Source organism: Triturus cristatus, chromosome 1_2, assembly GCF_964204655.1.
Source record: "Triturus cristatus chromosome 1_2, aTriCri1.1, whole genome shotgun sequence".
In the NCBI taxonomy this organism is placed as follows: domain Eukaryota; kingdom Metazoa; phylum Chordata; class Amphibia; order Caudata; family Salamandridae; genus Triturus; species Triturus cristatus.
In genome coordinates, this window is record NC_140580.1 from 542,918,399 (window position 1) to 543,206,756 (window position 288,358).

At 44.9% G+C, this 288,358-nt stretch overlaps 2 protein-coding genes across 2 annotated transcripts in view; one reads left to right on the forward strand and one right to left on the reverse strand.

Annotated features, from left to right (window-relative positions):
• Positions 1–8,434: 8,434 nt before the first annotated feature.
• On the reverse strand, positions 8,435–229,132 carry UBTD1 (ubiquitin domain containing 1). Its single transcript, XM_085606379.1, has 3 exons — positions 228,427–229,132; positions 36,525–36,752; positions 8,435–14,569 (listed from the first exon to the last, which is right to left on the reverse strand). Exons 1-3 carry the CDS (start codon positions 228,509–228,511, stop codon positions 14,184–14,186), a joined length of 699 nt encoding a protein of 232 aa, XP_085462505.1. The 5' UTR covers positions 228,512–229,132; the 3' UTR covers positions 8,435–14,183.
• Positions 229,133–260,786: 31,654 nt separating this feature from the next.
• Positions 260,787–288,358, forward strand: part of MMS19 (MMS19 cytosolic iron-sulfur assembly component) — a 498,998-nt gene continuing 471,426 nt past the window's right edge. Inside the window, exon 1 of the mRNA XM_085606380.1 lies at positions 260,787–260,936. Coding sequence (XP_085462506.1) covers positions 260,849–260,936 — 88 coding nt within the window. The 5' untranslated portion in view covers positions 260,787–260,848. The remainder of the gene's footprint in view (positions 260,937–288,358) is intronic.

Consider the following 288,358-nt stretch of genomic DNA (forward strand, 5'->3'; position numbering starts at 1 on the left):
CCTCTCCTGCTGGGCGTCTGGCCACCTCTACCCGGCCTCTCCGCCCCCCCCGGGCGCCAGGGTCCGGACATCAAAGGGCTCCAGACCTATATCTGGGGCGACCCCGCCACAGATCGGCATGTGTATCCAGGAGTCGAGAGCTCTGCTGATTGAATCGCGGCCGACCCTACGGAGAAGAACTCTTGCTTGAACTATCACGAGCCCTGCAGACTGCGTCGCGGCTCCTTCTTGTGAACACCTTGAAGCCCCCCGGAACATCGGAGCCCTGCTGACGCTGTCGCGGCCCAACCTCGCTGAAACCTCCCTCGGAGCCCTGCTGACGACGTCGCGGCTCGAGCTGAGCAGAAACCATCTTGAGAGCCCTGCTGACCTGATCGCGGCTCCCCACGAACTGAACGCCAGAGCCCTGCTGACGCCGTCGCGGCTCGACCCCTCCGAGATCCGGAGGTCCTCCAGCTTGAGGATAAGAACTGGGCCCCAGGTACCCTCGTACCGAGCTCCTGCCAAAGACTGTCCCACTACCCCTACCCTTCCAAAGAGACACTGAGACTTTTGGTGGATCCCTCGATCCCTTTCGTGTAAATATTGATCTCGTAAACCTTTAAATGCTGATAAAGAATTGCTCGTCTTGAGACAACCTCCTGGAGTCCTGTGTGGTGGTGTTACTGTGCTAGTACGTGATAGGAGAAGGATCTCTCAGGAGGCTTCTCGACTGCGCTCAGCTACTTCGTGCAAGTGAGGGCCCCCCCCCTTGGTGGTCTCACCGACTCCTCGGGGTCCGCCTTCCAACAGTGAACAACATCATACTCCTAGTAGGGTGCCGGGAAACCTCTCAGGGAGGCTGCTCCTTCACCCATCTGGCAGCCAAGACCTGGAATGACCTCCCCCTGCACATCAGAGCCTCACCATCACTCTAGCAATTAAGGAAGGAGCTCAAGACATGGACGTTCAACCGATAGGAGAACAGGCTGTTTATATTAGACAGGGCCTCGAGACCCTCACGGTTGAAGCAGCCGCGCTCTACAAATCCTGATTGATTGATGCTTTTGCGTCTTTTCCCAGTCCAACCCCTGCTGGACTAATTATGTCAGTGCACTGTCCTTATTTGTAGGAAGAAGCCACCACTAGTGGCTACCAAGTCTTGCAGTCCACATCTGGAGTGAGATTACCCCTCACTCTCTGACACCTCTAACAGAGGAGAAGCGTTGTTCGAAACTGGAGAATCTCCTTTTCCGACAATGTCTTTCGCTAAAACATTTATGCTTGGGGATCTCAGCTTGTTTCCAATCCCAAAGCAGGAATCCACCACTAAGCACCATGCTTTATGTTCGGGTTATGGGGATGCAGCACCCGTATTTGGACCTTTTACATTATATATCAAAATGAGTCCTTTTCTCTTCCTTGGGCGCCGATAGGCCCTGGCCCTCCCTATCAGTCCCCAGGTAAGTAAAAATAGTGCCTTCCATTTTGTTTTTTACTTGCTGTGTGTCTGGGGCATTGCACCCCCAGGGCATTCTTAACCAGAGCTACTGAAATTATATGAAAGGGGAGGAAAACATTATGCAGTAGGGTTGACTAAATTATGAGGCAAGAAAAGTAGTGCAGTATGTTTCGTGCTGGTATTAATTTTGTCATTTTTACATATGTTAACACTTTTTGTGCAAACGTTTCACCTACTCAGTACTAGTTTAACACCCAAATATATCAGTAACTAACTGAAAGGTGGCCAATCAATCTTTGTGAAGGGCTTTCCCTAGCATGGTAACACAATGTCACTGCATTTTAAGTAACTTCTTAGACATTTGAGCTAGAAACGATTTTTTCGTTAAAATCTGCAAATTATGCAGCAGAGGATAAATTATGGGACAAACACGTAATTATGAGGAAAACACCACTGCGCCAGAATAGCATAATTGCAGAGCTGTACTCTCAACATATACTGCCTATCAGTATGGATGACATGCAACTTCAACACCTCGTCATTGTAACATTTCCTATACAGTGATTGCCACATGATTCTGTTTCTCTGTTTAATTTATGCGGAATGTAAAGCACTGACATGCTACATAGTCATGAGGAGCGCTACAAAAGAAATTAAATAAATGTGAGAGAGGGGCTATGAGAGATGCGGGCACTGATGGAGGTGGCAATGAGGGAATCCGTTGAGAAGGTCATCATGGGGAGGTTTCAACAAATAAGCATCACACCGGGGACCACCCAAAGCAAGGCCTGCCCTCAAGCACATTTGTTGATAGGGGAGAAACTCAGTGCACAGCCTTGCATTACAACAAACTGCGAGCTATGACAGAAGGGAAAGAGGGCAAGTTCATAGGTTCACTACAATACATTTCCCCCATTCCCAGTTTGAGGTCAGTTGGCACAGGAGCATAATCCCATTTGTATACCGGATTATAACACGTACATGGGTGGAGCTGATAAAACTGACCATCTAATACGATACCACTTGTAGAAACTGCAGATAGTACAAGATGTTGGCTATGCACCTGTTCTATCTAGCAATGTACAATCCATCTTGCTATCATCAGAATACCACTGGGAGTCAGAGGTCATCCTTGACTTTGAGTTGGGCATTATCTTTAGTATCGCTGCTGAAGAAGCAGTCATCTTGAATTCACCCATAGTGGAGGATGTTGCAAGGTAGAAGGATCGACACTTTGCTGCCCGCATTCCTGCAACAGAGAAGAAGAGTCAACCATATCGAAATGTAGTTTGCACTCAGCAAGGGATGTGGCGGGAGACTCATTACTACTGTCACCAATGCCCATCTACGCCAGGTCTGTGCTTTCAAACTTGCTTCACTTTGTCCCACACAAAGTTGAAGTTCTAGAATATTAACTGGTCCAGTTGAAGATTTAGCATAGGACTAGAAATGGCCATGTATGTATACGTACGTTTTATTGCCCATTTATTTATTTGAAAGTTTTATATAGCGCAAACTTGACCCGGGTGAGTATCAGAGCGCTTTACAATTTGGATAGGTATTACAAAAGGATACATAATACAAGATAGTCGTGCAACATAATTAAGGTATGTGGGATACAGACCATCGAGAAGAAAATTCGATAATCTTAGCTACATAAATGGGCATGGCAGGCGAGTGCTGGGATTCAAAGGTGTCCAGCAATCTTTTTGTCAATCAGGTGGTAATCAATGAGCAGTGGGCCAGAGCGGATTTAAGGCAAGAGCTTAGCCATTAGGATTTTTTTACTTCCTTTTTGAAGGTAGTTGTGGAGGAAATTCGTCGGACTTCCGGAGGAAGAGAATTCCAGATCTTTGGGGCAGCGCCTGAGAAGGCTCTGCGAATCGTTCTCATTTTGTGAAAGACCTGTGGTTTTAAAAGCCATGAACTTGCACTTCTTGACTGTCTGCAACCTCCAGACAGTTCTAGTTTTTGAGCCATCTTGAAATGTACGGCTTTGTGAGTCATGCAGGCTATCTTTAGCTGTATTCTAGTCTTGTATGGCAGCCAGTTTAGGGATTTGAGGGCTGGGGAGATGTGCTTGTTTCTTTTTAATCCAGTGAGCAGTCTAGCTGCTGCATTAATGGACGCTTTTAGTGGGGCCAAACTATATTTTGAAAGTCCACAGAGCGTGGAACTACCATAGTCTACCCTAGGCAGCACCAGAGCTTGCACCACCATCTTGAAATCCTCTTTTGGAAGGAAAGGTTTTAGATTCCTTAGGGTGTTCATTTGATGTTTATCCCTTGCTTAAATTGCTAATATGATTCTGCATGCTTAGGTGCTTATCCAGTGTGATTGAGGGATTTTGCAGAGTCGATAATGCGGGGAGTGCAGTTGAAAGCCGTAAGATGTTTCAGCCACTGGTCGATCTTTGGGATGTGATTAGGCGAAGCAATGAGAAGGAATTCCGTTTTGGAGGTGTTGAGCATGAGGTGGTTGTCAGTTAGCCAGTTTTGAGTACCCAAAAGGGTAGAGTTGAGTGAGATTAAGTCTTCAGGGGAGGCGATTTTCAGATAGAGTTGGGTGTCATCCGCATACAATGGAAGAGGATGTTCGCGGCATTTAGAGCACTTGCCAAGGGTTCTAGGAATAAACTGAAGAGTATCGGTGATAGTGCCGACCCCTGTGGAACCCCCATCTAGACTGAGGGGGGCTGGGATAGGGATTGCTTTATCTTGACTTTTTGTGATCTATTATGGAGGAAGGACATAAACCATCGCAATACAGGCCCTGAAAAGCCTATCCTATGTTAAAGGCTGGATTAGAGATTTTCGTGGTTAACAGTGTCGTAGGCTGACGAAAGGTCAAGGAGAATCAGGAGGCATGCTTTGTTGTGGTCAACATTATCAAGATGTCATCCAAAATGTGAGTAAGAGCAGATTTCGTACTGTGGCCTCTTCGAAATCCGATTGATGTTGGTCCAGAAGTTGGAAATACTCCATGTGTTCACAAAGTTGCATCTGCATGCATTATTCCAGCAGTATAGCTAGCGTGGGGGTGGTAGAGATGGGCCAGAAGTTATTGAGATCAGCTCTGTCTGCATTAGGTTTATAGAATGGGGGAGATCTGCGCTACATTTAAACAAACTGGGATGGTGCCTTGTGATAGTGAGGCGTTAATAATCTGTGTCCAAGCGGGGAGGATGGTATCCTTGATGTCTTTGTAGATGGCTGGTGGTAGCTGGTCGGTGAAATGATTTGATGGGTTTATCACCAGCAGTGTTGTAAATATCTCTTTCGCTAAGAGGCGTCGTTCTTAGTGCCAGTATTGGAGGGGGGGGAGATGGATCATCCCTTCCTGATAATAGGAGAATAGCCCTCTCTGCTTCCAGGTTGATACTGATGCTCCTCGTTTTCTCAGTGAAGGAGACCGCCAACTCGTCAAAAGATGGAAGGCCGTCATCACGGTCAGAGCTGCTGGGTGTCTTGCTAGATTGTTGTTAACTGTTTTGATTGCATAGTCTACATTTTTAATTGTTCCATCATAGTTTTCTCCAAAAAACTACCATAATCCATAGCTGGTTTACTTCACTAATTATATTTTTATTGTGTGTTGAAAGTGTACACATTGGTCACACTTTTGGCCTGCTTACTAATCCAAAATTTGTTATCACCATTTAAACATTCTACTTTTTGTGACCCTCAAAACCTGCCATTTACTACAATGCATTTCAACGGGATTCTAACACGTATATTGGTCCCAAGATGGCTGCCATCACTTCCTGGTTGAAGTGCAGACAGCTAATCACATCTCACCATGAGATCTGTGCTTAGGCTCCGCCCGGATACACATTTATTTTTCTTTTAATATCTCAAAAATGACTGAACAGATTTACATGAAATAACAAAAGAAATTGCTTTCTAAACAGAGACCTACCTTTCTGCCAAATTTGGTTAATTCCCTTCAGCAGTTCGGGCTGTAGTCGTGCTCAAAATCCCTAAGGAAAACGCACTTTATTTTAATTCCTCTTTTTCTCAGCCCCCGCTTGACGGATCACCCTTAAACTTTATATGCACATAAAACACAGCAGCACACTTATCGGGGAATATTTTGTGAAGATTGGTCAAATGGCGCCAAAGTTATAGGCACATGTAAATGGTGGGATGGGGAGTTACAAGGTGTGGTCTTGTCTACTAAGTTGCCAACGCTCACAAACATGTGCACTTGTCAGCATTCACACAATTCCAATCCGACCCCTTCTCACCAATGAAATGGTCGGAAAGTTATTCCAGCAAAGGGGTAGAGTAACTTCCCTTTCCCAAAGGGAAGGGAATGGATCTTTGGTGAAGCTGTAGGAGGGCTTTCTCCTGGAGGGAAAATGATTTCCCCATGGAGAGAAAAAAGAAATGTGCTGAACTTAGCACACCGTCAAATCTGCTCTGGCACAGATTTCCATGCCCACTCTGGGAATTTTTCTTAATTGAAAAAATATGTATACAATTGTGGTGTTACTACATTTTCATCTCATATTTTTCACTATGCCATAAGGAATCTATGAGTGGTAGTTATAAACTGGATTTCTAGAACACAACATTTTTGGGTTTGACTTTAGGCCCTTCAAATCATCACATTGGAATACATTTTGTTGCAGAGATGTATTGTAATGGTTGTTTCTGGAATAGTCTGTAATGATTACATTTAGATTTATCGGAATCTTGAATGATCAATAAAGATGAAATAAAACCTTTTCCCCAGCAAGCTATTCAAGGTCTAATTGCAAAACAATGCTTTCTCTATGTTTTCATTAATTAATGGTTGTATCACATGATTTTCAAATCTTGTATAACCCTAATTTCGGATTTGTTTTGGATTGCCCTAATTTTATCTTGCATTTCTATTTTTTTGGTATGGTAAGCACCTATACATTAAATTCAGAATATTTTGTTTTTATAACTTTCTACATTTTCCTTAACCGTTTAAGTGTTACTTGTATTTAATTTATGTTTTTAATATGTATGTGTAAATCCTAGATTTGTTTCTAACTTTAACTTCACTTTATGCATACATGAAAAAAGTTTTTAAATTGTTCTTCAGTCTTATTTTTAAATGTGGGGAACTCCCAATCGCCCGTATATTGTTTATTATATTCTATATATACATTGCCCTAACCATAATACCCTACTTATATACTTCTGCATATGATGTTCTTATACATGTATTTTTAATACAATGTGCATGGCATTCATTTTTTTTTAATGCTGTGTTTATTGGTGTTATTTTTATTAGGGCTAAACCCGCTCTTTTTGTAAATGTATTTATGCATATGTCTAACCATAAAACCCTTCCTATATAATTACCTCTCCAATGTTTCGGCATCCAAAAAATGGTAATCTGGAATTGAAGTAAATTCAAAGTCTAAGATCCATAATTAAGGAAGGATGACAATGTAGATACAAAATTGGGGTGGTATACTGTATTAATATATATCACCTTTTGTTCCGTTTTAGCCTGAAAGAAAAAAAATTATAGCTTTTTTTGGGAGTTGCACATCTTTCAAGTGACAAATAAATTGCAGAATGATTAAAAAAACGAACTAAAAATATAAGTAAATATAACTTGAGTGTATGAATGACCACACCCAATCTCAACAACAATCTTAAATCATTCATGTGTACACACTAGCATTCACATTGCACACCAAGTTAGTTGGACTCCACATGTCAACTTCTAGTTATTCATATTATGAAGGAAAAAATTCAGCATCGCTGTTGGTTCCCTTTGCTGTGTAGTTTATTCCAATGTAAGGATACTCCCAGAAGCACCAGGTAGCTTTCACCTGACTCCGCGAGTTCGAACCGTGAATATCCCTTAGGGAATAGAAAACAATAACCAAGAGGCGGAGGTAATGGGCACTACCTGGTTCAGTCCAACACTCCTAACTAGATGACTGACCAAACGTTACCACAAGATCAATGGTAAATTTGAAGGAGCTACAAACTTTTCTGTCTTGTTTTAACATGTGTGTCACAATAACAAAAGAAGGAGTTCCCATGCGCCTGACCAGTGGCGGCCGGTGAATTTTGAAAGTAGAGGGGCGTTCCATTTATCCTAACAGACGGAAAAATTGGCAGTCATGGAAGGCAGAACACGAGGCCTCTAAGGCAGCTTGACAAACAAGGCAAGGCGCACCTGTACTCACAGTTTTCAGCTTGGTCACAGTGTTTCTCCCAGAGGTGTCTCTCGGGCCCGACTGCAGCTGGTTGAAGGAAGGAGGGACATACAATCCCAGGTCAGACCGAAGGAAGGAGTACTGGAAACCCCACCTCTTATTCTCATAGGCGGCAAGTAACAAGGGTCAGCCAGTCAGAGGAGGAGGAGGCAGGATCCTAGAAGGATGTTATGAGCTATGTCATAGATCCAGGCGAGTCGAGTATTTGACCAAAGCCCTGGCAAAACTTCTGCTTTAAGTAGCGCCTGCTGGCCCTCACCGCGGTTTCAGACGCACACTGCGCATGCGGGATTTGGACGGCACTGAAGCCATCCACCTCACATGCGCAGCGTGTGTTTGTACACAGCTGTGCTGCTACCAGACTGGATAGTAGAAGTGCTGCAGCCTCAGACCAGTCCAATCTCCTTCGTCTGAGTCTTGAGGTGCTCCGCCCCCTGCGTCCTCCTGCATGAACCGCCACTGCGCCTGACCTCTAAAGCAGTGATCTTGCAGAAATCTGCTTTCCTCGCACCTGCTCTAGTGATTTCTGATGCCCCTTGTTCTAACCTTCGCATTTCTTATTGGGACCTACTGAGCCAGGCTCTCGAGGCTCCTTCTATTTAGCAATAGTTCTAGAGGTTAATCAACTGGAAAACAAAACTGATGGAAATACAACCCGCATGTGTTTTGTTAACAGAAAAGTAAAGGCGAGACATACTAGAGTTTCACTTAATCAACTGGAAAATCATCTTACAGATTAATATTATAAAAAGACCTTCTAAAATAAGGACGACATTAACAAGAAAGGGCCAGGTATTTTTTATTGATAAATATAGATATATACATGGGCAGATATTCATAAATCCTGAATACATCCATTAAAAAATGATTTTATAATATAGTTGGTTTTTCCTCTTCTCAGATGCAAACAGCATTATTTAATTGTACTTGCATAGCACCGCCTGTCCTTGTTAATGAGACCCTCCAGTTGATACAAATGTAGTAATCATTGTGGCTACCTTAACCATTTCAATTTTAAAATGTCCCTAAAAAATCCAGAAATCCCTGAAGATTTGTATAATAGATTAGTTGGGTTCTATTATTGCTTGAGCAAGAGGATAAATCAATTGAAATGTTTACAATCTACAAATGTTATGTGTTGCAGTTCAATTTAAAGACAAGCTATAGTTTATAAAGAACTGGGATCAGTAGTGCTTCGTTCGCAAACCTTCTTGCAGATAATATTTCGAAAGAGTAGAAGGGCCACTCATTTAGTTTTCTTCCATGAATCCAAAATTACAAAGTGAAGTTGCTTCTTCGTGAAATGTCTGATAGGGTCCAAGAGAGTCTTTACTATCAAGTTCCATAAGTTACTATTTATCATTTAGAATTGTTGCCCATCCTGGCATCACTGTACAGAGATTCAGCAATAGGGAAAAATGCCAGCTTGCACCAAAACTGGCTTACTTCACTTTACCAAATGCCTTCCGCTGGCACACTACTGACAAAGATGGATGGATTTCACAACCAGGTAAGAATGCAAATGTTATGGTTTTTTGTTTGATGCCAATTAACAAAAAAAAATCATAGTTTAATCACTGTGCTTCAAAGGAAGTCAAAATATTGCAGAAAGTGTTTTCACTTGTTACGGTGGTAAATTCGTGCACCACAGGACGTAAGAAAAAAAGGCTATCACCACATTCTGGATGAAAGTCTGCATTATAAATACTGTACTTCATCTGCATTAAACTGGGACTAAAAAAAAAAAAAAAAAAATATCACAAAATGTATGTTTAGTATTCCTCGAATAATTACGGATAAGCAGATTTATTTCAAAAGGATAGAAGAAGGGTGTAGGGTCAAGGCAGTGCAGAGACAACGATTACTGGTGTAAGGACAGGGGATATTGTGCTTCCAACAAATTGTGCACAAAAAAGAAACCAAGAAGGCCCAGAGTGAATAGAGATATACAGCAACTTTGGACCTTCCACAATATTAGTGACCACTGTTTTATCTTCAGTATACCTAATCCTATACTTCACCTATTATCAGTTTACACCCAAGTTTGTGCCAGGAGGTGGGGCCACATAATGCTTCTTACAGTTTCTGAAAACCCCAACAATGCACCAACTGTTACTGCATAGCGAAAGGCATGAATTTACATCACTGGAACTTTTACTGAGTGCAATCTCCTGATATCCCTTCATTAGGTCTTTCAACTTGATGGATTAGGCCAAATGTGGCAGGTGACGGAGGAAGGTTTCAAGGTAACAGGAGAAAGTCGGAGACTGAAGTATTGGAGTCAATGTAAAGGTAAAGGCACTCTTCCGCCGAGGTCTGGTTCTCTCCAATACCAAGCTGGCTGGACATTTGAAAAGTACCATCCCTAAGGAGTAATCTGGTAGCTGCACTCTGCAGGTCTCTAAAAAGCACACACGTACAAAATACAGACACCTACTTTGTCCTGAATGAAAGGTCATGTAGCCTTCTGGGTGGTGACAGCCATGCTGCAAATCTAGGTTTGAGATGGGGAAGACTGTTCATCTTGCAATGCTCACCTTAGATTCAGAACCCAGCACCTTCATCCTGCATATATGAGGAAAGGGCAGGGAGAGGCTAAAAGATGTCTTATGGCCAAGATCGACTCCTATACAAGACTTAGTTCCAAACTTTACAGGACCTCCAGCTCCAATTAGACAGAAACTGTGAAGGAAAGAGAGGAAGAGTGAGCACTTAATTACGATGAAAGCCTGATCAGGCTATAGACACCGAAGTGAAGTTAAGTTTTCTTGCACCTGATGGGAAATGGTGGAAGGTCTGGAAGAGGACCAAGTTTGTAGCTTGTAGCAAAAATGATAGTGACCAGAAAGTCTGTATCAGAATTAAGAACGCAGATGGTATGGAAATCCATATGCTCAAACTTAACAATAAACGTGACTGCAACATAGACCCACTGGGCGACTAGTATGTTACTGGTGAGACTGTATGGCATGCAACATAATAAGGCTTCAATGCTTTCTTTGGACACAGAGAATTACTCTGCTGGCATGTTTCTACAGAAACAGGAGGCCAAAGGGTAGGTTTTACATACCACTATTTCTATGAAGTATTACTAAGAGGGCTTTTTCAAGTTGATAGAAAAACGGACTATGTTGTCTGTCTAGAGCCTAGTAACTAAATAAAAGTATTTTGCTTTTGTACTGACAGGTTCTTAAAGATTTCCTGGCTGCAATCAGAATTTCAAAATTTAAGGAAGAGTTCCTCTGGAACGCAACACTAAGTTAAGACATCAAAGGAAGCCGTGGAAAAATCATGTGGTGGGGTACACAGGGTCTACAGCATCCAAGGGTAACCACCTCACCATCTGTTGCAGGTCTGTTGGGTTTGTCCGAGGACATGAAGTGGATGTAAATAGTAGTTGGAGGGTAAGTAATGCCCACTGTACTTTTTTCCTCCTAGAATCATAGGACTTCAAACCTTTGTCCAAAACAAGGATAGGTAAGAGACCCCGTCACAACCACCATCAAATGAGGACAGCCCTGCACACACATTCTTCTATGTGACCTTTGGTGTGCTCCATAGGCTTGGCATCAAATAGGATTTTACCGTTCTGAAAAGTATCATTTCATGTAGCGGAGGGGATCTTCTAGTTAATTGTCGTAACCCCCCATCAACATATGAAGCTTGCCTGTCCATTCTTCGCATTTGAAAGGGGCGGTTCTGCTGTGGTGGTGTGAACTTGGCTTAGCAGATTCACCAATTCACATGGCGCATCCACCTCAAGCCTAGGGTGGGAGGGGAGGTACACAAGGGAACAAATAAAGTTCTGTTTAGTCCAAGTGGATTTTAGGTTTGGATTTGAAGTCATCCATGGACAAGCCCAAGGCGTACTAAGGAGATGACAAGTTACAAACACATGCTCCAGAAAGGAGCTAAAACCTGTCTCAAAGGCTGCTGAGAAGTCAATGCCTGCAGCTACCATGCTGGAGATGTGTCAAAGGAGTCTAAGCGCACCACTAAGAGGAAGAGGGCCCTTGGAGAACAGAAACAGCAGTCCGAATTAACCAGACCAGCAATATGTCTGGATGATCAAAGCAGTCTGAATAGAGGATAAGAGAAAAGTAATAGGAAAGTAAAAACATAAAATGCAAAACAGGCTCCAGTCAGTGACAGATGGCGTAAAAAGGAGCTAAAATGGGTGGATAGATGTGCATGCTTAGGTTTTCAACCACGAGGCAGCATGCTACCAATCTGGAAACATATGTGGCTTTCAACAGCTTTACAAAGTAGCTTCCAGCCACATCACTGGGTGGAATGTGCCCCATTAAAAGGGAGTAGGACAGAACCTGGACTTAAAAGTGCAAACATCTTCCATCATATTCTGTATGATTAAAGACCGTACTTTTAGATGACAGCTTATTAAGTACTCTAAGCAAAATTTTAAAACGACTATTTATTGCCATACACTGCCTCCCCCACTTTCATACTACGTAAAGAAAGAGGAAAACAACCCTGTGGTTGCTTAAAATAAATATTCATTTTAAAGCAAAACTACAAACCAGGGTGATCCTGCATCCCTGCGCAGGAAGGCTTCGCCATAAAAATCAAGGTACGCGAAAAAAAAGTGGGCATGCACGTTTTTACTTAGAAACGGAATGTTTTAATTGAAGTACATTTTCTATTGTGAAAGGCTTAAAATAAAATGTTCTCCATAAATAATAAGTGACAGGCAACTGCAGTTTTTGAAGTATTTATACTGCACCCACACCTTTTCAACAAGCATGGATCAATAGAGACAACTACAAGCGTGGAGCTTACTCACAGTAGGAAACCTGGAGGCCACCGAACACTATGGGGCTTAAATAGAGGAGGGGCTCTGTGTCCGAAAGCTCATATGCACTCATCACTTATCCAGTTAGAACTCTCTTATTACCTCCTTCAAAGTCCTAATTTGTACACATGGTTTAAATGCTACGGCAAAGCAAGCTCTAAACATTCAGACAATCCCCTCTTGTTCCACTTTATAATAGTGGTTGAGCATCAGCTTCTCGTCGCCACACAAGCCATTTCCCCAACCGAGACCTATCTGGCTTGTGTTTAAGTCCACTAACCCATTTTCTTGCTTCTAATCGGCTCACGTTGCTTGTTTTGGGGTGCACTATGGGATGATAGCAATTACTAAAATCTTTTTGCCGTGTACTATGGGCTCCTGGTTAAACTCTTCTTTCTCAAAGTGTTTACACGTAAAATCACAAAGTCTTGGGGAATTTTAGTTCCGTCACCACTGGTCACTCCTCAAGGTCACGGGGCAGGGACCTTGACAAGGTCAGCCCGGCCTTGGCATCTGTGAGAACCTGCTCTGGTTCGTTTCATTATCCACCTCGAGCTCCTTGAGAGCAGGTTTGATTTATTTGCTTAGTTATTTACTCAGTTTTACTCTGCACACTCTGGCTTCATCTAGAAGACTTTTAATTATACTGTTGCTTCTTTTGGCAACTTATTACAAGACTAATTTTAAGTCTATATTCTTGGAGAGCTTGATGAACACTTTGAGCCTTGTTTGCTGGAGACCTCTCTAAGAGCCTCAAAGTTCAAGAGCAGTGTGCCAATGTCCTTCTGGCCCTCCCTCAAGCTGCATTTTTGATTGCTCAGTTCACAAGGCTTTAAGATCCAAAATATCAAAGCTTATGATACCAAAATCGAGCATCAATGATGAACTCGATTTTATTAGCTTTATTTTTAATATTAAGCAATACCCTATCAATTAGGCACCTAAAGGAAATACATTGACTGGTTGTGCATCCATATTATCGATCCAGTTTACAATTTATGCAAAAAAGTCTCAATCAAAGATCAGAAAAGCATACTTGAGTTTCATTGCCCCTCACCACAAAGAAATCTAAATTTGGAAATGAGTCCACACAGATGAATCCAAGAAGGACGCTTGGCCGATAGCTACAGCTATCCCTTGCCACTAAAGCCCTATGCAGTCATTGCAGCGCAATCGGGATTCAGTATTGCACAGGTGCAAAAGGCAACTAAGGAGCGGTACAGTTAACAGAGGGAAAAGAGACACAAACAACAAGCAAACAAAAAAAAACACATTTGGTTCAAAATAAAATTCCTGGAATTGGTCTCAGACAAATCTCCTCTAGTTTGTCATTGTTTCTAGTTGTCTGCTGCAGAATGAACAGGACGTGCCCTCTATCCAAGTTCATTTGATGCCCTGCCCGCTGCCAACCCACTCACCCATTGTGCAATTTCTAACAATGCATGAGGTCTCAATGAAGGCAATACCAGGACCACCCGGCAGGTTCAGTGGTTCGAAATTATGTCCAGGCATGTTTTTATGCAGTCACAAGCAGAAACTAGTGCAGCATGTTTCCCCTTGTTGTGCCATTTCCTCTCATTTCCTGCCTTTTCCAACTGTCCTGGCTCAAGAAAAGGATATTTGGTTTACCCACGGAGGCAGAGACTGGAGCAATTTTGATGCAAACCAGCTGCTCAAAGGTACAGTATTGGTGCCAGCTAACTCCACAGGATTAACCTTTTTCACTTTTCACTTTCCAAAGGTTGATTGACAATCACTTGCACTACAAAATCCTTTTGTATCTTGGTTTCCTGCAGTTTCATTCTGTCTGTGAGCAGCTTCCCTGAGAAGAACCACCGTTGCCAGGTAGGATCAATTTTTTCCTCAGCAAATAGCTGTTTCTTCAGCTGCCCGATGGAGTCCGTCATGCTGGCGTTCAGTTTCACGTCCTTCCCGGTGGAAAGACGCACTTTCAGCTGGAACTCCCGCCTAGTGTTGGGGGCCTGCTCTGGAGTGTCCGCTCCTTCCTCGTCACTCCTTTCCATGATCAGGTTCACAGGTGGGGCCAGGCAGTAAACCGGAAGCTGGTATCTATTACCAAGCTCATCATAGCACTCCGTCAGTGATCCTGCAAGAAAAGAGGAAAAAAGTATGTTCAATAAAAATTTACATTACAGCACACGACCAAAGACTCCCTGACCACATAACTGCGTGGAAGCCAGTATGAGCTAATGAACTTATCAGAATTTTAAATCTTCCTATTCAAGACACCATAAATGCTTTAATATCCAAGATATTCACTCTAGAAACATATGCCTAAAGGTCTAGTTTCAAGAAGAAAAAAAAAAGACAGATTGCCACATAAGTTAGATCACCTATTGGGTGTGCGGAGGAGGTAAGACGGGAGGCAACTGAGTGGAGAAACATGAATAAAGCATGTAACAAAAAGGACTCTGTTGTTAACTAAACAACCTTCGCAGTTCCAGAATTTTGTTGCACAATAGGGCAAGAGAATGTAACTATTATTAAGTAGTAACAGCAAGAACTCTAGAAAGTAAGCATGGCTATTTAAAGACCAAACGATCAATGTGAAACCCAAATAGTGATCTCCTGATCTTAACTTAAAAAGTTTGAGCCTCCTCTGGAAGATTTAAATCATATTACGCCCACGCATTTTACTCTCATGTGTACTTGAATCATGTTACTCCATGTGTATTTAAATCATGTTACGCCATCGTATTTTACTCTCATGTGTCTCGCTGAGTGACACATGGAGACAGGAATTTTTCTTTCTAAAATGTCTATCAATCGCGCTCAATCGGTTTGTTCAGTTCAAAACAGAACTGGCCTTTTTGTCCCATTTTACATTTGCATCAAGCAGGTGTACTCCCAGGATACACTTTATGAAAGCAAGTTGAAGAAGGATGTATCTTCCCACTTTTATAAGCTATGCAGCCAACAATACTGCATGGAGTGGTAAAAGTTAAAGATATTCAATTAAAACAACCGACACTATGTTTACATCAAAATTTATGGACTTTGATTTCATTCAAAAAAAAAAAAAAACTGCCCTGTCTCCTTTTACTTGTGATCAAGGATGCGCACATATAACGTTTTTTGTCCAATATGTGCTACACAAGCACGCAACAACACAAAGTCTTTAAAGAGTCACATACTCAGTCTTACATTCTATTTGTATGCGAAATGCAGGATGGCATCGCTCGCAGACTTTTTTTTATGTTTAGTAGCCTCATTATCTTTGAAGTTGCCTCTCAAAGCAAGCACCGGTGATTTCAGACTTTTTTTCTAAACCGTTTTTATTGTTTTGTTCTTAAATGGCAAACGTGTAGAAAACCGTCCCTGCACATAAGCCTTCAGGAGAAAGAAAAGCTCGCGGACATGCTTCTTAATCAGGGGTGGGCGGAACACACATAGTTTCAACTCCACGGAGTTACATAAAAACTCAGTGAGAATACACGGGCAGAAAATATGCAGTTCACGCTGCAATTTAGCGCCGGTAACGAGAGCAGCGCTGAAAAATCAACGCGAACTGCACCATGCGGGTCGTCCACCTCGGTCAGTATCCCCAGAAGAACACATTTCAGGTCCACTGGGGCATCTATGTATAGGATAGCCTTGAGTTCTCGGACAACCTTGGCCCAATAAGTCTGTACAGTGGGGCAGCCCCAAAGTGTGTGCAGGAAGTCGGCTCTAGCCCCCAAACATCGTAGACATTCTGGGGAGGCTACCCTTGCCATCCTATGCAGCCTGGCTCGGTCATAGTAGACCTGGTGGAGTTTCTTAAATTGTTTTAGCCGGAGCCGTGACTTTATTACAACTTCCTGTGGATGCATCAAGGTCGGAACCCAAACAGTATCGTCAATCTCCCCAATGTCTGCCACCCACCGGTCTCGCAGTTTACTAAGCGTGTCAGGGATATCATTATTAATGGTTTTGTAGGGGTATGAGTGGGCCTTGCACCCAAGCGCCCCATAAGTAGCCTACCCCCAAGCTGGCGTATTCAGAAATGTCAGCAGTGGCCAACCAGGCATGTCGAAGTTGAGCAAATTTTAAGTATTGATTTTGATGGAGGTGATACACGGGTTTCAAAGATGGGAAGGGCATTAAGTCCCCATCTTCCAGTATATCACCTATTTTGGAGATGCCAATCAAATCTCAGACCTCAAACCCTCGTAGTTTCCCTAATTCTCTCATCATGCCCCCTTCCCACAGCGGTATTTCCTTAGTTACCGTAGACGCCCAGCCCATTACTTTGGATGCCCTCCTCCATACTCCCAGCATCAACTGTGTCGCCGGCAGTAACGTGCCAATAATGGCCACATCATATATAGAGGGTAACTTGGCAGTAGCCGGGACCTCTCTAGCATACATGTTAGGCAATCTTGTGGGTCAAACATCCAATCATTGATTGGTATCAAGTGCGCTGCCTAATAGTAAGTCTGCACATCCGGAAGGGATAGGACCCCATTGTAAGAGTTCCGCTGTAGTGTCTGTAGCCACCACCCTAGGGTGTCCCTTATTCCAGAGCAGCATCCTCACCGCTCTATTCATTTTATTAAACATCTACTCTGGGATTGTATAATACGTGTTTTGGAGGCTATAAAGCAGCTTGGGGAGTGTAATAATCTTAAGAATGGCCGCTCCTCACAGAATGGTCAAGGGCAGACCACGGCAACGCTCTGCAGCACCCTGAAAGGTCGTCAACACTTCCAAGGTTTATTTATTTTAAACAAAATTTTATTATTTTCATATAACAAAAAAAAAAAAAAAAGCTGCCGGTACATATTGATCAGAAACAGACAATGATCTATGCACTGTAGTAGTACAAAGCAAACCAGTAAATGGTGTCATTCTGACATGTGCAGTCCGAGTGCATAACATTAAAACATACCAAATACCCTTCCAAGGTTGGCAGCTAGACACAGGTCTCCGTCAAGAGTAACCTGAATACCCAAATACTTAAAACTCAATGTTTCAAACCAGAGTCTAACCAGCAGGGAGACTAAGTCAGAGGGGCCATGAGGGTGAATTAGCACAGATTTCCCCCAGTTTATTTCGTAACCCGAGTAGGTACCAAATGACTCTGTGGTCTGGAATATGAATGGGATGAGGATCTGACACATAATAGAGTAGATCGTCTGCGCAGAATGAGATTTTCTCTTCCAACGGACTGGTCTCCGACATCTAGAATCCCCGAATATCAGGGTGAGCACGGATCATGCACGCAAGCGGTTTCAACATGAGAGTGAACAGGAGAGGGAACAAGGGGCATCCCTGCCGCGTTCCCCGCCCAATCAGGAATTTCATCGAGAGAACCCCATTCACTCGTACCATGGCTGTCTGGGTTGGTATTGTAATGCTCCCAACTGTCTGTACCTAAGGCCAAATCCAAACGTTAACAGTGTTTGCGTTACACAGAGCCAATGAATAGCATCATATGCACTCCCAATATCTAATGAAAGACATGGGGCATCACTCCGCCTCAAACCTCCGCCGACCAATTATGCAGTCTTGCTCGGTTAAGCTGGGTGAATCTGCCTGGCATGAAGACCGATTGGTCTCCATGTATCAGTGAAACAATTTTTAACAGTCTAGTCGCCAGGATTCTGTACAGCACCATCCCTTCTATGTTCAAGAGCGAAATCGGATGATAGAAGTCTCAACTAGTTCTAGGCTTGCCCTCTTTGTGTATCGCAGCTATAGTTACACACTGTATGTCTGGTGGCTGCGCCCCCCTATCCTGCACCTCACGGAAGAGGTTCGGGAGATGGGATCCTAGTGTGCCAGCATATCGATTAAATAATTTGACTGGGAGACCGTTAGGCCCAGAGGTTTTTCGAGGTTTAAGCCTCGCAATGACAGCCTGTGCCTCGAAGAGGTCAATCTCCCCCTCAAGAACCATAGAATCCTACGCAGGGAGCATGGGGGTTGTCACCATCGCAATAAAAGGCCCTCATTTGGTCAGCTTCCGGCAGCGGAGGAGCTCCGAATAACTCCACGTAATAGCGGGCAAACTCCCCCACTATTTGGGTGTCAGTTGTATAAGACTCACCAGTTGAGGCCATGATGGTTCCCACCCAACACGCTTCTGCCCACCCCCTACTTAATACAAAAATGCCATGTAATTGCATTTACAGAAGGTACAAATCTACACACCAAATCGAATAGGTAACAGACATCTAAAACTGCAACTGGTTGTTCTCAGTTTGTTAAATGCCTGCTAGTACTTGCTCACTCACTTAAAGATATGCCTGTATGTATTTTTCATGTGCCCCACGTTTTCTCGTTTTTGTTGAGGCACCCCTACCTTCACACACATTTCCGGGCTAACATTCACCAGTCTATTCCTGAATACCTGTTCACCAATAAAGGCAACACATGGTTTCACACAGTCTCACCACCTAACCAGGAGTCCAAGATCGTGGAGCATCTACCTGGCTCGAAGTATTTTCAATTGGATGATTGGCCCGTGTAACACTATTGGAGGTTGGGCCTCATTACATTGTATAAAGAAAGATGTCTCCATCATATCGAATATTAAAAACAAGTATTAAATCAAGAGAATTTCTTCAAGTAAATATATAAATTGCTCATCTGTAGTGCAAAGTATACAAAACACTGTCACATTATTAACTTGTTCTATGCATATATTTGCTTATTAACAGTAAACAAATTAAGAAAAAAGTCACCACTAAAGAGTGCTATGTGCTGTTAGTTGAGATGGGTGAAGACACATTCTTAAAATGCATACAGCCTCATCATTTATAGAGTAGGTTAATAGGTCCATAATCTTTTAAATTCATGTAGGAATCGAATGCATTTTTAAATAGTTCATGGATTCCTGAAAATGTTTGTTCCAATCTGAAAGGAGGGGTGGGCAGTTAGCTATGTTACTGATGCTCCAATGGAGAATCAAATGGTGCCTGGCCCCCAGTGCAGAGATGCTGATGCGTTTCAACACACAAGGTGCAAGGTCTCCTCAGGAAGGAGACCTTCACGGTCTTCTGCTAGAATGGATCTCGAGTGATCAAGCATGCTCAGAGTGTTCTGCACACATGGATACACACAGTGTGCTTTGCTGGTTCTGGGCTGCGGGTAAAATTCCTCATACCATCAATTTTGCCTTTCCCGTTTGCCACCATCTAAGGCTGTGTTAAGGCACCCCTACATCCAAGTCCAGACTCTCTCCAACCAAGGGCATTTTCAAATCATAGGACAAAAAAATCCACAGATCTGTATAAACCCTTCATCTCTTCTCCAATCTAGTCCTAGTGTAGTAGATTCTGTGCATTAGTTTATTTGCATCAACCTAAAGCTTGCTCGGATGGGCACCTCTTGTGGGTATTGCAAGGCCTCCTACCATTACAAGTTTTCCAGCTCGCCCACATCTGCCTCCCACCCATAATTCAGTTTATTTTAAAAAGCCCAGAAAATTGATCAGAGTTGTGTATATTTAGGGACTCTGCATTTAGAGGCAAGTATTCTGCTAGCAACCTATTATTCTCTGAAGGTGCCCCGTCAGATACCTGGTCGTGTTTTTAAGACTTAAATATTTGCATGCCGCTAAAGAAGTCAAAAAACAGATATATTATTATTTTTATTTGTAGTTTTATATAGCGCGAACTTGACCCGAAGGTATCGGAGCGCTTTACATGAGCACCAGTTACGTAACACAAGAAAACTTTTTTCTTTTTTTTTAGGCAAGGGGAGATTAAGTGATTTGCCCAGAATCACAGGATGTTGAGCGTCATTGCAGAGACTTGAACCCGGTTCCTCAGATTTGAGATCCACCGCTGGACATTTTAAAATGTCAGTGCATAACTAAACATTTAACAACCTTTGACTAGTACCAATGCTAGATATTATTTGGCACTAGCCTTAGGAAGCTGCGACAGTGAATTTACGAATACGGTCACGTTTGTAATTACATTTCTCAAACCTCCTTCCCTTCCAACACCTGGAGGGCCACATTGAAACGTTTAAGAAACTGCTAAAGTGGGGCACTTGCTCACTCAACTGTCCTGCTGTAGCATTCGAAAGTGATTCAACTGCCACGTGTCAACGGTTTGCCCTTATAGTGGACATCCACCAAACGGGGTTAACTGTTTTCTTTGCGTCACTTGGAGAACACTGCTATAGCTTCAAAAACGAAGCAAAGCTTGCACCTCCTCAGCACACCCACCCTCTGTCTATTAGAATACGACTACAAGCCCTTGAACCCCCACATTTTATCTGGCGAAAGTCGAATATGTGCACAGGGCCGGCTCTAGGGCAGTGCGAGCGGTGCCACCGCACCGGGTGCTGACTTGGGGAGGGGGCGCCATGTTTATTGTTTTAAAAGCTCCAGATGCCACGTTCCTGGTCCAGCAATTTTCAAGCATCATTAAAAATGTCACGATAGATAACTCCAGTGATTAATGTTGTTTCTGGTGAGTGACCCCAGCTTTGTCTGGGGAAAGGTTTAATTCATCATAGCCAAGAAGGTTAATATGCCCGCTGCAAAGAACTTGTCCCATTCTGCATACACTATAAATAGGTCAAGGGGTTATGGCTTTTGTCAGCAAGATCCTTTTGTTGCTTGCAGTTTAAACGTTAAAATCCTAATATAGAGCAGTGAGCTATTAACTGCCATCAAAGAGCTCATGCAAACTGCAAGAAATATATTACAGCTACATGTTTTTTGCCCAGTCTTTCCTTATCCTAGTTTTGCAAAAATGTTTCATTTGGGTAGAAATCAACTCTTATTATTAAACAAAACCCCTAACAATGATGTTACATTTAAAATTCTTAATTTGTGCTTTTCCAGACCAAGGACTTTTAAATGATACTGCCTACCAGTATGAATGACAAGTTACTCCTACACATTGTAGTCCTCTGTCTTGGGTAACATTTCGTATACACTGATTTACACACGCATGATTGTCTGTGTGCAAGGTATGTGTGATGTAAAGTGTTCTGAGACCCTAAACTGGTACGAGGGGTGGTAGAAAACTAAATGAATCTAAGAGACGATGGTTATGGTGACTTGGGGGGCATTGTCAAATAGTGGTAGTGAGGGAATCCGTGGTGAGGTGGTCATGGGGGGGCGCCGACAAACATTGTCGCACAAGGCGCCACCAGTACTAAAGCCGGCCCTGTACGTGCAACTATGGAAACCCGGAGCGCACACCTCATGTAGTTCAGCAGCTCAACAAGGAAAAGATGGATCATGGAGTACTAAGCATTAAAAGACCACATTACCCAGGGGGCGCCCAACCCGAAACACAAATGCAAGACACCCATTAGATGAAACGTGCTGGCAGGAGTAATATACAGCATTGATGACGATTAACACACATTGAGCTGTTTTGACTCGACTCTTGCACCATGCTTACAACTTCCAACAAACCTTGTGTAAAAAGCAATGAAAAGTGTTAATGGTGTATCTGTTCAGTCTTTAACACTAAATTACCATGCAGCAAAACCGTACATTTAACAATGTTTTGGAAAAAGTATCCACCCCTGCATTACTGCATACACCTCAGCTTCGGATAAGCCTTCTTTGGAGTTGTCAATGCCGGACAAACCCCGGCCTTTGTAAATTGGTGCCATAATGCTAAAGATGCCCATGGGCTGCAGTGTGTTTAATACATCGCTTACAATGATGGAGCCTCAGAAGTAATCAAACAGGCTAGTGGGAATGGTTTCTTGAATGCCTCCTTGAACCCCTCGGTCAACTTGGGTTTCTTACCAATCGATTTGCTGCTCTGCCTTCCGGTTTGTGACACGGCTTACAAAAAAAACTCATAAAACTCACAAATTTAGACTCTTGCCTTCCCTCACTCTTGACTTCCCTACCAAGACCAAACCAGAGAAGTCATTTGCTACCAAAAGATTGAGGAAGGCAGAAATTGGTCTTCAAATGTGACTTTCCCACACCATCGACAGCTAGTCTGAACAATTTATCCCACTTTCACTGCATGGTATTCGTTTGCCTTGAGGAATATCTTCAGCTGGCAAAGTTTCTCACACAGCTTGCAGAGAACACAGAGTCCCTGAACAATCAACATGTATTTTAAGGTGCGACATGTAATGACAAATGCGCCCTTTATGGTAAACTCATTGAATTCAATGTAATAACAGTGAATTTGGGCAGGCTATGAGAGAAAAAACACATTCAGTAGTTTTCTTGATATTTGTTCTATATATCATTTATTTTCACAGTTTTCTTGATTGAAGAGTGCATGTGGTATTCACGCTTATGTACGATTACAAGGCAACACCCACATCTATTGCCCATATCTTTACCAACACCTTTCACAAGATTGACTCACTTCGTTGGTGCAGCAATATTTGAGTTGTCAACACATTTCACATAATTGTATAAGAGTAACGACGACAGCAGCAAAAGAAATTCTACCGTGTCAGGCTAAAATTGATTCTCATTACATCTGTGAAAGTTGCGTGGAGTTTGGCAGCACTACAAACTAGGTTACACACATTTGAAGCTAGGCTGCACATAGTAGTCATTTGTTTTGAATATTGTATTCTTTCGGTACTCCAAAGGGCTTTGGGTCATCCTCATTAGATTCTTTGGCTCAAGAAACTTCAGCCATTAGTTGAATTCTTTGGTTCTTATTACGAGTTCAGTGGTTCGTGGAGTTGGGAGTGTTGCCTGAGCAAAGACTGCGGCTAGACCTCTGGCACCACCAGCACACCGCCGAGACCTCGGTCGAGTGAAGGCAGCCTCCATAGGGTGGTACAGAGGAGCAGCAATTCCATCCGTATTATGAGCTGGCTTTCCGGTGAGCCAGCTACAGAGGTCAGACCGCCGCCAAAAGGTCAACAGAAACTAAGGATTTGGGGTGCATACTCACACCCCTTTCTTCCCAGCAGATGTCTATGCGAATCCCTTTCTCCAGGTCCCCCTACACAGAAGCATCTCCACCCATATGAATACGACCCCGTCTGCAGCGAAATTCAGGTAAGTGCTATATGTACCATATATCCATTACCAGGACTGCCCACATATGGGATGGGGTAGGTGGTATTTTTCCATGCATATCTTGCATATGTGTGCATTTGACACATAAGCAGTCGAAATGTAGACACGTGCATCAATCGGTATGGAAATGCATTGCCCACCGCCACAGCCACCTCGCGGACACCACGGTCAACTCGTAATACCGCAGTAGGAAGACTGCCAGCACTGTGGTCTTCTCGCGGTCGCGGCCCCTCAAGTGTCAGACCGCCGAACTCATTAGGCGGCTCTTTTTTCTATCACATTTTCAGTCCACCAACAAGAGTATTTTTGTCTCATCTTTCTATTGGCTGTTTAGATGTATCCTTGTGCGTCCACTATAATACATGTGAAACCATTTTAAATCTAAAAAGTACACTGTCATTACACACTTAATGCTTTATCTCATCCTTGCACTGTATAAACAAACCACTCCTTTTTAGGGTCGAGCCTAAGAGAGCACGCGCTAGAATCTCACTTGGGAGACACTCTTGTATCCAAAACAGGCTTGGAGCCTGTCCGTTCCTTACCATTTGTCTGCTTTTGCCTCACTATTCTGTGTAACAGTCTTAATTCGATTGTGCAGCTGAAACATCACTTGCTCTGCTTGTTGTGGAGCAGGGACCAAGCACAGATTGATTCAATTTAACCTGTACCCATCCGCTGCTCCAGACGCAATTCGGGTACTATTTTTTTTTCTGCCAGATGAAACTTCAATTCTAATGCTTTTTTCTTTCTTTTAGGCAAGGAGAGGCTAATTGATTTGCAGAGAATCACAGGAAGTTGAGCCAGCGCCGAGAATGGCACATGGTCCCCACTTTGATTTCGGCAGCCGGCGGTGGGATAGGGTCCAGTAGTGGAAATCATTCCCGCGGTGCAAGCAGCAGCAAGCTGCGCTACCATTGCAACCAGCAACAACATTTTTGTCACAAATAACTGCCGCCCGCTGGCGCCAGGGGCGGCAGCCCCCGGTCACCTGCACCTATTAAGTATTGGCCGGCCTGAAAAATTCAAATCTTGACTGACAGCCATGATTGAGCACTGACTCCTCCAGACATCACGCGACGTCAGTGAATGCTCAGTAATGCCGCGCCATGGTTGGGTATCATTTTAACATTGTTGCAGAGCAGCAGCTAGAGCTGCGAACAGCTCGGCCAGCTCATAAGCCTTCCCGGAGCAGCGCACACTGCGCAGCCACAGCTTTTACCATCAGTATTGTAATTGTGCATTATAGCAGCACTCCAGCTTGACAGCTGAGGAGGCGCTATAATGCGGGACTTGGCATATTAGTGCGGTGATGCAGATCACCACAGTGAAATCCATTAGTCTAACGCCTGATGTGTGGTACTTGATAGGGCTGCTTCCAAAGTCGGCTACTCTGGTCAGTACGCCACATCCTCTCCCCTCTGCATTTGGCGACTTTCCCACCTGTATGTGGCATTATAACATCAATCGTATAAGAAACACATCAAGAGTCACGCTGGAAGCTTCCCGCAGTCAGTAAGAGCACATCACAAAAAGGATGTATCACTCTGCATCAAGCATAAGATAGTTCTATGCAGTGCTTAATTTGAGCAGGTGCTTTCCGGTGCTCAGCACCGGCACCTAATCATCAGCACCGGTGCTTATAGCACCATTTAAGGACACTCTTTTGGAAGGCAGGTGATTTTCCACAGAATCACAGGATGTTGAGCCACGCAGAGACTCGAACCCGGTTCCCTAGCTCCAAAATCAGCAGCTGTAGCCATTAGGCCAAGTCCTCTCCAGAAAAAATGAGTGCCTGGGCTGTCCTCAGGAGGCAGTTTTTCCCAGCACATTTCTCCTGCTAGAGCTGCCTCCTGAGGAGAGCCCCGGCACTTTTTACATTGGTTCTATGGAGTCCTGTTCGGTATTCCCACCGAATTTCACGTCCAGCTAGCCGAAGGTAAGGCACAGATTTTTGTGTCGTTTGTAGTCCCCTATCATTTTTCACAACAACTCCTGTTTATAATGACAACCCCGCCTCCAGTGCGACATATGCCACGTTCCCCACTCCAGTCTGTCTCTGTCCGTCTGAGTCGTATTTAGCGAATGCTTTCCGTGGCAGCGTGTGCTTTATCAGCCATGAGGACATTATACTATTATGACCACTAGATGTCACTAGTGGCCCAAAATTAGTTCCAAGTTTATGATCGCAACACGTAGTGATGATTTTATATTCTATGAGTCCTCTTCACAAAACAAAGTAGAAGTACGTCCATTTGAAAGCACTTTTACACTTTTTGGGGGTAAATCACAAACATTCCCAGTAGACTTTACCACTCGCAGGTTTCCAGGCATCTTACTAGGAATGTCGTGGACATATTCCCTGCACTCCCATTTGTCCATTGCTTAGTCGTTTATAGGGTACAATGGTGCATAGTGGAAATGCATCCTGATGTGCAAATACACTTTTTTAGGTTTTCCTCCAAGGGGAAAACGCTATTCGCATTGGAGAATCCTCTTACCATATATCCCCTCGAAACGGAGGTGTACGTTCCCAGGGCTTTAATCTGGCCGGGTCCCTACAAGTCACACCCAGCAGAAATTTAAAATTGACAATGAAAATGTTACCTATCAGGCCCCATGTTCTTCCACTGCCGCGCACTTGCAGAGGCACCCTTCTTTTTAGGTCGAGCTTTCGAGACCTCTTGTATATACTTTAGTAAATACTTATCATATACTTATATGTGTATGTACTTTGTGGGCTCTGGAGATCAGCCCTAGGACTTGTCTGGTTTCGTTTAGGGACTTTTTTTTCTGTTCAACTGCCTCTATTTAACAGTCTTGATAGAAAACGACCAGCAGAGGTCAGTAAAATACCAGAATCACTTTAGCATTCGCTAGATTCCAGTCCATAGAAATTGTCTTCCACGAGCACCCGTGGACAATAATATTTTTTTCAAATCTTGTATTTTCAGTGATATGACCACCGAAGGCCCTGATTTTATATTAAAAACAGAGCTTTGGACTATACCATTTCCCGCTGAATGGTAATATTTCTCTTCGTGTGTTCCCATACCTGGCGTGTCACGCAGTTTGGTGCTTATTTTCCCTCCATGTTAAAAAACAGTAGATGTTTCAGCACCCAGGCTAATGTGCTGCATAGCTAAATACATATAAGGTCCCAAAGGCGAGACGGATTGCATCGCAAATGCTTGTATTATTAGGCTAGCACTCCATAAGAGTGCATGTTTCTGCAGCTTGCCCCGCCCCTCCCAGCTACTCCAGCAACGTCATCGCTTACCCTGTCCTTCCCAGCCCCCTCCTGCATAGTTGTTGCTTGCTCCCACCCCTCCTGGATCCCTGTTGCGTTTCCGCGTCCCTCCCCCGTTCCTGTTGCTTTCCACCAACCAACCATCCATGCATCCATCCATCCCTCCCCTAACGCATCTCTATTGCTTTCCCCGTCCTTTAGTGCATCCTGGTTATCCCCCCCGTCAGAAAAAAGGGGCTATGATGCGAACAGCTTTGGCCAATATGATGCGGTCAAAAATGGCTGCGTGATAGCACTTTTAATTTCTTTACTGCAAGCCCTGGTGCAGAGAAGTTAGACTGCGCTGCTTTGCAACACGACTAAACAAGCATTGGCATAGCCAATAGGTCTTGCATTTGGGACCTTATAAGTGTTTAGCCATGCAACAGTTGTATAACTAAATACTTATAAGGTCCCAAAAGCAAGACCTATTGGCTATGCAAAGCGGCCGTGAAAGTGATCGCGATCAAACATCAAAGCGGCCATGCGGCTGCGAAAGTGAAAGTAATCGCGGTAAAGCGCGGCGCCCGCGCACATGCAATGCGGCTCTAGACTGGCCTGGTAGCACTTTTTGGAGCCCTCTCAATAAGTCTCGCCAGACCAGCGCATGCGCTGGGTCAGGCGAGACCTAAAAATCATTGACAAGGCCAATAGATCACGTATAGGCAAGGCCTAACGGCTTTGCCAATGCTGGTTAGGTCTGCTTTAGCTGCCTGCTGTCGAAAGACCTGTGTATTTTAGCAATACTTGGGAGTGAGCTTTGCCTAAGCCAATTTTTCATCATATTTTTCCTTGCCTGTTAATCTCGCTTGCTTGATTCTAATTGAATGGCTTTCCATCCTCTTTCTGTGCCTGTCCCTGCTCTGAAGCATAGCTTTGTTACCATCATTTTGATTAGATGACATATACCCTTCCACACCGACATTTAGAAACAACTTTTTCCTTTTTATTTTAACACTCAATGGGACAGAATGTTTTCTCTAGTTTGCTCACCTGCTTCCCTATTCATATCACCCCCCACACACGCACTTTGTATTTCTCTCCCCAGCTCGTCCGATGCTTCCGCCACCTCGCCCCTTCCCATATGAGCACCCCTCTCCCAACTGTTGCATTGTCTGCCACATGGTGGAATTGACGTGGTCCAACTCTTTCCCCACTTCTCCACTACCCATCCTTCCCGTTTTCTTTTTTAAATATTTATCAGAGGACCCAGCAGCAATACATTACCAGGCAGTTCATTATTTTTTAGTACTGCAATGCATTTCCTCCTATATACTTCATACTCCTTCTCTCTCCTTTAACCCACCACAAAGTTGCAGTGTCACTGCCATTCATTACTATCCAAGTCCAATACATCCTTTCAATGAAAGCCAAACCTATAATTTGCCTTACAGGTCCTTCATTTTGCAGCACATTTGTTAATTTCTTCCTCCCTTCTCTACAAAAATTGTTCATTAATTTGTTGCAATATGAACTTTTGCCACATAATGTGCATCCAGTGCTAACAAAGGTGCCTTGCAGTCATCAGTAACCACCAATGCTCCCTCCTGCAGGCAGCCACTTACACGTGTGCCTGTAGGATCTATGGCTTTCACCAATTACCCTTTCTTTTTAGAATATGGGAAAAGCTTTGACTTCTACTTTGAATATATCATTTTGGAAACAATCTTTCAACTCACTCATTGACTAACAGTGGATCCACTGGAATGGACGAGAAAGGTGCAAGTGTCAACCCTGAGACACACACCCAATCAGGATAAGAATATCTGACATTGTTCAAACTTCTTTGTGGTGGAAATTGTTTGACGCGCAAACAGCACCAACGCTTTGAGGCTGGAAGCAAGATGAAAATTCCTACCACCACCTCCCAGGTTTCAGAATAGGTTTCTTTTTCACACATCTTCAACCATGGCACTCTAAAGTCGTCATTCTGAATATCAAACTGTGCACATGACCTCCATTCTTCACCGTCCATATGATCCACAAACTCTGGTAATATGCTCACGTAAACCAATGGCTCTCTCTCCAGATGAGTTTGCGACCTATCCTCAATCTCTTCATGCAGAGTACAACAGTTTCCTCTTCCCGGAAGCGCATTTTTTTCCCTACAGAAGATACTACTCCCTCCCATATGCTGCAGAACCACTTGACCATTTGCAGAAGCGATACAGATGTTGCTGAAAAACTGCTGTGTGAACCTACATACAGGAATGCCTTTCACGAAAACTAAGGCAATAGGATTCAGCACAGATTGAAAGGTACACAGAACGCGATTTCTCCATTTCCAAATACCTCCAAAGATCATTAACAGTCAGCCTGCTTCATTCTACTTACACATGAGGCACCCAAAAATACCAATAAGATTGCATCCTTCAACTAAATGGATGTTAAGTTGATTTCCATGACCGGCAATTGCTAGGTACTGCCAACATGTTACTAGTGGTTATCCTTCCTCACCACCGATTGCTCACCCCCTACTCACTCCTTGGATTTACAGGCTTGTTTTGTTCCACTTTACCAGGGTCTGTTTTCTATGGCCAAGTCCTCATCACCAAATTGATGCCCATACACTCTAATAAACTTTATAGCACAAATGCCTTTTCTGCATGGTCTTTCCATATTTTTTACCTTGTGCACTTTACCACTGCTAAACATTAGTAATGTGCCTACATCTCTCCTCTAAAGCATTGCGCTGTACAGTTGAACTCCATATTTGGTGTACTTAATTTCCCTACAAGTCCACTGTAAATGTTGTCCAAAGTGCATCTACAGCATAAAATGTCATGTTGGATGCAGTTTGCATTTACAGGACCCATATATATGACAAAAATATATTTCTGTCAGGTGCAACACTGTGCCCCGGCTAGGCTGCCGTTTAAATGTACTGCAGCGATGCATTGCAGGAAAAATGCCTTTACAGTGTAGGAAAAGTCTATTTTTACATATTTTACAAGCCACTCATAAATGGCGCCTTGTAAGCTCACAGGTCAGGGTAATATATAAAAGTAGGGAATACTATATAGTAAGGTTAATGTGCCTCACAGTGAAATACGCCTCAATAGCTATTTCACTAAGTAGGCCAGGCTAAACTTTCCAATAACAGGCCTTGGTGGGATTAAAAACGTTATTGCCCACCTCTGCTTAGGAAAGTTTTTTAAATCCGACTAAAGGGTGAAATAAGACTTTTGATAAGTTTAGCAGAAAAGTTACTTTGCAAAAATGTACTTAAGGCTGCCTGAGCCAGACCTGGCTTAAAACCAGTTCTGCCACTTATCACACCTCCTGAGCTGGAATGTATATCCTTGGCTGGGAGAGTTAAAGTCTCTGGCACAAAGGACAAGCTTGCCTCTGGGCCCAGGGAAGTCCAATGGGTGTTAACTGATGACCATCAAGCATAGATTGGCAACATCTAAGTGGTCAGAAACAGCTGGCAGAAAAAAGAGCAGCTTTAGCACTATCTCTTTTGACATGGGGATCCCAAGGAGGGCTTCTCCTATTCAGCCCCAGGACCCTTCTAGCCAGGTGGGGGTCCTGTCACAGTAGGAAAGAGAGAAACAATTCTTATCCTGTCAAATAGAGGAGTGGCAAAAAGCTGAAGGCAGGCCCACCTGGTGGCAGCTGGGCCTTGCCATCTTGAAACGGACTATTGGATAATTACCCCGGGAGTTTCTGTTTACAGCTTAAAGTAAGGCAAAGGGGAAGTAATGCACAAGGAGGTGTGGGACTGAAAGATGATTGCTAGGATTGAGCAGTAGAATTTATTTAATCACTGGCTAGTGCAAAATATAGATTGGGCACCTCTCCGACCACCTCCTCAGAACACTTCTGGACCTAAGACAACTTCATTTTAAGATGAAGGCCCTGTTGGGTGAAGAATCCAGACTACAGACTGCTGGAAGAGGAGTCACACAAGGATTCAAGGACTCCTAAATCATGCTGACATGCAGGGACTGGAACTGCCCTCCGTGGGTCAACTTGCTGGCGTCCTATTTAGCTGCACCAGGGACACAAGAAGCAGGAGAGAATTTGACTCAAAGAGGGCGCAGATGACTAAAGAGGCCTAGACTCTGAAGAAGACCTGGCTGGAGGGAGCTCTGGAGCCCTGAAGACTGCCCTGAGAAGCTAATAACGGACCATAGGTTCCTAGCAGTTGGAGGATAAATCTGAAGGTTAAACCTTTAATCTGCACAACCCGCTTGGTGCATCCGATCTCTGCTCCATCTCCAGAAATTGTACCCAGGTCACAGTCCACCTCGAACTATTGCTTTATCTTCGTGCCTGAATATTTCTAGGCAGTTTTTGCTTTTAGCACATTTTTTCCTCAATATTTGTACATTGATTTGGCAATCTTATTGTGCTGTGTTCTTTACTTTGAAATTGTTGGCACTACTTGAACTTGCCTTGCACTTCTCTGGGTTTTGTCTGATGTTTGTGCCACATTCCGGGGCTTGAGTAGAGATTCTCTTAGGAGTGTGTTTTGACCTAACCCGAGTGGATTTTTTAAAATGAGAGGTAAATCGCCTCACAAATTACTAATCCCATTTCTGACAATCACATACTTGTTAGAAAGTTTAGTAGCTTCAACTCTGGTACATCGTTTGTAAGCTCATTAAATGGCCACTCAAAATGGTTTCCTTCAATACATAGAGAAATTAAATGCACAAAGGCATATTGCGATGAGGAATATAATACACACAAACATTAAAATACCAGTTTTCTGTGGCGACCTTCCAAATCAAGGAGCTAGACCAATGCATTCAAGCATCAATTCGCCATTCCATCCGCACTCGATGACAGAATTACCCTTTTCTCAGTCCTAGTACAGTGACAGATACAGCTGTCAAACATTAGGTTCTTCAGTGCTACACTGTAGCCTGCGATGACTGGAGCATTCAGTAATCAATACAAACCCCAAAACAAGTCAACAGAAGGATGAGGCTTATTGTAGGCATTGGCTTCATGGCATCTGTGCCACAGTATTATGAACATACAAAAGAGAAAAAAATTGATGGGATGTGAACAGTAAATGTTGTACAAGGTAGGAAACCGGGCATATACAAAAATTTAATAGGTGCATGCAGACTGCAAACAGGGGGAAATAAGAAGACCTTTTCAGCAGGCAAAATAATGGAGTGTAACAGAGACTGGGGTACAATAATGCTTGGTCAGCACTCCTAGACAATAAGGGCTACGTTTGCTTCATTTTGCTGCTTCCAGACCTTTACTGTTTCACGGTTTTCAAGCCGGACATGCTCGTTGGCGTGCTCTGCGGAAGCCATGTCAATGTGATCAATGTTAATTTGATGCTTGAACATTCTTCCTTTCTACGGGAAACAGATTTCCGCCTGTAAAAGCACGCAATTGAAAAGTAGAACTCTAAGCAAGCAAAAAACGACTGCTCCCCTGGAAATCTTGGTTTCAGAATCAATAAAGAGACTAATGTAGTTGCCTGCAGATTGAAAAAAAAAAAAGAAAGCAAGTAATAGTCTCCAAGACTAATAAGGACACTAAACTGATATTTGAAAAACTTGGCTACCACCATTATAAATCGCCCAGTTTAGGTGCTAGCTATGGTGTGGTGTGCTAGGCATTGTGCGAGTCCTGCCTTGAGAGTCTTTAGCACAAAGTAGGCGCAGGCTGCGCAGTCCTCGTTGCTGTAGTCCTTCGGGAGACTCCGGGTGCCGACCTCATGTGGATCTTTCTGCGCAATCTTGTGGTGGCAGTTGGGGCAGAATTTAAAGTAGTATTTTCCAAGAACATTAGCTGCCTTCCCACTCTGCATTGTGTACCCACATGATGCACACCAGCACCACCCCCCGTCGTTGCTATGAAGGCTCCCCTTCTCTGCTCTTCACTGTTTCTCATGGTCTCTGGCGAACTTTGGTGTTATTCTGTGAGAATTCTCTGGTTCGTCCAAGATTACTCGGAGCTCCTCTAGCGTGCTTCCAGACCCAACAGCAGGAAATATATCTAAAGATAGCAACCACGCGTTGGGACTTCTGGGTGCACGACTGATGTCATGTTACCACAACTTGTAAAGCGCAACACCTGCCCCAGCAAAGGGGTGTCCCGGCGCTGACAGCAGAGCAACTGACATGCTCGGATGCAGCAGAGAGTAGGTCTACGGTGCAGGAAAAAGGTGAGTTTTAATGGCCTTCCTGAATTCCAGGTAGTTGTTAAGGCCGCAGATTTGAGCAGGCAGTGAGTTCCAGAGGAGAGCCGCTCTACTGCGAAAAGAGCGGTCTCCAGCACGGACTCTCCGTGTCCAGGGAACCACCACCAGGTCCTCTGATGTCACATGAGGGGCAGACTTTAGACTTACCGCCAAGTGGTGGTCAATGACGCCCACAAAAAGAGAAAAGAAAAGAAGCGAGACAGGATTTCAGACCCAACCACCAGAGGCAGAATAATGCACAGCATGGGAATCCAGAAAAGGATTCATGCTGCAAAAATATATAAATGTAGCACTGTGAATGTTTATCAAGATTGAACCTGGAGAATACTATGTACAGAATTTTCTTCAGGTTGAAATATAAAGTGTTTAAAGAAACATGGGCCAGGGCTATTCCCCTCAACAACAAAAACAAATGAAAAGAAACAAATAAACGGTCCATTAATGGTGAACATGGCATCTATCTTCACATGATTTTACTTCTTCCTCAACAAATTCACTTCTCTTTTGATTAGCCCTTTACTCTCGAGTAAGATGGACTCTCATTCTGTTTTCTCTCTCTCCGAGAGATCAGGGAAGATCACCCTTGACTTGGGTTATTACCCGCTGCCCCAATAGCTACACAAGTATTGGCCCTCATGGAGGAATAAAAGTGCCAAAATGGGAGACAGATGTGGCTCTGAAGCAAGGAAGAAACCCTAATAGGAACATTAAACCCTTTTTTCGGGGAACTTTTTTAAGAAACCGATACCACCGTGAGACTGTTAGAGAAAAGAAAAAAATGAAGCAAATGTGAAAATATTATAAGCATTTTTTGCTTCAGTCCCAATACCTATACATGCTTGGCAACTAGGCCAATCGGACTGGACCAACAGATCAAGGAGTATGTTTATTTTAAATCCTCAAACTCCCTAAGTTTGTTTTCATAAACAATGAACTTGTAGTCGTTTTTAGGTCTTGCCTAGCGCTGCATTCGCCTTGGCGAGACTATTGTTGTCGGTTTTGCTAGCGAACGGAGACAAATCATGTGCGTGCATGGACAGGCGATGTGCACGCGCATGGCGTCTCCTCTCTAGCGATAATCGCTTTCAAACGCTCCCACCGCACTCTCACTTTCGCGCGCTTCAGAGCTGTGCCCGGCGCCGGACAGCAGATGTGCAAACGCACGGCCTCTCGTTTTGATAATGGGGCAGGCTGCGAGGGTGAACATGCTACGGAATGTGAGTATGTTGCTGTTGTTAGACAAGCAAGTGCTGAGCATGTCTGTGAATTGCTGAGGATGTAATTTTGAGTGGGTGGGCACTGACCTGCTTTTTGGGTGCTATTGAGTTCTGTTTTTTTGTCCTGTGAAACTCACCTCGAAAGTACCTTCCTTCGAGTGTCCGTCTTGGAAGCTGGGTTCTGAAGTCCGCATTGCAGGAAAGAAAAGCGACTCTTAAATGAAACCGAAACTTTCATAAATACTTATGGTTTCGATATGACTGCTCGCCCAACAAAGTTCAATGTTTTTAAAGCTCTAAAGACAGAAGCAATCTCATAGCAAAGTTGGACTACTATAACACGTACCACAAGCCAGTTGTTATTTTAGTTTCGTTTTTTAACTAGATTAATCTGGGACTTTCCATTGAAATGCTTTGAAGGATTAGTACCAGTAATTAACGGCGGAGATAAATTAAAGCGACACATCTTCACAGCTCCAACAGTGAGACTCACTCCCTTATCATTATAGCAAGCACACCTCGACTGAACAAGTGTCGTGTTTAATGCGCCACTGCACCGTAGTGCTGCGTGGTAGTTTTTGAAAGTTTCCCTGCGTAGCTTTGGAGGACATGATCGCGCTGACGTTCGTTTCAAGTAACAAGCATTTGCAATGCAATCGGTCTCACATTTACGCAAGTTTAAGCTATTGGCATTGTAAATGACAATGCCTTTTATTTAAGTTTTAAAAACGAAAACAAAAATAAAAAGCATTGTTATTTGTAATGTGAACAGCTAAAGCTTGCGTAAATGCGAGACCTATTGCATTGCAAATGCTTGTTTGAGTTGTAATACTGGTTCTGCTAGAGGTAAAATTAGTCTGCAGAACATCCACCCGAAGGATAACTTTTGTGCTGAAGTAGAGATCATAGGCGGGCAACACAGGGAACAATGTCCTGACCCTTTATTTTTTATGATTACCTCCATTAACCTGTGCCACTAAGTACTTCCTTGTTATAACCAAGATAAAGAGTTTACGTGCCTCATGTACCATTCCAAGATACCTTTTCAATAGTCAAGAAAGAAATCATTGGTTTAATTTGTGGACTTTGAGGAACAGTTTTATATGGTTAACAATTTCCTGTTGGCAGTCATGAACATAATGGGCATGGGATAGACAACAGACAGTTATAAAGTATACTACATACTATATGCGGCTCTGACGGTGAGAGTAAAAACTGGGAGGGATAGAGCGGAAGCCTGTAGGCTGGAGAGGGGTACGAGGCAGGCTTGTCCCCTCTTAGCACTACTGTTTACCTTGGTTTATGGAGCCACAGGCTGCAAGGCTTCAACATGAGGGGGGGGGCACACCTGGGAATTAACATAGCAAGCAAACATTTTATAACTTTACGCACATGCGATCTCGATTTTCCTCAGAGGTGCCTCTCAAGGCCTGCCGTATAGAGGTTCTCAAAGATTTTGTTATGCGGTCAGGGCTTTTCCGATTGGATCAACTGAAGGGACACCTAGGAGGTACAGGTGGGCATGAAGGTGGGAACCATGCTCGTTTAAATATCTAGGTATACAGGTCGTTTACGATGAGCGAGAATAGTCCAGGCCAAAGTTGGTTGGCTCCCTTGGCGGAATAGATAGTTTAACCCAAAAACTGAGAATGTTTCTCAACTATCAACTGCCATAATGGGGAGAATGGTACTAACAAAGATGACAGTAATATTACATTGTTACTTTATTACTATTCTAACTTACGACACACTATACTCACGAAATATTTTAGAGGACTAGAATTCCTCCTGCTTATGCTGACGGGGAATGGGAGCGGACACAGAATAGTCCTCAAAACATCTGAGCTGCCAACAGCTAAAGGGTCTCACTCCCCGGCGGGCAAGCAACAGGCTTAAGGAACTAAGATGCTCGCAGGCATTCTGCAACTAGGATTTAATAGGGATCTCTGCTTCAGGCAATAGGTGGAGTAAAAATTGCTTAAGCAGACTAGTTCAGTCTTGAGCGATACAAATATTTGTGGGTTCCCCATTTTTCCGAGAGTATGCATCTCGAACGGGTACCACTTTGCAGGTGGTGCGCCCTTAGAACATAGATCGTTATCATAACAGCAACTTAAAAAGGTGGTTTCAAAGTCAAGTGAATAGAAGAGTCACACAAACATTTTTGTTACGTCAGACGTGCCCGACTGGCCTACAAAACACTCGATTTTTTTAAGTGGGGAGGCAGATGTGCTGCTCATCCGACTTTCAAAAGAAATACAATATATGGAATAAAAAAAAAACATATGGGAAACAATAGGCATTGTAGCAGCCTAATTATTTGGGTAATCCCTGAAATGTATCAGACTGTCTCACTCCCCGCCCCGTCCAGATGGATAGCTCTTAATCTCCACCTACCGTGAGGTAATGTGATGCTGGCGCCATCTACAATGGCCTGTGCCAGCTCGAGGTCACTGGCTTCCATTGCATACGCTGCAGCTTTTAGGGCATCCCAGATCTCCTTGCGGCCTTCGAACGCCGGAGCAGTATCCCAGAACTCATCGCGCTTGCTGCGCAGCTGCCCGTCCGTCATAGGGTAGTCGCTCTTCCACTTGGGTCGATCTTTCTTCAAAGGTTCATTGCGTCCTGCAAAGGGATGAAAAGGTCTTGAGTGACAGAACCTTTCACAGCTTCTCTATGTGACACCCCCAAAATGTACTCTTGAGCTACGATTCATACACAATAGACGTCGGCCATTTACATAGCTGTTCCCCCATCAGCAGTCCTTAATTTGTATAAAAGATTAGTGTCAGGACTCTTGTCATGAGCCCACTGCAGCTAGCACCACACATTGACTCCGTTATGCTTCCAAAGATAGTACCAACAAAACTACTAACCATCACACTCCTCAGTGGTTAATTTGTTTTAAAAAAAAAACATGAGTGCCGGGGCTTTCATCAGGAGGCAGCTTGCATCAGCCCATTTCTCCTGTTAGCACCGCCTAAAACAGAACCAACTACTAACCATGACAATGGGGAGAGGTTGTGGCGTAATGGCCAGAGCTGCCGACTTCATAGCTGGGGAACCAGTTTCGAATCTCTGCTTCGGCTCAACATCCTGTGATTGTGGGCAAATCACTTAATCTCCCAGTGCCTACCATAAATTAATGTGTCCTTAACTAGTGCTCATGAAAAGCACCGGCGTTGATGATTAAGTCCCCCATGCTGAGCACCGGAAACCACCGGCTCAAATTAAGCACTGACACTCCTCCTCCAAGTGTGACAATTTGGACTATTTCTGGCCCCCAGAGCGTAGGAACGGCTTGGGCATCAGTTAATAGTCATTTTAATGTATATTGAATTCATAATTAACTGTTGTTGTGGTCATCTCTAAATTAGCCAAAGAGCACTCCCTTGCGGTTGACTGTAACAAGCGCTGGTGTTGACAATTAAGTGCCGGTGCCGAGCACCAGAAACCAATGGCTCAAATTAAGCACTGCCTATCAGCACCAAAAATAATACACATTATCTTTTGTTTACTAGTGAAAAGTAAATTCCCAGGTGCTACTGTGACCCAGCAAGCTGAATTACAGCTTTAAAGTAACAAGTTTACAGGACGAAAGAAAAAGGCTTACTAACATGGCTATGTTAGGACATGCTTTTGCAGGGAGCTCTTTTGCAATTCTGCTGGGCGAGCATGTGCTGTTACCCACAACCTGTAAAAGTGCTTCACCAATGGTGTGAACATTTAATTTGCGCAAGCAGCACTATCAGCCAAAACACTGTTGCCCATCACTGATCAGCACCCTAATCCTATGGCAAGACACTATACGACTCCCACTCAGAGGGAACTCTCACTATGTCACATATTTACACAGCACTCACTCAGGCCCGGCCTAATTCCTGTAGGGGTTACTCTAGGCTTCACTGTTTCTTCTATTAATAAATAAACGTGTTTCTCCAACGTGCTCAGAAATATTTGTTCTTTAGTTTCTTTTGTGGTGCAATTGGGTCACACTTTTAAATATGTACTTGCATTAAGTCACACAATGACTATTTTGGACTCCTGTAGTTAATTGAGTCAAAATATGATGAACACTAGACGGCATTTTATTTTTCTTGGGATATTTGCAAGAGTTCTGATTGTTTCTCTTTTGAAAAAACGAACCCCAGTAATGTGTTTCTCCTGATCAAGAGCATGTACGCCCAAAATGAATAGAGAGAAAACTAATTATTGGAAAATAATAAATGTCCTAAAAATAAACTTCTGTTCAGACTTAAAACATTATTAAATGCCAGATATGTATTTTTCTTAAATGAGAGTCCGTCTAATCAGGACTCGCCTACCAGATGCAACCTGCCTGTAGGCGAAAAGTCTAAATGTCAGCTTACAGTGGGCTTAGAGCCTACCCATTGTTTACCATTGGTTGGCTTTATTGTCACTTGCATTTGCTTGCTTCTTATTTGGTACCATGTGTGAGCTTTACTTACTCTTCTGGTGTTTGCCCCACCCCTGGAGCATGGATGCATTACTTGTGTCCTGCTACTCATTTTTTCAGTTGCTACTTTTTTCATTTGGTTTAAGCACTCCAAGAAAGTGCACGAGTTTTGCAGCTATCTCCCTTGTATTCTCTCTACTTCACCATGCTTGTGTTGCTCTCTTGCCTGCGTGCTTCGCCCCTGTGATGTGCCTGCTCATGCATACTTCTTCCTTCCCTGTGTTGCTTTCTCTGCTTTGTGCTTCTCCTCCCAGCCCTACAATGTCTCTTTCGCTTATTCATTTGGTTTTCTTCCCCCGCTCCATGCTACTCTCTCCCAGTTTGCTGCCCTCCCTCCACCCTGTGTGTTACTTCCCCCACACCCAATGTTGCTAGCCCCAGCCCTATTACTGCTCTCCCCAACCCTCACTGACTCCAACCGCCCCTGGCCTCCATGTTGCTTCCACCCCAGTGTTGTTTTCCTTCACCCGTGCTTCATTTTTTACGTCTTGGCTGGCGTTGGAGCGCGCATGCGCTCCTCGCTTCGAGACTATAGTGATCAAGTCAGTTTTGGAAAAGGGCTTCAAGCCCCGCCCCTTATTCCCATTGGCTTGTGTCACCGTTTATGTTAAACGGTGTGCCGCCATTGGAAATAAGGTGCCCAGGGTGCCTCCTTTTCGCTTTTTAGTCCGTCCCCTCCGGACACGGTCACCTGCTTTACGTGTCTTATCTGCAGAGGCGCACAGGGTCACGGTTCACTTTCTGTCTACCTCTGTTTGTTTTTCTTTCTCCTCGTCTATTCTTCCTTCTTCTCCATTTCATTAATTCTTCCTCTCTGTCTGGCTGCTTTTCTCCACGCCTCTTATTTTACCCCTTCCCTTTTGCCTCTTATTACGTCTGTATCGTTTCCCTCTCTTCCTCCCTTCCTGCGCTCTCTTCTTGCACGCCCCTCCACATGGCTGCAGCTGCGCGCTGCACTCACTGCTCGGTAACGTGGCTCAGCTGCTGCTGGTTTCCCCACTTCACACTTCCTGTAGCCCAGGGGGAGTAGCTTGGGTGGCTCATATCCAGTGCACTTAATTCCCTCTGACTCACTGGCTGAGCACACAACAAGCCAAACGTCTGAAGGCAGACGGGGAGGGCTCTCACCCACCACCCTCCCGCCGCTGAAAGAATGTCATGTTTCTCTCGCACAGGCACGGAGCCTGCCTGCCTAGAGTGCCGTGCACGACCACATGGAGGGGAGCGCACTCTTGAAAACCACACACTAAAATAAATCAAAATATCGGGGAAACCATAACAGTCCAAAAGCGCGATTATACGAAGTGTAATTTCTGGATGAAGTGGGAGCAGGGCACGCGGACGCATTATATTATGTTGGGTGAATTTCCACGCACGTCCGACTTTGAAACAGGGTGAACCGGGTTCAAGTCTCGCTGGAGGCTTATACATCCTGTGATTCTGGTCAAATCACTCTGTGCCTAAAAATTAATGTGTTTGTTTCTAACGCAAGTGGTGCTTGTTTAAAGCGCTCTAATATCTTCGGGTTGTCTTTGCGCTAATTAAATTTGCACAAAAAAAGCCCAAAGACCACGTACTATTGCCTATTTTCAACTGTTTAACTGTATGCCAAAGCATTCCCCACCCACAGAGGACAGCAACGCCACTGCCAGGGAGACAAGCATCCAGCTCTCACCGAGTTATACCCTGACATTTAGAGCAACCGTGTATTTTAATATTACACAGTTGCGGGCAGCATGTCTTTTACAAACAAAACCATGAAAACATTCCAACTGCTAGGCCGTGAATGCCAGGACTTGTAGTTTCCTGCCTCCTCGGGTTTTAGAGTTTTTACGATTAAATAATTAAAATTACTTCCAGGCATTTTTAAGCAAAAACGTTTTAGTTCTAGAAATTCAACTGAAACACGTCCCCAGTTCTACATATGGGCCTGATTAGGAGTTTTTGTAGTTTAGGTCGGACTGGAATGCAAAATAAGCCGGGGCACCCTAAAACAAGCATTGAAAATGCAATAGGCCTCAACTTTGATCAAGTTAAAGCTATTTGCTTTTCTAATGATATTGTATAGCAAAGCAAATGGCTTTACCTTAATAAAAGGCGAGACCTATAGCATTTTTAAAGCTTGTTTAATATACCGATCCAACTCGGATAGGTAAACCAACATAAATCTTTTTTTTTTTTTTTAAACTCTTACTTGCTTGGTGCACACACCTACAAAATGGTACTAGGAATATAGCGGAAGGAATATCTCAAGTTTTAGAAGGAGTAACCTATCTGATAAACTCTATATCAGGCCTTCTGTATTCTTATACTAGCTGTGACTTTCGCTTTAAACATGTTTCCACTTCCTATAACAAGCTGAAGCTCATGCATGTCTGGGTGGCTGTTCTGCCCTCTAGTTTGTTGTGAGATTTGAAACACAGATATGAAATTTACAGACGTCGATTCTCTAACATGCCAGAGGTAGGGGAATTGAACCCACGCATCCGTTGACCATAATTACATTACAGGAAGTGCCATATCACCTTTGACCTTGAATCTTCAGCGGACGTGAGATTAAGCTCAGTTATTGACATTGAAAGATTTCATAATAATAATATGATTGAAGGAACACGGTCAAATGTTTGCTTTAGATACCACCAATATTAGGATACTGACATGATCTTTAAAAGTGGTGGGGGCATAATACTTGCACAGAACTGCAGAAGGCTGACGTCTTCGAAGGAGGACACAAGGCTTCCCAAATAATTTTTTGAGAGAACGCGGTCAAACTGTTCATTTTAAAGCCCATTTTCACATAAATGTGCTCAATATCCACAGGATCTGAAGAGAAACTCAATACATATTTAAGCCCATTATGTGTGTGCCAAGCCAATGAAACATGATGCACCCCAGGAGTCGCTCTGGGTTCCCCCTTATAAAAGAAAAAACAAAAGACCTTTGTTGTGCTAAGACCAGATCATTGTCATGGGCACTCCATATGCAAAAAATTACATCTAGTATGCCAGTGCCAGTATTTTGCTATAGGTGCTTCTATAAGTTAAGAATTAACTTCAGTATGCCATGGACAATGGCACACTCAGAAGCGTAACACCACATTCTCACTCAGGCTCACTCACACTACTCACACTCACTCATTTTCATACACTTTTAATCACTCACTCCACTCAATCTCGTGCACTCTCACATTCACTAATTCTCACTCATTTGCACTCTTGCTTATTCATATTCTGACTCATAATATCACTCACACTAATTCTTACTCATTCTCACTCACAAACTCACAGTCATTTGTTCAGTCTCACTCGCACTCCCCATACTTATTGTTACTCATTCATTCTCAGACACCCACCTCCCTCACTTGCAGTCACTCTTTCATTCTGATTCACGAAGACTCACAGTCCCACTCATTTTCACTAACCACTTGAAAATTACTTTCACACCCCTGCACACTCACACATGCTCGCACGTCCACAGTTTCACTCACAAGCATGCACATTATATACATTTAAAATGAAGCAGCTTTTATTTTACCTACTCAGCTGTCAGTGACGGTCTCATTCCAGTACCTGAGGCTCCATTTTTAGGTCTTGCCTTGCTATCGCGTAAGCGATCGCAAAGCGAGACTATTGTAAGGGGGTTTTAAAAGTGCTCCCAAAAAGCGGATTGCATGGCTAGCATGCGCACAATCACGCGCATCGTGCCGCCATGCAATCCGCTTTTTGGGAGCACTTCAAAGGGTCCGCTCCCCCGCCCCCAAGCGCGCGCACGCCATGCTCCGCCGGGCTTGTTTCCCGATGGCGCCAAATGTTTTCCTCAATTTAACTAATCACCACCCGCACTTCAAAGGCGCTTCCTCGATTGAATATGCTTATGCAAATGAGTGAGCTGCATTCGTAAGTGCAGCATTTATTTTTATGCAATCATGCCTTTCTCAAACAAGTCTCTTCAGCAATGTTAATAAAATCAGCTTTCTCGAAGGCAATCACCCCCTTCGTGTTGTTTTAAACTAAGCTTATACATGAATGTGGTTATTCACTTGGTCAAGTGTAAAAAAAAAAATTTCTACTCGTACAACTCTGTGCAGTCCCACCAAAGCAAATACGATGAACAGCTTGTTTAGATGGTCTTTAAAAAGTGTATTGATTTTATGCCACATCTTTCTGATCAAACGACTTGTGGATGGAACAGCATGTGAAATGAGATGGATACAGCAGCTTCGGGCAGATTCATTTAAAAGCGCAGCCCGTTGGCACCGCCGGCGTGAGTCACCATTGCGTGGATGCATTTCAATAATTCATCAGCGCGGGAAAGACCTCAAAGAGGACATCCATAGGTCAAGGGCACCCCGAGGACGGAGATGAGAAGCCTCCCCCGACATACCGCGCAGGATGCTACGTAGGGCTGGGAGGAAAGAGCGCGGGAATACAGGCCCGTGTTTGTGGCTTTTAATGCCTGCTAGAAAGGCACGGTGGGCATGTGCAATTTTTCTTCTGTTTTCTGAAATGAGATATTGTTTAATACTTAGCTAGGGTTTAATGCGAGCCTCATTTTGACATGTATTATCCATTTTCTTTTAGTATTGATGGATGTCTGTATTGATGCCTGATGCTTGTGGATGCCTGATGTCTGATGCTTGTGGATGTCTGATGCTTGTGGATGTCTGATGTCTGATGCTTGTGGATGCCTGATGTCGGATGTCTGATGCTTGTGGATGCCTGATGTCGGATGTCTGATGCTTGTGGATGCCTGATGTCGGATGTCTGATGCTTGTGGATGCCTGATGTCGGATGTCTGATGCTTGTGGATGCCTGATGTCGGATATCTGATGCCTGTGGATGTATGTTGCCTGATGTCTGATGCATGATGTCTGATGCATGATGTCTGATGCATGATGCTTGTGGATGTCTGATGCCCGATGTTTGATGTCTGATGCCTGTGAATGTCTGATGCCCGATGTTTGATGTCTGATGCCTGTGAATATCTGATGCCCGATGTTTGATGTCTGATGCCTGTGAATGTCTGATGCCCGATGTCTGATGCATGATGCTTGTGGATGTCTGATGCCCGATGTCTGATGCATGATGCCTGTGGATGTCTGATGCCCGATGTTTGATGTCTGATGCCTGTGGATGTCTGATGCCCGATGTTTGATGTCTGATGCCTGTGGATGTCTGATGCCCGATGTTTGATGTCTGATGCCTGTGAATGTCTGATGCCCGATGTTTGATGTCTGATGCCTGTGAATGTCTGATGCCCGGTGTTTGATGTCTGATGCCTGTGAATGTCTGATGCCCGATGTTTGATGTCTGATGCCTGTGAATGTCTGATGCCCGATGTCTGATGTCTGATGCCTGTGAATGTGTGTTGCCTGATGTCTGATGCATGATGTCTGATGCTTGTGGATGTTTGATGCCTGATGCTTGTGCATTTCTCATGCCTGATGCCTGATGCTTGTGCATTTCTCATGCCTGATGCCTGATGCTTGTGCATTTCTCATGCCTGATGCCTGATGCTTGTGCATTTCTCATGCCTGATGTCTGATGCTTGTGCATTTCTCATGCCTGATGTCTGATGCTTGTGGATGCCTGATGTCGGATATCTGATGCCTGTGGATGTCTGATGCACGATGTCTGATGTCTGATGTCTGATGCCCGATGTCTGATGCCTGATGCCCGATGTCTGATGCCTGATGCCCGATGTCTGATGCCTGATGCCCGATGTCTGATGCCTGATGCCCGATGTCTGATGCCCGATGCATGATGCCCGATGCATGAGGCCTGATGCATGAGGCCTGATGCATGATGCCTGATGCATGATGCCTGATGCCCGATGCCCGATGCCCGATGCCCGATGCCCGATGCCCGATGCCCGATGCCCGATGCCTGATGCCCGATGTCTGATGCCCGATGTCTGATGCCCGATGTCTGATGCCCGATGTCTGATGCCCGATGTCTGATGCCCGATGTCTGATGCCTGAGGTCAGATGCCCGATGTCTGATGCCTGAGGTCAGATGCCTGAGGTCAGATGCCTGAGGTCAGATGCCTGAGGTCAGATGCCTGAGGTCAGATGCCTGAGGTCAGATGCCTGAGGTCAGATGCCTGAGGTCAGATGCCTGAGGTCAGATGCCTGAGGTCAGATGCCTGAGGTCAGATGCCTGAGGTCAGATGCCTGATGTCAGATGCCTGATGTCAGATGCTTGTGGATGTCTGATGCCTGATGTCTGATGCTTGTGGATGTCTGATGCCTGATGCCTGGTGTTTGTGGATGTCTGAAGTCTGATGCCCGATGTCTGATGCCCGATGTCTGATGCCCGATGTCTGATGCCCGATGTCTGATGCCCGATGTCTGATACTTGTGGATGTCTGATGCCTGATGTCTGATGTGATACCTGATGTCTGATGTGATACCTGATGTCTGATTCCTGATGTCTGATGCTTGTGGATGTCTGATTCCTGATGTCTGATGCTTGTGGATGTCTGATTCCTGATGTCTGATGCTTGTGGATGTCTGATGCCTGATGCTTGTGGATGTCTGATGCTTGTGGATGTCTGATGCCTGATGTCTGATGCTTGTGGATGTCTGATGCCTGATGTCTCATGACTGATGTCTGATGCCTGTGGATGTCTGATGCTTGTGAATAAATGAAAGGCATTGTCATTTACAATACCATTTACAATACCAATAGCTCCAAAACTCGCAGTTGCGAGACCTATTGCATTTGCAATGCAATAGGTCTCGCATTTATACGAGTTTGAGCTATTGGCATTGTAAATGACAATGCTTTTTATTTAAGTTTGGTTTTTTTTAAACATAAATAAAAGGCACTGTCATTTACAATGCTAATAGCTCAAACTCTCGCAAATGCGAGACCTATTGCATTGCAAATGCTTGTTATTACAGTAACAGTTAATAATGGAACAATATTAACTTGTTAGTGTAATAATCAATGGGTGGAAAAACCAGGCGATAAGAGCCCATAGCCTCTGTGTGCCTGGCACTGATTTTGCCACCTCTGAGGCCAGGGATTGGAAACCCAGCCAGTACCAGGAGTTGCAAGGGGGAAGCCTGAGGTTGCAGCTGGGATGCGTAGGGTCGCAGCTGCGACCCCTAAATGATGTCTGTTTTGGAATTATTTTGCCCGCACCTCATCCCATTATTCATATTAGGTCTTGCTAAACAATAAGGTTGTCCACAAGACCTATTGTTACAATTTCTTCGAAATGCATGTCCAGTGCGTTTTAGCTCTATTCCACGGGTTTATTTCTCTCTCACCTCAAGCTATTAGATACTGGAGGTATCATTTCACTGCCCAAGGACTACTTGTATTGCAAAGACAAGTTTAAATATCTAAAGGAGTACAATGAATCATTACATTCTTAATCTCATACCTACACTGTATACTGAAAGCAATCCATTTTTGTTTTTTCACAGAGAAAGGCTTTTTTTAATGTTTAGTCAGGAACTGTGTTTAAGTCATGCCCGCATGTACACATTTAGGTTTACACGGACAGTTGTACAAGCCAGCTGCTTGTAACAAACAAGCATTAACAAAAACAATGGGTATGGATTTAGTGTAGTAGTACATTAAGACACAGGCATGCAACATGCAAAACTGCATTCTGCATCGATTAGTACATCGACGCCAAACCCATTAGCTTTATCAATGCCTTCTTTTATTTAAAAATGCAATTTACTTCCAAAATGTAAAACAAGTTAGGATTTAGTCTTCCGTAAAAAAAAAAAAAAGCAAATGACTTTCAGACTTTCAGGCAAGAAAGGTTAGGTCTCCATGTAAAAAAAAAAAAAGAAAAAAGCAATAAGGTTCTCACAATCTGTACAGTTTTTGAAACGGTATATGCAGGAGTGGAGCCAACATGTATTCTGTAAACCAAGAAAGCGGGCAAATATTTGCAAACAAAATATACACATTTGGACTCGCCTCAAAAACTAAAGTAGTTCCGTGTAAAATCATGGAAAGATAAATAAGTAAAGCGACAATGCTACAACTCACCAGAAAAAGTACTTGTCAAAAATCGATGTGATTCAGGTTTGTAAATACACTGCCTCTAGCTTCTTAAAAATAATAACATTATTTTGGAAATCAGAGATCAATATGAATAATTTGCTACAAACACAGCACAATTTCAAAATATATTGGCTTTCTTTCCATACATTGTGCGCATTTTTGTCCAGACTGGCTGGTGGCGCTCTGAGCGATTAGCCAAGAGCATATCTTCTAATGTGCATTCTAAGCCATAGAGCAGATTCTAAGAGCCTTCAGTCAGAGTGTGCCGGGCAGGGAAATACTGTGTTTTTTGTACATTCCAATTTCAGGTGCAATTAAGTTTGTGCGTTTTTCCTTTGTTTGTGTTTTTGCTGAATGTGAAAGATAAACAGCATTCGGTTTTGCTTGTTTTACTGTTTTCCGCACCCGCATAATACTCAGCAAAACATTTTTGTAGTACATGAAATGTATTTATCAACTCACCGAAACTTGGTGGTTCACAAAGTTGGTATATGTTTTACACTTTTATTTGTTGAAATGCACCCAAAACTCGCAATAACCCCAAGCATGCCCGGGTCTCGGATGTGAATAAAGCTTTGGACTTAGAGGAATGCCTCTTCCTGTTTGAGATCCTTAAGCAAATGGTGTTAGGGCCCAAATTCCTGAGATGGGTCATACTGCTTTACCCAAATCCCAAGTCATAAATGAAAGTAAATAGGGCTCTCTCACGGGAATTTTCAAGATGATGGGGCATGAGACAGGGTTGCTGCTTATCACCAATGCTCTTTGTCCTTGCCATTGAGGGATCAGCGGAATGGATAAGGCTGGATGCCCATATAAGGGAATGGTGAAAGGACAACACTTGGGAGGAACGGATATTGTTATATGCCGGCGACATCATCCTATACCTAGCTAACCCGGAGACCTCCCCAACAAGAGTGGGTGAGATATTTTCGACCTGCAGAAACTACTCTGTACTGAGTGTAAACTGGGAGAAATACCGGATTCTCCCAATGGGTGGTTGGAAACCACCAAAAATCCCTGCCCATACCACTGAAGGGTGCAGGCCAGAATTTTAAATACCTTGGACTGTGGATGTCCAAAGATGAAAAGATGCACTATGAAGCTAATCTGGCCCCACTCGTTAGCAGATTAGAGCTTGATATAAAACCCTGGCGATTACTTCCGCTCTCGCTGATAGGGCAAGAGGAGATTTTCAAAATGACTGCATTACCCAGGTTAACAAACATACTACAGAATAGCCCAAACGCAATACTGGCCACTTTTTTCCAGACACTTAACAGGTTAATAAGGTCCTTGTTTTGGGTAGAGAGCCCATCACGAATAGTGGCCTCAACGCTCCACTGCTCGTAATATGATAGGGAATAGCTCCAATAAATGTTCAAACACTATGAGGCAGCACAAGTCCAAATGTTGAAAAATACTATGAGGCAGCACAAGTCAGCGGGATAAATGAGGGGGCATATGCTCCATTGAATGACCCTGCATTTTGCCTAGACCGAGCGTCCATGGGCGGGAAGGGTTACCTCTATATCTTCTATGGTCGTAAACAGGCAACAAACGCACCGCCTGCTTCAACACATTAGTCTTCATCTGGTGTATGCTGCCGAATGAAACGGGGTGGGGAAAAAGCTGACACTTAAGACCCCTCTATGGATAGGCCCCAAACTGTACCAGGTAAGTACTTTACCCGGATTCAGTGGGAATTGATTTGCCTCTCTATGCGAACGGCATGGCCCTCTCTGATCACGTAAGAAAGGAATAGGACCTGGCACCCACACAAATGCTTAAATAATTACAGTTACGCCATGCGTTACAGGCCTTGATCCCCTGGGAGAGGAGACCAAGGAGGAATCTCCGCTGGAACGGTGACTGTTAGATGGTCGCATGACACAAAGGCAATTTCCCTAACATATGGTACGTTAATGATAAACACGCAGGGCGACCTGCACAAATTACATGCAGGTTGGCAGATAGATATTGGGGGGTTAGATGACAAGGACTGGGGAGACAGACTGGAGGGACGCCCTGCAATCTCCACGAGGAGTTGCGGTCCAAGCGCATATTTGCCTGATCCAACTTAAAATACTACATAGAATGTACTATATCATAACACTTCTACACAAAATTGGTAGGGCCAGGGATGATCAATGCTTGTGCACCTATGGTCAAAAGAGCTTCTTCATACACACACTATGCGACTGCCGGGCTCTTCAATCATGCTGGAATGGCATACGGAGTAGACTAGAAGCAGCAGAGGGATCACAGATAGATGGGCAGGCGCCCCTGATGTAACTGGGAATATGGCGGGACTCCGATGCAACTTCATACCAGCAGCTCCTTATCAACCTGGGTCTCTTAGCAAAAAGATAAATTGTGTGGAAATGAGAGAAGTACTGAGCGCCTACAAATACAGGATTGGATGAGGGAAATGAGTATATGTGTCAAGCTAAAGAAAAAAAAATGGTTTAATAGGGTAGAGGGTGTCTCTAGAAGTTTGGGAAAATATGGGACAGGTGGTCCACGGTAGGGCAGGGAGATGGTCATTATAAAGGTGCAACATAGCACGACAAAGGCAGAAAGCACTATTGCACTAAGCAGAGGTGGAGACGTGAAAGAATCCTGGTCCAAGTCTGCCCGGAATCAACCTCTAATCTCAGTGAGATGTAAACTACCGAGATAGAAGGGCTGTCACTGCCTTCACCTGAGTCGCGGCAAGTGCGGTGGGGGACTTGAGGTGGAGCGGGAACTGTGCAAGGACTGGAAGTAATGTTCCATCTTTTTCCTCTTGCTGTTATTGTGGTATATGTAAAATCAATATAAATCGCAGTAAAAAAAATATGCGAAAAACAAAAGTCGCCCCGGTCATTATGTAAGTGCGAACATGCATGATTCCACATGAGCGTACCTAGACATGAAGTGACCAATTGCGGCAGTGTCAATTCGTCAACCCCCTCCCCCCACCCCCACGATGCTAAATAATATCAGCAAAAAAGCAATGTGCTTATCCATGAAGTGGCTACTGAGGCTCAGATAATCAACAGGATCCATGCCACAGGCAGCCGCGAAGTGAGTTCACACATCATTTTTATCCTCACAAACCTCTGCTACCTGCGGGACATGCATTAAAACGCAAAACCTTTGAGTTATTGCATATGTTGCAGACAACACAGCACAGGAACACAGACCTGCCAACTCACATGGCACCACCGTGTGTAACACGACACCAGCTCATTTCACACGGTCACATGGTGAGGAGCCAATATCACACGGTGGCAGACAATGCGAGGTGGAAACACCTGCAGAGTGTTTTAAACTCCCACGGTCTGGAGGATGAGCACAGCTGACGTCCATCGGGGTACCGCAATCTCCCGGTGACATCAGTGGCAGCCTTTAAAGCCCCACTTGTAAGGTGGTTTTATTTTTTGGGGGTAAGGGGGAAGGATTTACAGTGGGTCATGGGCAGTGACCTGCACAAAATACCCGTCCCCTCTCAAGGCCACGCCCTTTCTGAAGCACTTTATTGGTTGCGAGGCACTTGGCTCAGGTCCCGCCCTTCCCCAGGCTCCACCACTCCTGGCCCTTTCCTCTCACAATGCGAGATAATGTTAAAACTTGGAAGGTCTGGGAACACAGAGGCAAGCACATCTCCGTTTTGGGGACCTGAGGTCTGCAGCTCATGCACCGACTTGCACATTGTCCGAGATCTACACACACACAATTTCCGTAAAAACATGTGTACAAACCCCTTTTCTGCATCTCCGTGTGGACAATGAAGATGTTTATGGTATGACTCCTGGTGTTTCTTACCAGTTCGCCTATTGCCTTCCGTTCCCTCAACGTCCACTTGTTTAGACTGAATTTGCTCTTTAAAAATAAAACGCAGCACTTCAGCAGACAAAGCTTTAGAATTATAAAGCGAAAGGTTCATCCTAGCATGCGACAGCTTCAAGGCCCACTGTCAGCTCTTAGAACTGTGACCTTTCAAACGCACGAGCTCGGTGACAGCCGCTGACAAACACGTTACACTGAACGACAGAGCTGTCCATCCAGGGTGACGTTACGCACGTGCACTCACATCACCTTGACAGGGTCACACACTCCACGTGTTCATCACCGTGATGTCTCTCACACTGCCGAGCACAACAGGAGACTGATAAACAAATGCACTTGTAAAATGTGGCAGGCGGCGGTGGGCAAACGAAAACCAGCTGCAGAGTTCTAAGTGGACACAGAAATCTTTTTTTCATCTGCAACCTGCTCGGTAAGTAAAATAAGAGTCCTATTTAAAAAATGTAATTAAAATTGGCCCGCAACATTTAGAAAAGGTCGATTAAAATTATATGAGTCAACAAAAGCGACTTATCTGTGGCTGAATAATAAACAGGCAGCAAAGTCGCCATCGTATTTCAATCTTCCATGGCACTACGAGGAACTTTACTCGTGAATGTTTATATAAGATTCGTAGATCGGAGCATAGTTGAGCTCCTGTGACTATGTTACCATTTATAAAGCGCACAAGGTAAACTGCGCTCTCTTTAGGTATTTGAATAATAGTTAGCTCTTCATTTTCTCTTGCTGCTCACAAAATTTACATGAGGTACAGCACCTCCCCTCAAGCACCCTACCTTTCCTGTCCCAAATTGAAACGGTTCTTCCTTGTTTGGGACCGGTGGTGACGCAGTTTCCTCCTCCCTAGGATATAGCTGGCCTTGAAAGCCCCCTCGGAGTTTACTCTTGAAATACTGACCGCGGTTTGTCGTAAGTTTATTTTTACGGCCTTCTTTCTGATGGTGAATACTTAAGTCACTCTACCGGGTAAGCTGGACGTTTTACAGTCTAAGGCTACTAATTCAGGGACTTTCCTGACAGCATTTGGAAAGGTCAGGGTTAGGGTTAGGTTCCACGGATGCCATCTACATTTAGGGTGACCAACTGGCATGGGTGCAAATTCAGGACAGCGAGTGTAAAAATTCAGGACAAAGGCTCAAAATTCAGGACAAAAATTCAGTATACAAGGTCAAAATTCAGGACAACACTTCGGGAAAAAACGTGTGTTTTACAGACACATCAGTGCCATTGTGAGATGTAAAGCAGCACGCATAGGATGCAGCTAATTGGGACCTGCAATGCTGGACTAGAGTGCAGTCGTCCGAGCGGCCATGTTTGTGTGTCAGATCGCGTCAGGTATTCCATTTGTGTTCAGCTGGCGATGACTGGTACAGGGGCTGGTACAGTACTGAGTAATGGATGAGACCCGTAACAGACCGGTCTTGTGTGAGGGCAAGAGCATTAAGCAGGAAAATTGAGATAATAACCAGCTTGCATGAGCTATAATCGGCTGAACACTGCTGAGCGTTATGGCATTATTGTCGGTCAGAGAGGTTAGATAGCGGTGGACATTACTATATAACGCCCTGGCTAGCCATATATCAGCCCTCCTTATTTTACCTGTATATTGGAAATAGTATACTGCCTGGGCTCTTTCCTTTCTGTGGGCTGTAAACTGCAGATTCTCATTGATGCACAGAATTGTGCTACAGACTAGAAACTGTAAACACTGTTAAGGCATAATTGTAGGGCGGAAGGAGGCACTGCCTTTTACAAACAGAACATTTTCTATTGAATGGAAGCAAAATGGCAACATGCAGGTTTACTGATAAAACTGTATAGCACACAAATACTAATGTAACCATCAGAAAAAACAGCAAGATTTGCAAACCCAGGTCTCCGTTCATTAATCTACACATATGATGTTGTAAACGTCAAATATATTTAAAAAACACAGCTCATGACCAGCCACAAAGTTCAACAGCACTAGCGGTTCACAAACTTGAAAACCTGTTTTACTCACCAAGAACTTCATTAACTGAGCGTTATCAGTTGTGGTTTGTAAACCACTACACCCGGTTTGACAACGGGTTAAATATTAACTAAGAAAAAAACTAAAAAAAAAAAAATAACAAATCACTGACAAAAAAGCCTTAGGTTATGCTAGAATTTGCCTCCTAAAAAGGAGATGAGATGGGTTAAAAAAAGGCGCAATGTACCACATAGAAGTCCACACTTTGCAGGCGGGTATTTACACTATAGAAAGTGTCACGAGATTCGGTTAATATTGTTGCGTAACCAGAACCTGCATTTCACAGTTTCAGGAACAGATATTTTGTTGCTGCTTCCAAGAGATTGACAAGTCTCAGAAAGTCCCCCAGCACCAAGTCGAAGCCTGCTGATTGGCTAGCCCCAGAACACCCTTATTATGAGTGTGCAACACCACTGTTGCACACCAAATGCCTTAGAAAGCTACCTGCATCAAAGGTTAAAGCTTCCCGCAGATATTGAAAGGGAGCCAGACATATGATCTGTAACCTTAATGATGTTATGAAATACCCAGGGAAACTAGGTGTTCTGCCAGTGCTTAAATTGAGCCAGTGGTTTCAGGTTGGGCCCATCAGCACTCATTTTTTGGAAACATCACTTATTTTTCCTCATCAGACTTTGACCCAGAGCAAAAGAGGGAAAAACACAAAAGGGGAGGGGAAAAAAGACAGAAAAACATTGACAAAATAAGAAAGCAGGGTTGAAAAAGAACCTGATAGATTGAGATAAAGGGGAAGTGTCTGGTGGTGGATGAAAGGCGCATGAGGTTGAATCAAGACTAGGCATCCTCTGTATTCAGCACGCCAACATTCAATAGCGCCAGCCGCGGGCTTCTGAGCAAAACTTTGAGCCCTGGCACCAGTGCTTAATTTGTGCCAGTGTTTGATGTTACAAGGCTCTGTCACATTTTTCTAAACACATACACATATTTATCCACCCCATGGTGGCGCTATCTGCCCGTTTTCTTTTTAGCATTACTCCTCAATGGCGATTTAATATACTTCTTAAAAACTAGCACGTAGGTACTGCTGTCACTGACATCTGCAGTGGACTGCCAAGACAGACACTGGGTCTTGGCCGTTACTTTATTTCAAAGTAAGCACTGCCTGGCACTTATTCTTTTACAGATTCAGCCAGAGGTCGCGGTGGGCTGGATCTGAAGGGCACGATGTGCCCATACTTTTTTTAATTATTATTATTTTTTTTATTTGCCAATAGCTAATTACACTACCTATTTCAGGTTAAAAGGCAACTGTCTCGGGACGGTTAATTCCGACATTTGAGATGCCTCGCATGAAGTGGAGAGAGAGTCTCCTGTGCTGTGAAGCCAAGGGAGGGGCAGGCAGCTAAACAAGAAACAAGCCTCCATGCCAGGGTGTCTGCTGCCTGAAAGAAATGTAAATGAGCACATTTGGTTAATCTGCAAATATGAAAGCTGCTTGGGAGCAGGTGTGAGCTTTAATTGATGGTCACTTGAAGAGATATTCATTTTTAGAGGTATTGTGAGGTGACCTGATGAGCTGTGGAGTGCTTTTGAGGGACAGTTAGAAACAATGATGCACTAGGTACAGTCTACATGTATCAGATCTATATTTTGAAAGCACTTTTTTTAAACCTTAAACCTAAAGCTTCCTGTGCATTTTGTGGCAGTCTATCTTATACTGTGTGTAATGTCTGACATATTCACAGTGCTTTCTGTCAAAAGCAACACTAAAAATTCAAAAGTCACTAGTCTAGTCCTCACTGCACTGACCAGAATTTAATTCTGTAGCACCCCAGTGATCGCATTAATCAATAGAGGTTTCACAATATTAAAAAGAGCATCTTTCATTGATTAGTTTAACTTGCATTTATTTTTCATTTAAGGTGTGTTATTTTATATGCGTTACTTAAAGGTGAAATACCAACAAAATAAAGAATATTTTGATCTTTTTAGCCGCGCATCTGGACTCAGAATCACAGTTTCCATACTTTTTTTAAATGCACTTCTACCACTGGCTTACACACTTTAAGCGAGGGTTTTCAAGGAGGCGGCCGAGTAAACCATCTTTGTGCTTTGATCCCAGACCTACATGAAGAGCCGAACTGCCCGTGAAGATAAAGTGAGACCCGTATGGGGTTTCGGGCTTATAGATTAATGCGCCTGATGCAAGTTCGACCCCCTGACACAGACAATGTTGGAAAGCCCAGCTACAGTAATAGATAAACACGAAAAGCACGCAGCGAAATTGTAAATGAAAACCTCATTCATAAGGCACTTTGCTACATAGTTTAATACGAACTGCGGTTTCAAAAGAAACACGTTGGACGAGTGTGGAACAGGTGGGGTTTAAAGCCCAGCTTGAGCCAAACAGCAGTAGACTAGCTAACACCATCCACCAGGGAGCGCCATCCTCCTACTGTGGATACGGAAGAGCGGATTCATACTTAAGCATTTCTCCCCTTCAGGGAGTAAACATTAAGAATGGCTCAGCCTCAGACACACCGACTCTATACAGCAGCAGAATTAGTAACACGCCCTGTCGAGAAAATGCAGAATGAGTTAACCAGGGCACATGTTCAGCACAGCAGCTCTGTGCCTAGGTGCCGGGGATAGCGCTGCTGTTGATTATAGAGGCCTGGTCAGTTGTGAGTACTGGCTCAAGGAATGCTTCACTTCTCAGGAAGGCTGCGCCCTGCGCAGGTATTTAACGTGGTAAAGCTGTCCACGTGATCGAATGGTGTGCTCGCGCGCACGCAGGCAGCAGAGCCGCGTGCCATCCCTATTAAAAGTAAAAGGCTCCGGCAAATACTTTAGGTTATATACAAACCAGGTGCGAGGGCAAGGCGCGCGCACACACACACACCGCACGTGGCATACACGAGGATGATTTAAGTGCAGGTTTCAAGCACGCACGAAGCACAGTGGCGCAACCGGCCCACATTCTTCCTTTCAGCAATGGAAACAAACACATTTAAATAGGGAAGTACTAAGGCTTGAGGCACTTAAGACTGCTTGGAGCGTACACGTCCTGTAGTGCTTGGCGCTGGTAGGAGGAAGCTAGGCACTCAACGAACTCCAAAAGATAACAAATTAGAATTCATTACCAACCAGACAGTCTAGCTCCTCATTACGCGCACGGATGCAGGAAGGCTAGAGCCTTGCCTCTTCTATGCAGAAACACAGACAGTGGTAGCTGGATGGTCTGAAGTAAAAGCAAACTTATCTCAGTAAACTACATTTACTATCTCACTTGGTGGTAACAAGAGGACGACTTTATGTTAGAAACATGCAGAGTGCTCCTAGGAAATTAAACAATTCGACATTGAACCGCAAACGTGCATAAATGTTTTGGTCTTGCCTATGGGCAGATTGTATTTATTATTGATAAAACCAATGCTAGCAGTGGGCGTAGGGCCTTACCATTGGCCAGTCTCTTGTTAATCTAATTTGATTCGATGGCTTTTCTTCTGGTGTTTGTCCCCTCATGGAGTGGAGTTGGTCAGACCTGTAAAAGAGAGAGACTGCTCTAGGCCCTCTCGTACCCTCGAGCCAAAAACGATGCGCACTTTCACGGGAAGCGATGTGGTCTCACAGCTACAGTTGCCTATCATGGGGAACCAGGTTTGAATCCCAGTCTCAGCTTAGCATCTAGTAAATTCCTGAAAATCTCACTGTGCCGAACAAAAAAAAACACCAAACATGTTTTGCAGTCCGTTTCTTGTAAAGAGCTCCTATGTCCTTGCACAAGGTTTGCACTATGCAAAACTGCCCAAAATAAAACGATGGATTCTACCAGTCATCTACGCTTTAATCTCATCTTCCAAGAATTACAGACAAAGCATCAACCTTTAATGTCAGAGATATCCATATAGTGGTCGAACTGCACGGTGTGAATCTGCAAAATCTGGGATCAATCACAGCTTCCCTGCTTGACTAAAATGTGTGATCCTAGGCAAATACTTTTATTTCATGAACATCCTTTTTGCTAATCTTCACATATGAGAAGACCTTTCAAATACTTGTGTTCAGGATGCCAGGAGTTCAAAAACCTCTTGTGTGTTTATTTCAATAACCTATAATGTTGCTCCATGTATAAGAAGACTCTAGTCCACATACAGCTTACTCTCGACAAGTGACTTGCCCATTGGTTCACTAACCGCATTAAATACCAAACAAGAGAACTCGTTTGTTTTCCCTGAACTGATTATTACTCAAACAAAAGGAAGAATCTCACTACCAACCTTGCAAATGTTACTGGAGGGTCTCTTGCACAAAAGGGATAGAGGGGAACCCTGTTTTTTTTGTTTTTTTAAAGAACCGACACTCTCCAACATAGTTGATGACATGCTACATCACTGGGTGTGCACCTAGGTGCTGAATGCCTCCAGGGTGTGCTTAAATGCCCGAGTTACAGTGGAACTGTTGTTTTGCAAAAATAAAAATGCAACTAATTTTAAAATTGACTCCAGGTCACCCACCCTTTAAGGTATTTTAATAATGGGGGCCTTGGGCAAGTTTTTAAAGCAGTGGTGGATATCTTTGAGACATATGTAGTCTCAAGTATCCATATTTATGGTGGACATGTTTCAGCTATCTTTACACTGGGCCCATGTGGGTTACTATGGCTTTCGTCAGAAACGAAAAATTCTGCATGCTAAGACATGCAGTGTAAGCTTGAATTCAAACCTACACCACTCTACTCCACAACACTCTATGATTCTCTACTCCACTCAAAGACACTGGAGGAGTGTGGCTCAATGGTTAGAGCGGCAGACCCTGAAGCAGAGTTCTGGCCAGGGACCAGGGTTCGATTCCCGCCTCGGCGGGGCTCGGGCTCAATTTCCTCGGACCTGTCTATTCTCGCCTCGGTGCCTATTCTAATCACGGGCCCCACGCTGCAACTCTGGGCAATAGCTTGCTTAGCCTCCACACCGGCCCCAACAGCGCTAAGGATGCCTGGCTTCACCCTGGGGGTGCCCAGGAGTGGACACTTCACAGGGAAAGCCAGGAGGGGTTCCACAGCGGTAGGAGTATCAGCGCCAGGAAACCGCAAAGGTGACACCGCAAGGTGGTCGTCTGGTGACAGTGCGCTCTATAAGTACCTTGACATTTACATTTACACTCTATTGCACTTCACTCTAGGCCACTCTATGACACTCCATTCTACTCTACTCTTTGATACTTCACGACACTGTCATTTCACATTAGGCCACTCTATTCTGCGACACTCCAAGGAACTTGGTGCCACTCTATGACACTTTATTCCACTCCATGGCACTTAACGCCACTCTACGACCCTCCATGACACTTTACTCAATACACCAATCTATGCCAACCTACTTGATGCTCCTCCACTCCACTCGCCACTAACTTTTAGCCACGCTCAACAGCAGCCACGCTGGTGTACAACAAGACTAAAACACAATGGCAAAGTCAATACTCTTCCATAGGCAATACATATTGGCTGTGCCAATGCATGTTTTAAAGTATGTTTTTGTGCACATTTTGTGTTTTTTAGTTTCTTCCACAAGATTAGCTCTGCCATCTTGGAATGTAAGTTAAAAACAAAATGTCGGCTATGCCATGATGCATCCATACACAAGACTGCACATTTTTTCTGATGGTGAACAGAGTATGTTTAAAAAAAAAAAAAAAGCACTGCTAAAGCCAACGGGTCTCACCTTTGGGACCTATTGATTTTGACAATGCATTTTGCTTTCCGTAAAACATCTTGGTGCTGAAATAGCATAGCTAAAAATTATCGCCAATATGTCCCCAAGGCAAGACCTATAGAAAAGTGGCTCTTAAAGATGAATTTGCAGCGAGAGCGACAGCATGTTTCCCAGTCGTCTGCAGGGACACCACAGTCATGCGTTCTGTATGTATTTACATGTACCTGCTGGTCTAATGCAAATGCTGCAACAGCAACCCAACAGGATGCCACCACAGACAAGCACACCAGTGGTCTACCCCGGATTTGAAAATGGAGGTGCCGTTTTAAGCTTTTGGGGGAACAGTAGTTAACGTTTTAAAGGGCTACTATGAAACGCATTGTCTGCACACAAAAAAAGTATGTGAGAGGTCACGAGATTTTTTTAAGAACTAAAAACAAAAAAATATTTATAGAAGATAAAAGGGAAAACTTTTAATCTAAAAAAAAAATATAGCAAACAGGATTGCCCCACTGCTGGGAAATAAAAAAAAACACCAAGGAAACTCTTACATATCACCGAATAAGCAATAGCAAAACAATAACACGAAGACCAGAGTGGAAGAAAGTAACCTGCCATGTTACGAAAAATTCAACAAAAGGCCACATGCACACCCAGACCTGGAAGCATAGCAGTCACGTCGAATGCAAGCTTAAAATACCACTAAACAAATGTTACTGCACCACGTACACGTACGCTTGCGTGCAGCGGTGTCTCTCTGCTATTCCAGGAAGTGCACAGAGTTTAACTGAAGAAAGGTACTATAATGTATATGAGCATGTCAAAACGTTTCGGTCAGTGGGGTTAAATGTCACAAACGTGATCCCCCATATACTCCCAGAGGTCTCTAAAGTGGACCTATTCAGACACACACACACCCCTTTCGATCACGAAGTGGGCAAAAGTGTGGCGCTTCCCCTACAATGTGCACCAACTTCTGCAAGGTGCACCATTCTCCGCTTGTTACCTTTGCCGCCAGTTCTTCAAATGCACAATTATGCTGCTTGCACAAGTGACTGCAGTGGGCTCTATGCTATCAAGCATCCATTTTATCTTGCACACACGCTTTCTCGCATGCATGCTTGCTTCACTGCATGTGTGCAACATTCTCCGCTTATGTGCATTCCTCTTGAATTCTGTGTACAGCTCCTTGGCTGTGTGCACTGGCATTGGGTCTATGCACATAGTTCTCCTCGCACACAGCCCCATTTTGTCTCCATGCACTCTTTATGCCAGCCTTGGACATTGGAACCCTCATGCATCTGTGATGCACAAATGCCACCCGCTGGGGGGGGAACAGCCTTTACAATGAGGTTTTTACCGCATTGTACCTTTACCACGCATGCTTTTAGAACGCATATGGTTTTACAATGTATGCCTTTACCACATGTCTAGGGTCTCCCCCACAAAATATATATAATCTACTGGCGGATGCTGGCTTTGGAGTGCTTTCTCACCCTCCGGGCACTTTTGAAGTATGTGTATATATGTGTGTATATGTGTGTATATGTGTATATGTGTGTATATGTGTGTATATGTGTGTATATATATCTATTGGCGGTCGCCAGTAGATAGTTATAGTTAGGACCGTGTTTCCATAGGAAATCCGCAACATTCTATTTTGAATAACTTTGGCGCCGATTGACGAATCCTCGCAAAATTCTCAAAATAGGTGGGGCGCTCCGCTCCGCTCCTTCCCTGAAAGTCTCGGGGGGATTCGTCAAGCGGGGGCTGAGAAAAAGGGGGGTCCCAAAACGCGTTTTCCCCATGCATTTTTCCATAGGAGCTTTAGTCCGAGCTACAGCCCCAACGGCTGAACAGAATTACTTGAAATTTGGCAGAGAGGTAGCCCTCAGGTCAGGGATGTGCCTTTTGAAGGTCTCGTGTAAATCTGTTCAGTATTTCCTGAGAAAATAGCATTTAAATCAATATATATATCTATAGGCGCGCTCCGAGCGCGTACCGTAAGCTTACTGTACGCGCACGCCGCCTTGCGCGAGCGCGATTCTGATTGGTTGTTAGATCTTAGTAAACATTCGAATCGGTCGAAACCAGGAAGTGTCGGCCGCCATTTTGTCTCTCGCAGTCTGAGGGGGTGAAAAACAAAGGTGGATAACGTGTAAAGGGGGCAGAGTATTTCCTTGCGTTGTACAAACCCCTCTGGTCAGCACTGCCCATCTGTAGATCTGAGGAGTACAATCCTGGTAATGGACAGAGCTGATTCGCTCAAAAGGAGCAGTCAGGATCTAGGACACAAGTACCAATGACGGGGGAGGAACAACGAGGAGCTGCAATAAAAAGACGGGGTGCGTGTATGTGCAGGCAACGATGATGGGGAAAGGTGAGGTTGAGGCAGGTGTGCAAGCAATCCTGTGGTGGACAAGGGGCAACGATGTCCGGGAAAGTAAAAATAGAAGGAAGGGGGTGGGAGTATGGGGGATGGGAGCAACAACAAAAAAGTGGGTGGTGGGAGGATTAGGTAGCAACATAGGCAAATAAGTAAAAATAAAAGTACCTCAATCACAGCGCGATCAGCGGAGACACTAATTAAAAAGATCAATTTGTGCATGATCCATGCACCAGAGAAGAACAGGAAGTGACGCTTGGCCTAGATCTGTCCAATGAGGAGGCAGCAAACAGTGACACAAGCTAACGAATTGTTAAGCAATGGACGGGTTTCCAACTCCTTTTTGTAAAACAATAGTGTCTCACAAGCGACAGCGCATTCGCTAGCACATGCTGCTCACACATGCTCGACCCTAACTAGCAAAGCCAATTAGTGTATTTGAAAGCCAAAAGGCGTGACCTACCTGCTTTGCCAATTAAACAGACAGCACAAGAATATATTATAACATTTCAAAACACAAAGTGAGAATCGAGGTGGATAAAACAATTGGAGGCCAGATACTTTCTAATATCAGGGATTTTGATATGTTTTTGAACTCCAGGAAACTAATATTTTCACACAATTTAGCTATGCAGAACGGTTTTCCATTTTTGCTATATTCGTGCCATCCTCTCGCTCTCCCCTTCAGCTTTAGAATAATTTAGGGCAGCTCCGACGAGCGCCCGCCGGGGTCTCGGTGCAGACGTCCTCAGAGTACCCGCAGCCTCCTAAAGGGAACTCCCTCTAATCCTGGCCTTTTAAACCAGCGCTCCCCCGCCGTCAGGGAACAAAGGGGGCCGCCAGGCACTTAAAGGTCACTTTCATAAAACAAAGTATTTATAGCTCGTCGAATTAACCTCGGTGTAATCTGCAGAGATGTAGCGTTGCTCGGATTAGAGTCGCAAAGCGCCGCAGACGCTGAACCTGCTACAAACAGTGGTAGCACCGGCACGGCCCTTATCTCAGGGGCAGGAGACCGGACCTGCCGCGGAAGGTATGAGTCACCATGTTTCACAGGGCGGGCCAGGGCAGCCGGAGGCTGGGGAGCGGTCTTGGTGTTCGAGCTGTTCATAATGGGACCCGATAGCTTTTTTTTTTCTTCAACTAATAGAGCAGGCACGATTTCGAAGTGTCGCCTCCCAGAATTCATGGGTCAAGTTTTTCCCATGGCACCAACGCAAATATCACTGTTAACACCTATTAAAAGTTCAATCAACTAGTTAAAAATCAAAGTCTACGGTGTTTAAAAGTGTGTTCTTATGGTGTCCGCTCCGATGACGGGAAATAACAGAGCAGAGCTAAGTAACAGCAGAGCAGCACACGAATTTGATTAAAGGAAACGGAGATAGCGCTTGACGGGGAAGAGGGCGACGCAAGAGCTATGTGAGAATGGCGGCCGGGAGAAGCCACTGAGAGAGGCTTCTTGTTCTGCACATGCGTGGACAGTAGGACGCCAGCATGCGAGAGTGAAGGGTCTGAGAGTGACGTCACGCCAGGGTGGAGGCAAAAGGCACTGCACGCAGCACCGACTGCTCCATCGATGTCTTTCAGTTTACTCAGGCTGAGTGGCTGCAGTCTACATCTCAGCAACAGGACAAGTACTGCAAGGCAGCCAGGCTTGCCGTTGACACACTGGAGTGATGGCTAAAAATAAAAACAAGCACTGGCAAAAGCAATAGCCGATGAGGTGGTAATTTTTTTCTTTAGTGCAAATCCTGAGGCGCAACTAAAGCCAAATTTCGGGGGGGGGGCTAAGAAAAAAGTTCCGGGGGGGGGGGGCTGAATCTTTTAAGCCATAGGCAGAGTGGAGCTGCAGGGGCTCTTAGAAGGGGTGAAACAACAGCGAGGCCTCATTAACATGCAAATGGTCTTTTAAAGACCTGTGAAGTGCTCGGGTGCGGCTGTGTGTACGCCGGGAAGCTGTCTCATCCCGGGCTGCCACACACGAGGGGGGGGGGGGGTAGGGTGGGGGGTAGGGTGGGGGGCTGAAGCCCTGTGAATCCAATGGGTGTTGCGCGCCAGTGCAAACCTATGCCACAAAAAGAAAAAAACAACCTGCGGTGCAAATCAAAAGGTCTTATTCTCCAAAACCATTTTTATAAAAAAATATATATATATATATATATATATATATATATATATATATATATATATATATATATATATATATATATATATATATATCTTAGCATATAGTTTCATTATAACAGTACGGGTACTTCCTAACAGGCAGATGCATTTTGAAAAGGTACAGAAACCCATTTAAGTTTTATTGCTCATCAAAAGAAAATACGAAACTTGTTACAAAAATATACTATTCTCTTTGCATTACTGTACACTAAAGACAGCCTAAAACACATTGACTAAACTGATAAAACACGAATAAAGAATAGAAAGAAAAAGGAATTAAAGTAAATTATTAGCCCAGCAGCCGTGGCACTGAATTATTTTAGGCAGATGTGCACATGTGATGAAGCAAAATGCAGGCACTCACGGTGCACATTAGAGCTAGTAACTAAAGTGTGCAGGCCTACTGCCCAATACTGTGATGAGCAGAATCGAAATCTGAATTACAGTTAAACAGATAAAGAGGGCTGCTCCAAACCAAATATTTATAAAAAAAAAAAAAATTCACCCAAAAAAAAACAGGTTTCAGGGACGTTATAGTTAGTTGGACATTTCACTCCTACAAAACCAGTGAAATTTGGCCGTTATAGTTAGTTCACCTAACTATAACTCGCACCCCCGCAATGTACTGCTGATGACATCACATATTACATCACTCATGACATGGTCAGTGACATCACTGATGACATCTCAAATGACATCACTGATAACATCATCCAGTGACTGTGTTTCTGTAAAGTTTAAATATAATTACTATATATAGGCCAAGGTGTATTGAAGAATGAGTGGGTGTATGAGTGTCTGAATAGATGATTTAGTAGGTGCGTGACTGACTGAGTGATTAAACGTATCTTACTGAATGCATGGGTTAGTGACTAAACTGTGTGAATGTCTGTATCAGTCTGTCTGTGTGTAAGCGGCTGCAAGGGCTGGTGAATAGCTACGTGAGTAGCTATATGGGTTATTGATTGGTTGTCTGAGTATCTGTATGGGTGCCTGAGTGTTTGTGTGGGTGGGGGGCGTGTGACTGTGCATAGATGTGTGAGAGAGAGAGAGAGAGAGAGAGAGAGAGAGAGAGAGAGAGAGAGAGAGAGAGAGAGAGAGAGAGAGAGAGAGAGAGAGAGAGAGAGAGAGAGAGAGAGAGAGAGAGAGAGAGAGAGAGAGAGAGAGAGAGAGAGAGAGAGAGAGAGAGAGAGAGAGAGAGAGAGAGAGAGAGAGAGAGAGAGAGAATGGATGTCTCAGTGGTACATGTGCGAGTAACTACATATGTGAAAGGCAGTATATGTGAGTGTTGGAGTATATAAATGACTAAGTGAGAGTGATTTATGAGAGTGGCTGTATGGATGAGTGTGTGCTTGTATCAGTGATTGTATAAGAGCGTAAGTATGTGTTAGTATCTGGATGAGTAAGTGAGGTGGATGTGTTTATAACTGTATAGGTGAGTAAATGGGAGTGGGATTAATTATTTGCATGACTGACTAGGTGTGTGAGTAACTATGGATGAGTGGCAGTGTGTATGTGTCTATATAGGTGTATGAGTGCATATGATAGTCCTGTACTGATGAGTGACCGTAAGTATGAGTGACTGTAGGGGTGAGTGAGTGGATGGGTGTGTAGACTTAAGAATCAGTGAGTGGGTATGAAGTTATTGGTGTTGGAGTGTCTATGGTTTTGAGAATGGCAGTCTGTAATTTAGAGTGGGTGTATCAACGGTTATATTAGGGTGTGAGAAGATGCATCAAATTATCACGTGGATGATGTCATTTGAGATGTCATTTGAGATGTCAGTGATGTCATCAGTGATGTCACTGGCCATGTCATGAGTGATGTAATATGTGACGTCATCAGCAGTGAATAGCGGGGGCGCGAGTTATAGTTAGCTGAACTAACTAGAACGGCTGAATTTCACTGGTTTTGTATGAGTGAAATGTCCAACTAACTATAACGTCCCTGAAACCGGTGTTTTTTTCTGTGAATTTCAAAGGTTTTTTAAATGCTAATTACCAACTATGCCTACAGAGGTAGGACGTGCAGAAATAGGAAGAAAGGCGTAGAAAGAAGCAACAGAAATGCAGACAGAGAGCACAGAAGTGCAGAAAGACGAAGAAAGGTGCAGAGATGTGCACAAAGAACTGACAGAGGAGCAGAAAGAGGTTTTTTTGCAAAGTTTTCCTGTGCCCCCAACTTTTTGCTGGCGGGTACTGGTGGTAACTGACTGTCCAACCAGGCCTAAAGCCAGTGCTAAGCTAAAAGACATTTAGAATACAGTGAAAACACCTACATACACTAGGGAACACGATGCGTTGGGGTACCCCTGTGATTGGCATGACCTCCTCTGTAAGGCCCTAGTACATAATAGGGCAGGGGAATCAAAACTACCTCAGAGGTGCAGAAAGACGCTTCAAGTAGTAGTCACATTTGCAGAATGGTGGCGAAAGATTGCTGGGCCTCCGACCAGTGCTCAGGAATTCCGCTGCATAGGACTGTGACAAGGTACCAAGAGGGTTTCTTGGCCCCCTAAGTCCCTCCGGAGTAAATTGGACTTAATCCCCCATCCCGTAGTAAGCCAGGAGGTGCGTTTGCAGAGTGTTGAATAAAGGGAGGCATGTCCTCCTTAGACGTCTTAGCAATCCCACTGTGTGGGACTTACTGCAGGTAACAAGAGGGGTAGTTGGCCCCCAACGACAACCTTGGGGGCCAACTACCCCTCCTATTACCTCCAGTAAGTCCCACACAGCAGGATTGCTAAATTCTCATACCAGGCCACGCCCCCTTTGCCCACCACTCTGCAAACTCGCTCCCTGGCCCGCTCTTGGATGGGGATTGAAGTCCCCTTCGCTGCTGTGGGTCCTTTAGGGGCCAACTAGCCTACGTCTTACCTCCAGTAAGCCCCTACAGTAGGATTGCTGAGAGGTGGACAAAGGCCACGCCCCCTTTCCCCACCACTCTGCAAACGCGCCTCCTGGCACGTCCTAAGTTGGGGTATTAAGTCCCCTTCATTCCTGAGGGTCCATGGAGGGCAACTAGCCCACCAGGTACCTCCAGTATGCGCCACAGAGCTGCGTTGCAGAGAGGTGGGCCGAGGCCACGCCCCCTTTCTACACCACTCTTCAAACGCAGCTCCTGGCACACTGCTGCTCGGGGGATTAAGTCCACTTGTGTCCTGAGGTCCTCAGGACACAAGAGGACCTCATCGCCCCACCACCAGTGCGCCAAGAGGCGCGTTTGCAGAATGGTGTAAAAATGGTTGTGGCCTCTGACCACCTCTCTGCAACGCAGTCCCTTGCTAGGAGTAGGGATGCAAAATAATTTGAGGCCCAAGGCATGCAGCCACTGCCATGTGGCATCTGAAATTGAATTTTATTTTCGAGTAGGACTATGGCTGATCTGGTGTGTTTTGGAAAGTCTGACCTATTACTACAAAACCACATTTTAATTTACAGATACCTTATAATTCTATAAAGATTGATAAAAGGCAAGATGTTGTATGTCGGGCATTTGTGGAGAGCAGTGAAGGCTTCAGATGCCCTCCACTACATTATGGGACACGTATTGGTTTAATGCCAATTCTGCCATTCGTGTGGCCTTGCAGTTCTTACGGAGTATTACCACTCTTCAATCCGGTGGAAAAAGTTGGGGAAGATTATTATCATTCAAATGGACTTGTGCTGAAGAGCCAAAGTGTCTTCATTTAGTTGCTTGTGTAAGTTATTTGCGCGGGGTAACAGGACTCCTTCAGGATCTGTGTGATCAGGTTCAAATTGATTCTGATTTCTGTAGCCTTCCATCATGAAGAGGTTGATGTATTCAGATTGTTGAGTAATACATTCAATCCAAAAATCTGTATCAATCTCACCATACTTTATTGTATCATGGTAAATTTTTCCAACTGAAACGCTGGGGTACATTCTGAAAAGCATGTATCATGGATAAGAGAGTGGTGTGCATATCCACATGAATATCAATCATGACATATTGAGTGAGTACATTAAAGACTGAATAACTATTTGGCAATTAAAAACAAATTAAACTAAAATAGAGTTTATAACTGCAAGACATGACCCGAACAGGAGCACGAGAAAGAAGCAGTAGGCAAACTTGCAATAAGGTGGTCTTCGTTCCAAAATGCCAATCTCTTGCTTTGTGGTAGACCACAAACTGACTCAGAATCTCACATAAATGGCATGGCACAGGCTGCCCACCACCAGTAAACACTCCTGAAATCTACTGGGGCATTCACTGCCATTGTGAATTAAAAGCAGCTTCACCGAAACCTACATATTGCGAATTCATTTTCAGGTCTTGCCCCCAAAATCTGATACAATTAACCATTTCAGGCTAAAGAAAGATCCCAGATAAACATCTACTCAAGAATCAGTTGAACACTTCCTGGAATCCAAATATCTACTCGTTGGCTAATACAAAGATTTTGAGTCCTGCTGACGGTCTGGGTAGGCAATTTCTCTCCTCACCTTACTGCCCCCATCTTAAGGGCTGTCTTAGCTTTAGGAATACTATCTGCTCAGCCTCCATCTCCATCTTCTACTAGAGACCCTTATTATAATGCTGACTTTATGACTTTTACTCCCCTCGCTGGAACCTCCGAATAACATGAGGTACTAAGTGATGAACTCCAATCACTACACTTAATTATCTTTCGTCTGTTCTAACCTCGTGAGGTATCGCTGCCACCGCTAAATAGTATATTGAGAAACTGAAATGTCAATTGCAATTTACCACTGGATAATGACCCATGGCAGGGAAGGCCATCAGAGTCCCATTTTCTTGGTGGAGGTTCCTCTCTGCAGCCAGCGCAGATGAAGGAGCATGAGCTCCACACACCTAAGCGGTCAGGTTCCACCAAGTAGGCGTCAATGCCCAGCACAAACAGAACCACAGAGAGTATTTGGCAAGGACAGTCCAATTCCAACACAGACAGGACACGAACACATGAGGTCCCGGTGAGCATTCACGGATTCCTGCTTCGGTGGCAGCCACGGGCGCTCCTCCAGGTTTACACCACATACATACATCGCTACACGGATGTGTACCCGACACACAAGCAGCTGCCAAGGCCCATTGTAAGGGCCCAGAATACTAGCCTCGGGCCTGCTCGTATTTAGTTTCTGCCCGTTTAAAGCAACCCCAAACACAGCGAGGGAACAGATGACAGTCTTTGAGTCTGTGAAAAACGAGACAGACCTGAACACCATCTGCTATGCATGGAGAGATCTGTGAAGGGAAAACTGATTCCGACTAAAGTAACAAAATATTACCTTATTTTTGGAAAGAGTCTGCTCAATATTTTATACGCCATAAGACAAACAAACAGTTTTTAATCTTTCCTCTCTAAATGAATGTTACAGAGATAAGAGGGGACTCTGGCTTTGTAAAAGTTAAGCTCACAAGTACTTTTCTCCCAAGCGCAGAGGGCTCTACCCCCCCCCACCCCCCCCGGAGAATTACTCTCCTATTTGCAGGTACTATGGCAAAGGTGGCAGGGACCTGGCAGTGACCCCCTGAGACAAGAGTGCGTCCCTGAGCATCATTCGCGAGCAGTAATACCAATACGTGTCCCATAACATAGTGGAGGGCATCTGAAGCCTTCACTGATCTCCAGAAATGCCCGATATACAACACCTTGCTTTTTATCAATCTTTATAGAATTATAAAGGTATTTGTAAATTAAAATGTGGTTTTGTAGTAATAGGTCAGACTTCCCAAAACACACCAGATCAGCCATAGTCCTATTCGAAAATAAAATTCAATTTCAGATGCCACACGGCAGTGGCTGCATGCTTTGGGTCTCAAAAACAGCTTTTCAATTTCATAACTAAGATATTGGTTTAGTGTATTCTATATTTCGAAAACCTTGTCACACTTTGGTGGTGGAAAAAGCGAATTATTTTGCATCCCTACTCCTAGTAAGGGCCACATAAAGACCGATGTACGTGTTTACAGGACTTACAATGCAACTCAATGACGTGATGCTGCAGGCTGGTATCTTGCCACATTTCTACAGAATCAAAAAAAAACACAAGCACTGTCAAAGCCAATAGGTCTCAGCAATGCAAGAGCTATTATGTTGTCAATGTTAATGTCTTTTAGCAATTTGCAAGTGTAAAGGGAGGGTCATCATCTGCAGCAGCAGACAGAACTGGGAGCATGAATCACAGCCATTGAGGTGGGAGGCAAAGCGACAGGGGCAGGGACTAATGGCATCTCGTATTACTAGCAGACATGGAAAGCCAACCACACAAAAAAACGCACCTATGCACAGATAGAGGCATTCACACACCCACATGCAGCTACTTTGATACAAACATCCAAGCAAACAAACATGCAGATATATGCACAAAGATGGGGACACAAACACACATTTAAAAAACATGCATAGAAATTAGTTACGGCACAGTGCTTTTTTCAGGCACGTGGGACGATCAAGCAACGATGATGGGGAGGAGTGCGTGGGCAGCAACAATGTAAACGAGACAGCAGAGACCTAAAAAAGTATTGCCAAATATAAAGCGCTATGGTGCTACCAGTTATCACTGCCCCATAACACTTCTTTTGGGCAGGCGGGACCATTAAGCAACAATGATGGGGAGGAGTGCATGAGCATGCAACAATGGTAAAAAAGCATGAGTGGAAGGATTGAAATAAATTTCTATTATTTAGTTTTATTTTGGAAGTGTAACTGCTACAGGCAGTGAAGCCGGACACATGAGAAAGGAGGGGGGGGCAAACTCATACGTGCATCGCAGGTTCTTTTTTTTTTTAAAGCAAATCTGTTCTCGGAGCAAATGTAAACACTAGTGCTCGTGAAAATTACGGTTAACCGAAGAAAAAAGTAGTCCCGAAAACATATCATAAAATGTCTGCTGTGTATGGAGATTAGTAATTGGTCCATGCTCTTGGGGAGGGCTCAATACAGGAAAAGGCATGACGCATGCATGCCATGGACAAATGGGGATTAAAAAAAATTAAAGAGCGACGATGGAGCAAAGATGGTGCCAGCAAATGGGAAGCCTAAGCCTACGGGCAGGCTGAAGCCCAAAAAGCACATACAACAGGGCTCATTCAAGACAGTGTATGAGCGCTGTCTAGAGCCGAGACCTAACAAGATGCTTTGCAGACTGGTACGGCGCTACTCATAAAAATAAAAAAAATTGAACATCGGTCCAACGTGGGTGTAGGGAGGGTTGGAGGAATGTCAGATTTTAACAATAACTACCGACACTAAAAATACGTTCTATTTAAATGCATTGTAACTAAGCATAGCTTATGAGAATATAATGAAATCTGACATGGACACAAACACTCCTGGATCTACATTGGACACCCCTGATTTAGGAGTTCTAGACTTTCAGAAGATAGGGCCTTGGTTTTTCTCCATTTATGCACTAATTTCACCCAGGAGTTCAGGGATGGTTAGTTGCAATACACACATGAACACCTAGTCAAATCTGACGATTAAACATCAAAATACTTGCTTTTTAACGCAAACGAAAATATTTTAAAGCAAAAAATAATGGCTGCTGCCTTTTTATAGATATGTGCCACCCACAGAGTGAATGGGAGTAAACAGAGACGCTCCTCAAACTGAACCATCTCAAAGAATGACAAGGAGGGTGCATGCAACTTGTTCAATTACCAGGAAAGCTGTGGGCGCCACTTCGTGGCTTACAAGTCCAGCTTGACAGAACAGCAGTCTTCAAAACCCATTGTTGCCAATTCGCAAAAATATACATTGAGTGGGCTTTTGGTCAGGCCACCTGTCTGCTTGACATATTGTTGTCAATTATGTAAATATACATCGAATGGGCTATGCTTTCAACCCAAGAAGTATTACTATCTCACCTAAATCCATTGCTGTTTAATGCAGCCAGACCAATTGGCTTGCCAATTCTTAACGCTAGGGCTGCAATCTATTTTTCAGGAAACACCAACTTTAGCTGAACTAAGGATTTACGGATTAAGAGGGTTATAAACTGCTGAATTAAACACAATTTTAAACTCAACATGAGCCACCCATAAATCAGATACCACTAATGCAATGCAGGCGCCACTTCAACTTTCACGCTGGCAAAAATGAATGATGAACACTGCCTTCAAAAGTTTATACTTCGACGAATGACACTCACTGCCCTTTAGGTATTTTTATTAGGTCGAGCCCCCAAGAAAACGTAAGCGGTCTAATTACAAAATACCTATTGTGATCTTACCAAGAACTTAAAGGGGTTTACACGCCCACCACATACCATAGGTTGGCTTTATTGTCACTCATATGCATGCTTCTCATTTGATGGCTTTCCTGGCCTATCTTGTGCTTTATGCTGCCCCGAAGACACCCTGGAGAATAGCCTCTTTACAGATCCTCATGACCGGCTGAATTGTTTCCTTCCTCTGCTAATATTTAGGGAACTACTTTTAAGCATTCCACCAAAGTACATTTTTCTCGGTCTCCACCTATTGTGTTTTTGCCACCCCCTCAACAAATACCCACCTCTGAGTTCTGTATTTCGCTCTATCGTGGCGGCTTCCTCTTTCTCCGTGCACTGCTCCCCCAGTATTCCCTGCGCTCCGAGTTGCAGTCTCCCTGCGGTGCTTCTCCCCAACTCACACCTCTGCCTATTTCCCGTTTCCTTTACCCCGAACGTGCTCCACTCACACACTCCTCCACTGCCCTACCACCTCAGTCATTCTTTTTAAAAAATGGGTATTAAATATATTTTTTATGGAGGAACAAGCAGCAAATTGCTGCCTGACCTCCCCAAAAGCACTATCTTGAGCTTCAATTAAAAAAAAATATATTTTTATTTAACCCCTTCAGCGCGGCGCGGATTACCGCGCCGTGCTGAAGGTTCCGTGTGCGGGCGGGGCCATGACGGAGCGGTTCCGTCATGCGCACAGCGCAACCGACGCGCATGACGGAACCGCTCCGTCACTCGCATCGAAGGGGTTAAGTAGCGCCCGCCATCTTAGATTGGTCAATAAAAATACCGCCAAAAGAAAAAATATTGCCTACGTCATTTTGTAGGCCTGTGCATGCTTGATGAATGTGCCCACCTGCAGAATAATGCAGCGCCAACAGCGGCCCTATCATCATGCTTTTTTTTTGCGACACCTAAAGATCGCGGGTAAAAATCATTGCTTTTTATACAGGTCAGAATCATTAAAAGGTATTGGCTTAATCACTTTTATTGTATTTCTGCACGCTGCTCGCATTTAATTTCAAAGATAACAACCTCTCCATAAAAAGTGACATCACTAACCTAACCATACCTAATCACTTCCAGGTACTCTACCAACACTGCCAACGATTTGCATACCCCTCCCACTAAAGATCACACCTAATTCCTATTAATTTAATCTACCACCCAGAAACTGGAGTAAGTGCATGGAATGGTTTTATTAACGGCAAAAGACTTCCTCTGAGTAAGCACTACGAAAAAACACTAACCCATTGGGAACCGGAGCAGCGTATTGCCACTTCAACCACTCATCACAGGCAGCAACAATTATATAAATGCAATTACAATACAATTCAATATAGAACTCTCTTGACTAATACTATAACACTCAGCAGTTAGGCGGTCAACCGTAGTTTATACACACTGCATAATAATTTCCTTACACTGCTGGTCACGGTCACACTCACAAAGCGGCCAGGTTACTTGAAACCATGAACTGAACACCTCTCTCACTCTCACTTCATCCATCACGCTGCTTAGCGCTGTGTTTCATGGCATGATAATCACACCTTGGTGGTCATCACGCACAACATGTAAACTTTTTCCATATAGTATCAAAATGAAGACAAAACACTTCCAGCTACACATCCTAGACGGTGTAGCATGCTACCCCTGTAGGCAAGCGCTTTAGCATCCCAATTAGGGATAGTAAGCAGTATATTATTGTTGCAATAGAATACAATTGGCAATTTGGTCCCAAAGGCCAGACCGACTAGCTTTGCTAATGCTTGTTGAAAACATTCTAGCACTAACCTACAGTCTGTATGTATTCAATATTAATACTGTAACATTTATTGGGGTGCAATAAAGTTTGTTTAAAAAAAAAAACTAGTCTGTGTGGTACCGAGGCTAAAATACTCCTTTCAGACTAACCAGATATTTTTCAAAACCCCATATAAAACGCACTATAAGCTATAAATTGGATGAACATAACCGAATGTCAAAATTAAGTATGTAAAATGGGATTGACACGAAGCACCTAATGGACTAAATGTTCATGGAAAATTCATAACCCGGATGAATTTATCCCGATTTGCATAAGAATATTAGATAGCCCCAGGGATGTTCTTTCCCTCCGCCACCCAGGATTACCTCGAGTATCTCCTAAACAGGTGGAGTTAAACAGAAGCTGAGATCTGTTTGTCCCGCAGAGAAAGAGCTATTCAAACACTCATGGTGTGCTCCATCCCATCTTAAACATTTTACAAAAATTAAAGTTGAGAGATTTTCAGACGACATAGAGAAACCATTAGGTTAGTGTTGTAAATAAATAAACGGTATCTAAAAAGGTCTCACACAGAGGATGTAACCTTACGGCTGGAGCGGTCGACCTCAAATCTGGGGAACCTGGCTCCGGTCTCGGCAACGACGCTTAATCTCCCGTGCCTAACAAAAATGAATGTGTCCATCTGTAACAAAACTGGTGCTCATGTAAAGCGCTCTGATACCTGATATCTAAGGGTCTAAACAGCTATATAAAACGAAAAAAAAGAAAAGTAACCCCCCCCCCCCCCTATTGCTCGGATCCCACAATCCACCTCTATCTCTCCAGGGACATGATGGCATTGAATTACATTCTTGCAGAGGAAATATTGTAGTGCAGAACCGAAACCACGAACATTTGTGGCAAATATACTTAGTTTAAAAAACAGTACACCGTGCTCTTTAAAGGATCCCTAGGGCAGAAAAGCGAGTGTTATAAAGTAAGTTGTTTCAGGTAAGTCACGAGTGTGACACGTGGATAATTGTATTGTGTATAGATGCTATTGAGAACTGGCACTGACTTGCCCCTCGTGCTATCCAATATAGGGGTGCCTACTGGAAGAGGTCAGGGGCTGAATTGAGACTTGTAGGGAGTTTAAACCCAGAGAGCAGCATTTCATTGCCAGTAGGGTTTTGTGCATGGTAGAAAACAATTCAATAAAGTCCTACCTAAACATAAATAAAACAACAAAAAAAAGAGTACAGTTCACTTCTGCAGAAAAGATAACTCGCTTGGAAGAAGACAATACACATCCAGACAGTTGACTTCTGAGAACCTGCACATCTTATGGCTTGGATCAAACATTGTAGAGATGCAATTCACAGGCCAACACGCACTTAAAAGCTCATCATGAATGCCTTCTCCCTGTAGGTACTGAACTACTCAACTCCTTAACACGATCAGAAGTTCTGTAAACCTTTATAACTTGATTTTTGTTCCCTCGCCTGAATTGAGTTCTATTTCTGATTTATGTCATTCTACAAAACACCATTACGATTGGCTATTTCAGAGAGCGAGTCACTGCAATTTCACAAGTTGTAGTGGCCCTACCTAACATGGCCGTTTTTCGTGGATGGGGCAAGAAAGAGGAAACGGAGGGGAGGGAAGAAAGAGGGACTAAAGAATAGAGAGAAGAGAGGGCAGGAAACAGATGAGAAAGAGGTCACAGATGAGGAAAGGAAGAAAGGGATAGAGTGAATGTGAGGATAGAGTGAATGTGAGGATAGAGGAAAGCGAGGATAGAGGAAAGCGAGGATAGAGGAAAGCGAGGATAGAGGAAAGCGAGGATAGAGGAAAGCGAGGATAGAGGAAAGCGAGGATAGAGGAAAGCGAGGATAGAGGAAAGCGAGGATAGAGGAAAGCGAGGATAGAGGAAAGCGAGGATAGAGGAAAGCGAGGATAGAGGAAAGCAAGGATAGAGGAAAGCAAGGATAGAGGAAAGCGAGGATAGAGGAAAGCGAGGATAGAGGAAAGCGAGGATAAAAAGTGGGAGCAGAGTGTGAATAGAGGTTGCAGAAAGGAGCGAGGAGGAGAGGGTGAATGAGAGGGGAGGGAGGGGAACTATCGAGAGTGTGTTGGTATGTGCGGGGGAATGTGTGTATATGGCAGGGAAATATCTGTTGTAGCCACATTGGTCACTACTTGCATCACAGAGGAAGTGGAAGACACAAACCGGGCTTTTTGTGTATGCGTTATAATTTTTGATTTTCATTAATATAGGAATCATTGCTACCAGTAGCCTGAACCCGAACTGATGCTACCCCGCCCTCGCTTGTGCGCAGATGTACGTGTGTGGACAAGAAGGCTGCTGGTTGGTGTAGACTACACACAGAATCGTAGCTGGTGTTTGGGCGACTACCGAAGAGGCCTTCCAGCTGCAATGAACAGAGAATGTAGCTGCATACTGCAGACGGCCATCTAACGCCAATTCTTCACAGGGACTCCGGGTGTTGCAGTCCTGGGTAGCACTGGGGAGCAGTGTTGAGGCAGCAGCACACGAAGGCTTGCTTGCGATGCTGCCTGTATTTGACATGCCTGCAGGACAGAGAAAATAGCGGTGCGGAGAGAAGTATATGCAACTAAATTGAGGTCTGGCTTGTCAGGGTTTGAGGAGCTGTAATGTGGCTCAATGTGCATTATTCAAGCCTGGTATATTAGCGCCTTTATGCGCTGTTCATGATAGCAAGACACTTGCACGGGGACAGCAAGCGCCACGCGCACATACGCTTGGGTTGTACAACTTGTACAACAGGGAAACATGATTACGATATTCAGCAGGTTAGGTTCATGAAAGATTATTTATCTATTTACTTAACGGTTTTATACAGCACGGACCATACATCCAAGGTGTCAAAGTGCTTTATGAAGTCGAGCTTGTTTCATTGCTAATGGTAAGAGCAGTCAACAAGCATGTAATTAAGTAGCATCATAGGGGGCTAAGAAGGGCATATATAGGCTATCAATTACCAAGCTTCTCAGGAAGTTTTTCAAGTGGGGATGTCAGGATATACATTACCAATAAAAGGTGAGGGGTCAGGGGGGTGGGTGGTTCCTGCTGCAGAGGGAGAAAGGATGTAAAAAGAGGGGTTGGGTGAGTTCATGACGGGGAGTGACTGTAGAATAGTAGGGTTCTCAGCTTACTCTACTCTCTAATACGCTGGATTCATTCATAATTTGGGTGGAAGGGAGTTCCGGATCTTCAACGCACATCCTGTGAAGGACTGAGCAACTGTGTGCGGTTTGTCGAGGGGAGGGATTTCCAAGAGTAGGGAATCTGTGCTACTTAGAGATGGCTGGATCCCGGACAGTGTGAGTTTTTTGGATATGTATTTGGGGATGGCTGAGGTGGATTGCTTTGTGGATAATACCACTAATGTTGATGCTATTTCTTGTTTCAATAGGTAGCAACTAAAGAGTATTTAGTACTGGTGTGATATACTCTCAGAATTTGGTGCCTGAGACCAGCCTGGCTGTAGCATGAAGGGTGGCAATCAAAAGACAGCAGCATCTTGGGTATCTCCATTGTCATTTTCGGAGAGAACCAGGGTTCGGACCGCAGTTTTGAAGTCAGATTCCAAGATATATGTGCTGATAGCTTGCAGGCGTCTTAGCTGATAATCAGCATTTCTTGCTTGTGGATTTATATGTGTTTACACGTGGAGTATCTTGTCCAGGGTAATGTCAAGGTATTTAGGCTACTGTGCAATGGCGTTGGGGGAGAAAATTGAGAGTGGGGAGATAAGGAGACTTTAGTTTTGAGTTGGTTAATCTAGAACTGAATCAGTGGATACAGAGGTTAGGGAAATGATGTCTTACGGGAAACATACATCGAGTTAAAGCTGGATCATCCTCGTAGAGACGATAGACGATACTGTTATGTCTGAGGATAGAGTAGAGAGGTTCAGTAAAAAGGCTGAAAAGTGTTGGTGAGAGAAGGAGTACCTTCTTCAGCAGCGGAGGGCTCAGGTAGGGTGCTGTAGAAAGAGGAGAACTAGCTTAGGACTTTTTTTTTCCCTATTCACAGGTAATCCTTTAAGTTGTTGTTTACACACCATGCTTCCTGACAAGCATGTAGGTACCTCTCGGAGTTTTCTGCTATTGTATCCAGATATATCACACAACAAACATATGCCTGGAACACTCCACACTTATTGGCTTATTGGCTTTTTAAGTGATTGTTAGCAGTTTAATATAAATGAGTAACAAGAATTTTGTTGTAAATAATTAGACTTTGTAATTACAAAGATTTGACCATGACTGTGTGCACTAGAGCGAGGTCAAGGATTGGATGAGCATGTTATCTTAACGCTTATGGCCTACTGACTATGCTGCCCTCCGCCTCAGCTCCAGAATGCTCAATTGTGCCAATGTATGAACATTCTTCCACAATCAGAGATCACCCGAGCACCTAATATTTATCATACAAATAATGAAATGAAAAACCTAACACCCAGCCTTTTAGAGCAGAGACGTCTTGGCTTTGCCAATATTAAGTAAAGCCAATTACAATTACATTATAAAATTGTGCTAAAGCAAAGAGAGTTAACAAATGTCAACAAATTCAAAGTTTTTGTAAAATATGCAATGCATATACAGTATAATTGCTCAAATCATAGGCAGAGTCATTAACTCCCAAAGGTGAACCCTATGCTTGTTAAAGGACTGCTGTTTACTAAATTTCTTGGTACTGAAGCCTGTCGCTTCCCTACTCTGGAGTCCCAGAGCGAGACGAGGCAATGGCGTGGCAGCATCGCTAGCAGCCTTGGCCAGGAGGTGAGCGAGTCGGATTAAACTGCAACACAGCCAGCGCGTCATACACGCCAGTACTGGTTTTAAAGTAGATTATGTCGTTAAAAGACACCAGCAATGAATTTCCAGTGGATTGCTTAAAGGCCAGATCCATTTGGAGACTTTCTCGACCGTAAATGTAGGACTGCTGGTGGCTGTGGCAGTACTGGTGTGAAATGGCGCACAGCAGTTACTGCACTCACCTTTTTCTATTCTTATGCACTTTAGGTAGCAGTGTGCGGTAAGCAGTACTGATTTTTTTTCCAATAGTAAGAACAAATTACGTGTTAGCCGCACTTTGTTAACACATTTCGACCTTGCTGATTGAATGAAGGTAATTAAAGACGGCAATCACTGCGTGGAGTAATTTTGCCAATTGAGCTACGCTAAAACTGCAAACATCAGACCTCGAAATCAGCAACACGGTCTGTTAACACCATGCTGATGGACAAGGCGACTCAATAATGAGCCCTGCAGTGGGTGGCGCACAGCTCCAATCAATCTGCTCCCTCCCAGAAGGATGCGCAGAGCGAAGAACTCAAATCAACACGATCCCCACCACTCATTATAAACAGGGCCACTGGCATTATGCATTATGTGAGCATAGTTTTGCCGCAATTGCCACACAATAGTCTCTGCATAACCTCCAGATTAAAAAAAAAAAGTTTTCAGGTCAAACGGATGAAGAGCCTAAAAACCTGGCGACATGCGTTTCTGCACAATGGAAGGCCTTATGCAAAGGTTGATCGGTCATCTCCAAGTTGCTTATTACTGTATTTGGATGTTGAACTAGAAGTAATGAGGTAAAACCTCTGCATAGGCAGTGTTAACATGGGTCAAAATAGTGAAGTAATACCATCACAAAATGTGCTGCATAATTTACCTGTTCTTTCCATATAATTTAGTCTACCCAGACGCATAATCGGGAACCACCGTGTCACATAATTCCAGTGGGCCCGAGTATAGACCTTCTGTTAACATGGAGATTATCAGGTTCTCCACGCAAAACAGCCAGACACAACTAAAAGTTCCTCATACGACAAGTGCAGGCCGAGCAGCATTGATTCTCCCAGCTCTAGAGAAGAGAAGGACAATAATCATGTTCTACTGTAGCATCTTTAATAGCAAACAACTCGAGCAAAATATATTTGTTGCAAATTTATTGATTACACAGGTTTGGGTCAATTTACAGGCGATCCGGATGCGAGATAGAGTAAACAGCTGACACCATCCTGATAACCCATGAAGCTGTTCCACTGGTAACCAGCATTTACCAATGGTTGAAAGTACTTTCAATGGAAAGGGTTCCTACCATTTTAACATTCAAAATATAAAGCTCATACAATGTAAAGACTTCTAGATCATCCAACATTTTAATACAGCTCCCGACACCGCGATCCAAACCAAGGCCAGTCTCTACAGCTGGAGACATCAATTGACGGAAAATGAGGCTGGGTCCCTCTTGGCTCGGCCCCACATACCCCGGGCCCTCAAACCCTCTCCCGATTGCTGTCATTAAAAGGGGATCTAAGGTACGTCATATCCAGTGCTCCTTGAGCCCCTGCGAATTGGTTCACAATGCATAACAGTGTGCAATCGCAGTGTGCAACTGGTCTTTCCCTACCACAATGAAGCTCTCCTGAACACAAACATGATGTAATTCTACAAATAAAGGTCTTCTCCCCAAAATCAATCGTATGCTGTGACTCTGCCACCTATCAGATCTTCGCAACACACATGTGCACAAAACAGTTCGATAAATTCATAAGAACCAACGGCAAAGTGCCACCTGATATGGAAACACATGGGATAGCAGGGTTCTTGTAGTTATTCGTTTTCTGCTGAATGTATGGGACTGTAGGTCCTAGGACTAAAAGGAAACAAGCATTTGCAGTGCCTTATGTTTAAAAAAAAAGAAAACACAAATAGTAGGCCTTGTCATTTACAATAGCAATAGCCTGAACTCTCGCAAATGTGAGACCTATTGCATTGCAAATGCTTGCAAAAACCACCCCATGCTGGGGTTTCACATTAATGGCGTCCGCGCCCCTTTCTTTAGGCGAGCCGCGTCTAAAGAAAGGTGCTTGGCCACCATTAAAGTGAAAGAGCGGTATGGGGAGCATTCCCCCCCCAAAAATCATTTGCTTGTCAAGTTGACAAACAAATGTTATTTTGTTGTAAAGTGTGGTTGTATAATTATTTTAATAAGTCATACACAGTTACATAAAAGTTAAAGAACAATACTTTTTTTCAGAAATGTAAACGGAAACTAAATAGGATTTTCCACAAAATCGAAATAATTTAAAATTCACGCAATGCAATCCCATCCCTTACCACAAAATAGCTTCTCAATGTTACTCTAAATTCAGAAAAAGAAATGTAACATTATACTCGTCTCACTCCACACACGTTTACATATATCCACCACAAACAGCACTACCACTGGAGGTAGATGGAAGCATTTTCATTAAAGCATAGTTCTAGACTGAGTATCTTTCAGCTATATCTATATTTGGTTCAAACATAGAATGTTTTGCTATACTGGAGCTCAACATAACATATATGCTAGAAACATTACATTAAAATAATAGATTTCGAGTATTCAATTTATTGAAAATTACAGAGCAGTGCTTGGTTGTTTAAGGATCATAAGCATCCTGACAAGGGTGCTGCTCACTGAAAAGAATGAATACACTATTAAACAAGCATTGGCAAAGCCAATATGTCTCGGTAATACGAGAGCTATAGGCGTTGCAATGTATATGCATTTGTGTATTACTCTGTGTATTGCTCTGGGACAAATGCATGAACATTGCCAGCGCCTACAGCTCTCAGATTGCCAAGACGTTTTGGCATTGTCAATGCGTGTTTTCATTTGTTCTCCTTTTACTGCAAACGGACATAAGCCAGTTAAAGGCAACTTAGTATGTACGTGCATTTTCATGAAGATTGTGGTGGATGCCTTTTTAGAAACCGTCTACCTAATCACTTATCAGTTAAAAAAAAAACTACGATTGTGCTTGTAATTACAGGGCGTAGCTATACTTCAGGTCACCAAACAGCATTAGGCTTCAGGGCGTAACGTTGCCATTGAGAGCAGCCTATAGGCCTCTGTCACCCTGGTATGTAAGCCCACTCAGATGCTCAAATAATAAGCAAGGACACTAGTTTAACAGGATCTGCAGGACACCGCAGCCGTTGTATTGTATCTCCACGGACAGAGAGAAACCGGAGGAACTCGGTTGCTAGCACATGCCTGGCTCCGAGGTGCCGGACAGCGTCCTGTCAACATCACCACCCGAAGCTATGTGCAGGCCACAAGGAGGTTGCCAAGGGTGTTTGTGGTCCTGTTGCAAACAGATTTCGGGTTTTTAGCATCAGATATCGGTCAGGGAGCGAGAGGTTAAGCAAGCCAGGGAAATGGGACGTCTGTAAATAAAAGAAGGTGGTGGTGGTGGTGGTGGTGGTGGTGGTGGTGGTGAAGGCGGTGGCGGCGTGTGTGTGTACACCACAGGCGAGAGCTTCAAGGAGCATCCGAGGTGTTTACAATAATCTGAAGGTCATTGCAGCGTACGGCCTCTGTGCACAAGATCGTAGTGCCAGGGTACAGTCACCTGTGGGGTACTGAATCGCTGATGCACACGGCCCCGCGATAGGGGTGTTGCAGTACGGGGGCACCACTTAACTGTACAGTGCTAGACCCACTGAACCACAGAAACCGCAGCAGTACCACAGAGACAGTTAAGAGCATTGTTACTAAAGCACATCGAAAAAGCACAGGGCGAGCATCTGAGACAGGCACATCTTACTGTCATTAAAGCGCACAGAGGCAGTGGGGGAGAAGGGGGCAAGGGAGTGTTCCATATTGTGAGGAGCTCAAATCACATAAACGGACCAACTGTAAAGACGAGCCCTTGTGTTAAGTGCTCACACAAACAAACAACCATACCATACAATGACCACTGCGTATGGTTAAAAGTAGCTGGACGATTCTGGACTGATGTTCTGCAGACCTTCACTGGGGATGGTATTTGGTGCCAAGAAATCCTACAGCATGCCTTTTACCTGTATAATGCTTACCGGGCGTCGCACATTTGGCACTTCGGAAAATCAATAAAATCTGTTAAAAAAAAGTAGCTGGACGGGGTCTTTCGGGGAGGGCTAAACACCGGAAGAGGCATGAAGTATGCATGCCCTTAACAAATTGGGAGAACAGAAAATGGAGCAACGATGGTGCCAGCAATGGGAAGCCTAAGGGCAGGCTGTAAGCCCACACTGTAGATGCAGCATGTCTTTGAGACTGCGCTTTTGCACCATCTAGAGCCGAGACCTAAACAGGAAACTCTCTCTGATCCTAAGAGCATACATATTTTTACATGCGGTCTCAGAAGCAGACAGGAATATGTACACTCCTCCGAGATGTGCCTTTTACGGATTGTACTGTGCAGCAAAACATTTTTTAGCGCTTCTTATCCCCCGACATGGACACTAAGTGCTCCAATTCACATTCAGCTCCTGTTGCCCTTTTTGAACAGCATCGTGGCAGCAGTGTGTCCTGAAGTTTGGGTTGTATGAAAGCGTGTGAGGTTCAGAGATGTGCCCAAAACATGATACCATGAAGTGGTAGCTGCACACGACATAATGAGAATAGATAAAACATGCCTTTTTTTAATTCTAGTTTAACAATACGGCTGTCTGCAAGACATAGTGTTTCCATTTCTTAAAATATACATAGTGGTCTTTGGCTCCACCTAGAGTATTATTCTCTCGCATATTGTTATTTGGTTCATCATTCATTGTTCTACACAGTGCTTTGATGGCAATACACGAGCGACTAGATTACATCTGAAAAGCATACTATCACCACACTATTTATTACATTGAATTCTTTATCTCCTACATACATTTTATACAGAAAGCAATTATTCAGCTCCTTTTCCCTGCACTGAAATATCCAAAAGGTCCGGCTTTAGTGTGATAAATAACACTTGTGAATGTTCCTACTTTTACACTTGTTGCAACTTAAAGTTAGATCTATTGGCTTCACCAATACTTGTTTTAATGGTTTGTATCCTGGAGTTAATTGGATGGTAAGGTACCGGTTTTTGGTGCTCTTTGATATCCAAAGCTATGGTCAACTCTTACTCCAACAGATATTGCCTTCAAGTGTTTAGCAGGCTGAACAGAAAAACACACCCATCATTAGCCATTTTTTTTTTTAAAGAGAGTGATGGTCAAACGTGATAGGAGTGTATATGTTTCAACAGGTGGTGCCTCTCAATAGGAATGATATATACAATCAGCAAGGAGTTTAAAGCACAAACACTTGAAATAACGTCGGACTGATAAGACAACACCTCGTTCAAAGTATAAATAGAGAGTATAGTCCTGTGCACTACTCATCTGGTACCTGCCGTTGTTTGGTACCACTGTCCAGCAGTTACAGAAATAATAGCAAATGGAGAGGTGCACCGTTTGTAGTCCAAATAAGTATCAAATATGTGTAATCAAAACAGTGTTTTTACTGTTTCTCTTCTTATATCCAAATCACAACAACTTCCAGACAAAGCGTTTCGTTCCAATTAAATTTAGAACTTCATCAGGGCTTAATATTGTAAAGTGCTAATAAGTCTGTTTGTGTACATAATGCATATATATAGTTCCATTTTTTTATGATGGTCACCACCCTCACACCTCTTTCTGTTACGTGTGCTAGTCTGTAATGCTGCTTCCCTTGATAGTTGCTGTACCCTTATTTCAGCATTTGGCACAGCTCTGGCTTCATAACCTTCTCAGGAAATGTTTAGTGGTGTCCATAATATTAGATTTGAAGTTAATGTCCTCACTACAGTTCCTTCTTACGTGAACCATCTCACCATACGGAATTTTGCTAATTACCGATTTGGCATGTGCGCTGGTTGCATGTAAAACAATGTTACAAGACGTTTCCTTGCGGAACACAGTGCTGTGGATAACACCATCCCTCACATAAAAATGAAGATCCAGAAAATTAATCTCATTCCTTTGATGATGCAGCTAACTTGATGTAAGGGTTGTTGTTCAAAAAAAGAAGAAGTACTCTATCAATGCTTCAGAGGCAGATAATATCATCAATGTACTTCCCCCAAAAGACTATGTGTTCAGTCCAGGGGGAGGCACCTTTACCCCAGGCATGCTCCCTCTCATATCAGCCCATAAAAAGGCCAGCATAAGAAGCAACAAACCTGGAGCTCATGGCTGTCCCCTGAAGTGGATGGTACCAATGGCCGTCATGCATGAAATAGAGCTACAGTTTGTAACTTTGGATGTGACCAGTTTATATACATGTATAAAAAAAGAATTTAGATTTCTGGTAGCTCATTCCTTTCTGGATAAGGAGGGAGCTGACCATTATGAATATCATTGTATGATACGGGACATGACGGATATAATCCTCTCAAAACTATTTCAGTACTTACCTTATTTGACAGAAAAGCTTTTCCAATGCATAAAATGGGTTTTGTGACTGTTAATGAATCATAATTTGTAAGGGGCCTTTAAGAGATGTTGCTCCAAATCGCAATCTGTTATGGTATGTGTCAATATTATGCAACTGTAATTCCGGTTGCAAACAACTCACCCTTCAAAAGAGGTGGCAGATGATTTTATAAAACACAGAGTTCCCTTGTGATCTGAGTAGGCATACAAAGCGGTAGTGGGGATGGACCACTAACTGCTTTGCTTGATGTTTCCCCAAATGTGAAACTTTTGTTTTTTAAAGTAGCTTCAGCCCCTTTAAGGAACTATGGCTGTTTAAAAAAAATATTTTAAAGTTTCCTATTTGGAAATGCAAACAGTCCTTGCAGGCAAAACTTGGGTAGTCGCAGCCTGCAAAATATTACTTAAGCAGGTTATTCTGCAAACCCTCCCACCCCCCTCCCCCCCCCCCCGCAAAAGATAATTTTGCGAGCCAACCTAACAAGACTTGGCTCAGTTCACAAAATCAGAGTCCATATGCAAAAGGTTGGGGCTCCATTTGCTACCGCTAACTCTTAATACATGGTGGGTGGCAGGAGGCAGGTATTTTTATTTTATTTTTTATTTTTAACATTTGGGAAAAGGAGCAGAGGCCATGTTATGTACGAATCCTCTATTCCTCCTCTCACGCTGCCGCTCGTAGGCGTGGAACTTGGTTTGTGGCTGTAACTCGGACCTTTGAGGAGTCGCTTGGGGTATTTGACATCGAGCAATCTGCTCCTGAAGCTTGCCATCCTCGCCGGGACTGCGAGGCCCAGGGTGCCCTGCAACGCCCTGACACACCGCACCTGGTGCCTCTTCCCGGCCCTCCCCCTTCTCACCTTTGCCTTCATTACGCCTCGCGGCCCCCGCTTCGCGGGAGCCGCTCGTAGGCGTGGAACTTGGTTTGTGGCTGTAACTCGGACCTTTGAGGAGTCGCTTGGGGTATTTGACATCGCGCAATCTGCTCCTGAAGCTTGCCATCCTCGCCGGGACTGCGAGGCCCAGGGTGCCCTGCAACGCCCTGACACACCGCACCTGGTGCCTCTTCCCGGCCCTCCCCCTTCTCACCTGTGCCTTCATTACGCCTCGCGCCCCCGCTTCGCGGGAGCCGCTCGTAGGCGTGGAACTTGGTTTGTGGCTGTAACTCGGACCTTTGAGGAGTCGCTTGGGGTATTTGACATCGCGCAATCTGCTCCTGAAGCTTGCCATCCTCGCCGGGACTGCGAGGCCCAGGGTGCCCTGCAACGCCCTGACACACCGCACCTGGTGCCTCTTCCCGGCCCTCCCCCTTCTCACCTGTGCCTTCATTACGCCTCGCGCCCACGCTTCGCGGGAGCCGCTCGTAGGCGTGGAACTTGGTTTGTGGCTGTAACTCGGACTTTTGAGGAGTCGCTTGGGGTATTTGACATCGCGCAATCTGCTCCTGAAGCTTGCCATCCTCGCCGGGACTGCGAGGCCCAGGGTGCCCTGCAACGCCCTGACACACCGCACCTGGTGCCTCTTCCCGGCCCTCCCCCTTCTCACCTGTGCCTTCATTACGCCTCGCGCCCACGCTTCGCGGGAGCCGCTCATAGGCGTGGAACTTGGTTTGTGGCTGTAACTCGGACCTTTGAGGAGTCGCTTGGGGTATTTGACATCGCGCAATCTGCTCCTGAAGCTTGCCATCCTCGCCGGGACTGCGAGGCCCAGGGTGCCCTGCAACGCCCTGACACACCGCACCTGGTGCCTCTTCCCAGCTCCTCCCCCTTTTATGCCCCCGCTATAAGAACACCACCTGCTATCGCGGTAGCGGGACGCGTGCGGGGCGCATACCGGGGCAAAGAGCGGGCAAAGAGCGGGCAAAGAGCGGGCCCTCTAAGGCCCTCCGAGGCCGATCGAGGCTGGGCTGGACCTGGAGACTGTGATTTTGGGTTTTGTAGTATATTATCATTGTAATGGCCTTGAGTGAGAACGATATGCTAGGGGATAAACTGAGGGGCGTGGTAAATGGTCCCTTAGATAGTTATTTTAAGAAGAAGTTTGTAATGGATGACGATCAGGGTATTATAATGGCTGAGCGCAGATCTGAACGTCGCCGCTCAATTGAGAACATGAAACGTAGAGCCCCAGAGGTTCCTATCCCTCAGGTTCCCGTAGCTGATTGTGATAGCTGTGGTATTAGTGACGCCCTTCTTTCACAAGAGGGTGTCCCGCTATTACTACGTGATTGCTCACCCACAAACTGTGTTCCCAGTGTTCATGTTATTAGCGACTCTCTCCCTTTAAATGTCAAAAGAAATCCTAAGGTTTCCAACACACGGCTTCCAGGTCAGGGGACACAAAAGGGGAAAAAGGCTAAGAATTTGGCCAAGGGGATAATTCGTGGCCCTCCTCCCAGGAAAATAAGACGTAAGGAGGGGGTGGTCCCAATTAACCCTAGGATCCATCATTCAGAGTTTGGCCAACATACAAAGACTCTAAATGGAACTGCTTCTGGGCTGGAAATTGAGCCAGAATGTAGGTCAATTCCGGCCATTTGTACCCTTTCAGCGGACTCGGATCTAGTTGTGACTAACCCAGAGGCCGTTTTGCCCGCTGTTATTTCTCCGCAGGCGCCTGTTATCCCTACTGTTCTTCTAGCCAAACTGGGGGATATGCTTAGTACTCTCATATTGCCCATTACTGATAACTTGAGGAGGCTGGAGGACAGGCTAGAGAATATTGAATCCACATTGAGAAACATGACTGCCGTAGGAAAGGCGCAAACGAATGGCACTAGTATTCAGGCCTCAGTTCCCACCATTAACATTCCTCAGGAAACTCCTGATCTCAGTAGAAATGTAACACAGGTCTTGGATCACATAGTTCTTGATCGTGCTAGAAAGGGCCCTTTGACGTCCTTGGAACATCTAACTAACAAGCCTATCGCTGACCCTGTGGAGGAGGTCAGCATTGCATCATTGGGGATTACATGTCAGGAGCAGGGTAGCTCCAGGTGGGAGGGGGGCTCTAGGATCCACGGTCCACAGGTTGATTTACCCCCAGAAGCTGTGCCCTTGGTGGTGGTTTTGACAGGGGTTCCTGTATTGGCTGACAATAAGAGAAGATTTTTATCAGCTGAAAAACAAAATTATACACTGGTTAAGAATATATAGACCTATAAATAAGAATGTTAATGGTGAGATATTGTATGTCAGACGTCTCCCTTGGCTTGGTGGCAGAAGCAAGGATGTCGAGGGAGATATAGTTTTGATTAATTTTAGAGATCCAGAAGCGGTTGATTTCATACTGAATTGGCCTTTAGGTAATGGCAATAGCCAAATTAGTCCTCGAGCCCTGACCTATTTTTACCCTAGGTCCCTGGTGTTCCCCCTAACCCATGCCAGGAAAAACCATATCGTTCACCCAATCGTTCCTACAGCATTACATGTTACGAACTCGCGATCCGATCATCAAGGTTGGAATATGATACCCTTTAGAGGCCCTAGGTGCAACAACCGGAGATTGGAGCACCTGAGGCCTTTTACGCCTTTAGAGCTAGGGAATAGGTTTGATGTCTTTTCTGGCATGGACGATTGTGATTGAAGATTACAGTTTAGGAAGGGTAAGTGGGATAGCCAAAGTGCAGGCAGAATAGAGGGAAACGCGACGGTGATATCTAATGAGGCTGATGAACCCCAAATTAGTGATGGGGTTCTTCTGGATCCGGTAACCAGGGCTGCTATTTGTTGTCTTGCCACTACCCACTCACCATCTGCGGGAGTTAGTAGTAATGATAACCAGCTTTTAAACCAGGTAGAGCATTTTGAAACACCCAATTTAGGGGTAGTGGATGTGGAAATTGGAGTTATTTCAGCTCCGCTCACTAGCGGTAAAGACGTTATTCGTCTGTTATCCTGGAATATAGCAGGGTTAGAAAAAAAACTGATTCTCCCGGATTGGAACAACTTTATTGAAAAATTTGATATATGTATGTTCCAAGAAACTTGGAGTTTATTACCAATTTATAAAACTGGATATGCTACTTTTTGTGTACCCGCTTATAGTTGTGGTAAGGGCAGACCCTCTGGGGGCTTACATATTTGGATAAAAGTAGATCTAAACTGGAATATCTCAGTTCACGACTTGGAGTGTAGGGACATCCAACATCTCTCATTACCAGGCCAGGTGAGGGGAAGTAAGATGGAGTTATTTAATATTTATGCTAGAGGGACCCGGGGAGATAAAACGCCTTGCACTTTTACAATTCTAGAACAGGCACTAGTTAATTGCCCCTCAAATTCTAAAATACTTGGGGGGGGGGGGGGGGGGGGACTTTAATTGTACATTCGAACCCTTAAGTGAGGATGACCCCCTGGGTATAGAGGAGGAAGATGCCAGCTGGTCTATTCCCGCCTTGGTATTACCCCCGATTAAAAATTGGTCCGCTAAAGCATTACAGATTAACGCTCTTACTGTGGATTATAATTTAAGAGCAGTAAACGGTAGATCTCCTTCTGATCGGGACGGGGCAATGACGTTCAACAGACTCAACAGCCCGTCCAGAATTGATTATATCTTACTGGACGTCACTATGTGGCGTGATTTAGTCGACATGGAGGTGGTCCCTTCGCAGGATAGTGACCACAACCCTTTATGTTTGTCGTTGAGGTGGAGGAATTTAAAAGGTGGCCCAAACCTAGTCCCATCGAAGACAACAAAGGAGGTGACTCCTTATGACGGTAATCGAAGATTGAAATGGGATAAGGTTGGCTCTCACCCAGATAAATTGGCAAAGATTAAGACGCACATTGATGCGCTGATTAGTGAGCTGGAGACTTTAACTATGGGGACAGGGGCTGTCCCGGAATCGCTTTTCCCACGGATATATACTAATGCTATTGAAGAAGTTGGCAAATTATTTTTAACCCGGAGCTCTAAAACAAAAGCTCCTAAATCCAGCAATCCCTGGTACTCTACAAAGTGCCGGGCAAAAAGACGTGAGCTAACTGCCGCCCTCCGTAAAAAGAACCAACCGCTAGTTAGAATAGCTAGGAGGGAGTATGCGAATGAACAAGCTAGGGCTAAAAAAAGAGTGAGAGGAACAGTATTGGCAGGACCTTAAAAATGCATCTAAAATGAAAAATGGTTCACTGTTCTGGGATTTGATCAATAAGGCCAGAAATCTTAATAAGCCTTTGATGGCTAACCACATTACCAGCCATCAATGGTATTCCCATTTTTCAATAATTTACGGTGGCCAAGATGCACCCAAATCTCTTTTTCGTGATCCAGCCAATCGGGCCCCCCTTGTATTTGCGCTTGAGAACCCATATGTGCCTTCTGAGATTGCAGTGGCCATAAGACACCTAACCCCGAAGAAGGCAGCAGGCCAAGATGGCATCCCGGGGGATCTTCTTATGAAAGAACCCATAGCTTGGGCCACACTCATTGCATTAATAATGAACCTAATATCCAAGGGACATCCTGTCCCAGACTCGTGGAAGGGGGCCGAAGTGATCACGGTTTACAAAAAGGGTGATAGGGATGACCCTGCCAACTACAGACCAATTAGTCTGATAGATGTGATTCAGAAAGTGGTCGGCAGGGTCATCATTCTGCGAGTCGGTGCATGGATGGACGAGGAGCAGGTCCTCTCTCATTTCCAGCCCGGGTTCCGGAAAAAAGTGGGTACAATGGACCAGGTCTTCCGCTTTTTTGCGATCTATTGGAAAACTGTGTTAATTAACCATGGTAGTCTCTACCTGGCTTTTATAGATCTCAGGATGGCGTTCAACCTGGTCCCCCGTGCTAGGCTATGGGAAGTTTTGGAGGAGGAGATGGGCTTGCCAGGTTACCTTCTGGACCTTATAGTTAAGCTCCATGAAGGTAATTATGCAAGAATCAGATGGGGTACCCAAGGCCAATTGACCGAGAGGGTGCCCGTGAGGAGGGGAGTTCGCCAGGGATGTGTCATGGCGCCGACCCTTTTTTCCCTATTTGTGAATGGTGTGGTGGACCACCTGAGGGACGAGTCAGCGGATGCACCATCCCTGGCTGGGGAAAAAATACCAACTCTCCTCTTCGCGGACGACACCATTCTGATTTCAAAAACCCCGACAGGTCTGCAAAAGCTATTGCACCGCTTTAGTGATTTTTGTAATGATAGGGGCCTTACAATTAACACCTCGAAAACCAAACTTATGGCTATTTCCCCTTCCAGAAGAATTTGGAATAATTTTTCGCTCAATGGCGAGTCTTTGGAGATGGTGGAGGCTTTGACTACCTGGGTGTCAGGGTGAATAGTCGGATGCGCTGGAACGACCATCTGGCTAAAATGTTATTAAACTTTAAAAGAGTTGCAGGGGTGGTAATGCGTGAGCATAGGGTGTCAGTGAGTAAACCTGTGGCCCCGGTCCTAGCTATTTACGAAGGCCAAATACTGCCAAGTGCTTTGTACGGCTCTGAACTTTGGGGGTTCGAGAATCTCCCGGATTTAATAACCTCTGAAAACAAATTCTTGAGAGATTTGGTTGCCTTACCAGCTTCTACCCCATTGATACCATTACGTTTAGATATGGGCAGGCGCCCCCTTAAGGAAATAGTGCGCCTTCGCCCTTTACTTTTTTGGGTCCGGCTGAGAAGGACTGAGGAGCTTAAGAACTACGCTGCTCCATTGGACGAACTTATCTTGTTGGATAAAGGTAACAGGATTAAGTGGTTGAGTAACCTGCGGCAGCTGGTGGGATTCATAGGCCTAAGTGATCTATGGAAGAGCCAATCCCCCCCTCCTAAACTAGTTATTAAGAAGCTTTATTGGGAGTGGGTCCAGCTGGAGACTTCTCGTAGAGGTGTCGGGGTTCTCTCATTGAGCGGTTTTTAGATAATAAGGGGTCCCGGTTATTTGAACAACTCCTTGATTACATCGAGAAACCCCTTGACAGATCATTATATTTAAAAGTTAGGTTTGGAACCCTCCCTGTAAATGCTTTTACCTCTGGGTGGAACCCTCAAGGTAGTTCAACAAAGGCGTGCCCGTGTTGTGCAGCCCCTATTGAGTCCGTGGCGCACCTTATGTTTGCTTGCCCGGCTTACAAGGCACCTAGGAGTATATGGCTAAAACCTTTATGCAGGGGCCTGGGCCTTCGATGCCACGCAATGGCCCTGCGAGTCCTCTGTACTGATACATCCTCCTCTTCATTGGTGTGTGGTGTCGCTAAATTTATCGGAAGTGCTTGGGTGATCCGTATGAGGAGACTTAGGCTCCAACTTACTTTGCAGGCCGGGGCGTCACAATGAGGGATTGGCCCTAGGGCCAGGCTAGCGATCCCAGATATTTACTTAGTATGGGAAATGAATTGTTATGCTGTTGAATGCAGAGTAAATTGATGAATTTTAACACGTATTTTTTGCTAGTGTGAAATTTTTATGTGACTTATGTTGTATAAATTTTAACGATTTATATTGTATTTCTGTAGCATGTGTTTACATAGGTCATGTTACTGTATACTTACTTTTATGATGAAAAACCTTTTTTATCGAATAAAGTATTACTGACTGACTGGCATAGCAGTCGCAAGCATGGGCAGAAGGTTTCAAGAGTCATACATAACACAATTATACTTGGTAATAAGTGAAAAATAAGGATTTTCCAACTTCTGGTTCAAAGTGGTATCACAGACAGCCCAAGCTTCTCTCTCCTCTATTTGATGTTACTCTCAGTGAAAAATATCCCCATTATCAACTGTCACCCATCTATAATTCTGTGTTATATTCTTGAGTCCTTTAACTCATCCAGAAGAAAAGAAATCAAACAAAAATAATAAAAACCCTTTACTGTGTGGTCTAATTTTTTTTACTTTTTTTGGGTAGAACATGCGTGTGTGCTTGTGTGTGTTTTGACGACGCACTCTCCTGTTGGTGCTAGCAGTGGGGGTAGACCAAGACCAACCAAACAAATGCCAAGACCACCTAACAAATGCCACATCCGCCTTTGAGAAAGAAAGCTGCAATCCAATCTGAGCAAGACTCGGAAGAGTTGAAACATGTTGGTGGTTTGCTATGTTAATAAATATTGTGGAAATTGTACCGCATATTGGAGTGCAGCGTTCTTTCTCGGATGTGGCATTTGTTATGGGGACTTGGCCTACCCCCACCGCTAGCATCAACAGGAGAGTGCGTCATCATTTCAGACCGCTTTGGATATGGATATAGATGTAGATATAGATATCTTTCACTGTCCGTGATAATGGCTTTGGCATTATGCTTAGCCTCACTTGCCATTAAAAAATACCTGACTGCCCCAGAGGAAGGTCACATGCGAGACTGGGCACAGGGCCTTTTCTTAAGTCAGGCCCTGCCTCCAACCGTCCAAGATTGGACAGTGTAGTGGGCTGGGCCAAGCCTTGCAACCACTCCCACTGGGCCTGGTCGAAAGCTATGCAAATACGTTGGACACACAGAGGGGTGATAATTGTGGAACATAAAAATATGAGTTTATAGTGTCATTTTAAAAACACTAAAAAATTAAGGAAAAATGATGGTTCTGGTAAGACATGAAGTATGTTTACAAACAATAAATGATTCCAAGAACAACAACAAAAATGTAAGCAATGTTATGATTCTGCAGTTGCAAATGTTCTGACAATCACCCATTTTTGGCTTAATGTCTATTCTTCAATCAGGTACTTCAACGCAGTTTACTCAGTACTATGTGGGTTGCAATAAAATGGACAATTGTATTCAACTACGAGTAGAAACTTGATGTCCTTCTGGCATGTGATCACCTGCATGATACAGAATTGCCAGCAGTGCGCTGTGACATGTACCTGCCCATTGCAAGAACTCGGATGGACCAGGCCCAAACAGGCACTTAAAAGCTCCTTACGCCAGAAGCAGCAGGATGGGCCCCTAAGAGGTAATTCCAAACAGTTCTACATATCAAAGGATTTATATGTATTAAATCAATCTCTACATTATCTTTTCACAAAAGGGTGCTGCAATGAGATGCAATGAAAAGAGCACTATTTTTGCCTTTTATTAGGCAGAAGGGGTAACTCGACCAGTCTAATAAACCAGCCTCACTTTTGTGCTGCTACAGTAGCTAGGAATTTCGTTGTTTGGTTGTTACAGGATCGCTGCTGGATGTAGTGCCATTCATTGGCCCCTTTCGCCGTTAGGCCGACCTTCCATGGCTTGCTACTCAACTGAAGTCGCTGCACACTGCATTAATAAATTCAGTGGTCATCTACGCAGCTCCCTGATGCGGTTATCCACCTCTCGCAGGGCTCCTACAGTGATTTAATCTGAAGGAATTGCATTTTTCAGGCCCTGGTTTCCAGGACAGTGTAACTGCTGAAACACCTTCCTGTTTTCCATCTACTGGACCACACCTCACTCAGCTCTGCCAAGTATCACGCATCGGGCGTTAGACTAACGCATTTCAGTGTAGTGGTCCGCATCACCGCACTGAAATGCTAAGTCACACATAATAGCATCTCTGCTGTCAAGGTGGAGCCGCAGCGCTAGTAATCATTGGCATAATTAGCCCACAATAAAGCTGAAATTGCAGCTCACCGTGCCCTGCTCCCAGAGTGACGAGTTGGCTCCCAGTCTGCAATTCTAGCTGCTGTCGCTACAAATAAACAATGCAATTCTTCTAGTATTCACTCAACACTGCCAGCCGCCGGCTTTTTGATACATTAATGATCATGACTGACGCGAGAGTTAGTGGGTCTGTGCGACTCCGGTCAGTTTGAACTTTTTGATCCACACTAGGCGGGACTTACTGCTGCCTCCCACTGTGGCGCCTGGCAGGGGCTGCAGTTCATGGTGTTTAGGCAGACTGCAGGGTAGATATCAGCGTTGCTTGCATCGCGTTGTGCTGCGGTACCATTGACCCTGCCGCGACTGGAACCGACCCACCTTCCCAATCCACGCCCTGTGCAGCCAGGCCTCCTGAGCCTCGGACTTATGCTGACCGGCATTTGCCTCAGCCGGGAGTCGTTGCAGCTCTAATGACGAGGCGGCCTGCTATTGCCGCTCATCAAGTAAAGTAAGTGAGTGCCTGCTTGTTGACATTTGATATATATATTTTTTTGCGCTAGCCGTAACGCGCAGCCACAGTGGACTCGTGGGTCTAGTCGGCGCAACAAATGAAATTCAGCGCAGCTGCACATACATCATCAGAGAGGTAGCACTAGTTCTGTGACAGCCTGCTGGTGTTAGCGCTGGTGCCGCTGTCTGCAAGTGCGGGGCTGGGCGGATGAACTCATTTTCAGGCAGGGAATAAAGACACTGCTGCGCAAGAGGAAGGTCTGCACAACCCCACTGCCAAATGGCGTGGCTTTCCATAGCTGTGTTTCTTGTGCAGGCTTGTAGCATTCACCACACAAAAGCACACGCCTAAAAAAAACACACAACTGCAAAAAAAAAAAAAAATAGTTCCTGAGCTACAGTTATTATTTCTTACTGCTGTAGCTGAAATGGGTGTAATATATGATCTTTATGTTTCCCTAGTCTTCATAGCGTGATTTTGCACGCAAGATTATGTCACTCATAGTTGTTAAAATGTCACTCACAATTTCTCTGAAATTATGAAACTGTCACACATTGCAACCTGAGACCCTGGCAGCTATGCTCGCTAGGTCACATGACGAGGAACAGATTTCATGGGGCTGATTTAACCTACCCCCAAGCAACGAGCACACTTTGCCCTTACACTCTAAGCGGCTGGCTTGAGCCTCCCATCCATTGTGCTCACTAGCATTGTTCTTCACTTAGGGCCAATTGGACGTCCTTGCCTCCCTACCCACTCTCCTTAGGGAGTGCCTTCCCCATAATTACTCCCCTTATCTACCTACCAGATATTGGGTGCTCACGCCCCGTCCTGAGGATTACCTTACATTGCCAGAGGTCAAAACGGCGTCGACAGTAGACTTATATAGACTCCTATTCCATTGCATAAAATTAACCTAAGGAGTCTTTTGTCCTTTTTTATGTGATGCACTTTCTTTCCCTCACCTATCACTGCACCACTCTCCACTTAAATGTGAGCACTGGAACTTCACCATGTGTAAAAAAAAAAAAAGCATGAGAATATTGAAAATGTGCAATGAATAAATTAATTGCAATAAAGCATCGGTTATCTACCTGCTTTTACTTGCCTTGGTAAATTGATAAGTGTTTTGTCTTTAATTAATTAAGACAGACCGCTTTTCGATTGAGGCCGATCCCTTAGTGGACCATTGTTTCCTCCAATACACAGTACAAGTAAGGCATTCAAACACCAACTATGCCAAAGTATAATAACAAGCATTGGCATAGCCAATAGGTCTCGCCTTTGGGACCTTATAAGTGTTTAGCTATGCAACAGTTGCATAACTAAATACTTATAAGGTCCCAAAAGCGAGACCTATAGGCTATGCAAAGCGGCCGTGCCGCCGCGAAAGTGAAAGTAAACGGTAAAGCGCAGCGCGGCACGCCCGCGCGCCCGCACACATGCAGTGTAGCTCTAGGCTGGCCTGGTAGCACTTTTTGGAGCCCTCTCAATAAGTCTCGCCAGACCAGTGCATGCGCTGGGTCAGGCGAGACCTAAAAAAGGAGCAATAAAATAGTAAATTTAGAGAAATATATATTCAATCCTCCCAAAAAAAAAATGTCTCTTTTTCTTAGTTTATTTTTAAGTCGGGGGCAACTTTCAGACCATGACATTGAAGTTAGAATCCAGAACAACCAAGAAATCTGCGCAAGAGCTTACCAAAGAGAGAAAAGACGGATGTCCATTTCTTCCATGAAATAAAATAAGTAGCTGCATCAGGGGCCAGTGTACAAGAAAACGAAAGAATAATGTTTTGCTTCGGATCCTTTTTCCAAAGGGTTGAGCGCTTGACACTGGGCAGAAGATTAATCAAATGGGTTCCATGTGAAATAGGCAGGAGAGAAATTTAGGTTTAATTTAAAAATATTTACTGCATTTTCCATTTCATTTAGAAATGTGATGAACTGTTTGTTTCGCAGAATCAGGCATTTTTCTCTTTTTAAGGTGTGTGGATTTCATATGAAAACAAGATGTGCAAACATTTTATTTCACCACAATGTTGTCAAACTGCACAGATCGTAGAGATTGCAAAGGTTGTCAGCTTACCAAAATATCACCAGTGGGTGAAAATTCCTACAACCGAAGGTTTAGAAAGGAGTATCCTACAAATCCTTTTTGGGGAGTTTAGTCTCACACTTAAAAAGCATTTGAAAGGCGGCTATTTCCCAATTTGTGTTTTTTGAATTTCACTACTTTTTTTAAAAAAAACGGCCCAATTTTTGCTGCAAAGAAATGATTTACTTTTAGAAATATTCATGTCCACACCACTTGAAATCATCAGCCAATTAGGGAAGATACCCCTCTAGAAACCAACGACAGTGGCTGAGATGGTATCTCCAAAGAATCCACAATTTGGTGAGAAAAAAACGTTTACAAAAATAGTTGTAGCAACTTGAAAGCCATTTAGTCTGATCTAGCAAAAGTTTCTACTCATCAGGCGATCGGATATGCACATTAAGCTCATCCGACTAAGCACAGAAGTCAGAAACCAGAGATGAAAGTTAAGTGGCACTGCATTCCTGGTGTCCCATTCTTCACCCCTCCTTCACTCTCCCCTATTTCACCAAAGCCTTTTGTCCACCATCTGCAGCTGACCCTCGGGCTCTCTGGAACAACCCAGATGTTGCCTTGAAACTAGGGGGCGCCTAACAATTTCAACAATTTCACCCTTTGAATAAGAGGACAAAAAGAACTCTCAAGAGGCTGGGGTCAAAAGTGATTAATTGCACGACTTATTAACAGAAAATAAGTGACAAAGCGTCTTCTTGACAAGGGACCCAGCGTTCGCCTTATTACTTCGACATACCTTTCTTGAAACGCTTGTTAGGCTGAAAAAAGGTACCATTTATCAGACTTGGCAAGAGAATTTTTGATTTCGAGAAACTATTTCCCCCTGTGGTTGCCGAAAGTGGTTAGTTGAAAGGGAAAGAAAATGCTGCTTCATGTGGTAAAATTAACCAACCTAAAAAAAAAAAATACATATATATATATATATATATATATATATTAAAGCTCCAAGTTTTCCAACAGTTTGGGAGTGCTCCCCAAACTGTTGGAAAACTTGGAGCTTGAATATATATATATATATATATATATATATATATATATATATATATATATATATATATATATATATATATATATATATATACACACACGCATACATACATACATACATACATATACACACACAAAGGAAATGAAAAGAAAAAAAACGTAATTTGTCATTTGTCAGGCATATAGATTATATTCATAAAAAGTAATTCACAGCTATTGAAGTAAGACAGATTGAAGAGTATAGCTCCAGCACAGAAGCGTGCTTTCATGCACCTTAGTGCAAGATAAAAAGGGCAAAATTAAAAGGAAGCGTTGGCAATTTAAACACACACGGAAAACATGCGCTGGTCAACTATTTTTGAACAACCATATCATAAGTGGACAACCCCCCCCAAAAGATCAAAGCACTATTTAGCACCCAGCTCTGTTCTCGGAACTGTGTAAGTCACTGTGGTTAATAGCATGGTGCCATTCGCAAATATTCATGTTAACTTTTTTTGCTTTGCGCTCTACCATCAAAAACTAGAAGTGATAATCTCGCTTGGCGAAAGGCAGGGGTTCAGAAGGATTGTTAAATTATGGCGGTTAATGGGGTCTAATTGTACCTTAGCATGTTGCACTATTGCATGCTTATTGAAATAGTGTTTAAGCATTATGTAATGAGCATCATTAGAAAGCTCATATGACAAAGTCACGCTTACCTTGACCAACAAGAAAAGCACTTTTAAAACAGATGTATTTATTTGTGGTTTAAGGGAAGTCCAGACTCCACACAAGGTTGGTGCACATAATGTTGGACCAGGGAGTAGTAAAACAAGGCAACAGGTTGCACACCAACATTTCAAATATTCTACTGTTTTGTAGTTGCGTTCATGCAGCACTTCTTACCCTGTGTAGGCAGTCTGGTAGCACGCTACTCTGTGTGCAGCACTTTTCTGGAAGGGTGAAGCTAAGAATATTTTGGGTCCCATCCGTGACAGCCAGAATGGAGTCTAATTTTGTAAAAGGTCACCGCGCTTGAGGGTGTATTGGAGTCAAGTGGCGTCGGCAATAGAGCACCTAAACTGATATTACCTTTGTGTCTGGTTGGAAGGGTGTGGATTGTGAGAACGGACAGAACAGGAACTATTATAGTGTGAGTGATGAGCAGCAGCATGCTCTTCTGGGGACACTGTTGTAGGAAAGACCATATTTTGTGTGGTTTATCTCCAGATTTATGCCTTGACTGTTTTGATGGCTGAAGAACTTTGTGCATTGTATCCCAGCTAACCAGTGGTTAAATGTCTGTGCCACCCCTTTCAACCTGATGAAATTGCTATACAGCTTATTGGCATATTTAACTTTCCTATAAGCCCCTAGTATATTGTACAAAGTGTACCCAGGGTCTGGAAATTAAATGCCACCAGTGGACTACAGCACCTGTTGTGCCATCCACTATAGTGGCGGTGCAAATATAGCTTCGGGCTTACAAGTGTATTCTGACTAGCAGCGTAAAACTGGTTATTCGACCTGTCGAAATCAACCCTTTTGAAAGGTCAACACCTCTCTTTTCAATATCAAGTCAACCCTTTGTAGGTCATGCTGCCCATAAGGCAGGTTGCACGATATTTAAAGGTAGGACATGTAGAAATGTAATATTAACATGTCCTTACAGAGACTAGCAGCCGAAAGCTATTTTTCAGTATTTAGTTGTACTATGTAGAAAACCAGAGTACAGATTAAAAGTTCCAATACTGTTTCTCTGGAATGGAACAAACTAGAAAATAATTAAACCAACTATTTTGAATAGTTATTAAAATACAATTCAATAGTCAAGTCAGATTTTTAATAAATATTAAGGAAAGTAACTTTAAGAAAGCTTCTTTTTTCCTGCCTGAAGTTCTTGGAGCCTATGTTTGAATTTGCTCTCTCACTTCTGCCAGACAGTAATTAGCAAAGTGCCTTCCAGGAGCAAACAAACGGCTGACAATAATGGGCAGAGATAACTTTTCTCAATCTCCCACTAAACGGACTTTCAACATCTTGAAAATGCCCCGAGTGGATAGAATTGACTCCAGGAACTTTTACCCCATTGGTTAGGACATGCTTAAGAGTTATTCCCACCTATCAGCTCGTGGCAGCATAAATGCGGCATATCCAGGCACCTACTTCAGAACAATGCTGGACATGAGGGACAACAGAAGAGGGCTTGGCCTCTTGTCTGTGACCTGTGCAGAGCCCTGAAGTAAAGAAAGGGAAGGATGTGGCCTAACGGCGAGAGCGGTCAACCTCCAAACTAAAGAACCGTGTTTGAGTCTCAGCAGGGACGCTCAACATCCCGTGATTCGGGGCAAATCACTTAATCTCCTCATGCCTAACAAAATGAATTTGTCAGTCTGTAACGCAACTGGTGCTCAGGTAAAGCGCTCTGATACCTTCGGGTCGAGTTTGAGTTATATAAAACTCCCAAACAAAACAACAACAAAAAAGGGAGGTATACACTACACATAGAGGGTTTGGGTAAGCCCTCTTCATCATCCACTGAATTGTTCATCATTCATTCACATGTTGCCTCCACACAGTGCAGCGTACAGTCCGTGACAATGTATCCACCCATGTCAGTCAGCATTTTTCCTGATCATATGTGCACATCTTCCTAAAAAGAAGCGCACTTCAATGTCAGGGTTTATTGTCTAATACTTTACATTGCCAATGCTTTTTCACCATTCTTTACCCTTTTCTTTTTCTAAGTAAACCTCATGTTTGAACTATCTTTTCAGGTGACAGTAACTCAAAGCCAGCAGTAAGTTTTATTTGTCCCAATATGAATCAGACTTTCCTGTGTAGTGCTTTTCACTGAAAAGGGGACTCTATTCCCGTTCTAAGTGTACCTGCTTACTGTGAAGCACCCATGCTTTTCTATTAAAATGATATGCAGCTGTTAATTTTTAATCTTACAATTTTAGTAGACTATTATCCTCTTTTTTGGCACACAAGTGTAATTAAAAAAGTAAAATGACCATCACTGCAGCTTGCCAAGAACAGACTATTGGCTTTGCCTATGCCTCCTCTGTCATGTAGGTCATTTTTGCCCAACACTAAGCTTGAAGTATGCAGACATCTAAAAAAATGTAAGAGTTCCTAATCTCCAGGCAATGATTTATTCTCCTACAAAGAAAGTATTTTCAGATGATGCATTAATGGGTTGTTCGATGCAATACAGTGCTTAATTTGTAGAAGGATAAGTGCTACAGCCCTAAGTTTTGTTGAGAAGGTCATGGTACCAAATACCAAAGCTGCATAGTCTTGATTCCACCTCATACGTCTTCAATCCACCAACAGATACTCCCTGACCCTTTAGCCCACTTATGCAGGCCCTTTTCATTCCTTCTTCATCCTTTATTCACAGTTTGTCTGTCTCGCTCTTCCTCGTTTTTTCTCCCCGTGTTGTGTTCGCCTTTCTCTTGCAAAAGGCCAAAGTTTGTTGAGAAAAAAAAATAAGTGCTGGTCCCCAAAAATGAGAGCCTGTGCGCCATACCTACAGCCACTGCTCAAATTAAGAGGAAGTAGTTACGAAGTTGAAGGGTTAGTAAGTGATTTTTAAGTTAGTTTTCCTATTAAATTGGGGAGAGGATGTGGTCCGTCGGCTTAAACTGCCGACTTTGGTGCAGGAAACCAGGGTTCGAGCCGCGAGGTCGCGTCCAGATCTTGAGATTCTGAGCAAATCACTTAATCTACCGTGCCTGAATGTGTAATGTAAATACGGTGCTCATGTAAAGCGCTCCAATACCTTCGGGTCGAGTTCGCGCTATATAAATATGCAAAAAAAAAATATTTAAAAAAATTGAATGTTGAATTTACAAAAGAAGATGAATGAGGGATCCAGGCTGATATATGGCCATTGACGCTCCATAGAGCTTTATGTGTGGCACTTTGGGGCTGGGAGGGCTGCACCTTAAGAGGAACCAAGGGAGTTTAGGCATTGTGGCTCACTTGCAGAACAAAACATGTATTACAACCAGCGCCGACTGGCTGCAGTGCACCCTTTTGCACTGGAGGGGAGATTTATATTTGGGGACTATACCACCTTAAATTTTGCACAGCCTTCTATGGTCAAAAGATGTCCGGTCTGTCCGGTATTGTGAACCACACACTGGTTATAAAGAGCACGGCATTCAAATACAAGGAGTCAGTGTTACTTATGGATACATCCCATAGAATGATTAGGGCTTTTCCTGAAAAAAATAAGGGCAATTGCAGGCCTTTATTAAGCTGTTCTGCATCCATCTCTGGTTGCCTTCCTAACAGTACTGAACCCACAAGTATTCTCTTATTTCTACAAGGCCGAAGACACGCCATGGTTGGCAAAGCGTTCTACACGTGTTCACCTCCAGCCCCAGCTGTAGCCCCAAATCTTAGCACGAGTCTGTAACGCAGCCCTGCCAAGCAGCCACAAACCCTCTGCTCCGAAAAGGCTGTGCTTGATCAAAGTACCAAGAAGTGCAGGTCGTCTTCTGAATATTTTGAGCTTCTTTATTTTTAATAAATAAGTAAAGAGTGTTTTTCGGTGCACAAAAACAATACCCTTGAAATGTTCTGTATCGGACGAAAACCTAAAGGGTTCAACAGGCAGAAACGCAACCCCCGCTTGTCAGAAGACCCAATGTATGCATTTCAAAATACACTACATGTAATTGGACTATTCCGTTAGCGCTGAAACATGTTTAACAAAATATACTTCTGCAGGTTTTTCACCCGTCCCATGGTCCGCTAATGCATGTTAGAATGTATATGTCAATACAGATAACAAAGAACGTCTGGCAACATTTGTAATGCACAGTGCGAGCTACCCAGCTCACCCTCCTACGTAACGTCTTCCCCGATCTACTAAGACAGGGTTAGGTCAAGTTTCCGTAATCGATTTTCTGCCTGTGGCGCAGATGTGGCTCTCACGGACTGCCCTCCTCTCTTATCTGTCCCCGCCAGGCCGGGCTCGCATTCCTCGCAGCGTGACCGCATTCCTGCTGCTGGTACGGAGCGCACCTTCCGGGTATCGGCCCCTCACAGAGCGCCTTTGTTCCCTCGAAGCCTGCTCCGCGCCGCGTGTGCTGACTGAAACAGGCGCTATTCCAGTCACCGCGGTAGGTTCCGGAAGAGCCCACGAAGAACACAGTCATTTTAAAATACACGGCATCAAAAGAGACCAATGCTGTCTTTAAGACTATATCTGGATGTTTCTTAAATTGCCAAAACGTTGTCTTGTCCACCACCCAAGCTAGTAGGATATGGACCAGGTGGGATATTTGCGTCGATTGTCAAATTGGTAGGGTCCGCGCTCTCCACATGGGCTTAACCATTCTAGTCAGTCGAACCCATTTCAGTCTCCTCCATCTGTGAGAGCCGGGGGGGCTACAAGTAGTCTGTAAACACTTGCTTCTTCCTGCCGTTGAAGCACAGTATGAGAGCTATTCTCTCAGCCAGGTGAAAATTCCAGATGGTCGTTTACTAACGGACTCCCTCACTTTAGCTCCTCGAAGGTCGACTATTTTTAAAGAAAGCGTCCTTCTTAGAATGTTTCCAAAATGTAACAAAAGAACGGAAGCTTATCCCAGTACCACACTTGGAAAAGTGTCAGAACTGGTATCCCATGGTACACACGCACAAACATGTGAAAACTTTCTTCACCCTACTTCATTCCACTACAGACATAACAGTTACACTACCATAGCGACACAAGAAGTAAATGTAACCACTCATCACGTATACCACCGAAACAATTGCCACATCAAAAAATTTTCCAACCACAGATTAAACTGCGGCCTATCAGAGACAATTGACCATAGAGCACATGTGGCCACAGAGAATACTAAAATAAGATTTTTAAGTAAGTGCCACAAAACGTCAAATCATTTGCTTGTGACTTGTAGAATATGTTTAAAAGCATTATCTGCCACACATCTAGGAGACAAACATGAAAAGGAGTTGGAAAGGTTTTTAAACAAATTAGCTTGACCTTTCACCTATCAGCATATGCTAGACAACGATAGACAACTTAGAATACAAGAAGCACTGGCAATGCCAAGATGTCTTGTTTTATAACGGAAAGTGACTCTTCAGTCACTGGTACGTTTAGGCATACACTAACTCTGACACTCTTCCTTGCACTTATGCCTTAATTCATCCACACAATGACTCGTGAATACCCCCATTTATCCATCCACAATATAACACCACAAGTGCTCAACAGGCACAAGCAAGATAAATAAAACCAAGGTAGAAAAAAGAAAACATATTTCACTAACAATATGCTTGAAATAAAATATAAAATTAAACCTTGCATCAGGTGGCCCCTTGCAGTGTTACTGTACAAAGTGAACTGTTATTTTAAAGTTCCAACACAGCCACCATGTTTAGAAACGAATAGTTTCTTACCTGTCGGTGTAGTTTTGCAGCTTGAAGATCTTTCTGGATTCACTATGCTGTGCATTATTCCGCGATCTTGTGGTTGGGTCCGGATTCGTAGTCTTTTCTTTGTTTTTTTTTTTTTTTTTTGTAGCCCAGGTGGGCGTCGACGTACACCATTTGGTGCACCTCCCGTGACGTCGTCGTGCTTCCTGCGGAAGTCCCACCTTTGGGGCGCCATCTTCGGGTTCTTTTTTCCTTTCCTCTTTTTTTTTTTTTTTTTTTTTTAACCCTAGGCGATTGATTAATCCTTCTTGTTCCTTTATCTGTATGTTTGTATTTCTTTGATCTTTTCCATTTTACCCCCTCTTCCTCCAGCCTCATCTTCCTGGCGGAGGTGGGTGGGTTCGCTAGTGAATCCAGAAAGATCTTCAAGCTGCAAAACTACACCGACAGGTAAGAAACTATTCGTTTTGCAGCGTGAATCTTTCTGGATTCACTATGCTGTGCATCGATTTTGTAGCGGTTTTCCTAGTTCTGTGGCGGCTGGGTGGTAGATGAGCGTTGGTCGTTGAAAATGTGCTGAAGCACCTTCTGTCCAACCTGTGCTTCCTTGTTCATCTGAATGTCCACGCAGTAGTGTTTCGTGAACGTGTGCACAGATGCCCAAGTTGCCGCGAGGCATATGTCCTGGATGGGCGTGTTCGCCAGGAAGGCCACGGTGGCCCCTTTCTTCCTTGTGGAGTGAGCCTGCGGCCCCTCCGCTAGCTCCTGTCCAGCCTGTTTGTGGCAGAATTGAATAGTGAGGGCAATCCACCTTGCGATGGTGCCCTTAGTCACTGGTCTACCCATGAAGCTAGTAGCAAAGGACACAAACAGCTGTTTCGACTTCCTGAGTTCCTTGGTTCTCTCAATGTAGTGCATCACCGCTCTTCTGGCGTCGAGGGTGTGCAGTGCCTTTTCTGCGTTTGTAGTCGGGTTTTGGAAGAAACTTGGTATCTGGATAGCCTGATTTATGTGGAACGCCGACACTACCTTGGGCATGAAGTGTGGGTCCGTTCTCAGGACTATCCTATCTTTGTGAATCTGAATGTAGGGTTCCTGCAGCGTTAGTGCTTGAAGCTCGCTCACCCTGCGTAGTGAGGTTATGGCCACCAGAAAGGCTGTTTTCATAGTCAACATCTGCAGTGTGGCCTTGTGAATGGGTTCAAACGGTGCCTTCATGAGCTCCGTCAGGACCACATTCAGATTCCATGCCGGCGGCGGCAACCTTTTCGGGGGGGCCATCCTTTTGGCTCCTTCCATGAATCTCCTCACCACCTGCGAGCTGTAGAAACTTCCACCTTTTTCACCTCTGGTGTAGGCCACGATGGCCGCTAGGTGTACCCTTAGTGAGCTCGAGCAGAGGTTACTCTTTAGAAGGTGTGTGAGGTACCTCAGTACTGTTGAGTCTCTTGTCATTCTGTTTTGCAGGCCCTTTTTCCGGCACCACACAGTGAACCTCTTCCATTTTGCGCTGTAGCATTTTCGTGTAGTTGGTTTCCTCGCCTCCCGTAGCACTCGCATCGTGCTCGGCGGCAATCTTAGGTGCGCGAACTCTATGTCTTCAGGAGCCATGCCGCCAGGTTGAGGGTCTCTGGTTCTGGGTGCAGGACCTCTCCGTTTTGCATTGAGAGCAGGTCCTTCCTCCTCTCGAACCTGTATGGGTCGCCTTGTGCCATTTCTTGAATTTGTGAGTACCATGTCTGCCTCGCCCACTGTGGAGCCACCAGGGTCATGTTGCTGGTTCTGCACTTGTCGAGCACTCTGTGCAACAGGGGTATCGGTGGAAAGGCGTAGGCAAATGTCCTCGACCAGCTTATCCATAGGGCATTTCCCTTGGATTGCTGATCTGGTTGCCTGGACGCGAAGCTTTGGCATTTTGCATTGTGGCGTGTTGCAAAAAGGTCTATTGTGGGAGTCCCCCATCTCCGGAAGAGTTTCTCCGTTTCCTGGCCATTGAGCTCCCACTCGTGTGATGCTGAGGTCTGCCTGCTTAGCCAGTCTGCCTCCACATTGTCCTTCCCCGGTAGGTGAATTGCCAGTAGATCTATCCTGAGAGGTATGGCCCATCTCCAAATCTCCTGAGCTAGGGATGAGAGCGGGAACGACTGTGTCCCCCCCCTTGTTTGTTGATGTAGAACATCGCCGTGGTGTTGTCTGTTTGGACCAACACCCTCTTGTTGAACAGGTGCCTCTGGAATGCCTTCAGGGCTAGCAGGATTGTTTTCAACTCAAGGTAGTCGATATGGCGGACCGCATCTGCTGGGGCCCATAGACCCCTCACTCTGAGGTTGTCCATGTGCGCTCCCCATCCCTTCTGCGATGCGTCCGTGGTAATGGTCATTGTTGGGATTGGTGGTGTCAGGCTTCTCCCTGCTGTTATGTTGCCTCTGTTCCACCAAGTTATCTCCTCCTGCACTGCGTGCGTAACAACCACTAGATCCTCCCAGCTTCCGTTTGCTTGTGACCATTGTTGTTGCAGCCATTCCTGGAATGGTCTCATGTGCAGGCGTACATTCGGCACCAGCTGGATACAGGACGCCATCATCCCCATCATCTTGCTCACCGCCCTCACTGTCAGAGCTCGCCCCTTCTGGTAGAGCTTCGCCTCCTTCAGTAGAGCCTCTGTCCTCCTCTCGCTGGGCACTACTGTACTGTTGCGGGAGTTGATCTTTGCCCCCAGGAAGATCTTCACCTGCTCTGGTTCCATCGATGATTTTCCCCAGTGGATCGAGAATCCCAGTTTTGTGAGGGTGTCTGTTACGCGTTTTGCGTGCCTCTCGCACTTTCCGCGTGAGTTTGCCTTGACCAGCCAGTCGTCCAAGTAGGGGTAGACATGTATTCCCTGCCTTCGTAGGTGCGCCGCTACCGCCGACAGGCATTTTGTAAAGACCCTTGGTGCTGATTTTAATCCGAAGGCCAGGGTCGTGAACTGGTAGTGTTCTTGTTCGATGTTGAATCTTAGAAGGCCCTTGTGCCTTCTGTTTATTGGGATGTGAAGGTAGGCATCCTTGAGGTCCACGGTGACCATGAAGTCCCCTTCTCTTATCTGTGGCAGAACCTCCTGCAGTGAAGTCATTTTGAACCTTTGCGTTCTGATGAACTTGTTTAGGTAACGGAGGTCTAGTATGGGTCTGAGGTCTCCATCTACCTTCGGAACCACGAAGTAGTTTGAGTAGACCCCTTTGTTGCGTTCTCTGAACGGCACTGTCTCTATGGCTCCCTTTTCCAGGAGTTTCCGCGTTTCTTCTCTGAGTATTGCCAGTTCTTGGGCCGATCTCAGTCTTCCCCTTGGTTTCCTCTTTGGAGGTCTTTTCTCCAAATCTACGCAGTACCCGTACTGCACAACGTTCCGTATCCACTTGTCTGTGGTTATACGCCGCCACTCCTGAAGGTAGAACCTCAGTCTTCCGCCTACTGGTGTCGTATGCTCGTAGGCTCTTGAATTTTCTCTTCCCCCTGATGACACTTTTTTGCGCCTCACCCTTGGGGTCCTGACGAGGTTAGGCGTCCTCTTGCGTGCTGAGTCACTTTGTCGAGGGCTGTTCGCCCCCTCTCCTCCTTTGGCCACGTCCGTTCCCTCTCCCGCGAAAGGACTGGCCCCGAGGTTGATATTGCCAGTTTTGCTTCTGTTGGCCTTGTCCGTGACCTTCACCCTGCTGACTTTGTTGGAACGCCTGGTGCGACGTCCCCTGCTGGCTTCCTCCCCTACCGTAGGGTCTTCGAGGGATTTCCTCGCCTCATTCCCCTCAGCTGTAGGGCCCCCATGGACCTCGCCGTCTCGTTTTCTTTTTTCAGCTGGGTGAGCTTGTCGTCCACTGTTGCTCCGAACAGTGTCTCTCCATTGAAGGGGGTGCCAAGGATGTTGTTCTGCACTTCCGGTTTGAATCCCGAGATTCTTAGCCATGCATGCCTCCTCTCTGTGACCCCTATGGCCATGAGTCTTGCTGAAGTCTCTGCCCCATCCAACGCCGTCTTTATACAGGAGTTGGCGATGTTTTTGCCTTCATCTATCAGGTGAGAGGCTCTCTGCCGGAATTCTTCGGGGAGGTGCTTTACTAACTCCCCCATCTCATCCCAGTGCTGGTACTGGTGTCTATTGAGGAGTGCATTTGAATTCGCCATGCGCCAGTGCATTGCGGCGTTCCTCTCGACCTTTCTTCCTGTGAGGTCAATCCTCCTGCTCTCCTTATCCGGGGGTGGGCCCGAAGTTGCTGGTACGTTGGCCCTTCTCCTGGCCGTGGAGGCTATGATGGAGTCCGCGGTCACGCTACCCTTGATGTAAGGGGGGTCCAGGGAGGAGTGCTAATATTTCTTCTCTGTCCTGGGCGTGATCGACCGGCAGGTTGCAGGTTCCTTGAAGGCTTCTCTCCCCTGATTCATCACGCTTTGTAGCATGGGGAGGAACTGGCTCCTTGTCTGGATGGGGAGCAGTGTGTCGACGAGAAAATCGGCTTTCGGTTTCTCCTCGTCGAGTTTGACGCCGAAGGCCATTGCTGCGCTCCTGACCACCATATTGTAGACCCCGATGTCGTCGGGTGGCGAAGGCCTCGAAGGGTACGTGTCCACGGGCTCCTCCGGGTTTTCGGTGTCGAGATCGTGCCATTCGACGTCGTTGCTGGTAGATGCCGCCGATTCGTAGAACGACCGTTGGTCTTCTTCCTCGGCTTCTCCCTCATAATAGGGCTCTTCTTCCTCTTCGAGTTCTCTTGTCAGCCCTTCGGCGTCGAACTCGTCTTCGACCTCACCGACGTCCGCTGATGAAACCGTTGGAATCTTGAATTCCCTCATTCTGGCGTCGAACTCCTTCTTTCTTTGAAGGATGTTCTCCATTTCGGCCTCGAGCCGCCTCTTCTTTTTCTCCATCTCGGAGATGCTTTCGGCGTCGACCGCGGGTCTTTTCGATGAAACTTGCGTCGACGTCGAACGTTCTTTCTGCGTCGATCGGCCCGTTTCATGGGATGCTTTCGACGACCCTTGCCTTTCGGCGTCTTTCGGCACCAGGGAGTCCTTATCTAAGGATCCGCTCGGCCTCTTGTCCGTGGTTCCCCCTTTGGACGTCGAAGTTTTCGGCGTCGGGGCTCCCTTCGTGGACTTTGACTCAGATTTTCTCGAGTCACCCTCGTGTTGTCGAGGTACTTTCTGTTTTGCGCTCGACGATTCTCTTACCTCGTCTTCTTTTTTCTTGTCGGTCTCTACGACCGTGAAGTTTTCGGCTGTCTCGGCGTCGTTGTCCTCGTCGTCCGAGGAGAGGCCCAGAGCGTAGAGTGTCGGGGGCTTCCCCTTGCCATCCATGCTGGCGTTGGCCCTTCTCTGCCGCTCTCTCACCCTGAGTGTCTTCGGCGCGAAGGCTGAGCAGGCGTTGTAGTCGATACTCTGGTGATCGACCGGTAGGCAGAGGTTGCAGACCGGATGCTGGTCTTTCTGCGCGAACTTGTGGTGGCAGTTTGGGCAGAACTTGAATGGCGTCTTGTCCATTGCGCTCAGGGTCTCTGAGCGTGCATTCTCCAAGGCCGTCGAAGAAAAAGGGCGCTGGTCCTCCTTTCTTCGCGCTCCTGCTGAAATCTTTTCCTTTCCTGATATCTTCTAGTGTTTCTATCAACGAAACTCGCTTTTCTTCCTTCTTCCTTCGAGTGTAATTCTGGAGCTTCCCGATGACGATCCAGACCCAACGGCGGAAAAAAGAATCTGAAGATGGCGCCCCAAAGGTGGGACTTCCGCAGGAAGCACGACGACGTCACGGGAGGTGCACCAAATGGTGTACGTCGACGCCCACCTGGGCTACAAAAAAAAAAAAAAAAACAAAGAAAAGACTACGAATCCGGACCCAACCACAAGATCGCGGAATAATGCACAGCATAGTGAATCCAGAAAGATTCACGCTGCAAAACATGCTGACCACCTTGTAACAATAACCAGATGGTACACTACAGACAAAACATTCCAAGATGGCTGCCTGCTTTGGAAGCATTGGCTGTGAGGGATCCGGTGTATTGTAGAAAAAATTAGCAGAAGTCCAGTAGCACTGTCTAGGCAGATGCAGAACACTCCAACAAAATTAATAATACAATAAAAAGAAACAAATGTAAGGGGACTTATAAAAAGCGAAATTGTCAAATCAAAATGGCTACCCCACACCCCGAAATGTGGCACTGAAGCGCACTCAATTTCAAGCAGATGTGATCAGGTAAAATGCCGTCCCTCACAGGGCAATAGAGGCAATGTTGGAAGAGGACTGTCCCATTGTCCATGTTGTATGCTGTCATGGACAGAAAGAGAGAAAATGACGCTCTTACACACCAATGATAGAAGATGGCGGATTCAAAGGATCTATTTATGTATATGCAAGTATGACCTTCTTGTTGGTTTGATTTTACTAGAAGAACCTGGCAGACAACTAAACCTTTTAGATCCTCCTAAGAGAGTCTAGCCAGCATTATTCCAGTCAGTGCAAATCTTCTCCCCTAGGTTTTGTCAAGGGGGCGATTGATTCCAAAACCCTTGCCTACTAATGTAAATAGTGAGGTTCCTTGTAAAATAATCTTAACTGCCTTTAACAGGGTACAATAGACATTAAGGCCTACTGTCTTTAACATATGCTTTTCATAATAAATAAGTCCAGTTTGCTGCCTTTGTCATACATTTTAGAAATAAACAGACCAGACCTATGGCATGCAACATCACATTTCCCCCAAAAACAAGCATTCCTATATAGCCTTTAAAACGGACTAGTCACAATAACCAATTACGGCCTGCTATATTGAGCATAAGTTTCCCTACAAGGCAATTATAAGGGATACAATTCTAAAATTATAAATATGTTCAAAAGTGCAGGCACCAGACAATACACAATCCCTCAAGGGGTCTAACATGGATTCTAATAGTGTAAATCTTCTACTGCCATGGTGTGTCAAAGGGGTAGCCAACACCAGCATCCTTTAGGAGTACAATGATCTAAGAATTTCCACAAAATAACATACCCCTCTACTGTCTTTAACACAGTATACTTACCTATCAACCCGTAAAGGTTACTGGCAGACAAATTCTTTTAACAATAAATAAGTCAGGTCTACAGCCTTTATCATAACTATTTTTTTGTTTATAACTGACAAATCCGACTGATGCGAACTGACATTAACTTTTCACAATGAACCAAACAACCCTAAGCATGTCACCTTAAGCTGCTCAGGCCTATGGTATTGTGCAAAAGCAGGCAACCATGAGGCATAAATACAGAATCAACCTTCTTAAGAGGGACTAACAAGGGTTTTCACAGTGCAGATTTTGAAGCCCAGACGGGATAACCAAAACATTTGCCTACTATGGTAACCTGTGGGATTTCATTTAACAAAATGGCTTTCTGTAGACTTTAGGACGGCGTAATAACGGTCCATCCTAAAAGAAGAATTGGCTTTAACCCTTTCGCTGCGGCGGGAATTCCGCCGCAGCGCTGGGGGGGGTTTGGGGGCAGCGCGGTGGCGCGGTGCTCATGACGGAGCCACTCCGTCATGAGCCACGGTTGAGCTGTGCTCATGACGGAGTGGTTCAGTCATGACTCCGCCCACTGCGCTAATCGCCCGCACAGGCGGGGAATTAGCGCCGCGTGGGCGGCGCGGCCGCCAACGGCCGCAGCATGACGGAACCACTCCGTCATGAGCACACGGCGACCGTGGCTCATGACGGAGTGGCTCCGTCATGAGTGGGGAAGGGGTTAACAAATACTTTTCACAATAAATAAGCAAGCCTTACTGCCAGGGTCACAACTTTTCATAATTAACAGTGCAGTCCATCGGCATCAGATATAATTGTTCCTAGTTAAACAATGAGGCCTGTAGCTTTTCACACTGCCTTAGCCCCGATGCTGTGCAGCATGGCTAAAAAGAAGGAAAAAAAAAAGGTGCATGCTGCAACTGTGTCAGTTTCAAGGTGGGCACACACAAAAAACGGAACTCACACTTTTTTCCATTTTATTTACTGATCTCAGTTGGATCAGTAAATTAAAACAAGCATTTGCAATGCAATAGGTCTCGCATTTGCGAGAGTTTAACCTTTTATTTTTGTTTTAAAGCCAACACATAAATAAAAGGCATTGGTATGGCAATAGCTCAAACGCTAACAACTGCGAGACCTATTGCACTGCAAATGCTTGTTGGGTTTGGCTTCCGGAGTAGTGTGCTAGTCGCTGAAAAGCGCTTCAACACCTCATCAGGGGTAGCAAGCGCCATACAAATCCAAACCCTCCCCTCTTCTAACCCTCCACTATCCTTTTCAATCCAAATAACAGACTAACAGGGCCACTGCTCAAATTAATTTCATATTTCCCTATACTAATTCACCACTAATCCTTATTGAGCTCCGGAATAGCGTACTACTCGCCGAAAAAGCAATTATAGTGACAGGAAGTGGGAGCTCAACACAAGTAAGCTTCAGACTCACTGAACCATGAGTTTCTCCTGTCGTATTACTGTAGGCAACCTTACAGAAGTTGCAGGGAGGTAAATGCAGACCCCAGCTCACAGCAGACCCCACAGCACGGGGGGCCCCCAGCCCACCGGGGGGGACCCCATTCTGCTGAAGGCCAATGAATATTTGTGAGATATGGGAGACCCATGTGCCTCTCATCACATCATCCGCCATTTTGCCTTTTGCCATTCAGAATTATTACTGATAGTCAGTGTTTGTTATCTGCCCATGCGTGCATCTTATGTAAAGCTACAAAACATGCCCCCTAAATGCGAATTGCGCTGTTGTGCCACGCCGTCAAGGGATTTGAAGAGCTGTTTCCTGAGCACATAAGGGGAGGGGTGGAAAGCTCGCGCCTCTCAGCCACAAGGACCGCATCTGCATACGCATTTATGGTCGCAGTCGCGAGTGTTGGAGCCAGAGTGGGATTTACGCTAATTACTGTCTATTAACAGCGACAATACGAGCAGCGCATCCATTGACCGGGGAGGCCTAATGGGAACTAATGCAGCAGCGGGCTTTCATTTCCCTGCTCCGAAGACGCCTGCCCCACCCAGGGCGAGCTGCTCTTCCCTTTGATGTCTACCAAGTTTACTTTGTGAAAAGGCTTCCGGGCCCCGTCATTAATGAACTCCGGCTGAGACGAGTTGAGAGCTACTGAAAGGGGCCTAGAAACATGCAGTCGCTGCATACATCTCCCCAAGAGCAGCCGACCTTGGATGTGGTGATCCGGGTTCGAGCCCCTGCTCAACACCCTGTGATGATGGACAAATCACTTAATCTCTCGGTGCCTAAAAAGCACGCGTAATGTAATCTGGAGCTCATGTCAGGAGTTCCAATACCCTTGGACTACGTCTACGCGACATACAAACTGGAAAAAATAAAAACAAAAAAATATTACGGAAGGAGGAACTTCATGGGCCCCAAACATCACACGTTGTGTTTACTACCAAACAGAGGGGTGCTTTCTTGCTTGCAGTAGGGCCCATGGTACCCCCACCCCCTGAACTAGGGCACCCCTGGCGGCCTGTCTGGTCCTTCTACACCCCGACATCTTTTGTGAAACCACAGCAGTCCCTTGGGCTCAGTGCAGCGTGAGGGGGGTCACAAATGAGGTGAAGGCGAGCGAGGGAAGCGGCAGCTTGGGTGGGAGTAGTCGTTGCACAAAAGGGATGAGTGTCCGGAGTACTCAAAACACAAAGTCCAGACTAGCAATATGCAATGTATACATTGCACATGCAGATTTCCATAGCAGCCCTAATTCAGAATACATCTTGAGTCGGAGATGTCTGTCCGCATCGCGTATCTCTTTGAAAATATTATACGTTGTTGATGGGCTTTTCTTGAAACCAGAAGCAGGTTTAGATCTGCGGAGTTTAATTTCACCAGTGGGGCGGCTACAAAAATGTGCAAGGCCTTAATTTAAGTGCCTCACGGCCCTACCTTATTTTTCAGGGAAAGCAAAATGGCGGCTCGGAGTCTACACACCAAGAAGCACTGCTGGGCAGCATGCATTTTGGTGACGTTTTATCATTGAGGTTCTGTGGGTGAACAGTCAGCAAAGAAGAACTAAACTCCGACAGTCGGTTGACAGGGCTTAACGGACTAAATGAGCTGGTCCAAGACCCAGAGAGAATGCAAGTGAAATGCTGGAAAGCAACTCGCCTCTGCCCACCCCAAGAAAATGAGGAAAAGAAGCAGTCGAGTATTTCAAGGTCCAATAAAATCAAGCGCAGGAGGACGCGAGCACAAACTAGTTCGACATGTATAGAAATAAAAACAGACATAGATGCTGTCGCACTTCAGTTCTAATGTAAAGAAGCCAGCTTGCTCGTGCAGGAACAGTAAACACTAAATTAAGGCAATTTAAACACAGTCATTGTCATTCATAAAATCCGGGCTATGGTAGGCACTAAGGCAGCCAGAGAGACATGTCCAAGTTGCACTTCTGCCCAAAACCCTAATTAGACATCCCTATAGCAGGGCACTCGAGGGTGCTATCATACTACAAAGGCAAGCAATGGGCCCTCAATGAAGTTCAATAGGGTAGTCAGACACCCACTGCCTGCTACCAAGAGTATGACGAAGGGTCACTAAGTTTAACAAACTATACATTGTATACATCAAAGGGAGGGGGTGCAGTTCACACATGGACGGGACAAGGGCTTTAAGGAGCATTATGCAATCAGAATGTAAGGATAATTCTCACTGGTCAAACCTGGTCCATTGATGGACTCTAATGTGCCTGTTTAAAGGCTGCAATTAACATGCGACCCCCTGTCTCCAGAAGGCCGCATTGCTACCATTAACATGTCTGCAGTCACTGCAGCTAATGAGAGGAGGAGGGGGCGGGGCTCCTTTTTGCTGCTTCTGCCTGAATGACCTGTTCCCAGACTCCTTGAAAAGCCGGGGTTGTTGTCAAGGAGTTCTGCAGTACTTATCCGACCTCCATATAAAAATGTTGTTATTGAAAGTTGCATCCCCCATCCAAACAACTCTGTTGTATGTTCCCATAGCTTTCTTTGTTCCAGATCCCTCAGACGTTCACGGTGGATCCAGAAAGGGGTGAGTGGACAAAATCTGAAATTGTCTAAAACCACGTTTGGAAATATAGTGTGACTATACGGAGATGAATATGAAATTCCAAAAGTCCTCCAGGAAGTCGACAACAGTTGCATGAGTGCTTCAAAGCATACTGTCTCTGCAGGTGGACTTTGCACAAGGTGGAAAATTATGCACGCCTACCTTTCGATTCTAAAATGCGCTTACCCCTGCCTTTGAAAGGATGAAGTTTAGTTGTGTTTGCGAGGAGAGGAACAACCCATAGGGAGTTTGTGAATTCGTGATGGTGTGGGCGTTCACCGACTTTAACAGGCTATCCTACGCAGGAACGCCCAGAATTCTACTCATAAGTATAAACCGGCAATTAAGGCAAATTCGCCACAATGCTAGAATTTCAAAATTTATAACAAGCATTGGCCGCACGCGCGCCTCGCGCTTAAAGTTTAAAAAAAAAAAAAAAGACAAGTCCGGCGGAGCGTGGCGCGCGCGCACTTGGGGGCGGGGGAGCGCATTCCAGGTGGGGGAGCTGACCCTTTGAAGTGCTCCCAAAAAGCGGATTGCATGGCGGCACGATGCGCGTGATTGTGCGCGTGCTAGCCATGCAATCCGCTTTTTGGGAGCACTTTTAAAAGCCCCTTACAATAGTCTCGCTTTGCGATCGCTTACGCGATAGCAAGGCGAGACCTAAAAAGCATTGGGATGGCCAATAGGTCTCGCCTTTGGGACCATATAAGTGTTTAGCCAGAGCTATTGGCTTTGACAATGTTTTTAAGCCATGTTGTAGAGCAGTGTGACTGTTGTGCAGCATGTTGAAAAGTTATAATAAATAAGTTTCATATGCATTTTTGTTACCTTGTATATAACCAAGAAGACATTATGTACAACTGAATGCCCCTATTAAACAAAAACCAGAATGATTTAAAAAAATGTATTCTAGTTTTTTGTCCTTGCAATGCTGGCAATTTCTTCCTGCCTGTTCTAATGCTGGTTTGTTGTAGCTTTTTTTTGGGGGGGAGGGGCATGGGGGACATAAGTAACAGAGGGTAGAGGGTGGGAAATAGTTCCTAAATTACAACACAAGCAGCAGACGGACACTATGGGAGGCTCAACAGATGCCAGATTCCAAGGGCAGATGGAGGTAGCGCTGAGTGATGCGGAGGTGGAGCACTGGAGTGTGGAATCGAACAAAGCAATTCCCAAAAAGCAACCCATTCTGACCGCAGCATTATGCAGAGACAAAAAAAAAGGCAAAGGGTAAGGGAAGAAGAAAGCAGGACGGGAGGGCAGGTGGGAGGGGAAAAGAAACAGGGGCAGAGTGGGGATAGGTTGAACAAGCCATACCTTAATAGTGCCCAATAGCTTTGTTTTCGGACACTGCAAAATTACACCTGAACATGATTGAGTTCGTGAATGCAAGGAGCGAGAAGCCATTTTGTAATGTTGCTTGACGTTCACATCACTCTAAATAAATGGATTTGATTTAAGCCATTATTTTTATGGTCAAATAACGGTTTATTTAATGTCTATATTAATTCCATCTGGGACACAATTAGCAAATAAATAGCTAAGAGGTGTGTTGTTATATTGAGTAAATGGTTAAATCGACAGCAATAATCAATTATTATTTTTCTGTTTCTAGGAACATTCATTTTGCTTGCTAAGAAAATAAACCATTCACATTTGCATGAAAGCATGATTATTTTACATTATTAACTAACACAATGCTTACTAAAATTTCGAACTGTAGTAGATGTACGACGTGAATGATATCTGCTTTAGATATTTCAATAATGGTACATTTTAAAAATCAATGTATAGAAGATAATTGGGCAATACTAATTGCTCACAAGCTGTATTACCGTCACTAAACTGCTTTTGATCTCATTACACACTCTTTTACCTGCTGTACGTACAAAAGACGTCTATATAGACTCCTGTTCTTTTTTATAAGTGCTTCTATGCCGTATTGCATAGCAAAGGCACTCAGTAATCTGATCTGGCAGAGGTCCTTGCAAGGCCTTGATTGCAACTACAGGGGGCCCACCTACATATAAAAGGTTTGAGGATATATCTATAATACAGACATAAATGAGAAAAGAGCAAGCCAAGAGTGGTTTTTATGATTTCTATGCTGAGAGCTCCAGCATAAACAAGACGCGTGCAGAACCCACGGCCATGTGCTTGTAACAGGAAGAGCTCAGTGTGGCCACATGTACAGCCCTTTGACATGGTGATACACATAAAACACCGATCAGGGGCGTGAGGAGCACGTAGACTTTAGGTGAGAGACTCAATTTATTGCAGTCCATGTGAAGGGAGGGGGGTATGTGAGAATCACAAGAGTTATGGTTCACTCTCTTCCTGGGAACAGCCCCCAGCGTGTAGCCTTGTGAGCTGTGGAAAGCATGGCCACAGTTGGTCTACACTTCCCATAATTCGCCTAGTGGAACTAAAATCCCCTAGTCTGACAGCGTGCAAAACATACCAACGCACAAAATACAATGGGAGCGCGTATCTTTAAAGGCCAGCGCCTCCACCGCAGATGTGCCAGCTTCGAACCCCTCCACTTGGAATGAAGCAGCAGGAAGCCTTTGTTAAATATTACATACGTAGGCCCGACCCTTTCAAGCCCAGTGAGTCCGCATATACATCGCACCAGGTACAGCTACATGCGGCGCGGTTAGTGAATGTGCCACAAATATTTTAAAGTAAGCAAATACAATGAACCAAAACTCCAATTTATCCAACACAGAAGCACGGCTCTTTGAAGACCAGTGCCTCCGCATACACGGCCCCTGCAGCGCCGCAGCTACAACTGCATGGGAATGCAGCAGCAGGAAGCCATAGTTTAACATTACATATGCAGGCGCGACCCTTTCAAGCCGGGCGAGTTTGCATACACAGCGCCGCAGCTATACGCGGTGCAGTTAGTGAATGTGCCACAAATATTACAAGTAAGGAAATTAAATGTACCAAAACTAAAATTTGTACAACACAGGGGCGCGGTCCTTTGAAGACCAATGCCCCTGCATACACAGCCCCTGCAGCACCACAGCTACAGCTGCACACAGTTCTTAAATGACCTAAAAAACACAAGCATCAAAGACACAAGCAGGTAACAAAAATTAAAATCGAGCAGCGAGGAGAGCAGAAAGAACAAGCAGTGCATCGAAACTTAACATGTGGCCGAAAGTAAAAGGATCGATGTTGCAGGGGCAGTCCCAGGTCAGCAACAAACCAGCCACGAGGCAAGATAAATGCACACTGTTCACCAATGAAAGCAATGGAATTTCGAAAGGCAGCGCAAGCAACCAATGAAAAAGCAGTGGGCTGTTCAAAGCCCACAGAGGGATTACAGCATGGCTCGCAGAGCAGCGCATGCACTCTGACTCTAGGCTTGGCTTTAAAAAAGTAGCACCAAAGTGTTTCTTTTTTTTCAAAAAGAGGATTAGTGTAGCATCATGAGGGCATAGGTGGAGGGAAGCAGCATGCAGGGGGCGGGTTGTGGAACATGGACTAAAGAGAGATGTGTAGACGGAGAAGAAGCAAATGGGCAAGAGAGTAATGAGGGGGAGAAGCACATGAGGGTGCACACAACACAGAGGAGGGTGGGCGGAGAAGCACCAAGGCAAGAGATGCACACAGAGCGTGGCAGTGAAGGAGAAGTACACATGGGACACAGCTGGAAAACACATGCACTCATGGTGGACTGACCAAAAGGAAAATTGCAGTGCCTGAAAAGTAAGCAGTGGAAGGACACAAAAAATGAGGACATGTGCCAGTGGAGGATCAAATACAAGAAGAAGGTCTGACACATAATATGACAAACGCAAGCAAATGATAATAAAGCCAACCAACAGTAAGCAATGGGTGGTCTGCAAGACCACTGCAAGGAGACATTAGGTATTTTTGCAAACAGACAGCTTGCACTGGCTAGTAAGAGAGACTTAAAATTACAGCTGACAATATACAACTGTGCCCCAGTGATTATCACAGTGAAATTCTTCTATTACTAGGATTTGTCAATGAGATTTGCTAAAAGCAAAACCATTGCACACTACAGCAATCTAGGAGATCTCATGTAACAAATTACCAGTCTATAGCCTTTAACAGTGCTATAACCATCGACCCTTAAGGCCTACTGGCTTTATTTAACAAATGCTTTTCACAATAAATAAGCCAGGATTACTTACTGCCTTCTTCATAACGTTTATAATAAAGAGACCAGACCTATGGCATTGGACATCATTTTTCCCAGTGAAGCAATGAAGTATCTGGCATTTATCACTGCCTTAGCAACATAACCAACACAGGCCTGCAATAGAGACAATAACCTTACCTACTAGGACACCCTCAGAGAAGTAGTCAATTACACATATATACTAGCAAAAAAATACAACCCTCCTAAAAGGGCCCAAAAAAAAGAATTTTCACATTGCAAATCTACGTTGAGGGTTTGCCAGAGGGATGATCCGATACCGACTGCCTGCCGCAGTAATCTGAGATCTCATGCAACAAAGTATCTCTCTACAGGCTTTAACACAGTGTAATAACAACCCACCCTTAAATGACTACTGGTTTTAACATATGCTGATCACAAAAAAAATGCCAGTCCCATTGCCTCTGCATGAACTTTAAATAATAAACGAATCATCTTAATGCCTTGAATATTGAATTGGCACCGTAACTAACCAGTCCTCTTGTATTGGGCAAAAACTTTCCCACATGGAAAAAACTGCAATAAAAGCACTCTATTTCAGCAAAAACACAAAAGTTCCGTTCAATAATCAGGGTCTGTGCTCGAGAGAATCGACACGAGGGCTGGGCAAAAGCTCCCCTCCAATAGTGCTTCTGAATGCTCTTGTTCTGCTCGTCACATAAGGTAAAGAGGAAAAACGCTGTCAATCTATCGCACCTAAAAAGGTGGCCTCGTTTTAGGTGCGAAGGGCTACAGTGAATTCAGGAGGTCTGCAGCGGCCAGGACAGGAGTGAACATTTAGTGCCGAGGAAAGATCTTGAAGGGTCACTGGAGCCTAATGCATGCTTAGAATGCGCTGCCGCGCTGTACGCTCACAGTGGGCATTCTAAGGAAACATCTGAAAAATAAAAAACTTGTACATCGGTGCAAACCAAAGAGGAGTAAGCGTCACAGCCACTTGCATTGCACGATTTCCGTAACCTTGCGAGAACCCGAGAATTATCTCGGTTCCTTTCAGTAGAATTCAGCAAAACGCGCACCTGCGCGGGGAGGAGGGGCGGGGGTTGGGTTTGGGTTTCATAAACTCAGCACCGCGCTTGTGTTTCAAAGTGCTGTCGCTGCGGATCTGAATGCCAGGAGACAAAACTGTGCATGGAAGCAGCTTTGCTTTTCAGCTTTAACAGACTGCCCGTGTGCAAGTGACCGGTAAACGGAGGCCAGTCAAGCCCATACATTTACAGAAGGCCTTAAAATATAAATATATAGATATATATATATATATATACACACATACATACATATACACATACATACACATATATATATATATATATATACATATACACACACATACATATATAAACAGAACCTCTCAAAATGTAAAACACTGTTCACAGAATTAACCTGTTAGACTGTTCAATCCAGTAATAAATAAATTCGAGAATGTATTTGTGGCTGGGACTGGGCTCGCTGAGTCATGCAGCCCCCCTCTCTTACTGCACGTATGCCTGAAGCACGCGAGAGTGACAGCCAAGACGTACTTTCCACGCTGCGGATGTGACGCTTTCCAGGTAGGCCTCATTAAGAGTTGGGCAGACGGTATCCGCAGGGAGGGGAGAGAAGGGACATGCCCTGCTCTAACACTAGTTTCACCGAGTGAACCAAATATGTTTCAGCAAATGTTCCTCCTCGTTAAAGCAGGAGAAAAATATGTGCAGAAAAAGGAACCACGTGCGACATTGGGTCCTTTAGTTCAGGTCCAGTAAGATAGCCACCATACAGAGCAAACACTGGACGGCTGGTAACGGGAGCGGAGATGCTCTCGCCTCCTCATTTAGAGACTTTAAACTTGGTGGACTAAACATGCCAGGCGCCCTTTCCACTCAAAGGCAATTTTAGTGGAGTGGTGGCTGGTGATATTTGAAAGTGGTGAAGCGTAAGATTTAGTGATGAGTCTTGTGTCCGGTGGCGAGCGAGCCCGACCTTCAAAAGGGGGAGGCAAATGCTGCATTTCCAAGCAAATTTGAGAAAGCCAGAAAGTTAATAAAACAATTTTGAAGGTGTAGTTATGACATCGATAAAGAGATTTCATATGATAATGATGTAGGTAGCTGCTTATTCAGTATAACCACAGAACTTCATAACAGAAGAGTCTGGCATTGCTGGCTTTAAGAGCCCATCCATGCTCCCAGACGATAATATAATAAAAAAATCAAAATCCTAGTTGTTTTTTCACGAAGTCCGGGAGAACTATGGAAGTCTAAGTACGAGGAGAGCTGAGGTTGCAAACTACTGTGGCCAGGGTGAATATTTTGAAGGAGCATTGGCTGCAAGCGCAAGTATATTTAGTTTCACAGTTTATTTATGCAGTTAATTTTACTTCTAGTCAGATTCAGATTCAGATTTTAATGTCTTTATTTCGATAATAAAATCATAAAAGACAGCAGAATTTACACAAACACTTTGGTCCATGCTTTACAAACGCCATATACTGTCCAGATTACAAATATTTATACACATGATAAAAACTATACATTAAAAATAATCCTTGTTAAACATCCCATTTATATTTAGACGATCCGTTTATGTATGCTTTTTAAAAACATAAAATCAATAAATAAAACCATCTTAAAATACTATACAATATCCATCTTTGGATAGGATGTTTTAAGTACGAATCGTATAAGCAATCATTTCTAACTATTTATGGGCTCTGATGATCCAAACCCAGCCAAGGAATTTCGCTGTGCTCACCACAAACAACTCTGAGGTATTGGTCTTCAATGCCCGAATGGCCTCCGCGGACCTACTACAAGTAAGGCGTTGAAACAGAGGTTTTATCCATTTTCTGCGAGGGTCGTGGTACATGGGGCAGGCAAATAAAAGGTGACCCTCTGTCTCCTTATGACCAGGACACCATTGACAGAATTCAGTTACTCCAGTACCCCAATTTTTAGTGAATGTATTCAAGGGCAAACAACCCACCCGAAACTGATGGTAGAGTTTCTTATCTAGCGGCCTGGTAATGATATCCCAGTAGTTCTCACGGGAGGGATCCAGCTTGTTAGCCAGAAACCTACCTGTTAGACTTGTGGAACTAGAAGCAGACACTAAGGTTTGTCGAACCGAGGCCCAGTACAATGCTTTAAATTCTTGTTTGGAGGGAAACACATTGGTTCCAGGAAACAACCACAGCTGTTCCAAACCCATTTCAACCAAGATGGTTCTAACCGTGCGTAGCCATGGAATTCTCCCGGATCCCTCTATGGACCTAACTTCGACAAGTTCATTAGCAAATAAGGCAAGGTCAGGAGAAGACCAAATCCGTCTCCAAAAGGCAACCAATCTGAACCTCGCCATCTCATTAATTGGATTACAACCTAAGTCCAAACACAGGGGTATAGATGGAGTTGATTGCGGAAGCCCCACTAGATTCCGCAAGAACTTACACTGTGCTTTAAACAGACTAGAAAGATCCATATACGCCCAAAGATCCGCTCCATATAGAATAGCAGCGTTAATCTTTGCGTCATAAATTTTTAGCGCTGGGTGCACACGTTTAGTGATGGATCTCTTTTGTTCCCTAAGGAGACAGCCAGTTAAGCGGGCCATTTTAAGCTGCTGTTCGACTACCTGCTCCTTCCATCGCAGGCGAAAGTCTAGTGTAACCCCTAGGTAGGACATATGATCTACTTGTTCCAAATTAACCCCACCCATCCTTACCGAGCTCCGAACCGAGATGTTCTTAGTAAAAACCATAAACTTAGTTTTGCCCACGTTTACCTTCAAATCATTGATGACACAAAACTCCTCAAAGCGGTTCAGAGCCCGCTGTAAACCGCTTCTGGTCTTAGAGAGGAGCAGAGTGTCGTCAGCGAAGATAAGCATGGGGAACTTCTTCCCAGCCAGGGAGGGAGAGTCAGTTGGGAAGGTCTTGAAAAAGTTTACTACCTGGTCAATAAATAACAGGAAGAGTGTGGGCGCCAGGACACAACCCTGACGAACCCCGCGTGTTACTGGGAAGCTGTTCGTCACTTGTCCTTGACCGCCCCACCGAACCCTAGCAAAATTGTCCTCATGCAGTTTAACAATTAAGTCCAGAAGTTCCAAGGGCAAACCCAAGTCTCTCAAGACACACCACAATTTAGCCCTCGGGACCATGTCAAAAGCCGCCTTTAGATCAATAAAAGCGGCGAAAATTTTCCCCCCGCCTAACAGCGCCACCTTCCAGTAAATCAGACAAAATCTAAACACCTGGTCGATGGTGCTGATATCGGATCTAAAGCCTGCTTGCATGGGAGACAAAATGCACTCGGAGACCATCCAACCCTGAACTCTACCTAAAATCATACGTGCAATGACCTTTTGGAGGGAGTCAATAAGGCTGATTGGGCGATAATTGCCCGGGTTGGACCGATCCCCTTTTTTGTGGATTGGAAGGATCTCAGCCCCCTTCCAGCTCTTTGGGATTCTGGCTCCTTGGGCAATTGCATTAGCTAACCTGGTAATATACGGTACCCAAAGTTCTGGGTTGGATTTAAACAAATCGACAGGGATTAGGTCCATCCCTAGAGCCTTCCCCCGCTCAGTCAAACCCAGAGCTAATTCTGTTTCTTGCTCTGTGAAGAACAGGACCCCACCGTGATCAAACAGTATGTGCTCATAACTTAGCATAGTGGAGGATACCGAGATCTCAGACCTAAATTGGGCAGCATAAAAATCCACCCAGGTTCCGGGGGAGACATGGTTTGTAGGCGTTCGCGAATCTGGGTCCCTGCCCCACTTTACCAGTTCCCAGAATTTAGTCTGGTTATTGGATGTCGATGCATCCAGAAGATCGGACCAATGCCTATCTTCCCACTCTCTTTTAGCATCCCACTGGGTTTTTTTATACTGTACCCTAGCTAACTTGACATCACTCATAATCCGGGACTTGACCGCCTTAACTAATTGGCTATAGGCCTCCCTACATTTCCCGTTGTACCATTTCTGACGGGAACCAAGTTTTTTTGACGGGCCTGCCAAGTATGGACTGGATAAGAGAAGTTTAAGCTGTTCAAAACAACATTCGTGGGTCTTGGTTACATGATCGGGGCCAACCCCCTCTGACACAGTGGGCATGAGTTCGTTCACCGTGTAGGTGACCAATTTTTTAATACTTTCAAGGAGGGTGGCATCACCCACTAACCTAGACCATTTCAGCCTTCTTCTATCATTGGTCAAGGTGAGATCTCCTGTCCTAAGAGTATCTGGATTCCTCAATCTATCAGAGCCCAGAAGCCTTAAACTAAGCGACAGGGGGTTGTGGTCGCTTTCTGGGCGGGATACCACTTCCATGTCGATCATATATTGCCAGAGTTCCAACTTTAGCAAAATATAATCTATACGGCTTTTCCTTAAACCATTATCATAGGTGTTGCAGGCACATTGATCTGATAAGGAGCGGCCATTAACTGCCCTTAAGCCCCTGTTCAAACATAGGGCCATCCAATTCAAAGCTGCCTCAGTCCCTTTGGCGATTTTATCAATTGATAGGTCCGGAATGTTCCAGACTGCATCCTCTGAGGACCCCCAACTGTCCCCAACTGCCTGGAGCGGCTCAAAGGTGCAGTTCAGGTCGCCCGCTAGGACAAAGAGATTATCACTTCCTAAACTATCAAGATACCTATCCACTACATCGACAATACCAGGGCAGCGGCCACCAGGTAGGCCTCGTGCATAGATGTTAATAATAATCAGATCCCGATGGGCAGCTTTGCTCAACTTGATACCCAGGAGGTCTTGATGTTCCAGAGAAATTTCAGATAAATGGACTCCCAAGGATTGCTTCACCCAGATCAATAGGCCCCCTGAAGCGCGCCCTTTGCTACCACTGATTGCAGGTTTTGAAAAATTAATGAACCCAACCCTATGGATTGGGACCGTAGCCCAAGTTTCCTGGAGTAATATAATATCAAAGGTATCTATAAATTCCAACCACTCCTCTGAGTGTAGCCGGCCCTTGATCCCAGCCACGTTCCAGGAAGCTACCTTTAAAATATCGTGTGGGGTTGTTACATTACTTTTATACGATTGAATCATTGGCATAGTGGGGGCAGGGATCTCCACTACCTTCACAGGTTCAGCCCGTAACTCTACTCTAAGAGTCATGCAAGCACCATCCACCCCCACAATTTCCTCTAAAATATCCTCTGTAGTTGCTTCAACCGACCCCCCCATAAGATTTAACAATGGACCCCCCTCAACAACATGCCCCATAGAAAATTCCACCCTTCCGGGCCCAGGTATTACATTCCTGTGACTCTCCACAGTGCTGTACTCCTTGCTTGGTAAATGTAGTCAATCAACAGCCTCAAGGTCAGAAAGGGGGCCGTAACGATTGAAAAGTTGAAGATGTTGGGAGTGAAAAGGAGTTCTCACAATCGAACGCCTCCTGTCTAATAATCTCTTGGGATGGGGGCCTGGTGTGAGTTTAGAATTTCTTTCGGGATAAAAATAAGCAAGGTCCAGTGTTTGTACATCCCCCATTCTTGCAAACCTTGCTTCCCTTCGAATGGACTCTACCACCCAGGGATCCTTAAACGATACCAAAATGCAGTCACCCTCTAAATCTTTAGTCCCAAAACCCACCCAATCAACTCTCCTCACTAATAGGATTTCGGTTGAAATAGATGGCGGGAGAGGGCGGTTTTTATTCAGCCAGAATACTACTTTATTACGTAGGTCCCTGTCTGTCTCTTTAACACCCTCCTTGACGGGTGCTGCCCCAGTTAACACAATGGTATATTGGTTTGCTTCTGGGGGTAGGTCAGTACGGGGGTGAGCACCCTTAACAATGTTTCCCCCGGTATGAATTATGGGGTTACGAATAGTAGTTGACTTTCCTAAAGGAGGCTGGGATGGGGTGCAATGTACACCATTTGCCCTGTCATCCGCCCTACCAGTTTGAGCTCGTTGCGCTGTTATCATAGAGGAGGTTTTACTAGATTCCTGCACCAGGGTGCCTGCACCGACGGTGCTATCTATATCCCTGAAACCCACCTGTGCCATAGACTTTGTTGCTACAACCCCCATTGCTTTACCAAGGCTCACATTATCTGTGTTCTTAGTTAGGTTTGCCTGAGAGGTAGAAGCCCCCACTACTATGGAGGGGGTGGTTAGCTTCTGGAGTAGGCGCATGTTCGTATTCGCGACAGACTCCAAGGCATCAATTTTGATGGACATCAACCTAGTTTGCTCCAAGACGGGAAGCAGTAGGGTTTTAAACATGGCCTCCATTTTTACCAGCAGGATTTCATCGCTGTTAAAACAAGTAGGGCAAGGATCTGATGAACCGATAGAAGTTAGAGTGGGGCACAATACGTTGGAAAGTACCGAGGGGGGTTGTCTAACTGTGTGAAGCTGCGAAGCAGCTGCACTGGTATTATTAGAAACATTTGGTTTGGACGGCTTCTGTACTCTCCCCCCATGTTTACTCTGAGTGTTTTCCCTTTTACAGATATTTTTTTTTTTGAAGGAATCCAACACTTCCGGTGGATTCGGCACCGAATTATTAATTGAGTCCACTCTATCTATGCCACTAACATTTGCCCCACTATGCTGGGTGACATCTGAGCTCAAATCAAGATTGTCTGACGAGTGTAGAGAATCCACCCCTTCTCCCGCAACATGCATTAGTGCCTCTGTCGTTAGTGAATGTAGATGATTTGACGGGTCTTGAGCCGCAGGGCTAGAAATTGTAGCAAGGGCACCTATGGAGGAACGCTTACCACTGACTAAGTCTAGGGAGAGCCTTTTCTCGGTCATTGCTATTTCTTTTTCTAAAATCCCAGTTGCTCGGGTTAAAAAAGCATCTAGCGGGCCAGAAACTGTTCCCTTGGAAGTTTGCAGTTGGACTATACGGTCTTTACCTGACCTTAGAGGCATGTTAGGGCGAAATAGAAACAAGCAATACCTATGACAAACCCCGAACTGTAGTAATAGGTGGATGCCTGCAGTGATGAAAAACACAATGAAATGTGGCGGAAGGCCAAAAATTGTGGACAAACTCTGCCTCGTCCAATCACAGGCGGGCACAGACCAGACCCAGACTAGTCCTGGGCTAATCTCAAGTGCTCAAAGTTGACCCTATTAACAAGATAGACAATGGACAATAGCTGCTCTGTCTTTATGTTCTTGAGATGGTATACAAGAGTCAGGAGAAGCAAACTATCGTAGAGGGGCCAACTGCCACCGTACTCAGCAGATGGTCAACAGGGAAATCTGGGTTAACAACCAGGAGTGGTACCAAAAATTCGATAGGGAGCAAAGTCCACAGTACCTTAGGGAGACCGATGATGGTATGGCACAACTTAGAGGGGTAGCCCCGCCCCGGCCAACTCCGGTCAGTGACGGGCAAGGACGGGCCCGCCCTTGGCCCGGGCTTCGCCCGGGCGCTGCCCGCGCGCGTCCCGCGCTGCGGTGAGGGTCCTGGGTTTATGAGGGATTCCCCTCAGCTGTTCGCAATCTCGCTGCGGCGCTAGGCCTTCTGGGGGTTGTAGGCAGGATGGTGCAGCCGGCCAAAGCTGCTTCCTTCGTGACCCCTTGGGCACCAGCACGGACAAGCAAGAGCAAGGGCGGCTACACAGGACAGAACCGTTCCCCTCACGGTGTAACTGGTAACTCCTTCGCGCGTCCCGCGCTGCGGTGAGGGTCCTGGGTTTATGAGGGATTCCCCTCAGCTGTTCGCAATCTCGCTGCGGCGCTAGGCCTTCTGGGGGTTGTAGGCAGGATGGTGCAGCCGGCCAAAGCTGCTTCCTTCGTGACCCCTTGGGCACCAGCACGGACAAGCAAGAGCAAGGGCGGCTACACAGGACAGAACCGTTCCCCTCACGGTGTAACTGGTAACTCCTTCGTGCGTCCCTTCTAGTCTTTAGTGGGGTCTATTGCACGCATGTGCACCTGCACATAAGCAAGAAACAAGGGTGCCTCGTTACCTGGGGTTTTGAAAGCCTGCCAATTAGCACTCCCGAAGGAGCACATACGGTACGAGCGTGCAGCTCCTTTTGCTTACAAGCCATGTGACATTACAGGCTAGTGTTATCGATTACATTGCATTGCAACTTCAAAAGTCCCACAAAACAAAAACTAATGAAGATAAAAGAGCGACACACATGGCCCCATCTCCAGGAACCATCCTCCTGCAAAGAATAGTGCCTTTTGCCTGCTCCTGCTGTGCGTTAACACTTTAGACCCACTTATTGACTTTGTCAGTGCTTATTTCTCCTGCATGTGGTATACCAGACTTGCTCCAAAACACTGCTGACATATTGGTGCACAGAAACCATAGTGGCATAGTTATGGAACTCTCCCTGTTCCCAGATGTACCTTTTGGCGTATCACGGTGGTAAAGATACTTCATCTGATTAAAAGTAAGGGCGAAACGAAGGGCAATTCTGTACTAAGGCTAGGGGCATATGGTGCTAAATTGATTGGCATATGGTTGATACGTATCTGTAGTGACGCAGTGAGCAAACAACTAATGCACAGAAATGCCTGTGCAAATCCAGTGGCCACCTCAATGGAAAACGTGCCGTCTGTAAATAATGATGTGCTAAAGCACGATGCTTTAGTGGTATATTTGCAACGGTGTGCTCCAAAATGCACCATCGGCTACATACTACCTTTAGCACTTCGCACTGAATACAAGTGCTATTCTTGTTGTTTGTGTGATGCTTTTTCACAATTCCTATAACTTCAGTGATGCAACACAGGAAAAATGTTCCAGACAAATGCGCGTCTATCTGTGACGGAGTATGTAAAAGTACTTGGTGAAAGGTTTTCACCCATTTCAAACATGGATTTCTCCTCATGAATGCATGGGTATCCAAAAATAAGGCCTTACCTAATAACTCTCGTTAATTTCTTTAGTGGTCATATTGCGCTGCTTCTTTAAAGCAAATATGCATGCGTTTCAAATTCTTTGAACCAGCTTTCCCTTGCAGGTCTGAACAATAGCCAGAGTCGCATGCACACGGCTTGCGAGTATTGTTTAACTTTGGTGGTTTTGTTGTTCCTGCTCAAAGTAAATTTTTGATGTATACTTTTTAGTCCGTGCAATGAAATCTAAAAAAGTAATCTGCAATATGTAGGCCTGGGCGGTAAATTCCATTCCGCTCGCGGAATGTGCGGCATTTGGGTAATTTTGCATTCTGCTGAGAATGCGGAATTGGCAAAATTTCCGCGATCCGCGACTTCGCAGATATTTTTGCTTGTTCGCGCCTTCAAAATGCGTGTTCGCAAGATATTTCCCCCTGAGCACGCAAACAGCGTTCGCGAACAGGAAAAAAGCATCACGAACGGGTAGAACAAGCAATTCCGCGTGTTAGCGGAATTTCTGCATGCTCGCAGAGATTTTTTTACCGTTTCGCGGAGCTTTGCCTAGCAATATGCATATTTTGAATGACTGCACTGTGAAGTCGCACTGTTGCTCGCCACAGAATGCGGTATCATTCTGTCGGTACTGGTGTCGCCTAAATTCTTTGAAGCTGCACAACGATCTTTAAACAGAATAGTGAAGCGGGGCGATTTCAATAAAATAAACGTGAGCAGATGAGATTGGAAACCGGTGGAAATCTTTACAGAAACGTGCATATTTCTTCAAAACAAAGCACGCAGTACGGACTGTGGAGTCCTTTTACCCGGGAATGTGGTTATTCGTGGTGACATTTCGTTTACTAGAATACCTACATTCTGCGTAGGAAAGTTTCTGTATTTTACCATACTGATTACAGTTCTACTTTGCATCCAAACCCCAAATTGCTCATTCTTCTGAGTTTTTGTAGTCACCCTTTCTTCGACCATTCCTTCGGTTTTACTGGCGTCGGGCAGGTACAGGAGTTTTTAGGTTAGGTGCCGTTTCTGCCGCCTTTCTTTTGGCCTGGGAGGTGGGGGGGGAAGAGGGGGAGAGAGAGACTCCTCCCATGTCACTTGTGCACAACACAGAGGCCCTGCCTAGTAACCAAAACACGGCACTTGTAAGCCAATCCAAATGTTGCTCCTGCTATTACAGCAGCGCCTGGATTGGTTAGGGCAGGCAGCCTCCACGCTCATACGGAGACCAGGGGCTGCGGCACTGGATTACTCCCGGCTCACTGATGCCCAGGAGGGGAGACTAAGAGCAGGCCTTTAGTGGGCATGTCAGGTTGGACAGAGAAAGGCAGCTGTCCAACCAGACATGCGCACTTGGGCCCAGGGGTGCTCATTGCGCTGGCTGACGAGTGTGTGGCTGTAATTGAAAAGTTACTGAAGCCCCACCTCCCTCCAGCCTGCACTGCTTTGACCCACATCAAGTCCTGGAGTATTGTGCACCCGGCCTGTGGCAAAGGCTGACTGCCTCGGGAACAATGTTGACAGTTTAAAATAAATAATTTGCTGCTCACATTAGCTGGGGGTGTGGGGGGCAAAATATATGTGGGGCAACGCCCCAAGGTCCCAATGAAAGCACCGCCCCTGTTTTAGTGAGGGCCACGGGAATGTGATTGTGCTGCAAATTAGTTTTTAACATAATTATGGAATTGCCGCATATGCCACATAATCCATCATGTGATGCATAGTCTGCAGATTTTAATACAATACATTTTGTTTCTAGCTGAAACGGTTCAAAAGTTACTAAAACTGCAGAGGCAGATGTTGCCGCACAGTGGAAGGCAAGTTGCAAAGCTTGACTGGTCCACTTTATGTTCTTTATTGCTATATGGAGGTGTTAAACCTGTACCAGTTAGGTGCACCCTATTCCCAGATAGTGTAAATGACAAAATAATGAAAATATGCCTCATTATGCAGCATAAATTTGCCTTTTCGTGACGCATAATTTAGTCAACCCTGCTGCATAATTTGTCCCTCCCTTGCCGCTTAATTCCAGTGGCCCAGGTTATAGCTCCGAAATACGGAATACTAAAAACTACAAATATATATGTTTTTTGCTTCAGGTTAATTATCAAGTAACTGCCCTCGAAGTTAAAATGATGAAGGGAGGTAAAAACTAGAGTATTTTTCGGTCTAACAAACCTTTACTGTGAAATGAACTTCTAGTTAAAGATGTGTGAAATTTCAATCCCACTGCGTAATTTAGTGCAACTGCAGATATGCATTTTTTTCACTCAATACTCCACGGGTTACATTTCCCCTCCCCCATGCAACTTGTTTGATACAAGTTTAAAAATAAAAAAAACCTAAAGGCTGACTTTTCCCTACCACAAAAATATAGATCCCTATTTTAGTCAATACAAATGTTAGCTCCAGCAATAAAACTGAACAACAAATGACCCTGGCTAAGAATTATGTATAGTAAACAACTAGTTTCATTAAAAAAAAACCTCTACTGATTTTGCTATCAGATTTATTCAACAACATTTTTGTGCTAGGAAACTGTGCATTTCTCGGTTTCGCACACAAGTCTGCAGATTAAGTTGAAAGGAACCGCGTTTCATCAATTTATTTCATGCCAACTCTAAAAATACGATTTTACAGCTATAACTAATTTGATGAACTTCTGGCTTAAATATTCTAAATTGGGGTATTTCTAAACATTCCTCGAGTTATGGCTTCCCTCCTCTTTTGGAAATTCTGACAAAGGTTTCAATTCAAGTGTTGCCAGATCTTCTTAAAATATCACATTTATTTCTATCAGTACACGATAATTTTGTGTGAAACATGTGACTAATGAGTCACTTCGGTTTTAGTTGTAGATAGACAACTGCGGGGTATGAACAGACAAATGTGAAGAAAACCGAATTTTAAATGAAGCAAGAGGAATCTCCTATTCTCCCCCCAATGTCTACAGGCAGACAAGTGTGCACCTGTATGGGGGAAGCATGATACTCTGGGCGATGATTTAAGAGTTTGTGACACTTTAAAAGCAGCTGAAACACGACCACAATTTTTAATATACGTGCTGTATGTCATGTATTCCTATAACTGAGTACTTTGCCAAGGGGTCTAATTCTTTATAGACATCTTGGAATGCAAAATCCAAACTATGTTGAAAACTGCACGGAAGAGAATTATTAGGTTTAAAAATCAATAACAAAAATCAGGCTGAAGATGCAATCATTTTACGGTTTGTTGTCACGCCGTTCAACAGAAAAAACGATTTAAGTGTCTCTTTAGTAAACAATTTCAGACTGATGCGAGTGCACATTCTCAGGAACAGATGTTGGCTAGGACCTTTTTATCAGAATCCTGTTTATCTAACTGAGACAAACCCAACTGCTCCACGGTAGCGTCAACAATGCTGGTGATCGGGAACAGCTAGTTCACCTTTACTGATTTTGCTCTTAGAATATTCCTAGCGTAGCAAATAGGATCAAACAATCTGCTAGTCACACTGTTGTTCAACATGGCTACAAGACATTGACAAAGCAGATAGCTACAAAGCCGATAGCTCCTTCGTAGGTGAGACCTATTGGCTTTGCCAATGCTGGTTTCTTTTTCCTTCAGCATTCCAAGAGAATGTATGTGTATTCTAGCTCTCTCAACCATGTACTGCTCCTCCCCCCGAAATGCTCTCCCTCAGCCCTCACGCTATGTTGTTCTATAACCCGCCCAGTTTGCCTGAAAAATAACAGCAACAGGGATATTTTGCTGGGGTGTAACTTTAGAGCAAACCTTGAGGTATTTTTTATTAATTTTTTTTTAATGTATCTCTTTCATGCCACATATTGAATGAAAGCACAAGCGTTGGCACATGATGGCGATGGAGGAAGGGCCGCTGCTGCATCCACTCTGCTGAGGCAGAAGGAATCCTATGCCACTATTTCAAATGGCTGAATCCTGTGGAAAGTAAATTAGGCCTTGGGAAGATGTTCCCTTCCCTATTCTACATGACCCTTTTTAAGTTCGGTTTAGTTTCCCGAGTGGAAAGCATTTGAAACAGAAACCACGTCACTTATAAACACTGAAAGCAGTAAATATCAACGGATAGGTTTGTTGTTCCTCCAGCATTTTGAAATCTGTTTTTAAACAATCCTTTACTGATACACATTGGCAAATGCAACAGCGTAGTACTCACATTATAAAAGTGAGACCTACTGGCTCTTCCAATACTACAAGTTCCACTTGCATGTGCAAACCCAAATCCAGGCACTAACTGTATGTAGCACGTGTCTGTGTATATGGTCTGTGTGGTATAAGCAGTGTGTGTAAGAGTGTCCGATAGTAATGGAGGTCTGGGACAACTTTTTGGAAAGTCTTGGCCAGTTCCTGTGCACAGGATGGAGGCAAGGTTGTTTTCCCAGAGAGTGGAAGTGTACTGCAGACATTCCTGAAGCAGAAGGGAGGAGACCTTGAGAGTGAATCAAGACCAGAGGAGCTAAGGCGCCTCTGAAAATTCAAACGTGTTTTTTGATGAGAGAAGCTGCCATTTGCTTTACGGTAGGAGTGAAGGGTGAGACTGCAGCCTATGCTATTTCTAGGTGAAAGGGACCCTTTAGATGACGCCATGCCCCCCCCCCCCCCCCCGAAACTCTCCAGAATGGCTGTTGAAAGCCACATCCCGAAAGCTCACACCTCTTTATGCGTGGTTTCAGGCTCGAGACTGCCCTGCTGTGAGGAGCATCACTCAACAGAGGCTGCATCTGGAGAACAGCCTGGAAAGACTACTTAAAAGGAGGACCACCCTACACAGGTTCTGAAAGTGCAGCAGTGGATCCACATCTGCAGTCGGCTTTGACTGCATTAAAGTAAAAGCCACTGGCCCACATGTTCCAGTTTCACTTTCACTTTTACCAAGGAAGAGTGTGCACCATAGAGTACTCCGAGGCCTGCCGTGCAACCAGAGCTGGTGTCTGCCTAACAACCAGCTTCTAAGAGATGAGGGGACATAACCTAAATTCTTATCAAGTTGGAAAAAGTTGTCCTTCTGATTTGAAGCACCTAGAAGCCAGCCTGCGTGTTGAGATAGGGTAGAAGCCAGCGAGCCTTGCAGAAGGTGTGACTGTCCAGGGAGTTCCAGAAGCAGCAAGACCCCAGTGCTGACAAGGTCTTCCAGGAGACGAATACTGTTAAGAGCAGAGCGATCTCTGAGCTCTAGGATTGGTGGGTGCATGGTCTCCTGAATCGCAGGTCCAAGAGGGAACTAGCATCCTCGCCACTGTACAAGAAGAGCGACACAGCGCAGAGACAATGAATTGTGCCCATTTACCATTGTAACCAAGAACTAAGCTAATGGTGGCAGCTTCATTTCAACAGTGTGCCCCACAAATGCTATTGTGCCCCTGTGACCCCCTTCCTTCATCTGCATCGCAACACACCTGCTATGCATCCAGAAGCAGACCCAGTGCCTGTCGTGGGCCCCACCAACCCTTAGTACCCGTGTCCGCTGAATGCTTCCAGCAGCAGCTCTTGCTACCCAACCCTACTGCTGCCTACCCAGACTGAGGGCTGCTTCTGCAACTGGCACGTCACCTCCAGGAAGTGGAAGTGAGTGGAGATGCATGTTGCTGGCTCCCTTTGCCAGTCACAGAGAGAAACATGGAGGGGAGTGTACTAAACTGAGCACCATCATTACTGAACAGGGGTAATCCGCACCTGTGCTTGGATTCCTGCAGCACAGACACTAACCGTAAAGAGCCGGCATAGACTCACGCAAGGAAGGACACCTGGGTAAAGAAATGGAGTAGGACATAATCCAAGGGGCAAAAGGCCAATCACCAGGGCATTTTATTGTACCTGCTACATTCCCTGTGTAGAATCACGTTTTAAGTGTATCTAAGGACTTAGCTAAGTAAATCAGTGGGTCGAAGAATCAGTTATTGCACTGCTGTGTGGTTGTTTAGCTCACACCCCATACTACCTCCCAGAGAAGCCTCCAACTGCTCACCATCACTACCACTGAGTCAAGTGCTGAAGGGGTTGTGCCTGGTAAGGTTTCCAGAGCCATGCTAGCATGGACCCCGGGACATCAGAGGCAAAATACTTTGTCCCCAAGGCCCAGCTTATCCTGTGGCCAACCCCAATTGAAGACTGACACCATGAAAAAAATATTTTATCTCCGTGGAGAAACCCGTGTGTCTATACCTTCACCACTTTATTGACAAAGTTCCATGGTTATTCTATTTTTTTTCTCTCAAAAATCTTTTTATTCAGCATTATAAAGAATATCACAGAGTAGAGTAGGGTGAACAAAACCTAGAGGCAAACCTCTTGGCTAATGAGAATCCAGTTGCACGTGTCACTAGGTCTGATACAGTTCCCCTGTTATCTACTAGGCTGAAAGTAATTTTGTGTCGGGCAAACCGCCCATAGACCAAACCTTATAGCTAGTACAAATAAAGAAAAAAAAGTGAGAACTAACAAAAAAGAACTAAGCAACCCCAACCCTCCCCCCTCCCCTGCCCCGGTGGTGGTGAAAGCGTTATTCTAAATTTAAAATGATTTTACACTAGCTCTGGACAGATTAACCATCCAGCAAGTGCCAGCGTGAGGACAGCTCGTGGATTTAAAAAAAAATAATAATAATTCCTTGAACAAGTACGTTTCTGGGTGTGCACATTGTTTCCAGATAATTTGCTCCCTAAAAGCCCGCTCGTCGCATTGTGGGCTAGATTTACTCAAACAAAAAATATGTGAGTAAATCATTGGACAAGTGTAAAACCTTTCATGAATCTCCAAAACGTTTTTCCTATTGTAGAAAATAGTATTTGTATACCCAAGCTAAATGTACACGTGACAAGGACTATGCCTTTTGGACCAGTAATGTTGACTCTTTCTGCCCATTAAAAATCCAGACCTCAAAGGTAACCTATCCCTCGTGTTAACAATAAGTTCGCTTTGACCATGTATGCCTGGCCCACGACAACAGCATTTGATGTACATTTCTATTGTATCATATTATGAGCTAAAGCTAATGTTATCAAAGTCTTGAATGGTTCATGATGGTTTTGAAATACCTGCGTAATAGACAGTTATGCTGAAGTATTGGTAATGCTTACCAATTACTTAGTTTAATGTTCACCACTAATTTTGCTCAGCATGTGTCTCAACTTGGGCTATAGTCTCTGAAGGGTGCACTCACCTCGGCCAGTCAGAGAATAGGCAGCGTTGGGATGGGATGCTGCAACTTTGTGTTTATAGACTTTAAATAACTGCCTGTGCGGATATTTTATTTATCACAATAAGCGATTGTCACTCAAGAGTAAAAAGTGATAACACGTTCTAATAAAATCCTTGGGGCATTATTTGACTTTCCAAGGGGGACAAGAGATTCTGGCAGAGGTTCCGGGCAGTCTCAACATTGACCTGTTCCCCTTAACTCAACCAATGTAGTACGAATGAGCCCGCTGTCTGCTTTTCCAGTTCTGTGGCTCCCCAGGGCATCAACACGGGTCCAAGGGCCACAGAAATCTATCCGTGGGCCAACACGCCTTTTGGCTCACAACAGTGGGATGGGAGGATGGAAAGTGATGTGCCCAAGGCACAAGAGATAACTATTGCCTGTGCAGGAGCAGTCATGAAGAAAGCGTTCCCATTTAATACAATTGGGTCTGAGAGGATGTACAAATCGAGTGGGTCAATCAGACTTTGCTATCACCACGCGTGTTACTACAGACATATGGTGCCGATAAGGCTAAGTTCAAGTCCCTTCAGAGATTCCTTTCAGTATGACGTACAATAAACTATCCTTCAGAAGGACAATTTGGGCTAGAAGGGAAGGTCTGAAAAGAGTGGTGTCGAGACAGAGGGAGGAAAAGGCACAAAAGGTGACAAAGGAGAGAGGTTTGATCTTGGGAATGTTTTTTGAGTATGAGGTAAGAACTGTCTGGCCTCTTGTGCCTGTGCATAATTGCTAAGAGAATAATCTGGGAGCTCTGACTGTGCATGACCTTCATAGCATGAAGGGGTCGATATGGAGGGAGGCGGCCAAGCGCTCCTAGCAATCAATGTAATGACACCCACACTGTGGAGACAAGGATGGTAGTGATTGTGAGCAGGATTTGACATTGGCTACAAGAGGTTTTTTTAGCCGTTTCGCAAAACAAAAAGTGTCATCACTTTTCGGAATGGCATCCTCCTTTTTGAGAATGAGTTTTAAGATATTAAACTTTTTGGCCAGGGTGGTTGTAATATAGAAGAAGAATGGGATGGCACTACAGAATGACCAATATGTACACATGAGGAGCAAGATACAGTATTCCAAGGTGCACAGCCTCTGGTGAAAGTATAAAGGGGTAGCTCTTCACCTAAAATATTAGAACCCAGCCCGAGTTCCCACTTCTGTTTTGCATACATACATATTGGTCAGACAGAAGATACATAATGGGTAACCAGGTAATATGATTTAGCTTTAGCGCTAATCTAGGAGTTCCAGTGACATTGTAAAACATGTAGCAAAAGGCCGAGTGGTTTGTAAAGCTCACTAGAACCCCGAGAGGGCAACATGGGACACTACTACACATTATCCATATGTTTACAGTACATTTATTTTGGGGTTGCTACCATGAAAGAAGGCGTTTTGCCAAACAAATAAATGTTTACTGACAACAGTAAGTGAAATTCCAGACTATGCTCTTTGGTTGTTTGCAATAAACAGAAGAGACAATTACTTAATTTTGTAACTAAGAAAGAAGAATTTGGGGAAAAAAACATTTAGCGTCTTTTAAAAACATCCAGGTGTTCAACGGAGAGACAGCGGACGCTGTTCTCTTTAAAGTAAAGATAACAATGGGCACTGATTGGAATGAGAACGTTTAGGATTTGTTGATCTTTCATGAATAAATGCTGATAACACAACAGACAATGGACAGGGTAGGTGGAATTATGTGATTGTAGGGCAGTGTCATTTAATTCACGATTTCTTGTTACATGGTATACTTCAACAAAATTGTTGTTTCTAGGTCAAATTGATCAAAACAGTAATGCCAGAGAATGTGCCAAATACTGCTATCTAATTTACTTGCGGCATAATTTAGATACACTTGCCACACAATGGGGTTCTCCGTTAACATATACTTAAAGTGGCCCGAAAAAATTGGTGAAGCTTTACAGAGTGGTTTGGGGCTGTAATTATCATGAAACCCTATTTTCCTGGGACTCAAAAATATGTTCTATATTTCACAGGTTCTTGCAATAAAAATGTGATTATTCCATTGCAGTTTGTGAAATCGAAGAGCAGTGACATGACATATATGATAAATATATATTATAAGAATTTTGTTTTAGGAAACTTGAGTCTGGTGAGACAGCTAGTGCCTTCTCAAAGGCTAGACCTAAAGCGAAAATCCAGTCCTAAAATGATGTAGGAGTCAATCACATTTTATCATTTTTCCTACAAATGAGCATTAATTAAATTCAGTTAATTGAAAATCAAATGACATGTTTCAGCAGCAGCAGCTCCTCCGAAAGGGCAGAAGAGCGACGCCCCGCCTGCTGTGAGCGGAGCAGGTAAATACAAGTACATTTATTAAAATGGGCAGCAGGATGACTTGCCAGTGGGGAGTGCGCATGTCGGATTAGCCAGCTGTTATCTGACGGCCAGCCAGACATGCAAAATTCTGACTGCACCAATCCCAGCAGCGTTGAAATGCTAAGAGATTGCAGGCACAGGCCCGAGCCTCAAAAGGAGCGCTGGGTTAGCCTGCTCAAACCAATCCTTGCACTTCTCTTATTCTCTCCGTGAGAATGGCCCAGGAGACCCCAGAAGCGACAAGGTCACAGAGGGAACAAAAATGGGGTATTCAGTTAGAGGCGGTGTGGCAGGAGAGGGGATAAACTTCATATGAAAAGAGAGGCAGTCTGTGCTGCCTCACCTAGAAGACATGTTTTTCAGGATCTGTCAAGATGTATTTTTCCTGTTACAGGAGGTCTTCAGTGGACGTTTTTCGTATAAAAGAGGGAGGAGTGTCCACGTACACTCTCTTACAGCTTGAAGACTGGGTTAAGTTGCAAAATTGTCCTACAAGCCATGGGGAAGGTCTTGAAATAGGCCGCATCGTCAGCGGGAATGTTTTCTTCTGTCCGACTGAACTATGTAGAGTAATAAAGTCAAGAAAGCGAGTGAAAGACTGGGCTATTGAGTGTTTGACTGTGAACAACTATGAAGGTAAGACACAGAGCTAGGAGGCGAATGAGAGAAAGGACTGCCGAGTGTGATACAATGAGCGACTAAACAGATAAGAGACAGAGTCAAAAGGCAACTAAGTGATTCTGATTGCAAGACAGATAAGAGACCGTGAGGGACAATCAGAACAGTAATTGATGCGAGAGAGACAGAGGGCGACTTGGGTGTTTAAAAGAGATAGAGAGCAACAGAGTGTGTAATAGACAGAGGAATACTGACTATGTGTGGGTGTGCTGTACGTGACAGAGGGTTTCCCCTGCATGGTCGCGATTATACAGAGTGGCAGACTGCGCGAGTGTCATTAGCATATGCAATCTCTTTATTGATGTCATAACTACAATTTCACAATTGCTTTATTAACCTTCTTGCTTTCGCAAATTTGTTTAAAAATGCACCATATGCCCACTCTTTTTTCAAAATTTTCCCAAAGGGAGAACCCCCCGAACTCCCCTTAAAACAGTCAAGCGCCCTCGCCACAGGGCACTCTTCCAGAACTTGTATGCCTCATCACCTTCAAATGTCACCAGCCGCCACTGTGTTTCAGCAGGATTTTATGCCTACAGAGCATCCTTGAAATGGGACTTACTAAACTAGCTTTAAATAATTTTCTGACAATCACTTGATCCAGCGACATTTACCCTTCAAATATTTTATGCTAATTTACCAAAAACCCTCACTCAGACCATGTATTGCCGTTCCGCACTCTTTTCAGTGCACCGTGATGCCAGTATCTACCCTGACGTTTCCAACCGGTGCATCGTGCACCACTCGTGTTCCCCTGAAAAGAGCTCTTGGGCGTTTCCTTTGTGTTTTTTTTGTGTCAGTTGGTCTCCATTCGTGTTTATTTTATAAACACGGGGCATTGCTACTTAAGTAATACCCTCTTCGGTCGCAGAGTGTCAAAACAGATGTCTTGGAAATATCTTTGCTTACTTTACAGAATATATTTGTGAAGGTGTTCAGAAAGAGGGGTGACATTCCTATGTCTACTTAGCATCGGAGACAACAAGCCTAGCTAATTAGACAATTGCATCATTATACTGCATGAAAAAATGGGTAATGTTTAGAGTTATGGGAGGATTAACTTAAAGTTAAAAGAGAATGACCTAAAGCAGGTCTTGAAAAATAAAATAATAGTATATGAGCTATACATAAAAGAAAAGATGTAAAGGGGCTAGGCTCGGGGAATAAAACGAGTCTTCCACTGTAATATTAACAAAAAAGTTAATTTGAGATGCATCTCGAAAATCCACAAATAAAAGCTTTCATGGTTGCTTCTGGATTACACAGCTTTTGTCTGAATACATCCAGATTCACTGGCATTCTGAAGTACCGTTCATAAGGAAAGCACCAGTATTAATACTCACAGGAGATAGAGCAAGTATATTCCAGAGAGCAGCACCAACACCTTACAAAATGGCTGCTAAGACTAAGACACTGGAACGCAAGGCCGAAGTCTAAGAAGACCGATCTAGGGGGAAGGAGGAGCAACTTGGTCTTCAGGAGGGAATAGGGAGCCCCAATGCAGCAGACTTTTTGGAAAGACGGATCCATTCTAAGCTTGCACCTTCTAACCCCACTAAATTGTTCGCTTTCGAAATAACCCAGAGTCCCTCACAGAAACCTCTTCCCAGCCAATCCCCATGCCTAATAATGCCAAAGGTTCTACATGTCCTGCGACAAGCTGGACCGCCTGCTGGCCCCTCACAGATTAGAAATGCAGAGGTTAAACTGTTTCTGTACTACACTAATACATTGCAACACCACCACGATTCCTTCTTTCAGGTGAAACGGACACTCAAGAGAAGCTGGAGACCAATATAAGCTTATGGTCCCTGCAACTCTGCAAGTTGTCGAGGCTAGCAAGGCGTGGGGCTTCCCTGATCCGAAACTTGCACTAGAATGGACCAAGGTCTGCCTAGAAGCAGAAAAAAATGACCTCCACCCCTGACGGTCGAGCTTTACCTTAGAAACGTATGCGGAAGCGTCCTAGACCCAAGAGACTTAAGAGACCCACTGCAGCACAAATCCAGGTTGGCTGGAAGGCCACGATTGCTGCTGATGCAACTAGTGATGTGTGGACTGCCACCCCTAACCCCAATGCCAACCGGATTCGAGCAGTGAAATGAAATGGAATAGCTGCTAAATATGAATATCACCAACACTGACTAGGCGATCTGCAACTGCACACAAGATCTGACATTTGAGGCCACAACCACCTCGCATGTGGAAGATAGGGTGCACCCTTACTTAGTGTATGCAGTGTCCCACAGAATGAGAAATGACTGATTCTACTGTATGGTGGCCTTTCGTGGTGGTAAGATCACATCACGAGCTGCTATATATTATCATGGTAGCGCGACGTTCAGGACAGGGATGTCCGCTTTATAGACAACTTAGGTTAAAAACTCTACCGCCTCCCCTCCAGTAGCCTCTGAAACTATACATCACAGGAAGCTTTTTTCTTTTACGTATGTAGCTTGTATTTGTTTACTGGGCATCAGGCCATTGCCAGACTGTCCTGGTATGGTATTCAAGAGAGGGTTATGTTGTTTGCTTGTTGGATTTGCCTGAAATTTGCTAGTGGGAGCCAGACATGCAGGCCATGCTGGCAGGCCAATATGGAGGGAGAATTACCACTTTGAGAAATAGCTAAGTAGACTGCTGATCGAGGAGAATCGTCCTTGGTATGAATGATCATGGTAACAGGCACAAAACCCTAATATATCTTAAGAGATGAGGGGCTAGCATCGTGCTGTGTAAAGAAACCCACACAGGTGTGCCTGAAGCTCGGAGGCTGAGCAAGAGATAAAGGGAACGGGTATTTGCCACTAAATACTCTATGCATGCAAGAGAGACCCTGATCGGAGTAAAACCTGGCATTCCTCAGGAAGTACTGCACACCGATATAGATGCGAAAGGGCATTATGTGTTATATGGGAGGATGAATGGGAAAGCGCTGTTGATACTAAACGTGTATGCTCCCAACACAGAACAAAACAAGTTTATTGCAGGGTCTGTCAATATAATTGAACAAATGGATGCATGTTTTTATGATCGTAGGAGAGCAATTTGAATTTGATATGCGCCTCAACAGTTTGCATCCCCTACTGCCATCTGCCCCCAAGAATAGTAAAGATAAAACCCTAAATGAATAGTCAAACATGGGACATGCAGGCTCTGAGGTGAATGTGCAACAGTCAAGTTAAGGAGCACACACACTACTCAATTCTGCATGATTTACATGTCACCCTGAACAGAATTCTTTTTACGACCACAGCTGTACCAATTCTGATGAGCACTGTCCACTTTTGGACCATTGCACAGTGCGGACTACTGTAGCCTGGGCCAGGGACGCCATACCCAAGTGGGGGATTCCAGTTAACTTCCTAGAAGATCCAGTGTTCTGGGAAGCAACAACCACAGAAATCAACTGATACTTTGTCGAAAATGAAGGAATGGCAAAGTATGTAACCATCAAATGGGGCACCTTTAAGGCTGTCCTGAGTGGACACTGTATAACACACATCAATGGTTTGAGGCACATACTCTACAGCGAATTAGATAAACTGCAACACAACCCAAAAAATGTCAAAACATTAGTCAGGGAGGGACACCTACCTGAAGCAACTTTAGAGGACATCAGGGTTGAACAATCCAGACTTTAAGACGCTCTTAAAGACCCCCGAGTTTCAGGACTACAGGGTTCGCATGCGTGCAGAAGGAGATAAAGAGGGGAGACTGCTGGTGCAATTACTATGCAACTGTATAGAGCAATCCTATAGAGCAATCCTATCAGCAAATAGGAGTGACCTAGCTGCCCTCAAGGACAAATGGTCCTGGGATCTGCAAGCTGAGCTTAAAACTGACCCCCTATGAAAGATGTACAGAAGTTATCGAGAAATGTCCTGTTCAAATTGCTACAATTTAATGTATTTTATAGGACCTACCTATCTCCAAATAGACTGCATATAATTTATAGTTTATCTACTGCCCCTTTCCCAAAGTATAGAGCTGATGCCGTCGGCCATTACCACATGCTATGGAGATGCCCTAGCCTCACAAACCATGGGACAGAAACCACCCAGAGCTTAGCCGTGACAACTGGTCATACGAATTTGTTCAAAGCAGAAACATGTTTGCTAGGGCTTATTCCCAAACTGCGAAAGCTCAAGCTGGTCATGACGTTTGCATGCGGAGGCTAAAAGAAGTATAATAACCTGGGACAATGCACAACACTGGGACAGATTACTAAAATCCATTGCACAACCCCACTCTGCCACAGTAAGTGCTTCGGAGGATGATGGGAACTAGTCACCACCTCCTCCTTCTCCAAACATGGGAAGGGAACAACTCACATTATCAGTACGGACAAACAAGTGGACTGAATACCTCTGCAGTTTCCATCTTTTCCGTCAATACGGGACAAATACCTCTCTACACATTCATTTTAATAGACTCCTTCATACGCCTGAGCGATCATCTTACACAGTAGGCAGTTGTATACGGGATTCGCACATCTCCTTCTATCATGGCTAAATAATAGCGGTAAAATCATAACCAAGGAAATCCCTATAGGTTATCATGGACTGTATGTTCTTGTCCTGTTGTTCATGTATGGCTTATCTCCCATAATGCTCTCAAATATGCAAAGCCCACTAAACAGGTTAAGATGCACACTGGAGACTCCCTCAGAATTATTTCTCATCTGCTGACCCCCTTTCTTCTCACATTCAACATGCGATTATTATAAATGCTGCACAGATTTTTATTAATGGTCTATCACTGCTCTTTTCTTCCCTCCTTAACCCCTTCCCTGCGGGGGTAATTCCCCCGCGGTGCGGGGGGCCGCAGCGCCGCTGTGCTCGTGACGAGCTGAGCTCGTCGCGACCCCGCCCACTCATTAATTATCCCGCACAGGCGGGGAATCAATCGCGCATGGGCGGGCCGCGACAGTTATGACTAGCTCAACTCGTCATGAGCACATCTCCACTGTGACTCATGACGAGCTGAGCTCGTCATGAGCACTGAACGGGTTAATAAATGCTAACATGGATCTGAGCATTTAAAACTCTAAAGGGCAAATTAGTAAATAAAACGAGAGGAATCTGTCTTTATGACTTATAAGAAGTGTACCTAATATTGTAAGAGTGGTTGTATACTGCATTGTTAATCCTAAATGAAAAATACATTTGAAAAATTTGGCCATCATCCGCCGTCCCTCGTTGTATACTTTACTACAGAAAATACGAAAAGGGTCACTTTTGGAGAAATATTAAATCACAGTGAATAGTATCAAAACCAGACTTAGCCTGATTTGTGATGATGTCTAGAGATACTGGGGGTTGTCTACGGAGAAGGGAAGTATTCAACTTCCATGCACCTTGGCCAAGACAACCTACTTGTGGTTCTGTAAAACAAAAAGGGACCTTCCAATGGCAAAAAATATGCAGCAAGTGACAAGCCTCAATGTTGCTGCTCCATACACAGCCTCTGGTAACTTGCTGCCGGAAGCGGCACAGGGGTTAGGCTGTTATACAGAGGAGAGTACTGTGCAGATCAAAAGACTTTACTATTCACCCATTCTGATATCCAAGAGGCAAGACAGTTTATGTTGTGCCCTACATAAATAGTAAAATCATTGCGTACAGGCTACTATGAGATCCCAAAGTCAGAAAAGGGCAGGTTGAGAAACCGAAAAGACCGAATGGAATGCTGCATAGATTACTTACCACTGGCAGAAATTAGTTCAAGCATTCAATAAATCACTTTTTGTTTTGCCTCAGTGAGTCATCCTAACTGGCAAGGGTATGGCCAGATGTTGATTCTGTTTCTCGCTGTCTCCTAGGGACCTGCGGATTCATGGGACTGAGGAGGCGCATCACGGCCACAACATATTTATCTATGTATATCTCTTTATCCATTTATCTCTATATCTCTATCTCTCTATCCCTCTCTCTCTCTATCCCTCTCTCTCTCTCTCTCTATCCCTCTCTCTCTATCTCTCTATCTCTCTCTCTCTCTCTATCCCTCTATCCCCCCCTCTCTCTCTATATATCCCCCTCTCTATCCCTCTCTCTCTCTATCCCTCCCTCTCTCTATCCCTCTCTCTCTATCCCTCTCTCTCTATCCCTCCCTCTCTCTCTATCCCTCCCTCTCTCTCTATCCCTCCCTCCCTCCCTCTCTCTCTATCCCTCTCTCCCTCCCTCTCTCTATCCCTCTCTCTCTCTCTATCCCTCTCTCTCCCTCTCTCTATCCCTCTCTCTCTCTATCCCCCTCTCTCTATCCCCCCCTCTCTCTCTCTCTCTCTCTCTCTATCCCTCTCTCTCTCTCTCTCTCTCTCTCTATCCCTCTCTCTCTCTCTATCCCTCTCTCTCTCTATTTATCTACCTATGGTAGCTGTGCAAAGAAGGTGTAGCCAAGCAGTTAAGGCAGGGCTCCTTTTTGAGGGTGAGGCAAAGAATGGTATGCATATGATTGAACCAGGTCTGGAATGGCACAGGACAAAAATAATAATGGAATGGAATATGACTCAGAGTAATGAACAATATGTTATTAACTCATGCATGCAATACTTTGCTTTTTTTCCCCCCCTCACAAAACATAGTTATGGGGCAACTGACTCAGCAACATGCACATTGGGGGGCATTTCAAACAGTAATAAACAGCCTCGGTCCTAATAAAAGCTTCAAGCAAATTTCTTTCCATAGGTCAGTAAAGCTTTGAAACATTTCCCAGCAGAAACGTTTTTTTCCTCTCTCGACATCTAGGGACATTCCTGGACATGTTTGGGCAACTACTACAAGATCAAATACAAAAGCCAATATGTCTGGCCTGGACATGTTGGTGTGATAATCACGTTATTTTTTTATTTCATTTTTTATTTTTTTTATTTCAAGTGTACATCACATAATGAAAAGGGGGAAAAAACATGCCACCACCTAAATGTGGCGGCCATATGCCAGAAATAAACACATACAATTAAACATATTAACTATTGCCTATGTTATGAGCCCCAATGTACCCCAATATAGGCCTAGGTAGCTACACAACCTTTTACCTAAAATTCGGCCTACCTTGCTCTGCATAACAGTTCTGGCACTGACCTTTTACCTAGTTATCTGCTAAATAAATATCGATCCGTTTTCTCCGAAACTGGCCTCATTTATTATGCATGAGGATTCCTAGTATATCTTAATCCACTGCCCAGGACATACACGGCAGGATTACCATCTTCTGTATAATAACTCTGTACAAAAGTAACTGCTATCGTCATCCTTGGACCACAGGTCCACTATACATAATGGCAAACTATTAGATATCTAGGTAGAACCCCCAAGGGTACTTTTTAGGTATAAAAGAAGCACATCTTCACTGGGTAACCAGAGGAAAAGCTTCCTGCACGCAGAAACTCCAACTAGAGACCAAGACAGGGTCCTTCGTTCTCTCCAATCGGGTAAAGGGGTTGGCTTTTTCCTTGGGGATTCTTGGCTTTACACCCACATACATGCTAGGTACACTTAGGTACATTTAGATAGGGTCCGCACTGTAGGAGTACGCATGATTACTACCATGTATCTATATGCCTGCATTTATTCACTGTTTTAGCACCATGGCAGAATTCTACTTTTTATTTACTTTGTTGGTGCTTGTAATCTTATACATCTGTTTCTGTCTAATGATTGTTGCAGCAAACATGTTTTATACTAGAATGACGCTGGTTCAGTAAATGCTTATTGAAAACGTCTCCACCGTTTATTCTGTGTATCGCTCGGAGACTAAGTGAGCATGAATGACTGAACAAAAAGGGACTGTACCGTTTCCATGATCCCTGAAGGATCAAGGGTTGTCATGTTCGATAGTTGCCAGAAACTATTTGCTCCTTGGTAACGTTAGGGGGCTTATGGTGGCACTGTGAGCTAGCTGGTCTGAAGGCTAACATATCCTTTGGGGGTGTCTGGAATCAGTCTGGCACCAGAACCTTAGTTTATGTTGTCTAAACGCACAGGTCCGATATCGACTTGTAGGAACTACACAACACTATAATTATTATGTTTAATATTTGTTATTATTGGGCAAAGGCTCAAAAATAAAGGAAGAAAAATGTGCATTCCAATATGCCATTAACTTATGGCATATCACTCCTAGCCAATCCCTAAATCAGAAGAAAGTCCCCACCAAGAGTGATATTTGAGTGCAAACTCATCAGTAGAAAAAGTGGAAATGGAGATAAGGAATACAAACTATTACCAAGCACATCATTAATCGGCTCTACATTACCTAAATCCCGGAGTAGCTAGTTATATCTTCTAGCCAATCCTTGACGCTCTCTATCAACCAGTCCACTGGTTCACCTCAGTCCCTTCAGCCCACAACTGTATTCACAGCTGAATAGGAAGTGGTTAGAAAACAGCTGGGGAGTTAGCGTCACTCATTTAGGGCCGCTCGCCTAGCCTAGTGTGACTTTCCCTCAATCAAGAAGAATGCGGAGAGCAGGGACAGATGGCTGGGCAGGATGGGTCCAGAGGCGGCAGACCGGCGGTACTAGGCTCCGCTGCCTGTAGCACTGCCTCTAGGTCGTGTGAGGCTATCGGGTCTGCGCTCAATAACTGGAGAACTAGCAAAGGCGGGATCAGCTCCTCCTCATTGCAACAAGGCTAATGGCAGGGGGATCGTTGAGTAATCATGATGCTTGCAGCACTACTGAGCTTCAGAACGATGGTGGTAGATGCCACATGGTGATTGTGAAAGAATACTTGGGTCAGCATTGTTGCATGATTTGGTTTTCAGTTTTGTTCTACGGTATACATGGAGTCCATGTGTTGTTTCATTGTGTTCTATAAAACTACATTCAAAAGGATGAGGTAACAAAGACGAGGCTGCTGGTTTATGGAAAAACGCTTAGTGTATGCATGTTTTGCCACTATGTTGCTTGTATTAAATAACTATACAATGTGACCGAATGAGCAAGATAGTACTTTTGTATATAGACTGCAACACTTTACAATTTATATTGCAGATTATCAGTGAAGTCACTGACTACATTGTTTGGTTTCATACCCATTGAAGTGTCCCTTTTCCATTGATGTGTTGCTTTACATGGGCGTTCTGTAGGTCGATGGTTTGCTTAGTGGGGCTGCAACCGTAAGCAGTTTTCCTAAGGTGGCTTGGCATTCAGATACATTTGTCAGGTGTCATGGAAACAAAGGTCAGGATGGTGGAGGACTGAGGCTGCCAATTTACAGGGAGACAAACCAGAGTCTATGCAAGGATGCAGTTAGCGTTCATGCCAATACAGTGCTGCTTTGACTCCAAATGTACATGGAATGCGAGTGTATGCAGAGTAATGTTATGGATCTAGGTGAACAGCTGGAGTTTGCTGATATAGGTACATGTCTTCACAGATAAAGGGATGAGACGGCATGCAGAGTCCATGCACGAGGCTGGGGTTGAGAGTGTATGCACCAGGTAGGTTCAGAAGTTAAGATTAGTAAACAGTTTGGTTACAGGTAGAGTATGTGCGGGTGTCCACAGATCGTGGAGGTAGCAACGGTAAACCGGTTTAAAAGTACAGGGGTAATGGAAAAACGGCCTAGACTTCTGTATGGGTCTGGAACAGCCCATATTTGTGGCCGGGGACGTCCATGCAAACACTATAAAATATGGAAAAGATGGGCGGATTACCGGGGGCTGTGGCTGGAGCAACCAGTGGAGGAAGAGGTCCATTTATGGGGATAATTTTTGAGACTGGTCAAGCTGGGGGGGGGGGGGGGGGGGGGGCGACAGGCGGGGGGGGGGGGGGGAGACAGGGGGATCTATCTTATCGAGATATGACGTGGCAGCAGGACTTTAAGGCTGTGGTGGAGAATATATGTACATGGTGCGACGCAGGGGACAGGGTGGGGGGGGGGGTTTGTTATCGTTCGGGATATTATTTTGTGACATTGCTGGATAGCAGGCATACAAATAGATTGCTTTAGTGACATAATGCAATGCGATTTCATTGATGACCCTGATACCCAGGTTGCTGTAATATATATGCAATCGACAAATAAAATATGTTTAAAAAAAAAAAAAGTACAGGGGTATCACATGGTACTATCTTCTTGAGGTGTTTTCGAGTCCATTGACAGACATGTCTAGTTTGTCCAGACACAGATACAGTGGCATAGTTAGAAGCACAGTTTAGAGGAGGATATCCTCTAAATTGTGTGTGTAGGATTAAAGCAGAAAGGCAAGGGCAAGGTCTATGCGAAGCCCAGACATGGAATAAGACAGTTTGCGTGTATATACAATCCAAATCTATATATCAAACTACAAGCAGCAGCTACCTTGAGGTGGTTCTCTTTCAAGAGTCATTCACGGGCTAATATCCAGACACACAGCTTTTGTGTATCATCATCCTTCTCACAGCAGGTAGGACTGGGGCAGTACCCAAACTGGAGCACCCACAACATGGGCACCCCAAAGTTCATGCATGTGGCTGTCATCAGCTTCTATGAAGCAGTATTCAGGGACAGACAAAAGGGCAAGCCTGAACTAGAAACGTATCACATTACACAACATAAGATGAAGCCCCACCCTTCTCCCCAACCATCTATTAAATGGTAGTGCGCTGTAAGAATTAATCAGTAGCCTCTTGGGAATAGTCTTTGTGTAATTTCAAAGGGTAGTCATGTCTCCATCCACCTCAATGTAGTGTCCGGATCCCCACCCTCCAGCCACCTGAATACAGGCAATACACCTCCACGTTTTGAGAGGCTATACTCATCCTCTGCCAGGGTAAACTAGGGGTATCAAAAAAGGATCTCACTGGTTGCAGTACTGACCCATACACACAATTCTACTACTACACATGCTACACAATCAAAAAATGTCAACACAAGGATCTGGCTTTATCACATAGCAGAAATGTACACAAGGAGGTGCCAGTACTCCACACTCTGACACTGATAAAAAAGAGGTATTTTCAATTATGAGGCCATAAAACACTACACGCTGCCACCACTGCTTTATGTACTAAACCAAAAACTGGGACAATGGTCCTCTGTCCACTGTGAGGGTAGACTTGGTTAGCACCTACAAGTCACAGGGTAGGTCCTAGACTTCGCATTGTCAAGTACAAGCCTAAGCTGTTGTGCACACACTAGATTGGTGTGACACCAGGAACAAAATAACAGTTTTTCACTTTTTCAGCAGCCTTTTTTGGTCCTACTGCAAACCATACCACAGTGCCTCTCCTAAAATGCAAGATGGGGAACCATTTCTCATTTTTGCAGAGCCTCTGTGCCCACCCTGAGGTGTGGCCAAGAAAATGGCAAGACCCTTGCCCTGTGTTCACTCCAAACCAGTTCTAGGGATATTTCCCCACTGGATTTGGAGCCAGCCTTGTTAGTGTGAGTCTTGGGGACTAAGACTTTCCCTTCTTTGGGTCTCTCCTTAAACTAATGCAAAAACAACAATTGATGGACAGAATGCAGAACAATGTCATACATTCACCCCAGTACAGAGATATGGGCATAAATCCATTGTTTTTTTGCTCACCATGCCGTTCCAGTTTGAACCCAGCCATATGCAAATCAGTCTTGACCCTGTTGTAACGCTTTTCGCCCTAAGTGGGATGGGTATGCCCAGACGTGGGTCCCGTGCTCAATACGCCACTGGAGTCAAGCTATCCTGGCTGATGACGGCTGATAGCCAGAAACCGGTCCTAGGATGCTTGATTCCGGTCCAGGGAAGACATGGCTTGGCAGTTCGGGCTGGACTGTTCCCATGAGGCACAGGGTCAAGACTGATTTGCATATGGCCATGTCTGAACTGGGGTGGCGTAGTGGGCAAAAGAACGATGGATTTAACCCAGATCTCTTGACTGGGGGAGAATGTCTGCATTGTCAGCATTCCGTCCATCATTTGTTTGTTGTATCTCCTTAAACTAAAGCATGAATTGGCAAACTTCACCTCTGTCCCTTTCAAGTCAACGAAGTTGTTGGGTCTACCCCAACTGTCCTTCCTGGGCTGATGAGGACCAAATACCCATACGCTGTCCGTTCTGTCACCAGGCCAAAGACACTAGTATGATCTAGGAGCAGTTTTCACAACTCATTAAAGGTTAAGCATTTGTACACCATCGGTCAGTAGGATAATGCGAAGTAGCAAGACTTAAGTATGTGTGGGAGGGGTATCGAAATCGGACATCTTTGCTGCAAGATCCCGTTGACAATTAGCCTACGGGAGGTTCAGACAGGTTAAAGGTAACTTTCTAAAAGTTTTTTCCAGAATATTTATTAAAACACTAACTTTAGCATTAGATTGGATTTTAAGTAAATATCAAAAATAGTCCTTTAATGAGTTATTGCCTGGCAAAAGTCCCAGATTAAAGTTTATAAACTGTACTTTGACATTTTCTAGGATTCAGCTTCATCCCTGCCTGAAAGAATAGTCTCTGGGTTCGAGAAACATGCCAAATATTTAATTTGGCACAAGTTCCACTTTTAAATATGAAGCATCCAACCTTGTGGGCAACAATGTGTAGTTAAAAGTGACATTAATATTTAAAAGCAGGTTTTCCACCTCGCAAATGTAGTTATTTTGGCAGGTTTTTAGATTGCTACCGTCAGGCTACACATGGGCGGACATACCAGTTGTACTATACTAGGTATATTGTATAATCAATTTTGCCCCCCAAAAAACAAGAATAATAATAACTCCCATGGATAGACAATTTTCCCTTGGTTGAGTCCGCTGAGGTGGTGTTGTCATCACCTCGGAGTAAGAGGTCGTCAAATGATTATGCATGCCTCGATAAGTTGAGGGTGAGACAACCTCTCAAAATTCTTTTGATGACCCATTTCCTGAATAAGTCAAAAAAACAGAATGGGTTTGTTTTGACTTCAGTACCCTCAAGTGACCTTTTTTGTGTGTTGTATCTTTGGGAGGTTACACTTGAGGTTGAACCTCCTCTAACTCTCCGCATAGGGATCCACTCTACAGATGACACAATAGGTGCTGTAGTCCATTGGTGGCATTTAACTTCTAGGCCCTAAGTGCATTTTACACACCATATACTGGGGAACTACAGACAAGTTAAGTATGTCAATCTGGGATCAGTCAATTTAACCATGTTTAAAGAAGGAGCCTAGACACTTAACTCCTTTTTAGGTCTCGCGCCTAGCGTTGCAGTGCGCAGCCCTGCTCGCGCAGCGAGAGACCTCATGTAGGGGGTTTGAAAACAGAACTACGAATCGCACACGCTTGTGCGTGTGCTTTTCGTTTTGGGGCACGCTATTGGCCTTTGCGTGTGTCTTTTTTTATCAAAGACAGCATGCAATTGGCCAAATGCGGGCGCATTGCTCCGCCCATGGCCTATTGGTGTCTGTTACGCACACCGCCGCCACGTGGTTTCAATTGTCGTGCTCAGACACGGGCGCAATAATTGAAACCACATGTCCCGCTGTGGCGCACACCACTCGCGGGATTGTTATTATGGGTGAACTAGACGAATTGCCATTGCATTGCTCCTGAATTGTAGTGGTTTAAGCTCATGGCCCTGAGATTCACAGCCCTCTGCGGTGTCTGGGACCTTTTCCCACTACTGCACAGGTTCGCTAAGTCTCTTCCTTGCCACTTTTTGTTCGTAAAGTTTTTTTAAATGTTGTAACGGTGCAAGACAATACAATTCGGGCCATGGATGCTACTGTTGATACGGTAGGACTTCCGACGAGGCTGCACCTACAGACTTTACAATACCCCTGGCTACTTTCTTTTCACCGCCTTTCTTTTGGTGTTTGAGGCGGCAGAACCGTGAGTTGTGACGCTCCAAAAATCCCATATACACGAGATAAAAGGTGCACACCATACATTACATACGAAGATGTAATTGTGGGGGTGAATGTGGGACAGACAGAGAAGAGAGTGCTATGCGCGTTGTTGTTGCAGTCTGCCTCTAAGGAGCATCATGTGATTTTGGCAGCAGAATCGTTCGCCAGCTAATGTCTCTCGTGTGTTAAGCACCTGGCAGGGTCTGCCCTCAAACCACAGGTGAAGTCAGCAGAGCAAAAAGATCCAAGCACGAAAAGTGTTTTTAAAAGTTACGGAGCAAAGCAAGGAGTGGTGGCTAAGTCACCTAAAGCCAACAACCAAACACATTTCTTGCCATCAGCTTTATGCGAGTTTGGGGGGTTGCGGTTAGGCTTCCGTAGCAGCTGTACTGTGCGCGGCGCCTGACCTCCTCTCCGCACCTGTGCTGTGCGCGGTGCCTGCTCCCTCCTCCCACAGGTGGCTGTGCCCGGCCCAGCGCTACCTTCCAGCCCTTCTTGGCGCCGCACACTACCTGCCAGCCCCAGGTGCTGCACTCCCTGAGCAGGCACGGCTCCTGCCCTCCCTGTACCTCCCAGGCACGGCTGCGGCTCGCGCACCAGCCACCCAGCGCCTCCTTTCCAGGCACGGCTCCAACACACATGACCCACACTGCCCCTCTACAGCATTGATTTATAGGGTCTTATCGCCAGTAAGTCAGAGGTCCTCCCAATCGGAGGTGATGTATTTATTTCCTGTGGTTATCAGCCTGTGACACTCACACCAGCTCTCGGATGGGCTTTCACCCATTTATTTATTTCTCACCAGCCTGACTGACCGACTGCCACCTTCCATCCTTCCTCCCTTATTCCCTTCCTTTCTATCCTGCCTTTCTTCATTCTACTTCATTCTCGTTCCTTTCCCTTCTCTTTCAAACCTGAAAACCATATTACCGTTTTCTTTCTTTTTAAGGCTACCCACTGAATTGGATTCAATAACAGAAAAGACCATTCCCTGAGCCTAGAGGAAGGATGGCTGTCTCTGGGTTACTGCATCGGAAAACAAGCATTTGCAATGCAATAGATCTCGCATTTGCGAGAGTTTAAGCTATTGGCATTGTAAATGACTAACTATGCTTTTAATTTATCTATTTTAAAAACCAACACATAAATAAAAGGCATTGTCATTTACAATGCCCATAGCTGAAACCCTCGCAAATGTGAGACCTATTGCATTGCATATGCTTTTTTTTTTTTTTTTTTTAACTTCAAAGATAAGAGCGGCGCTCGCTGCAGGGACACCGCGATTTATGTTAATGTTCTAGCTCTTTTGACTTTGCCAAGGTTCTTTTTTTCTCACGCCCTGCCAGCTATGCTTTGCCTATGCACACACAGCCGGGGCTATTGGTGAGTATTCCGGATAAACAACTAAGGTCGGGCAATGTCTGGTGCTCACCTAACGAAACAAAGGTGCCTCCCCGTGGCGGCCAGTGACATCTTCAGCCTGAATATATAACGCAAGTATGAAATATAAACAATGTTCTCCTTACATCCGGTCTTTAAGTGGGCCAGGTAACGCCCCTTTGAGAGGACGCCAGTTTTTTCATACCACTTAAAGCCCTGCCTTACATAGTTCCTCTTTACTAACAGTCTCTTGGGAGTTGAGGTGCCTTATGCATGCGGCAAACTAAATTGCGCCATGTTTCCATTGATTTTCGGGCAGCCCGCAGTACAGGGTTGAAGACCGCAGCATATTTTTGAATGAAAAAGGAATGAATGTGTCTGAAGCCTTTCCTCCTCATGTGTACCTACAGAGACAATGAAAGTCTTACCAGACACAAAATCACGTATCCCAGTTTATTCACAGCATGAAAATATTTAACGTCAAAGTCACCGTTTCTTTCGTGTGTGCACCTCCCAGATTTATACTGTGCAATGTAATTTTTATGCACATTCTGAAACATGAACCTGCTGTGTATGACTGAAGGAGCGTGGTGAATGAAGCTTCGTATGCTGTATCTGCATGTATTGTTAGTTTTGTTATACTGCAAATGGATATAAAATAATTGTTGATTTGTTTTAAAAATATCGTTCATAGTGTATCTTTTTTATATTTTAAATGTAAATTAATTTTCATTCAGTTTACAGATTTTTGTAAAAAGGTATTTCGTTTTCTATTTGCCTCTGCAATTATAGAAATATGGGCACTAGATTATAATTTCTATTGGTTTGAAGATGTAGGCATTACACGCGAGTACCGCATACAAACAGTGCACTTTACCCTCCATACTGCACCTTTTAAAGGGCAAAAGCACTATCCGGAGGACGGCGCCTTATCGTTTTTTTACAAGACGTGTGATGCATCATTTATATGCCGAATGTTTCATGACTCGGCTCGCACTTTGCCCTACGACCAGCGCTGCCGACTTTAGAGGTAGGGAACCAAGTTCGAGACTCCGTGTCGGCTCAGCATCCTGTGATTCTGGGCAAGTCACTTGATCTCCCCATGCCTACCAAACAAATGACCAGTGGTGTAACGAAAGTTGAAGGGGCCCCCCTGACAGGTACACAGAGGGGCCCCCGCTCCGGATTTAATCCGGAGCTCTCCAGTGTGAGTACAGTGCCGAGGGGGCCCCCTGCAGCTCGGGGGCCGCCGCACTGCGGGGGATGCGGGGGCCTGTGTCACGCCTAAGCAAATGACTGTGTCCTTGTGTAACGTAACTGGTGCTCGCGTAAAGTGCTCCAGTACCTTCGGATGCGTTCGTGCTATATAAATCTGCAAAGAAAACCAGACCCCTGGCTTTGCTCTGCCTTGCTTCTTCCTATAACTTCAACATCCTGTCCCCCTCTATACCATCCTTTGTTGATACTTTTTTTTACACTGGTTATTTATCAAACATTTTAGAATGTTCTTACCAAAAATAATCACATAAATCTAGTCCATAAAAACAAACGGCTGAACAACTTCAGGTATTATTAATGCGTGTGGTTTAAGAAATGTATAACACTTCAGAAGCATTAGTTATACTAAACAAACATTTGCAATGCAGTAGGTCTCTCATTACTGCATTTTTTCGCTACTGGCGTTGCATTATTATTAGCAATGCCAATAGCATTACCTTTTTGTAATGCGAGACCTATTGCATTGCAAATGCTTGTTTTCACTGGGGTAACAGCGCACAGGTTTATAGCTCCAGCAAAAAGAGGGTCCGAAAAAAGGTGCAAAATCTGGGGTGACCACGCAGAAAAGGCCAGTTTCCTACACACAATTATGTTATCAAGTCAAACATTTTGGGAATTCTTGAGAAATAGGGCAAAAAAAGGGTTATGGGTACAATTAAAAAGAAATATCACATCCGAAGAGGTCGCACTCTGTAATTTAAAATATATCTTTTAACACAGAGTATTAGGAAGAGAGGAAAACGCTCGCCTCTTTCAGCAGGTGCTATTTGAAGCCATGCAACACGATCTCATCACAGAACCACTCAACCCGAGCAGGGGAGATCACCTTACGTCCCACAGAAATACATTATTTAAACTGCAGCCCAAGGCTCGCCTGTCCGCCACCGAGACCTGGAAAGCAACAAACACTCAATTTCCAACACCTCAAGAAACACGAATGAAGAATCAGAACACATACAACCCCGCCTGTGGAGGAGTGTATTAAACAAAGTCACTCTATTCAATGTGTCAGCAACAGGCCAGGAAGCGGGTTGAAATGAGCACAAAAAAACCCAGAAACGGTAAAGGGGGAGGGGGGGGGGGGGCTTCTAACTCATCCAAAAATGCACTCATTTAGATGAGTTTGGAAATGGCTGCTACCTACCTACGAATAGGCAAATACATTGAAATGGGGCACTGTCGAAAGACCAGCCGTTGCTAAGTGAAGGGCTAGAAGGATGGATGACTTCCGCCTCTGCGTGCACCTTCCAGCAAGGGCAGGGTTCACACGTCCAGGCGCGCGCACCTACGTCTTTATACTGTTTTCGGGGTGGGGGGGGGGGGGGGGGGGGGTTGGGCAAGATAAAATGATAACTAGATGCAATTTGAGAACTATTAAAGTGTAATCAGTCTAGAATGGCTTTCGAGATAACAGGCGATGTGGGTACACAACGCCAGACATTAACCAACAGGAGATAAGCGCCTGGAAACGCTTCCCTAGACCACAGCTGGTGACGCTCGTCTCATTGAAAAACTACGCACAATTCAGGCTACCTCGTCGGGCACGACAACATACCACTGACGACAAGTAATCAACAGCAGCACGCCCCTAGTGCAGGAGCATAAAAACTCTTGCAACACAGTAATACTGGTGTGCGATATATAACGCCAATTAAGTTTTTTCCATTCTTCATTAATCCTATTCCACATTAAGGCAATCCGCGTAATCCTTGGGGTAGGCCGCGATCCTCTTGGTGACTCAGCGGGCACTTCTGTGATTAAACGCCGTCTTAAAATACTGCAAATGAATTACTTCGCCGTCTGGTCGACCAGCATTTTTAGGCCAGGAGATTACTAGGAAAAATCTCTCGTACTGTCTTCTTGAGGAAAAATACGTGAGAAGTCGTCGCAATCTTTCAACCCTCCGAGGTCAGCAATGATTGGAGACAATGGAACAAGTTCCTGAGTTTGTGTCCGCCAGCCTCCTGTCAGGACCTTACAGTCGAGCACCACCTGGGTCAGGGAGGCTCATTAGAGGAGTTCACCTCCCAAATGTATAAACTAGAAGAGAGAAGGACTGGAATATTTTCTAAATATGCTCCAGGGTGATAATCCCCTGCAGGCCTGGTTGGCGTTCCTGTTCGGTTATCAACCATGTTTTGGTTTTGTTGTGGTTCTGCTTGTTCTAGCTCTGTTGATGCACTGAGGCTGGCATATTACACCAAGGAACGGAGTAGCTTTAGACATCGTATGGCAAAATAGCACAACGGCTTGGACACCTCTATGAATTCAGCAGTAATTAATGGACCACTTGAGACCGGATGAGGATTTTAGCATTACTCTGGCATGCAGTCCCTCTGGAGAAACACCACAACCAACAGCGGGGGATCCGAAGATGTGAGGGATAGGTGTAGCTGAAGCAATCAAGGGGGTGCTTAAGAAGATAGATTCTACACCAAAGGGGCATCCCCACACACAATCACATCAGTTGAATTGGGTGAGAAAGTAGGATTGACCTAATTTCTATGTCAAACCTATGCCACTCTCACAGAAAGCGGTACAAAAGGGGGTGGTGATGGACGGAGTATCAGAACCAATCAAACACTCACACCCAGTCAACAGATCTGGGTTTGATCCATCACCGTTCTTTGGCCCACTCTGCCACCCCAGTTCAGACATGGCCATATGCAAATCAGTCTGACCCTGTGCCTCATGGGAACAGTCCAGCCCGAACTGCCAAGCCATGCCTTCCCTGGACCGGAACCAAGCTTCCTAGGACCGGTTTCTGGCATTTCAGCCGTCTTCAGCCAGCTTGCTTGAATCCGGAAAGGTCACACATTTCCATCCCGGGTAAAATCTCGGATGTGAGACGTTCTGCAGGATTCTGCACTCCCCACTCTGCTTTTTAATGGGTTCATGCACTGCTGTCTGATGTGGTCATGTCTTGCAAGCTAGACTATCGGGTATTTGGATTTTGTTGGTTTCCAATCCAGCAGGTTAGACTATTGAAAGAATCCCTGAACAAAAACAAGCACTAAAACGAGGATGAGAGTGGTCTTCCGTACCTTGATATTTGCCAAATGGAGGGTAGCGATTAAGTAGCTACGCTCAGAGGGACACAAACTGGTGGCTGGTTTGGGGATGAGGAGCAGATGATTGCAGAGGATGTGTTCTCAAGAACTGATAAAGAAAACAACACACTGGAAGGAAATCTAACACACTGGGCCGATCACGACATTTGCAACCTACTACACCACAAAAGTGTAATACCACAGACACCTGACAGTGTGCATACGTAGAAAGCTAACAGACTGCAGTCGGCTACTGGCTCCCAATGGCACAACTGCACTACATAAAGAAAGAACCCTGCAAGAGGGTACAATTCACTGTGGTGCAGAGCGAACAGCCGCATGTTCCTTTGCTACTATCAGCTGTCACTTACGGTGTAAAGAAGAGAAGCAATAACATGCTCAAAGGTAAAGACATTCCTGCATTCACTAGTACTAGTTTTAGTGGCACTAAATTCGAAGTGCAGGATATTCTGCAAGAAGGTGCCCTCAACTCTCCCATCCACAGCAAGGTTAGGTAACCTGCGGCCACAAGGAACCTGGTGCATGCCACAGTCTCAAAGTCCTGTGCTATAAACTCAGGAGCACACCCTCATTGATGGATGTTTACATGAAGATTGGGAGGGGCAACAAACTGTGCCCTCTTTATCTAGTCAGCAAGAGGATAAGATTAGCAATAGGCAACTTTTTTTAAACATATATATATATACACATATACATATATATACATACACATACACATATATATATATCTATCATCAAGGGAATAGGCCGTGGATATGGGGATACACTTGGAGCCCCATCCTGAATTTCTGTAGCAGCATAACCTACTAGGACTTCTTGTAGGGTCACCTCTGGCTACTAGTACATATGAGGTAGAACCTGAGATCTGCAGTAGGTGCCTTGGCAGCTGCAAGCCAGTCCCTCCGCACACTTGAAGGCTTGCAAGCAAGAAGGATGATACAAGAGCTGAGGTGGTTACAGGCTGCGTCAATAAATGCTTTCTTGTTGCCAGACCGGCTGACCGCACTGTAAGACTGTGTACGAGCAGAACAATGAAGTTGTTGGGGTCAATTGTAGCTGAGGCCTTCGCTCTGGGGACAGTAAGGCTGTACTTGTGGGCTCAGTCCATAGGGCAGACCTGTGGTTCTCTATCATGTCATGCCCAGCACTGGAGGCCAGGACCAAGCACCAACGCTGAAGGGAGAGGCACAAACACCAGTGCGCCCAGCCTGAGTGAAGGACCAGGTATTAAGAGTACCCAAGTGCTGGACCACCAGGTGTCGGCCTTGTCTAGACACCAGCAGGCAGATTCCCAGAGACTTGTTTGCCATGGAGGCCATCTTCACCAGGAATAGAACTGTATTATACTTAGGTAGTGCCTAGGAGGAGCAGAAGATGAAGCGTAGTTCCTAAAAAACGTGATTACATGGCAGGCAGAAAATGTGCATCATGCATAGCCTGGGAGAGTGTACACTATGAAAGCCTGCAACTGGGTCAAAACTAGTCTGACACTAGAACATTTTGGAGGCAAGTATGTTTAAGAGTTGCTGATGTCAGTATATTTGTTCGAAAACGGACAAGGTAATATGAGAAATCTTAGTCAGTACGAATTAAGTACCACTGCGTTCTTTTTTTTAGCATTGTAGAGCGGTACTTATTAGCCAGCATTTTCACAGTATTAGTATTTTTAATTTTGCGGATAAAGCAGTGATGAGCTTGTTGATATCCTAAACTCTAATCTCTACTCACCAACTCACCCTCTGCCCAACTTCCAGGGGCTGCCCCCCTTACCAGTACTTTGGTGGCTATTCGACCCTAGAGTACATTTTTTTTAAATGCCATTTTTCACAGACAATTGTTTACAAGCTTATGATTGAACTAAATATCCACATACCCTGGTTAAGTTCCATTTCACCAAATACAATGGAGGCTGCTGGGTCCAGATGCGGCACAGGAGGTTTGAGGAAAGAACAGTAGGATGACTACAGAGCAAAAAAACTCTACTTGATCAACAAGGATATCAAATGAAACCAACTAAACCATTCAATATTTCAAGATCTGGTTAAAACCACAATATTCAGGTGTTCAAAACCCACACAGCAGAATGTGAAACTAGTAGTGACCACTGGCAACTGCTCAAATGGAATTCACACCAAGCCCTTAGCCTCTTCTAGTTGAGGTGGTTGGCCAACATCTATTGATGTGGTTTCGAATTAGGGCCTACGCTCAGTTACTTTACAAACTTGCTAGCATGACGTGCGCTGTCAGCCGCCAATCAGTATGAAGCGGAATGATTACTCTAGGATGCTGTGTTACAAGTTGCTGACCCAAAACACTTACTCTGGGCTAAACAATTGTGGCAGTGCACACCCGTCAGCGCACAGGAAATTACCAAAGCAATGCCTAAGAAAAAAAAAAGCCTGGATGACGGCATGCTAATACTGCGTTAAAATGGAACGCGTGAGATCATAAATTATTAATAGCCACGAAAACAAGCAGGCTTGCATTGTAATGTGCCTGAAAATGTGCAGTGCAAAGAAAGTAGGCAAGACAGGTTGGCACTTTTAACAACTTAAAAAGCCTTTTTTTTTCCAAGATGCACAACTTATAACCTACCACGACGACTGGCGACCATCTTGGCACGCACAATATTTAAAATGAAATTTAACGCGATAATAACGGGAAAACATTTGACACCAATAACAAAAGAGAAACAGGTACTTGGAACAAGAGGGACGTTTAGAGGACAAAATATGGGACATGCCCAAAGTGTCAGTGCATCCACTTATACGAGTAGAGGAACGCCGCATCAGCAGCTCTCTGTGCCTGTGAGGCTTGCACCGCGTGCAAGTGCTAGGCTTGCTAGGTCAAGCGGACCCCTGGGGGAATTATATATCCAAAACCGTTCAAATAGCAGAACACAGGAAAAAATCATGTACAATATTTTTTTTCAAGAAAATGCCAATTAATCATATGCTTTCAGAAAGCAACACAAAAAAGCCTGCAATATACCAGAAAAAAATGATAATGTGAGGGACAAAACAAACAAAATGCCCAGCCACTCCCAGACTAAGTCCAAAGCCTGTTTCTTACAATTAATAAATCGTTTCTATATAAATCTTCATAGAGCACTTTTTCCAATTCTAAGCACAAAAAAAAAAGCTGTCAACATTAACTAATTGAAGGGTACTCAAGTTATCAACCTAAGAAGGGTAAAGGGCTGAAATGGGCGTCCCAGGTTTCAAACTAATGACACGTAGGTCACACTAGATGTCAGCTGCAATCACCAAATTCACTGATCCACCTTGACGTTAGTACAGAGCCTAATTAGAATGTTGACCCTCTTTTTAAGTGCCACACATTTTGGAAGAGAAGGGGTCTGATGTATTGAGAACCATATATTATCTTCAGACCCCAATTAAACGCACACTAACCAGATACTGACAGGACATTGTATAAAAACAAAGTAAAAGACGTAAGCATGTCAAACATAAAAAATAAATACAATCTTAGATGAAAAAAATAAAATCTGCAAAAAGAGTGATCAATTCATTAACAAAAGATTCAACATTAGAAGGCCGGCTTAAAAGGGCACTGGCAAAGTAAATACATCTCGCCTTTTGGCTGTGCAAAGGCTTTTTGAGAATGCTGTTAAACATCAAAAAAGAATGTAATGGTTATTGAAGGAAAAATAACTTTTTGCAAGGATCTGTAAATGAATCATCCCATGCGCACGTGTGATGATGCTACAGTAGCTAAAGCATGATGACATCTGAATGCATGCACCACCACATTTGCACACACATTTTGACGCAGCGACCATTTGGGCTTTTTAATTTTTAGTGTTTCAAGATGGCGGACGCTCATATAGCAGTAAATTTAAAATAAAGATACACGAAAGTGCATTTACAGAAAGGAGGGGCCCGATACCAAATTCCGGCCATCACCCCTTCATAAAAAGTGAGAGAAAAAGCAACTTAATTAAAGGGGGGGGGGCACATAAGACGGGGAGGGATGGGGAGAAGTATTGATGTGGGAAGCAAGTAAATGCCACCAATGGGTGGCAGACAGGAGCGGTTCTATATTAAAATACACATTTTTGTGGGCGAGCAACACAGAGAAAGAGGGGGGGGCAGGTGTGTGAAGAGGTAAGAAGCACACAGGGGAAGAGAATGAGAGACAGTAAGAATGCACATGCACTCCCGTGGAGCACTAAAGCAAAAGAGAAAAGCTGATCCCTGAACATAACCAGTAGAAGCATAAAAGTACCCTTTAAAAGAACAGTAAAATGCTATGCTCCAGGGGAAAGAAAGACTAAAAAAGACGCGGATGGAAAGCCGGTCAGTTAGAAGCAAGCAAATGAGATTGGCAAGAAGGCCAACCAAAGATAAGCAATGGGCTGACCCAAAGTACTCCAAGTATTGGTATCGTCCGAAAAAAGTCTTCAACAGTAAGCTGAGATCTAAAAAGGAAGTCTACAAACCTAGTGAAAGGCCAGGACATGTGAGGCATGATGACAGAGTGGAAGAAAACACCATAAAGGGCAAGGATCTCCAGAGGATACCCGTTAGGAGAAAGCAACTTGTGGCACTTAGAAACGCTCAACTGCAAACAACGGCTTAATTAACTTTTGAAGAAACTCAGGTTCTTCTCCTCACCACCTTCCCGCACAGTTATTTACTTTGTCAACAATTTAGCTGGCAGACCAAAAGTAAGAAGGTACGCAGCATATGCTGAATACCTTACGAAAAAGGGCAAGTACTGCAAACTGAACAGTATTGTTAGAATCTGATCAAATTTGCTAGTGCCAGACACTGGACCTGCAGCAGTGTACAAAATAGACTTCAGGCCAGAAGGTGCAGCAACGAGTAAATCTAACACAATAGCTTTTCCACCATCCAGACACGAAGGAACTGGGGCATGAAGAGTTTCTGAAATCAGACGAGATTGAGGCGGTTTTCTTTTTTTCAGCAGAGAGAGTTGTAAGAAACACAACTTTGAAACCTTTCCAATGAGTAGCTTGGCATGCAGCTTAAAAGACAGTTCTGAATTCAGAGTAAAAACCCATGGGCTTACCCTCATCAGCAACTGTCAGACTAGTATCCAGTGTAGAAAGCCAAATTTCAACAAGGGATGTGGTAGTAGATGTGAACAAACTAAATCCAATGTTTAGTGGACTAAGCTTCGTAACGTGAAGAGCTATTTCCGTTCTATGTACCTATATATGTACACACATTAACTATGCTGCATATGACCCTAGGGCCTTTACTAACCTCTTTCTTTTTAAACTCATGTACTGGCATATAGAGTAATATGAACAGCAATAGCACGGCTGATGTCATCACTTCTGTTATTTTAGATGTCATCAATGAGGTCCTTTAACAAGTCATGAGTGATTTATTACTTGAGGTCATAAGCAGTCCATGACTGGACACAAGTTAAGGTTAGAGGATTAAACTGAAACTGACTAACTTCAGATTTTAAGCATTATTGGTTATGTCCTTTCAACACTATAATGTTACTTTAACCCTTGTTTTTCTGGATATCTATCTATATTGATATATGCATACACACTTACGCACATATAACCATTGTAGGTGGCTCCACCGGTTTTAATCTCTGGCCAAATATGCCACCTACCCTAAAATTCACTACTAGAGACTCCACTGTCTGCAACATGGGAGAAAAAGCTGGACCTAGAGGCACCGACGTGGACTAAATTGGAACGCTTAGAGAAGTAGATTTTAAACTATTTCAGAATCTAGCCTCTCACATCCATGCAGGCAGAAAGAATGGAAAGAGGTGCGCCATGGATGACTATCAGATGTTGCAGAGATTTGTGCCTAGCATGGTCAGCAATCAACAGGACAGCTCACAGTGCTTCTTCAAGGAAAGAAGTCATATTGATCGGGAAGTAAATGATCCATCTCCGTGATGAAACTCTGAAGTTGAAGTGCATCGGGGAATTCACGGAGTCCACCTAAAAAGGGAAGACAATTCTCCAGACGCTCAGTCTAATGTATGCTTTTGTAAAAGTAGCTCCACGTGGGCCTGCTTTCAGGAAATTGGGATGCACAGATTGTGCAAAATAAATGTTTGTGATGAAAGACCACAATCTCAAGTGTTAGGAATTGACTTAACAATACATCTGTAACATCGTGGACATAAACTATAGTTTTTAATGGCCAGGAGGCTTGATCTAATCATACTGAAAGGAGACAACCTCCAAACCTATTAAGAGGTATAATTAGGTTAGATATTAGAAACATTATCAGAGGTCAAGTGTTTGATCAAATCAATTTCCTGTGACAAGAGGAGAGTGGTTTTGTTGGCTTCAGAAGTGATAGTTTTATATCTCGCTGACGCCGTTCAATCTGGATTGTAGCCATTTTTTCATAATCCTTCCACCATATTAATTAAGTGGCCAGCAAGCCACGCCCCTTTGTAAACTGAAATACATAGTAAAGTCAAACAAAGTTATTATCATTAGGGTTTCGGCGTGTAACATAGCCGCCATGTAAGCACCGACTAGAAGGTTTTTGCGAGCAGGAATTATCGTAAATGTATTTAATGTAATGTAATAGTACTTTTAATACTCCTTGTAATTTTATCGCGATTTTATGTAAATATGATGGGGAATTGTAAAGATTTTAATTAATCAAACAATAAAAAATGAATTAGAAATTAGAAATAGATAGTTTTGCCCAGGTGGGAAGGAGATTCATGCAGCACTGAACTGCAATAACCAAATGACTGAAAGATTTTTTTAGCTTGGTCTGTGGTAGCCTGAAAATGTGTCACTACATCGAAGACTTCTTTTAGGAGTGTGTCTTAAAGTGGAGAGCTGAGAGAAAAAGAGGGTCCACATGTTCTTCTCCATTTATTTTCTGCAGGGGTAGATCCTATTTTTTAATACTCAAATCCACGAGATACGCGTATATGTGGCAGCTGCAATAAGAACTCACTCCTCTTGGCTCCGAAGTCTGCAACTCTGCTATTAAATTGTTGTGGCCCAGTGATACCGTTCATTAGGGGCAATGATATTTAGGTACAGTAATATCAGCTGCCTTACAAAACAAAGACACTCCAGAACTTGAGGGGTGTTGCTTTGACATCAAATGTGTTTATATTCATTCGTGATTACCCTTCGGAGAAAGGTACGCGTAGATGCTATAGCGATGCGAGTTATTGGAGCAATGCCATTTTAACTTCCAACTGTCCGCAGATAATCCCGGTTGAGCTTGGTCGGTAGCAATCTTGCAGCACCTTCAACAAATTACTAACAGGGAACGTGAACAAGCTCAGTCTACAGCCACCGTAACATAGTCGAAATATCTGGATCTTGAAGTCCTTTCACAGCAGATGCTCTGCAGGGTCTTCGGACTGGAAGCCGACACATTTTAGGAGGGACATCCTATTATAAGAGATCAGTGTTGTATAGGATAAGCATCTCCTTCGCAATTAGTTTATTAAGATAACACAATACTAAGTGATGCAAGTTACAAAATGTTACACAATCTACTGAAACTTAAAATAACACAATACTAAGTGATGCAAGTTACAAAATGTTACACAATCTACTGAAACTTAAAATAACACAATGTGCTTCTTTTTGGGGGGGCGGGATAAGGAAACTGGGGGCACAATACCATTTTGATTTCAGGTGCTCAAGGGTGACTGTAAGTAAAGGCTTCCAGAGGGGAGAGCCAGGAACCAACCCATCGAAGCGCTGCTGCCTGCGTTGTACCGAGTGGTACCTGTGGCCGGCGGGCACCTTATCGCCTCCTTCGCCGACCTCGTGCTGACCCGGAGTGGCAGAAGCCTGCGAAGAGAGCAGGCCGGGCTCGTTTACTGAAGGACGTCAGACGTTAGGCAAACGCCACAGAATGAGCGCGGCAGCGCGCTGCTCTTTCCCTCTCGCGGTAGAGTCAATGTTAACTGCGACAACAGCAGGGGCGGCTCTAGGCTCATGGTGGCCCTGTGCAGGGAGCGCAGGTAGGGGGCCCGGGAAGAGGGGGTCCGGGCGGGGCGGAGCTCAGGAAGGTGTTTTAATAAAACGTCCAGAAAAGTCGTTAGATGACCAGTAACATGGTAACAGAAAAACGACGTTTACTTTTTGAGTGCTCATCACTTGGATACTTTGTTTTAGAATCTGGGTCTCTGGAGGGACCTCTTTCAACAAGAAAAACACGTTGCGCGTCCGTAAGAGAGTTCGGCCACAAAGTAGGATCCCTCCAATCACATAAATCATATTCAGAACACGGGTCTGTAACATGGTCTTGCTCTTTGACTTCCTTTTCAATACCAGCATCATCCGTCTGTAAACTCTGAACCTCCTTCAGAATGCCAGATGTTGATGGACCGATGAATGATGTTTCAGTTTCTCTGTCTGAGGGTCTTTTGTAATAATCCTCATCCTGAGTTGGTAATTGCTGCATGTTTGTATCAATTTCAGAGTCACCTTGTTCATTTTCATTGGTCTGCTCATGAGTATCATTCTGCTCATGGATATCATCATTTTTTTGTTCTTTATGGTCGTCAGCGCCTGTTTTACCTAGTGCATCAGCAGTACTCTGGCCAGAGGATTCTCCATCTTTAGGTTTCCCTTGGGTGATAAAGTTCAGGATTGCTCCTTCCAGTGACACTACGAAAGCCTGCTGAGCCACCTTTCTCTTTTGTTTCGAATAACCAGATTTGTGTACTCGAATTCTCTTCATTTTGCTTGCAATGCAGCGGGCGAGGCTAGCAGTGGGTAGGGAAAAAAAGAAGACAATCAGCAGTGGCGGCTGCTGAAAGATTTTGATGTGTCATTTTTATTTTCTTGCAAAAACAACAGTTGATGGACAGAATGCAGAACAATGTCATACATTCACCCCAGTACAGAGATCTGGGCCTAAATCCATCGTTTTTTTGCTCACCACACCACCCCAGTTCAGACATGGCCATATGCAAATCAGCCTTGACCCTGTGCCTCATGGGAACAGTCCAGCCCGAACTGCCAGGCCATGTCTTCCCTGGACTACACAATGAAGGACGAGCATACCTTAATGAACAAGTGAATTTCCACCAACCTACCAGGAAAATATGTTCCAGAACCATCTCCCTAGCAGCCACCCAATGCAGCCGCTGATAAAACAGTGGAGGCCGCTACTTCTCCCACCTGGCAGTGAAGACCTGAAAACCCTCCCCCTGCACCTCAGAGCCTCACCATCGCTCCAGCAGTTCAGGAAGGACCACAAGACCTCGCTGTTCAACCAACAAGCAGCATGATCCAGCAGCATGAATCCCACACCGCCTCGAGACCCTTATGTGTGAAGCAGCTGAGCTTTACAAACCCTGACTGATTGATAGTAATTACCCTTCCCACTACATGTATGACACATTATGAGGACTAGCCACATATGGAAGGTTTATTTGAAGAGTGTTATAAAACTATAGGGTAGATCATGTGACTTGACATACAAGGTCTGTTTTATCAGTCCACTGAGAACAGTAGAGCCTGGAGAATAGTTCATGATCTATTTGGGAAGTGACCTTAGCAGGAAGAGAGTAAGCTACCTTGAAATCATGGCACACAGAGACCTGTCTCAGTACGTCACTAACTGATCCTGAAGACAGCCTACAGGTAACCAAAGACTCGTCCACTTTACCACATTGTCAAAAGACAAAATACAATATATTTAATTAAGGTTTCTTGTATAGTGCCATATTCCAGCAACCAGTTCTGCTCGCTTTACAGAGCACCTATTAAACAAGGATTAATTACAGTGAGTCCTAAGGCTATGAAAAGGCACTAGAGGTTCACTGAAGCAAAATTAATGTGCAAGGAACATCCAGTCAGGAGACAACTTTCAAGCAGACGTACGAATCACTAGCACAGCGTACCAACGATCCCATGGGCCGTGGCATAAGCAAGGAAAATGGCCCCTTTGGCTGCTGCTCAGGAAGTAAAATATAGCAATTATCAGGGTTCAATGGGCCCCTGAGGGTTTTGGGTCTCTGTACCACTGTACTTGCTGAACCAATGGTAACTATGCCCCTAGTATGGACAGAGAAAGCTGCTTCACCAATTGCAAACTGAGGACTAGTTAAACTAGTTTTCTCTGCTAGTCACATGACAAGCACTGGAATGTAATTAAAGAAATGATCAAGAAGCCAGTCTCCTACCAAGGTCTCTGCAAAAGGGCATTAGATTGAGTTAACATGGGTAAGCACTGCCATCCGATTCCAGGCGTCCATCCATAGGTGCTTGCATTTCATGTCTGCCTCAACACCATACAAACAGACATAACCAAATGCCAAGTACATTCGAACACTCGATGTTTTCAAAGATTTGTGCAGGCAGATCCACTCATTAGATCACAAGTATCAGCTTCATACTCTGTTTTCATGATTGTTGATAAGTAATTGTAATCATTTTAATGAATCCTTAACATTACGTCTAACACCTCGTACCCTGCTCTCCTCTTCCCCCCAATACGACTGTGCCTCCCAAGTTACACCTCCAAAAGTCACCATGCCTCCCCTCAGCCACAAGTAAACACCGCCCCTGCACTCCTGACTCACATTTCCCTCAACATACAGCGCCGATCTGTACCACTCCCTACCCCTGGCGCACAGTGACCACCTCTCCGACCCGCGCCCTCTCAGAGATGAATCGTGAGAGAGAGGCTCTCTCTCACGATTCATCATGCTCTCCCTTCCCAGGACCACCAGAATACCTCCAGCTCGCCACCTCACATGGCTTACCTCCACCCAGACCCAAAGCACACACCATCTACAATAACATCCTCACCCAACCATCCCCACGCCCCCGGCTCCTCACCCCCACAGGCTGGGATACATTCCTATGCCTGATCTGCCCTCCTCCCCAGGGCTCCCCACACCCTCGTCCAATGGCTCACCTTCCCTCGGGTTCACTCTGCAGTGGCACACGCTGACCTCCTCACTCCCCCTCCCCATGCCCTGACCCTCGGGCTGCTCACCTCGCAGCTGGCACCAAAGGTTGCACACTGGCATGCTATCCTCTGCAAGGCGGCCTTTCTTGCCCAGGGTCTCTAGGCGCGCCGGTGCATGGCCTCGGCCGGTCTCGGTGCTGCTCGCTGCACGCCTAGCACGGGTGCTGCCACCCCTCCTGCCGCCAGTGATGCATGGTGCTTCTGTAACCCCTTCGCTGCAGGACTCGCGGGCACTGCGCATGCGCGCCTCCGGAGGTGCCAGATCTGGACTATTAAAACAAGCTCGATTCTCCTGGAAAAAAAGTTCTAAACAAGCATAAGACCTACCAGAAGAGCCCGAAACAAGGCCGACCCCACACAAAGACGAGACTGGGTTAGAAAGGAAAAGAGTATAAGAACAACCATTCAGCGTGCATCACATTAGATTTAGCACGCCTCAGTCGTTCATGCGCCAAATCCCTGCCAGGGGCCGCCACGAATATGTATTGTATCCGATTCCTCGTGGTGGCCCCTGGGGTTTGGTGGCCCTGTGCAGGTGCACAGCTTGCACATGCCTAAGGCCGCCCCTGACAACAGATTTCAAAACAGTAACAAACTGCGACGGCTCACCACAAGCCTGCAGCAATACAACTCTGTGCAAGAGCCTCCATAATAATAAAAACCGAGCTCCTCATATCAGCAGTACACCTATGCATTTCCCACAATCCCCTGGGTGCGGTCAATGACCTACTCTCCGTAAAATGCTGGCATCTAAACGCGCGCGCGCGCCTGTAAAGCAAGTAGTCCCACAGCCCAGAATTTTTGTGTTTCAGAATATTTTCGGTGTTGCCCTAACAAAGCCTTAAGTTTGGGTCCATTCAGCACCAGTGCAGTCGAGGACAACTCGAACTTCCTATTGAAAACATTGTCTTGGGCGGATGAACGTTTTTACAGGAAGTGGTAATTTCCTGAGTAAAAACAAAAGGTCAGTTGTTTAAAAGTCACCTTAGAGCTTTGAATGAAGGGTCTGCTTTACTTCTAGGGATTTGATTTTGCCTACTGCAACAACTAAACACTAACATTTAAAGTCTAAATATGAAATACTATTTTACGAAAGCAGAACACAAGTACAAATGTAACTTTTCACATAAACTACACCTCCGCATATTTGTAATACAATTTAAAAAAATTAAAAAAAATCACAATAGCGCTTATGTAGTTTCACAGCACTACAAATAACTTCAGTAGGAGAGGTTCCTTCATTCCAAGGAAAAGGCCAAGAGGTCGGGCAGGTGCGCACTAGGCCTCTCATGCGACACTGCTGGGCGTCCTCCTATGGAGCCTGCCCGCCTCCACCCCAAAATAAGGAGAGGTTCAGTACACTGGAGACTCAACACCTAGGACTGGGAGAAGGAGAGTATGTGTGTGAGCGCGCTGGGTCACCATTGAAGGACCACCAACCTTGTGGGAGAGTCTGGGTACGGGCAAACTCCTGATGAGTCTAGAGTGCTTCTACTGCATCCAGAGTGGATGACATTCCAGATAACAGACCTAGAGATGACAAAACCCTTATGTTCCTGCGGTAACAGGGTAAATTATAACACGATACAAGACTTGTACTTGTTGAATAGTTCATATAGGTTTTCTGTTTTAACGAAAACCTGGTTTAATCAGTCCCACCGGACCACTGTATCATGTTGCTAGATGACAGGCCTAAACCGTATACAGCGGAGCAACACATTGCCATTTCTTTAGCAAGGGAAGGGTTATCTCTCAGATTGGAACCACGGGTCCTGCACTGTGTATCCCCAAAAAGGATTTTCTTTATTTCACCAAGGTAAAGGAGGAGCTCCTAGTCTAGAGAAGCAGGTCCAGAGTAAACAAGGGGGTGCAGAGTTTAGGTTCATTCGGAGACGTCCTGTGCCATCCTTCTTCCTGTATTTGAAGTTTAGAGAAAGTTCAAGTGCAACTACATGTGTGGTATGACCCCCAGCACGTTTATGAAATGAGTTTGAAGGGGTCAACCTCCGAAAGAACTATTATTCCCTCTGTGAGATCGCCATCTGTACCAAGGTAAAGGATTGTGCAATATGGGTAACTTCCGAATTCGACTTACGGAATGGTGAGGTAGAGAAGCAAATGTACTATTTCTTTTTCAGCGAGAGAGAAGACAGACATAGGTTTTACAGTTTTTTTTTTTTAAACCGTTTTCTACATTTTGCCTCTGCTTGGTCTTCTTGCCTTATTCATTCTTCCCTCCCTTGATCAATCTCCCGCTTCATCTGACCTTCAGATATTTTCTTTTCCCCTGTCCCAATCCACACCTTTCCCTTTCCCCCACTACCTCTCATTTTCTACATTTCTCTTTCGCTCACGTCCATCGTTACTTGTTCTCCAAATACCCCTTTGCCTATCATTCTAGCTAGGGATGTGCATATTTTAAAATTACACAGATGGAGATGTTTACAGTTCACAAAACTGGGATGTTTGAGAACTTAGGAAAAACGTTGCCATTGGGAAAGTTGTCCACAAAGACAAAAGAAAAAAAGTTGCCTTGCAACTCAATTCCTCAGAAGAACTCTCAGAAAGCAGATAAACAAGGGATGCTGCGATATAGAAACAGGCAATATAAACAGTACTGAACTTGTACAGATGGGAGTCCCTGCTTCTAGAATACCACAGGTACCCGCCGAGTCCACCTATAATAGATGCCAGCAATGAGTAAAGCCCTTGAGCTAAGACCTAGCGGGAGGCAGGGCCTGGAAGCAGTCTCCAGTCACCTTTCGCCCACCTTGTCCTATGTTAAATCCTCATCTGGCTCGGGCATCTTTACTATTTCTATCGAAGTGCATCCTCATTAAAGAAAGATGTGCCTCACTGAGATATAAAACCAAAATACATATCACCATATGTAGGGAAAAAAAGTAAAAGAATTAAGGGAGGGTGGGAAGAGGAGTGGAATCCGTTGAGAAGGACATAAGTTACAAGCTTGGATTTACTTTGTGCTAGTAAACTTAAAATGAGCGAGGAAACCGGAAATAAATAAATAAATATATATATATATATATATGAGAAATCCGAATGACAAGGATACACTTGTGTAAAAAATAAATAAAGAAACATTAAAAAAGGCATCTTTCAGTTGGTTGTGTAGATCGGTCTGACCTGAACTAGTGGCGCACCGGTGCTCCAGAATGGTTAAGATGTAATCTGACGCACTCTAATAATGCTTTATGCTTTCAGTCTCACTGCTGGGATGCAAAATCAGCCGCAGCCCATGCAGGTAAGAGCAGTGGGGATTGACAGACGACAACGAGGGAAAATTAAATAAATAATTAATTTCCCTTAGTCATCATCAATCAAAATACCCCGCCCCAAACGCCCACCGCACCCCACTGCTCTTATCTGCAAGGGACGCAGCTGTGGAAAACTAGGGCAATATATAAGGATGCACGAAAAATTACAAGGCCTATCCAATTTAGGACTGCCTGCCATTTAATTACACCATTCCCACTACGGATGTAAATATAATAAGAAAGTACACATTTTCATGTGAGGGAATGTGCATTAAGTATGTATTCTAGTTGTAAAGGAACATACGAGAACAGCTGGCAGCAAAGAAAGATGTGAACACACACCGGCGCCTTTTATGAGTTAATGTTATTCTTCGAGAGGTTTCTTAATATACAACACAACTGCATGGAAGGAAACATTACTAGAGCACGTTCAGTAAAAGAAAGAAAAAGAAAAAAACACACACACACAACACAGACACACACGACACGGCTATTGCGGAACCTCCAAGGACAGTTATCAGCTACCTTAAGCACATAGTGGACGGCAAGCAAAGAGTAAATCAACCGAATAAGGTAAAGTATACAAAGTAAGATTAAAAAGTTTAAAGCATGATCACCACGCTTTGGAATGCAGAATGTCTCAACCCATCAAAATGTCCAGAAGGTGTTTTAATAAGTGTTGTTTGCCTCATTCAAGGCCTTCTTGTGGATCAGAAACATGAGGCAAAAAGAGGCACGTAAAAGGTGTGGAGGGAGGATAGATGGTAATAACTTATATGCGTCTTTGCATAAATGGCTGTTAACTGTCCTCATCATCTTCTAGGGCATAGAAATACGTAAGGGGTAGTTATCAGCCATCACATCCGCAACAGAGGGCAAAAACACTTAATAAAGAGCATGTAATGTATGGAAGGACTTGGGCAATCTGACTGCATGTCCACCAGTATAGTGCAATTTCCATAATTCGAAATTTAGTTACAAAATGTGGTCTGGGAATTCCAAGGTGGGCTACCAGCGAGAGTTGAGGAGCACCCACAAACTCGCACGTTCCTGAGCGTTTACTAACAGTTTGTATAACACCTCATACTCTGGGAACTCAAACTAAACCACTCCTGTTAAGGAAAAGAGCACGTTTCAAATGGAAGACAACATATTTTCCCAATGGAGAAATACATAAAAAGCAAGGTGTCGAACCTGCTGCATTTGCCAATGCATGTTATCTGCGAACCGACGCTGGTACAGTTTCCTAGCCACATGGAAGGACTAGAAAACTATAAATACAGTGACATTCACTACTTAAGGTGTGCTTTGAAGTTTTCCCACTGCATTTCTACATTAAGAAACTAAAATGTTCAGTGTAAAGACATTGGGAGGGCGAGAAGCTTCTGCACTCTTCCCCCAAAGAATACATAAACACAACAGAAGTAAAGACATGGAGCGAAGAAAGCTTACAGAAACTTAAGGCCGAACAGAATCCAGCTTATAAGAGCAGAAAAACAGAGCGGCGGACTATTTACACACAGAAACAAACTTTGACACAATTGGTAGATAACGAGCAAGGGACAGAAAACGTGAAATGGTGAACTGTATGTGTAAAGGGCGTTACTTCTCCATGGCGCAGTGATAGTGTGTGAGCAGTCCACATGGGCTGCGACGAGCTGGCTACATTTATCGACGACATGTTCAGGCATGTTCCAAACATGCACAAAAACCCTAACCTCGGATGTTTGTTTATAATCGGAGTGATGGCCCAAGCAGCGACGGCAGCTGAGTCTGTGGAAGCCACGCGGGCACAGATGCAAACCCAGCTGGCATAATCGAGGTGTCACCCTTCAGGGCACCCCGCAACCACACTGACAAAAATATCAACAGAAATCGTCTTAAGCAACACGATTGTGGAATGCATTAGTTCAAAATAGCCAAAGCACTGCTATCTCTCGGTGGTCACGGACACTACGTGGAAAATCGCCGCCCCGGAGTCGATCCTTTAACGACATTACGCCTCGAGTTATGGCTTAAGTCACTTGCAGTTCACGCCAGTACCGCCTCCACCAACTCATGTTAAGCTCGTTAGGGAATCATAATGTACAATACATAAGAAGCACTGGCAACACCAAAAGGTCTGGGGTAGGTTGACTGCCACCGTTTGGGGCACTGCCAGGCTCTCGCCAATAAAAAAACCTTGATTGCAGGCACCAATATCTTTTGCTTTTTTTTACCTCTAAAAACACACTTCGCCACAGAAGTTTCTGGATAAGAAGTGAACTATATGTTGTGCAGGTGTGTGTCTCAAAAAAGGACAGAATGCTTTAACGTACAATGAAATTAGCCAATGGCTGAAGTTGGCTGACCGGCTCCGTTCTGCATACAGTAGTAGTAGTAGAAACTAATATGCGAATGACACAACAGCCAAATGGATGAAGTGTGGTGGATGAAAGCACCTGGGAGCAATATATATATATATATATATATATTCACTGAAAAAACCATAGGTTTCAGGGGCGTTATAGTTAGCTGGACATTTCCCTCGTACAAAACCCTAGAAATTCCCCCGTTATAGTTAGTTCAGCTAACTATAACTCGCGCCCCCGCAATGCACTGCTGATGACGTCACATATTACATCACTCATGACATGGTCAGTGACATCACTGATGACATCTGAAATGACATTACTGATGACATCACTGATAACGTCATCCATTTTATAAATTAGTGCATCTTCTCACACCCTTTGTCCATTCTGAAAACCATAGATACTCCAATACCAATAACTACATACTCACTCATTGACTCTTAGATCTACACACACATCCACTCACTCACCTGTACAGTCACTCATACTTACAGTCACTCAGTACAGGACTATCATATGCATTTATACACCTACATAGACACTCACACACCACCAATCATCCATAGAGGTACTCTCACACCTAGTCAGTCATGCAAATAATTAATCACACTCCCATTTACTCACCTATGCAGTTATACACACACAAGTTCACTTACTCATAAAAATAGTACCACATTCTTATGCTCTTATACAATCACTGATACAAGCACACACTCATCCATACAGCCACTCTAACAATCACACTCACATATACCCACTTATATACTCTTACACACATATATACTGCCTTTCACATATGTAGTTACTCACACATGTACCACTGAGATATACATTCAATCACTAACACACCCATACATACACTCACCCAACCATACACTCCATCACAGATGCACTCTTAAAACCATGCACCCATAGAATCACCCACTCACACATGTGTGCACAGAGTCACACACACCCCACCCACACAAACACTCAGGCACCCAAACAGATACTCAGACAACCAATCAATAACCCATAGAAACTCTCATATAGCTATTCACAAAACCATGCAGCCACTTATACACCAACAGACAGACAGATACAGACATTCACACAGTTTAGTCACTAGTCTGGAGTAAGATACGTTTAATGACTCACTTAAAGAGTCAGTCACGCACCTACTAAATCATCCATTCACACACTTATACACCCACTCATTCATCCATATATATATATATATATATATATATATAAATTAAACATATTGAAAATTTACAGAAGCACACACTCACTGGATGACGTCATCAGTGATGTCATTTCAGATGTCATGAGTGAGGTCACTGACCATGTCATGAGTGATGTAATATGTGACATCATCAGCAGTGCATTGCGGGGGCGCGAGTTATAGTTAGCTGAACTAACTATAACGGGGGGATTTCTAGGGTTTTGTACGAGGGAAATGTCCAGCTAACTATAACGCCCCTGACACCTATGGTTTTTTCAGTGAATTTCTAAGGTTTTTTAAATGCCAATTCCTAACTATAACGCCCCTGACACCTATGGTTTTTTCAGTGAATTTCAAAGGTTTTGTAAATGACAATTTTGAATGCATTAATTGTTCTACTGATTTACTATACATTTTAAACTATTTATTTTTAGATATATTTTTTTAATTACATTATAATTACATTATACATTACAATACAAAATATACTTTCTCAGAATGAATTACTTTAGTTTAAATACTTGGCAAATAGGCAACAGACTTAAGTACAGTAGTTACAGTTGTTGCAATGGGCAACACAATTTCAAACACAAAGCAACATTGAGCTCAATGTGAATTTCTAGTGAAATGCAATTAGTTACTTTATGGATTACTTTTCTAACCACAGGACTGGATCCTAGATTCAGTCCTTGGACATCTCCTGTAAACAGTTGAGTAAAAGCGCTTTGGTTACAGTAGTTATTTTTAAGGAATATTATTGTATTTTAAAAGTTGACACTTAAAAATGTTTTCACATAGAATCACCAATGTTATCATATGGCAGAAAATTCACTTAGCAGGTAAGTAGTGTTATCATTACTTTTTCTTACTCAGTGGTGGATTCTGGATCCAGCACTGGCCAACCTCCTGTAAACAGTTGAAAGAATGTGTTTAAGTCATACAGACGATTTTTTAGGAATATTTTTAGTTTGTGAAAATAGACACTTAGAAACTTTTCTGGTGAAAAACACACAATGGATTCCTATGGAAGGAAATACAAGTTACTGGTAAGTACGCTTAGAATTACTCTTCCGGGTCAGTGCTGGGCTAAAAGATACAGCCCTGGGTTCTCTCCTGATAACAGGTGAGTAAATCGGAATTCGTAGTTCGGCTGATTTTAGAGGAATATTTGTACAACGGTAAAGGAAGGGGGCGGGGCCTGAGGTGACGTGTGCAAACACGCCCTGTGGCGCGTTTTAAGTTGGGGAATTAATTCCTCTTCAATCCTGCGGTCCCCTGGGGGCCAACTAGCCCACCAGGTACCTCCAGTATGCGTCAGGGAGCTGCGTTGCAGAGCGGTGTTCAGAGGCCACGCCCCTTTTTACAACACACCTCTTTATAAAGTAGGCCCTTTTTCCACATGGCTTACATGTAAGGCACTAAATTAATGGTTAGCTTGCCTGAAAAAGCCCCCCTGTGTCTACTGGAACCGAGCATCCAAACAGAGGTAGCTTTACCTCAATGCCTGTGGCAGAAAGAGTACACAACCCCAACCCAACGTTCAGTCACCATGTACAAATGGAAGTGGTGCTTTTTTGAGCCACAGCAGGATGCGGGGGGGGGGGGGGTCAAGGGGAAGTATTTAAACGGGGTAAGTGCCTCCAAGAAAGTTAAAACAAGGCATGCAGTTACTAGACCCTTAGCAATATATCGCACCCCTGCCTATCTGGCACACAAACTTCTCCATATCTGGTGGCTCTCAAGACACCCGCAGCTCAGAAACCATCAGACTGTAGAGTAAAAAGTCTTTTAATAAGTGTAAACAAGAAGAAGAAAAAAACAAGGCAAAAAGCCTTTTTCGTCTATGCACCCTGGATCTGGAACAATATTCCTGTATCCATCAGTACTGTCCCAACCCTGCTATAAATCAGGAAAGAATTGGAGACACACCTCTTTCAAGAATTCTATTTCACAATGCAGTAATATTCCACAAACCAGCAACTTCTCAAATTACTTGCGGACTATACTCTTGCCTTTGACCTTGAACAGCTGTGTGCTGCCTTTGACTAGGTACACACAACACAAATACCACTTACAGACATGGATGCAGGTTTTTCTTAAAAGTGGCTTAACCTTGAAATTTTACTTGTTGAATGTGTATTTCTCCTAGTCACAGTCCCTTGGATCTGTTACTAAGATCTTGCTTGCACTAAGAGGCTTCTTTCAGAGAGCATGGGTGCATTCATACCAGTCACTTTGAGAGTTTTGCCGATCAGCGATAAGCACAGTCCATCACCAGGGTCTTGCTTTCTCTTAGGGAGCACAGGAGCGGTCGCTAATGTTATCTGAGGTAGTTGGAGACCAAGAGCCTGGCTTTGAAAAGGAGCTGCGCCCAGTAGAGCTTTACAAATACCGATAATCTGAGAGGGGAACAAGTAGGCACCTTTTCACAATAATACAGATTTCCAACATGGGGTTTGTGTACAGAGAATCAAGCAATGGATAACATATTTCAGTAGAAGAGCAGGAAATCCAGACTCCAGAACGAAAAGGAATGAATTTAACAGGAATCAATTTCCAAAGGATGCGGACTCTGGCACTTCTTTTGCTGGGGGGCTTGAGGGAATCCAGTGGTGGCAGCAAGCACCCCTTATTTCAGCTGGACGGGAGCTGGTATTGTCTGAAGAGATGAGTCTTGCTCTCATACACACTGAAAGATGAAGGAGACATTTGATCATGTGGGGTACGGGGCTGGGTGGGTGGAGAGATTGAGCAGCAAGAAAGCTCAGGGTCTCTTTTCCTTTTTTGCAGTTTCTGGCCTCATATGTTTCCAGAGAAACAGCTGGTAAAACAGGATCCACCAAAGAGCCTCTCTTAGTGAGATAGTAGGACTTCTTTGTGGTCCCGGCTTTTACAGAGGCCATTGCAGGTTCTGATGTTAGTCTGTGAAGTTAATGGACGGTCGTGGTGTCTCCTTATGGTTGGTCCATCGAGCTGCTGCGCTGAAGAGTGGTTTGAAGGGGAAGAGGTAAGACCGGAGGGGAAGTGTTGCTTTCATCAGTGGAAAGTGAGGAGGACTTGTACTGTGGCCTGGAAACTGGTTTCGGTGGCAAGGATTTACCGTTCCCGTTCTTTACTCATTCCCTAGAGTCCTTCTTGCTCAATGTAACATTTCCAACACGCATATAGCACGTAAAGGTCTCTGCAGCAGTTCACCGTAGAGAGTTGTCCGTTCTGAACCTATGTCATAACCTATGTGCCAACCTCGCTCTCCAATCTGCCAGGGAACAGGAAGAGTGCGCTCTCCATACATTTCTCATTTCATTTCTGCTGTGTCAAGTCATGCTACAGCCTTGAACCCCAAATTTCTGCTGCACACTGCCATACTGCGAAAACCTCTGTATTCGGAAACATACAGCACACAGCACTGTCCGATTAGCTTCAGTGAACTAGTTTCTATTTCTACCGTGAAATAACAATGTTTATATAAAAAAGAAGCTTGAGGGATCACGCACACACAGGGCTGCATGCACCTTATGCTTGCAATGGAGGGGAAAAGGAAAAAAAAAAGCTTGCATTGTTCTTGAACCACCAATCAGATCTCGTGTTATTTTCAGCGGGTGCTCCAGTAACGCTGGCATTTAAATCACATCAGATGCGTCTCTGACCCTGCTCGGGGATTAGTAAGGAGGTAAAGTGAATGAATCAATCGGATAAAGCGTTGTTAACATGGCTCCAAACATGCTGGCGAAAGAGCAGCCACGTGCTCCCATTGTACGGCACTGACGGTGCGGATTAGAGAGCTAACGGGATTTGCATAAAATCACACATTACGTAGCAAAAGAGGATCTTTAATTTGAAACACTCGGAACTTTACTCGGTGTCTCGCCCATCAGATCACCTCCCCCTTAAATACAAGGTATGTGTCAATTATAGGTTTATTTACACGGTCTTGAAATAGCCGTGTGAGTCAGAAACCGGGCACACGGTGTAGGGGCGAGATGTCCTAGATACCGACAGAGGCCAAACACCACCCCAGGGCGTCATCTGCCTGCTTCCGGGAACTCTGCAGGCAAGGGCGGGTTCCCTCCATCTGGAAGAGCCACAGAACAACTGCACAGCTTCAGCTCCGGAGGCCCGCTCCACAGGCCCCAGCACGGTGGGCAGGCAAGGGGCAGGCCTCCCAGCTTAAGCCAGCGGGCACCTCCTGAAGCCAGCGGGCACCCCCAGAAGCCAGCGGGCACCCCCAGAAGCCAGCGGGCACCCCCAGAAGCCAGCGGGCACCCCCAGAAGCCAGCGGGCACCCTCACTGAAACGCAGCAAGGGAGGGGGCCTTTGGGGGGGGGGAGGGGGCACTGCCCAATGCTCGACCACACTACGCTGCAAGTGCTTAAATCCTTAAGTGCGTTTTACAAAAATGGAATCGAGTGCACAACTGTTACACAGCACCTACTCCCTGGAGTATTTAAAACTGATGTGGAAACACCCTCCGAATAAAGGGCAGATTCACAACTTTAATTCACACATGGCACGCACGCCACCCTAGTTACAGTCACAGGCCTTGAAAGATACCATTTCGATCAAAGTCCTAATGAAAGCACAGTCCTGGGCACACGTGGTGAGGATATTTGCAATATTACATTCAGTTTCAAAGCGTTACATATATGCAGTGGTCGACACCAGTATCAGTTCAAAAAAAGTTTCTTTATATTGCAACGACGACTATGTTGAATTAAGCAAACCAGCCGACACGTGTTTCGTCACTGGGAGAGGCCCCGTGACTCATCAGGGCTGGGGAGGATACAAAACATAGGGTGAGAGGACAAAAGGGGGTTCGACAAAGGGTACCTAGTCGCTGGCATACATATTATTGGTGAGAAAGGGATCACCCTAGGTGACTTCGTGACTTCTGGGGAGAGAAGAGGAAGAATTGCAATGCGTGACACGTATTGCGCGAGGTGACTTTCGTGAATGTGCCGCTATCATGGGTCAGAGCTCATGATGGAAACGCGGGAAAGCATGTTAATAAACAAAGTGACTGTGCCGCTCTCATGGGGAAATGTCATGAGATAAAGCGCGGGAAATGAGATACATAGTGTAATGTATATGGTTCAATGAGTGCGAGCAGGGGTGTAAGGACGGTGCCCGAGCGAATCCCAGTGCACGAGTGGTGGTGCGTAGAAAACACAGAATATATGCCTTGGTTTCTCATACCCTTCATGCTGGGACGACAGCAGGCAAAGGCTTCCATGAGATCTGTGGTTAAGGGCCATCAGTCAGCCACATTTGAGAACCAACATTTTAATGCTGAGATGGGTATAGTTGGGTCAGACTACTGCTAACACTGGGTTACTAAAAGGAAAATATAATGATCGAGAAACTACGATATATGGAAACTAACTTGCAGTCTTATAGATGACCGTCAGGAATCCCCTCGACCGCCCAATATCACCGCTTTTCTAGAACTCAACTATTGCTCCACATTTCTTGTAGTGCGTAGTAAAAAGGGATCTTCAAAGAAGTTATATCGTAGAAGTCATTGTAACAACATTGACAGGCAATGAAGTTGTAGAATCAACCATATGTTAAGTTAATGTATGTATATCCTTCTTCTAACAGCTCAGATGACCATTACACTCTCAGACCACAAATCCATAAAGAATTTTTCACACACAAAACAGTCCTGACGGGCGGAGATCTCGAACACCACGGCTCACAGCCTATGTGTGGGGGGGGGGGGGGGGGGGGGAGGAGATGTGAAGTGATCTGAAGGACCAGCACGGATGACACAGTTTGTATGTTACATATAAGAAGAAGGTAGTACAAAAGGTACCCGAAAATCTTAAAAAGAGCCTTTATCTAGAATACCTAACTGTGAATCGTAATGCATACAACTACTACGTGGAGAAATCTCCAATCATACTTACCCAAAAGATCATAAAAATGGACAAGACAACTTATAAATACTTCCTCCCATCCAAACGCCAGTCAGATGAAGTGGTCTCATTACTACCACCGATATCTTGTTAAACTCCCATATATGTTTCGTATTCAATAGTTCAAGCACAGTGACAGTTACCAAGGTCCATATGAATAAGGAAGAAGGCTGGTGCTATGGTGTGGAAAATTCATGGCTTTAAACCAGTCTAGCTGACATCAACTCTTTAAGGTTGAGATGTAAGCAAGAAGACAAAATGTCAGTTTCATACTCCAGAGAAGGTCAGACTTTGGAAGGGATGAAGGTCCGCATTTCAAAAGTAACGCGCACACATCATGCACACATAGAAGAGAACACAGGAAGAGGAAAGATAGTCAGGACATCACAGGCACAACTAAGTTAAAAAGTGGTAAAGTCACCAAGCAATGGAATTACATTTTTGGGATAAAAGATTTAGCGGTCTACTCCATATAAGATGGCTTTGCGCTTCTTTCGTTTGATCCTCATAAGCAAGTGTGTGAAGGCGATTTTTCACCTCATTAAAAAAAATGAACATATGGCAATACAAATTAAATGCCTCAATGCATTTTCCCCATATGTACATACTTATGAGGGATCAAGAGACAGGTTCAACTTGGCAACTTAAATAAGACAACCACATGCATTGTGCTGCAGACATTACTATGCTTACTACTCGGACAACACAGAGGCAAGCGGAGTAGAGGCACGCGTCTCTCAGTCGCTTCTAGCAGCCACTGGGAAGAGAGAGTTGGGTTCATTCCACAGGCGGTGATCCTAACGGGGCACGCCACTGGGCCACTATACATGCACATTCAGCCCGTGCCAGTGCATTCAGCCTATTTATAGGCTATGCACATTTCTGCACAACATTTATGTAGCACAAGACGTGGGGATAGCTGCTGAGTGTAAGGAAACTCCTAGCCTACAGTGGGGTACCGGCTGCCCTGTGCAGAATACTCCTGATTAAGCAAGGCTCCTGAATTTGTAACAGCTACAGGAGGCCTAGGACATATGCTGCTATCTTATTTTCTAAAATGTTTAGAAATAAATCAACTACCTTAAGAAGAAGCCTATGTGGTACCAAAGGCTCTCATGTATTTTAATATCTGTACTTTTAATAGCAATGGTTCAATAAAAAATATAGAATCACCGACACAGAACCGTGTTGCTGAAAAAAAAAAATGAAAAAAAAAAAGTTGCTGCCACAGCCCCATTGTACGGCTGAAAGCCCCCGGGTGAGGTCATCCACTGTGGGCTACTTTAGCAATTAGGCTACTTTAGCAATTATCTTCAAATGTACCTAACAAAGATGGCTGCAGGCAACCAATGTACTTTGAAATGTGGTACCCTGCAGGGCTCCTAAACAATGCAGATTTAAGTTCACTGCTAGGGTATGCTTTGTTTCAGCAATACTCGAGACAAGGTTCACTTTGTTGAGACACGGCATCTTATAAGATTCAGAAACAGATTCAGAAAACAGACTGCCATAAGGACTAGGTCTTATAAAAAAGTTTCGAAGGAATACATAACAGAATTAAAAAAATATATTTTAAAAACGCAATAAGAAAAAAAAACGATTGTATCACTGTCAATTATTCCGAGGTCATTCAAACCTCTGGACATGGTCTGTGAATCATGTACACAGCAAACGGTTTGCACATGTACATCTTTGAGGAGCAGCGGAGCTTTGGTAAGTTTCCTACATAGTTGTATGCTGCATATAGTCGCAAAAGAGGATATTGTGTTCCTCCAGCCTGGAGTTGAGGCTGCTGGAAATCTCGGCTACGCTAAAAATGAAATGTTGGTAACACCACTGGCCCCCTGTGACTTCCAATGCGTCAGTCACACTTTGCTCGGCTTCAGCGGGTCGCACAGCTCTCACAGATGGCAACCGCAGTGTTGTGACACATCCCTTGCCGACTGTGACAAGTTGCAATGTGCCACTTCCCGTGCGTGCATCCTCGAGGACGTCTTGCTCCTCTTTCAGAAGCGCTCCTCGGGCAACCGAAGGGCATGCTGGGTACCAGCACGAAAGTCAGACATATTAAAAGGCCTGCTTGAGAGCAGAGGGTATCGATATACACGGAGAGGACACCGTGTTTGGCCTAGTTCTGCTGTTTTTCTACGGAAACAGGATAGCTGTGGGAGACGACATGCATGTGGTGATATGGCAACACAAGCCAGGGCACCAACAAGGACACAGGCTCACACGCGAGTGGCCCAGCATATCATTTCAGACTTGGGGACACAATTTGTAACTAAATCTTGCAGAAAAATTATCCACATGTAGGAGTGTAAGTCAATACAATTTAAAAGAGCAGAATGGAAGTATAAGGAAAAAGTAACAACAAGCAAGGGCAGCACCAAGACTGCATACTACAAAAAAGCAGCAGCGGATGTATTTTTGTGGGGGAGGGGGTGGTAAGCCAGAGCAGAGTTAGTATTTCACGTACATGTTCACCGAGGCCCTAAAGGCAGCGTCGTGGAGACAGTGCATTCAGCTTCAGGGAGCTATTGTTAGGAGACCGTCCAAACGAGAGCTGCAGCACGGAATAGAAGCACTGCCTTTACAATGGCGGAGAAACAGACGGCAACTGCAAGGCCACGCCTACCTGGCTCCAACTTACTTTATGGCTAATTATTCCCCTCGGTCAGACACCCCCGACTGAGGAACTATTTACAACACAGCGCTCCCTCAGAAGCATTACAAGCCTGCCTCTATTTTTATAAACAATTAAGCACTGTTTGAAAATGTCCTAAATGAAGTAAGGTATATAATCTGATGTCATCATGTAAGTATTGTTGAGAGCAGAAGAAAGTTTGTTTGTTCTTCATAACTGCCCTTTTTTCCAGCAAACAGCCGGAGATGTTTGTAGTCTCCCAAATTGGTCAACCATGTTCATGTTGCATGCTAATGGTATGAATTAATTTTAGGACAGGCGCCAGCCAAGACCCTTTGATTACGCCAAATGTTTATAAATAACATACTTATTCATATGGACCTTGAGCTAGCCTTCTTCCTCCCTTGGTCTGTGGCTGCAACATTCACATTTTTATCCAGCAGAAAAATTATCCACATGTAGGAGTGTAAGTCAATACAATTTAAAAGAGCAGAATGGAAGTATAAGGAAAAAGTAACAACAAGCAAGGGCAGCACCAAGACTGCATACTACAAAAATGTAAGGCTGCCCGGGGGGGGGTTGCGCAGCGGCCCGCCCCTTTGAGGGCGGCCGCCTTAGTGCCACAGGAAGGCACAGGGGTGGGAGGTCGTGTCCCTGGGTTTGACCAAGGGAGACCCCAGACAGGTAGCTGCTTCCGGCGGGGAGGAGCAAAGGGGGGTACATATTCTGTCCCCGCCCCCTCCTCGCCCTCTTGTCCGCTCGTTCGCCTTGCCTGCAGTCCGTCGTGCTCCGTCGTGTCACCCGTCTTTACTTCGGTGAGTCTGCCGGTTACTTCCCTCTCGCCCCGGCCTTGTCCCTGGGCAGTACCAGGAGACAGGGCCCTGTGGTCGGCGTGCCACGGGCGGGGGGGGGGCCGTGCTCGGGGAAAGAGTTTGTGAGGGGGCAGGATCGTGTGTACGTTGAGGGCAGAATGCTGTGGGTCGCGTGTCGCGAGGTGAGAGTAGAGTGCGAGGGGGCTAGTGCCCCGGCCCTGTGCCCCTTGATGTCCACATCGATATTTAAATATCGAGTTTGCTCCTGCGGGAGGCCTCGAGCGCGCTCGGGTTAGGAGCGTCTGATTCCTCTCACTCTCCCTGGTAGCTCGTGGCGATCAGTGTTGGTGTTTTACTCCCTCCCCCCAGTGTCGTCTCCTCGGCAGACAACAATACTGTGCCTCTGGCTCGCTGTTCCTTGTCACCCGCCCCCCGTGCATCTAAGGCCTCTCTGTTCAGTCCAGTGCAGCGGCGGCAGGGAGGGCGACCGGGAGTGCAGCCAGGTCCGGGTCTCGTAGGAGATCACAGGCAGTCTCAAGGGCAGAGCACAAGGTTGCGCCCGGGGTTTGGCTATGCCTGCCAGGGGATATTCACACGGTTTTTGCGCAAGCAGCGTGAGGGCTCCCTGGGGGCGGGCGAGGGGGGGGGGGGTGCGGAGGGTCTGTTTGGAAGCTATTTCGGGCAGAGTTTGCGCAGTTCGGCCTTTGCTGCATCCCCCGCCCGAATGTATAATGTGAATACGGTGCCCCGACTCAGCTCTCCTATACCTCCGGGTCGAGTTCGCGCCACGAGGGGGGGGGGCACCCTACAGCACCGGCCGCGTTAAGGCCTAATCTGCTGACTTGGGGCATGAAACCGGGGGTCGCGTCCACAGCCGTTTATTGGGGCAAATCACTTATCACCCCTGCCCGAATGTGTAATGTATACACGTTGCTCCGGCCGGCGCACCATCACTGTCGCGGTTGAGCTTGCGCCCACATGGGTGGCACCCTACAGCCCCGGCCATGTGTAGGCTTTTACTGCCGTCCTTGCGGCATGTAACCAGGGTGCGAGCCCGGGGGTCGCGTCCACACCCTGACTTTGGGATAAGCACTTATCTCCCCTGCCTGAACGTGCAAGGTGAGACGGGCTCCGGTTCAGCGATCCAATACCTTCTGGTCGAATCGCGCTATATATTGAGGGGAGTTAAAAAGTGATGGAAGCGTGAGGAAACAAAGGTCACAATCCATGTTTAGGTATGCCTGGATCACGGTATGTTTGTTCAAGGCCCAAGATGTAACGTGATGCGTACTAGAATAAAGGGAGCGCTTTCATGGGTGGTCATGTCAACGTTTCAGTTTAAGTGCGCTCATATCCAAATGAAGACTGACCCTTTGTTGCCACATCCACTCGTAAAATGAGCCAATCTGTGACCAAATGAACGTGTGCAGGGTTACTCCGCGCACAGCCCAGTCCATCTCCTGATACTGCCGTCCTCTTGTCCCATTCATTGTCCGCGCGGCAACGCGCCCTTTCCACCCGGGCGTCTTTGAACGAGGGCCACAAACCGCCCTAGTTACCTTCCGGTATCGGACCATTGAGTTGTGGAGACTGGCTTGCAGTATCGCCCGCTACCAACACAACGTGAAGGCTGTGCTTCGTCGCGTGCCATTTTTAAGACAGTAAATTACCAACATATTAATGCTACGTCATCAAAAGGTAGCATCTCGCACCGTGGTCGTACTATTGTAGCAGCACACTCCCCACGGTTCTCCTCGGTCACCCCGATCTTCATTAGCGAGGGAGCCGAAGTGTCCGGGGGAACTGGGAGATAAACTCGGGCCTGTTATGAATGCCTAACATCCATGTTTCTGCGCGATCACTTTACCTCCATGCATGTTGGTCAGAGCAGCAGGGAAGTCATATTGTCGTTTCATCCTCTCTTCTCTTCCTCCTAGATCGTGCGAAGGTTAGGTGTATCAGACGATCACGCTTGCTGCCGGAAAGGGGTGTAAGTGTGCCAAATGGTGGGGAAGGAAGGGGAGAGTAGGCTCCTGGCTGGCTCGGCCAAGGACAATGTCGCCCTGGGGCGCGTTTTAACAGCCTTGTTCTTTGTATGCAGGATATCTGGGACAGCATACGCTCGGAGCTGAAGGAGGTGCGTTCGCTTCCGCGAGAGTAAGTAAGAGCGGGTGTGACGGCGCGGATTGGTTAAGGGTGGGTAGGGGCCGGTCTCAAGTGGTATTGGCCGATCCTTACGTTCATTTCTCTTTCAGGTTAGGACCCAGTCCGAGATGGATAGTGAGGGCTCCCCAGCGCTCTTCTCGACGCCGTCCCAGGTCGATGAGACCCAGCAGGGCAATTCGCAAGACGCACAGTTAGCAGCAATTATTGAGATGGCCAAATCCAAAGGACTGGCCTGGGCTGCAGACCTCCTCAAGGCCAGCTGCCCTGATGACTCTGGGGTCATTTCTGGGGGTCACACGACGGGACAAGAGTCGAACGAGGAGGCGGGACCTCCCCGCCCCAAACGAATCCGCAGGGCCACGGTTAGAGACTTCCCGGCTGAAGGAACTGCACACAGGGTCCGCTCTGTGCCCGCCGTCAAGGGCTCTTCCGGGCTTCCGCCCCTGCCGTCCCCGGCTGGCCCTCCACCACCGAGCAGTTTAAGCTCTCCTTCCACTAACTTTGCATCCAGGGAGGACCTCGCCAATCTCAATGAGACCCTTAAAAATTTCATGGAAGAGGTCAGGGCGGGTTTCTCGCGGGCAGCCTCAGCCGGGGGGCGGCCGACTGCTGACAGTGCGGGAGGGAACCCTTCTGCTGCAGCCACTGTTTGGGCACCACAAGGGACATGTCGTCAGGCCCCCGAGCTGTCCACGGTGCCGTGCACACCGCCTATTTCCTTGCCCAGAAGTGCAGAACCGGCGGCGGTGGCAGGGTCTGTCATGTCCGTCAGGCAGGAGAGGGCGGCTCCCGCTGGCCCCCCTGCACCAGGGCCCCTCCCGGCGGGGGGTGAGCAGCGTCAACCAGCAGGAGGTGAGCAGCTAACCGGGCAGTCTGCTGCCGCCATTGATACCACCGCCCCCCCCCCCCGCCCCGGGGGGCAGCGCGTCCACACAACTAGCTAGCGCAACAGTACCAGGCCCACCCCTGCAGGTCCCAGCCAAGAAGGAGGTTACTCATGCCCCGCTCCTGTCTGGCCATAGCTCGTTGATCTGGGAGGTCCCATTAGCAGTAAAAGAATTCATATAGAGGCGTGAGTTTTTAGACATCTTTTCACTACTTCTGCTGGGTCAGCATGGGCAAGACGCGCGTAGGCTTGGGGGGGGAAGGAGGACGATAAGAAGGTCAGGTTCCAGCAGTGGCCGGATAAAACAATACAATAGATAACTGGCTAGCCGCCTTTTCCATTCTTCAATCGGTTATACTTGAAAAATTTCCTGAACAGGGCCAGGCCTTAGTACTGTACCAGAGGCTAATTCACACAGAGGCGCAGAAGTGGGGCGGGGAAGGGTGGCTCAATTATGACATGGAGTTCAGAAAGAAGATGGCCATTTGCCCAGAGATGGAATGGGACCAGAAAGAGGTACAGCTGTGGATGGACCACATGGGGTCTCGGGGATCCCAGAGTCCTGCCTCGCTTCCCAAAGGGTCAGGAGGAGGGGGCGGACAGCCAGGGAGCTCCCATTTCAATGTTAAGCACGCGAGGGGGGGCGTAGAGGAGGTGGCAGGGGAGGGGGGCCAAGCGGGTCTCGCCTGGGACTTGCAACCTTTTCAATGCCGGCGCTTGCTCTTGGGGGGGTCAAGTGCCGTTTCCAGCACTCATGCAGCAAGTGCGGGGGGCGTCACCCCGCTTCCTCGTGCCAAACCAAACAGGACAAGAAGCCTGCTGACTCCTCCAAACCATCTGCTTGAGTCGCCCCCACTCTTTTCCCCAGCTGCGGCCTCATCCCTCCACCACTCTCCCACCGATCTAGTCGCCTGCGCTCCTGCGCCCCTGGCCTGCAAGGGTCCTTCCCCTGTCATTCTGGACCGCATGCTAGAGTTACTCAGACTGTACCCCCTCTCCGCTGACAGTGCGCTCCTGCTTGAAGGCTTCTCGCTGGGCTTCACCATCCCTTATGTAGGTCCCCTGTCCGGCAGCGATGCGGAGAACCTCAGATCTGCTAGGGTCCTCCCACAGGTCTTAAAGGAAAAAGTTCAGAAGGAACTGAGGCTGGGACGGGTGGCGGGTCCTTTCAGGGAGCCCCCGTTAGACAACTTTGTAGTCTCCCCCCTTGGCTTGGTCCCTAAAAAAGAACCAGGGTCTTTCAGACTGATTCACCACTTGTCTTACCCAGAAGGGAGCTCAGTAAACCACGGCCTCCAGGAGGGGGCATGCTCGGTGTCTTATTGTACATTGGATGTCGCACTTGACCTGGTAAGGAGGGCTGGCAAAGGAGCTTGGTTAGCGAAGGCCGACATTGAGTCGGCCTTTCGGTTACTACCAGTGCACCCCAGCAGCCAACACCTGCTGGGTTTCAAGGTGGACGGCATGTACTACTTTGACAAGTGCATGCCCATGGGGTGCGCGGTTTCCTGTGCCTTCTTCGAGGCCTTCAGCTCTTTCCTTCAATGGGCTTTCCAGCACACCTACAGCGTTTCTGGGGTTTCCCATTACTTAGATGACTTCCTATTCATCGGGAGGGATGGCACTCAGGAATGTAGGGCAGCCCTTGTTGATTTTCAGGTTCTGATGCATCACCTTGGCGTTCCCTTAGCCCCTAAGAAAACGGAGGGCCCGGCTCAGGTTCTCTCTTTCTTAGGTATTGAGCTGGACACAGTGGCGGGGGAGGCCAGTCTGCCAGCCGACAAGGTGCGGGACCTGAGAGATCAGATTAGCCAAGTGGTAGGGAGGGAGAAGGTTTCCTTGGCTGCCATTCAGAGCCTTCTGGGGAAGCTAAACTTTGCTGCCAGAGTCATCCCCGCGGGCAGGGCATTTGCGCGAAGGATAGCTAGAGCTATGGCCTCGGTGAGCAGGAAGCACCACATGGTTAAATTGAACAAGGGGATGCGTGAAGACCTAATCATGTGGGCAGACTTCCTAGTCAACTTTAATGGGGCTGTCATCTGGCGCGACCCCTGGGCCAACAGCCGGGAGCTGGCCCTCTTTTCTGATGCGTCTGGCCGGGAAGGGTTCGGAGTGATTTTGGACAAGGAGTGGTGTGCAGAGAGGTGGCCTAACGCCTGGCACAAGAAAAAGGTCACGTCCAAGATCACCGTCCTGGAACTCTTCCCAATTGTGGTTGCTTTTCATCTCTGGCCCAGGGCTCTGTCCGCCAAACGGGTGCTTTTCTGGTCAGACAACCTGGCGGTGGTGCAGGCCATCAACTCCCAGTCTGCCAGCTGCCCCCTAGTCCTGTGTCTACTGCGAGAGCTTGTCAGGGCCTGCCTATTTAACAACGTAGAGTGCAGGGCCAGGCACATTCAAGGGATTTCTAATGTTGCCGCTGACTCTTTGTCTCGTTTCCAGTGGCACCGCTTCCGGGAGGCCTGGCCGAGCGCACGTCAAGAGGGGACCCCTTTCCCGCCGCACTTGTGGCGGCTGCTGAAGTGGGACCACGGATGAGGGAGCTGGGAGAACGGTCCTTAGCCCCCAGAACTGCGAAGCGCTACGGGAGCTGTGTCACTCTTTTTTGTGCAATTACAGGGGGCTGGGAGGAGGATCAGGTGGCCCTGGAACTTAGAGTCCAACAATTCTTGCTGTGGGCCAGAGGGGAGGGCAAAACTCATTCCTGGATAACGGGTCACCTCGCTGCCATCAGCCACCACGCCAGACTGAAGGGTCAGGCTGATCCCACCAAGGCTTTTGTGATCAAGGCAGCCTTGCGAGGGTGGGCCAAATTGGTTCCGCGATCCCCTGCTCCCAGGTCCCCCATTAGTTTCTCACTGTTACAAGGAATGTTGGACTGTATGGATAGGGCCACCCACTCAGGGTACGAAGCTACACTGTTCTCGGCCTGTTTTTCCCTAGCCTTCTTTGGTGCCTTCAGGATCGGGGAACTAGTGGCCCGCTCAAAATCTGACTCCTCGGGGGTGGCTCTGAACGTAAAGGACGTAGAGCTAGAGCCGGGGTGCTTGAAAATAGTCATTAGACAGTCCAAAACTGACCAGCTAGGGCGAGGCAGGGTATTTGTGCTACATGGCTTGGGGGATGAGAGATATTGCCCGGTAGCTTGGGTCAGAACCTACCTGCTGCTTCGCCCGCGGGGGGCGGGTTACCTGCTGGTGCATCAGGATGGCCTCCCGGTCACTAGATTTCAAGTGGACCACATCCTCAAGGCCTGCCTTAGGCTGTCTGGCCAGGAGGTTAGGGACAAAATATTCAGCAGCCACTCGTTCCGCATAGGTGCGGCCACCACAGCGTTCCTGGCAGGAATGCCCGCAGAAGGTATCATGATGGTGGGGCGCTGGCAATCGCATTGCTTCAAGCGGTACATCCGGCCCTAGGGGTGGCCGGGGGGGGCAGTGGGTCACATTGGTTGGGCTGTCTAGTCGGGACCTACAATCTTATTAGGCCTCCCCCCCCCTTTCGCTGGTTTCCTGATTGACGTATACCTGGACTGTAGATGTGCTGATTTTGCAGATGTTTTTCGCTTAATAAACATATACTCAAAACCAATTTTCTCTTTATTAGGTATGAAGGTGTGGGTAATTGGTCACTCAATTATTGCAAGACTGGCACATTGGGCGGCGGCAAGAGAGTGGCAGAATGGCTATGCCAACACGGACATCACGTGGTTGGGTTTCCCAGGCTTGCGCTGGTGCGACCTGTTACGGAAAGTGAAGCAGAGACTCCGGGGAGGGTGGCTCCCGCCCAACCTCTTGGTGGTTCACCTGGGGGGGAATGACCTCACATCACTAGGAAGGAGAGCTCTACTACAAGACATGAGGGATACTTTCTGCAAGTTGAGCGTGTTGTTGGGGCCGTGCGAACTGCGGTGGTCTGAGATGACACCACGCGCGATTTGGCATGGTGCTCGCTCAGGCGACGCCATCGAGGTATCTAGAAGAAAAGTTAACAGCGCTATGCGCAAGTTCACTGAGCAAAGAGGCTTTGGTTTCATCAGGCATGGCCTTCTGCATGCCAAATCAACGGGATGTCTGAAAGGCGATGGGGTTCACCTCTCGGATTTAGGCATGGAGTTGTTTTTACTGGATCTAGGGGAAGCACTGACAGCTGCGGGTTGCTAATAATAGGGGGCTTGGGTGGGGGGCCCTGGTAGTGACGGTGGCCACTCCCAAGGCTGTGGAGGAGTTACAGGGCGATCCAGGGTCTGCACATACCAAGGGGTATAGCATGCAGCAGCACCGTGTGGTGCTAAGCCAGGATACCCAGGGATCTTTAGCGTGTCCACTGGAAGACCTACGGCGCCCCGCTAACCGACAGGCGGTTGTGGGTCTGAGCAACCGGGGGCTGCCATGTATGCTCCGCCCACCCATCACGGGGGGCGTGTGAAGCATGTGGACTGGAGGTCCACGGATGGGAGGGGGGGACCCTCCCAACATTTGGTATACACCAATTGGCGTTGCCATGGTGACTCTAGGCTTATCAGACGGGCAGGCGGCATGGGGCTGGCCTGCCCTGGGATCGCCCGTAAGATAACCCACCGTGTTTGCATATTTATTATGCTAATAAACCTGCAGCAATATTTCTCCACTTACATTCAGTGTCGTGTGTTTTATTATGATTATGTACTGATGTGTGCTGTGATAACGGTTGCCGATATTGGCACTATGTAAGGCTGCCCGGGGGGGGGTTGCGCAGCGGCCCGCCCCTTTGAGGGCGGCCGCCTTAGTGCCACAGGAAGGCACAGGGGTGGGAGGTCGTGTCCCTGGGTTTGACCAAGGGAGACCCCAGACAGGTAGCTGCTTCCGGCGGGGAGGAGCAAAGGGGGGTACATATTCTGTCCCTGCCCCCTCCTTGCCCTCTTGTCCGCTCGTTCGCCTTGCCCGCCCATCCGCTTACCCGGCATCCGGAGGGACAAAGGGGGGGGCAGGTTTTTCTAACAATTTTCACTTTGTGTTGCAGGAGGAGTTACAGGGCGATCCAGGGTCTGCACATACCAAGGGGTATAGCATGCAGCAGCACCGTGTGGTGCTAAGCCAGGATACCCAGGGATCTTTAGCGTGTCCACTGGAAGACCTACGGCGCCCCGCTAACCGACAGGCGGTTGTGGGTCTGAGCAACCGGGGGCTGCCATGTATGCTCCGCCCACCCATCACGGGGGGGCGTGTGAAGCATGTGGACTGGAGGTCCACGGATGGGAGGGGGGGACCCTCCCAACATTTGGTATACACCAATTGGCGTTGCCATGGTGACTCTAGGCTTATCAGACGGGCAGGCGGCATGGGGCTGGCCTGCCCTGGGATCGCCCGTAAGATAACCCACCGTGTTTGCATATTTATTATGCTAATAAACCTGCAGCAATATTTCTCCACTTACATTCAGTGTCGTGTGTTTTATTATGATTATGTACTGATGTGTGCTGTGATAACGGTTGCCGATATTGGCACTAAGCAGCAGAGGATGTATTTTTGTGGGGGAGGGGGTGGTAAGCCAGAGCAGAGTTAGTATTTCACGTACATGTTCACCGAGGCCCTAAAGGCAGCGTCCTGAAGACAGTGCATTCAGCTTCAGGGAGCTATTGTTAGGAGACCGTCCAAACGAGAGCTGCAGCACGGAATAGAAGCACTGCCTTTACAATGGCGGAGAAACAGACCACAACTGCAAGGCCACGCCTACCTGGCTCCAACTTACTTTCTGGCTAATTATTCCCCTCGGTCAGACACCCCCGACTGAGGAACTATTTACAACACAGCGCTCCCTCAGAAGAATTACAAGCCTGCCTCTATTTTTATAAACAATTAAGCACTGTTTGAAAATGTCCTAAATGAAGTAAGGTATATAATCTGATGTCATCATGTAAGTATTGTTGAGAGCAGAAGAAAGTTTGTTTGTTCTTCATAACTGCCCTTTTTTTCCAGCAAACAGCCGGAGATGTTTGTAGTCTCCCAAATTGGTCAGCCATGTTCATGTTGCATGCTAATGGTATGAATTAATTTTAGGACAGGCGCCAGACAAGACCCTTTGATTACGCCAAATGTTTATAAATAACATACTTATTCATATGGACCTTGAGCTAGCCTTCTTCCTCCCTTGGTCTGTGGCTGCAACATTCACATTTTTATCCAGCTCAAGGCAGCACACAGCATTGGTGACGAAAGCAAGTCTGCACACAAGTTGTAGTTCCTTTCAGTGTCAGAGCCTACTATGGCAAGGTGTGCTTTTTTGAGACCCAAAAAATATATTTTTGCGTTTAATCATTGTTTTTATTTTTTGAAAGGCGAGGGCCCAGCAGCTCCTCCAGCAATACAGTTTTAGAAACCAAACCAAAAGGCTGGCACCCAATGCCAGACTACTAAACGCGGCACAAATCCGTCCCTTCCCCATAGAACTGACATTTGTTTTCATTTGTGATGTTCTTCGGTGCCTAACTGCCCGCTGATGGCATCCTAGTGGTGGAGAGGTGATCCCGTTGATGCTTTCCATCGAAGAGTACAGGGTTTGGCAATCTTGGATGCTGTATCCTCTCTCCAAGTTCAGGCCTACAGCGATGAAACGGAAATCCAGCATAGTCCTGGGGGTCCAAGGTTTTGAATCCAACAAAATAGGAACATTCTGGAAGGATGCGGCCACTAAGTTGCTCATCAAGTTGCGTTATCACACACCAATCACCCCAAAAGCTATCAATAGTAAACAAACAAGAAACGTGATCATCGTTTCATCGGAACTAATCAAAACTTCATGCAGTAATCAACCAAACATCAAAATGTTTTCATGTGCAATGCTCAAATATAGAAAGTTATTTGTAATACTTGTACTTCTAATTAGATGCACAAGCAGAAACTGAATTTAGCACACCTCTCCTCCGGTCCCTACACACTCTAGCCTCATGACCATATTCTGATACTTTAACACCTTAAATCTGGGAAAGAAAACTTCACAAGAAATCTTTCATCCTCCCATCTGAACAACCTCAAGCAAGTTAAGAAAACCTCGGGAAAATAAAAAAACATCAGGTACTGAATGCCCTAATTGAAAAAGTTAAAAAGCGTTGCCATGGATACCACCGTTCCACCACCTATCCATTTCAAATTAACTAGTGTTCTTTTTTTCAAATTCATTCAGTATTATACTCATCCCATTCTTTACAATGAATCCAGCAAATTCAATTTGACAAATATTTATTTTGAAAAAGCAAAAAAACTTGAATCCACCTCTACCCAAGCCACCCTGCCTCCACTTTCCTGCACGGTGTCAGCAAAACCAGCTGAACTTTCTACTTGACATTTTAAAGGCCCATCATTCCAAAGCTGCAATTCTAGATGAATGTTATTGGCTGAAACAGAAAAAAACACTGATTCACTGGACACGGTAAGGCTGTATCAGCATGGCACTCATGCAATTCGAGGTAGGTTTTAAATGGCTCTAAAAGGTATTCAGCAAATACAGAAGAATGCGTCCACTCTTCAACATTAAGACTTTGACGTCTCTTTTTCAAAAGTAATGACAAGTACACGTTTCCTATCTCTTGTCTCTGCCCCCTCTTACACTTATCTTACAAACAGCACCTCATCCTGGATTTCACAAATGTTCATTAAGCATCCCACAGAAAATTGATTTTTGAGAAAAAAAAAAAATCCAATGCTTGCTCATGAGCATTTGATACAGAAAACAAACTTGTATACTAAGCGCAAAGATTAATACAGACTTGGCAGGTGGTGACATTTCTCAGGAGAATCCCCAAGGTTATGACCTTGCTACTGGCCAAATACGACTGCTATGTTCCAACTTAATCTGCTCCAGTGTGTCTTGCTCCAGCACACTGGGAGGCAGAGACAGATCATGCGAACCAGCATCCAAAATCACAGAAAGACTACTTGCCAGACAAGTGGTCAAGGCGTTGTGGCATGTGCAGCGCAGATGGTTTCCCATCGGCACTTAGTGCAGTCAAGGTCATGAGGCTGCTTGGGTTTGCTTTTCTGTACATCACTTGGTCCGTGGGGCGGAGCTTCCTGTTCTGACTGCGATGTACAACTATGCTGGAAATATTTTACAATCAGGATCCAAAGAATGTTTTGACCCCAAAAGCGGCACACAATATTTTGTACCCCTGCTCCAATGTGTATTGAGGCATGCAAGCAAACAAGACAAATCAGATTTCCTTTTTCAAATCATGCTGACCTATTCTTCAAAATAATTTTGTATTCATTCCTTCGCATAGATAGCATAAATAAATTATACACAATTCCACACCAACTAAGTATGGCAAAACTAGCAGTGTTCATGTCACGTCAAGGTTATGGCCATATCACTCACCTGAATTGTGAGAATGCACCGTACCAGGGAACCAGGCCATAAGCCTGCCCAACCTTAGAAAACACCATGGAAAACACTGTGGTTGCTTCAAATGACAGTGCCGGAGATTGGAAAAGGAAATCCATGGAAGAGAGTCCAAAAATGTTCATGACGAGGCCCGGTATGCTCAGCGTACCACAAGGCCATTAAAGGACATAGATTAAATATATCCCTAGAAGGGCCATCACCTAGCCAGACATCAGTGCAGACTCCTCAAAAGGTCTGTGTAAAATTGTTTCAGTGAAGCTATGGGATGGATGCCCTTTCATCACTCCATTGCTACATTTCGGAAGATAGAGGAAGGCAGAAACGCAAAAAAGTGAGGAAAGAAAGGTTGCATGCAATAGGCAGAAGTTTGCAGCAATGCTCAAAAGGATGCATGGCAGCAAGAATGGAAGAGGCTGAGAGAACCTGGCGGACGGCCAGTGAAAGTTGCCTGTGGCACAAGGTGGTTCACATACATGGAAACAATGTGCAATGTCCAATTTCCGAGGTTCACATTGGAACTAAACCTGAAATGCAAAATTCAGCTGGCCTCTGGTAAATGATAACTCAACAATACCACCTCACCACCCAATAAGTGTAAAAGGGTCTAAAGGTGCTATAAATAAAGTCTTTGAAATAAACACTTCAAAGCACGTATTTTCATATGTTTGTCAAACTAGTAATCAGTTTTTCGTGTTGTAGGAACCACCCGTGCCCTGCTGCTCCAGAAGAATGCAAAACACAGACTAGCGCACTGGTCTGTTTGGACATGAGCGTGGAAACACACAAAAGAGCATTTTCAAAATACGGTGGTGTACCGTGAATGCCTGCTGATGCCCACAAGCAGCCTCCTTCTGACATTTCATCTGTAATTCTATTGGGTGAGATTCAGTATAGGCAAACTCCATTGCACACAATAGATTATAGATCTGGCTATACCTCTACCACCTCTGACACGACTTTGTGTATGCCCCGTCTCACATTGCGTGACCCAGAGCAGTTCGTTCATAAGTTCATCTGCAAAGACTCCAGCTGGAATATTTTTGTGATTGGTGTGGTGTCTGTGGGCCAAGACATGGCAACCACACATCTGATGGCCAGGGTAACGGAAAATATATTACGTAATCTCATTTACCCATTACCTGGTTAGCCTAAATCACTTATTCAATTTTAATTTATTTAACATTTTCGGATCCACGGCCTTTTGTGGTCGAGATCAATTTTGAAAACTCAATCCAACAGTTGATTACAAAAAGCTAAGCGAAAAGAATAAGAAAACAATAATAATTTACACCTCAAAAGATAGAAAAAAATCATTATTAGAAAAAAATGGGGAAAAAAGGGCTGGCTTTTCAATTCTACTCCTCTAAACTAACCCAGGGTGGACTTTTTTTTTTTAATCCACTAGCAATTTATTGTAGACTTATGAGGTTTAAGGTCTACCAAGAAAACAGAATTCCTTCCTAGGCAACAGCGTAGGCTTGATTTTCCAGCAATATGCAAAATGTATTTCACCCTCGCTAGAAGAAACATATAAGTAATTCAGTGTGAAAAATCGACAAACACAACCTCTGTCAGGCAGGTAAAATGGCTGTGAATAAACTGCAGCATCATTGTCTATCTGATGCCGCAGAATAAACTGTGACTTGGATCAGCCTTTTTTCTAGAACTGTGAAAAAAGTGTCAAACTCAGCTACCAGATACCATTTATAAACAATGTGATATTTAGCACATTGGATGACGTTGCTGTCAATTTTGCAAAATTGGTTTACTTCCGACTACGGTCTCCGCTTCCTCCAGACTTCAGCAACAACCCATATTGACTCACACATTGGCTTTTGAAACCAACAGGGATGGAATCAAAGTCCTAACCTCCTTGTGCAGAGTTACGGACCATTCCTTTTACACCACCCAGATTTAGAACATCTAATGGAGGGAAGCTGCAATTCATTTGGGCAGCCCAAGTTTACAAGGATGGATGTAGCCACCATCTAGGCTGATAACTCACTGGCGCCTAGAGCATGACCCGAGAACAGCCAGCTGTTGACAACCTCTTCAAAAGCCAACACCTCAGAAGAAAATTCAGCTACAGAGAATGGCTAGTACTTGCCCTGAGATCAAAGACAGTATAAAGAGGTGGACCAATCCTTGTGTAAAGGAAATACTCAACTTTATGGATTTTCACAATGTTTACGGGTTACGACATTTACTGTTCCAACAGTTTAATTGAAGGATAAATTCATCCATCAAAACACCAATTCCAGACTGGATTTTACTGTTGCCATATAGGTCTGTCCTACTGATTTTATGCTCAGACCAACTACTCATCCCCTTTCTTCTTGTACTGCCTTTAACTCTTGTCACAGCCTGTTTCGACATTCCTTTGTTAACATGTTGAAGCGGACACTATCAAGAATGGAGTGCTAAATAAGAGAAGTAAATGATGCATCTTGCTCAATCTTCTAGACATTGCTGGGGCTTAGCAGAAGTTCCACCACTATGTTGTACAGAAATGTTTTCACAAAGAGGTTCTGTGTACATCTAATAGACCATGAGAGTGACGCTCAAGTGGTCAAAGATTTCACTTCAGAAACCAGAGATGAAAAACATCCCTGTTAGTTATCTTCACCCATCAATAATTTTATATAATGCATGGTCCCCAAAAGAATCTTCCCCTGCTTGCAACTACTACACAGGGACAGGAGAGTGATCGAGGAGCCATACATAGCATGGCCTCTTCAGTCTATCTCAAGTGTAAATAAATACATAAAAATATAACAACATCTAGGCAGCTGACAGCTTGGGAAGCAGTGTGTATTAGCACCATTGGCGACCTCTGCGAGGACCACTCCCTTCACAGCTTTCAATCTCTAGTAGAGAATTATGATCTGCATGCAGGCCAGTTCCTTCTTTACGGCAAAATACAACATGCAAGACCAAAGGAAATGGGATCATGGTCAAACAGGACCCCAGAAGCAGGCACAATCAATGAACACAATGGGGAATGGGAGAACGCTTATCACATGACACTATAGGGTGATCTAAGAACACACGGGAACCTCCCTTTAGCTTTATGGGTTAAATGAGAATTGAACATTGGATGGGCCTTACATGATAAAAAACATGGAAAAAACAAACTATCCACACATATATCCAATTTAATATGTTGCATAGGGCATACCCCGACACCATAAAAACATAACACCATCCACCCAAATATATCTCCTGAAAGCCCAAAATGCAGTGGCCTGCTTGCTGACCTCAAATATATGTGTAGGAATGTGTAATGATATAACATTGTAGGGTAGAAGTACTTTCCGACCCGCCTACACTAACAAGGCCCAGACACCTAGACCAAGTCAGGAGCTGCATACTGGGGATCTTTCCAAGGGCGAAAAAGGCCAAGGCACCCGCAAAGTACCTGGATCTCACATTATTAGTGGTGAAAAGAGCAATAACAATGGAGTGGAAAATACCCACACAACAGCATGGAGGAAGAAACTGATACAGTGGACAACAGCATAAGTGGCAGCGCTACAGACAGCGTGATCTTCGAAACCAGCCAAAAGCAGGGCAATGGGCAGAGATAGCTCAAATACACAAAGAAATGGAGGGACCGGATAATGCACTGTGACTAGACATGTAAATAGATATAGAGAACGTAACAAGTGATAGCACAGCAGGGAAAAACCCTGCAACAACAAAATCAACCCTAATTCAACACCCAAACGGCAGATACTCTTGAAGCTGAAATATCAAACATAGCACCACATGGGGAACGTGAAATGTATCACAAAAATACATTTGCACGCACCCCGCGATACTACTTACCATGACAAACAATATAATCGCTGGGAGAGAAGCATTACTGTAAAAACATACAGAACAACTATATAGTCCTAGATTGCCCTGGGGAGATGGATGGGGGTGAAGCAGAGAGCAAAAAGAAGTAAAAGTTAAAGTCAAAAAGTCAAACAGAATATATGTACATCGGAGACAAGAAATGTAACATAAACATACAATGTACCTGAAGTCTTAAGTGCGCACAATAATGTCTACTGTATAATGTACAAGATGCAGGCATGCCTTAAGTAACCACAGTTTACAATGGCAGTAATGCGTGTTAAAGGACAATACATGTAATAGAAAAAATGCCTGGCCTCCTGCACTAACCCCGCAACCATCCCTCTGTGCCGTTCTCCCGCTCTAAAACCACGATCTTCATTGGAAACTGAGAGCTAGCGCCGCACTACCAGGCTCTCTGAGAGCCTCTCGTAACAGTCAAGAACTATTTCACGATACAGCGGCAGTGGGAAACAATTCACACAAAGAAGGGCTTTGGAACAGCTCTCTCCATCCGTCTGCTTATCGATCATTCATATTTTATTTCTGCCAATCGCAGCATATAGCATGGGGCAATGGGTCAGCTCACTTCCGTCATCTGCTCTCTGGATCGCCTCTCTTGCGCTAAATGAGGACAATTTATTGGTCACGTACACATCCGCCTAAAAAGAAGGGCACTCGGCACTGGGGCTCGTAGACCAACATCACTTGCCAAGGCTTGTTTCTTTAAATTCTTTAACCATTTTTTTCCCCACTCATCCTTGTATCTAAACTAGGTCTTCAGATAACTAACTTAAAGTTAGAAGTCACTTTTGTTTGTGTCAAAAAGAATCACATTTGCCTGTGATGCACATTAAAACTAAATAGTTTATATTCCTGATCTAAGTACACCGGTCTACTACGAAAGCACCTGTACGGGTTCCATTGTACTTATATTGTATCATTGGTTTATTTTTTTAAAACGTCTCTATTGCAAGCATATGGCCGCCATACTGGTGGCACAATCTATCTTTCTTGCTTTTATTTTTGTGGTAAACGCTTGCAAGAACATAAAAAAAGTGAGCCGTTGCACCGGTTTGATCGGGTCAGACCTATTGGCTTAGCAAATGCTCGTTTTAAATTGGTCCTCAGATCTCATCCTTGGTCTACAGTAGATTCCCAGGCGTACTACACTGAACCAACGACTTCTCTTGCACTCCTGTTGGCGTTTAATGTTATGCGGAGAACGCTGATGAGATAAGATAAGGCGATGGACAGATAGTCCCTCCCACTAGATATTGTGCAGTGATGTTTGTGCCAAGCAGTTAAGAAGTTTGTATATTTTTCCCTTAAGACACTAAAACCTCAGAGTAAACTCAGCAAACGGAGAACATCAGACTCTAAAATGACAGTTTTTTCTTCAAAAGGGCCGGACTATAAAAATCGACCTATGCCTTAGCGGCAGGTCGCTGCCGGGGACCAGAGAGAGAATCCACGGACCAAGTCAACTGACAGGTCCGCAGATTCTCACATCTCGATCCTCAGCATTAGAAGCCTCAGGCATGGAGACTGGCTCTAATATGCACAGTGAAAGTTCACCGCTGCGTCACCGCGCCAGAAGCACGCCCTGCTTCCTTGTATATTGTTGTGGTCCCGTCAATAACTGGAGCACTGCGTGTGCAGCCGGTTCAGCAGTTCACGTAAGCAGCAGTAACACGCATGGAAAAGAGGTTTTCAAGAGCTGCTTATAACAGTTAAAAGGTTACCATTCTGTACCTGTCCCAGAGGAGACGCGGTCCTTTTTACGTCAGTCCTGGCGGGCCTACCCGCTTTACCTCAGTATCTAAGCACCTACCTACGAAGCTGTGCTGGAGCGGGTAATACAAAAATTTTGTATACCCACCCCACTTTGCATGTTTACTAATTAGATGAATTAATTAATTGTAATCGAATTAATGGATTGAGGTGGAATTAACTAATTAACCTTATTAATGATTGAAATACACGTGGGATTGCTTTGCATGACTATTAATTTGTAAACTAAAATATGTACACATACTAATGATAGACAATTAGAATATTGCATGATATATGTCGCTTTTGTGATGTATTTGTGATTTGTGCTTTACTTTGTAAGTATAAACCCGCTGGAGTGTTGCTTAATGTTAGATAAATACATACACATATGGGTATTAGTGAGGGAACAACATTTATTTAGTCATTTCTATGTATTAATTACGTTTTGTGTTTCTTTGCTTAAGTTGACCATTTGGGCCTATCAAAAGATGGCTGCCTTTGGTGTCTAACCCGACTGCCGACGCTGAACAAGGCTTGGGTGAAGTGCGCCTGCGCCAACGCCAGCTACAGTGGCCTCGTCATGACCCTAACCAGACTGTACCCTTCAAGGTTATCCTGGGACACAAGCCAGCTTTTCTGAAAGAACAATAATGTGCTTCTAAAAACCGGAACAATCAAGTATAATGACCTCAGAGACTTTATTTTGGTGGGAATCCTGTCAGACGATTTCAATTGACCAATCAGAACATTTGAAGACCCGTTTGATACAATTTGTAAATTATTTTTACTATAAGTTATGGTAGCATAGAGAGGTTGGTGCAGGTTCGTTTCTGGCCTTTCTCGATTTCCTGACGTTATGCTGACGGAGAGGACGGTGACACTGCAGGACAGCGGTTTGCCTGAATCTTTGATGGACTGAATTAATGCCCAAACTCCTGATGAACTGAATTTACTAAATTTGATGGGCATAGATTTGCGAGATTGCCAGATTGACATAGAGGACGACAATTAGCCAGAATAGGTAAATATGAATGGCAACTTGATCAAATGAACGATTTAATTTGCAATATTAATATAAAGATTGAAATTGAATATCTACAGAAATGAGTTGGGTTGTTTATTCATTGGAAATGTGTTAATGAAAAGGTTAATTAGAGAATTAGAGCTAAATCAGCAACCAACTGATCCATCCCGATTTATGAGAGGAATACTAAAGGTGAAGTTCAGGGCCTAATGAGTATCAGAAGGTTGCGTAGATTTGTCACTGATTAGGGTAAAGTGGTATTTCCTTTCATGCCAGCGTTTGGAAGATAATCGCCTCCCAAGAAACACGGAATAATGGTGAGTGAATGTTGGTGTTATAGGCCCCACCAGCGAATGTATGGATAATGTGGGTATGTGAGATCTTTGGTCTGTGGAGGGAGGGATTTTGCACTCCACGCTGGAGCAGCTGCAACATGCAAGGGTTAACTAACCTCCCAGCGTGAGGCCCTGCGCGCCTGCAAATGAACTTTCGTCAAGGGTTGAGGGTGCCTCATCAGGAACCATTTTATTACAGATACATTAAGTGAAAGAACGATTTTTAAGGTAGCCAAAAGTTTTGGGCAGGGGTGTCAAACGTAGGTTAGGAGTGCCTGATTTTCAGAATATCTAAATCAAAAAAACAAAAAACACTCTGGAAAAACAATCTAAAGGAATCTCATTTACACAATCGGCAGTAATCCTCAAAATTTTGCACGGATCCAATCACCCTATACCCTTGCTGGACAACCCAGTTTTTAGGACGAAAGATTTTATTCAAAATCGCCTTGTGACACTGTAAACATATCTACGTCTTGTGTGCGGCAGGGGCTGGGCACGTCTACTGCTGTACATAGATCCATGACGTACCCATCAGCGACTGGAGCTCTTCTGTACGGACAGGATCAGTGGCAACCCAACTAAACAGGTTAAAAGTAATTTTAATAACAAAACATGTCCTTGTATTCAAGGAACAACAGGCTGGGCCCATATACACGTCACTGGACTGGGACGGACTTTAAAGCAGCATTCACAAGCGAAAGGTACACACACGTTTGAGTAGCCTACAGTGGTTCAAATTGACTCGCAGTCTATTCACAGACTGCTCCAGTGTGGAGAAATTTTGGTGTCAAAAATTAAATTTGCGAGGGTTTGATATTTTAAGTAAGTAATTTCTACTGAACAAGTTGTTTGACAAACCATGTAATAGAGTGTTGTGAACTCAGTTTCCAAGGACTCTTGCTCTCCCTTAGGATATTTGTGAAGTAATCATTAATTTATCCCTCAGAGTACAGTTGACTGTATACGGATGCTTACCTCCTACACTCTCGGGGTTACTGGGAAATCCCAATGCATGCTGCCGACACCCTGAATCAGAGGCAGGTTGCCACACCGACAGCCACTTTCACGATCAGAAATAGTTCTACCATTTGCAATGAGTGAGCGGCTCTATGTAGCTTCCACATTAGTTATATTTGGAACTACTTTGAAAGAAGTGCAATGCACTGCAGTACCGGGTACACTGGAAAGCAAGCAGATGAGGCCAGAGTTAAAGCGCTCATGAAGATATGCAAAAATGTATCACGAGTGCTGCACAACTGGGTCGTAACTGGCCCAATAGATCACAATGATGACCTTCTAACAGCGGCCTATTTTCATGGCCTGCATTGGGACCCAAGGATCCTTGCTGAGCCACTGCGTGAAGTGCGACTCTCCAATAAGAAATGTCAATATACAGCGTCCATGAAACTAGCCTAGAATAGGCCTAGCTCCATCTCTTCGCAGATGCATTGGGTCGCCCACCAACAGAGTTTTTCCCGCCAAGAGCTGGCCTTGTTGCAGCTACTGGAGGTGATCGTGCCACTTAATATGGGACTCCTTCTCTGGACGAGATTGTGTGTCGCCTTTGGCCCGTCTTTCCTGCCATTTTCCTTTCGTTTTTAAATTGGCCTATATGCTACAACTCCATTAACCGATGGTTCTTGCTTCTAATTATTTGTACCTGTCCCGATGACGACGCTCAATTCACGAAGGGTGGAAACGCCGTAGAAAACAAAAGCAAAAACTTTTAGGATGCAAACTATACAAAACCATTACTATTGTTCCATTGTCCGATGTATTCTACCCACTGCTGAACAATGCTCTGTTCGCTCACTGCGTTATCACTGGAGGACGAAGAGCTCTTTTATCAAGCTGGAAAATACATGTTTGAAAGTCTGCATGTGGTTCTTCTGGTCTTTCATCGATAGTTTTGAGTTTTCACATTATTTGTGGATTGAATAACTATATATGTAGTTAACTTTGATACTCTAATTGAGCACACCACAAGGAACCGTTGTTCTTTATATATAAGTCTAACTATAAAGCAGGCGATGCAGGCAGTCCGATGCCACCTCCACACTCGCATATGAAAGCGTAAAAAACAACATAAAAAAGTTACCAGAGCGATAGGGAAATGAGGGAGCAAGAAGTCCTCCGGGCGTTTGCCATTCATGGTCATACAATCCATATACAACTTTGCATATGGGCGATACCACTGGACGATGCTTCCAGTAGTACCCAATGGGAGGAGAAAATCACATTCATACTTTATACCTTGCGACCTTCAGAGCACAAGCCTCCTTTTTGGAGACCCTATTTAGACAACTTTTCAGAAAAGAGGGGGGTCTGCCGCAAGCCACACCAGCAGCAGAGTAACAAACTGGGGATCAGCAGGGCCACAAAAGGCAGGACACCAGACTGTATTCTAATCCCTTAAGCAAGGGTTTGAAGGAGAACACGGCTCATTTGCCAAGCTTATTATAGAGAACTGGATAAGGATTGTCCTGCCTACCTGAACCCACTTGAGGCGGGAGCAGCATTACAGCTGGTGTCAAGGGCACCGGGACCTTGCCAGGCACACTTCCAGCTTCTAGGCTGAAGAGATCTGGAGTGGATTCGTTTGCACATTTGGGAGTACGCCGAGACCAAGCCAGACATACGGCGGCAAACTCCAACATCTGACCGGCAGACATGGAAAATGATTACATTAGCATCTTCCTGATGAAGGTGAACAGTGATACAGTAAAGGGTCGATGCGCTGGAATTCGCCTCTTCAGTGGTTTTTGCATGTGCCTAAAACACAGAATCTCAGGATTTAGTCCGACACCGCGTGCATTATTTTTCTGCAGAATACGCACATCCGATTTCGGGCTGGAAATCAACAAAACCTCAGAGTCGCAATGCCACAAAGCGTACAACACTTTAAGCTTCATTTTCGGATCCCGGGAAAAATGCTGCAGTCCACATTGAAACCGAACAATGGCAACGACAATAGATCTGGGTTTAATTTGTTAACACATGTGAAGGCAGGTTGCAAAAGTGTGCATTTCTCCACACTTTAGCAACATGGATATGAGGGGGGAGGGGAGATGTAAAACGGTCCCTCATGCACTGTAATGCATGTGCTCCACTGGAGGTCAACTGAAACATTAGACGAGAGAATAACCCAGGGAAGACAGGGCCGACAAAGTTTCATGCCAAAGGATGAAAGAAGCTGGGAAACATCCAATGGTTTAAAAGGATGGACTCAAAGTCCACTATATGTATATGGAAAATAATGAGCCTGCTTAGACACCTGCACTGACAAACCCAGTCCTAAAAATCAGCTTTTTTCTTGAGTGAAGGAATTTGCAAAAGGATATTTAGGCAACAGGAGAGCCGGCAGGCATGCACAATCTGAAGCAGTTGTCCTGCTGGAGATACTAGAACATCCAGTGCTTTATTTGTTTACATACAAATGTCAGGGCTCCAAGAGTTCCTTGGTATGTTGCGCCCAGCCCCACCCTCTGCTGGCACTGTCCAATGCCACTGCGCCAATCCTGGACTATCAGAATGTCAGCCCTATTGCCAAGTATACCATCCGCGGCTACCAATCTAGGTTTAAAAAGGGCTACAGGGATACTAAAAATACGCTGCATGTTGCCATTTGCTCGAAATAAGCAGCGTTCCATATTTACACAGACTGACTGATAACAAATCGAACCATGCAGGAGCAGAAATTCAATTAAAAATAGGAAATTCAAAGAAAAGAAAGAAAGAAACCGAACTAGAAAACCACTTGCCTGCCACTGAACAATTTCAGAGCTCCTACTTATTTTGAATGGGGTTCTAAATTGAATTATAAATTTGCCAACGATAGAACAGCAAGCTGGCCATGCGTATCGATCAATGGTTCACTAGAGGATATGCAGGAATGACAGTACCAGGTTAGTCCCTGGATAATATTACCCAGTCAGGTGTGGGCGAGTGGCGATCTGTGCTGTCGGTTGTGACAGGGCTTGAGAGGACTCATTTGCCACTATTCTTTTTAGGTCTTGCGCCTAGCGTTGCAGTGCATGTAGGGGGTTCTGAAAGCTGACCACACGCTTGTGCATGTGCTTTTGTTTTTGTCAGTTGCTATTGGCTTATGCGTGCGTCTTCGTAAAAAAAGGCAGCACGCCATTGGTGAAAGGCGTGTGTATGTCCCAGCTTCTTTAGAAATGTAACCGCCCATTTCCCAGTGGTGTCTGTTACGCGCAGCAGCGGCATCTGAGACCTAATACTAAACATGTGTTTCTAATTAGCGCGCGTTTGCTTTGCTGCCGCGCTCTCTCGCCCCCGCTCCTCTGTGGTGCGCGCGCACTCCTGGTTTTAACTAGTGCCCGTCTACTCGTCCTCGGCTCTCAACCAGCAGTACTCCTGTCTCCGAGCCCGTCACTCAGGCTCACGCTAACCCTCCCGCTCTTCTCCCGGCAGGTCCCTCCAGAGGCCCGTCCTCCCTTACCCCGCCCACTCTCCGCCATCTCCATGTCTTCTCTCCGGCCGGCCCTGCTGCGCTGGTCCCCGTAGAATGATGCCCGAGATGCGTGTGCTGTGGCTCCTCTGGGCCCTGGGGGCCCCCAGCTGGGCTGGCATGTACTCGCGGGAAGACCCGCTGGTCATCTTGGACTCCGAGTCGGCCCGCTCTCACCTGCTCAACTCCAGCAGCGCCTGGTTCGCCGAGTTCTACGGGTCCTGGAGCGGACGCTGCCAGAAACTCGCCCCCATCTGGAAGAAGCTCGCCTTGGACATGCAGGGTAAGAGACACCCCCAAGATAGAACGCAAGACACACAGCCATCCCCTGAATGCTACCCTGTGTGACCACGCACCTCTCCTAACAGAACTCCCCAAACCTTTCAACCCACATGAGACAGATGACTTCTCACTAAACCGCCCCAAGCGAGAGACCCCCCACAAGAGACTTATCACACTGACAGCGAGACCAGAGGCTGCGCACAGCAAGCCACCCACCCCCAGACAAACGGGATCGCCTCTAAACAACTCACCAGTCATGTTTCAGCCCATTGTCAGACCGCTTTCTGCTAAACTATCACAGGCGAGAGAGACCCTCACTCAGAGAGATACCGCGTGAGTCAGACCCCTGCAGAAAAGCTCACCCGACACTCTGTCTAAACCGACACCCCAATAATGTTTCAAACCAGTGAACTCCACTTTCCATTATGCCATTCACAGCGAGAGGCAGTCAGAGACCCCACTCTCTGAGGGTAAGGCACAGAAAGCCCACACAAACCTGAACATTTTTTAAACAGATTCCCCAACTTGCTTCAACTCAGACACCCCTACTCGGAGACCATCCATAGCGAGACACCCCTCCTCCCAATCTCTACCAAGGGAGAACCAGCCTCTTCTCCCCCAGAAAAAACACTACAAAGTTAGATTTTAAAAAATGACATAAAAACAAATGCGTATCTTCTTGGAAAAGTATTTAATGTAATATTGGTTCGAGTACCATTTTATTGCAATAATCTTCCTTAAATCCTGCTTCTGGACCCTGACAGTCCGGCCACTTGTTCCTCTGCTCCGATAGACCTTTCAAGTTTCCCATGTCTGTGCGTGAATAGCTCAACTAGTCCAGGTTTCTGCTTTTCATTCTGGGACTTCTAGATCCTATTTTATACTGGGAAACAGAACTACAAGTTCCACAATGCAATTGGGGGGGGGGGAGGCCTGGGTGGGCGAGTTACCCGTGCATGGCCTGGGAAACTTTGGAGCGCTTACTTTGGCCAGAGGAATTGTGCACTGCTCCCTCTAACCCCACCTCCCCGTCTCTGGGAATGACGCCTGCAAGTGAGGAGGGCACTGGAACAGGGGCTCAACATTTCCCCCAGATAAAGTCGTTTTTCAAATTAGCATTCCACCCATCTTTGCCTGCTGAAAGTTGTACTGCCGCTACTCCGTTACCCTCAGAAAGTCACAATAATTCTAGCTGTGGCTATGTGAAGTGTGGATTTATGCCCAGGTCTCCACTGTATATCTGTCACAGCTAGAGAGACTGTAAAACCATGCAGCTCGCATTTTGTTTGGTCTGAAATGATACAGTAGCATCACACCAGTCCTGAAATTCCTATGCTGGCTCACAGTTAAAGAACAAGCATTTGCAATGCAATAGGTCTCGCATTTGCGAGAGTTTAACCTATTGGCATTGTAAATGACGATGCCTTTTATTTATGTTTTAAAAACCAACACATAAATAAAAGGCATTGCCATTTACAATGCCAATAGCCCAAACTCTAACAACTGCGAGACCTATTGCATCGCAAATGCTTGTTCGTGTTGGTGGTGCTGTACTAAAAAAATAAATAATAAGTGTCACTCAAAATATATCAAAGCCAAAGCAGTAGTGACTGTTTCGTGCCAAATGTACAGCTGTCTGACCGATGCCCAGTCCAATGATGAACAATGCAATGAAATCCCAGTGCTCCGACGTGTTAATGTACTCTACATTCTTCAATTCCCAGGTCTGAGAGCTTAAGGTTTGTTGGACCTTGGCTATTTTTAATTTGTCATTTACATTAAAATTATAAATGCATATCATAATGTAATACACTGCTAGAGGGATGTAACTGATTTGCAAAAATGTTAATTGCATGTTTGTTAAATTCCACAAAAATGGACATACCCCAAGTCTTGGACGCTACTGACCCGATATCAGGGCTGTCCCCCAACACCCCCTTCTCTTCGCCTTCGTCATTGAGCCCCTGGCAGCTTGAGTGCACTGTGATGCACAGGTATGGGGTTTCGACCGGGGTCTTGTGACCAAGGACAGGATCACCCTGTATGCGGACGATGTCCTTCCATTTCTTTCCCAGCCCGCCGTGACTGGTCCCAGATAGAATTATATTTTGAACACCTTTGGCTCGGCCTCTGGATTGGATTGTATGTTAACTCGGACAAGTGTCTCTTGGTCCCCCTATGGGGCGATCATCAGGATGAGGCCTGGCATCCTGGGCTTTCCATACATCAGGGTTAGCTTTTCATAACTAGGAGTGCACAGCTTGTGGGAGCCGGAGCTCACTATAAGCTTGAACCTCCGGCCGCTGTTGCGCAGGGCTCAGGAGGACATGACATGGGGAGACAAGCTGCCTCTTAACCTCATGGACAGAGTTACTCTGTTCAAAATTATGATACTGCCTTGATTCCTTCATGTCCTTCAAAATGTCCCCCTTCAGATTCTGCAGACTTGGTTTAACACTCTGGCCTCGTAGATACTGCGGTTCCTCGAAGCCAATAAACTCCCTAGAGTTGCCGGAGATCAGCGCATACGGGCCACATATGACGGAGGGCTCGCCATGGTAGGTATCCACATATACTAAAGGGCTGCACACATTCTGGTAGTGAATGACAGGTCACATGGGGGGTAGAAAGGACCCGCCCTACAGGGGCGAGATTGCGCAGATGGGCTTGGAGATCATAACACATATGCCACAGACATCTCTAAGCATGCTTTGTGGCTGGCACGGGTGGTGAGCCTTGAGGAGTTCCGAGGGTGGGACCAGCTTGGCATCACATGAATGAGAGGGGTCTGGGACAGAAGTCACATCCACTCCTTTTAGGACCTGCAGTCTTAATTCCAATTGCAAATATCACAATTGTTTCGGTACGTCCAGCTCCAACACGCTCTCGCCAACTATCATGATGACCTCCAAGGTATCCCAGACTTTAATCCACTGGACATGCAGATTCTTACAAGTCCCCTAGAGAATAGGGGATATCACAAAAGTATAAGACCTTGGTTGTACACTCCCCAGACCTACTGGGGCCCTTGAGATCATGCAGAGAGGAAGGGGTTGGTCCCCTGGAGGAAGTTCCTTTCAGTGCCAAGGACTACTATGGTAATCACGTGTACTTTTTGAGACCAAATATTTTAGTTTGTAACCATTTTTTGAATATTTGCCAGTGCTCAGCAACTCCATCAATAATAGAGTTTTCCAAAGTATCATGCCAAAACAGAAGAAACGCTGCCAAAGACAAAAGGCTGGCAGACAATTCCAGACGAATTAACTCTGCCAATGCCTGTTATCCCTTGGTACGTCTTCATTTTCTACATAACACAGACAGTGACTGTATGATGTATGGTAAGCAGCAGAATAACACTGCAGACCCATTGGGTGCATTTTAATGCTTGAGGTCAGAAAAGACACATAATCTTACAATATTAGGAGCAAGGAATTAAGGAATGGCTGTTTAAATCTCTACTTCAAGCTACAGCTCATTGAATGTTGCAGAATTTGCTGACAAAAAAATGTTGACTGTGTGAGGGCAGTGGCGTATTATGTGGTGTGGCTGCGGGAACTCACAGTGTAATACACTCACGATACCGACTTAGGTCCAGTCAGGCTCGTTTGTTAAATTTACTTGAACTTTGTGTAGCTGTGGCTTTGATCAGTTAGGTTTAAACAAAGAAAAACGTGTAAAGCATTTAGAAGCACCAAAGAAACGAAATAAAGTCACTTAACACAAAAGAATTCGACACCAATTTCTAAAAACAGATCTTTAATAATTTTTTTTACACCAAAACGACAAAAAACGACTGGAGAGTCGCTATCGACCAAACTGGAGTTTGGAGAGAAAAAAAATAGTCATGTCACTTTAACAGCAAGTCTAGTCATGTGCAAATCCAAAAGTCGAAATAATGACAATAGCAGTAACAAGCATTGGCATAGCCAATAGGTCTCACCTTTGGGACCTTATAAGTGTTTAGCCATGCAACAGTTGCATAACTAAATACTTATAAGGTCCAAAAAGCGAGACCTATTGGCTATGCCAAGCGGCCGTGCGGCCGCGAAAGTGATCGCGATCAAACATCAAAGCGGCCATGAAAGTGAAAGTAATCGCGGTCAAGCGCGGAGCGCGCGCCCATGCACTGTAGCTCTAGGCTGGCCTGGTAGCACTTTTTGGAGCCCTCTCAATAAGTCTCGCCAGACAAGCGCATGCACTGGGTCAGGCAAGACCTAAAAATGGAGAAAGCCTTTTGTTTCAATGCATAATAATGTAAAACGCAAAGGGTGTATTCCTTTTCAAGTGTTGGTGTTTGAGTGGTGCCTTCACTGGCAACTAGATCTGCAGCACCAGACAGCTATAGAAGACAGCCCTCCGACAGTCTACGAAGAGTGGAACATGAGAAAGTGGAGTGCTAGGAATGTTCATAAGAGGTTGGGAATTTTAACCTCACAATTCACGGATTTGAATAGTAAAGTCTTCTGAAGTTTTGATCGTGACTAAAGTGTCATTTAATTCAGCCCCATTGCTTGTTAAAAGAAAAAATATTCGACCGAAATGCTTTTAAAATAGAAGCTTATGGCTTACGACGCACCTACATCAGACTTGGTAGCACATTAAACAAGTATTAGCAAAGCCAATAGGGTTGAAGTTTCCTCAAGCACTGATTAGAGTGTTTTTAGTTTCTCATTTCTAGCAATGGAAGAGGGAGGCGTCCCTTAGACAATGTATTGAATCCAGTAGATACCTTGTGAATGGAACCCAAGGCCGGCTTTAGGGAAGTGCGGTCGCACTGGGCGCTGACCTGTAGGGGGCGCTGCGTTTAGCAACATTTCACAATTGAAGAGATATGGGGCACGTTTGCCCGGTGGTAGTCAGAGAATCCCAGGAGGCGGTCACAGAGTCTGGGGGCACCAAAAATGATTTTTGCACCAGGCGCCACCAGCACCAAAGCCAGCCCTGATGGATCCACCACTATTACATGTCAGGCGTAAAAAACACATATGGGCAAGATCCGAAGCAGCCCTCATCAAATAAACAGACATCAACGGAGACTTACTGGAGTACAATAATTCTGTGTAAAAAGCTGTAAAAGCAGGTACCAAGATTTGAAGCACTGCCTCTCCTATTACAAGGAATGCACTTGACAGGGCCTTTGTCAGCGGAGACCTCGCTGCGCTCTGAAGAGCCTGCCAAGATGTAGCCCGAGCTCCCACAAGTGCAGAGCTGTGCGTGAATCTGATAGGAACGTCAGGCAGACGGAGCCGCCAGCGGCAGAACGGACCAGGCGCGCGCACAAAGCGCGTCTGAAGGCAGGCGGAAAGAGGAAGAGTCCCAGACGTCCTCCCCCCGCCCGGCGGAGGTGTGACGCGGCCCTTCCTCGTGACAGTCGGCTCATTACACTCAAAGGCAGGCGACCCAAAATAGCTCCTTTCAAGTGCAGCTGCAGTTGTGTTTTTGCAATTGTTTTACACAGTTTAAAAAATACTCTTCGGCTAAATAAAGAACCGCCTTTATAGTTAACCTCAGGGGAAGCATTTACTACAAAAAGTAAACAACGTCATATGGTGCAGCTGCGGAGTCAGTCGGCTGGCCCCGTGTGTACATGCACCAGTAGCCAGTGCTTTAAATGGGAAAAATAAGTGCAGGTACTCATTAAAAAGAGCTAGAGGTTTACTGAGGGGGAGGGGCTAAAGCCAAGATATGACGATACTTAACAACTTCTATATTGGTTGCAGCACATACCAAAACATATGAGAAATCTGTTTACATAAACAAAGCAGGTTGACTCATTACTAAAAATTAAAGAGAAATGTGAAAATGTGAACATTTACTTTTTTTGCAAATGTTGCACTTTCTTAATGTCATACTGTCAATTTCTGTTTAGCAAAATACTATATATTTTTGAGCACGCGAGTAGGAAGAAACTGAAAATACCCCCACATCGAACCAAAGCTCTTATGGCACCAAGCAAATGAAGCAACTCATCATGACCCTCCCCAGAAGATATCTCGTCTCTTCCATCGATCTACCCATTCATCCTACCATTTACCTGCTGATGTCCACCATTTAACCTTTACGTTCTATCCTCTATTCAGTCTTTCATCAATCATTCAGTTTTTCACCATTCCGTCTATCCACCCTTCATATCCAAACCCATCCATTCAACCTTTCACTCATCCATCTTTTTATCCACCCTTTTCCCTCATCCATCAATCTTTTCGCTCATCCATCCATCAACCCTTTCACTCCTTTATTCCATCCACCCTTTCACTCAATCCCTTTCACTCATCCACCCTTTCATCCATCCTCCCTATCTTTCATTCATCCATCCAATCTTTCACTTATACACCCATCATCCGCCCTTTTATCCAATCATCCACCCTCTTTCACCCATGCATGCTTTCACTCATCCATCTATTCATCCATCCATCCATCCATATATACATCCACCCCTGCTCACTCATCCATTCACTCACTTATCCACTCACTCACCCACCCTCCCTTTTACGTTATTAATGAATCTTTGTCACCGAGCAGACATGTACAAACAAAGTGCCACCCATTTTCTTTAAAATACCTCCCGAGAGTGTCTGGATTCTCTCTCTCTCTCACTTTTTTCTTACAAAAACAGACATACACACAAACATAAGAAGACACACAAAACTAGGGTACGATTAAAGCTATGCTATACTCTTCACTTACCATGGCTTTTTTAATTGCCACTAGGGCCGGACTGGCCGTAGCCTGATGGCCACTGCCAGGGCACTGACATGACTCCTCTGCTTGCAGGAACGCACAGGATAGCGTGAATGTGATTGACAGCATAGGGCCTGAATGGACCCTGCTCTGTCAAGCATAGCGTGATGGTGAGTAGCTGGGCATTATTCAAATGAGCCCTCCTGAACAGCTAAGCTGGGGCTCAGATTGGGGGCTGCAGTAGCGGCGTCTTGACTGCCAGAAACACGTTCCACTCCTGCTCACCAGCACAGGCAATGAGCCTTACTTTTCATGAGTACCGGTACTCTCCACGGCACTAGAGAAGTGCCGGTACTCCGAATGATAAATCTAAGTGCCGGTACTCAGTACCGGTGAGTACCGGACCATTTAAAGCACTGCCAGCAGCCCTTTGCCATGAGAGTTACATAAACAGGCCGCACACCGATATACAACAGGGTTATGTCAACAGGCGGAGCTGCATAGCATCAGACCCGGAGAGAATACGTCACTCTCACTGTCAAAATGTTACTGATATCACAACACAAGTCCGTCCCTCTGGTACTATATGGAGTAACGTACCACCAACTGTACACTGTGATGACAATGGAACTCACCGCGCAGTTCTAGAACGGTCCAGGTGGACAAGGACGCGACAACTGTGTAGTTATAAATGTATCCACGAGAACAACAAAGCAATTATGTATGGCTTCTGTTTTCAATCTCATTAGACAAGTCTGCACAAAACTTAAATAAAAAATAAAAAAAAGACCCGTCATGGTCAATCTTGGAAAGTCCCATATGATTAATAGATGAACGAAAGGGAAGCAGTAATTTCAAGAGTCACGGTTCCCTTTTAAATTACCAAAATTAATTTTTCTTAAGTATGTTAAAAACACTTGGTGGAATTACACTAAACTAGTCATAAAGCCAGTGTTTATCCTGTTTGTATGTTCATGGGCAAACCAAGTATGGCCATGGTCTAACATTATATTTGAAGAAACATTTCAGTGGGGCACTATGCACAACCCACTTCATAATTTTGCTAGTTCCTAATGATTTCTGAAAAAATGGAGAGGAAAACTAGACTAAAGAGTATATATATTGGATGTCGGGTCCAAAACCAATTCATGGACCAAATACAATTAACCTGAGCTAGAAATATGACATCTATCAGGACAAGAACATTTTTCACTCAGGCAAAACCTAAGAGGTATGAAGACAAATAGGACTCTGAAAATCCTGAGTGAGAGACAAACAACTAATTTTAATGGAAACCAGTGGCAACTCTAGAGGGATTGCATATATTCTTAAAAGAGCTCCTATTAAAGTAATAAAAAAAAATCTAATCTTGGCAACCTGATCTACAAAGCTTCATAACAATCCTTAGGGTAAGGGAAACATGAGCTTATACTCCTAGCTTAGGGGTGTGCATTTATACGTGCACAAAACTCCAGGGAAGCATCCTTTCAGATTTTTTCGTGAAGAGGGTTCCGATAGATATACACTATCTTTCATCTTCAACACTATCTTGAGATGGTCGCCAGACGTGCGCAATAATCTTTCCACCACAGCCCCACTACCTTTGACCTCAACACCGCTTTAAGGTGGCCGCAAGACATGTGCGAGAATATTCGAGACAGATATCAAATGTCTTCACTTTAACACCAAACCACGATGGCCACCAGACATGTGCTACACCACTCCAAGATGGCCGCCAGCCATGTGCAACATCACACCAAGATGGCCACCAGACATGTGCAATGATGCACTTCAGAGTTCATGTGGATTCCGGTTTAAGACCGCCCGGTGTACTCCTTTAAAACAGGAACCCCTTGCTCCCGCTTGCTCATTCGAGGGAAGCCGAGGACGAGGGTAGGTGTGACGACCGGATCACACTCAGAAACTGTGAGTACTAAATACCGGTCGCTGAATCATAAGAGCGTAATGGAAACACAGCTACGCTCCTGTGTTTAATACTCTGACCATTTTTAACACTGTAACCCCTTATGAAATACCAGCACACATTATGGTGATCTCTCGTGTGTGTATAAAACAGTTGACTGCTACACTGACAATCTACACTATTTGCACAGTGGCATCGCATTTATGAAAGCGTGTGCCACCTACACAATGAAATTTCCTTTTCTCATACTGCATGCCATGTATTACTGTGATCTGCGGCAATTTTGTTGCACGGGGGTACCAGCCTTGGTTCTTTAGGCTGGGAACTTCGATGAAAGAAATTCTAAATGAGAGCTATTCCCATACATTGGCTCCTCACCCCACCTATTTTTATGTTGTGTGTCTTGTATAGGCCTTTACGTGTCTGGACGCCACTTCAGCACCAGACGAATATTTTGGTCCACAATACTGGACATCCTGGTCAATAAGACGCTCTTAAGCCAGGAACGTGATAATTCTGTCTCCTTTTTCTCTTCTGACAGGTTGGAAAGCCAACATCAAAAAGTAGGTACCACTCAAAGGGCACCACTTTTGACACATTTGTGGGGTAGGAAGATTCACTCACTATTCCTGTCCTGACAAAGCACCACAGATCCTCCTGACCACTAGGGGAGCGAAACATGTTGACTGACTAGAGTTGGACCCTAAAGAGGGAACTGACAGACTACCAGGGTACTTTATGATCCCATTGGTAGCATTTACCTATAAAGGTTTTTAATCTGACAGGGTGGTCCAGTTACTAAAAGTAGTTGGTGGCCTCCTTGACCAGTTTTAACCCACATCATCACACATGAGATACCACCCCACCTAGATTCTACCTTGCATTCATCATACAGCATACCAATATAAAGATCTCCACCAAAGTGACCCTTTGGAGGACCCGTAGGGCATTGCAGCGCCGGCCCAACGAGGAGCGACAGCCCTATGATGAAGCATGACATCCCATTGGGATGTGTGAGGGCAACATGCACGAGTCCTGTTGACTACTACTGTGCATATGCCAGAGGCCCGCACAACCTGTCGATATCTCCTCTTTCTCTTTAGGAACAGTAGCCCTAATTTTTGTTTGGTACATAAACCAAGGAGCACGGGCACTGGACATCTCATCCAGCTCGTAGTCCCCCACCTCCTTTCTCTAGGAAATCCTTTGATACATGAAGGACTATTGTCTACAAAATAATATACTAACAGTGGGCTTTGGGTTAGCCCATTGATGGACATTGGTTGGCTTTCTTGTAAATCTCTTTTGCCCGCTTCTTAATGACTCCTGTCTCTACGTGTGTTTGTCCCTGGCCTGGAGCATAGCCCATCACCAAAGTTTTTGACTTGACAAATTGTATCCTTCCATGGCTCACATCAGGGAGTTACTTTTCAGGTCTTGCATACAAACGGCTCTTAGCTTGTGACGGTAAATAAAAGAATGAATAAAACGGTGCACGCATTATTCTATATGTGCCTCAATGTTTGATGCTACATTCATACGCCATCATGCATGCGCTTTGATATTGAAGGACATGACCAGTAACAGTGCATGGCTGTGTTTTGTTTCTTTCTTTTTTGCCTGCGAATGCTGCACTGCATTGACTAAAAGCATTTGTTTTTTCAAATATTGTATACAGCATCGGTAAAAAGCATTTACAATGCCAACAGGTCAAAAGATACGACCTGACTTTGCCAAGGCTTGTTTTTTTGCTTTCGGCACACCACAGGACTGCATTTGTTTTCTTGCCCTATCGCTCTCTCCTGTGTGCTGCTCTCTCTTTCATGTCCTCTCTCACCCATGCACTCTGTGTTGCTTCCCAGCTATCCCGTCAGCTTTTTTCTAAGTAACTCTTCCCCACTGCTGTTAGTTGACATGCTCCCAAAACGGCCGCTGCCTCCAAACATATGTTGTGCATGTGTCCATATACATCACTGCACTGAGGCTTTTGTTTTTCTCTGCTGATGTGGATCACGATTGGCAAAAAGTAGTATGCGAGTCTTCTTGCTCATTTTCCTTTTTTCTACTATCTAAAAGCATTGGAAGTTTTTTTTGTTTTATTAAAGAAACAACCTCTTCCTAAAAAAAGTAACATGAAACACATTGATCACCATTTTCAATGGTGCAGCAGTTCTTTTGTAGAGACAAACAGTTCATTCCTTTCGTTTCCTGCAAGCTGTGAGCGTTTTGTTTTTCGCAATGACAAGCACCAGAAACAAGACGACCGCCTTCTGAAAATGTTCATAGTATTTCCAGCCAATCAGTTGAAACATCAATTAAGAAAATGTGGTGTAGCTGGTTTAACTTTCATGGATGTTCCCAGCGCCCTCAAAATCTATAGCCTAGCATAAAGTTTTCAAAAACTGAACAAAAACTTAACCAAACAGCAAGAGGCACCAAACAGAGCCAATTAGTGAATGCCTCTCAGATCTGGTGCACTTTCATTCATAAAGCATCTGAAGATTACCTCTGTTCATTCAGATATTTGTTACCATACTATATAATGGTTTTCACATTATCAATGTCAAATTGTTGACCTCTAGTACTACGCGGTTACTGATATTCTAACCAATAAGCTTTAGTAAAACTTAGAGTCAGCGATGGTGCAAGACCCAAGCTAGGGTGAGGTTATTTAGATCAAAGGTGCACCAGTGGGTTCTTCAGCACTTTACCACTTCAAAACACTACAACGGCAGCCAGCCACAGTTCATCCCTAGAGAAGCTCGTGTGCAGCCACTACCCCTCAAGCATGTGCTGCCCCTGCAGCCAAAACCACTCGAGACACCCCCTGATCCCTCCATAGTGACTCAGAACCAATGATGATCACCTAAAAATGGCCCATCTATTATCTGAGGACAACAGCTCCCAACAGCAGTAGCAGGAGGAAACCACACAGGTCTACAGATGAGCAGAATCAATGTCTGCTGCGGCCATGTGCAAGGTCAGAGAGGAAGCTGGAGGGCAGACAAATGATGCTCTTTGGGTTTGGAACAGCACAGCATGAAGGATGCGTTGATCATCACGACGGTGCACCATCTGTTATGCCAGACGTAGCACAATTAAATCTACATTTGAGACCGCAACAGGTTTACTCCACTGCGAAGAGATAAGGAGAGATGCAGGTGAACTTTAAGGTGAGCGGCCTCTACACTTCCACATGATCTGCATGATACAAACGATGGCTTTCCCTACAGTTGTATTTCCTTGTTCTTCAAAGGAGTGCTGGAAAAGAAGCTCTAATGTGAGACAGGAGGTGCCGGCTCCAGTTACCTACCATCTTCTCTTGGATTATTCTGTGCATTTAGTATTCTGTGTATTTAGTTCAAATCCATTTAAAGAATACACGCAGGCCTGGTCAAACTTGAGGACATCAGTTTCTTTCTTCTGCAGCCTCACCATGCCAGGAAGGGTATAAACTGAGACATCACAACTAAAGTTCTGTGCCCACTCACTGTTCCTCATAGGCACACACGATAGTCAAATTGGAGTAGGGCAAAAATAACACCTATTATTTAAAGAGCTAAAACACATTTCAGTTTGCAGTATGCACTATAACAATCATTAAAGTGTATTTTTTTACATAATCAGGAAAATGCACACCAACAAGGGTGCACTTAGACGAGCACCCAGGTTAGGAAAAGAAGTGCATTAGCCTATACAACAAACTGAATTGCCTACAGGGCGCAATCAAGCTTAAAGAAACAGTCCAGTTTTAAATGCAGTATATAATAGTAGCCTCTTGGTAACAGCGCCAAAAGCTGGCACATAAGGAAGCTGATTTACAAGTACAGGATCTCAAAATGTTTGTTCGGAGAAAAGGCAGAATTAGAACTTAATGTTTCTAGTTCCATATTTGATGAAAATGTAAGAGAATGTTTTATCAGTTGTATGGCCAATGAGAGAGAATCATCCAGGTTAGCAGTCTCGTCAAAATATCTATGCATTCAGTGCCTTGCATAAGAAACCAAAGTGTGGGTTACTATTTTATCTCACACGTTTGAGGGTTAAAAATGACGTACCCTCAACCAAACCCGAAAATTGAAATTAAGTTGATGGGAATCCTGCCTCGAACAAAATCCCTCCTACAAATGTTTCGTACGCGAGCCCTATTTCAGATCATAGTAATAAAATGTATTTACGTTAAAAATTAAGGAATGATTAAACAGATCACAAAACATTACGTTTTTATGGTTATATCGTGTGCCCCCGAGTTCAAGCAAAGCACCGCAGGGGCAGGCTTGTTGCACGTAGTTTTCGGGACAGCAGAGAAATGCAGTTTCACGTCACAGGCTCCATATACGAGTAACCGCAAGAGACTTGCTCCATTCTCAGGATCCAAGTGCCTCCCTTCTCCTGCTCATATAACTTGACACAAACACACGTACGTCACAGCATGTTAACTCCCTTTACTATCAGAACGTCGACTCTACACAGCTGTGTTAAAATGAACTGCCTCCACACTCCTATGAACGGACACGTCACATTTCTCCTCCGAGTCATTCTTTCGTAAACTCTCTCAAACCGAGCTCCAGGTGTGTGACGGCTCGATCTCATGAATTTCCACAGAAAACTCCTTCACTGAACTCTTGACATCCCTGTGCTTGAAAATATGTCCCGACTCCCGCCTGCGTGCATCATCTGGGAGCCAAATGGTCCACTGCCGATTGATGTGTGCAGCCTCATAAAACAAGCTGCTTGGGCTTTTACTCAGGCACCCACCCCCTTTACAGCCTGCTGCTGCCCCTCTGCTCTCCACATTCGCTAAGAGAACGATTTGTGGATATGTTTGTGACACAGGGACCACATGTACGGCAGGTTTTAGCAGTCGCAAATGGAGAATCGAGCTGTTTACGACAGCTAAAGAGCCATTTGTCATGTACTAACCCTATTTTGCGAGTCGGTATTAGTTAGGGTCAGGTCAAGGGCGTCCCTTCCCAATAGCGAGTCACAGGGGTATATAAGAATATTTTGCGACTGGAATGCTGTCGCATAAGATTCACAGTTTACTGCCTACTTAAAGTAGGTGGAGAGCCAGTTGCAAAACAGGGAGGTGAATGGCGGTCAACAAGTTTTTTTAAAGTAGACACTGGAACCACTGCTTACTTTTAAAAAATGAAAGGGAAACGTTTCATTTTTCTATTTGAAACACAACCCGTTTTCCTTTAAGGAAAAAGTTGTTTTATTAAACGGCAAACACAGACCTGGTGGTCTGCTGTCCCCAGCACACCATCATCGCTGTTTATTTTTCAATTCCCAATGGGTTGCAAATTGCGACCCACCTCATGCATATTGATGAGGTAGGTCAATTGTGACACCAATAGAAATTGCTAAATGTGTGAAAGACATTTGTACACCTTATTTTGCAAGTTCCTAACTGCAAGTCGCAAAAATAAATCATTCGCAATTAGGGACTCGCGGAATGAATTGGTTGTGCGTGTAGCCCACAGTGCAGTAAATTCACACACAGAAAGTGTAAAGCAAAGTCAAATATATCCATTTACAGCCCAAGCACAGCCTGAGAGTGCAACTCTGCCAGTTTTATTCTAGCAGCTGTGATATCAACACCTAGCTCTACGACACTGCAGACTAGAACCCCCCCCCCCCCCTTCAAGGCGGCCTAATGTAGTCGTAAAGGTTCAATTACAAAGAAGAAAGTTCACAAAAACGCAGACCTTTGGGCGTCACCTTGCCCTTTGTACTCGCACTGACTTCATCACACCAGGTGCTTTTCGACTCCAGAACATTCCAAACGATGCCTGGACTGTTTCCGGTTGGTGTCTGTTGCAAGTAGAAAACGCTGGCACAAAGAGGAATTGGATGACGTTTATTCCTCACCTGTTGCAGACATCTTACCACAGACTCAGTTACTCTACATCCCAAAACCGTTCCAACTGTCAAACTAGAAACATGCCCCTGAGAGTTCAATGGAGGATAGGAGAAGGGAATCCTTACATCGACGAAAGGGAAGAAGGACAAACACTCAGGGAAAGACAACTACCAAACATACAATGCTGGGAATAAAGGAAGGTTAAGGTGGGGGAAGTAATATCATAACAGTCCCAACTTAAGCCATTCTAAGTTACCAACTGAATTTACTCTTTCAAAATGCATGGCATTACTACTCTGGGGCATACCTGGTCCTTGCCCCTATCAATCAGGTTCTTCTAAACACTTTCCATGCTGAAAAGAACATTGTCGCTCATGCTACACCATTGACACGCCTTCTCTTGTGAACACCTCCTCAAAGAACTTGACTTCCACCGTCTTGTACTAAGTGTACAACTTTACAGTCAATATTTCATAGAATAATAATGCACAATTACAAGAGCAAACCTGTGCCCCACTGTCCAAACACTTATTTCTCCCAACACCCAGCCGGTTCCAATGTGCTACCAAAAATTGGAACACCTACTTAGAGCATGGTAACATATACCTCTCAACTGCCCCCTCACACTTGAGGTAGCCTACCGACTCCAGCCACCATTTATCAGTTGCCTACTTTAGCATCTACAATTTTGTCCTTAGCAGCCTTATTTCCCAATTTTATTTTCCTGTTTAGTAAAATTACGAAAAAGTCATTTGTAAAGTAGAATAGGGTTATTCTTATTGATTTGTCAAGCATTGTCATTCTCGTGAATCGACTCTTTTTCTCACATGTGCGCTATAGTGTTTTACCCAAGTCACTTACTTGGCGAGTGCCTTGTCCCACTCACAGGGTCTTCCACAGATTGATCCTCCAGAGTACAATAGCGCTTCCTTTCGGCTGGTTATATCCCTACTCACCTTAACATTACTTTCGGAAGGTTTCACACAGGACACGTAGCGTATTGCTTTGTTAGATTATTTGGTAATGCCTCTGCCCATTCAAAATAAATATTTATCGGAGATGTTTATACGGCAAAAAAGGTCAACCAGGGAGTATTTGTAAATGAGTTATCAAACAAAAGTAGGTTTGTGCTGGGGTTTGACAATAACAAACATCTTTACAGTGATCTGCCCTACACTGCTCTGGGGTTAGTATGAGGACTTGGAGCAGAGCAGGGCACCCTGAGACTTAAACCCAATATAAATTGGATTAAGTGGATTTCATGATCAAACATTTGCAACCTACATTCACTCGACTCCAGTTGGGCCGCTGAATTGGAGTCATGAAATAAAAGCTTTCAGGTTTCCCAGACCGTACTTCATTGATGCAATACAACCACAAAGAAAACAAGCTTTGGCAAAGCCAATAGGTCTCGCCTATGTGAGAGCTATAGGCTTTGCCAATGTTGTTTAGTAATGTTGTACAGCAGCTTAGCTGCTGTTCGGCATGGTTAGAGGCATGGGGCACAGTACAGCAGAGTGCCTTAGAGTAGAGTGGCGTAGAGTGGTGCAAGGTAGTAAATTGTGGGTCTAAGTAGCTAAAACATACGGTGGCAGAGAGGGTGAATACAACTTAAATGAGGCAATAAAAAAAATCTTTACATTTGAAATTGCTAGAAACACATGCATAAACATGCAGTGTCATGAATTGATTAATTGTATAAAAAACAAAATGGAGAATGTTAATCAAAAGTGCATCTTTTGAAAGCCATAAAACCCAATGTAAAACAAAAATGCATCTTTTTAAAGCACTCCTGAAAATGAAATTGCATCTTTTGAAATCATTCTCCACCCTTGTTTTGTAATCAAAGAGCATAAAATGATGTGCCAGAGTGGTGTCTCAATATTACTAAAGCATTGATAAAAGACGACAGGGTGAAAACAACATAAGTAAGAAACTGTATGCCAGTGTTAAAAGTAGGAAAGCACATTGCACGTTTCAGAACAGTACTGAAACACTTATAAAGAAAATTGGGCCCTGCAAGAAGACAAGGAAGAACACATGTACTTGGTCCATGCTCCAGTGAGGAGCTAACACAAGTAAGGCAGGGAAGCCTACTAGAGCTAAGCAACAGAAAGATTGCAAATAAGAGAGTGACAACAAAAACAACAAATGGTATGTGGCGAGTGGGTTGTAAGTCCATTGAATAGCAAATAATATGTCTCACGACACAACCCATGTGCTGAGTAGGCAAGGACTGAAGAAATAAAGGGGCGGGGGCAGGGGTTATGAAAATGAACCTCCAAGGTCTTTCTAAAGTATGGGTAACCGCTAGTTTGACAGAGAAATCCAAGAAGGTACATTCTTGATCAAAGTGTTGACACCGGGGTTATAGTTTTAGATGTAAGGAGACCATCAGTGAAAGTCCTCTGTAAATTGACGAAGTTGGGGATTGGAAGGAGTAACACTGCCTCCGTCATGCCAAGAGATTTTGCAGCATGTTAAAAGTAGAAGAATAATTAAATATCAGTAGTATGGGTTGGGGGGGGACAGTGTGACAAATGTTTAGGACAAAGAGAGTAAGGAGAGCACCTACGTTTTACCTTCTCCATTTAGAGCTCAATTTGCCATTACCTACAGAAGAGAAATGGCAGAGGATGAAAGACATGAGCCCTGTGGTTCAGTGGGTGTAGTGCGACGCAGCATTCAACTGTGACAAAGCAGTGGTGGCAGCCGCCAATCGAAACCGGTAGGGCGGCGGTGGGGGGGGGGGGGGGGGGGGAGGGATTGGGAAATAAAAACAAAAAAATTATAAAAATCACTTATCTGCTGCTCCACTCTGCTTCCTTGTTGCTCCTGCTCCTCTCGTCCTGGAAGTGGATTGGCCTGAGGGTACAGGCTCCCCACCCAATCCAGATGCTGCTCTCTTACATGAAAGCAGCGCCAGGATTGGTCTTAACGGTCTTGTTTGCCACTCAGACAATGCCCGAGAGCCTGTGGCGTTTCTCCAAACTGGCTGTGGATCACAGAGCGGTTGGAGAAACATAAGTGTGCATGTCTGTTTGGCAGGCCTTAGACGGCCGGCCAAAGTAGCAGGCGCACTTATAAGTGTACAGTACTCCTCCCTGTCATGGCCCGGCCTGCCCCTCCTACTCCAGCAAAAGTAAGCAGCTCAGACAGAGATAAATAAAGTAATAATAACAATGTTTTACTATAGTTTTATCTATCATCTGCTGGCAGTGGGACGACGCTCCTCCGCCATTACAATAAAGAACAGTTGGACAACAACACACATGCAGAAAAGTTAACAGCACGAAGCTAAGCACCTTAGAATATCAAAGAATGTTCGATAACGTGTGAAAGCAGTAACGAATTGCAAGAAGTAAGCACTTTTGAACTGGAGACACTTTCTGACGATTCCCACCCCTAGTCCTCATTGCAACAAGGCATTAGAATCTTATTTTTCAAACCTACTTTTCACGGCAAACAATGCAGGTTAATAAGCACTAGTAACTTTATATTTGCAGGCACTTCAAGCGGAGAGTTCTGGAATGTTTAAACCCCAAACCTCTTTCTTATTCCAACTGTGCCATTCGGCGCCACTGTTTGCGCACTCACTATTGCCCCGTTTAAATGTGACCATTTGTTTTAACCTGGCCTTTTGTGGTCCTCAATGCGGCCAGGCCACGTCTCAATGTTTCCCTATGCTCATCTGTTTTAGCTTTATCATTCGTGGATTGCACAAATTTCTTTTTCCAGCAAATTTATTTGGTTTTATACTGCAATTATTTTAATTAATTGAAAATAAAATGTATTTCACATGAGTTAATTACATATGGTTAGTGTGACAAAAATACGAGACGCTGGAGCCATTGTTTTGATTGGTTCAACTGAGAAGGATTGTTGTCCCAAAGAGACTAAGTTGGAAAGCTGCTAATGGCAAAAGAAGTATGTAATATGGAAGGACAGCACAACTGGAATGTGTAGAAGGTCTGACCTCTAAACAAATGAGAACAGTGTTTTCTTGGAGGAATAAAGATTGTAGGGTATGGGAGTAGCCATGTGACTGATGGGGAAATCGGATCAGCGGCTGCTTGGGTGATCTTGAGCTCAGTTATTTTGAACAGAAACAAACCCGCCATTGAAAGTTGCAATAATTGGGCGAACAAGCAGGGAGCCTGTGTATGCTGTTCTAGTGATTTCTGTGTTAAGTCAGAGACTTTGCTATTGTCATGTGTCAGAATGATTGTGTGTTCTAATTGCTATGCGACATGATTGTTGAAGATTCAAAATACATTAAGTCTACTCTAGTGTACACAGTTCATGAAACACTTCAGTCCCACAATCCTGTCCTCCTTATCTCTGGCCCTAAAAGGTAGCCCGGGGTGGCTCTTCTGCTACATCACACACCTCACAGAGGCTACCCCCCCCCACACACACACATCTCCTGGTGCATGTGCATCCAGTGTCCACACGGCAGATCTGCACGGATCTCAGCTCCCTCGGGGTTATGCTGGTGAATGCCCACAGTGCCAACCACCCTTCCTTCGTTGCCAGTCCCCAGCTGCTCTGTCTGAGACAGGGCCTCAATGCGGGCTCGGCGGTCACACTCAGCCCCCTTGGCACTGCTCAGTGCAATAGCTCCTCTTTGGCTATGCAGGTGAGTCCCTCCAGCAGTGGCCCTTCAGACCCGTCGCACGGGAGTGTCTCCCGCTTTATTTCTGCGCTCGGCTGGTTGTGGAGCTACGGACCTTAACAGAGATGTCACTATCAGGTACCGCTATTCTTTTCTAAAAGCAATGGGTCCTTTGCCCACTTCCGCCTCACAGAGGATGCAAGCACTACCCCAATGTATGTCACTGCTAACTTCCATGAACAAGTTCCCATGTCCTTCACAGTTTGTGGGCAATCTCCGCCATCCGCAGCCCTACCCCCCCCCCCCCCCCCCAAAAGTGTAACCACTTCGGGCCATCTTCTCCAGTCACTACTTGGTGGACATGTCGGATGCCCTGTGCGGTTCCTTGGTCCCCGTGCACCTTCCCGCTCCATTATTAGCTCACAATCGCAGTTATGACGGGGCTTGTGTGTGTGTGGTCTCGCGGAGGTGTCATCTCTCCTCTCCAGCTCCACCGTACAGATGGATCACTGCTCCTCTCGGGATGTGTGCGGTAGGTCTATGAACAGTACTTATTTTAAACGATTCCCCATACGCGACCCCTGTCGCTGGAGTCCAAGCCCCTCTTACCTGCTCTCTTCCGGGCGTGTCCAGCTGCCCTGCCTCGAGAGCCCTGGCTCTCCCCTCGCGACGGTCTCCCCACACAGCCACCCATCGCGGGCTCAGATCCTGGGGCTCGGCATCTCCCAGCCCCGCACGGGCTCCACGCGCAGTTGATCCGGATCCCTGGGGGGCGCGGGGGTCTTCACTGTGCCTGCAGAGGGTGGGCGCCGTTGCCCGTCCGTCCAGGCTCCAAGCACGGGTGAGCCGTGTCCTACAAACAGCGGCTGAAAGTGAAAGAACACAGATCCCTGGACAAGAAAGTCCCGGGTGTCCCCTGACCCCGGACAAGACTAAAGAACAAACCACTCTAGGGCAAGGGGTCTCCGACACCTATACAGGAGGCCAGGCCCGGCTCAGACGCTCTCCAACAGAAACCCACAGATCCAAGCAGCCTCAAAACTGCGTCTTCCGCGACACTTTCCCATGAGTTCCGCACAGCTCCTCGTCCTCTGAGATCCCTACGCGGCTTTAATGCCCCCCTGTTACCGAGGCTCCGACGTCCCACCTGGCCTGAGCCTTAACTTGAGGTGGTCTGCCTGTACCCCACCACTCCGGTGAACCCCGCGCCGTTTCCTCGGACACAGAGTTCTAACATTTGTTGCCAGTTCCTCGTTCCACTTCCCTCAGCTGAGCGGAGCTCCTCCTCCCCAGGTGAGCATGTGACTCCTCCTGGAACCGGGGATATCGGAGCCCCGCCTCCTCCAGCTGCACGCTGCCTTCCCGTCGCATTTGCTGCTGATGCGTATATTGGGCGCAACAAATGTAAACATACAGCCACAAGAGTTGTGCTGCAGTGAGAAGTGGCTCGTGATAACTAGAGCACGCTTGAAAGCTTTCAGCTTGCAGAAAGGGGTGGTGGATTGAATGAATGTGGGGGTGGGGGCGGTCACTTCATGTTGTAAAATACCCCCCCCTCCTCTTCTCCCAGCGAATCTTCCTCATTGAGAAAAAAAATCCCTCCCTGCTGCTGCCAGATGCATGGCATTCTCCTTAATCCTCGCCGCCCATCGCACCCCTAGGGATAAAATTATCAACTTTACCACATTTAAATGCAATTACCAATTCTGCATGTCAGTTAGAGACGGTATTTTAATAAGAAATGACAGAATTGCGGAATAGCACATACAAAGTGCAGAAAAAGTCATTCGCTCTTACCAATAGCTGTTGTGGAAAAAAAATATCATGGGCAATACCAAAACTTACAGTGGGCTTTGAGCCAACCATGTGCATACCAGTGGTTGGCTTTCTCTTGTCAATCTCATTTGTTTGCTTCTCAGTCATTTGATGGTTTTCCTTCCTCTTCTGGCATTTGTCTCCCCCTGGAGCATAACCTCTTTGGAAACCATTTGATTGTATCATTCCACGGCTTAAATGCATATAACGACTTTTTTTCTTTCTTTTTCAGCACTCTGTGCCAGCGCTTGTTTTCATTTTGTCTCTCCTTCACATGGTACTTTCCCTGTGAAATTACCTGTGGTATCTCCTTCTTGCTTTTCCCTCACAGTTCATCTATTGCTTCTCCCTGCCAGTGGTAGAAGTGGGTTTGATCTATTGGGAACTAGGGGCCTGATGTACAAAGAATGGATTAAGTAAAAGGAATCGCAATTTGCTCGCTGACTTTTACTGAATGTATTCTTATTTTGCAATCAACCTATTTATTATTAGGTCGGTTTATAGAATACAGAATCATAGTGGGTCGCAATTCAATTTACCTCATAAATATTTATGAGGTAGGTTGCAAATTGGTGTCCACTAGGATTGGCTACAATCATGGGCATGGTGGTCTGCTGATGTCAGCAAACCACTGGAGCAGCGCAATTTAGGTTCCGCCCTTGTTATGTCATTTTAATTTGATATCGTGCACGAGTCACCCCAGTGTGGTATCTTGGCACAGCAGAAAATCACTATCGCAGGGCCAGAAACAGCAGAGTTAAAAAAGAAAGGATTTACACACCACAGAAGCCCAATATTTATGTGCACTTAGTAATATATACTCCGTATGCCTTAACTTTATTAACCTGGAGTGAAGCATTATAATGTACTTCTGAAGTGTATTCACTGTAGAAATAAGAGAATTATGAACGTGTTTACATTAATGTTTAATTGAATCCTGGAAATTTGTAGTTCTCACATATATTTACACATGTTTTAAGATGTACTGAATTTGTTGAAATTACATTGCATATGTGAGGCCTGAGAAGAGAAATCTCGGCAAGAAAGGGATGATTTAATGAGCAGAAGCCTCCTATTCATCGCGTATGAGGGACGGAGGTAAACTCAAGGCAGCTGAAGCTATCTGATTTCTGTGGAATGGGAAAGTTTGGAGATGTTGCCACTGCACCTGTGACGTTACACCAGTGGTCCTTGGAGGGGTGGTGTGAGAGATGACTGATGAGGGGGTATCTATGTGTTTTAATTAGCGTTCACACTGTTAGCAGTTAGAGCAGATCCCTTTGGACCTTGAGAGGTGCAGACCTTCCTGCTTCCCTCTATTCCTGCTTGAGTGTGGCTTTATGCAAACTCTTATTTCCCTGTTTTGGAAGACTTCTACTGAGGGTTTCGCTATGCTGACACCTTCCTGCATTTTTAAATTCCTCTGAGACCTTTTATTCCAAACGACCCTTATTTTATACATAGAGTCTAACTATTCAGAAAATAAATTCGGAATCTTTAAATAGGTTTAGTATATTTAAAAAAAGGTTTAGCTGTCGCAAACCCACAGATTTACTGGATCTGACGGTTTTTGACCTTTAAAGCACTTTGGACACGAGGTTCCATATTCCAGGTGTTTTTTAACTTTACAAACACAGCTCCCCTGCTTTTTGTTAAAAGCAACGATTCCTGGTCAGTTAATGCAGACCTTATGGTGCACCTGTCTGAAAGGGAAGGGAGTGGGACTCCTGTACTGTGAAGCAAGAGGAGGCACATGCAGTCAAAGAAGATACAAGCCTTCTCGCCAGTGTGCCTACTTCCTGACAGAAATGTAAATGTGCGCAATTGGTTAATCAGAAAATCTAAAGGTTCTGGAGGAGCCAATATATGGCTTTAATTTAGGGAGATATATATTTAAGGCTTCTTAGTGGAGAAGGGTTATTCTTTTTGGGTGGTCATTTAAGGGTACTTCCAGCTGAGCACTGGAGTGCTTCCTTCTAATCGTAAGTTATAAACAAGTTTTGCACTCGGGGAAGTCTGTACGTGTAGTATTAAAAATATATATTAAGAAGCACTTAGCCTTACTTAAACTGTGAGAAATGCAATTTTAAAATAATGGCTTGCATATTCACAGTACTTGCAGTCGTAGGCTGGGACCTAATTGCATTATAAATTCTCATCACTGTTCCCCACTGTGCCATCCAGGATTCCGTTTTTTGACTCGTTGTTTACACACACAGACATCTGCAGTGACTGTGTTACGCAACTGAGCTTTCATAACGTAAAAGAGTGCATTTCTCACTGATTACTATAACTTACATTTATTTTTATTTTATACCTAGGGGTGGGGGCTGCCCAGAATGGGCATACCAATGCCCCCCACCCCGCAAAAAAATGTACAACAGTATTTCTGCCACCCATTGGGGGCATATCTGGGCAATCTGGGTGGCAGGAAGCCCACTGGGCACTGACCTTTTTTTGGAATGTGCCTAGCTGTGGATTTTGGACCCTAGTGCAGCTGGCACCTATGGATACCTAGCAAACCTGTACATGCTTGAAAACTAGACAGCCAGGGAGAATCCAGGATGGTATGAATTGTGTGCCTCTCACCAGGTTCTGTTACCCAGAATCCCTTGCAAACCTCCAACTTTGGCAAAAAACACATTTTCCTCATATTTCTGTAATGGAAAGTGTTGGAATCTGCAGGGAGCCACACACTTCCACCCACCCAGCATTCCTCCAAGTCTCCTGATAAAAATGGTACCTCACTTGTGTGGTTAGGCCTAGTGCCAGCGACAGGAAATGGCCCAAAATGCAACATGGACACATCACATTTTTCCACTGAAAACTGACCCTTTTTTCACAATGTGCTTACCTGTACAGTTTGGACCCTAGCTCAGCCAGCACCTAGGGAAACCTAGTAAACCTGTACATTTTTGCAAACAAGACACCCAGGGGTAAAAATGGAACCTCACTTTTTGTGATCGATAATTTTGAAGTCTCCACAGTACGTTTTGGGCCATTGCTTGTGGCGGGCACTAGGCCTAACCACACAAGTCAGGTACCAGTTTTATCAGGAGACTTTGGGAAATGTTGGGTGGGTGAAAGTTTGTGGCTCTTCACAGATTCTAAAACTTTTCATCACAGAAATGTGAGGAAAATATGTTTTTGTTTTACAAAGTTTGATGTTTGCAAGGAATTCTGGGTAACAGAACTTAGTGAGAGACACACTAGTCATCCCTTCCTGGATTTCCCTGGGTGTCTAGTTTAAAAAAATGCATAGGTTTGCTAGGTTTCCCTAGGTGCCAGCTGAGCTAGGGTCCAAAATCCACAGCTAGGCACATTGCAAAAAAAGGGTCAGTTTTCACTGGAAAATGTGATGTATCCACGTTGCGTGTTGGGCAGTTTCCAGTCTCAGGCACTAGGCCTACCCACACAAGTGAGGTGCCATTTTTATCGGGAGACTTAGGGGAACACCAAATAGTAGAACAAGTGTTATTATCAATTGACTTTCTTTGCATTTCTGCCTTCCAAATGTAAGACAATGTGTAAAATTCACATGCTTGTATGGGTACCCTCAATTTCGGAGATGTGCAAATAACTACTGCTTCTAAACAATATATTTTGTTCCCATTTCGGAAATATATAGGTTTACTTGGTACCTTTTTTTCCACTCTTTATATTTTACCAAATAAAGTGCTACTTTCCATTGCATTGCAAGACGCAGCTCAGTTATTGGCTCTGGGCATCTCGGGTTCTTGGTGAACCTATAAGTCCTGTATATCCCCGCAACCAGAAGGGTCCAGCGGACGTTACAGTATGTTCCTTTAAAAAAATATGCCATACTTAGAAGAAGTTAAGGTGAAAACGTTGGCACAAATGGCTGTTTTTTTCAACTCAATTGTAATTTTTTTTCCTCCAATTGTTAGTTTCAATAGAAAAACCTTGAAGGATCTACACAAATGACCCTTGCTGAATTCAGATTTTTTTTAACTCTTCAATAGTTTTTGGCGATCCATTATTGCTTTTGCACCCAAAAATAGGCTATGTCCCAGTTAAATGCCAAAACTGTATCGAAAATGTTGGTTTTCTGACAAAAGTCTGCATGTACCTGAAACCTGGGAAGATGCTGAATTTTAGCACCATAAACACTTTGCTGATACATTTTGTAGGGAAAAAAACAGATGCTTTCTTTTGCATCACTATTTTCCCATTTTTCAGAAAACAAAAACAAAAATAAGTGTATTTTGGCCAATATCTCGGTTCTCTCGAGGGGAATCCACAAATCCTGGGTACCTTTAGAATCCTCAAGCTGTTGGAAGAAAAGGACGCTAATTTTGCATGGATAGCTTATGTGGACAAAAAATGACAGGGGCCTAAGTGCGAACTATCCCAAATAGCCAAAACAAGTCTTAGCACAGGGTACAGGGTGGAGAAAAGGCCTAGCAGCGAAGGGGCTAAGGTGTGTGTGCTGATATATATATATATATATATATATATATATATATATATATATATATATATATATATACCCCCGAGCTTCAAGGACACACTCCCAACAGGGGATTGTTCATACAGAGCTTTTATTGGCGAAACAGGATAAGCGTCACCAAAAAGTTACCAATCCCTGACGCGTTTCGGTGCTGCTGCACCTTAATCATAGGGCGGGGCATGGCAGTCCGGAATAACACCACATTGTACCTTTAACCGCTATTGGCATACATTCTCCAGTGAATGGTATGCCGGGAAATGTAGTGTCAATTCTTCCCCATCGGTGGGGTCTGGATTTTTGCCAAGCAATTCAAAACTCCCAATGTCTTTTCAATGTTTATAGCCCTCTGGTGGGCCTCAGATCTGCTATCCTGCTTCAAATTCCATTTCCCCCGGGCTGCGTGTGGCCTGTACTTCGATTTCCAGCCCAGCAGACCTGTTCCTCTCAAACGGTGCAATCCTTATCACGCCGAGGCCGCCGTGTATTTAATATATTCAAAAAAAGCCCCCGAGCTTCAAGGACGTTCTTGAAGCGCGGGGGCTTTTTTTGAATATATATATATATATATATAATATATATATATATATAATCTTTTATATATGTTTACCTGACAGTGAAAAGCATACAAAATAGTTGCAAAATATTTTGTTAATTTTAGCCGTCTCTAGCCCCTCATCCATACTCGGTGACCTCATGTCATCTCACTCAGGATCAGTGTTCCCATACTTTTTTATGCACTTCAACAATGCCCCCACAGGCTTCCAATGTTACTCTCTCTTTCTTCCCCGCTCAATTCTATTACTTTCTTCTTTCTTATTATGTTTTTAATTTTAAAGCCACCCCACCCACCAAGGTCCTTAATTGTGGCCCCCACCTCTGAAGCCACTTTTTAATTTTAAAACCCCCTACTGCTTCAACAGCACCACAACCACGTCCTGGTCTCATTGCAAAACAAAATATCTTTCTGGAGGGTGCAGTAGCTGCAATTTACTGCCGGGCTCCTCTTTTTTGGCAAAAACTGATTTGGCATGCTTTTAACTTTTTTAATCATCATGAGACTTTACCATTATGGAAAAGTGAATACCTTTTTTAAAAAATGTCCAGCACGTCGTGACCCATGTGTAAGCATGTGTGGTGACCGGTGCTCACACTCACTTATACCAGGTGACCAGGTCCCATATGTGGTCAGGCAAGTGTGTCGTACCTGGGAGAGGATAGTCCAACTGATGCTACTGTGCGCTCCCTATGCACTGGACTTGTGCATCCAGACGCTGTGCCCCTTTGCGCAGATCACACGGACAATGTCTGTAGACCGTTGGAGTCCTGGGGGTTGTGACGCCCTAGAGATCTCTATCCCAATGATAAATTTGTTACCCTGAGCGATGCTGTAGCAGCTTTTAACTTGGAACAGGGGGAATTTTTGCAGTTTGCTAAGACTATGGCATGAGTAATTCAGTCAACTTTTCCAGACACACCCCAGGAGTCCCAGACTCTAGTGACGCTGCTCAATATAGCTGGGGACAAAAGTTTGTTTCTGATGTTATTGTTATTGTTAGATTATATTTGTAGAGCGCCAATCACCATAGGTCTCTAGGCGCTAGTAGCGTGAACCGAAGTCCATTGGTCCTAAGTGTAGTGAGCGCACTGAAGGAGGATTAACCGAATGCCTCAGTAAACAGGATGGTTTTAAGCTTTTTTCTGAATGGCCGTAGCATGGGTTCCCTACCCATATTGTCCGGAAGTCTATTCCAGATCTGGGGGATCACGACTGAGAAAGCCCATCCCCCCAAGGTGGTTCTATTGAAGCGTGGGCAGACCAGCAAGCTGGCCTCAGCTGACCAGAGGTGCCGTCTAGGCACATAGGGCTTCAGGTGATCTGTGATGTATTTTGGCGCCCTTCCATATTTGGCTTTATGCGCAATGCACAGACCCTTGAACTTGACCCTCTGCTTAATAGGGAGCCAGTGTAATTGTTTTAGGAGGCATGTGCTCTTCTACGTAATTTAAAAATCATCCTTGCTGCATCATTTAAAACCACCTGGAGTCTCCCCAGGAGTTTTTCAGGGAGTCTTATGTATACTGCGTTGCCATAGACCAAGCGTGACAGTATTAGGGCCGTCACAACGGTATTCATGGTAGAAAATGACAGCAGAGTATCGAGCTTTCGGAGTTGCCGCAGCAAACTTGTACAGCTTCCCACGACCGCTGACACCTGATTGTTTAGTGTAAGTTTGGTGTCTAATTTGATACTGAGGCTCTTTACAACTGGTACTGGTGTCGGGGTGGTACCGAGCTCTTGGGGCCAGAAAAGATTTGACCAGGGTGAGGCCTCTGTGTTTAGGGCCAGCACCTCTGTCTTATCTGAGGTTTACAGAGCACTGCTGGAAGACCTCCTGTTGTGTACCCTAACGGTTCAGGGTAGGTGGTAGGAAATACTGGGCGTCCCACTTACAGATGAGGAATAGGAGGGCATACATGAGGGGATGGAGAAGACCTCCACCAACGCAAGATTTAAATTAATACAGTAGAATGTAGTACTTCAGGTGAATCTCACCCAAACACATTGCACACTATTTACCCTGGGAGGGAGTCCTCCTGTCCATGCTTGTATGCGGCTGGGGGGCACTTTCTGCACATGCTTTGGGGGTGCCCCGTTATAGACACATACTGGCAGACTGTGATTACTAGACTGAGTGTATCTCCAGAGATGTCAAACAGTGTTTGCTAGGTATGATACCGGTTTGAAAGAAAAAAAACCTTAATAGAAAATTCATATTGCTAAGGCTAGTGCTTGCGTAGGGTGTCTATCCATTTGCTCTCCCCTGGCCCTCCTTTGCTGGACGACTGGATGGGAGACATGGCAGGGTGGGCGTTAGCTGAAGAAAGCTATGTGCGGAAATCTCGGAGAGACAAAAAGTTAGCGGGTGAATTACAGGCATGGGCAGAGATGCTCGCTGATTTACTTAAGTTGCCTGATGCTAGGCCACCGTGAAGAATGCATGGGATCATGCCTGAATGGTGTATGCGTGTGACATAGAATGACAGCTAGGATGGGAATGGGTGGGAAGAGGAGGGGGAACGGAGAAAGTGGAGTGTATTTGGGGTGCCATGAGCCTTTGGCGTGCGCAGCACGAATCTGCGTTCTCACCAGCTCTCCTCTGACAGCTTTAGTGGATGTCCTATATATTCTCCTATGTGGTTGTTAGTGTAAAGCACATCGGGTGGGAGTAGGTTAATGTGACCTGAATAATGTTGTAATGTTGTGTTCCTGTTTATAAAAAATGGCAATAAAAATCTATACTATAAAAAACACTATCGTGTGGCCCCACCAGAAAGACTTTGGAGGATATTTGATCATAATTCTCATGTGCAAGGGCAAATCCATTTGGTTGAGGGTGGGTGTATGAAGTTTGAGAAATAGTTTCCGGAGGTTTCTAAAGGACATTTAAAATTATAGTTGCATAGGATAGAGCTGAAGAAGAGAGCAGTGCCGGTTGTCTCAAGGATGAGGAGGTTACCAGTCAATGTGCATGATGATGTAGATAAGCCATTGGTATAGCTCTGTAAGTTAGGAATAATAGTATCTTCGGAGGGCACAGCATGATTGGCCCCAACAGTTGTTGCCAAGATGCCTAGTGGGTAGATTTGGCTTTGTGTGGACTTAAGGACACTAAACAGGGAAGTGGCAGCAGGCAAATACCTATTATTGAACTGTGATGAGAGACAAAATCGCCAACACTATATTAGGTTACACGAAGAGGCGCAGGAACTAACAGCATTCATAAACTCCATGGGAGCTTAATAATTTATAAGGGTGCCATTTGGGCTAGTAACTGCAGCATCTCTGTTTCAAAGAGACATTACTTTACTCTTGTAAGATCTGGCAGGAATTAAGTACTTTCAAGATGAAATGAACACAATGAACTTGTTAGGAAGGTCCTTGAGAACAGAACACAATGAACATGTTTAGAAAGTCCTTGATAGGTTCAAACCGTATGGCTTAACTTCAAGAGTGGATAAATACACGTTTGGATAAAGAGCACATTGTTTTTTCTTTTGCATATACGTCTGTATACTTTATGTCTATAGCACTAACATAGCCAAAAGGCAGCAGAGAGGGTAATAGTCAAAATTAAGCATAAAATCAACAAGTAAGAGAAGCTGGAACTCGGTGAATGCATTGTGATGTAGTGTTCTTTCAAGAGGTGAGTCTTCAATGCTTTCCTGAATTGGAGCCGGTCCTGATAGATACAGGGATGTTGTTTCAGATCCTGAGTGCATTGATGGAAAATGCCTGCTGTCTTCTTTTTCTTTTTTACACTTCTCAGTCTGCATTCTGATGGTGTCCTAGCTGCAGACGTGCTGAGATCCACCAGAGATTGTGAAGTTGTCTGCAAGCTGGTAGGGGTGCTGGTCATGATAGCTGTCATAATGATGCGATAGAGCAGGACACTAGGACCCTGCTCACACCAGTCTGCGATTAGTGTTGAAGCTAGGAATAATAAGTAAAGTGGCACTGCATTTGCTCTCCACTTAAGGCATACCAACAAGCACATCAGCAACAAGCACTTCACACTGCGTCACTTGCTTGCGAACCACTTACGACCAACATGGCTGACGAACGGAAAGAGAATACAACACCGAGTTTGATCTTCTGGCACCCTCTGGCCTTTGATCTCTCTGACTCTCAAACGAAGGGTGCTCGGTGAGAGAAATGGATCAGGCACTTCAAGCACCATCTGCACGCCACCTGCAAAACTATACAGATGAACAGGCCAGAGATCTGTTCCTACACCGTGTCTGGGACAAGGTGTAAGATCTGCTCATAACCTTACTGCCTGGGTCCATAACTACTTACAAAAACCTAATCAAATTCCTTACAGTCATTTCGACTCCCAGCAGAATGTCGATTTCAAATGGTGCGCGGCATGCCAAAGAGCAGATGAATCCCTCGACGATTTTGTGACCCGGCTGCGTAAAGTAGCGACCTACTGTGAGTTTGACAAATTTGACAACGAGGCAGCAATTAGACTGCACATCATTGAAGGAAGTCACTCAACTGAATTTCGCACACAAATACTAAAAGAAACATACAAGCCTGATAAAATACTACCAATGGCCAGGACAGACATCAGGGCCACATTGTATGCCATCCACATGGAAAATGGGAGAACACGAACAATAGAACAAGCTCATCATATGGCCGGGGGCAATGGCAGATGTGACAAGTCAACGCCGCCTCCGAACCAACCAGAGAGAGCATGCTACCGTTGTGGACTGGAGCAACCGCACATCAGCGCCTGCGCCGGCCATGCGACAGAAGTACAGAAAATGCAACAGACAAAATCACTTTGCAAGTGTCTACAAGGGCGGACACGTAAAGTCAGAGGGAGGGCAATTTACCAGGCCATGTATGACGTTGACCTGCTATGCAAGGCCCATGGAAGTACGCAATAGCAGCCTGTGCTTCCGCATGAGGGACCAGCAACAGAGAGACCCTCAGAGCATGTCCAGCTAGTGGACAAACTGCAGCTTAAGAAGATGGCCACAGTGAATCTTCAAGTAGGGAGTCACACAACAAGATTTGTACTTGTCAGTGGCACCACATGCAACATCATGTGTGTGTCAGAGTATGACAAAATGAAACATAAACCTCCGTTAGTGCCCTTCACTCTCGACATTTTCACATGGGGTGCAAAACACCCTGAAACGAACATGGGAACATTTGTGGAGACGCTCACATACAATGAAACGTTGGTGCAAGACGAGGTGCACGTTCTCAGGGGAGACATACCAGCAGTGTGTTCACTGAAAAATGTCACAACTCAACTGATGGGTCTCCTGGCCATGACATATCACATGTCTAAGCACCACAGCATCTTGAAAGAGTACCCGTTTGTTCTTCAAAGGCTTGGAAAGATGAAGGACATGCAAGTCACCCTTCACGTCAATGAAGCAGTCAAACAGGTGGCTCAGAATCACAGCAGAGTTCCAGTGCACCTCCAGCCACAGATAGAAGAAGAACTGAAGAGCCTACTAGCGCAAGACATCATTGAGCCTGCTGAAGGACCAACGTGGTGTCCACAATCGTGGATGTGGCAAAGAAAAAGACACAGAAAATTCTCTTCTGCATCAACATGCGTATACCGAACACAGCCATCGAAAGGGACTGGCGCGCAGGCCCTCATCTGATCGAAATTATCAGTTGCCTTAATGGAGCCTGTGTGTTCTCCAAGCTAGACCTATTCAAAGGCTATTACCAGCTGGAACTTGACCGGCAGTCCCGGTACATTGCAACATTCTCCACTCACCAGAGGAGGTTCCGCCACAAGCGCATAAACTTTGACGTGTCATCTGCAGCTGAAATATTCCAAGAGATAGTAGAGATGGTGATAAGGCCCATAAAGAACTGTCTAAACTAACAGTGACAACATTCTGGTCTTTGGTCGCACAAATGAGGAGCATGACCAGACACTTAGTGAGGTATGCATTCAACTGGAGAAAGCTGGACTGACACTGAATGCGGACAAATGTGAGCTAGAAGAGTAGAACTCACATTTTTTGGACACATCTTCTCTCAGAAGGGAATGCGGCCAGACCCAAGAAAGTCTAAATGCCCCTCATAGCACAGTCCCCAGCACACGGTGCAGAAGAGAGGTAATTTCTTGGACTGGCAAGTTACTGTGCTTGCTACATTAAAAACTTTACCACAGTGAGCACCTCGCTTCGAGAACTTACCAAACAAGGACAACAGTTCCTGTGAACATCTGAGTGTGGCAAGGTATTTGAGGACATTCGACAGGCAGTCACAGCCATGGATCACCTCACCTACTTCAACGTGTCCCTATGCACTGAGCTGACGTGGACGCCAGCCTGGTGGGACTGGAGCCCTTCTTGCCCAACACAAGCCTGGACAAGACTCACAAAGGAGCATTGTTGCGTATGCAAGTATAAGCCTGACAGACGTAGAAAGGGCATACTCTCATCCAGAGAAAGCGAGCTTAGCAGTGGTGTGGACATGTGAACACTACCACATGTTCATCTATGGGAAGCCATTCACAATAGTGACAGACCACCAAGCACTGGTCACAATATATGGCAACCCGAATGCAAAATTCCACCATGCATTGAGAGGTGGGGATACGCTTGATGGACTGCGACTTCAAAATAGTCCACAATACAGGAAAGGAACACAACCCTGCCGACTACATGTTGCGGCACCCCCTGCCGTGTGCGAAACAGGAGTTCTCCATGGCGGAAGAATACCTTCATTTTGTGCTGAAACAAAATACACTTGCTCCAATCACGATGGAGGAACAGACACAAGAAACAGGGGCTGAAGTCATGCTGGAATCAGTCAAAAGAATTATACAGCAGCATAGGTGGAGGCATGTGAACAATGACAGCCCGGTCAGTACAGGGGTCAGGAGATACTTGCTTCAACAAGTGCAGGAAGAACTGTCTGAAATGGAGCAGGGGATACTTCTTTGGGGTATCAGGATAGTGATACCACAGAGGCTTCAATTACAAATTGTCAGCCTAGCATATGAGAGCCACAAGGGAATGGTAGCAATGAATAAAATGCTGAGGGGAAAAAGTATGTTTCCTCGACCTCGATTGTCTGGTGGAGGACATGATCATGAACTGCGAACGTCTGTCAGAACATAGGAAGACCATCCAAGCTGGAGCAAGTGCACATTTCAGACCGCCCTGATGCTGTTTGGTTGACACTAGCCGCAGACTTTTATGGGCCATTGAACTCTTGCTTCACCATAGTACGCCAAGTGCTGTTAACTTTGGCAGCCGCAACACTACCAATTTTGGATTACATTTTTGCGACCTGAGTAGTCCCTAAAATGCTCAAAACAGACAATGGACCCCCTTTCACAGGAGAAGAATTTCAAAAGTTCATGACATATCTGGTAATACATCATCGGAAAATAACAACCTTATGGCCACAAGCCAATGGCATAGTGGAACGTTTCATGGGCAACATAAAACAAGCATTTGCAATGCAACAGGTCTCGCATTTACTGGAGTTGGAACTATTGGCATAGTAAATCACAATGCCTTTTATTTATGTTTTGTTTTTTGAAACATAAATACAACGCATTGTCATTTACAATGCCAATAGCTTAAACTCTCGTAAATGCGAGACCTATTATTGCATTGCAAATGCTGGTTTTTATTGGACATGAAACATTTTGAGTGTAAGTTCCGACGTTCCCTAGGTACATTTATCTTGGATACATTTGTTGGACCTCGTTCAATCTTGCCCTATATATAACTCCTGAATGTTTGTGTCAGGCATTCATGTGGAGAATTGGAATGCATTTCTCTGAATGAAGTCAATATGTATAGTTGCATGCGCACCACCCATCCTGCCATGCATCACTTTAAGGACCTGGACAATATTGGTACGGAAAATATCTTACGACGGATACAAACAGGAACAAGCTGTAGCCCGGTGACTGACGAGGAGGGAGAGGGAGAAGGGAGGGGTAGTGAGAGTACTCACAGTTGCTCTTTGGAATGGCTGGTGACCCCCTGGGATTATGCATCGCCCATCACCCATTTGGCTGGACTGCTGATTTACAATATTTCCATTGTTTACAGCATTAGTACGCAGCAAATAGTGTCTTCTGACTGGGTCAACCAACATAAAGAGCAGTACCGATGAAGAAGGACAACTGGACAAAGTGAGGGGACTAAGGGCTATAGAAATTGAAGACATTCTGTGAGCTTAAAAAACACACTTATGAGTGTATGTTTAGTTATTTAAGAAAGTACATCCAATTTTGTAATGCATGCAAATATGAAAAGCACGGCTCCCTTGGTATACAGAGCGTCGCTGCTTCTGCAACATAACAAACTTAAAGTAGCATCTCCAGCAGCTCTGCCTGAAGCAGCCATTACGAGGGCAGCACAGCACCCCCGCCCCCTCACACACATCGCACTTGCAGCATGTTGGTTCTAAACAAAAACGAAAACAAAAGGAGTGCGAGAGATGCTCCAGCAACTCTGTATGACGCGAATTAATCACGTGAGCCAATTAATGGGGGGGGGGGGGTAGCGTGGATAGGGAACTTCATGCAAGCTTTGCAGGTTTTTTTAAAGCAAATTTGCACCCAGACTCATAGGAAATGTGAAATGTACACATTAGTGGTCGTGAAAAGCACTGTAGGCCACAGAATTGCAGATGACCAGCTGTGGGGTAATGAGAGAGTGCACCTGCACTCACCGAGCAGCACAGCACCCCAGCCCCCTCACACGCTTCGCGCTCGCAGCGTGTTGGTTCTCAGTAGTGCTTGTGTTATGAGAGAAGCCTGCCCGCCCTGTGCTTCTCTTGCAGAGTCTGGAGAGCAAGCAAACTGTGCTGAGCCGGATCAAGAAGTGCGTGAAGGCGGGACACATCTCTGGGCTGGGTGAGTACTGAGAGAAAGTTCCTGAAGCAGCGTGAGAGGGAGCAAGGGGATGGGGAGACATGGAAAGTTATGCCGGAGAGAGGCGACAGGAATGAGCTGCTAGAAGCAAAATAGAGTGGAGAGACTGAGGAGTAACGTAGAAGGAGAGAGGTGGAGACTGCAAGTGGATGAGAGAAGGATAGAAAGAAAAGGGACAGTTAGCACCAAGGTGGAGATGAAGGTGAGAGAGGGGAAGGAAGCGGATGCCTCGAAGGACGGTGGGGTCAGGGTGACGAGAAAGGAGCATAGTATTTCAAACAAGTGCGCGCGCTGAAGGGAAAGACGCAGGGATAGGAAAGGAGATAAGTGGAAGTGGGATAAGGGAGGGGGTGGCAAATGGCGTATACATTTCGCGGGCGCTTTGATGTTTGCAGTGGCCACGCGGCTCACTGAGAACATCAAAGCGCCAGCGAAATGTACACGCAGGCTGCCAAATGGTGCGCGCGCTGTGTGAAACTGATCGCAATCGCGATCACCGTGCGGCCCGTGAAAGTGAAAGCAAACGAGTGCTTTCAGGCCTCCAAATGGTGCGCGCGCCCGGCGCACATGCACTGTATTTGGAGGCCTGAAAGCACTCGTTTGCACTTCCAAAACTCGCTTACTATAAGTCTCGCCAGAGCAGCGCTAAAGCGCTGTCTCAGACGAGACCTAAAAAGCAGTGCAACGAGGCAAGCTGGTGCAGTGTTCAGTTGTCCAAGCCCTGTGCCAAGTCTTCAAACGATGAAACACGTGTCGGCTGTATTCATCTTTGGACTACAACTCAAATTATTTTACCTTGAAAATTAAAGTATTTGAACTACAGACCTAACCAATGTCTTTTACTTGGACTGTGATTAATGTGTGAAGTAGTCTCTGTTTCTTTGCGCACAAACATATGGACCTGTCGGGTTGATGGACCAAGAGTTCCTTATCATGTGGTGCTTTGGACATATATTAATACCCAATGCCAAGTACTTAGAGACTATTGCAGAACACCACACAGCTCCACTGGGCGATGTCTGTCGGAACTGCTATTGGAGAGAACAAGGAGGACCCGTCTGCCTCAGCTGGAAGACAAGGCCCCACTAGAGCGCAGCGACATCGCCACGCATGACCAAGAGGCCAATGCCAAAAATGAAAAGACAAGCTGACACACAACATTTTCTGAACTGAAGTCTGGGGATCTGGTCCTTGTGCAACAACATCAAACAAGAAAGTCGGATAGCCTTTTCTCTAGCCAGCCTCTGAGGTTAACTAACATCAAATGTCTAATGATAACAGCATCAGCAGGATCTCACTGCATTACCAGGAACAGCTCTCACTTCAAAGAGTTCCGAGTGTCCGATGACAAAGATGGAAGCATAGGTGTCCAACAGAGGTCTCTGAGCCACGCCACCAAAGAATCGCAAGAGTCAGCTCCTCCAAGTGGTGATGGATCTCTCCAAACTGAGGATGCAGGAGAAGGGCGCGGCCAGCGGCCTGTGGAAAAGAGAGCCTCGGCCCCATAAGAGTGACTCAGAAGCCCAAGCGACTGATTGAAGAGCTGGGATGCATGATCAATGGAAGAACAATGATGCAGGACTATGAAGAACAGTTGCTTCTTATAACAGCTGTTGCCTATCACTATCTCTATCTCTCTATCTTTTTCTCTCTCTCTGTCTCGTTATTGTTGGAGGGATGTTCTTATTTTGTCAATAAAGGGGAAGATGTTGTAATGACACAATGGAGCTGGACACTAGGACCCTGCTCACATCAGACAGACGGGACACCGGACACCTCCTCCAGTCAGGAAAGGGACAAGGTAGAAACTAGACACACAGAGGGTCATGGGTGCATACATGGAAAAGGCCTGCTGTCTTATTTTTCTTGTTTACACTTCTCAGTCTGCATTCTGATGGTGTCCTGGCTGCAGACGTGCCGCGATCCATCAGATATTGTGAAGTTGTCAACATGCTAAGTAGGGGTGCTGGTCATGCTAGCTGTCATAATGATGCGATAGAGCGGGACACTAGGACCCTGCTCACACCAGACTGCATGGGACTGGACATCGGACACTGGTCAGGAAAGGGGCAAGGCAGGAACTAGACACAGAGGGTCGAACACGAGGCAGAGAAGAAGTGACGGCACAAGCTCCGAATAAAGAAACTCGTACACTCACCTGCCAGCCTCGCATTGTCATTATGCTGGGTCCTAGGCAGTGGAACACAACAATAGCTTTGTAAATGATGCAGCTGGTTTTGGAAATGGTGCAAGCTCGCAAGAGGAGCCAATGGAGTAGCATCAGGATGGAGGTGATACGATGATATTTTTTCAGACCCTGGATGAGGTGGCCAGTTTGGCATCTAAGAGGCCATGGAGTAGAACATTTCTACCATCCAGATGCAGGACTACGAGGGGTTGAACAGCAGTTTTGAAGTTGCCTACTGGAAGAAATGGTTACATTTTCTTTAGAAGAAAGCGCCGGTACCAGGCTATCTTTGTTTTTTTGCAATGTGTTCCTTGAGGCTGAGGTTGGTGTTCAGGGTGAATCCAAGTGACACTGTGTTCGGTGAAAGTTGGGGCTTGAAGCCATCAAGTTTCATATCATTGAGACAGATTTGTACTGTATCTTGTTTATTGATCTTGGCAAAGAACAGGAGTTCTGTCTTGGATGATGTGCAAGCTGTGTTTGAGGTGTTGAATGTCTGAAGCAGAAGAGACTTTCAAGTTGAGTTGTGTGTCATCAGCATATTAGTGAATCTTGATGCTGTTATCTGTGAGTGGAGATAATAGCATGGCTAATTGCCTGAAAAAGAGCTGGAAGAGATGATAACGACATTGTGGGCACCAAGGAATAATGCAGAATACTGTTCAGGTCTAGAAAAATCATAAAAATGTTTAAGGACCTTAAGATCTTGTGACCCAACTGTAGGGCGCTTGACCCATAAATTAGTCTCAAATTGTGTTATCCTAGACAAATATTTTATTTCACACATTTGCCTTATTCTTCACTTGCACATATGAAAGCACCGTAAAATATGTCAGTTCAGCATGTCTGCAGTGCAAAAGCTCCTGTTTGATTTAATAGACTAAACGTTTGCTCCTTGTATCTTAAAAATCTAGCCCACAAATAGGGCACACATGACTGAATTTTCTCTTAGTTAACTAATAGCATTGTTATTAGGGCGGAGACAGGAATGTTTCATTAGTTTATGTTTAAAAACTCTCACTTTAAAAAAATTAAATTACTAAAGCATGATGTTGTACAGACACCACGTTTCCATTGAAATACCAACAAACTTGCCCACAGACATGCAGTTTTACTGATAAAACTCTATTGCGTGCAAACAATAATATGTGGAAATCGGGTTTCAGCAAATATTTATCATATGCACATCACCAGTAGTGTTCTGTATTGTTTTGATCTGTTTCAAATCCTTTCTGCCATCAAACTTCAGAATTACAAAAAAGGTGCTTTCTTAACTACTGAAATATATTGTGAAATGTTTGTACAGTTCGTTTAGAAGCTATTAAAAGTGTTAGAAAAAACTGACATCCTAAAGCCTTTCATTTCAAAGCCTATGCCCAAGCACGATTGCCAGACAGTACACTTTACTATTCTTTCTCTGACTGCAATGTTAGTGGATTTTGTAAACAGCAATCTCCAGGATGAAGTAAGCAGCCTTTTGTAAGAAAACATAGGCCAACATTGGACCTCTGTCTTGAAAGGCACAGCAAATGTGACAAGATAAAAACAAGGTTTAAAGGCTTGTTTATTGCTCATTCACTTTCTGAATGAACAGAACGCCTGTTCTTTGCCAGCCAAGCTCTCTCACCAGACAAGTTCACTAGGCCCTAAAAATATCTCACCCTGATAAAATCTGGGTTGCCATAGAGAGTGGCAAGTCCATTTCCCGAGGTCTGCTGATATTCTTAGGTATGGTAAATTTCAACAGAAAATGTATTGAAATACTTTCAGAAAAAACTAGCACAATAAGGTAGTTATTTAAAAAGAACATTAAGTTCCATTGGTGTGGCAAGTATAATGAAGAGTTTAACACTGTAAAGAAGGACTTCAAATGAGCTCCAAGCTTTGGAACCTAGATGAGACCCAGAGACGGCTTTAGCACTGATGGCACCCAGTGCGAGAATATTTTTTGGCGTCCCTCCCATGACCTCCCTCTTCACAGATTGCCTCACTACCAACCTCCAACAGTGCCCCTCATCTCTCCATAGCTCTTTTCTCACATAATAACAATGTATTCCTACGCAATTTAACCTTTTTAGCAACATTAGGATAATGAAAGACTGGGTAAAAAACATGACGTTCTAACCAATACCATGCAGTTTGGATGCAGCTATTTGATGACAGTTCATAGGTCATTGTGCTATATTAGGAATGCAACTTATGAACTGCAAGTAACAAAAGGATCTATGACAAAAGCAATAACCCACTGACATACCCACATAAAATACAGTTCTGTGATCTGCATGGTACACATTCTTTGCAGTAGACATATTAACCCTCTGTGCTACTTTATGACAAGTCAAAACTGCCAGTAGACAAAACTCTGATCTCTCTCCAGCAGGAACATTAATCACTTGAGTATTTTTATTATTGCCTGAAAACCGCTGGACACACAAGGCACTCTGCAGCAGGTGCTTTCAAACCCAAAAGGTTTTAAACACAGCACCCCCTCCCCCCCCAGAGATCAGCACTAGGTGAGGCTGCTCCGGTTGCACTGCCCCAAAGCCAGCCCTGACAGCCACAGATATAAGCTCGAACGATCTGGACCAGTACTAATGCAAAGGCTGTATGAAGAAGAGAAAATAACAGATTTTGCCTCCTGGTCTTTCAGGACCCAGGAGTTATATACTCAGTAATTGAGAAGGAAGCTTTAGCTGTGAATTGGGTGATCAATACGTTTCTGAATTTCCTGTGGGGAGGGATGTTCAGAGTCATCTGACCACAACCCTCCTGCAAAAGATTTTTTACAAATGAGGGTCGGGGTTCTCATTTGGCAAAAATAAGGGAATGGGCGTTTAGCCTACAGGAGCATATCTTTCAGGTAGTGATCATTCCATGAATATGAAAGAATTCATCAGAGTGCTTATCAAGACTAGTCATTGATGAGGAGGAAGTAATAGTGGAGGAGTAGGAGGATGTTTGGGTTATGAAGAGTGCATGTGTAATTACCAATGTAATGTTTCTGAAAGAGAATGTAGAGAAGAGGTGAGTAAATGTATTTGTATGAAATTTGCCTTTTCTGCAGGGTCACCTCGGGATGTTTTGTCTTTTGCTGAACCCTATAGTTTTGCTCGCTGTAAAACCCTGTGCATGTTACCCATGCCAAGTGATAATGTGACTGTGCTACCCCTTTCAAAATGGTAAATTGGCATTCCCCTAATTGGCATATTTAACTTACCCATAAGTTCCTAGTGGACCCAGGGCCTGGCTGTCAACTACCACCATAGGACACAAGCACCCATTGTGCCACCAACCACAGTGACAGTGCTAACATTACTGCAGACCTACTTCTTCAAAAAGATCCCTGGAATATGGTCGAGCCCACCCTGACCTTTAGGAGTCAGGGTGAACCCCATGATGAAGCATGCCACTACTAGAGTGGATGAGGGTTGTATAAAAAAGGTTTTTATTTTTCCCACCACCAAGTGTGGTGGAGTATAGGTGTAGTTCTAATCTCCTTACCACATTGCCACCTAGAGAGGAGGATACCAAATAGGTTATTGAGTCTGGGAGCACAGCATTAAAGGCAGTGTGGGCAGTGTCAGTGTGTGAGGTGCAGGAATGGTCAATTTAAAGACATGACTAAAAAGTTAAGTGGCACACACTTTAAAGAGAAAGACAAATGCAAGTTAAGCAATTAGTGTGAAATACAATCTTTACAAAGCCTTGACTTTTTAAGTACAAACTATTGTTTCAATCTCATCGGCTGTACTACATAAAAGAACTAGAAGAAAGTTATTGTTATTGTCTATTCTCTATTTTGCTTGACGTATGGAATGCCATTACGTCATCAGGAATACTTTGGAGGGTTATGTGATTCAGGCGATGGCTGGCTGCAGAGCTGTCCTCTTCTTCAAATGTTTCTCTGAACTTTCAACCAACATTTTTTTACTTTTTACTTACGACTAATGAGGAGTCTCATATTGTTTGGAGAATGAGACTTACTAAACAGCAACAAATGGCCTAGATGGGGCAGGATATTAGTCAATGCAATCAGTGCAGGGTGAATGTGTGTGTAATGAGAGACAAACAGAATTGAATCCTGGTTGGTGCAGTGGGCATACATGCCAACCCTTCCGATTCAGGCTGGAGACTAATGACTTCGAGGCTAGTCTCCAGTGGCGGCCGCCACAAACAAAAAGTGGTGAGGCAGGTGGAGAGGGAGTGGGGCGGAGCACGGGAGGGGGAGTGTGGGGGGTGGTAATAATATTTTTTTTTACTTACCTGAAGCTGCCAGCTGCATCCCTCATCGTGCCTCAGTGTTCTTCCTGGTTGCATCACAGACTCCCTGTGCCATCCTGCGCTACCCTCATGCTATGAGAGCTGCACAGGGATAGGCCTGAGCAGGCTGCTTTGACGCTCTGCTAAGGACAGGGGGTCTGTGCTGTTTTTCCAACCCGGCTGCTTAATACAGAAAGAAACCAAAGTGCGCATGTGGGTTTGGCCGGCCTGAGACGGCCAGCCAAAACACATATGCGCACTTAGAAGTGCATGAACCAGTCCTCCTCCTACCTCCCATGGCCCCAGCACCGCCCCTCCCTATGTACGCTGGCTCAGCCAGCAGGTGAAAAATAATATGATGATAGAATATTGTTTTATTTTTCACCTGCTGGCTCTGAGCTAGTGGGGCGACGCTCCTCTGTCATTGTGGAGGAGCTGCTCCTGCTACTATCCTGCCTCCCGGATCCTGCATGCAGAAACCGAATTCGGAGTTTTGTTGATCCCTGTCAAGCACGTTCCAATCCCCCCTCCAAGAATGACCTTTTTGTTTAATTCTTATTTATTAGCATTTAATGTATTAACATTACAAGATTACAGCCTTGAACAGTTAGCAACAGGAAGGTACAAGAATGGGGAGGAAAGGGAAGGGAAGGGGAGAAAGAGAGGAAGGGAAAGAGAAGGCACAACCAGCATATAATGACATCACATTATCTAATCATAGCTGGTTTCACAGGATGGACTTCGCATTAACAGTAACGCGCCAAAGTTCAGGTATGATATGAGCAGGGAGCAACTTCAGAGGGGTATGATTGAGAAATGCATTCCGTCAGGGCTTTAAGTGGGATGAAAAAACTGGGGCGGTCTCTCATAGGGGCGTGGCCAATGCAATTGAGGGCGTGGCTTAAAAACACATAGGCTTAAAATCTGTGCTTAGCATAGTGTGCTGCCCGATTTACAACAAGTGACAAACATCATACATACAACAAGTCAGGACGATTGGCTTTGTTAATGGTTGTTAGTTGCATAAGATAAATAGACAGCAACTAAGGCTTGTATATAATATTGAAAACGCTTCCACTTAAAGCCCTGGTGACACCGACAATGTCGCTGCTCCTGCGTTTCAAAAAGAGAAGGGAAATCCAGAGAGAAAATGCCTTTCTTTAAAGGATTTCCTGTCCCCTACAACGCTCACCTGGCATAACGTCATGCCGTAACTTCTCCACTAGTGAGAAGTGAGCAGTGTGAACACGCGCACATCGATGTGTTTGCTGTCACTGCAGTCCGGAGAAAAACTGACCAACTGTGCCAGGGCACAAAACAGAGCCCAATAGAGACCCGTTTCCAGGCCCCCTTTAAAAAACTGCTGGTGCTCAGACCCGGTGAGACCCGGCCCACTTAAAGCCCTGCATTCCGTGCAGAACATGTGGACGGGGGATAAACAGCAAAGCACTGGTCAGTGTCCCCCATGCAAGGCCCCCCCAAACGTTGTTCAAAATGTAGACAAACATTAGTAGGTATTAGTGTGCATGCACTTGAGATGGCGAAGTGTCTTGCAGTCGCTGGTATGTTAAGAATGGCTCCTAGATGCCTTTAGGGCAAGAAGTCAGGGGTATCAGTTCTCAGTAAGTGGCCAATTGTTCCTGGCAATATGTTGTGTTCTGCAGCCAGGATGTGACCTTGGGTATAGATTTCCTCCCCCAGTGCTTGGCTAGTTGGCACTTAGCCAAGAGCAGGAGCATAGCAGTTCGGCATCGATGTGCAAGCGGTACGTCTTTAACATAACCTAGTAAGCTACGCGTCTGCATTTTTGGTGTGGGGGGGACCGGTGATCTGTTGTGAGTGTAATGTACTGTATGCCAATAGTGTGCTATTCTAGGGCATTTCCAAGCCAAATGTAACAAGCATTGGCATAGCCAATAGGTCTCGCCTTTGGGACCTTGTAGGTGTTTAGCCATGCAACAGCTGCATAACTAAATACTTATAAGGTCCCAAAAGCGAGACCTGTTGCCTATGCAAAGCGGCCGTGTTAAAGTGATCGCGATCGGGATCACGATCAAACATCAAAGCGGCCGTGCGGCCGCGAAAGTGAAAGTAATTGCGGTAAAGCGCGGCGCGCGCGCCCACGCACATGCACTGTACCTCTAGGCTGGCCTGGTAGCACTTTTTGGAGCCCTCTCAATAAGTCTCGCCAGACCAGCGCATGCGCTGGGTCAGGCGAGACCTAAAAATGAAGCCTGGGGTGCCAAGCACCTCTCACAGCGCGCCTCCTCATTGAAGCCCCTGTAGTTGTGTCGGTGTACGATATAAATGATGGAGAAACTTGAAGTGTATCAGTCGCAGTCTATAATTGGGTGAAAGAGCTTCAGTCTGTTTAGCATGGGCAGTAGGGGTGTGTATTGGCCCCTTATTTTGCTTAAAATTGTAGAGGCGTGTGACCAGTTTGTGATGTGAGGCATGCGTCAGCATGTGCTCCAGCGCATGTAACATGGGCGGGGGCTCAGGGAAAGTGGCATGTTGTGCGCGGCATGAGGCTTGTATCTGATGGTATAGAAGGGCATCCAATACTGTACGTCAGGGACAATTTGTCATTGTAAACGGGGGAGGAACTGTTCGCCTGGATACAAATGAGCGTAGGTAAACAGGTTTTGCCTATGTGCTCAGATCTTCACGCCTTCGTCTTGTAGCGCCAATAGCATTGGGTTACGCTTATGGGGACGGAGTGGTCTAATTACACTGTAGGTTAGCACAATGTTGCAGTCCGTCGCATGCCCTTCTAACACAGTCCACTGTGTCAGTCCCTGTGTGTGTGGACTTGTATGCTTGATATAGTACAGAGGACAACGGGACCGGGGAAGCCAGGTTGGCCTCCACTATCACGTGTGGCTGTAAATTGGTGGGGTATAACCAAAAATGTAGGTATTTTAGCTAGGGCACACAATGCGTATAGCGCCATGTCTAGGGCGTTAAGACCTCCCTGGCATGAGGGGAGTGTAAGGATTTCCCAAGCAATCCTAGGCTGTTTTCAGGTTCAATCGCAGACGTTGGAAGAATTGTGTAAAAAGTGGCAGGGAGAGGTTAAAAAAAAGGTACAGGAATTTAGGAAATACCATAATTTTGGCAATCACCAGGCACCCAGACAATGGTAAGGGAAGTCGATTCTACATTGGGATTCTATCTTCTAGCCAGGACATTGCTCTGCGGTAATTAGCATGCCACAGCTCGTCTTTATCGCGGCTCAGCCATATGCCAAGATATCACACTGGTTCCATTGCCCATTCCATCGGAAACTTCTAGTCAAACCACGGTGTGTTTTCAGTTAGGGGGCATATAATCAATTTGGCCTAGTTGATATTTACGCCGCACAGACCGACATAGCGAATGAGTTTCCAAATAATGTGGTTGAAGTTCTTTTTTTTCTCGAATATATAGTGCAATAATATCTGCATATGTGGAGATCAGTATCTTCCTCAGTTTAAAATTGGGCTCCCTATGAGCATCATGTTGGCGCAGCCGGGCAGCGAGTGGCTCCATAGCAAAATCGAATAAGATCAGGGATAAGGGATAGCTTTCCCGGGTGTCCCATGAGATCAAGAACGGATCAAATATCATCCCATTTAAGCGCAGCCTAGCAGTTGGGGAAGTATACAGCAATTTAATGAGGCACACAAATCGAGGGCTTAACCCCAGGCGATAAACAAGGGCAAATAAGAAGGGTCATTCTAAAGAATCAAATGGCTAGTGGTGTCTTGGAGAGCAGTGATCGCAGACAGTCGGGACTCCATGCTGTACATGACGGCCAACAATGTGTGAAGATTTTGTGTCGTGGAACGGTCATGCATGAAGCCCGATTGATCAGGTCAAACTATATCTGGAAGGACGGGCAGAAGGCAATTGGTGATAAGTTTGTACAATACTTTATTGTCCAAATTTATCATAGATAGTGGCCTATAGGAGTCACACTGGTTTGCAGGTTTGCCAGGTTTAAGTATTGTGACAATATTCGTATCTCGAAGCGACGGTGGTATTTCAGTTGATTCCAGAGAAGCCTGGAACATAGATAGAAGGTGGGGGAGCAGTAGGGTAGCATATTCTTTGTAGAAGCCCGTTCAAACCAGGTGCTTTGTCATTTGGGAGGCTATGTATTACTTGTAAGACATCCTCTTCAGTGAAGGGCTAGTCTAAATATAAGCAGGGTGCTTGATCAAGACAGAGGAGTTGTACCGAATCTAAATAGTTTTCAAGTTCCTCGCCAGGCAGTGTGGATTTAGTCTGGTAGAGATGAGAGTAAAAGGAGGTCATCATGGTGAGTATAGAAGTTGGAGTAGATTGGCGTTCTTCACTGTCATCCAGAGCTCCACCAGGGCGTGAAGGATATTAGCCAGTGTCCTACCGGGCCGATCTCCCTCGCCGTACCAGCACACCGTTGAAGTCTTGTCCCCATATCACAGCGCCTGGTCCCAGATTTGCTATCTGTCACCTACTTCTGCAAAGAATTATGGGCAGTCTATATTTGGCCTGTACACACAGGCAAATATGACTGGTTGTTGGTGTAGAGAACCAGCTAAAAGGACATATTGTCCCTCCATATTGCACTTGACTTGAGTGAGTTGCCACGGGTGGCCCCTGCGTATTAATATAGCGGTCCCACAGGCATAATTAGAGTAGAATGAAGAGTATATTTGTGCACACCAGAGCCCTGAGAGGCGAGAGGAAGTGGAGGGGGTTAGGTGGACTTCTTGCAAAAAACAGATATCAATATGATGTATGGTGAGATAAGTGTGTACAAGATGGGCCTTGTGGGGATCATTTAACCCTTGTATATTCCAAGTCAGACATTTAATAACTTATGTCATGGCACCTGGTCTGTGAGATTGTTAAGTCTGAGGTCTTAGTCAAAGTGTCGGGGTGTGGAGCATACTGTAAGACGGGGGCATGCTCTGCTCATTCGAGCCGTGAAAAGAAAAAAAGTGAAGTTCCAAGACCTTGCATGTCGGCTGTGTGAGTGGGCCGGAAGGGTGCAAGTCATCAGGTCAGGGGCTTGCTATTATGTGAAGACCATAACATACAAAGAGAACATGACAGAACGATGCATCAGTAACCCACCCACACCAACCCCCGAACATGGATTAGTATCCCAATCCCACCCCCCACCCCAATCCCATCCACAAACAGATACTGCATATGTGGGACTCATCCCGGAGGGCGAAAGAGAGCAGAGCGAACTTCCCAGCCAGAAGTGGACTGGGTGGCAGAAACGGTGGAAACCAGCCCATGTCCATGCTTAAATCAACATCTGGTGCGCCATACAAAACTTGGGCTCCGGTGTTCTTCAGGTCATACATACGTCTCCAGTAGGGAAAAGGCAGCAATATGATGACTATCACAAACATCAACTTGATTAATCATTGTCATGCAGATGTGCTTCCTCACAGCCCACGGGGATCTTTAGTGAAATCTTGTTGAATACTTTTGGCAAAATGGAGGGCAGCCTTTGAGCCGGTAAAGTGATGTGCTTTTTCTTCATACATAATACGTAGCTTGGTGAGATAGAGGAGAGCGTATTAGATCTCTGCTTTTTGGAGGATTTTTTGGGCTGGCAGGAATTCTTTATGGGCAGCCTGGACTGCAATAGTAAAGTCAGGGAAGAACGAGATCCCATTACCTTGATAGTGTTTCGCCACGTTCTCTGGAAAAATGCAAGACCACATCTTGATCCTTATAATTTAAGAGGCGCGCAATGATGGGGCGAGCTGGTGTACCTGGTGGCTGTGGTGTGAGGGATTGGTGGGCGCGCTCAGCAATAAAGACCAGGGACAGGGCCTCCCCGAATAGGTCCTGTAGCATTGCTGCAACACAGTCTTCCATGTTGTTGAAGGCCGTAGATTATGGGACCTCAATTACAAGCAGGTTTTCGCGCCTCGAGCACACCTCTAAATCTTCATTTTTGGCCTCAATAAGTTCAAGGACTTTGTCCATTCTGAGCAGGTGTTAATTGGTCATGGCATGGGTATCATCTATGTTGGAGACACTGCCTCATGGTGATACAAGCGATCATCATGGTTATCAACTCGTTCTTTCATTCTGTCCAGGCGACTTGCCATGAGCTCTAGCATGGCCTCAATTGCCCCCAGGCTTGTCTTTACATCAACAAGGATTTTTCTAATATCATCGTCCCGGCTGAGATCCTCTGTGGAAAGAGCAGAATGCATCTCCTGTGGCTGCTCCATATCTGTCTGTCGCGAGAATTTCTTACTCTCGAACGGGAGTCTGGATTGTCGTGTAACGTGTTTGCCCATCTTTCATGCCAGATTTTAAGGAGCACTCCGAATATGGTGGCAGTGAAGACAGCGGGCCTACACAAAAGTTCAATATGTAATAAATGTCTCAAGAAACCCAAGTGCAGAGGTGATGTATCCAGGGGGGCCCTAGGGTTACTTTACATGCCAGAGCTCCGTCACTCCCCTCCAGCACACAGGGCTTGATTGACAAAAACTGGTCCAAATTGTAAGCAGGTAAAATCTCGCCATTCCAGTTTGAACCCAGCCATATGCAAATCAGTCTTGACCCTGTGCCTCATGGGAACAGTCCAGCCCGAACTGCCAAGCGAGTTCCTCCCTGGACTGGAACCAAGCATCCTAGGACCGGTTTCGGGGTTTCACCCCTCTTCAGCCAGGATAGCTTGATTCCAGTGGCATGGAGAGCACGGGACTCACGTCTGAGCATACCCGTCCCACTCGGGGTGACAAATGCAAAAACAACAGTTGATGGACAGAATGCAGAACAATGTCATACATTCACCCCAGTACAGAGAACTGGGCCATAATCCATAGTTTTTTTGCTCACCATGCCATTCCAGTTTGAACCCAGCCATATGCAAATCAGTCTTGACCCTGTGCCTCATGGGAACAGTCCAGCCCGAACTGCCAAGCGAGGTCCTCCCTGGACTGGAACCATGCATCCTAGGACCGGTTTCGGGGTTTCACCCCTCTTCAGCCAGGATAGCTTGATTCCAGTGGCATGGAGAGCACGGGACTCACGTCTGAGCATACCTGTCCCACTCGGGGTGACAAATGCAAAAACAACAGTTGATGGACATAAGTTGGCAGGGTATGCTCAGACGTGAGTCCCTTGCTCACTTTGCCACTGGATTCAAGCAAGCCTGGCTGAAGACGGCTGAAATGCCAGAAACCGGTCCTAGGAAGCTTGTTTCCGGTCCAGGGAAGGCATGGCTTGGCAGTTCGGGCTGGACTGTTCCCATGAGGCACAGGGTCAGACTGATTTGCATATGGCCATGTCTGGACTGGGGTGGCAGAGTGGGCTAAAGAACGGTGATGGATCAAACACAGATCTGTTGACTGGGTGTGAGTGTTTGATTGGTTCTGATACTCCGTCCATCACCACCCCCTTTTGTACCGCCATGCCCCGGATAGACAGCAGGTACCAGGAGGCACAAGCAAGCCTAATCAGTCCACATGAGTAGCCACAAGAACCGATGTATTCAGCTGCCACAGACGCCGGTAAGGTGTGTCATCAATAGGGCAACCGGGTGAGTAGATAGATGCCTGTGGAGCTCACCGGTCAAAGTAGGCCCACTCCAGGCAGCACCTCAGCAGATCTTCACTCAAGGGCCTGGGGGAGGAGGGAGGCCCAGCCCTTCAGCTGCCAGTGGCGCACCACTGGCCCTTCAGTTATTGCGGCATGAAGAAATAGGGCTAACCGCTAGCTGAGTCGGGGCTCCGAATTCGGCCAGATCTGCACATCAGCTTTGAGCTGATTCTCGCACACTGCACCGTGTAGCAGCACAGGCTCAGCCCCAGACATCATTAGCAGTCGCGGGTCTCCTGATGCAGGGGGGGTGGGAAGCACCGAACACACCTAGACACAGAGGTGGCACTCCCTCAAGTTCGGCAGCAGACAGGCCACTGCTGCAGCCAGCCGGCTCCCCACAGGGCAGCCAGCAGTGCAGCCAAGCCGCTACACAAGCCCAGTGTCACACAGGTCAGTCCAGCAACAGGTTTCCACCAATGCCTCAGGGGGCCGCACTCAGACGGAAGCTGCGCCATTAGTGATGAGCTGGACTGGACAGACAGACTGGACAGCTGATGGGGCAGGATTCCGTTGGATTATGCTTTCAGCCGGCAGAACCTCTCTACCGCATGGCCATCTTACTGCTCGGCTAAACTCCACTCAGTTCATGATTACCAAATAGGCAAAGTAGGCAGCAGCCTATGGGCCTCACTCCTTTTAGGGGGCCTGCGAAAACGGGTCAAAATAATATAGATTTGATATTGAAAGAAAATTACAATCACGCTTTCTTAAATTGTTTCCAAAAGATAGAAAAAAGTAATCAACTCAAAGAAACAAAAACTTTACATTAAAGACTCTTTAGAAAAAATACTGTATTAATGTACTGTACCCATTGAATATTAAAAGTTTTGTTGGCTTATTAAAATTTAAAAAATATTTTTTGTTTAATAACATTATTAATTGTTACTGTTTAGTTTTGTTTAATAAAATAGTTTTTTTTAATTGTTTGTTGGTGAAATTAAAACGTATTAAGAGATAATTTGCAAGGGGGGGGACCGAAATTTCGACTGCCTAGGGGCCTCCACAGGGTTTAATCCGGCATTGGCTCCGCCCTTCCTCCAAGAATTACCTTTGACATCAAACTTAACCCTTTGTCCTTAATTCTTAGAGGGGTATATTAGAGCATGTGACAGGCCTCAACATTTTATTTTTGGCAGTTCTATATAGCGCAAACAAACACAGAGTTTAGAACACAGTTTTTGCTTGTGCTGTTATTAAACTGCCAAAAATATTTTTGTTTTTTTATTGAGCAGAGCATGGGGATACCACATACATAGTGATATTATTAGTCATCAGGAATAAAAACCAGCATTATACAGTAAAACACAATCATATTCTTCTTTCACATGGAACCTATAGGATTAATGTCAACACCTAAACACCAAAATATTTTACAAATATTTAAAGAGACAACAATAGTCTGGCTAGATCATACAATATTTAAGAATCCTGATCTTACTATTGAAATTTCTAATGTGCTAACGTGCTACCTGCTAAAATATCGTAAGACGAGCTTACGAACATTTGTTTACAGGCCTTATAGATTATAGGTCGCTTGTACCCTAGACTATAGGGGGCTAGTAGCGAAAAATAACCATGTGAAGCCCTGTATAAGAAATGTAAACATTGTAGCTATAAAAAGAACTGTAAAATGAAAGTGCCATTGTGCCTTGCCTTTAGAATGTAGCAGAAAAAAAGTGCAATGTGCTATAGTGCTCCCTAGGACGTCAATGCCTATATCTCTTAAATATTTTACATTTCTGTCATAGTTTCACAATCTTCAAAAAGCTTCGAAACAGAATTAAAGTTTTTTGTTGCACCAATCCTCTTTGCATAAGCTTCTTCAAACCACATGGTCCTTTGCATTTTATTTAACCATTTTGAATAGGAGGGTACATCTTCAGACCTCCAATTTTGGAGAATCAGAGAACGAACCATTAAAGAACAAATCACTGTGTAGGTCTCTTTGGCTTTGGTCAAATCAGACCTTATTTTAGAAATGCCAAAGAGAGCTACATCAACCTCAGGGTCAAGCCTCTTCTTTATAGCCTGGCTTGACGAGAAGATCTTGCGCCAGAATAGTTCGAGTTTTGGGCACGTAAAAAATATATAAAGCAAAAAAATGAAATGCTGATTGTCTATCACCATAAATACCAATAGACCCAATTCAGGCAGATTGTCTCTGCTCCAATACAAATCAGTGGAAATACATTTCCCCGACTATTTTTTTTTTTTAAATCTCCCACTTGTCTACTCTAACATGTTGGGGAATGTGACTTGTCTTAATAGTGCTACGATGTCCCAGCCTTTAACTGAAAGCACTATGAATGAACATGCAAGTCATTGTTGTGAAATAGGGGCAGTAGGTTAGGCTAGGATTTTCTAGGAGTTTTAATTATGTTTTTAGACCTCATTGCTTAAAAGGGTGTGATTTCTCATACGTCTCTTTTTCCATGGACTTAATTGTTTGCTTTTAATCAATTGAAGTGTCACTCTAAGCGTCACACAATTGGAAGTTGAATGGCACTCATAAGTACATTGAAACCATAGAAATACCCGCACATATAAGCAATCCGAAAACTTGGCAGCTATCTTGTTTTTTTAAGGGTATTGTCAGTACCACTGCAAATTCGTTCACACTGTGCTGACTGTTCGAGGTGCGTTTTTCGTACCCGAGCTTTGGCGTAATAACGTAAAACATGTTTTAAGACTGCTCCGATGATCTGTTTGATCAGAAATAAAGAGACAGAAAGTGGACTTCCGCCTCGGTCTACATAAGAATAAAGCAGCCATCTTGCAAATGGCATTCTGCAAACATATCACAATTGGAAAAAAGACTTTGGACTCAAATCGAACAAAAAAACACAGTCAAATGGTATTGAAAATATGTCCCATTTTTGCCTTTTATGCAAGATTATAAAATATTATTAAATACTGTATCTATATGTTTGTATAATATTCTGGGGGGGGAAATAACGAACCACCGGTATTTACGCTTAGCCTGCATAGGTCTGATAAAATGAGCGTTTCATTTCGATTTAGCCTTCGCATTTGCAAGAGCGCCGTTATACATAAAGATGTGACTTTGCATTTTACAGGAAGTAATCTCTAACTGAGCACTTGAAAATGTACCCCTCTGTCCATTGCAAAAGAAAAACATAATTGATGCTTTCCTGTCACGTGACTATGACGAGCTGCTTCTGCGAGCCGTCTGATGCACGTGCAGCTGCGCCTGCGCCGCATGTTGCTTCCTGTCCATCCAGCAACATGGCAGGGATAGAGAGCTGGGTTTGCAGCCTGGTGGAGGAGTTTGTGGTTGGGCAACAGGACAGCAAAGCTGCAGAGGTGGCAGCAGGTACGAGAGGCACAGGGGCATCGGGCCGATGAAATGGCATATAGTTGATTAACGCATGTCTTACTTGCAGGCAAGAGCAGAGCAGAGCGCACGTTTCCCAAACACAGTGTGTTTATTCCTTTCTCAGGGATGCATTTCATGTGTGGGCATACAAGTATATGCTTTGTTTTCATGACCGATGCACGTCAACTGCTATTTGCCTGTAACTTATTGGCCCAGTTTATCATTTTAGATCAGTATGCTCTACAGCGGTTGCAGTTAAGTTGCCTGTTGAGTACAACTTGTTCATAATCTATCTAATGGTTGCGCGCTGAGTAAACTATGTTTTTAATGGATTGATTGTTGAGTGCTTGTGAATATGGTCCCTACATACTACTCGCCCTCTTAAGTGCCCAAGGGGCGTTCTCGTGAAGCCTGGACGATCCATTTCAATTCTAATTGATATAAATAATGTTTTGGTGGCAGTGGGAGTTTGTTAGCAGGGAGACCCTACTTAGGCCCAAAGATTGTTTTGGCTTATCTGATGCTTAACGATGATCCCACGAAGGGTACATGATATGATGTCTAGTCTTCATGGCAGTCTGTCTCAATGGCAGATTGTTGTGTCTGAACTTTGGTTGGTGTATGTCTATGGACGCTTTAAGTGTTAACATTGACTGTAAAGTGCATTGTGCCACACCAAATAACTGTGGCTTCTGCATATTGTATTCTCCATACCTACGCTAGATTGGGATGAATGTTGACTTTTCTTTTCACAAGTCATCTTTGGTGGCCCTAGAATGGGTGTTGCCCTATTGTTGTTTGCAAAAAGAACAATTGATGGGACAGAATGCTTAACAATGTCATACATTCACCTCCGTACAGAGATCTGGGCCTAAATCCATCTTTTTTCGCTCCCTATGCCATTTATTTTGAACCCAGCCTTATGCAAATTAGTCTTGACCCTGCGCCCAATGGGAATAGTCCAGCCTGAAATGCCAGGGCAGGTCCTCCCTGGACTGGAAACAAGCACCCTAGGACCGGTTTCGGGGTTTCACCACCTCATTAGCCAAGATAGCTTCACTCCAGCTGCATGGAGAGCACAGGAACCACTTCCGGGCATATCCATCCCACTCGGGTGACCCATGCAAAAAAAAAAAACAATTGATGGACAGAATGCTGAACAATGTCCTACATTCACCACAGTACAGAGATCTGGGCCTAAATCTATTGTTTTTTTGCTCCCCATGCCATTCCAGTTTGAACCCAGCCTTATGCAAATCAGTCTTGACCCTGCGCCCAATGGGAATAGTCCAGTCCGAACTGCCAGGTCAGGCCCTCCCTGGACTGGAAACAAGCATCCTAGGACCGGTTTTGAGGTTTCACCCCTCATCAGCCAGGATCGCTTGACTCTGGTGGCATGGAGAGCACGGGACCCACATCTGGGCATACCCGTCCCACTTGGGGTGACATATGCAAAAAGAACAATTGTTGGACAGAATGCAGAACAATGTCATACATTCACCCCAGTATAGAGATCTGGGCCTAAATCCATTGTTTTTGTACTCCCCAAGCCATTCCAGTTTAAACCAGCCATATGCAAATCAGTTTTGACCCTGCACCGAATGGGAACAGTCCAGCCCAAACTTCCAGGCCAGGTCCTCCCTGGACTGGAAACAAGCATCCCAGGACCGGATTTCGGAGTTTCACTCCTCATCATCCAGGATGCTTGTTTCCGGTTCAGGGAAGACCTGACTTGGCATTTCAGGCTGGCTTTTCCCTTGAGGCACAGGGTCAAGACTGATTTGCATATTGCTGGGTCTGAACTGGGGTGGTGTAGTGAGCTAAAGAACGATGATGTATTCACCCAGATCTGTAACTGGGGGTGAGTGTCTGAAAAGTTTCAGTGCTCCGTCCATCATCTCCTTGTGTTTGCTTTATTCGTCCTGAGTTGTCTAGGTATGCCCAGATGTGAGTCCCTTGCTCACTTTGCCGCTGGATTCAAGCTAGCCTGGTTGATGAGGGGTGTTACCCCTAAACCGGTCCCAGAATGCTTGTTTCTGGTCCAGGGAAGACCTGGCTTGGCAGTTCAGGCTGAACTGTTCCCATGAGGCACAGGGTCAAGACTGATTTACATATAGTTGGGTCTAAACTGGGGTGGCGAAGCGAGTTAAAGAATGAGGTTGGATTCACCCAGATCTGTGTCTAACACGTTTCAGTGCTCCGTCCATCTTCTCCTTGTGTTTGTTATTATTGTTATTTGACATTTGTACACCACAAAGCATGATGGGTGCCCTGGTTTGTAGCAGAGTTTAGTGAGCATTGCAGTTTTGGATTGATTTTTGTAAAAAAAAATTTTATTATAGTTTATGCATTATGTTCGTCACATATTGATTTGAGCTCTGCAAGCTTGGGCTCTTTGAAACTGGCGAGGATGTTACACATTAGGTAATATATATCCATTGCAGCTTTTGATGGATGCTTTGTCTATTTGGGATGGACTTTGTCCAGGGGCGTAGATATCAATAGGGCAGCAGGATCAATGGCTCTAGGCCCAGGGATCAACTGCATCCTAATTATAGTTGTTTTGTAGCACCAAACCAGGGACTGGGTAGGAGGGGTGTCATTTTCCTAGTTTGTATCAGGGCCCATGACACTGCTAGAGCAGGGATGGTTTCAAACAGATTTTCGGTTTTCTCTCATGAGTGAATCCCCGCTGTCTTATTGTTCTGTTCAGGTTGATGGATGTTTTGCCGTTGTATTAGAGATCCGGAACTGTACATCACATTCACTTATCTCAATCTATATCGGGCAACAAAGAACGTTTGTTATGAGTTGAAGGGTTTTATTATTCAAAATGTTTAGTAAGTTAACTTCATGAATGTCACAAGTTAAGTTCATAAATCTCAAGCATTAGAAACTCATTAGAAGTAAATTAATCAAGAAGTACTCGATAAAATCCATTAAGCGTCTTCCATAAGAATGAGAAAGAAAAGGTGTCCGTGTCACAGATCCATAAAAAGGTCTGATATCGAGACAAATCATAAAGCTTCAGCATTAAAAGTCAGTTCAATAAATAAATAATCAGTCAAAGCAGAGCTTCTCACAGGAACATAGCATTCTTCAGCCAGCAACTTCTAAGACAGCAGCTATGTCTTATCGTGTAACTATTTTGTCAAAGTCCTCATGATTTATACTCCCATTCAAGACTACGTTTCCACGTGTGAAACTTAATTTCTAAACTTGTAAATAACACGTTTATTCATTATCTAACAATGGTCTTTTGGAAGTTGAAACATCTATACAAGTAAAAAGAAAATATTTTTGCGCCTCAACCATTAATTGCAAAAAAGCAAGTCTGTTTGAAAAGTCAAGATCATGTTTAAATGCTGAATTTACAATTTCTTGGCTCTTTTAACCTTATTATGGCAGTGTCTCGGAGTATTATGCATAGCACTTTTAAGTATGATTGCTTAGTGCAATTTTACATTACATTTGTGTTTTAAGTCTTAGTAGCTTTGCACATTATTTAACATGATTTCTCAATATTTTAAAAACTCTTCTTTATATCCCCCTCTGATGGTTATAAAACCATCACATTTTCTTCACAAATTCCAGATCCTCTTAGTCTCCTTTTATTCTTGGTGTCTTCTAATTCTTTTAGAAACTATTTGCTTCTTTGTCCGTTCTTTCTCTTATTAAAATAATATCTTCAATCTTCATAAAAAGCAAATAAGGTCTGTTATAAATGGCGGTCTCTAGTTGGCAGGTTTGTACCCTGTCCAAGTAGTGACCCTTCCTTCTAGTCAATATAAGGGAGTTAAACACCTGAAATAACCCCTGATCACCCCCTTGGTAGTTTGGCATGAGCAGTCAGGCTTTTCTCTGAGGCAATGTGTAAAGCTTTTTCACATAACACACAGTAACACAGTGAAAACACTACAAATTGACACCACACCAGTTTTAGAAAATTAGCTAATATTGGATAAAACAAGACCAAAACGATAAAACTCAAATATACATAAATTAAGATACACATTTTGTAAGAATCAGCTTGAAATACAGTTTCCCGTAGTCGATAGCTACATCCTGGGCAATCGCAGAGTCGTGAACAATAAATCCAACAGTTCAGGCTGACTGCAAGGTTGCAGGCCAGCTACGGTGTGCGAAGACTCGCAAACAGTACCTTCGGAAATGTAGGACATCAGGGACCGTGCGATGAGCTCCGAAGAGGCGGCGTGGCTGGTGTTGATTCCACAGGTCCAGTGCAGGAATCGTCTGGTCCTTGAAGTCAGTCATTGAGGATCAAACTCTGTGAGGTTGAAGTCATGAGTGCTGGCGTCGGGTCTGCGATGCGTAGCGTGACGATGTGATGAGCAGGGCCCACAGGTCACAGTGCAGGCAGTGGCTCGGTGACGGCATGCGTCGTCGGTGAGACCAGGGCTGTGGTGTGAAGCGGGGCGATGTGACGTGCGGTGTCCACAGGCCACAGTGCGCGCAGCTCTGTCATTGCCGAAGTTCTGTAGTCAGAAGACCGAAGGTTGCGCTGCGAAACAGGGTGATGTTTCATGTGGTGCCCACAGGTCGTGGTATAAACAGCGGCATCGGTTGACGAGGCTGGAGTTGATGGTGCTGACGTTGGTGGACCAGTGCTGAGGTTTGAAGCGGGGCGATGCTTCGTGTTATCAACAAGCAGTATCTACCGATCGTGGTGCAGGCAACGGCGTGGGTGACGAAGTTGCAGGTTCATCAGAGATACCAGGGCAGCAGTGTGAAGCGATGCGAGGTGTGGTGCCCACAGGTCACGGTGCAAGCAGCGGCACAATGACGGTGTTAGTGAGACTAGGGTGGCATTGTGAAGCGGGGCGATGCTCCGGGCGGTGGCTTCAGGTCACTGAGCAGGCGACGGTGACATTGGCGGCCGCATAGTAGTTCTTAGGTCTTGCCTGAGCCAGCGCATGCGCTGCTCTGGCGAGATATTTAGTGAGTGGGCTTTAAAAGAGCAGACCACAGCTTTTTGTGTGGCCTAGAGCGTGCGTTACGCGCACAGTAACGCGCATTCCTCGCATCTCTCGATCAGGTGCCATCTGGCTTTCCTCTCGCTTGCTCTCCCAAGCGTCTGCTTTAACGCTCCTCCCCACCACAGAGCGCGTCTCGCTTGCTTCATTACTTCACGCGCGGCCAATGCTTGTTATTATTGGAAATCTGCTCTGCCCCCACTACTTAGCCACCATTCTGTATCGTACAGATAAGAAGACTACAGTCGCACCAAATAGTTATATGCTCGATGGCTTTTCAGTAAGGACTCGAACCTGTGACCCTGACAGCATCGTTGATAGCGGACGCTTGCTCTACCCTCCTTTTGTGCCTAGCGATACCACTGGAGCCAATATGACACATAAGCTTTCACTGGCTTACTGCATTGCAGGAGTTGTAATCTTGACTTGCTTTAAATTAATTGGAATACAATAGTTTTAAAGCGAACGATTTGAATAAAGCTCTACCAAGCGCGCACTTCAACGCTTCTCCCCCTCCCCCACCAGAGATCACGTCTCGCTTGCTTCATTACTTCACGCGCGGCCAATGCTTGTTAGTATTGGAGATCTGTTCACCCTCCACTACTTAGCCACCATTCTGTAATGTACAGATAAGAAGAATACAGTCGCACCAAATAGTTATATGCTCAATGGCTTTTCAGTAAGGACTCGAACCTGTGACCCTGACAGCATTGTTGATAGTGGACGTTTGCTCTACCCTCCTTCTGTGCCTAGCGATACCACTGGAGCCAAGTCATATATTTGACACATAAGCTTTCACTGGCTTACTGCATTGCAGGAGCTGTAATCTTGACTCGCTTTAAATTAATTGGAATACAATAGTTTTAAAGCGAACAATTTGAATAGAGCTCTAATGACACAGGGAAAGTGCACGGTACCCTTTACTGTACATACGCTCTCGTCGTATTACTCGTTTTCACTGCCCGCTCCATCACGCACATCACCAAATGCTCGCATTTTACTACCCCCGCTCACTTCTGTCTCAATTTGGCACCTCCCCTTCCAATCTACACCGTCCCGCCTCTCTCATGCACCTTTTATCGTCACTGTCCCCCCACCATCCTTCCCCCCCCTCATTGAAATCGGTATCCTTATAATTTGTTTCATCTGCTTACTGTCCAGATAATGCTCCAGATGCATCCCAGCCGCCATTTTGATAGAAAACAAACAGCCCTTTGTGGCTCCGCCCCTCTTCTGTTCGCTATATTCTCCCCAGGTGACGTTACTTCCGCACCTCGGAGCGCGAGCTTGCAGCCATCTTTTTTTCGGGCAAGATTTTCCCTTCGTTTCTGCACATGAATGATGAGCAACCTTTCAGGAGGGGCGTGGCCAGTTAGCGTCATTTTGGAGCTGTGTCCTCGCTGTGTAGGGACTGATCAAAGCAAACTTGTACACACGTTTTCCTATTTATTGTATGTTTAAGTATTGATCTATATTACTGTTAATGTTCGATTAAATACGAATGCTGGTTTAAATACATGCTTAATTAACGGCGGAAAAAATCAGGCATTGGAAGATCGAATGATCGTTCCCTTTGGGTCTTTATATATGAGTGCTCTTTATCTTCCACAATTTCATTATCGGAAGCCAAGTAAGGTGTGGGAAACCCTCTTGTTGCGGGTAAAGGCAGCAGCAATTCAAAGAAGCATTGGCATAGCCAATAGGTCTCGCCTTTGGGACCTTATAAGTGTTTAGCCATGCAACAGTTGATGTTGTTGCACCAAGGATATTGTACTGCATAACTAAATACTTATAAGGTCCCTAAAGCGAGACCTATTGGCTATGCCATTGCTTGTTCTGTTGCGGCTCAAAACATGCAGTTCCTAGTGCTTTTGGCAGATGAACCTGAAGTCTTTGATGTTCCGGAGACTTCCAGCAGGAGGCAAGCTCTACTTCAAGCACTTGGAAAAACTCAGGCAATAATGTGCAGAAAGTTCAGTCCAGTCCTTTCACTGACCAAGACGGAAGCAGCTTCTACAGGCCAACGCAGCAGAGCACACAGCAAAGTGGTAGTTCCTCCTGACAGCTTCTCTAGCTCTTCTTCTTGGCATGTTCATTAGTCCAAAAGAGTTCTCAAGGTCTAGGGTCAGGGCCCCAATGCTTATACTACTAGTTCTGGCCCTTTATAGAGGCATACTTCTAAGACATTACTTCTTGCTCACAAAATCCAGTTCTTTCCTGCTCTGTCCCAGACACTCTTCAGGAGGTGTAGACTTCTTTGTGCAGGACAGTTTCAGCCCTATTCATGTGTCAGTGGCAACCCCTCCCTCTTCTCTTAGCCCAGGAAATCCCATCAGCCTGGTGATGAGACATGAGGATATGCAAGGCACACCTAAGCTCCCTTTGTCTGATGGTCTAGAGTGCATGCAGGAGGCCCCAGCTGCCTGCTATACAGAAATGGATCCCACAGGCAGGCACTGAATGGTTAAGCAAGAAAATGCAGACTTTCTAAAAGTTTCTTTCTGAAGGGGTTGTCCCTACAAACGACAACTAGATAGGGCCTATAAATGTTTAGAACAACAATATATCTATTCATCTCACTAAGCCACTGTCTATTACTCAAACAGCAGGCAATGAACCAATTTCTTTGGCCTGTAGTATTTATTTACTCATTTTTTTCATTATTTCCTAAAGAAACATTTATTTTTGTGGGCAGAACAAGGGAAACAAATTATAATTCCCACAATTAGACATACAGTCAACTCATATTGTGAGGAACAAATTAACAAAAACCACGTTGCATATAACATGAATGACCAGTCATGATTTAAAAAAGGAAAAAGCAACCAATATGGTAATTCATTAACCATTTTGTACATTCATTATAAGGCTGCTACCAGTTGAATTGAGGATTCATGCGAGGAACGCCGGAGATACAATATTGGAATAAACATAACGTAACTAAAATACAGGAGGACAAAACAACAATACAAGCACCTACCTTTTCAACCAGAGTACCCACATCCAACTGGGTTTCGAATCATCGACAAAACGGAGGCAACTTTAAGCCATGATTACACAAGGCAAAAATATAGGCGTCCACACCGCAGGTTTCAGGTAGCAGATTGTACCCAGTCACGCCCCTGAAGAGAACTCCAAGACTTGTATTGGGTCTCGAAACGCGTCGGCATTTTCCAACCAGGGGGACATATTCAACAGATTTAAATCTTCTCCTAAGGAATAGTCGTCAATTTAAATAAAAATTTCCCCAAGAGTACAAACCGTGTTCCCGTGGGTAGCGACCTTATAATGAATGTACAAAATGGTTAATGAATTACCATATTGGTTGCTTTTCCTTGTTGAAATCACCTGTGCACATTACTAAGGACTTACTAGTTAATCAAAATATGCTAATCATGGATGCACCAATAAGTAAAACCGTGTATAGATGGAGCACTTGCACTTTAGCCCTGATCAGCAGTGGTAAAGTGCACAGAGACCAGAAACCAGCAAAACGGAAGTCCAGCATACCATCAAAAACAAGAGGTCAGAAAGCAAAAAGTTTGGGGAAACACACCAAAAGATGCCAGGTCTAACCAGGTCAATAAGCAAAACCCTATTACTACTGTCACAAATATAGCCCTAAAACTTCTTCTCCAGTTGTAGCAAACCAGTTGCAATAACAGAAACTAATTTGCCTAAATGTTTTAAAACACTAGGGTGCACATGCATCAAAATAGACAATAGCGATTCTTTAATTGCGATTTTTTTTTTTTATTTTTATTTTTTTAATTTTTTTTTTAAAGAATTGCAGTTTAAGAATCGCTATTGCCTATGCATGTAGGAATTGCAAAAAAAAATCTGATTCCTACACATTCCTTAATTGCGACTCGCAAATTGCAAGTCACAATTAAGGAATTTATTCCCATTCATTCCTATGGGCCTAGAGGCCCATAGGAATGAATGGGAATTGCATGCGCAATTTGCGCATGCAATTTCAAGGGTGCCAAAAGGATACCCTGTTGCACCCCTGAAATTACAATTTATCAACATGTTGCGCACGCATATGCCCCAAGGGCATGTGTGTGTGTGTGTGTGTGTGTGTGTGTGTAACATGGGACTTTCAAAGAAATCGCAAATTACCATCAACTTTAGATTGACGGTAATTTGAGATTCATATTTGCGCAATCACAATTTTTTTGTATACTGCATTGCATTTAAGGAATCGCAATTTGCGATTCCTTAAATGCAATCGCAATTTAAGTAATCGCTGATTTTGTGATTCCTTACATCACAATTTTTTTGAATTTGGGATGATGCATCCCAAATGCAAGAATACCGGTTGCAAATCTGCCCGTTTGCGCCCGGTTTTTCGGTTGATGCATGTGGCCCTTGGTGTTTCTAATGATTCTAATTCATATTTTGAGTCAGAAATGTTCTTTGTGAATTGTAGAATGTTCTTATTCTCATCAGGAGTGTATGAACAGCAATGCTGAGCTTTCAGCATATTGCAGAATCTGCCTTTTTTTGCAAGCAAAATGTCTAATGCGAAGTGATTTTGTAAAACCATTGATCTAACAGCCACAAATTCTGTATTAATACCTAGTAAAGCTCTAGAAGTACTGGTTGCTATTTCTTCCACTAGTGGTGACATTTTTCAGATTTTCTTTCCCAACTCCCATTGGTGGTATGATTGATTGCTCAAAAAATATCTCCGGCTAATTGAGTTCCCTCACTTATACTACATTTATGTTTATGCGATTATGTCATTGTCAAAGCATCTATTCTATTTACATGATATCTCGGGACACAGCAAATCTAAGTAGCAACCCCCCCCATCATCTGGCAATTGAAAACAAGCCACTGCCCACAATCAAAATAATCTCCTAAAATGACTTTCTTCTTGTAAAATCTGCCACGAACCTCCCATAATTTCAAATGTGTGTTCACAACTACTAGTCCCTACGGGTCGTTTCCTAATTTGGCTTCTTTCTCATTTGTCTCCTGTATGATTTTAGATTTGGATAGATAATTTTCTTCCTGTACTCATCTTCCAGCGTTTTCAAAATGGCTTCCCCTTTGTTTTTTTAAGGTACAACGTGTGCCCTTCTTTTCTCTACTGCCATGAAAAAAGTTTTCTCTAAAGATCTCATTAAACAAGTTAAATTGATTTCATATGCCCTAACATTGTCTAGAGGCATGGATGGTCTGAAATAGTACCAAGCTGTGACAATTTCTTTTGCTTGTGGGTGAGGAATCATGCTCTTCTATTAGGCGAGTTTTGGGAGAATCATGCTGTAATTTGAGTAATAATATTCAAAGCGTTCTTGCCTATATACTAAACTAAGCTAGCCACTGCATGTGATTGTGTATGACAGTGGTATGTGATGGTATGCCATCTCCTCTGCAGCTGATGAAGCGTAGTGTGCCCAGACATAACAATCCTTTGCATGTAGTACCTGTGTGTATACTTGAATTAATCTAGAATAAACATTAGTTGTGTAATCTTCCTTCATGTAGTTAACTGATGACCCCTTCAACTTCGTCTTATCTATTGTGTGTGCAATTGGTGTCGTTTCAAGTGTAGACATAGAGTTTTCAAACTCTGGTATAAAATAAATCCCTATTAACATTGTTATGACTACTAACACTACTACTTCAATGTAATACCCTTATTGATCTTGCATCTGTTCGTGGTTAGGAAACACATGTTTGTCTGTACTTCGATTGTTAAGCAAAAATATAGCAGCAATGAGTCAACAGTTCACCTTCACTTTTTTCTTAAAGCAGTTTCTTGGATTTTCTTTTTCAATGTGTTCTTTCAGCCTTATTTACGATAATCTTTATACAGTCATCCCTAACACTTCTCCATCTTCTTTTAAGCATGTTATCCATACACTTCTACTGCAGCCTTGGGCCTAGGGAAATATTCTTAATTCTTTCTAAAATCAATTTCTATTTCCGTATTTTGTACTTTCTCATTCAATAGTGTCTCTCAAACTCTTGTTTCTTTTCAGAAATCTTTTTTCAGGAACTTTATAAAAATTTGTATTTAGTGTGACGTCGTGGGGACTCAAACAGTTCTGATCTCAGGTCAATCAAATCCTGCATTGATGCATTCAACACTTGATTTATGTAGTAGGTAGGTCCTTTCGGGTGCAGAATACCTGCCGTGCACTCTTGCTCTTTTTTACTTCCTTGGTGTCTTTTTATCTTCTGTGTCGCATCTTTTTGCTCACTCTCCTCAAAAATAGTCAGTGGTATTTGCTCAACTGGCACACTTGTTCTCAATTTCTTCGGAGCATATTGTCGTAGCCATTCAGCATCACGTGTGAGTTTTCTTGATCCTGCACCTGTTCCTTCACCTGGATCATCCATTTGTTCCTGTGATGTCTCGACCACTGCATTATGTTGAGCACTCGTTTCTTCTTCTTCAGGAGTTTCCACTCCACTTTGTGTTATATGTCAGGAACTTGGACTGGTGCAATAACATGAGTGTCTTCGCCTTTCTCTGCTCCTTGCTGTGGTGGTGTTTGCAGTGGTGCTGTCACAAGAGTCCTTTGTTCTGGTCCAGAGAACACAGTTTCTTCATATGGACACCTTACCTTTTGTGTATGTGACGCATGCACCCAATTCGGTATTCCAGCATATTTAACATCGATGTTCGTAATTAGGATGACCTGGAATGGGCTCTTCCATCTTGGTCCCAGGCAGGATTTTTGCACATGCTACTTTATCAACACCCAGTCATCTGAACTAGGGTCGTGGCACTGTCTCTAATGCGGGTTTGAGGTAGTAGCTTCAACCTGGTGAGAGACCGAAGCACAACAAAACTAAGAAGTAGTGAGAAGTCTTTATTGTGGTAGACCCTCAATTTTCTTTAATCCTGTCTCGTGCGGTTGTATGCATGACTGCTCAAATATCCCAAGTGAATTAGTGGGCGACACCCAGGTAAATTAGTCCCCACGTCACTTTTCTTGGATATATTTGTTGGACCCTCACCCACAGGTACCACCTGTGGCTTGTTTCATCATTGTACCCTCACCCAACTCACTTAGTGTGAGTGAGTGGGCTCTGGGCGTTTTTATGTGGATCGCTTAAAAGGTGAGATTGCAGGGGGGATTACGTGAGTGTGTTAAAATTGCCTCCTAGATCCTATGATAGTGTTTTAATGAATAATGTCTAGGGCAAGAGTAAAAATAGTGAGATGTTGTAAGGGTTTAATGGTCCTTGACATCAGGAGGTCGACATGTTTCAGCCGTATATCTGCCCACAATGGTAAATCTACTTTCTTCAGGACCTATATCAATCAGTGTGTGGTATGGCTGGAAGTTCCAACCTTCTATAATGCATTCAATTACCTTTTAAGAAGCATGTACACAACATACAGACCATACCAATAGGACCTTTTCCTTGATATGGCCATGGATGACTTATCAACTCATAAGGCATCATAGGGTTTTGCAGGGCAGGACGGTCTCTGTGGTTACCCATTCGTCAAGGGAGCACATCCATATTGAGACTTTTGTATGTCCCTGCAACCCTGAACGAGACAGAACGTGCCACATCAGCCAATTCTGTGCAGTAATCGAGTATCATGTCATCTGTGATGTTCAAGAATACTTACGTAGGTACAGCAGGCAGTCTCATTGCTCAACACATTAATATTTTGCATGGCTATAACGCTATCTTCCTGTAAGAAGTACTTCGTAGGATCAACAACACCAAAGGAAAAGCATTTGGCTATTTCAGTGATGTGAAGGCACAAACCTTTGCCAACTGGGACTGGTTCCATTGAGCTGTTTGAGGCTTCTATACGATACTACGGTGTAATCTTTGTTCCATCTGCAGAGCTACACAAAGCATTCTAAGGACCTCACTGTTGAAATAAGTCCTGCAATCTGACTCCAGAGAAACCGACAATCCGAACCTGGGTATTAATTCTCACATCAGCAATTTAGCTACTGTGAAACTGTCATTTCTCCATATTGGGTAGGCTTCCACCCATCGAGAGAAAATATACACTATAACTAGGACGTATCTCAGCCCGTTACAAACGGGCATCTCAATAAAGTCCATATGCAATCTGTTGAAGGGACCGCCTGATCTTCATATGTGAATTAATGTTACTGGTGTTCTTTTTCCTATTTTCATCTGCTGACACGTCACACATCTATGCCACAGTTCCACTGCAGGCATCCTAAATCTAGGGTTAAACCAATTCTGCCTCAATAATCTCACCATTGCATCTCTTCCAAGATGTGTAGGACCATGGCATTATTTTGTAATGGGGAACAGTAAACTGTCTGGTAAAGCTGGTCTTCCATCCTGTGAAATCCATTTGTCATATGCATTTTTACCACATCCTGCTCTAATCCAAATTTGCTGTCTGCTTCAGAAACTTCTTCCTGCAAATTCTTTAATTCTTCCAAGGTATCAGCCACTGACAACAACATTTAAAAAGCATTGTCCTCTTCAGATTGATTTGTATAAGCTCCGTTAAAGGTACATTCAAAAGGGTGCAATATCATGCAACTTCATCAGAAAATCTGTTTCCTACTGTAACATAATCATTGCCACTCCTGCTAGCAGCACATTTGACTACATCAACCTCTATAGGCATTTGTAAGGCATCACGTATCCTTTTTACATGTTCACCATTTTGTATGGGCGAGCCGGATGAGGTCATGAAACCTCTCTGTGACCGCAACTGTCCAAAGTCATCGACCATGCCAAAGCCATACTGACTATTTGTAAATATAGTCACTCTTAATTGTGATGATAGGATACAGGCTCTTGTCAAAACAGTTAATTGTGCTTATTGTGTTGAGATGACTCCTCAAAGCCATGAAGTTTCCACAACGTCTTGAATTGTACAAACAGCACAAGCTGCTCTCAGGGTATGTTCATTGGTTCTCAGACATGAGCCGTCCACAACAATTGCATAATCCGGCTCTTCCAAATGTTCATCTTTTATATCTGGGTTGGGCTTAGTGCACAAGTCTGTGACATCTATTCCACTTCATCATCACTAGTAATTTCATTTACAGGCAACAATGTTGATGGATTCAGAATTTGGCGTTGTCTGAGACTCGTATTCTCGACTGCAAGTATCTGTTGCTCATATTTTGTAAGTCTGCTATTTGTCATGTACCGGGGTTTTGTTCGGTAAGCCGTATCTCAACCGAGTGAGGGACCATAACAGTTAAAGGATGTCCCATCACTGTGTTTTCATGTACTTTCCGTGGCAACCGCTTTAAGGTAGCAGGCATTTCAGCTGCTGCGGGGTCAAGGGTCATTGAAAAATATGGCACAGGTCTCTTGTGAATCTCTCTGCATTTGAGTAAACTTCGAGAGCGCGCAGCCGTCCGTCTCACAGCAAAACATTGTGAACATCTTACTGTAATCAGGCATTCCTACTGCCGGGGCATGACTGAGACTTTCAGTTTTAGGGAAAGCTTTAAAGCAATCGTTGTCCTATGGAATCAGATCAGACACATCCATGTGTCAGCCTCAGTAAAGGCTTGGCCACTAGGGTAAAATTGGATATCTACTGTTTACAATAGTCAACCATTCCCAAAAACATTCTGACTTCTCTGTGTATTCTTGGTGGATTACTCTTGAGGATAGTTTCGACTCTTTTTTGTGACACCTTTATCGTTTCCTTCTCAAAGATATATCCCAAGTGTTGAACTTCTTTTTGACAGTATTGCAGTTTGCTCGAATACATCATATGTTCATTTTCAGCTAAGTGGTTCAGTAAGGCAATTGTATCCTGTCTGCATGCTTCTCCTGCGTCCGACGCCACAAGCAGGTCATCCAAATACTGCACGAGAACTGATCTGAAATGCTTCTGCAGTTACTCGATTCATTTTCAAAATCTAATTGAAAGTATGCCCTTCTGGAACTCGGCACCATGCCAAAATTCTATCTCTGAACACGAATGAGAACAGGAATTGGCTGTCCTCATGCAATGGGTTGGAAAAGGAAGCCTGGCAGAGATCCACAATGGTAAAACATTCTGCAGTGCATGGAATCTGAACAAAGTATGGTAGCTGGATTTGGTATCACAAGACAGCATGGCCGCAACCATATGGGCATCAAAGGAGATGCCCTCAAGTGGATTGCCTCCTTTCTCACGGATAGTTCGCAAAGCATCCTCCTCCCTCCCTACGCCTACGTCCCAAGGGACATAATCTGCAGAGTTCCCCAGGCTCTGCGGGAATACAAAGACCACCTAAAGATGGCTAAGGCGAAGTTCCTGGAAGATTCTTTAGCCAAAGCCACCAACAAATCTCAGACCCTTTTTAAGTTGGTCAACAACTTGGCAAATCCGGCCTGTGCAGTTCCAGTCACTACAGCATCTCAGGAGCTGTGTAATTCCTTGGCCTCTGCTTTTGAGGAAAAAATCAGGCTTATCTTGAGTGGCCTCTCGACTCCGAGCCATTTGGTCCCGATAGAGTCCTCTCCACAGAAACCTCCTCACCCTCTGGGTGTTGAGGAGGTTAAGGGGGAACAACAGCTATTATCTTGCTTTCCCATCCCTTCCTTGGAGGAATTCTGCACGGTGGCTAATGGTGTGTCGTCGGGTTCCCCACTGGATCCCTTGCCACATAGGATTTGGAAGGTCTTCCAGACAGAACTGCTACCTCCGCTGCATACCATCTGCTGCCAGTCTTTGACTTCAGCTTCGGTTCCTGATAGCTGGAAGCTTGCAATCGTGACACCGTTGCTAAAAAAGGCCTCTCTGGACCCGCTTTGTCCTGCCAGCTATAGGCCTATCTCGCTGCTTCCATTTCCTATAAAAATTCTAGAGAAGTTGGTTACAAGAACTTTATCTAATTTTCTGGAATCTAACGCTTGTCTGGACGCTGTCCAGTTTGGATTCAGGCCGGCGCATGGGACTGAGACCGCCCTGATCACCGTGCTGGACGATCTGCGAACACGTGTCGATACGGGTAAGGCAGCATTTTTAGTGCTGCTGGACATGTCGGCCGCGTTCGACACGGTGGATCACGCCGTCCTGCTGGATCGTCTCCAGAGGGCGGGCGTGGGTGGTCTGGCGCTGGGTTGGCTTGAATCTTACCTGGAAAATAGGCAACAAGAAGTTGCATTACCACCTTTCCGGCCAGACACACGTCAGGTGAAGCAGGGTGTGCCACAGGGGTCGGCGATTAGTCCGATCCTCTTCAACCTATACCTCCGACCCTTAATCAGTTTGATAAAATCTTTCGGCATCTCGGTCATCAATTATGCCGACGATACACAACTGATTTTTTCCTTTGAGGGTAAGGAGGCGGTTTCGAGGGAAACTTTCCATCAGTGCATGTCGGAAACAGCAGAGTGGCTTCGCCTTAACTCACTCCAATTTAATGGGGCAAAGACCGAAGTGCTCCACTGCTCATTGGATCAGCCCTCTCGCACGTTGCCAGAAGGTTTTTGGCCGGCATCCATTTTGGGTACGGTGACAGCGGCGGAGTCGGCCCGTAATTTGGGGATACTGTTTGAGCCTGGTCTGCAACTGGATGCCACGGTGAATAAGACTATAGCCACATGCATGGGCCTGCTTCGAGCACTACGTAAAATCCTGCCGTTGCTCCCCCCAGAGGCTCGAGCAGAGGTGGTGCGCAGTACTATACTCAGTAGGTTAGACTACTGCAACGCACTACTTCTGGGGGCACCTAAGTCCTTAGTAGGGAGGCTGCAGAGGGTTCAAAATATGGCGGCCAAACTGGCTCTAGCCCGACCTCGCTCCGCGTCATCTTCAGAAGCATTATCTGACTTCCATTGGCTGCCTGTCCAGCAGCGCATTTTCTTTAAAGCTGCCTGTATTGTGTTTAGAGCGCTGCATGGGCTGGGACCGCTGCCACTCCAACATCTTTTCTCGTGGTACCAGGCTGTCAGGCCCTTAAGATCCTCCTCTGCTTTCTTGATCACAATCCCTAAATTTGTTAGAGTGAGGATGGGTGGTCGTGCTTTTGGTTTTACAGCAGCTAAGCTGTGGAATACCCTCCCTTTGTTGCTAAGGAGTAAGCAGGAAATATTCTCCTTTAAAAAAGAGTTGAAAACCTATCTCTTTCCAAAGTAATGTTGTGTATTCGATCTGATGACTTACTCAAGGTCAAGCGCCAGGATACCCTTGGGGTGGCAGTAGCGCTTAATAAGAACTTAATACATACATTAATTAATACATCGTCCCTCAGCCCCACCCTCTTCAACACATACATGACCCCCTTGCCGCCCTGGTCAAAACCAACATCATGAACATTATATTCTACGCTGATGCCACCCAACTCATCCTATCCCACTCCCACAACCGTCACAAAAGCCAATTTTTACAAGTGCATGATTAACATCGCCAGCTGGATGCTTAGCAGGTGCCTGAAATTTAACACCCACAAGACCAAAGTACTCATTTTTAGAAACTCCTCTTCCCCCCTGGCACCACACCTGGTGGCCCACCAAACATTATGCTGTATATGTATACTAATATCTGGTCTCAACCCAAGAACAAACTGTTACACAAAGAATCCCGGGTCACTTTCCTCAGGATTTTCCTGTCCACTGTGCTGTTTAAACACCTGGAGCAGTTGCTCATAATTAGCATGGCTCTGACTCTTTTGCTTCTTGTGAAGTTTGATTTATCTTCAACTAATCCATATCTTTGGCTGGAACTTTACCCTTCAAGTAAGTAATCACCTTGTCGGACTTTGTCATCACTGTAGTAGACTGTTCACAAGTATACGCATCTCTCGCAGGTTCCAAACTTGACCATTGTATGGCTGTTTTACACTTAACCCACAAATCACTGGGTACCACAGTATCAAAAAAAGGTTTTCAAATCAGTCCACAGTACTTTCGAGGTCTTCACAAATGTGTCAACCTGTGGGTATCATTACATGGGATTTTCCCTCCGCTTAGGACAATCGTTAGTAAATATTGCAAGATCTCCTCTACTTGATGGTACATGTACATACCCTTCACCTGGTATATCTCTCATCGGGAAAGTTCAAGCTTCCTCTTCATTAGGGGGACCTGGCGGTGGCTTACTATTTGCTTCAGCTGCGTGAAATTGTCTTTCTTTTCCTTTGCCCATTTGCTCTCAAATTAGCTCCAGATGTGGATGCATTTCAGTAACTCGGTAATGTGTAATCGCATTCCTGAAGAACTCATTGTTTCAATTCTGTTAGCAGTTCTTTTCCTCTAAATCCCAGATGTGTTAAGGTACAGAGAGCTTGGTGGCGTGCAGTAGCTCAAATTGAGGCACGCTTCATGCTACCTTGCTTGTGCCCTTCGCTCACAAAGTGCTGTACCTCTCTCTCTCTGCGTCTGTGCATTATGTTCGCTTCTGTGAGGATTTGGGTGTATTATATGAAATGGCTGTGAGGCCTTCTCGTGGAATACATCCCCTAAAACTGTCTTGGGTCCAGTCTGGCTCGCTTGCAAACCTTAAGCGCAACCCTGGGTAACTGTGGCTTTGAGCAGCAAGACTTAACAAAGGACTTAGTGTAAATCATTTAACAGTAGCAAACCACGGAATAAGAAGGTCACACAAGAAGAAAGACAATACCAATTTATAAAAATAGAATGTATTTTTATGAATTTTCAGTGTCCTTGATCATAAGAATCCACTGGAGGGTTCCGGAGACATGGAGTTTTAAACTATTAAACTTTTACTCTGACTGCAAACAAGCATTGGTCGACAAAAACTTTGCAAACTTTTGAAAAGTTTGAAACAGTTTGGCGACTCCAGCCCGACTTGCGTGACCACATCTGACAGGGCAGAGGTCTAGGTGTCCAGTAGGGTTACTTTGGAAAGTTACCAGGCCACCAGAGTCTTTTGCATCCCAGTTCCAGCCTTTAGGAATCAACCTCCATAGACTACAGTGGAGTGGTGGTGATGCTGGGGGTGCAGGCAGCAAAGATGCTTCTGGAGCTGTATGGTCGATGAGGGTGAGCTGCATGTGATTTCTCAGATCATGGGTAAGGTGGTACGACTGCACCCTGGGTCCCACAATGTCCTTTTTGCGATAGTAGGCTAGCTGCGGCTGGGTTACTGATTTTGCGAGTCAGTGGTCACTGCGACTATCCTTGGTGGGGGATAGTGTCCCTCTTAAGTGACGGATCTGCAGACTTGGGTGCAGCTTTGGACTATCGTGGATGTGTCTCTAGGTGCGCCCGGCGGCAGTCAACAAAGATTCCTCAGAAGTGGCTACTGCTTTGCCGGTTTGGGCTACCTCAGCTTTGATGTCCCTGGTGCTGTTGCAGGGGGCCAAACGATTGACCCTTGGAGTCACTGCTATGGTCTAGGGGATCAACGTTTCTCAGACCCAGGAGCCACAGACACAGTCCAAACTTCACCAGCCCAAAGTGCAGCAGACTCAGTCCTTCCCACAGTGCAGCGTGTCTTTGTGTTGTTTCAAGGGAAGCAGGGCAGTCCTCCGGTTCTTTTTTCAGATCCAATGTGTAGTGAGGTTCAGTGTGCCAGGGGTGCCCATTTTATAAGGGGAAAGTGCCCCGAGGTGACAACGTGGTCACTAGCCAATGGGCAGTAGGTCCCCTCTTCTTTGGTGACAAAGTTCCGTATGTGTGGCATTTGGCAATACTAAAGTGCAATATTCTTGCCACTCTTAAGATGTTTGAACCTGCACTCGACTCTAAGGAGCTTGGTAGCCCACCCAGAGGTGTGGCTACCTAAGGGCTACACGCCCATGAGAAAAATGGTTTTCCCTCTCTGGCCCTGTCTCCAACTTGTCTACATGAACAAAAGGCTGCCTGTTCGGAAGTGTTGTCACTGGTGGCCCTTCAAAGGCACCTTTCCCTGTGAAGCTCGACTTTTGGGCTACACAAGTGGCCTTCCTAGGAGAGGAGGTCACACATCACTCTATGGCAACTGCCTATGTTACTAAGCCTGGGAGTCGTTCACATGCCTCCCCAGTAGGGCAGAAAGCTGTCTGCTGGCCAGAGCCTGTGCAAAGCCACTGGACCAGCCAGGGCACAAAATGGCAACTTTCTAAAAGTTTCTTAACTTTAATAGTGACATTAATTTCGACTTGGGCATCAAGTCAGATTTAATGCCATGATAAATTTGATACCTTACAGTACTCAATTAGTTGGTCCCATTCAGAAGTTAGCTAGGCTGGGGTGCCAGCTGGTAACCCTGTGCTGCTAACTTTTCCTCAGCAAAACGACAACTTTAAGGGTTTTCCTGCTTAGCACACCTCTGTGCACTCTCAGAGTCGAAAAACCTGCAGCTAGTAGTCCAAATGGGGCAAAAAGTGGGTGGAAATCTTCCAAAAGCCTGTTTCCTTACAGCTTTACTTACAGCAGCAGCCAGAATGGCAGAGTGCAGACTAGGCAAGACATCTCTTCTCAAGGGACACTGCCCTGCCATTGGGGCACCTGTGCATCTCTCCTCCAGGGGACACGTAGGGGGACAGAGAAGGCTATGGAGTTAAGTGATTCAGATAGGCAGGTCTGGGACCCTCAAGGGGTTCATTGGGGTGGATTATGCCCGAGCTGTGTGTCACATTTGCGATTGCTATGTACACCCTCAGAATGCAGTAAATTGAGGAGATAAAATGTGGCAGTCAGAAGATAAAGTGCATGAGGCATCAGGCGGTTAAGAGAACACATTTTGACTGAAGTTCTGATGGAAGCGTTATATGAAGTGCACGAGTGCGATAGATTGCTCTCCAGAGACAGCCTTTGGTGATGCCACTCACAGCAGGGTAGTCTCCAGCCTGGAGCACCCACCACAGAGGCACAAAGAGGTGTGAGGGCTCTGCACTGAAGTGTGATAAAGGCAGACAAAAGGCTTGGACTTTGCTAAAGTGCCCCCTCAACCTGCAGCTCTACCCTTCCCCACCCACAACGGCTACAAAGGGCAGTGCTTCAGGAAATGTACCCAGCAGCCAGATGCTAAGATGGTATATATTGAATTTGTAAAGGGAGCCCTTTCACCATCGCCTCTCAAAGTGTGTCTGATTCTCCGCCCTCCAGCCACTGGAATGCAGGCAATGTACTTCCACTATCTGGGAGTCTCTGAATATTCCTCACATTCAATCTTGTGTCAATTGCAAGCAAAAATATTCAAATGCATCCACTCTGCTTTGTAATTAATAGTGTTAGTCAAACCTGAGGATGAGCACAAGGGTAGACACCCATTGCAGCATTTGTAGAATCTCTTTTAAAATGTGTACATTATTATCTATATATTCTCACATGTGCAGGTTAAAGCTCTTGATAATATTTGACGTATGCGTCCAGCCATATATTTTCACTTTTGACCCCTTAGCTGATTAACTGACTTGCCTGGATCGGTGGTTTAACAGTTCCCTAGCAGTGGAGAGATGGTTTAACTAATTCTAGTAGCTATCAAAATACACAGTAAAGCACTTTTCTAACAAGTAAATAATGTTTCTGTTTAACTTCTTGCGTCCTCAAACTGCATGTGATCTCAAATATATTCTGTACATCCCTTAAATCCGACATGAAAAACTGACCTTTAGTCAAAACCACTGTTTGTCACTTCTCCTTTTTTCCTTTTCTTTCAAATGTCCCTCTCCTTACCTTCCATCCTCTCTCTATCTCTGCATGCCTCCTCTCTGAGCATAACCTACTCTGAAACATGCATGCTTGTCTTATTTTCTATTATTATGGTCCTGCAGATTGCAGACGACTCATTTACATCATCACTATCTATCCTCCTTCCTCTGAAAGTCCTACCTATGCAACCTAACAATACTTAATCTCCTCTGACGCATCCATTTATCCCACCAACTATATGTATGACCTCTAATGACCACAACTAGCTCATATTGTTAGTCAACTATAAAGAAACCTAATTCGCCAGTGCAATTTTGCTTTTAAATGGAAAGAATCCTTCATAGAAAATCCTCCATAGCTGTGGGCGGACCAGTGATGGGATAGCTTATGGAAACATTCTATTTCACACTGATAAAGCTTTGACCCTACACTCCAGTCGGATGTGTAACATCTGGGTGAGGCTGGAACAAAATTACAGCCCTTCTCTTCTGAGAACTGAGTTTATCCTTGACTAGCCACACTTCAGACTCCAAAGTCTGTATACTCCTTCAGCATTCTATAACTCTTCAGGTATAGAAAGAACATATTTCAAAGTGACATAGCAAGGGTGCCAGAAACCCTGACACAAGCAAAGAAATGGGCCCCTTCCTGATGCTTATAAAGAACAAGCATTGGCATAGCCAATAGGTCTCGCCTTTGGGACCTTATAAGTGTTTAGCCGTGCAGCATATTATCACCCACCGGGCAGATTTCTGTAATGGAACTAGTACTTATGTAAAATGCTTTGATACCTTCATTCGCGCTACATATTGCAAAAAATAAAAAGGAATGAAAGGAGAAGTGCTTGCAGATTTCTGAGGTGGGGGAGTGAAAAGATGCACTCTGTAGAGCTACGCTGTGCCTACCTGCTGTAGATGTTTGTTTTTTCTCCACAACAGTTAGGGTAAAATGCGATTGCTAACGTTCTTCTGTTTTGTTTAACCAGAAGTATGATCATCCGGTCAACAAATGGTTAAGCATCACAATGGAGCTATTTACTGAAACCCCACGAGGATCGTTACCTTCCTCCCCAAGACATGAGTGGTCTTTAAGGAGCTTTAACTAATGTAGCAGCTGCTTGTTGCCTTCCAGGGTAGGCTTGTTGGCCAAGGCCCGCTCATTAGACTGTGCTGACGATTCCGCTGAAAAGTAAGATGTCACCGTAATTGATTTTGTTTCTGTTCCTTTGTGTTTTAGAGAAAATGAAAGCGCACTCTTGTGGAGGTGGGGTGGAGGGTACGCGCCTTCTAATGAAAGCGACAAGATCTGGAAATGAAACCTCACCCACAACAGATGGCAGCCTGTGCGCCTCCGCTGCTGGCTCCTATTGTATAATGCCAGTACCAAATCAGAAAGCGAGCACAGTAGAGAAAATTAGGAGCCGAATTGAAAGGAGGCGAAAGTGAGTTATCCCAGTGTGCAAGTGAAGGCGGGGCTGGAGTATACTGCATCTTGGTGCAGAGTAACAGATGTTTATTGCCAACCAAATGAATGTTAATTAGTCCGTCGGCCTCTAGTAGGATGAAAGGCTGAGCAGATGCACTGGGGTTCGATCCTGCGGTTGTGAGGTCAAACATAAGATTAATAGGGTGCTTGCCTTAAAGTTAAGATGGCATTATATAATGCCAGTACCAAATCAGAAAGCAAGCACAGTAGAGAAAATCAAGAGTCGTTTGTGTAAGCAGAGGCCTCGCTACCTCTTCCTCGTCCGCCACTGTCAAACCACGATTCTGCTGCGTTCCTCCTTCTACAAGTCACCCGCAATGGGCCTAGCATGACAGCGAATGCACACGTTTCTCATTGCAAACAGAGCATTGACAGGGCTGTGCGTGTGCATGTGGCAAGTGAAGGGAAGGTTGGTTAAAAAGAATGGAGCGAGAGAGAAGCGGGGGCGAGTGAGTACAGCAGCACGGCGAACGCGAACACGCTAATTAAAAACAGATGGTGACATGACCCCCGAACAGATAGCGCCCCTGCTCGTAACCGCAAGCCGTGGGAGGATACATTTCCTGGGAAAGGTGGGACATGCACCCACCTTTGCCCAATTGCTTGCTGTCTTTTTAGAAAGATGCACACAAAGCCCAATAGAAAAAACGCAAAAAAACCCACAACACGCACGAGCGTGTGAAAAGTCCAGAGTGATTCCAAGAGGTCGTTTTTCCTAGGGCGGCACATGCGCGCTGCACTAGGCTCGACCTAAAAAGCCAGTCTTAATTAGGGTGCAGTGGACCTTCGCATCCCTAGGCATTGATGCAACTTCACCTGGTGTACTTGATATGCCCCTGATATTCCTGTAAGCTCTGCCATGAGCGTGCCTTTTACCATTCACACTCTGCTTTTCTTTGGGCATCTTTACAGGCTACATTTGGCAGAAATTAGGGAATATTGTTTTTTCCTACTCATTTTTAGCAATGAGCAGGAAGCTCAGAGCAATGCTTTTTTTTACAGTTCGAATTTGGAAGATTATTCTCACGGTGGACCAAAGATGATGTCTCCTTTAAGGCTTCTCACTCTTTATCACACACCAGCAATGCATGAGCGATCCTTTGAAGACTTGTTATATCTTGCTATATATAATTTTGCTGTTCAACAGTTTTAATCCCAGTGTGTATTCCTGCAAAGTCATTTTCATATTCCTGCGCACTGGGATGCTCATACACCATGTGACTCTTTCCCATTAAGTGAATTCCGCAGCATCCTGTAGTCTCCACGGTATTGTTAAGGACGTCCTTGGAATAACTTTATATATTCTGAAGATTGGTCATTGACACCATAACAAAACTTCAAATAAAATGACTTATACCTTGGCAGATCAGGCTCCTCAGCAATTTTACTGGGGAAGAGATCTAGAGAGGGGTCGGCCTCCCTGTAATCTTGAGCAGACCTAAACAGTCTCTGCAAGCAGTGAATGCAAAGAGAGCAGCCTTGTAGTCGGTATAAAGAAGGACAAGAGCAGGAAGACTAGACTGCTTTTCACTGTATAACAGTGATGGTTTCTTAAATTTCCTTTCAGGTTTTAATAGGTGTTCTTTGCATGTTTCACCGTGAAGGAACCCAAACTCAGCTAGCTGCCATCAACATTCCTAGCCTTGCCACTTTTTCACTACACCTCTATTTGTTATTTCTGTGCCTCGGATTTTCGTATATTCCAGTCCTGATTTACTTTTTAGAATTATGCTTGGCAATCTACCTTAACAGTGATTTATTGTGCAGCCCTTTTTAGGTCTCGCCTGACCCAGCGCATGCGCTGGTCTGGCAAGACATTTTGTGAGGGCTCCAAAAAGTGCTACCAGGCCAGCCTAGAGCTACAGTGCATGTGCGCGGGAGCGCGCGCCACGCTTGATCACGATTACTTTCACTTTCGCGGCCGCACGGCCACTTTGATGTTCTCCGTGAGGCTTCAATAGATTGCAGCAGTTAAAACAAGCATTGGCATAGCCAATAGGTCTCACTTTTGGAACCTTATAAGTGTTTAGTTATGCAACTGTTGCATGGCTAAACACTTATAAGTTCCCAAAGGCGAGATCTATTTGCTATGCCAATGCTTGTTTGTATTATTGTGATGTCAGCTGTCCTAATTAGGTGTACAATTAAAACCTGAAACCTTAGTATACCAATGCTATTAACATACATTCTTGTGGGACCCCCTTGAAGGAGTCATCTAACCTACTACCTCCTCAGTGACCCACAACCACTCCCCTCACACTAGACGTTTCTGTCAGTCAGTAAAAAGTGTAAAACTAGAGCCTTGACTAAGATGGCATCATCCTTTGACAGCTGATAGAAAGGTTACTTGTCCCCCCCCCCCCCCCCAACCTTTGTGCTAGCTACAGGCCTCCTTCGTAATTCAGCCTTTGATGCTAAGCAAGACTTTGCACCATTTTGTTTTCTATTAATTCCTAGACACCCTTTTCTGAGGGCTCGAAATTCATTGTACTGTTTGAGCTATATATATGATATATAATTGCCATGTGGCAGGTGATGCGGCAAGTGGGGGAATAACACCAAATTTGTCAGGAATCTAGATTTTGGTCTAGAAAGCGTGTTTTTTGTAGTATGATATGATTCCATTTAGTAATTTTTTTTAGGAATTAAATGTAATAATATTTGTATATCTGGACGGTTTGGTTTGCAAGACTGAGTCTCCGCAAGCAGAACATAAAAGAAAAAACGGAGTGTTCTGATTGGCTGAGGGTGCTTTATTTCCCTTCTGCCACCTCACTCTCATGGGAGTGAGAGTCATGAAGGAGTGACCTATCTGATAGGCCAGACGCAACATGAAAACGAATGCTGTCTCTACCCTGCCCCAATAAGGGGGCAGGGTAGAGATACCATGACTCTAGCCCTAGTGAGCGGGGGTACCCACTACCGGCCAATATTAGAAACCATTTATTTTTCTGCCATCCAGCAGTTCTCTCCCCTTGGATCATGGTAAAAAAAAAAAAGACACGGCACAGCCTTGTTTTTAAAAAAATTAAAATGACCCCCGGGATGGTATAGGGCCTGGGGGTCAAAACATATTTAATTATTTTCGATTTGGGGACGGGAGGCATGCGTGGGGCCCCACTTCCAGAGCAGATTTTATCCACAGGCCACGCCATATTTTTTGAAAGAGAGTGGGCCACTCCACCCCTCTAACCAAGCCTCATAAGGCTCATGGAACCTCATCCTGAGGCCTGCTATATATTTCAAAGGGAAGAGTCGCGTGGTCCCCCTTCCATGAGCCTCATAAGCCCTCCGGGACCGATGTGAAAACAAGGGAGGGGGCACGGCACATAGGCTCCCATCCTACGCATTTTTAGGCCCCATTGACCCCATCCCCAAGGGCCAGCTACAAATGTGTCCTGGGGAGCCAGATCCCCGGGACACAGCTTCCCTGTCCACCAGAGTGAGGTATTGACTTGGGGAGGGTGGCCGCGAACTGTGTGACATTCTCTTAACCTTTTTTCAGTGAGAAAAATAAATAAATGTGTGTGTGTGTGTGTATATATATATATATTACCTACTGGCGGTCGCCAGTAGGTAGTTATAGTTAGGACCACGTTTCCATAGGAAAACCTCAACATTCTATTTTGAATAACTTTGGCGCCGGTCGACGAATCCTCGCGAATTTCTCAAAATAGGTGGGGCGCTACGCTCCGCTCCTACCCTGAAAGTCTCGGGGGGATTCGTCAAGCGGGGGCTGAGATAAAAGGGGGGTCCCAAAACGCGTTTTTCCCATGCATTTTTCCATAGGACCTTTAGAACGAGCTACAGCCCGAACGGCTGAACAGAATTACTAGAAATTTGGCGGAGAGGTAGTCCCTAGGTCAAGGAAGTGCCTTTTGTAGGTTTCTTGTAAATCTGTTCAGTAGATTCTGAGAAAATAGCCTTTAAATCAATATATATATCTGAGCCCGCTTACGGTACGCTTACCGTACCCTTACCGTACGCTTACCGTAAGCTTACGGTGGCGTGCGCGAGCGCGATTCTGATTGGCTCTTAGATCTTAGTAAACATTCGAATCGGCCGAAACCAGGAAGCGGCGTCCGCCATTTTGTCTCTCGCACTGAGTGTTGTTTATCAAACATGATGGCCAAAAACATGTTACGGGGCTGTTTTGACAACTCCCTCCCACATAGTCATGTTGAGGGAGTCCCCAAACATCCCCCAAGAGCAAAAACGGTTTTATTTTTTTTTCGGCAATTTCGCGGGGTACGCTTACCGTACGCTTACCGTAAGCTTACCGTACGCTTACGGTAAAAAAATAAAAATAAAAAAAACACTATCCACACTTACCCCACCCCCTGTGCTTTTGGAGGCCGCAGGCCACCAAATGTGCAGGGCTTATTAATAGAGAAAAAAAACGTAATTTTGGCA

What these genes read in the sequence shown, in the direction of transcription:
- UBTD1 (XM_085606379.1), bottom strand. Translation starts at nt 228,511, where the DNA reads ATGGGTGGCTGTGTGGGGAGACCGTCGCGAGGGGAGAGCCAGGGCTCT. An exon ending in ACACGCCCGGAAGAGAGCAG is followed by an intron (nt 36,753 to 228,426) that starts GTAAGAGGGGCT and finishes ATCCCTTTGCAG; the next exon opens with GACGCAATGAACCTTTGAAG. An exon ending in CAGCATCACATTACCTCACG is followed by an intron (nt 14,570 to 36,524) that starts GTAGGTGGAGAT and finishes CTTTTCTTGCAG; the next exon opens with GATCACTGACGGAGTGCTAT.